This window comes from Antedon mediterranea, chromosome 6, assembly GCF_964355755.1.
Source record: "Antedon mediterranea chromosome 6, ecAntMedi1.1, whole genome shotgun sequence".
Lineage (NCBI taxonomy): Eukaryota > Metazoa > Echinodermata > Crinoidea > Comatulida > Antedonidae > Antedon > Antedon mediterranea.
The window spans coordinates 16,838,518-17,087,338 of record NC_092675.1 but is presented as its reverse complement, the minus strand read 5'-3'; the positions used below and the strand labels follow the sequence as shown (position 1 = coordinate 17,087,338).

General features: G+C 33.5%; 7 protein-coding genes and 2 long non-coding RNA genes across 16 annotated transcripts; 2 read left to right on the top strand and 7 right to left on the bottom strand.

The window, feature by feature from the left end:
- Window positions 1-4,674: 4,674 nt before the first annotated feature.
- Window positions 4,675-46,191, bottom strand: LOC140051024 (rho GTPase-activating protein 29-like). The gene is made up of 24 exons (XM_072096090.1): window positions 45,690-46,191; window positions 30,747-31,077; window positions 30,320-30,463; window positions 24,783-24,864; window positions 23,946-24,012; window positions 20,814-20,901; window positions 19,423-19,572; window positions 18,466-18,575; window positions 17,933-17,998; window positions 17,354-17,434; window positions 16,385-16,642; window positions 16,165-16,224; window positions 14,095-14,151; window positions 13,467-13,612; window positions 13,101-13,183; window positions 12,763-12,960; window positions 11,840-12,174; window positions 11,217-11,354; window positions 10,556-10,737; window positions 10,355-10,432; window positions 9,517-9,598; window positions 8,797-8,875; window positions 8,509-8,637; window positions 4,675-8,121 (listed from the first exon to the last, which is right to left on the bottom strand). The coding sequence occupies exons 1-24, from the start codon at window positions 45,849-45,851 to the stop codon at window positions 7,766-7,768; spliced, it is 3,462 nt and encodes a 1,153-aa protein (XP_071952191.1). The 5' UTR covers window positions 45,852-46,191; the 3' UTR covers window positions 4,675-7,765.
- A 10,382-nt stretch (window positions 46,192-56,573) lies between these two features.
- LOC140050914 (protein O-linked-mannose beta-1,2-N-acetylglucosaminyltransferase 1-like) lies at window positions 56,574-146,659 on the bottom strand. 3 transcript variants are annotated; one of them, XM_072095914.1, is made up of 18 exons: window positions 146,577-146,659; window positions 136,167-136,280; window positions 124,190-124,438; window positions 100,712-100,808; window positions 93,009-93,160; window positions 78,863-79,042; window positions 75,934-76,060; window positions 72,081-72,179; window positions 71,796-71,923; window positions 70,386-70,488; window positions 67,532-67,701; window positions 64,098-64,156; window positions 63,378-63,450; window positions 62,711-62,839; window positions 60,255-60,380; window positions 59,525-59,770; window positions 58,672-58,781; window positions 56,574-58,200 (listed from the first exon to the last, which is right to left on the bottom strand). In XM_072095914.1, the coding sequence occupies exons 3-18, from the start codon at window positions 124,316-124,318 to the stop codon at window positions 58,134-58,136; spliced, it is 1,995 nt and encodes a 664-aa protein (XP_071952015.1). In that variant the 5' UTR covers window positions 124,319-124,438; window positions 136,167-136,280; window positions 146,577-146,659; the 3' UTR covers window positions 56,574-58,133. The 3 variants fall into 3 exon arrangements, with proteins under 3 accessions (XP_071952015.1, XP_071952016.1, XP_071952017.1); XM_072095915.1 differs by lacking the exons at window positions 124,190-124,438; window positions 136,167-136,280; window positions 146,577-146,659 and adding an exon at window positions 115,602-115,918; XM_072095916.1 differs by lacking the exons at window positions 100,712-100,808; window positions 124,190-124,438; window positions 136,167-136,280; window positions 146,577-146,659 and adding an exon at window positions 98,623-98,841.
- A 246-nt stretch (window positions 146,660-146,905) lies between these two features.
- Window positions 146,906-160,847, top strand: LOC140052656 (GPI ethanolamine phosphate transferase 2-like). Of its 3 annotated transcripts, XM_072098326.1 has the most exons (13): window positions 146,939-146,989; window positions 148,391-148,459; window positions 152,474-152,903; window positions 153,276-153,485; window positions 153,658-153,988; window positions 155,623-155,835; window positions 156,256-156,473; window positions 156,869-157,150; window positions 157,373-157,653; window positions 158,244-158,420; window positions 158,812-159,145; window positions 159,252-159,418; window positions 160,238-160,847. In XM_072098326.1, the coding sequence occupies exons 3-13, from the start codon at window positions 152,508-152,510 to the stop codon at window positions 160,485-160,487; spliced, it is 2,859 nt and encodes a 952-aa protein (XP_071954427.1). In that variant the 5' UTR covers window positions 146,939-146,989; window positions 148,391-148,459; window positions 152,474-152,507; the 3' UTR covers window positions 160,488-160,847. The 3 variants fall into 3 exon arrangements, with proteins under 3 accessions (XP_071954428.1, XP_071954427.1, XP_071954426.1); XM_072098327.1 differs by lacking the exon at window positions 148,391-148,459 and having other exon boundaries at window positions 146,906-146,989; XM_072098325.1 differs by lacking the exons at window positions 146,939-146,989; window positions 148,391-148,459 and having other exon boundaries at window positions 152,193-152,903.
- An 860-nt stretch (window positions 160,848-161,707) lies between these two features.
- Window positions 161,708-186,665, bottom strand: LOC140052658 (E3 ubiquitin-protein ligase HECTD3-like). The gene is made up of 18 exons (XM_072098328.1): window positions 186,275-186,665; window positions 185,228-185,400; window positions 183,591-183,819; window positions 182,043-182,158; window positions 179,658-179,774; window positions 178,633-178,715; window positions 174,402-174,504; window positions 173,992-174,054; window positions 171,088-171,246; window positions 169,036-169,141; window positions 168,313-168,430; window positions 167,773-167,999; window positions 167,196-167,492; window positions 166,722-166,851; window positions 166,440-166,514; window positions 164,757-164,835; window positions 164,555-164,626; window positions 161,708-164,057 (listed from the first exon to the last, which is right to left on the bottom strand). The coding sequence occupies exons 1-18, from the start codon at window positions 186,569-186,571 to the stop codon at window positions 163,973-163,975; spliced, it is 2,529 nt and encodes an 842-aa protein (XP_071954429.1). The 5' UTR covers window positions 186,572-186,665; the 3' UTR covers window positions 161,708-163,972.
- Window positions 186,666-190,493: 3,828 nt separating this feature from the next.
- On the top strand, window positions 190,494-200,196 carry LOC140051407 (uncharacterized). Its single transcript, XM_072096617.1, has 11 exons — window positions 190,494-190,634; window positions 193,959-194,138; window positions 194,322-196,564; window positions 196,699-196,773; window positions 196,880-196,963; window positions 197,070-197,186; window positions 197,450-197,635; window positions 197,795-197,926; window positions 198,130-198,243; window positions 198,558-198,710; window positions 199,830-200,196. Exons 3-11 carry the CDS (start codon window positions 194,881-194,883, stop codon window positions 199,901-199,903), a joined length of 2,619 nt encoding a protein of 872 aa, XP_071952718.1. The 5' UTR covers window positions 190,494-190,634; window positions 193,959-194,138; window positions 194,322-194,880; the 3' UTR covers window positions 199,904-200,196.
- An 8,716-nt stretch (window positions 200,197-208,912) lies between these two features.
- On the bottom strand, window positions 208,913-231,732 carry LOC140052625 (methyltransferase-like protein 27). Of its 4 annotated transcripts, none has more exons than XM_072098284.1 (6): window positions 231,657-231,732; window positions 218,928-219,053; window positions 216,653-216,775; window positions 213,982-214,120; window positions 213,172-213,264; window positions 208,920-209,604 (listed from the first exon to the last, which is right to left on the bottom strand). In XM_072098284.1, the coding sequence occupies exons 2-6, from the start codon at window positions 219,042-219,044 to the stop codon at window positions 209,417-209,419; spliced, it is 660 nt and encodes a 219-aa protein (XP_071954385.1). In that variant the 5' UTR covers window positions 219,045-219,053; window positions 231,657-231,732; the 3' UTR covers window positions 208,920-209,416. The 4 variants fall into 4 exon arrangements, with proteins under 4 accessions (XP_071954386.1, XP_071954387.1, XP_071954385.1 ...); XM_072098283.1 differs by having other exon boundaries at window positions 208,921-209,604; window positions 231,625-231,731; XM_072098285.1 differs by lacking the exon at window positions 216,653-216,775 and having other exon boundaries at window positions 208,913-209,604; window positions 231,625-231,731.
- LOC140051349 (uncharacterized) lies at window positions 228,504-229,697 on the bottom strand. The gene is made up of 2 exons (XR_011845510.1): window positions 229,291-229,697; window positions 228,504-228,921 (listed from the first exon to the last, which is right to left on the bottom strand). It is a non-coding gene; the product is annotated as an uncharacterized lncRNA (long non-coding RNA).
- A 926-nt stretch (window positions 231,733-232,658) lies between the features above and the next one.
- On the bottom strand, window positions 232,659-234,352 carry LOC140052626 (methyltransferase-like protein 27). The gene is made up of 5 exons (XM_072098287.1): window positions 234,105-234,352; window positions 233,771-233,893; window positions 233,239-233,377; window positions 232,988-233,080; window positions 232,659-232,857 (listed from the first exon to the last, which is right to left on the bottom strand). Exons 1-5 carry the CDS (start codon window positions 234,216-234,218, stop codon window positions 232,670-232,672), a joined length of 657 nt encoding a protein of 218 aa, XP_071954388.1. The 5' UTR covers window positions 234,219-234,352; the 3' UTR covers window positions 232,659-232,669.
- A 5,856-nt stretch (window positions 234,353-240,208) lies between these two features.
- LOC140052627 (uncharacterized) lies at window positions 240,209-242,763 on the bottom strand. The gene is made up of 3 exons (XR_011845640.1): window positions 242,515-242,763; window positions 242,131-242,167; window positions 240,209-241,387 (listed from the first exon to the last, which is right to left on the bottom strand). It is a non-coding gene; the product is annotated as an uncharacterized lncRNA (long non-coding RNA).
- Window positions 242,764-248,821: the final 6,058 nt, after the last annotated feature.

Sequence of the window (248,821 nt, the reverse complement as noted above, 5' to 3'; positions counted from 1 at the left end):
ACGTCGCAATACCGTGCATCAAAGGCGTGTCAGAAAAGATGAGATAGATTACGTCGCAATACGGTGCATCAAAGGCGTGTCAGAAAAGATGAGATAGATACCAATGAGAATGAGACGTTACGTCGCAATACCGTGCATCAAAGGCGTGTCAGAAAAGATGAGATAGATTACGTCACAATACGGTGCATCAAAGGCGTGTTGGAAAAGATGCGATAGATACCAATGAGAATGAGACGTTACGTCGCAATACCGTGCATCAAAGGCGTGTCAGAAAAGATGAGATAGATACCAATGAGAATGAGACGTTACGTCGCAATACCGTGCATCAAAGGCGTGTCAGAAAAGATGCGATAGATACCACCAATGAGAATGACACGTTACGTCGCAATACCGTGCATCAAAGGCGTGTCAGAAAAGATGAGATAGATACCAATGAGAATGAGACGTTACGTCGCAATACCGTGCATCAAAGGCGTGTCAGAAAAGATGAGATAGATACCAATGAGAATGACACGTTACGTCGCAATACCGTGCACCAAAGGCGTGTTGGAAAGGATGAGATAGATACCAATGAGAATGAGACGTTACGTCGCAATACCGTGCATTAAAGGCGTGTTGGAAAAGATGAGATAGATACCAATGAGAATGAGACGTACGTCGCAATACCTTGCATCAAAGGCGTGTTGGAAAAGATGAGATAGATACCAATGAGAATGAGACGTTACGTCGCAATACCGTGCATTAAAGGCGTGTTGGAAAAGATGAGATAGATACCAATGAGAATGAGACGTTACGTCGCAATACCGTGCATTAAAGGCGTGTCAGAAAAGATGAGATAGATACCAATGAGAATGAGACGTACGTCGCAATACCTTGCATCAAAGGCGTGTTGGAAAAGATACGATAGATACCAATGAGAATGACACGTTACGTCGCAATACCGTGCACCAAAGGCGTGTCAGAAAAGATGAGATAGATACCAATGAGAATGAGACGTTCACAATACCTTGCATCAAAGGCGTGTTGGAAAAGATACGATAGATACCAATATGAATGACACGTTACGTCGCAATACGGTGGATCAAAAACGTGTCGAAAAGGATGCGATAGATGTCAATGGGGATTGACGTCGCAATAACGTGCATCAAAAGCGTAAATAAGTAAATAAGCACATACCTAAATCAAAACTTAACCACAAAACAATAGTGTTAGTCCTTCCTAAGGAATGAATTTATTTCCTCGAAGATACGTCCCGCCACACATGCATATTATTATACACAATATTGTATTATAACACATCTCAATTTGTAATAGAATTATGAATTTTCTGCAATTGCAATTCATTTTACTACAACCTTATTTGCAGGTACATCTAATCAACTGTAATAGTTTCTCTGGTGCTGGTAGTAAATTTGTCATCAATAAACACATCATGCCATCTGTAACTTTCCATCCCCAGTCTGTGGGTTGAAGAGTATTTCCTATCCACTGCTATACCTGGTAGAAAGACTCACGTAATGAAATTTTGCAGCATTTTGAGGGAATAGATTATTTTTAAACTGACATTTTGCTTTTTGCAACTTTGTCACAGAAAAGTAGGCTGTCTAAAGTCTCCATTGACTTCCGTCCATATATAGCTACCAATGCCAAATTCCTCTGATGCAATGTTTTCTCTCTTTTTTTTTTGGAAACTGTTTGGTTTACAGAATTTGACATACTACTCTGTGATGTGATGATTTTTAAGACTAACACCTTTTCCTAAACCAAATTTACTTACGGCCCATAATTATAGCCATTAAACACAAGAGTTTACTTTGCCTTCACAAAACGTAACAAACATGCACGGTACATAATAAATGTCTTAAAATGTTGCTGTTTTGGGCCAAGTGGTTTGATGTAGCAGTGCTCCCCATTGATAACATACAGTGGGCAGTGAGATGAAGATTTCTGAGTAGTCTAGCAGTATGTGTATGGAGTAAACAGGGCTGCAGGAAAAGTACAAGGTTCTTTTTCAACAAATGATGCATGTGTATGACTGTCTCTCATAGCCATCAATGATGAAATAGTAATGTGAGAGAGATGTGCACTGCTTCTCTATTGATGAATATGGCTGATTTTGACCCATAGTGTAATAATAATAAGTTCTTTCTTCTTTAATTAATATTCTGTCACGGTTGCTTCATTCATTGATTTAATACCGTATGTTCTCGATGGGGGAGCACTGTGAATGCTTGTATAGTCTTTCATTGGTGTGAAAAATTAATTTGCTTTTTATACATGGAATCCAGGGATGTGATACTACATCCTATCTATTTGGTATAGGAAAAGGTGTTAGTCTTAAAAAGTCATCACACCTGCAGTAGTATGCTTACAAACTCTGTAAAACCAAACGTCTCAAATAAAAAAGAGAAATCATCGCATAAGGGGAATTGGCATTGGTAGCTAGCTATATACTGTATGGAGAAATACGTTCTGGGAGAAAGTAGCAAAAACCAAAACAGCACTTGAAATAAAAGCTTTGCATTGCGTGTCTATTACCATGGTACAGCAGTGGATAGAAAATACTCTTCAACCTACAGACTGGGGATGAAAAGTTACAAATGGCGTGATGTGTCCATTGATGACAGTCTGTCAGTACCACTGTTTATGAAGAATACCACGGCATCAGCACATGCTCAATTTCTACCTTTAGACAGAGGATGAATGGACAATGAAAATGAATGGATTAATAGATTGTAAGATTGTATAATTCTATTTTTGTGACAGTACAAAATGTAAATGAACTGTTTTATTAGACATCTTAGTCCTGTATTATAATGCATAGGACTACGTTGTCTATTATTATAACCGTGGTGATATCTTGATACTTAAATGTGTGTTTTTGCTGCCAAATAGCACTTAAATTAATATGTATATTGCAGTTGAAATGTTTGAAACTAAAAGAAATATAAAAAGCATAATAAAAACTGCTATCTAGTGGTAATTAGATAAACAATATATGTTTTTGGCTGATTTTTAAACATTTTTCGCCATTGCCGGCCATTTTTAAAAAAAAAACCTATTTCCCCTACCTGGATTTTTTTTATAGAAATGCTTTGTGGTGAAAACAATTCTGTTGCAATTTTTTCAACCTTTTACTAATTCTGAGCATATCTTTATAACAGTATTATTTCACTAATCTAGCATGTTTGAATTGTGATAAGGAGAATGGACAGTAAGGAGTATTACGCGAGATTCAACAATATTAATGAGAGTAGGTTGTTATTGAAATAGAAATATTACGTACCTGAAAAAAAAACGTTTGAAAATTCCGCGGTGTGTTCGCGACCAGTCACACCTTCAGAATGACATGTCACGCCCCAGTTACCCTTGTCGCCAGTACGTCAGCAGTGTTGTAATGAGTAACGAAATGCAAATGACGTAATTCATAGCGTGTCCTAATTTGGATGACGTAACACATAAATAGATGCAATTGATACCAATGAGAATGTTCCGCTGGAACTGGAGAAAATGTTAGTTGTTGAGATGCTGTATTAACAAATATTCCTTTGAATTCGGGAATAGACATATGTGGAGATATTTTCTCTCTCGAAGTGCCATATCATGAAACTGTGGCAATCATGTTGTGCCACAATTCCCTGTCTATTGCCATTTTCAGCAACTTCACTTCTTTGGTATTCTCACCTCTATTCCGAATCCATTCAGCTATGCTGGCCAACCAAGTGACTCTTTTTCTCCCCCTGCCCCTTCGTCCTTCTATCTTTCCAGTTAATGCCAAGTTCTCCAGACCTCCCTTCCTCAACACATGTCCCATCCCACGAATCTCATCTGTCTAATCCTAATATCCTTCAGTAGTTTCCTGCACACTCCATCTTATCAGCACATCTTCATTATTAACTCTATCTGTCCATGAAATTCTCATCATTTTCCTTAGAAACCACATCTCACAGCTTTACAATCTTTTTCTGAGGTCAGTTGTGATTGACCAGGCTTCACTTCCATACATCAGCACAAGATAGATGTAGCGGTTTAATACACGCAACCTGGTTTCCATACTCATCGCATAGTTCTTCAAGATATTCTCCATTTCTCCAAATGCGGCTTTCGCAAGGACTTATCCGTTACACACCTGGCATAATCTGTTATTTTGCTTCCAAGATAGTTAAAAGAGGACACCTGCTGAATTATCTGGTCTCTTGTTTGAAGGTTACATGTTGAACTCTCCTTTGTTGACACTACTAAACACTCTGTCTTACTACAATTTATAGACAGACCCATTCTTTCACTCTTTACTACAACCACATTCAGCAACCGTTGGAGATCTTCAACTGACTCTGCCAGTAGAACTGTGTCATCTGCATATATTGTAATATTTCTACCACATACTCTCAAACCCTTCTTATTCTCTAGCTGCCTCAAGATCAACTCGCTATAGTAGTTAAACAAGTCTGGTGACACGTACCCCTGTCTCACTCCTCTTCCAATACTTGTGTAGTCACTGCACTACCCATCTACCCTCGTGCATGCAGTCTGATTCCAGTACAAATTTTGCAACAATCGAAGATCCTTTCCATGTAGGTCAAGCTTGCTAAGTTCTTGAAATGTGGAGATACAGTACTGGGAATCGGGTACAATAGCAAACACAGCAATCCAACAAAAGTACAAATAACATAATAGATTTTCATGAATTGTATTTATAATCATCCTAAAAATATGTTGACTGGATGTACATATACATAAAGGCCTCAACTATCTTCTCTTTCTATTCCAATCTAGACATGCCTTATTAGTATACATTTGTAATATTTTATTTAAATTAAAACTACATTTTATCGAAATCTAATATTCATTAAATAAGTGTTCTTTTCTTTAATTTACAGGTTTATGTCTCAGTCTTTTCGTGGCTAAAACATAAAGAGTTATTTTTACAACTATATTATAAACAGTATATATATACATTTTGTATTTACATAACAAAAATGTTGATCCATCCCTATTAATGTTGCACATCATTGTTCTAATTCCTTATTTCAGACGTTAGCAACCAGATGGTGTTGCAAATTAAAAAAAACGCTAATTCCCACTTCTTCCCACTAGAGACACAATAGAAGGACGTAACGCAATGTAAGTGAGTTGACCAATCACAAGCGATTGCGTTGCGTTGACGTTTTTGCGTTGCTTCCTAGTGAGAACCAAGCTGAACAAAGAATCAATAACATGTTTTCCATCTTGGCGAAATACTTTTTTTGCGCATCACAAAATACAGTAAAGTAGTCAGTTAATCTTTATTCTATCTATTCCTACAACGATGGTTTCAATTCTCGCAAAATAGATACATTCTACTCAATGTAGTAAACGTTAAATGAAACGCAAACATATCATTATATAGTAAATAATAGAAATTGTGAAAATATATAATGCAATTAGCTTTACCAAAAACCTTTTTTTCTATGGTAAACGAGAGAAACAGATGTTTAAACCGCAGGTTCTGTAAAAATAAATTTGTTGCCAAATGTTATTAGGCCTACAACAACAACAACAAAAACGGCTTTAATTTGCATTAATATGGAACTTTCATATATAACAATAATAATTGCATTTTTGCAATACAATTTACTAATTACTTTTTAAAATTCTTCTGTAGTTATTATTTAGCTTTAAATGACTACTGTAAATAATACAGTAACTACAACAACAAAATAATATAGACTAATAGGAACAAATTGTATCAAAATTAAAAATAATAAAACAATAATAATCATATAAAATAGCACAGTCAATTTATGCATAATTAGAGCAATTATGTGGGTCTCCATAAAAATATAGCACCAATTATTTTATCATTCTGTTATCAATCAGGCAGCAACAGAAATTTGAATTATTAAATCAAAATTTTGCACAATTTACAAAATAACATGAAAATTGTAAAAATGTTGGACAAGATACAGTATGAGAAATACTGTTTTATTGCACCACTTTGTCTGTAGATCATGAATTAATTTCTTATCAAATGAGCAAAACTAGTAAGTAATTATAAAATACAAATACAAAACCAGTATATGAGTAAACGTAAAATATTACGCCATGACCCATTCCTCCTACTACTGTTTCCAAAAAGAAATTAATAAAAAGTATGGCTGAGAATGTACCGTCTTCATATTTTTAAACTATTCCAGGTAGAATGTACCGTCTTCGTATTTTTAAACTATTCCAGGTAGAATGTACCGTCTTTGTATTTTTAAACTATTCCAGGTACATTTCGGTCATTTTGATATCAATAACTAACATTTTTATAACAACAAACGCTTGTTCTTAATATAGATAATTATCACTTGTTTATAACTATAGCGTCCTCCTCTTCTTCAAGTTATTTGTTGTGGTAATTCAATACGCATTATACATAATATATACAGAATTTGGTATAAATATTAATTTTAAATCATCTTTTCTAAACATATATCTATATAGTACAAATCTATATACGTATATACAAATGCATAAACCTATTTGAATGAGCGATGCAGTATGTATAAATAGGCCTATATGTATTTCTGACATTATATCTCTACATCTCTATATAACCTTCATAACAATGTATGTATACTTTTATATTTAAAGGCGATCTTTAGATCACAAAATAATGCCCAAATTAAAAAAACCTTTAAAATATTCTAATAATATTTTAATGTACAACAGTTTAAAAAAAAGTTTAATTAATTATAAACAAAATCTTAAAATATGAGCCACCAAAGAAAAGAACTGTATTGAAAATATAAGATACTTCTTAAAGTGTCGGATGCTGGAATGGCTTGGAAACATATTCATAAAATAAAGTTTAAATTGGAAAACAGTACATAGACATAAGGATGCCTTAAAATCGTATGTTAATTTAAATCTAAAAACATCATGTTTAAAACTTGTTTTTCCTAAATCCAGCATAAATTTTCAATAACTCATATTGGCAGAGTGTTTTTATCTTAGAAGTTTGATCTTTTGACTCAAAGGCACAAAATGGTCACAGTGAAGATCAAATATTTGGGCTGCCGAGTATGGAATGTCCAAAATCATGGTGTGCCATAAAGGCAAAGTAATTATCATGTCCATTTAGAAAGAAGTACCTCCTCCCTAAAAACATTCCTCAATGCAATGATGCGTAAAGACAACGTTAGGTAGCCTGCCTAACTCTTGTGCTCAATACAGACAATTGTGAGTAAAATGTGACGTGAATGGCACACTATGAATTTAGGTATTGCATAACCAGTGGCCGAAATGCTCAGGTACCACAACAATTATTTTTCCAAGCCTTTAAAAAGACTATTGTTTGATAAAAAAAAATTTGAATTGAAACACCATAGTTGTTTCTTCAAGAATGTTTTCAACTAGATGACTCAATTTAGAAGAATCAAACAATTCTGAGCTCCGATAGGTTCAACACTTTTCACATCACAATAAATAGATGGAAGTATGAAAACAATGTGTATAAACTGAGCTCCGATAGGTTCCACACTTTTCACATCACAATAAATAGATGGAAGTATGAAAACAATGTGTATAAACTGTTACTACTAGTGGTAAACAAGATTTTTTTCAAATTTAACACTAGTAAAAAGGGCCTATAGCTGTGTTTTATATCAAACAATAACCAAATATAAACCTGGAGGTAGCCTGTAGCAATGATAGACCAAAAAGCACTATTTTACAGAAACTAAGATCATATGAAACAACTAACTATATTGCATTATAAAATCTTTACATTTATCAACAGTCACACAAATCGTGGTTCCCGCCGCTTACTACCAGGACTTGGCTTTAAACCCAACGTTTCACTCGGGGACGTTGGTACGCTAACCATTCCCGGTAAACCTTCTGAATGAGATGATGATTCATCAATCGGGGCACTCATTGACCTTTCAACTTCTTGGTGTCGAACAATATTGACTGGTGGTGGTGCTGATAATCTATTGTGTTCCTGACTTGGACTTACTTTAGATCGAAATACTACAGCACTAGGTGATCCTAACCTTTTCTGTTTCGGTGAATTTGTTTTTCTTGGTGGAGGAGTTGGTGTTGGCGTAAGAAGGTCTTGCTTACAATTTATGTTATCACCAACCCAAACGCCAGCTATTCGGTAAAACAAAAGTTATTTAATATACAAAATTAAATTAAAAAATAACATTTATTTTATTTACTTAAAGATATATTGTCCCCCAAAACATGAAGAATTCTGAAGAATAGGCTATTTTGTAATTTGAATAGATATACCGATTCCGTTCCCGGGCCAGTCCGCAGTCTAAAGGTGTGATATAAATTTCTCGATTTTGTGTTATTCACACAAAAAAGAAAAATAATGATTTTTTTAAATACATTTAATATATACATTTTCCAGAAAACAGGCTTCTGATGGACTTTCCTTATGTAATGCAATAATTTACCATTAATTTCATACATTTTACGAATAGGTATTATCGATAAAAGTAAAATAAATATGACTTGAATGAAGAGTCTTACATTCAAGATAGCCAGATTCATCATCGCCATCAGATTCTTCTGTTTGTGGCGTTCGCAATTTAAATGGTTTTCTTTTCTTTTTACTTCCACGATCGTCAGTTGAGTTGTTGGAGGATTGGTTTAGAGACGCTAAAAAAGAAAAAAAATTGTTTATAAATTGATAGATTCATAGTTAAGCAATATATATTAAACAAATTTATCCAAAGGGAAATTACTAAATCAAGTTCCGATAAAATAAAAAAGCAAGAAAAAGCAGAGCTTTCAGGCAAGCTATGTTAGTATACTTACAATGTTTTATTCTTGGACTAGAAGGGTTGTTGGAGCTAGACATGATGTCTTCTACTGGTGTATCATCAACATTAAATATCTACAAATTAAATAATGTTAACAATTCTCATTTAAGGGAACACTTTGTTAGCTTCAGAAGATGTCACAGGTTCTACAGTATACAGATATTGACTGGGCTGAGGGGCATGGTTAAAAATATAACCCAAGGTGATCTGGAGACTATACTATATCCCAAGCTGAAGTCGAGGGATATATTAAAGTCTCCAGATCACTGAGGGCTATATTTTTTATCATGTTTCGATGAAAGCCCAGTAAATATTTGTTTTATATACCATACCATGTAATTTAGCTGTAGGCTAGGCCGAAGCAAATGCATAACATGGACTTGGTTGAAGTAGACAAAAAAGGCCTGCATTTGATAATCGTCGCTTCCAGATATGCAACAAATATTCACCAAAGCATACTTTATTTGTTTCTTCATATTTTAACTGGCCGCTAAACTTACTAAATCCTCAAAATAAGTCAGCTGCAGGCTAGACTAGGACTAGCATGTGTGGATTCGATTGTATTGAAGAAGATAATAAAGGAAACAGATATGCGCAGTTTAGCAGGTCTATAGTTCGATGGCATGGCAATAATAAGACCGGCGATCAATCAATCGGATACAGTGAATTGAATGGTGCTGGTATATAATACTGTATATCAATAGAAATGCCATACCTGTGCATTATGTATAAGTAGCTCCACTGCTCTGTTGTTATCTGGCATGTTCACTAAGGCTGACAAAATATCATGTGCAGAACTAAAATCGAAATAATGGATAATGTTATAGGGTGTGGCAAGACCAAACAGTAAGTATAAACTTTTTGCAATAATATTAAGAGTTATTTAGATGATAGATCGCGCTGGAGATTGTGTTTATTAAAAGGACTCCAGAAACTGTAGGAATAATCACTAGACCCTAGCCCTGGGTCATATTAATCTACGCCAGGTAGGGGCCTCAGTATCAGCAGGTAGGGCCCGTATCGCCAGGTAGGGTTCGGTATCACATGGTAGGTGCCCGGTATCACCAGGCAGGGGATAAGGTTTTATGATATAAAATGATGTGCATGTTTAATATTAACATGCTTTAGTAGTAAATTTAATTATACTGTATATATAATAATTTTAAAGGCCTATGTAAAATCTTAAACATGGGATATATCTAACCCTACGATCGATAATAGATAATTATAACAATACATCGTTCAAGGGTTACTAACAATACTTAGTAGGCTCGGACAGGGACCTCCCTGGTTCAGAGAACAATGACCTACTTACGATCCGGAAGCCGAGTCCAACAAATAGTTTTAATAGTTTTTAAATAAAGAAATCGAAATCAACTATGTTTTTTTTAATGTATTGCGTAATATAATGTGGACAAGTAAAACTTACTTGTCCTGGGACAAGTGAACAAAACTGAAATTCCCTCATGCCTACACGTTAAAGGCAAACATACATCCCATGCCAGTTATATGAATGGGCCAGGCATTCCAACATATGGCCAGTGTTTACTTACTCTTTAATTAAATTAGGTCCAAATACAATTCCTAGATTACTAGCTGTCATACCATTACGCTTTTCATGGAGAGTTACTCTGCAAAATATAAAATATATAAACAAATTGGAATTATTCTTTCTCAATGTATAACATTTCTCTAAGCTCCACAATTAATCTCATACTGTAGTTTAATCTCATTAAATAGTTAAGTAAAATTACCTTTTTAGATGTAAAAACAACTCCTTGAGAGATAGGTAGTTAGCAAGTGGAAGTTGGTGAATTATATCCTTTAACTTATTCACAGACTTTGGATCATCTAATGGTAATTTTAACTCACGACTTTCTCTTGCTAACGTGTGGAATTGTGGGTAAAATTTAGAAGTCAGTAAAGGCTCTGGAAGCTGCAATGAAATCAAATAAATAATAAATTAATATTAAGGTTTAACACATCATTTCCAAACAAACTGTCATAAACTGCTATTTTGATTTTAAAAAAATGTGTTTTATTATATAATACAAAGGATAAAATACTATGACTGTGTTCTAGTACATAACAATATTACAATAATAAAAATAAAACTACACTTAGTATAACAGTCTATAAGTGAATGTAACCAAAGCAATGATGTACAATACATTACAATTCTAAAATAATTAACATACAGAAGAACCACTATTAAGGGGACACCTTTGCGACCAAGTGAATGGGGTTGTCCTATAGTATTAAAACACGTATTACCTCTTTTTTGTTTCACATGAAAGTTTCCAATTAATAGGGGTGTCCCACAGGAGTATATAACATATATATTTATAACTCTAATTAAATTTAATTTTTAGCAATACTATTATTATACAAATAGTTAGCTATAATTATACTGACTTGTCTTAGGTAGTGTTTAAGAACGTTAGAGATGAGATGGGGCGAGGTTTCTGATAAGTCCACTAGATCGCCACCATTCTCAAATGTTTGACATAACTTCTCAACTTTCAGTTTCAAACCTGGACATCTGTAAATACCCTGAAATAAATGTATACAAACTTTACAAACAGACAGTGCATTATATGTATTTGTATGTATTATATCAAATTCCTATATTGGGATATATTTATTCAACTTTGTGACCTTTAAACCACAGCGCGATTCATAGTTGTATAGAGGAACCAGTATTTGTGAGGACTTTTTGGATAAAATCAAACTGATCTCTACTGGTCGCGATTCAACATACTGCATGCGTGACTCGATTTTAAGTGCTAAGTTCCTTTCAGTTCCGGAAAAAGTAGAATATAGGCAACTGAAAGTTGACATTTTTTGTGTGCCTGTTCAGTTGCGAAGAGTGCTCATGTAGACACAGTTGAGTTGAGTTCCACGTTGACATTAGGGCACTTTTAGGGACTGAACTAACTAAATATATTTTGCAATTATGTTACATAAGAAATAAACAAAGAAATTAGTACACATAAAACATTTAAAACTAATTTTTAAAACAATCACCATTTCCCTACCTTGATATCCATGTATTTTTCTTCCATGGCCGAGATACATTTAGTAAGAATAAACGGAACATCTCTATTGGTTAATTTCAAGTGTTCTTGCAAAGGAACACCAAACACGTTCATTCTTCCTGGTATCCGTTTCTTGCCGCATTGTATAGCTAAAATCTCAAGGCACTTTCGATGGCATGCTAGCCCGCAATCAGCGCATTCTGCCCCATTAAAATACAGATAGCCATCACACTCACGACACTTTGAAGGACCAAGTAGTTTGCGTATGTTATGCGTTAATGCTGCTTTTGATAGTGTAATGTTCTTGAATGAAGCTGGCAACATATTTGGCGACCCTTAAATTAACATAAAAGTATAGCAATAATTAAGTATTATTTATTTTCTTTAAATCTATTAAATTGCTATTAGAGGATTGTTAAGCTTTATAAATTTTTTGTTCTTTGTAATTTTAATCTGTTTTTCTCCAATCTTTATTTTTAAGTGCTTTGGGACCATCTGTTGATTGTAATTTAAAAGAGCTACATAAATTTGACAACATTACCATTAATAAGTAGTTAGGATTGTGTTAATCTCAGTATGTGTTTCAATGGGCTTGTTCAGAGTTAGCTTATTTACCTGGGTAATTATTAGTTCCTACGCACCAAGCAAGCGATAACTTACCAAGGTAAATAGCTAAGCCAAATTGCTTCAATTTAATTAGGGTGTGGTCATGGAATCTAAAATAGGGGCTGTACACACCAGTAGAGTATGCATTTTTTTAAAGTTAGTATTAATCTCTGTCTACACTATCAAACATTATGTGACAAACAAATGTCATATGGACACGATGACATCATATCACTACCATATTTGGGCACATCACACTTTATTTGTCAAACTAGTTTGATAGTGTAGACAGAGCTTTAGTTAAAAAGACAACATACTGATTTCTGGCTCTGATGGATCATCCAGCTCATCCTCTGATGACAATGCACTTTGCCCTATTGCCTTTTTTAATGGCCTGGAGTTTCTAGGACTAGCAGACGGTGAACTTTCGTGATTGGAACTGCCACTAGTGCTGTTAGGATCTTCAACTACCACTGATGGTGCCCAGGCTTCATTTAATGCTATGTGGTGCTTGTCTACAAAACAATCGCAATATTATGTGTAAAAATGTGTGCATATCATTGTTGTGACTCAAAGACAATAATATTAAGTTACTTATAATAAGTAGATTGTTTCTAATTTGTTGTGGAACAATTATGGATAGCAGTGTACATACCTTTACCCAGATACCAGCCTGATACTGGAGGCCTATCGCCCTCTATTGATTGACTGCTATGTTTACGTTGCTTATTTGGATAACTAAAAACCAAAAAGAGAAATTTCATTAAAGTATTATGTAATGTATATAAAAAAGGTCATCTTAAAATTAATTTAACTTAATTTAATTCTTTAATTACATTTTTCATATTGGTATTTTAAGTAACATCTAACATAGAGAATAGAGTAGTGGGCATAAGCAAACAACTGGCCTAAGCGAAATCCATTGATAAGCAATTTCCTTATTAAAAATAAACATAATTGAGAATTTGCAATGGTCGCAAAAAATTAAAAGCATTAAATGCATTATGGTAAATTCACACACCTTTTCGTGTAAGGTTCAAATACAAAAGGATCTCGGTGTTCCGTTGGTGTACTAGTTGATGAGGAAGGCTCTTTATATTGTCGTACATACTCACTAAACTGAAAACCTGGCTCATATGTTTTTGTGGACTCGCATAAACTATCAAACTATAAACATAAATCACATGTAGTATTAAGGATTAAAACATAAATTAAATGTTTTAATAACAATAACATACAACTTTTCAGTTTCTAATCCAAGATTGATTTATTAGTTATTCAAATGTCTAACATTACTCTAGATTGGTCATTGAAATCTGTATTAGTATCATTTTGTTTATTAAACAATTTGATAATCGCTAGTTGCATGATTTAAAGAGGTAGTGTTCCCCAAAAACATGAAAAATTAAGATTAATAAAATCATTTTGCAACTTTATGAAAGTTATTTACTACTGTAGAAAAAAAAATCAAAAAGAAATCATACTTTCACTTCTAAAAAGACAAAATAAATGGTTAAATTTAACCAAAAACCAATGTCTGGCAGAAAGTCTGACTATTTTTTGCTTTAAATTACAAAAAGTGAATAACTATTATGTTACATTATGAAAATCTGAAAATATATAAATGTATTAAACGCATTCAAATTTACCTGGACAGGTGAAGGAGCAGAGAGGGTATACTGGAGTTGGAAGTAATTTGCGGTTACCTATGAAAACAAAAAGATTGTTAGTATATAAAAATCCAATATACAGTACATGATTCTCAATACAGTACTGTATTTTAATTTGTTTAGTATCTTTAGGAAAGTCCTATAATACACTGTCACATCACTAATGTATAATGTGAATTATTTTTTCAGTTAAAGATATGGTAAAAAAAAATTGTCAATTGTTACACTGTAAATTTGCCATGATACAATAGGCAAAGTCATTTGATATATTTCACTTGGCAGCCCTAAATGTTCGCGATTTTACATATTTAACTATTTCGCGACCTTCTTTATTTTTGTGATTTGAGTTTCTTGTGTAATGTGTTGAACCAAATTGGAGAATGTATTTTGCCTCCACGATGAATGTTGAACAGCATCGAGTAAAATTACAAAATATGCAATTGTAAATTTAGGGATGTTAATAAATAAATGTTTTTGCTACACAGTGGGTGATGCACATGTTTAATAGGCTCTTAGATATTGAAAACCCTCATAATTAATGTACTCTACCAAATTATTGTTGTTTCTACAAAACAACGAACGGACGCAACACCGGCGGCCAGCCAAATGGATCTCTGTGGTGGTGGAGAGCATGCCGATGGTATTTTTGCCGTTTGCTACAATCGTTGTTCAATCGCAAAAAATAAAGGGCACCCGAAAATGTTGGGCTTTACATTATACCAATGCTAAAGATACATCTTAGCATAAAAATAAAAATATGTGAAAAAACATTAGGCCAAATAAAAAAAAATACTTGTTAAGCGTCACACCCTCATAAATTTTCAGGGGCGGGGGGACGGTTTTTTTTTTATACTTTTTATGGAGGTATAATTTTGCGCGATGGACGTTTTGGCCCACTTTTTTTTAGGACGAAACGTCAAACTTTTAAAATGCGAAACAGAACAAAATTGACTATGTATGAAATATTATTGCCGATGACAAAATTGAGTTTTGTATTGTTTATATCCAGACGTAATTAAAACATTAAATTTAATTGCCACCGAGCGAAATTGTAGGCCCTAGGCTAATCCGTCCAAGCTGCCACCCCCGCCTCACTCATCGGCGGCCATGGTCCGCCGTCTCTCGCTCGACTCATCTATCCAGGAAATTCCCTATCGCGAGAAGCATGATGTTGGTCTCAATAATACTAAATTATAGTGGGCTGATTTTGAAAACAGCTTACGGCATTTCTTAAGTGAATTTTTATTCAACGTATTCATTCTTCTTTGATGAATCCGTTGCCAATTGCTGTGTAAATCAGTATTTAAAGTTGTGATGCGAAAAGTGTGTGTAATTATTCCACAGGTAAACCAGGCATAAGAAAACGCATCGCCGGGCCCATCGCCCAACAGGACCCTTGTGGTGTGCCGATCTCGAGCGCGAGATCATCGTAAACAAAATTGGTAGAGTCTATTATGTATGGGGTGTTTCCTATTTACGAACCTATAAAAAACGCGTTTCGACCACTGTGTAGGCAAAATATTTATTTCAGTAATCCCTAAATTGATAATCGTGTATTCTATCACGTGACTGATGATGTAATCCTCAGCGACGTACTACTGTAAATGCACGTGATTTAATGTGTTGGGGAAAAAGCTTGCTGTTTACCACACATGATTCGCGGTGCTATTCGCGTTTCCTTGACGTAAATCGGCGGCGTGTAAATGAAACAATTGTTTTCACCAAATTGCCGTTGTCGACATAGAGCGATCGGTGGCTAGCTAGCGTGGCTAAGCTAAGAAGTACGTATTTTTCAAAAATTACACCAGCCTAGCAAACATTTGCTAGTTTTGAAATTTTCAACTAGCAATTATAAAGAATCTACTAGCAAAATGCTAGTTTGCTAGCGTGAATTTTGAGCCCTGCTCTGGAGCTGGGCCGGGCCGCTAAACTTTCTGTTGTATATGGGTAAAAAAAAAATAAAAATAAAAAGAGAGGCGGCTGGATAATCAGGAGCGGGCGGTGACGCTTAACAAGTATGTTTTTTTATTTGGCCTTATGTAAACTTACAGCTTTCATTGTTTGATCACAGTGGTCCAAAGATTCTCGAAGATCAATAATTAATTCTTTCTATAAAAATAAATACAAAAATATTGTCAAAAACTAAAAAAATTGTGAAATGTATTATCCAAATCTATATAATCTATTTATTTTATTATAATATATTTTTCATTTTTTCCAATAAAAAACCTGTCTCAAGTAGGTTTGTGTATATTTCTGTATTTTATACCTTTAAATTAGACATGTCCTGTTGTTTACGATTAGCCTCTGCAATACAGCCTTTATGTGTAGTTTCTGCTTCCTTCATTCTGAGTTGCGCTTCATCTTCTAATTTTCTTCTCTTTTCCACTTTTGAATTTGTCACCCCACCGCTTAAGTTCAAAGCGTCTGATTCTACTCGCTGAGTTGTTTCCCTCGCCTTCTCATATTCCAAGTGACGAGTATGGTATTGTTGTTTAGATTTCTCAACATTTGACTTGCAATCATTCTATGAATGAAAAATAAATGAAGAAATTAGGCAGTGTTTATTTTATTTGATGTCTTTAGGCACATGTGGCCAAGGATAACCAAGAATAAATTAAACACTGTCAAATTAAATAGGAGACTATTTTGTGACAAGTTCACCGGAGCAACCAATGAAGAATTGGCTTCTTTAAAGTGCACACAGGTAAACTGTGTACACTGAACCTACAGTTTACAGTCCTTTAATCCAAGAAAACTTGTTGCGCCACCAGAAGCAAGTCGTCCCCAAACCCATGCCGATATTGCTGCCATTTTATGTATGGTTATAAACGGCGTCAAGATTACAAACATCACAGAATAGCAAATAGGAGTCATAAAGTCTAATACCCACAGTTTGAAAACAGCATTTAATACAGTATAAACATGAAAATGGTAGAAAGTTGAAATCCCATTTATGAAACAATATAAAGATGAATTACAACAATATTCAGATGGGCAGTCAATGTAAAATTAACATGTTCAATGCATTCCCCTCTGTTTCTGTCTCATTTTTGTTTTCATTTCCATGGAAACAATAATGGTTCCTACACTACCTGCCAAACACTAGAGGGTGATACAACATGAGATAAAATAGAGTATCATCTTTGGCTGATGCAAAAACACTGTCAGTGTTAAATATGTTGCACCTCTGTGATTTAAATATTTATTTTATAATATTCTGATAAACACTTTATACCATTTCTTTCTTCATCTTGTGCCATCTTATTCTAACTTCTTTTCTTCTTTTATCATGTTCTAATTTTCTTTGTTCCAGTTGCTATACGAAAAAAAAGCATTACTGACATGTGAACACAAAACATTTTATAATGGAATCAGACTAGAAAATGTTAAATAATCTACATGCAACAATCAGTAAATCATTATATAAACAGACATTCAAAAAGGTTAAATATTAGAGACATTTAGATTTTCTAAGAAATAAAACATATTATAATCCTATGGCATATTCCTGTTGTTAAAGTAATTATCCAATAATGTTATTTCTAATTTGATCACAAGTCAACAATTAAGCCAGGACTACATAACAGCATTGTTTTTGCTTATAGATATAATTTTGTTTTTACATTTTATTTTATTCAGGTACAAAATTCAATCTACAACATTATACACATGGCAGCACCCTGAGTATTTCCATGAGTGCTAATCACTATCAAATCAACTCTCCATGCTAATGAAAAAAATGTCTCCTGAAAATCCTCTGATTATTTGATGGACATTTAAATAACATTTTCATCCAGAATGGATTATTACAAACCTCAACAAATTTATGTCCAGAAATCTGATTACAAGTTGCTTCACAGTTAGTGGCATATTCAACATCCTGAAAAGAAGGTCAAAGGTGAAGCAAAGTTATTACCACATATTGAAATGTGATTGGTATTTATAGTAGTTGATTTATTTCTAACCACTGCTCCGACATAGTCTTCTTTTATAGAGGGTGCATGTGTTAATTAAATATGGAGGCGGTGGTTTGTTGACAAGTACTGTGTCACACAAAGCTAGCTATATCCGCATGTTTAGATGCTGGGATGGCGATTTCTGCAACTTGCTTATACTGTATATGTATTGATCTGAGCCTCCATGGTTAAATAAAGTTGAATTGAATTGATTTGTCCCTCTATCCAGTTAATATTTATAAAAATGAACCACGACATTGGTCCCATTGGGGTTGACGTCTACTTGTGACATATTCTGGGTTGTTATTAGAAATAGGTAGGAGTGGCTAAAGTCAAGTGGTTAAGACAGTCTTCCATACACCTGCACAGTTTACATTTTATGCACACGTACCTGATCAAGGCTGCAAATGAAAGCTGTCTGAAAAGCTAAAAATCTTCCTTGCTTTAGTATCGGTTTTGTTGTCATTGCTAATTTCGCTAAATTCTTTGTATATTCCATTTCTGAAAAATAAATTGAAATAATACACAAGTGTCTTTGAGACCTACTGTGTAACATGTAAAGATGGGAATTGCTAAGTTGAAGGAAGAAGTCTAAAAAACACTATGAAATCACCATTCTAACATACTGTAGACTAAAGGTTAGGGAGAATTAGAAGGTTTTTTACAGAAATATTGAAAGTGTTGGCACAGATAGAAACAACAAAATATGGATGTCAGCTTCAGTACTATTATAATATAGGTATTGCATATTGGTTCTGTCTTTTTAATTGCCTGTTTCTTGCAAATGTACTCGAGAAATCTACAAGAAACCCCTCAACAATGACCTTGGTGCTGAGTCACATACAATGATGAATACTCATGTATTGTATCAGTAAAATGATAAGATGCTAGAATACAACACAAGCCTGTGTCAGGATTGATACAGGGAAGGGAAGAGGTTTAGAAGGAGTGTGTTTATTTATCTGTGATTGTCTTGGCAGAAAAAGGTTAAATATCAATTGAAAATACACTGGAAATGGTGGGGAAAAATAAATTCATTTTAAAAAAGATTGTAATTTGCCTGCCGGCTAAGTAGGATGGGCAGAAATGTGTCCTGAGCTATACAGCAAGCTTATTTATCATTACATCCACTGCCTGTTTTTAGTATATAAAGTTCAAAGTTCAAACTCTTCGAACCCCTGCCTACAGCTTTATAGACGTTGTCCTTTAAATTGTATTCCTCCCCTGATTCAGGAAGACAAAAATGGTATGTAGACATAATTTGTTTGCAAAATACATGTTTGTGTATATAGGACCAAACTTGACTGGTGATAATACATATGGTGATAATATAAAGATGTAGACTTACGATAATGCATTCTCTTCTCAACAAAGTTGATGATGTCTTTAGCATATTTTGACCAGACCTTAGCCCTGTCTAGAGCTATTTCTACTCCTTGGTCTACCTCAAATAATGTTTTTTCCAACTCCTCTTTGCAAACAGAACTAACTGCAAATGCTATGGAAAAAACATAAAAATAGGCTTTAAAACATTAATTAATGAACAGTCTGTTTTTAATCATAAGATATCAACTAAATTAACATTAGTCATAGTTCGATCGACAACCCAAAATCTAATTTAACATGAAAATCAATTGATAAAAGGAGTCAAAGTTTGTAGTTCGGCTAAGTGAAGTCGGACTTGATTTTATGTCGGTTTGTACAATTGATAATGTAACCAGGGAGTTGTTATTAGCTCCCTGATGTAACCAATCAGATTATAACTAAATAGGTGATAAGCTAATTTTGTTTTGCCAAAAATGTCTTTCATTATTAATTATAACCATATGAGATAGCGATTACATGACCTCAGAGAATTGTTTATGAATATTAATTTCATAATAGTATCACTGCAGTAATTCATTTACAATATGAAGAGTCATATAATGTATGCTACATGAAAAAGGCTCTTAGAAATCCAAAACCATTATATTTAAAACTAAATATGCTTGTTAAGACTTGAATAGGAAGCGGCTTTCTATGTCTGAAAAATGTATATATGGATATATTATACATTCAACTCTTTCAATACCGGACTCTGGAAAACTGGAAACTCTCTAAAAACCAGACTTTTCTTGAGGTCCAAAATGTCCACACACATTCTGAATACAAGACTTTCCAGAAAACCGAGCATATTAGGCCTGCCCAAGAGTGTAATTGGAAGAGTTATGCAATTTTAATGTTTCTAATGTGTTTTTTTTTGTACGTAAAATAGATAAACAAGATTCAATTGTAGACAACATGAATCAATATCACCTCACGGTTGTCATTTTTCAGTTACCTATTTTTTTCTACCTGTGGGTGATTTAAATGCATATGTTAATTCCCCATTAAAAAAAGGGTATATCACCTTAAACTCTACAACTTTCAAAATCTGTCATATGGAACAGAACTTGTCGAGTAAAGGAAACCAAACCTAGGAAATTTTAGTCGCAATATTAATTACACTGGAAGTAGAAGAGGTCCCCTTTCACCACCTGGTGTGGTAAACTGGGACATGGCATTCCTTTCAAGCCTCCTACCAACTTATTTCATTTTCCATCCTGAGAGTTATCCTCTATTTTCAAACAAAAACATATTTTATTATATGTACTTTAGAAGGCATATACAGTATTAATAATATACAATATGCATTCTTATTTCTTAAAACCGAATTTTTTCTTATTGTTTTTCTTTGTCAAACTATAATAGGAAGCTTACCACGGCCTTCTGTGACATCAAGGTGACTATGTGGCCCTAGACCTGATTCAGTGTTATTATTCAATCCTGATATTATAGTATCATATGACTACAAAATGAACAGAAAAATAATGTTAGTCAAGCATTTTAACAAAAGTCACAACTTAATACTTTTAAATATGTATTGTCTCCCAAAAACATAAAAAATTAAAATTAAGAAAATCAGAATTTGAATAGAACATTTTGCTATTTTAATAAAAGTTAATCACTTCCTAGAAAAAAAAAATGTTTTCACTTATAAAAAGACGAATAAACAGTTGAATTCAACGAAAACCCCATTAACTTCCCATCAATTTGACTACTTTTTGCTCTAAATTACAGTTTTTTTCACATAAATAATTGTTTTGTCAGATGTAAGTGAATAACTGTGACATTAAAATGGCATATTCAACAAAAACATTTTTTTAAACAATTTTTTCAGGGGGACAATGATTAATCCTTCAGATGGGAGGTTAAAATGTTGGTCCTATGTGAAAATGAACAGTTTACTAATAGGGATTGTTTTTTTTTTTTTTTTTCAGAATAGATATGGTAGACACTGCTCAGGATGCAGCAAAGGAGGATATAGTCCTAAGAGTCAACTATCATATGTATGTTAATATAATAATAATAATTTTTTACAATAAGCAAACATCAGAAGATCTATATCAATAAAAAATATCCGTTTGAAACTTGTTAACAGTGTAAAATAAAGTACAGAATATTAATAAGCATAAATACCAGCAATAGTTATAATTTATAATTGCTGATTAATGCTGATTATTGTCAGCAAGTACGATGTAATGCATACAATAATAGTTTTGACCCCAAAATATATCCATGAGGATATTGCTACAGTATTTAAGCATAAAACAAACAACAATAATGATTAGACTGACAATTAAAAATTGTTATTCAAAAATGAAAACTTTATATAGTCCAATAAAATGAATAATCAATGTGAAAATCTTAATTCAATTGTAAATACAAATATTGACTTGTATACTCATTTTAATAATACATTTTTGTGCAATAACTACTACAGTATTTCATGTAATCTATTTTTTGTTCATGTTCTGAAAGCTGGAATTGGAAGATCACACCATTTATACACAGGGTTCGAGTCCCACCCGAGAACTACTTGCGAATTTTTTCGCAAGTATTCTCAAATGTACTTTAAAGTACAAATTATGTCAGAGTAGGACAAAACATGACCAAGTTTAGAATTTTGTCTGTGTCTGTGGTGTGTAGAGTTTCTGTATGCCTGTGAATTTATAAACAATAAATAATTGTTTAAAATCCATTTTTAGCAAGCACCGGCTAGATCGACTTTGTTATTGGTTCTAAACTGAAACATGTGACTGTCTGTGAGTAGTTAAGTGCATACTAAAGACGAGAATCCCGTATGGAGAGTACAACTGATAAACACAACGTGTAAATGTACTATTGTACGAAAATAATTATTCAGTCGGTAATGCAATATGGAGTAATTTCATATAAAGAGTCTATATGTTTGTACAAAAGCATATTGCAGATGAGCGACTATCGGAGTTGTTCCAAATACACTTGTTATAAGTAAAGAATACACTAATAATAGTATAATGAAAAAAATGATTGGAATAACAATCAAAGTATTAACTATCTTGAAAAGAAAAAAAAAAGCAAATGTCTGAAATAACTAAGTTTACAAAGTTTATCCAGACTAGATTAAAATGATTTCTAAATTTGATGAAAATCAGTATAATATTAATTATTAATATTAAACATATGCCACAACCCCACTTTAGTATTGAAAGGGTTTTTCCGATATATTATTAGAAATGATTTAATGATTTTTTTCTCTGCATTTTTGTATTATATTTTAGGTATTAAATAAAAACAAACACATGTCGGAATGAATAATATTATTAGCAAATACGAAGATAATGCATGAAATAAAATGATAAATGGTGGTAGTGCGCGGAACATCATAACAGCTGCTATTAATGACTGTTTACAAAGTACATATACTGTAACTCTTTGCTAATTACAATTTAAGGGGTTGAAATACAATAACTGATTACAATTCATATGGATATCTCCACCCATCACACAAATTATGAACCGTATAGTATTTTAACCATTTTTATTGGACTTTTAGACTATTATTCAGAAAAAAGATAAAAGATAAAAAATATTTTGGATGCAAAGCATACAGTAAAACAGTTATAGATACTATAGGTTGATTTTTGCACAATCCACAACCTAAACATGGTAGAAAATTCTTAAAATTATACAACACACAAAAAAAGGCTGAATGTTCGTTTAGTATAACCATTAATTATAACTTAAGAAATGTGACACATTGACCAATCAAATTGCCAGGATACAATTTGGCATTTTATGAAATATAATATAGAAATTCTTGTTCATAGATCCTCCAGAAATGTGTACTTTCGCATCAGATACCAGTAATAGTTGTAATTATCTATAAATAATGTAAATATTTACCCATTTGAAGAGCTACAGTAATTATCATGTGTGTGTTATAGTAAAATTCCACGAAAACCACATTTGTAAATAGTAATTATTATTATTACATAATGTGCATTAATCGTTTTTAAATTGAAGTCAAAGATTTCTTGAGTTGAATTTAAATAATTGCTTTTATTTCTTGGCAATGGTTCACCAGGTTCTTGGAAACTGTAAATTCTATGAAGCACAAATTGGTATTGCTATTTTAAGTTATATAAATCTTGGCAATAGTCACTATAATGCCATTAGCTAATCCTGGAAATTATGTACATCACTCAGATCACATTTGCAAAATTTGTTCATAACTGAAACTCATATACTGTATGGAAAAGCTTTAATTGGTTCAGATTATAAAGCATATCATCACAAATATATAACACTACAGAGTGTTAAGCTTTGTATACATTATCAAGCTAAAAAAAAGTGTCATGTGCCCAAATATCACATTTTTTCTCTCAATTTAATATATTAAAAATAAGTCAACTCACTGTACATTTTAAAGCAAAATAGTATACCTACTATATCCCAATATAAAATAGCTCTGTGAGTGTACAATATAATGAGAAAAAAAAGGACAAAATTGAATGAAGAAAGCCTTACCTTTGCATTAAGAATGGGGCTGGCACTATATTGTTGTTCTACATCACCCATTAGATATTCAGATACACTGTAAATATTAATGTGGTAATTGTTAATACAGTATTTGTATCATAACAATTATATTACACGATTTATAAATAATGTTCATGCACACATAATTTAAATTATTAATATTTTTTTTAACATGTTAATAAAAGTGGTACTGTAGTGGTGGTGTTACTAAAATATGAAATGACCTATTAATTTAAAAAATACTTTCTATGCTAGCTTTTCTCAACATAGGAAAACGTATAATTTCAGAAATGACAAAAATTAGTGACTGTTTTTTTGTTGTTGACATCATAGCCTACGATTTAAAGAGACACATCATTCATTATCACCTCATCAATTTTCTGTCCATTAAGAAGTCACATTTTAAGCTTATCACACCAAATATGGCCTTCTCCGAGAAAGCTAAATTAAATTTTAGCAAGGAAAATAATTAGAGCACTGTACAGTAATGGATTGTAGTCAATTATAGACCACTATCTATGTCACAATTAAGGCTGTGAAGCATTTGGTTTGTATACACATCAGTAGAAGTCTACAGGACTCAAGCTCTAATAACAGTTTCTAATCTTTTGTACTAGAAATTTGGAATTCACTCACTACTCAAAGGGAAAGGGGGCGGCGTTTACCGTACCCAAAGAGCCAAAAATATTGGTATGGGTTCGAGGCCGACTCGCTCCTACCTGGTGGTAGACAGAACAAGTGTTCTTGAAAAAGGACTATAAACCTTGCTTTTACACTTAACTTAAGTATTTGTTGACCTTAAACAAAATGATCATACTACCATACCTGGTACTAAATGAAGATGCCAATTCGTCAACTGCGTTAAAATATTTGCTTTTGTCTGGTACATTGAGATCATTGAATAAACCTGAGAATACAGAAAATTTATTCCATTTTATAATTGATTATAACTATTCTTTCTTGTTGTATTGTAAGCTAATAAATAATTATTTTTTTAATTATTATATTATTATAACTATTAAGTAAGTTTTTATATTGATATAAAGTTTGCATATATTTCTGAAAAGAATTGTTGAGTTTTTCGATCAATATATGTGGAACATGCAAGGGAATCTAAAGTTTTGGCTGTTACAATCAGTGTTTTGAGAAAAAGCTTTTAAAGTTAAGTAACAGGAAATGTCGGACAAATACAAAAAAATAAACTGAAAAAAATGTTTGAGTTTACACATTAACAAAATGGTATTCTAATTGTTATATTTTAATGAAACTTTGCACCTTCATTATAATTAACTATTGTTCTATTATTATGCAAAATTTACATTAAAAACAACCCAATAGAACACTTTCAATTTAAGCATAAATATATGAAAGTCATACATTATTTACACCTTTACATCTTTTTAACCAACATACCACACAAAATGTTAAAATTCATTTATTTGTCTCAAAATAGAAAAACACCAAGGTAATGTAAATAAATACTATTTCAGCTATCATTTTCTGTAAACATTGCATTAAAAAAAATGTAATTGTTCAGCCTTGTTTTTGGCTATCTCTACAAATCTACACATGCGACTTATGTCCGATTTCGATTGCATGTACTAGACATGTACTTTGATCGTCCTCAGGAGTGAGAATGCAGTAAGTTTCCCTTATTATATTATAATTAGGGAAATTTGGTGGGACTGGTGTGAAAGCTAAAATAATAGCAAAGGTTTACATTGGGCTGGATAGAAACTAGCTATAGAATAGCATTGTTTCTCATGAACAATGATGAATGAAAAATAGCTATAAAAAAACAAAGTAAGTTTTTTAAACATACTTTAAAAGAATCAATTGAAAAAATGTGTTTAGTCATTAGATATTTTACAGGAAATTTGTATCTATTTACACCCTGACTAGACAAAAATATAAGCATTTTTACCTTCAAATAATGACCACCATTTAGATCTTTTGGATTAAAAAAGGTTAGGGAAGAACCAGCAATGCAACCGATAGGATATTGATGAGGTGCACTTCATTATCATTTTTAGGTCCTAGGCCTCCTATTTCAAAATCCTAAACCTGGCACTGGTTTTATGAGAATGCATTAATTAAAAAGGATGACTTTGATATTATAATCACAACAATACCTTTAGAATAACTGAACAAAAGCTCCTCCTCCTACAGTATAAATTTACATTTTGCAAATCATTACCCTATGGCAGTTATACAAAGGATTGATGACACTGACAGGGAAAATTAACCACCATGAATGCTTTTTATATACTTACTTACAATAACAGTCATATCAATATAGCTTTTTATATATTTCTATATTTAGAATTAAGTATTTTAATAATACATAACACAATTAAGATATGAATAATTCCTCGATGAACAGTATTCATTGTTAATCATTATGATTATGTATTGTACAGTAGGCCCTACTCCTTGACTTGTAACAGTGATAACTCTATGGCCAACCTTATTCAGGAGACTTTTATTACCCGATGGTGTCCTCTCTCCTCCTTCAATCTCTTAAATCTGGTTCTACTATTTATTAAAATGATGTTGCACAATAAAACAAAGTAGAGTACATAAATGAAACAAGTTGGATGTTAATTAATACTTAAATAGGTGTTTTTTTTTTGTTTGATATTAATTTCAATTTATTCAAAAAAGTCTCAAGAAATGACGAGATACATTAAAATTACAGAACAAAAGCAAAACAATTATTATTATTATACAAAACAAAACAAAGTGAATTCATACAACTATTCTTAAAGGTGGCAATCCTTTTTAAAGAACAAATACAATATGCTCTACATTTAAACAGTGGAATTAATGTTGTTGTCATGAGAACAAATCCTGCCATAAGATGAGATTTGAACCCAAAACCCTTGGATTGGCCCGCGTTCTAGTCTATTATAAATATTCTCATAGAAACCTACATTTCTATTTGGAATTCCATCTTTCTGAAATGAACGATGTTTTTGTAAATAGTAGTTAGCTTTGCATGTGTGTATTTTGCTATCTTTCTCCCTAGGTGTTCTGTTAAATTACTCAGTTTAACACAGCATGATATCGGTATGTGCAGTAGTAAGGTATTGCTACATCTTGTATTTTACTACTATGCTACAGTTTAAAGGTGAATGCATCCTAATTTAAAAATAGGTTAAAACACCTGAGAGAAATAGTTTTGCTATGTTTCTGAGAAAGTAGGTCCCTTGATAGCTCACTGCAAAGAACCAAAGTGAATCAATCTATAAACATTCATCTCTAACACTTTAAGATTTTAGTGCAACACTGCAAAATTAAAATAATTTTGGAGAACATTTTAATAAAGTTAGAAATTCAACCATCCAATGTATTTGGGCAAACACTGAAATCTGGCTTAGGTCTTATTTTCACCGATTAAAAAACAGTAAAAGATACAAACGTTTGAAAATAGCAGTTAATTATATAAAAGGGATGAAATACTGAAATATTTATAAATTGCTAAGTGTCATGATTTATAAATTCTAACAAAACTTAGTACCAAGTCAGTTATACTGTATAAAACCCAGTAGTAAGTATGGATAGGTGGTGTTTGTAATTTTTAATTTCAAAGAAAACATAAATGCGGCTACATATGTCTGTCACTTGACAGAATCAACAAAATATATAATAACACTAAAACATGTTTTTTTTTTCAGCATCATTGAGATTTGAGAAGTTTAACATGTGCAGCACAGTGTACTTCATAAGTTCATTTTAAATATTTACAACTCTTAATGTAAATTTGTAAACGTATTTGCGGATATACTCATAAACAAGGATATTCACCCCATCACAGAATAATGTCTAGCACTGCAATGCCTAATGTACTGTAATGTATGACGGACACGGCAAAAGTATACATCATGCCTTTACAGTACATAAACTACAGATTAAAGCTCTGTCTACACTATCAAACTTTATGCGACTACTGTATATATGGACATGATGATGTCATATCCCTTTCATATTTGAGCATATCACTACCAAATTTTAGGCATACCAATACTATAGCACATCACACTTTTTTGTCAAATTACTGTAGTTTGATAGTTTAGACAGAGCTTCCTTATTCTTCAGTAACACAGTAACTATAATATTGATCAATTAGATAAACACAGGTGTTACAATGCTAATGTAGAAAACGCCAGCTAATGCCGAAACAACCGTTAATGTAGAACAATCCACCGCTAATGTAGAAAAACATCCAGCTAATGTAGAAACACCAACAGCTTATGTAGTAAATACAAAATCGACACCAGCTGATGTACTGTAGAACGGTCAACAGCTAATGTAGAAACGAAAATTGCCTCCCAGCTAATGTACAGTAGACTATCAAAAGGACCACCATCTCTCTTAACGATTCTCATAATCGAGCATTTCCCGTAAAAACGACCTCTCGTATTACTAACCACCTCTCTTAACGAGCACCTATATTAAACGACCACCTCTATTAACGACCACACCTCTAGTCAGAGAGAGAGAGAGATTGTTGTCCCTTAAAAGAGGTGTGGTCGCTTAGAGAAATGGTCGAATATGAAAAGCGGTCCCTTACGAGTGTTGGTGATTCTTTAAAAGAGGTGTTCACTTAATACGATGTGTTCGTTAAGAAAGGTGGTCGCTTATGAGAGGTGATTGATTATGAGAAGCGGTCCCTTATGAGGAGGTGATCACTTACGAGAAGTGTTAGATTATTAGAAGTGGTCTCTTAACAGAGATGGTGGTCGTTCAATAGGTGGTCATTTACGAGAGATGGTCGTTACAGAATGTGGTCGATTATGAGAAGTGGTCCCTTAGGAGAAAGAGGTGGTCTTTAAGAAAGAGGTTTTTTTTTAGAGAGATGTGGACGTTAAGAGAGGTGGTCGCTTAAAAAAAAAATATTTAAAAAAATAAATAAATAAAAAAATATATATATTGTCTATATGAGCTAGCGATAGTAACTACTAGCTGGGAAGCAATTTTTGTTACTACATTAGCTGTTGACCGTTCTACATTAGATGGTGTTGATTTGTTCTACATAAGCGGTGGGTTGTTCTACAATAACGATTGTTTCGACATTAGCTGGTGTTTTTTACATTAGCGGTTGTAACAACAGGGAAACCCTGTTTTACACAATTATAAAAGAAATGTTTACCATTGTGGTCAAAGTTTGCACTATGAGTCACAGGCACATTATTGTTTTATTGATTTACCATCATTGGTTCAGGGATAAACATTATAATTTTGATTTTTAGGTGTTTATATCCTGGTGTTGGTCACAAGAATAATTATTTTGTATACACAAAAAAACTACTTCAGAATTGACCTGGTAAAGGTTAAACTAAAGAAAGTTGTTGTTTTTACAAGATGGGGCCAGTGATGTCATCATTTGGTTTGCTATGTTTTGACACTCATGGAAAAACCAATGTCAGCAGTGTTTTTTGTGTACAGTATAATAGGTGCAAAATGTGTGCAGTTTGTATGTAACTGTATTACTATTATTATATACTTTTCCATTTACATACGTCTGTAATTGGGATTATAATTTAAATGTCCGTAATATGTCCGAATATTCTGTAATGTATAGTAAAGTACTGAAATTAGATCAAACCCATTATATCCCATACAGTATGATGCCCTACTGTATGGTAGACAATACACGTGTTATTCCTGACACAGATTGATAAAGAACTTTGAACTAAAACTAGACAAGTGTCTAGAACTTGTAACTGCAAGAGTAGTGTTTAATGTAGTGTATGAAGTTTGTAAATCATGTCTAGTACAATGTAATCAATGGTCTAGTACCTACCTAGACCTGACACGCATTACCTAATCTCAGTTGGACTAGCAGTGTAGCACATTTTAAGCCCAACTGGCTAGCTAAACAGCAAGGCAGGAGGAATGATATGACTGGGGTTGCTGAATTGCCATGTGAGAAGGCGAGGGATTGAAACTTGCATGTACTGCCTTTCTGTATTTCTGTCCCTTCAGATGGGATGTTAAGATACTCTTAACTAGTTGAACTATTCAAATGTACTATTTAATAGAGATCCTCTCCTGATGAGCTATTCACTGTAGGCTCTGTACTACGGCTATCATCAATTTTAATTATTTTCTAAAATAGTAAACCTAAAGACCATTTTAACCCTTTGAAGACAGTTAGGTTTTTACCCCAAGTGACTGAGGCTAAATAAGGTATTTTTTTTTAGGTTTAGGAAAAATGCAAAATACATGTCTATGGCTGTAACTTTCTGCAATTGTTGGTTTTATTGTTATGTGAAATGTTTTATCCTTCCGAAAAATTATGGGATACGGGCCACGTCTTCAATGGGTTTTAAATATTTAAGTCCTGTGCATAATCTTACCTTCGACTTGCTTAATGAGATGTAGGGATGATGAGTTTATTTCTTGCGTTGTTAGTGCTGGATATCTATTCAAAGTTGAACGTAAAATGCAAAGTAACTCCTTCAACTGCTCTTGTATTTTACACTGAATAGATTCTGTGAGTTCTAAAAAACACATACAAAAATAATTTATTATTTTATTATTATAATACAATGTCCTTTTCTAGAGGAGAACTTCTTTTTTTACACGCTGCAAGATCCAGAATTTGTTTATGCTTGGCACAAAGACAAAAATAAAATCTTGTGGTTTTGTTTATCTGAACCATCACCTTAATCCACTGTCTAAATGAGCCGCCAACACAAACAATACATCGCCAACACAAACAATACATCGGAATAAGGAATTGGAATGTACATCTTTTTTATGGAATTAAAGGTTGGAATATACCTTCATCTTCAGAGAAGATACCACGCATAGCACCAAGTGCTTCTTGAAATTGTCTAACTTCTCGAGTCAAATGCAAGATTTCCTCCTGATTGTTGTATTGAGATTCAAGTATGTCAGAATTCAAACTGGTCGATGAACTACTTTTTGAAGGCCCTCTTGTTAGTTGTGACTGGTTCATTCCAATGTATGAAGGAACCATTGTGTCCGGTGATCTTGTTAATCGGTTTTCTGATGTTGGAGTTCTGGAAATTATGTCAGGTGGACTGAGTGTGTCACGTGATGTTGTACTAACATCTCCTATCGAGCTTCGTTGGCTACTAGTGTCACTTTCCTAAAAAAAAAAAGAGTAATCTTGATAATATTATAATATCAATTTTAAAAGAAAAAGTGATATAATACCATCAAATTAAAGGTGAGCATAACATGTAAAGGCATTTAAAACATCATAAGCTCTGTATTTGAATAACAAGATTCACCTTACAATGAAACCTTAAAGCTCAGGTACAGACATGAATTTTGAATATAATATTTCAATTTGGTTAATTATTTATACACAAATCAAATATGTGCAAATATGACAAAAAAAACATGAATTTCCCTTAAAATGGTAAAATACACAATTTGGAAAAAGATTTTTTTTCAGTAGTTGGTAGTTAAACCTTATAATGTAATAACATGTCTCGTGACTCCCTAGCAAGTGAAATAAAGATAAGATAATAAGATAATTTTTGTTATTACTTATAGCACGAAAATAAAAATCTGAAACATCAAATTCAACTTATATTAAGCCATCTGATAACATTTTTTACCACACCGTTTACTTTCATTGTATTTTTTGTACAAAAGAATAGAGACTTTACTGTGTAATTTGAACTATCCCCCACATATTTTTAACAAGATCATGTAACACAAATATAATTCCAAAAATTATGAAACATAGATTGATAATTACTGGAATGTATGATCAATATAAATTTTTTGCCCGCACCCGGCATTTAAAAGAATGGCTGTTTTAACCAGTGCTGTAGAATTATTAAAGTGTGTCAACTCAAAGGCTTCTGTCAAAAGGTAGTCAGGTTGATTGAAACCTTACCAACTGTACTGGTGGCTATGGCCATGCTAACAGACTTGTGGCTATATGCTAACAGTTCATACTGGACCATGACAGTGAGTCATTCATTTGTTAAGGAAATAATGAACTTGTATGTACAGTATTTTATGTGGTATAAAGTTTGCCATGATTCCATAAAGATGGATCTAGTAAGCCTAGCATGGAAAAAACACTTTAATTTGACAGTACATATATCAGGAAGTTGTAAATAAAGCATATCAAGAAACAATATTTATCTTAAATAATACTAAAGAAATAAGTTATCTTCCTCATTCGCCATTTATCTACCAAGTAGAACGAGTCAAGGAGGAAATGCTACTCAGACTTGTGTTATAAATTCACTAGATATAATGTGATAGATAAATGTGTAGGTTTCACAAGTTGTTCATAACAAGGAAACACAGACTTGCCAAGTTCTTATGAAAATAATAAATAAATTACCATTATAATTTTAATTTTGTTAAAATGAAGTAAAATGTGTTTTACCATGGCAACATCAAACACCTTCATAGCAACAATATAATTTTACAGATTTATTGCTAGCAATGAAACATTGAGTGTAAAACAGAAATCAAATATCATATGAAAGCAAAATATGAATTAAAACAGAAATGTGTAGGGAGGGTTTCTGCTTTATACTGTAGTAGTATTGTCAGTATATTATAACATGTTCTATAGAATTCTATGGGTCTACAGTAATGTTCAATTAAGAATAAGATGCTATACACGATACAAGAAAAATAAAAAATACAGTATTAATACTACTGTAGGTAGTAATACCAATGAGTTACAATAAAACCCGCCTATGGGAAATCCCTATTCAGCGGATAACCCTAATAAATAGGACACTTTGTCGGGTTCTAAAGGTGGGTCTTTTGAGTTTTCCTGGCAGAATGGTTAAACCTGGTGGTTTATACTATTCAAGCATACACACAAGTCATGTTAGAGGTTCTAGAGCCTTTCAATGCAGACAACCTTTGAATTGGTATGGCTACTGCTAGGCTAAAATAAAAGGAGAATCTAAGTAATACAATTACCTGTATGTGTGCAGCTATTTAAAGACAGAGAATCTTAGCATCTAACTTTTAGCAAAGGATCATTCCATGTAATGTTATAGCTCTAAGATCACAAACTAGCAAATGATGAGATATTGGATACCTGACAGCCTGCTGGGACTAAAGTCAGTATTGTAAGCCTCATTTTGACTAAACTACTAGCTAAAATTCTCAGAAAATTAAGAAACATGGTAAAATTCAAATTATATCTACAAACTTTCAATTTACATCAGGAATAAAAAAATAAGAGAAATACTTTCTTTTATTCAATTTCAAATTCTTGAAATTCTCTTAAATTCATTTTTAAGAAGTTATATTATCCAGTGTATCCCAATAATCTGAAATCGCTTTGAAAACAAAAGACCTCTTTGAGTATTCACTAGAACTTGTGAAGAGATTTTAATAGCCAAACTGAGTGCATTGAACTAGTCAATAATATTGACATACCACTTATATAACAATGTACAGTATCATTCAATCAGTTAATGACTTTTGTAATAGGTTGGGAAGGTTACATTGATAGGATGCGGAGAGTTCCTAGAAGGGTTGAAAAGAAGATTGTGGTTGGCCAATGGTCAGCTAGCATTTATATACAGTTTAATACATGCCAACTATTCCAAATGGTAAAAGCACAAATAAGCCACATTCAGGTACTGTATGTGAACTTATAGAACAGGCAAATGCAGTTAATCCAACCCTACACCTCTCATCCAAAATTAGATTTTAGGAAAGATTTGGGGATATACATGTATAGTATAAAGCATAAACTACAGATACTTTTCAATAATGTACTAAACATCTCTTTGGTACAACATTTTCTGGTTTTTGTAGAGGTTCAACCATTTTTTCTCCTATGCAATCATGTTCATACTGTATATTAGTAGAATCATTTTCATTAGTAGGATTCATTTCAAATAAAAGCCTATGACTTCTATATTACTAAGTGTGATTCACTGCAATGTATGGTATAAAAGCCATTGACCAAACATATAGCTAGTAATGTATACTGTATGAAACAAAAGCACAGAGCTGACCATTTCCTCTTTACATTCTTTTAAAAGGCAAACATACTTTATGATATAAGCAAATAGATTTGAACCTACGTGACTGAGAGGAGTGAAGTTGTCATCTTCAATTTCAATCTCGCTTGCGAGAGATGTAGCAATGCTCTCTGTTCGTCTTCGAAAACATGGAGGCGATGAAATTAATGTCCTCATACTTAATTTCATCATAAGTATGAACACTCAAAAAATTCACAAAACAAAAAATCCTTGAATCAATCCAATATTGAGAAGGAAAACATCAAATTTATTCTACAGCATTTATGATTTGCACAAAATCGACATTAACATTAACAAAACAATGAACACAACAAGAAATCAAAATTAGCTGCTAGCTTGTTCACATCTTAACTATTAGTGAAATGCGTTTCTTGATGATGTTATGACAGATATGAGTAAGAAATTTTTTTATATGAATTAGCTTGAGGGGAAAAGACACCATTAACGCATACCAATGATCAAATCCTAGCTGAATCTTCGTAATATTAGCTAACATGTTAAAGCGACTATTGACATGTACACTCCAGTCAGTCATACCCAGGTTACTAACTAACAAACAAGCACATTTTCAGGGACACAGATAATTTTGTTTTTTAACCACAAGATGGGTTAATGACATGGCTTGCATAACTAGCTATAAACCAGCAAATTCCAATGGCAGTGGGAATTAATTTTTCAGCAAAATGAAATTGAAGTTGGTGACGACAAAATATTTTAATTTCAACATTAATGCAATAGGAAAAAAGGTTTTCAAAAATTGTATTATTTGAATACGTAAAACTGTTAAAATAAGCAAATACCAAAATATGATTACAGCTTAGACGCAATGCGTACACGTAATTTGACCGATCATAAGCGACAGTTCTTATACTACTTCGCTTGTGATTGATCAAATTGCCTGCGTTGCTTGTTTGTCCTTGCATTGTATCCTAGCGGAAACCAAGCTTGCAATATGTGTAAAGAACAGTAGGATAAAACTGTACATCAATAAAATGAAACAGAATGTAAGGTTATTACAAATTCAACAATTAAACTTCGTCTAATATTAATAATTTTATAAATACAATACAGTAATTAATCTGTATTGTGTAACAAATTACTAAATATTGACATTGAATAATATTGTATTTATTTGACCTTTGAAATTAGTAATTAAAAACTAGGAAGTGGAAATAGCAGTAAACTAACATACTGGTATAAAGCATACATTTTTTTTAACACAATATTTGATAATTCTAAGGTTTGTGGCTTAATAACTTAGGGTGGGCGTGTACTGTACTGCTTAAATACTAACATTTTTTATTATTGTTATCGTTTTTAAAAATAATTAATTTTACAAATTTTACTGGTAAACATTAAAACTCATAACAAAATAAATCAATGATTCAACTAAACAGAACATTTTCATCAGAAAGTCCACTTTTGATGGGTGAATGTAATTTGAGAACCTAGAGAAAAATACAACAAAAATGCAGGTATCCTAAAATACTATACTAGATTAATATAACGATCCAGGCACCACTGTGTTGGAACTACACCTGGACACTGAGCAAACCCAGCAGTATGAGATACAGCCTAAAAACTAACCTAATGAAAATAAGTAGTACATGATATCTAAGACACCAAAACATTGTTAAAGCGCATACCTCAAATAACTGGTTTCAAAGGGTCTGCTTAGAAGTTTGAGCAGTATTGTAGTAATACTATTAATAATACTAGGTATACTGTAGGTATGACAAGGGCTGTTAGAAAAGTGTAAAGTTCAATTTGCTCTATTATCAATACACGCAATTCTACATTGATCATGAAGTCAGTTACATTTAATATAAACTTTAAAGAAAGTATTGTATTTAGTTAACAATTAAAATACAATTAAAATACAAGAAAATATACAAAAGATAAAAATACAGAAAAAAACATATTCCTCCATTATTACTAAAGTCGTCCCACGTCATATTGTATAACTAAACTGCAAGGGCCTAATTGAATATGGTTTTATTTATACTAAAAAGGAGTAATTCATATATATTTCTAAACTAAAATCTATCTACAGTAGTATTAATGTTTATTTGAAATTAAACTATTTAAGCTACCATACCAGTGAAATTGGGGCTATGGCTTTTAGTTATTTAGGTTAACACTAACATGGATTTGTATACTGTACAGTATATATACAACAAACTGTTTTCTTCTGCAATGCTACCAATACAGTATTCATTTTAAAATTAATTACAGACTGATATTATAAAGGAATCCAGGGATATTTAAATTAATTAATTAAATTATGGTTCATGGAAAACTACACAATTTGTATTTTAACTAATACTCGACTGTACAACCTTAATTATTCAATCTTTAATTTTTCAGTGCCCACGACATGAAAAGCTACATGATACTGTCTGACAAACAGACTAAACTATTTTGCCCTGTGTACAATGTTTAGGAAAAATTGACAGGAGAAAGTTTAAAATTAATATCAAAGTGTATTGCACAAAACTATAATGATATTAATATAAAACCAATAGATTGTAAAGAACTGTTAAAATGTTACAGTCCATCATAATATTCTGTTGTGTTTATCAGTATCTAAAAGACAATGGTTTAAACAGACTATAGAAATGCTAATTGTGTTTAATTACCATAAATTTATAATTGTGAAGCATAACACCATTGATTGTTACTATTGTTTCAATAATACAAAACTAGAACAATACAATCAATGTTGGAAAACACAGAACCATGTTTTGATGGAGAGCAGTCACAGTATTTTAAAAAGGCATACTGACCTAGGGTAGGAGGCACCGGTTCAGGATGACCAAGGGTAGGAGGCACCCAATTCAGGATGACCTAGGGTAGGAGAGGCACCCAGTTCGGGGTGAACTACGGTTGGAGGATCTCGGTTCAGGATGACCTAGGGTAAGAGGCACCCAGTTCGGTATGACCTAGGTTTGGAGGCCCCCCCCCCCCCCGGTTCAGGATGACCTAGGGTAGGAGGCACCCAGTTCTGGATGACCTACGGTAGGAGGCACCTGGTTCGAGATTGCAGAGACACAAATGTCACAAATTTTAGAAGTCCTACGACTCTATACTAATTACAGAATATTATCATTATTCATATAGAAGCATTATTTGATAGAAGTTGCAAACTTCAGTCGCAATGTCTTAAAATCCTAACAAATGAATGGGAGATAAAACGCTTTACTTACATCATGTGAAGGAACAACATTTTTTGGAGTTTTCGTCGAAGCATACTCAAAATTCTTGTAAAAATTATACATCATAAAACAACAATAATTCCTGGTCAAATCATGAATGAATTCAAAATTAAATTGAACACATGAAACATCTTGTGTGGTTGATTATGCAAAACAAACATCAACACATTTCAAGAAATACTGCTAAACATATCTTCATAAAATTATCTTCAAATAGATCATCAATAATATTTTTATTTGTGCTAAATATTTCCTGAATGGTTGAATCTATCTATTAAATAGTCATCAAATATGATAATGGTTGACAATTCAGGAAGCATTACAGCAGTATATTCTGAAGTAGCTTGTTGACAGAAGGGAATGACTTAAAGACTGTCTCTACTAAAGCCACAAACTTTAAACAATGATATCCATACAATACAATAGTGACAAACACTATAGACCAATTAAATGCATGCTTTGCGTAAACGACTCTAGTTCATTGACTGTGGAATGTTATTGTATAGCATGTATAATAGTAGTTGGATCATGTATTAAGGAAATTAAAGCGTCGTCAATAATACTTCACTATTGAAACATAATGGAAGTAAAACAATATCAATTACATAATACTACTGAAATTTTAAACTTTCACTCTCAATGTTTTTATCAGTATGTAAACTAATTAAAGCTTAGGTTTCATTATGAAAGACAAAAACTGTATTATTGTTTATCATTGATGATATTAATGATCATGAATAGATATTGCAATTTAAATAGTACTGTGCTACTCAATGGAACCAAGGCAATCTAACAGTCCTTTGATCTGTTGTCTGGCTGCAACAAATTTCACTAGTAGTAGTACTGTAACTATGTACATATTCTCTGCATCGTGTGGTGCCCCTGTTAAGGGGCGTGGAACTAATCATGTTGCAGCCACAGATAAATCCTTTGATCTCCAGAGCTCAGCATTCTGTTAGATTGCCTTGATGGAACCTAGACCACAAAATATAGTGTCATATGGTAGTAGGATAGACAGATCAGGGAAGTTAACTCTTCCCCGGACAGATTATGTTTATTTTATGAATCAAATTGCAGAAAATGTGATGAGATCAATTGGTTATAGCTTGTAGGCTATTAATACTTTTGTAAAACCAAAACCTACTGCATGATATGAAAGGTAAAGTCGAGTTGTGTATTTATTTTTAACGTAGGGGAATGAGCTGTAGTAGTATTATCGAGGAGCTTATTGTACTAAGCCTCAGCTAATGTAGTATGGTTTACTTTCAATGCATCCAGGTACTCATTTACATACACAGCTGAGTGGAGTAGTAATTCAGAATTAAACTTGGGTCTTTCTGTATGATAATAAATCCTGTCCTAACCACTCAGCTACCACAACTCCTACAGACATTACAAATGTTTATTATTTACTCCTACAAATGTTTATTATTTAAGAAAGTTAATCGCGGTTGGTGATTTCTATGATTTATAATAAATGACGTAGAACTATCATTCTGTTGATCTGAACTACATCTACCGGTAGGGTACTTATGCTCAATACACGTCATCAAGTACGTGAATGATTCTTATTATTGATTTAGATTATGAATCAATAAAATAAACAGAATAGTAGATTGTATGATGACTCATCAAAGGTACACTCGACAACTCGTATCAAAACAGAATGTAAACATTCTGAAAACAATTCTTTCCAGTAAACAATTTTTTTGGGGCAAGCCTAATGATGTCCATGTTTAGGAAAGTTGATTACATGTAGATTAAGAGCATAAGCACAAACCACAGCAATAGCATTGGTATTGTACTGTGATACTTACCTGGATAAACCGACACTAGTAGCTGTACATAAAAATTCGCACTACTGTATTAGACAATGGCACATTCCATCAACTCTGTCCTAAAATGAGAATATCCCAACACACTACCAACTATCAGTAAATGTACAGTAGGCTTTAACTGTAAATCCACATGACAGGTGGAATCAATCTGTATCATTATTAAATGGCAGAACTAATCATTTTGAAAGGGTGATAGAAAATCATTTTAGGGTGGAGCCATCTGAAATCATTTGAAATATAGGAAAGTGAGAGGGGATAGAAATCAGTAACACATAAAATGTTTAAAAATCAAGCTTACCTTGACAAGTTACACTTGGAATTTGTTTATAATTTTGTTTCATAAAGAACCTTAGGAAATGAATCGGTATATTATTTCTATTGACAATTTCCCTACAGTAATTCGTTTACTTTAATTTGCATGTTTGTTGCTGTTATATGTTACTTCATTCAAAAACATGCTTTTTGTGTTATATGACTTGTATGGTTATAACTACTAGTGCCAGCAAATATTTGTTCAAGTTAATTATTTTTATCCCTAAAAATAAATGATTACAAATAACTACTTGTTAACATGATAAGGTACATATGCCACAATGTTTGTTGTAAACATAACGATGCATATTGAAAGGTTGTTAATTCCATACTTTAAAACATTGAGAAAATTTGATTTTTTTTCCCACAAAACAATGAAAATAGAAATCATAATGCAAATTGTAATTAAGGCAAAATAACATGCAAACAAATCTGATTCAATTATCGTGAGTTTCTTTATTAGGATTATTACATTTTCTGAGTGAAAGTTATTCATGAAACGTGTTGATGTACAAAATTGGAATGCAAAGCTGATGATTGGTCCTGTGATTGGTACACTACATACACAAAACAAGAAAAGAAATGATGACATCATTATCTGATAGGGTGATCTAATCTTTTCTTATTTTTTGTAGAATTTATCTCTTGGAGGTACTTTAAAGGCTATCCAGGTATATGTACTATAGGCACAAAATAGACATCATTTTTCAAAATACAGACATTTCATGGTACATTGGGTATGATCGACATAGGTTCACATTCAGAAATTATCGTGAGTTTCTTTATCATGATGTTCTATATGAACCTTCAGGAAGTCATTAACGTGATCTTGTCTTGGAGAGCATGTTAACCTGCGAAAAAGGTAATAAAGTGTAGTACGTCATGCATATGTAGATGATTTTATATTCTTCAAAAGACTTGAAGGGGAACTGAAATTTAAAAAGCTAACTCCTATTATGGGTCATTCTTCAGTAAGTGTCTAAATCGTGTCCCGATACTTTGGTGGAATAGAGACTGAAAATTCATCATAAAAAAATAAAAATTCTTGACTTGTATCATAATCAACATTATTGTAATATAATTACATAAACCAAAGATAATAACATTGATATTGTTAATTTTTATAAGCAACCCCCTAAAACCTCATGTCCCGATCGTACATCTTCAATTTTATAATCACCGTATATATTTTATAACAGGACTTTTGTAAAAAGTTAGTTAATCATGATTTCATGCGATTTTATTATTCAAAATACATCTCTACATATATTAAATCTCACTCTTTTTGTTTTTGTTTGGAAAAAGCTTGTCCCACAGGTTTGTGTCATATACCGTCACATAATTTAAATGTGCTGTCTACAGTTTATTGAACGGCAAGGAATTGATTGTGCTTTTGTAAATATACGAAGATATGGAAATAAAACTAGCCGCACATTATTTTCAATAAAAGAGGAAAAAAGCCAATAAAACGAGGTTTTAGAACAATTTTAGTTGAGTCCCTTTATTGAACATCATATCCTAACGGTATAGAACTCATTAAATAATTATAATTTCTGTTTTTTTCAACTGGAAGTACAATTTATTCACGGTATCTAGACATGCCTACGGGGTGATCCTGGGCTGTCCTAAGCTAAATACACCATCTCCGTCACGGTCAGCTCCGTCACATTTCCCAATGTTTCGTGATGAAGATGATGGCCATTGACGGATATGACTTTTTGTTATTGCCAGGGCCTTTTTTGTTGTACATTTTGTTTTGTATATCTTTATTATGTTAATCTATGTGACTCTGGTCAATAATCATATTCAAACATGATTTTTTAAATCAAGAAATCGATTAATATTTATGTCAAATTGCAAGGAATATACCATTGTTGAAGATAAAAAAAAGATCTTTAAAAATTTATTAAATGGCTTTTGACATGCATGTAATCAATACTTGACGAACAGTACAGTATATCTTTCTGTTAATGTATACACACTACAGTATACTATTGGATGTGATTAAATTATTCTGATTAATATATCTTCAATTGGTTTATATTGCACAGGAAATACACAATAAGTAGTGTATGAAAGTGTATTTCAATATACCTCTTCTGATGTATTTGTAAGAACAAGGCATTAATGTATTTAAAGGATTTATGAAATAAATAATAATAAATCTAAACTTGGTATGCAAAGAATTTGTTGTTACAATATGCGAGTAGGGAAAACCAATAATCTAACATTTAACAATATGAGTAGGCCTAATTCAAGGGTTAAAAAGACAACATTATTATATTTTAATTCTATGAACTACAGTAGTCACCACTAAATAATTTTTAAATTAGTTAAATTATAGCCATATCACACATAGATGAAATGAATAAAGTTGTAATGTAACACTAATCTCTGAACTAGAATTTAATTTGTCATTTGGGCTATTCCATGGTATACTTGTGCTACATTTTATTGGTAGTTGAATTAGTGTTTGTGTTGTTATTTCCATATACAATAACCTTGAGGGTCAATCTTCAATGTAAGAGTATGAACAATACTAGACCGGCAAGAAAAAATAAATAAATTATAGAACAAAGAATATCGGTATTGGTGTTACAAAAAAGGGAAACGCTAATTTAAATTCTCCTCATTATACTAGCAAGCAGGCTATGGTTGAAAAGTTATTGCTACAAAGTAACACCCATGTAATGTCAAGAATACTTTGAAATAATGTTATAAATGTCCATCATTAAATTTTAAATGGTATATCGTTACATTATATCCAGGATATATTAAAGTCTAATTACAGAAACAATTTGTTCACAAGATTAATTAACATTCTTAAACATCAACTAACAATGCAGTACTGTACTTCTTAGAAAAACTATAACAAGTATTTTCATTTTAATCCAAAAAATAAGTTCATAGAGAGAACATCTTTCTGTACAGTAACTCGTATTACATAGGAAATTTAGTGCTTTAGTTAAATTTATGTCGCTATTTTCTTCATATTTTCCGAAATATTAAAGAAATTATGATAATTAACTAATATGCAATGCAGGAAAGGTATAACATTATAATATTTTGCGAATGAAATTTTCAGGTCATGTAGTTTTGCCCCTTTCTCATGGAAATGCCAATTTGACGAATTATAGGTGACCATTGTGAATTATTTGTACCAGTGTGTTCACACTATAAAGTCTACATTTCTGTATTCTTCTAGAGAGGATTTAAGCACCTAGCCCTACTACAAGGTGTAGAATTACTACTAGTACATTAAGCACCCCGCCCTACTACTACAAGGTGTAGACTTACTACTAGTACATTAATCACCCAGCACTACTACAAGGTGTAGACTTACTATTAGTACATTAAGCACCCAGCCCTACTACAAGGTGTAGACTTTTCCTAGTACATTAAGCACCCAGCCCTACTACAAGGTGTAGACTTTTCCTAGTACATTAAGCACCCAGCCCTACTACAAGGTGTAGACTTACTACTAGTACATTAATCACCCAGCCCTACTACAAGGTGTAGACTTACTACTAGTACATTAATCACCCAGCCCTACTACAAGGTGTAGACTTACTATTAGTACATTAAGCACCCAGCCCTACTACAAGGTGTAGACTTTTCCTAGTACATTAAGCACCCAGCCCTACTACAAGGTGTAGACTTACTACAAGGTGTAGACTTACTACTAGTACATTAAGCACCCAGCCCTACTACAAGGTGTAGACTTACTACTACTACTACTATAGTACAGTAATATTATCACAATTACATTTTTAACTAAATAATAAATATTATTGAATTATTTAGCATTTAAAAATGAGAGCTAGGTTCATATTATACCTGTACAATCATCCAATTTTTTATTTTTTTTAAATTTTCATAAAATAATTTATAATGTACTGTACACTTAAGTAAAATAATTGCCTGAACATCCATATGACTAACTACAACTTTTAAAGTTATAAATCAACATTATTTAATGTTTTTATCTACATTAAATTTCACTGTTAATGTTAGTTATTTATAAATACAACTCGCTTAAATCACCACATGAACCATTACTGTATGTCCATATTTCATAAAGGTCAAAGATCAAATATGAGGAGTTTGTTGAACAGCACGCTGAGGGTCAAAGATTGACATAAAGCAGAGAACTTTAGCTCACATGCCAGAATGAATCAGAGGCTAGCCCAGGAAATGTGTCATCCAGAAAACACTAAAACTTGTACAAAATGGTGACGAATGCTCTGCCATAATCATAGCAACCAATATGAAATACTAAAAACTGTACCTATCACCAATTTCTTTAATTCTTAATAAGATTCTTCCAGAATTTATACTACCTAATATATATTGTACAGCAATATGTACGATGCAGTGGTGATACTACACTATTGTGTGAAACAAGCATTAAGGAACTATGTACAGTATACAATTTTAACTACAGTATAAGCATGTTTGACCCCCAAAATTAATATTATTGTTTGTGCTTGTAACTACATGGTTTATTGTAGATTTGCCTTTATTTTCTATAATCATTTTAATACCATACTGGTCTGCCCATTTGCATACAGGATACCGAATAATCCATATCGCAGAGAAAGTGTATTGTTAAAAGCACTATTTATAATTTGACAAACAACATTACATTGGTAAGTGTTATCTTTATTCTAACTAGTACTATAGGCAATAAATCTTGGATCCAGTAGTATGATACAAATAATTAGATTAAAATCCAAGTTGTTAATGCCCAATCACTTTGTTCCTGCCAAATTCTCAAGATACCTCAGGGTCGGAAATAAGCATAGCGTATAATAATGTACAAAATGTTTTGGAATACAGAATTAAAATTAAAGCCAAAAATCTTAGCGATAGACCTGTGCCAAAAAGTCAAGATCGTGAGATTAAGAATTACTAAAATAGTAAGATAGTCTGAAATATCATGATCCAATCTAATTGAAAGTCTTTTTGATTTGAGCTAACAGTACTGTATGTTCTTACTTATTTCAGTAGTTATTATCTTGATGTAAGGAGGGGGGGGGGGGAGAAGAGGATGCAATATTGATTTAATTTAAATGAAATTTGGACCAGCCACTTCACTAAACTTTGCTATACAGTAGCACAACCACATTATTCACAGACAATCCTAATTCATTCATAAAACTCATCACAGTAGGTTTGTAATTATTGTATTGCTACTTAAGTATATACATTAGTAGTATGACTTGAATTGATTAATTTAACAATAAACATAACCTAGGTTTACTAAGCAAGTACCTAAGCATTCAAGTGAATGATTATATTATTCATTATCCATGCGTTAATGACATTAACATTGACTGAAGGTCGTCATGTACTTGAGCAATCACAGCTACTTTGAAGAATAAAAAAAAGTTAATACAATAACTGCAATATTTACTATTAAAAAACCTCAACATTTTGATGATATGGAATAAAAATACTGCAGATTACATTATAGATGTAACGTTACTGTGTAGATGTGGATGTGTACCGGTATACATATTACATAATAAATTTACAAAGCTTTAATGTTTAGTAATACTATATAGTAGTATTACTACACTACACCTAACTTGTAATACTACTACAGTATTACTACACTACACCTAACTTCTTATAATAACAAAGTTTATGCAATCAGATTAAATCCATACACATGGTTACAGTTGTGGATACAGTAGATACTATATGTAGTGGAAAATATCTGTCTGATTGATATCTATCATATTATGATTAGCAACATTTTGGAGACATAAACATAATAAATATTTACAATAAATTAAAGCAAAAAACAGAGATATAAAAAACATAGTGTCTATCCTGCCTTACGACAATCAATATTTTGACGAACTTGCAATAGACGTTTGATAAATAGGCCTACTAATATGCTATGACATCGCTCCATCGTAAGCCAATCGGGATTGGCTGAGTGGCCAGTTCTAAGGACTCCTGAAGCGTTGCTCCGAGGTTTGAAACATCACCAAAGCCATTTTTTTTTTACTCACCATCTCCTTTTATTGACTATTGTCTTTTTTCACCATTTTTTAAGAGGGATGTTTTTTCTATATGTATCATATGCCGGAGGCCTGGTCGTCCCAGGCGTTCATTCACTGCATGGCATGGCACTATTGATCATCGTAAAGACATTTACTGTACAACTCGTTGTATTACTATTATTAAAAATTTAAGATAGCCCAGGGTATAAAAAAATATTAAAAGTAAACAAAACATGGCACTTCATCGAATAATAATACTTAATAGGCTTCGAGCACTAGCTATTTATTAGGCTAGGCCTCAATAAAATAATTCACAATCCTATTCTATAGTACTTACTGTATTGCCAGTTTGAATTTGGGAACTTTTCTGCAGACCTCCATTACTTCCTGTAGCCTGATTTGGTTGGTTTTGATTACCGTCCGTTAATGGTTGGCTTTTCGGGGGTCTCTTCTGCTGTTTATTGGCTGGTAAAAACAATTTGTTACCTACTGCCGACATATTCAATTCGGACGTAACTTACTTCCGCTTCAAACGCAAACAAAAGTGTTATTAAACTTTAATGTATATAACCGTCCGATCCAGTCAGGCAACCTTCATTCGGACTGCTCTGGATGATGAGTTGACGGCTAGCTAGCTGCTCACTCACAAGTTTTGGCCTTCACAAATTCCTATAAATTGCAACCATTTACCTCAAGAAAACAACAAAATAAAGTCAGGCACAAAAGTATGACATTATGAATGTCTAATTATGTACCAATAACCATAAACGATACTCTCTGAAATGGTAGAGTAGAAAGTACATTTTGTCAACAAATCTACTACAAACTCGCGACTCTCAAAAGAGTCCCAAAGAATTAATTGTCAAAGGTCATTTCTCGTGTTTTTCGTTTTTATAATGATACCGCCCTCTTTTTTAAAGTCAATTTCAGCATTGATTTTTCTTCAAGCAAAGTAGTCTGGACCTGGGTCAGATTTGTATGCATTTAATTTAGGAGAGAATATCTCAACTGTTATAGGATAATTTGACCCCAAGGAACAACATGGGATATGTGCCAAATTTGCTATCCGGGGCGAACATGCCCAAAACCGCACATTTTTAACCTTTGACCCCAGTTTTGGGCATGTTCGCCCCGGATAGAAAATTTGGCACATAGGCCTATACAGTTGAGATATTCTCTCCTAAATTAAATGCATACAAATCTGACCCAGGCCCTAGACTAAAGTACAAGCGAACATTTTTTATTAAATATTACTGTAAAAACAGAGACATGTTGGAAAATTAATTATATACTGTAAACCTTATCATATCCTTGTTTATACTCTATAGCACTTATTTTTCAATGCCCTAATGGTGGAATAATAAAGTTTTTGTAGTTTTTTTTTAAATCTTTAACACAACTTTAATAACGTTGATAACAAATAGTTAATAAACGTAAAGAAAAAATATTAATATTAATTAATATTTAACCAAAAACCTTACTTCCAGACATTAATAGGCTTCCAGTTGACTTGTTATTTTAAAATTAAAATTACGGTTTTATCAGGAAAATCATATTTTTCCTGATCCAATTTTTAGTCAAGTGAAAACTATTAGGTAAAATTTGGACTATTTAACAAAAACATTTTTTAATTATTTTTTTCTTTTATTTATTGTAATTGGCATTTTTCGTTAAATATAGGTTTGTTGAATTTAAGTAATTGAATGTAGAAATAGTATCTGGGTATTGATACTGCTACAAAGGTCTACCGGGCCAGCGGCAAAATCAGGCCATACGCGGCCCAGCATGAAAAACTTTTCATTCATATAAAAACAAAGTCTATTTCGTGACTAGCTGACCTGGATAAACCAACAATAGCCTTTCTCTTCGAAGAGCGAAATATAACTCGAAAAGTAGAAGTTTTCATTCCCCTCTCCACAAGTGGTTTAGTCCATAAACTATGCCCTCAAGTGGGAGCCTGCCCGCAACCACCACCGTCATTTCTTTTCGAGATAACCCAAGATAGGGTGTCACGAAACCTAAGACCACGAAAGCTAAGATCCCCTAAGACCTAAGATCACGAAAGCTAAGACCCAAGACCTAAGATTACAAATATTTATCTTTCGCACCTGCCTTGTATTTTAACTCCCAACATTTATTCTGAATACCACACCTTAGAATTGGCACTTTCATGAAAAAGAATCACATAAAAAGTAACAAATACATTTTTAAATTGATGATTTTACAGACGTTTTTCTCGCACACAAAATGACTAGCCTACAGTACACTAGTAGCATGCAGTATACTGCAATGTAACTCCTCGAGCTCCCCATGCTCAATGTTTTTGTTTCTATGGAACGTCAAAAGAGCAAAAATTATATAGAGGGCTGAAAACTCTGTTGGAGTCCATCTACAGTGTGGATGGAACAATGTAAAATTAAAATTGTAATGATAATAGTATAATCATGCAAGTACGAAGAAATAAATACTGGCAAATAAATTTTAACTTAAAAATCATGATAAGTTTTTTTGTTTCGTTTTCTTTCTGTTTTTATACTTGTACTATTATTTTTGCTCTTTTGGCGCTCCATAGAAACAAAAACATTGAGCATGGGGAGCGGAGTTGCATTACAGTATACAAAGAAACGTCTGTAAAATCATAAATTTAAAGGATTTATTTATTTGTTATTATGTGTTTCTCCTTCTGAAAGTACTTATAAGTCCTAATTTTAAAGTGTGGTATTCAGGATAAAGTAGTCAACAAATTTGGAGTCAAAATACAAGAAAGGCAGGTGCGTAAGAAAAACATCCTCTGAACCAACACATTGGAGTAAATATATACCAACAAACAACCCGTCAAGTTTGTTTGTTGTAAAGAAAAAATATACATTTACTCAACGGGCGAAAATAATGTGAGTTTATCTATGTTTTGCGGTAGTATTAAATTATATTTATGGTAATAAATGAAACCTACTGTGTTTAAAATTATTATGTATGGATAAACAAGTATTGTTTTTAAGCTGTAGTATATCTTAGAATTTGTAATCTTAGGTCTTGGGTCTTAGCTTTCGTGATCTTAGGTCTTAGGGGATAGGGGGTCTTAGCTTTCGTGGTCTTAGGTTTCGTGACACCCAACAAAGGTAGTGTACACTATCTTTGGAGATAATAATGAAAGAGTAGAAAGGATCTTCAAAGAGCTTGCACACAGCAGTGTCTTGCAGTTGTAGAGAGTTTAATACTGGGATTGCTGCTATTATATCAAGCGAAGTGATTTTTCTTGGTTACTAGAGATTCATTGAACTGGCTCAGATGTTTGCAGCACTACAGACAGGGGCCAGGCCTAAATCAGCCTAAATCTAGCAAGGCAGCTTTCAAGCCTACTGCCTAAACATATAGTGGTTAGGCCTTGTAGGAGTTTCTTAAATTTGATACATGTTCTCATATGAGGCCTAGATCTTACAGGGTCAAATGTTTGACCATGCATATTGCCTAGCACTTTAACATTGTGGTTGGTTAGACATCATTTCGTAGGGCCTGGCATGAACTCCATATAGGCCTACATGTTTCAGGGTCAGAGATCTTGTCTATGCTTCTTGCCTCACTGGTCTGGTTTTCTAGCTGAGTCATAGTTGACACTTCATTTTGTACATTCAGATCAGCCGCGGTTGCAGCTACAATAGCCTAATCAGGGGTGGCGCCAGGATCTTACCGACGCGGGAGCTACATTCCCCGACGAGGGGGCTATGCGAGCGAAGCGAGCATCACTAGGTTGGGGGCCAGGGGGCCGCCAAGGGCCCCTGGTGGGGTCCAGGGGGCGGTGCCCCCGGAAGCAACGCGTTCTAGCGTCATTTGAGGTCATTTTAATCAGATTTAGGGTAGCCATTTTTTCCATTTTTTATAATGCATAAATAAAATACTGCGTGCAAAAAAACGATGCGCGATGACTGTTTCAATCCATATTTTTCAATTTAAAAAATAAAAGTTCAAAGAAAATTTAGAAAAATAGAGTTGGAGGTCCCGGAAATTGGACTTATTATAGGCCTACTTCAAAACATGAAACAAAATATACAAGTCCCTATCATGGTTGTGACTGAGCTAAGAAATGTTTGAAAAATAGAGATGTTAGGTCCCGGAAAATGCACTTCTTGTACTTCGAAATATGACCAGCTTTATTGTTGCCATTGGGGCTGAGCTAAGAAAATGTTTAAAACTAGAGCTGCAGGTCTTAAAAAAATTGCATTTTATACTTTGGAAACATCAGGCCTAGAGGCTTAAAAAACGCAAGCGTAGACCTTTTTCAGTGGGGGAAATAAGTTTATTCCTCCCAAGTGTATGCGTGCGTACCATCTGGACTTCCGAGTGGTGAGAAATTCATGACATACAGGACATTGAAAATGTAATAACTTAGCTATAATAAGGTGTTGGCTAAGCGAAAATGGCATGTTTTTTTTTGTTTAGTAATGGATGAAAAATTTATTTTAGGTGCCCCACGGTACAGAAGGTTACTTGTAAATTAAAAAATTGGTGAACATACGAACAATTAACATAATTCGTTTTTGCTGTGTGTAGCGTACGTCGACGCAGTACACGACGTAACCGTCGGTAAACTTCGCCTGGAAAATAACTACAGTACACATTTTGGTTCCTGGATGGAACATGATATCACGCGTCTCGACCCAACGTTGAACGATTCGTACAAAGGGATACCGACAGACAAGTGCGTACCTAGCTATTGTTTAGTAGTAAGTTAGATCGCTGGCAATAATGAATGCATATAAAGTGCATAATATCACTCTGACGTACTCTCACGGTCAATGAAACGTCGCGGTTTTCTTGGCGCTGAAGCTAGCTACGAAAGTGAACGCGAACGCTTTTTACTGTATATTATATTCCCCGACAAAAAGTACCCGTGTTCCCTTCGGTAACCATCGGTAAACTTCGCCTGGAAAATAACTACATTACACATTTTGGTCCCTGGATGGAACTTGATATCACGCGCCTCGACCCAACGTTGAACGATTCGTACAAAGGGATACCGCCAGACAAGTGCGTACCTAGCTAATGTTTAGTAGTAAGTTAGATCGCTGGCAATAATGAATGCATAAAAGTGCATAATAGCCCTCTGACGTACTCTCACGGTCAATGGAACGTCGTGGTTTTCTAGGCGCTGAAGCTGTATGAAGGGAACGCGAACGTTTTTTACTGTATATTATATTCCCCGACAAAAAGTACCCGTGTTCCCCGACGGGGAGGCTTGGCTCCCCGACGAGGGGGCTAGAGCCCCCGTAGCTCCCCGCTGGCAACACCACTGAGCCTAATGCACCTCCAATCATGCCTGCACCCACTGAGGCCTCAGCTAGTTCCGGGGGTGAGATTTCTCCGAAGTTACGGCAAGCGATTGTTGCAGCAGTGAGAGCGAGGAGGGTGCCAAGGGTGGGGAAGAAGGGGGTCGTGAAACGGATGACGGTAGGCTATACTGTCCGTTCTTGATTTCACATACCATGAACCAAAGCCTATATTCCGTCTTCGTAACGCTTTTCGACGTTCGATTTTTGCGCACAAAGTTAACAGTTATCTACATGCCCGGTTGCACAACTAGACCCCCGGAGCTCGTGGAGCGTGTCGATCTAATTGCGAAAGAGCAAAAATATCCACAGGCCTATATGCCTTATTCATGCTCTAACAACAGCCTTTCCTGTTGCAGAAGCAGTTCGATAGCTACACCACCGCGGCTCCGAGCTAAGGAGCGGGTCTATGAAGACCAAGGTCCATTGACAGGACGGCCCGAGTGCAGAAGTTAAAGCAGAGCAGCTACCCCCTCCGCCGGCACATCATAATATAATATAATATAACAATTATAGCGCACATATCCACTAAAAGTGCTCAAGGCGCTAATCACAACCCTGTTTCAAGAAAACACAGATTTGATACTGGTCTGTAATTGGATAGCTTTTCAGGATCAAGACCCGATTTCTTTAATTTAGGACGTATGTGCGAGATTTTACAAATATCAGGGAAAACCCCAGTTTCCAAAGACAGATTAACGACACGTGTAATTAGTGGAACAAAAACAACAGCAGTTCTCTTAATTAACAGAGTAGGAACTGGATCAAAACTGCAAGAGTTTTTGACAATTTCAGAAATTTCTTTTTCACTTGCAGGTTCAAATTTACAAAGGGAGGGACAATTATAATTGTGCAAAGAGACCAGGCTTCTACTTCTAGACAAGCTTCTCACAATCCCTGTCGTGGAATGAGAAATAGTGGCGCCGGGGAGAGAGGCGCTCACCATAGGAGCTGCGGTTCAAGTTAACATTCAATATGCGATCCCGGGACACAAGTCCACCGTTTTCTCGCTGAAAAGAAATAGCGCGATTGACGACCCATTTCGACAAGTCTGAACAAACGGTTCATTCGGCTCCGCAGGTTCAGTATGGAGACAGCATTATTCATCCTGCTGTGCTGGGGCTAAGTCAAGGCGCGCGGCTGGGCTGCCACAATAGACTGAAAGACGCTTGCCTATTGTGGATTAGGATCAGCACTGGTTGCGCTTCCGACGAAAGTCACAATTACCTCTATTTGACTCTGCCGTTCGGCGGCCTTTCAACGGCCGCGCGTGTAACACGCCCGGTACGACGAACGCTGGCAGCGTTCTTCCAGGCCACCCACACGGCATTCAAATCGTTAAGTACTTATTGGTTGATTGGTATAATTGGTTGATCGTGGTCCAGTCCAGAGACCAGCTGTTAAACAGCCTAGTATTTTATCGCCTTGTAACGGAAATAAATTTGAAGGCGGGCCGAGTGTGCCCGATGGTCAAGGCAAGCTAAGCAGTGCTACAACCAAGGGCGGATCTAGGGAAGGGGCGGCGCAACTCTGTAGAGAGTCCAAAATCGTTGAAACGATTTTTGAAAATATGACACCTAGATGTCTAGATGGTCGGAAATGGCACTCTCACGCTATTAATGTATTAACACATGGTTTGGCCTGTGGCGAAGCGCGAATTTTGTTAAATGACACCCCTAGATGGTTGGCCGGAAATAGTACTCTCCCATGTAAAATTCATGATAAATGACACTTGTTGGCCGGAAATGACACTCCCATAGCGTGTTAACCGGCAAAATGATCGTATTCTACATTTTCCGCTGGTAAACACACGCAACTAGGGATAACATTTTTTGCGTTCAATGAGAACGTCAGGGGAAAGTCCCCGATGAAGGTGCTTCCGGTACTACTTTTAACATTTACTATTGTTAGTCGCGTGTGTTTTATTAGGCTACGATCGAATTTGAAAAATAGGCTACGATCGTATATCAGTTTGCTAGCGCACTATGGAGTGACATTTCAGGCGAAAGCTCCATTTATCATGAATTTTACGCGCGAGAGTATTTCTGGCGGACGGCCAGCCTATGCCGCGGCTCAAATACTCAGTGTCTACAGCCCTGGACTCTTTCGGCAACCCCCTTTAAATAGTCCTGCGACCGCTCCTGACGGTCCTTGGGCTTATGCAATTCCACCAATATCGATACTGCCATTGGTCCTGACGCACATTTAATGCCGAGTACTTCTGATAGAGCCATTTTGGCCATGTGGGTTCCTCTGCTCAACAGCCAGCTTTACGATCAGCCTCTACGTTTCCAGGTTCCGGTATTACCATTCCTGCATTACCTGTTTGGGTCAGGTCCGCACCGTCTCCGGCTATCGGTCTGCCTTAGGTGCTGTAATTCCGACCTTTAAAGACGGCTTGAGCATATCTACATCTCCTGCAATTCCTAGTTTGCTTTGCGGGATGTTTAGAGAAGCATTCACATCACCCACCTATCGAATATCTCCACAAACCTTGCAGCAGTAGCCACAGCAGAGTTGAAAGTAATGGATACACAAAGCTCTTTGTAACTTTTCTCCCACCGACGACTAGACTTTCCCCTCAGACAAGAGGTCTTGCGAAATGATGATGGTGGTTTGTTGGCTGGCTCCCATTTGAGGGCATAGTTCATGGACTATACCGTTTGTGAAACCTTTTTTCGAGTTATATCTTGCTCTTTGAGGAGAAAGGCTAGTTTTGGTTTATACAGGTAAGCGGCGCCCATAGACTACCAACACCAATGTTGGTTTGTGTAACTGAATGATAATAATTGATGTGTGATAATTGGTAATTGTAACTTGTTTTTTTTTAATTACTGTAATTATATCATTATATAGATTATTACAACAATTAAAGTAGTATCTTTATATAAAACTCAAAATACATACTTTTTTCTCTCAATATTTTAATCGTTTTATTGCTCATGCTCAACTCTTTCCATGCCAAGTTATTATCACAATTCAAAATTAACTATTTTCTTTAAACATAAAGTCCTGTTCACTGGCATTGTTATCATAACAAAACAAATATTTCATATGCATATAAATGGATATTAATATCATGAGCATGTTATAAAAATCATTTTCCATCATTTTTTCATCTTTTCTTATTCTCTGAAAGTTCTGTGTTCTGCTATGATAAAAATCAAAATGATTCTATAATACTATTTTTATTCTAATAATGGTCACATGGAAGATGTGGAAGATGATTGTCACATGGACATTGTAATAAAGTGCTTTGCATCTTTAAAAAAAAACACATACTGTAAATTTTGTAATGCCATTAACCTATGCTACTAACATCAGCATTATATTTAGCTCTGTCTACACTACACTATCAAACTAGTTTGACAAAGTGTGATGTGCCCAAATATGGTAGTGATATGACATCATCGTGTCTGTATATGGTCACATGTTTTGGTGTGTGCTCTGTCTACACTATCACACAGACAAAAAAGTGTGATATGCCCAAATATGATGTCATATCACTACCATATTTTGGGCATATCAGACTTATTTTGTCAGACTAGTTTGATAGTGTAGACAGAGCTTAAAGGAGTAAAATGTCATGATAATAATAATTGCAGATCCATAACTGCATTATGAGAATGTTTACAATACTGAAATGATGGCCAATGAAATGGATGATTGTATGAAAAATAATAACCCCAAAAGTGTAAAAAATATCATAATACAAATTAAAAGCAAGAACAATGAAACTTATCAGCTTATATTTTTTAGTCTAAAACAGATAACAAAATCTCAATAGTGGCGTTCACATCGAACTATGGCTAGTTATCTGGCAAAGCAAAAGTAATTTATACAAATTACTTAATTATACATGTTAAAAGCATTAAATTTGTAAAGTCCCATATAACATTTTGTGAAATTGTAATGAGTTGACTAGAATATATTTGAAAAAAAAAGACCCATTTTAAAATCAATAAACTAATATTAAACTCTGTACCATATTTATACAATTTGCTGGAACATGCATATCTTTCTTCACACCCGTAATATTTCTATTTTCAAGCAATTTTTACAAAAATAATTTTTCTTTAAATGCACATTTTAATTACAATATCAACATTTGTTTTTTACCTAATAATTAACAATTTATTGAGATGTTACTAATATTTCAAATTTCTCAATTGAAACAGACAAAGCAAATAACTAATTCTTTAACAAAAGGAACAACTTTTGTAAATTCCATCATTGAATACAAATTACAGTTTATAATTCATTTATAATTAATAGATTTCGAAAGCAAACAATCACTTCTTTTGTTACATTGATAAACCCACTTTATGATACAAAGTTATTGTCTTTATACTAAAAAAATTATATTAAAAAAATTAATTTCAATATGTAAAAATAAATCAGAATTTTGCATTTGTTTTTGCATTGCTAGACTTCTAATTAAATGCTAAAAAAACTATGCTACACTAAACATAATTCAGGTGGTTTATAATGTGTATTCAGTCAGGCCGTGTTTCCACTGCCAAGAATTAACTGTTACAGTTCCTGTGGAAACGAGGTTTAACCGATTCCACTCAAGAAAAATTAACCGATAAAATAAAAATTATTATCGGATAAATTCAATAGTTTTTAACCTTTGACCTGGATGACAAATTGTTGTGCTGTGATTGGACACTTGGTTGTTCAGTAATGTGCAATCATCTTTTTATTACCTGATTGGTTAAAAAATTGTGGAAACATGGCCATAGAAACTCAATAAAAATACAGATATATTGATTGATTGAGATTTTACATAGTTTTAATACCGTGGACGGTGATTGTAATTTCAATAAATTATTCTACAGAGACTAACAACTTTTAAATTGCAATATTCTATCCTCATTATGGCTAAATCAGTGATTTTTTCTTTGAGTTGCTGTGTTTATACCAATACCAACACATGTTACAAAAACCATTTTCTTTTAAAAGTAGAGTGGAAACTATTTGTATTGTAATGAATTAGTAATTCCACTAAGATCTATTGGCAACTTAACTGAAAGTTTTAATGGATTGTATAGAACCACAAACTAATTAACATGATGTAATTAACAAAAGATATTTATCAAATTTTACTAATAATTGTATTTATTTAGGATCATTGTTTCAATCAAAGGCTGGTGAAATTTCTATGTACATTAAAGCTTTTTCTTTTTTTTTTATACACAATAAAACTATTTTATACATAAACAAAACTAAACATAAAACAAGTATGATGCTTACTGCATCATTTCGACATAAAACAGTTTTTTACCTTTTATATTTTTGTAGTTTTTATAATTTTCCCAAATAAGTAACATTTTGAAAATTACTGTTTCAGTGTTTTATGAGTAAAAATATACTGTATATGACAGAGTATACTTCTTTACGTTACTTGTTTATTTGTATGTAGAGACACAAGCTTTGTTCCCACTTGGACGAAACAGGCACAAAACGCAAGTGAGTTGACCAATCACAAGCAACAGTTCAAATGATCCAGCGAGTCGTGATTGGTCAAATTACTTACAGTCAAATTATTGATCCTTCTACATAAATAAGGCAGGCAGATCAGTGTATAACCTTCACCCCCCAAACCCCACCCCTAATTTTCATAATAAAGCCCGCTCTGACACTGTATTCAGTGATATACGATAATATTTTAAGGCTTTTTGTAAACATACATTTTCCAAAATTTTAAACAATAATATTGTAAACAACTACATAATTGCAATTACATCACAATTATTATTTTGTACTCAAAACAGTTTAAACTTTCAAATACATATTATATCTAACATCTGAAAGACTCAATTTAAGTAATTCTAGAAATATTCAGATCAAGGTGATTTCAAACAATTATAATTTAAAATTCAAAAACACTTGCAACAATTGCAACAATTGCAACAACCTTTTTTTTTTTGCAATAACAAAATAATAAATTGACAGTAACACATCATTTTTAGGTATAACAAAATCAAGAGGGGAGTTCTTAACGTTCTGGAGTAGATGTACCCCTGATAATAGTGACATTTTTCTTCAATGAATGCATTCAACTACAATATTGTCACCAAAATGAATTGAGTATTTAGATTTGTTTTTATATTTTCTTCTTCTGTTGTAGACACCCAGGTCTTAGCATGTTTATTGTATGTTTGTTTTATTGTTAGTATTGTTCATGTAAAATCCGGAATAAATTTATTTCTATATTTTCACCTTCTTTTTATTCATTTTGTAATTTGTTATAGAGCTTCGTCAAGGCTAATGCTGTGCCTTCCTTGTGAAGAACCTCTGAGTAAAATATTAAATTAAAAATTATAATTTGAATTTTTTAACTTGAATAGAACAAGAATATATTCCACAAAACTAATTAAAAAAATAGTAATAAAAAATAATAATACTATTAATACACTATTTGAAAATTATAAAATCTATAGCCTAATTGAGTTGCAGTAATATATAATATACAAATAATATTTTCACTCATAAATTTGCAAAGTAAAATATGGTGGAATTAATTATGTGTTTTGTAAACTTGTTGTATCTTTAAACAAAAAACATGACATAAACATTAGCAAACATATTGTAAAGCACCAAATGATATTGCTTTGGCCACAGATTGTGCACAATTCCTCTTTATATTGTACTAGATTGGAGGGTATATGTTTTGGAGGTTTTAACATAAAGGTTTTGATAAATTAATCAATGGTTCATGACTACACAGAAACTGAAAGAATAATGAAAGACACAGCGGTTATTGAGATTATAACTGTGACTGTAGTGGTCTAGATTGATAAAGACTGCTTAACAGCAGTTGAAGTTTTAGTAGCCAGTTGTAGCTTTGTTGCTGAAGGCAATGGGCCTTCTTTCTGTGATTGATGTACGCGTTGTGCAACTTACTTAATATATAGTGGTTTCTTGCTGTAGGTTGTTAGGCAGTCTGCCAAGTCTTGCTGCTGGAGGCAGTGAGCCGACTTGCTGTAGGCATTGTGCTTCTTACGGAAGGCATAGTACCTTCTTTCTGTAGGCATTGTGCTTCTTACGGAAGGCATAGTACCTTCTTTCTGTAGGCATTGTGTGTATTGCTGTAGTTGTAGTGCCTTCTAGTTGTAGTGCCTTTTAGCTGTAGGCACTTTGGCATTTGTTGTAGGTGTAGTGCCTTTCTACCTGTTGTACTCTCCAGCTGTAGAGCCTTCTAGCTGTAGTGCCTTTTACTGTAGTGCCTTCTAGCTGTAGGCAGTGTGCCAAGCCTTTCTTCCTCCTGTACACATTGTGCCTTCTTGCTGTAAGCAGTAAGCTTTTTCTTGTCCTTCATGCATTAGGCAGTCTACCTAAGTTTGGCCTTGGCTTTGCAGCAATTACTTTCTGATGGCTCTGGCACAAGGATGGTATGACAAACATGGATGCAGCATTTCAGAATACTTGCTATATCAAGGAATGAAAATGTGCTAACTGGTCTTTTTCTCCTTTTCATTCTTGAGGTATATAACTGGAACGTCAGCTGGTTTGTGTTTTCTAATTTTAAAAAATCATTTAGATTTTTATATTATTAAGTTATTCACAATTCACAAATTTAGTCATTCTATATTGTCTCAAAAATAGTAATAAATCAACATATTAGCAGACACCATATCTTTTGGAAACTAAATATGATAGTCAACTCTGGAAATACCAGAATTTCTTGAGGTCTAAAAAGTAAAAAATTCACATTTAGAAAATCAGAATTTTTAGAAAACCAAACATATTAGGGAAGAGATTGGAAAAGTTGAGTGAAATAATAATTTTGGTAGTCGCTGGACTGCAGTGAATTTCAGTTTCCAGTTAAACTTGAGAAGAAAGTTATTGTGTATGATTTTTTAAACTTATGCATAAGGTTTTAAACTTTATTCAAATCGGATGCAAAAGGCGAAACTGAGTATAAAGCTTAGCTCTATCTACACCATCAAACTAGTTTGAAAAAAATGTGTGATGTGCCAAATTACTTACGCATAAGGTGATGCTGGTGTACCGACAATAAAAACATGATTCTTTTTCATAAACATCCGCCACATAGATTTATGGAAGCCCCTTACATCCAAGTCCCAGATGTGGAAACACTATTGAAAAATAACAAAATAAAATATTTAATACACAATGTTGCTAAAATGATCTTCAAATACTTTTGGAAAAAAAACCCCAAAAACAGTTTGTCTTTATTTTCAACACACATCAATCTGTGAACCTAAACCAAAGTTGCAATTTTGTTTAGGATATAGAAAGAACATCCCAATAATGCATACATTTACGTTTTAGACTACTACTACATAAAAATTGACAGATATAAAAAGAAACTGGTTATTATTTACATTAAATATATATTGTTCCCCTGAAAAAAATAATTCTTATTGTTGTATTCTTGTTTTTGTTTAAAATGCCATTTTAATTTACCCAATTTTTACCTGAAAAAAAGTAACCTACCCCCATGGGTTACTATTAGAGTAGTGGGTTATTATTATAGATTTATATAGACTTATAAGGTGGGTTGCTATTAGAAGCGGAGTTATGATTAGAGTGTGGGTTACTATTAGAAGATTTACGGTATTTATTTTGGAATTTTATAAGTGAAAACACATTTTTTTTCTACGGAAGTGATTAACTTATTAAAACTACAAAATAACCTATTCAAAGTGTGATTTAATTCATTTTTCATGTTTTCATGGGGGTGGGGGATGGGGGTGGGTGAGGTGGCAATACATCTTTAACACATATCTCTTAGGTCTTATTTATAGATTACTACTTTTTTATCAGTAACACACACTCGGCAGTTTAAACTTCTGTCCTAAATTTGCATTTGACATACCTTGGCTAGCTCAGTCCATGTTTCATAGTCGCCCTCAGTCTCCATCTGGATATAGAGTACGTAAGTTCCACCAGGAGTAGATGGAATAAACTTGTCATCACACGGTAATACTTTGTGGTCCAATGGGACAGCTTTTTTTATTAGTTTATTTAAATTCTCTTCATATTCATCTTTCTTTAGGAGATCAACATTTTTTAATTTTACGTGTGGAACTGCATTTATTGGATGTTTTTTAAAATATAAATCCTGAAAGATAAAAGAATTTTTAATTAAAAAACACTTATAGATTCTTCACTCAATTTATGGTGAGCAGATAACTTTTTTCACCCATCGATCAATAAATATTCATAAGATTTTATTTTTATTTATTTTTTCATTGTCTGGTTGGCAAGTAGATTACAGTAGTAATAAAACATGATGATGATTTCTTTAAGATAATTTCTCTCTTTGAAGAGCAAGAGATGGTTTATCCAGGTAAGAATGGCATGAAATAGACACAACAATCTAATTAACTCATTTAATTAGCCAGAACAATACAGTGAAATACAAAATAATTTGAATTTTAAAGTTGGCGAAGGACGCCAATGTAAACTAAATTACTGGAGCCCTAGGCCTGGTAGTCCAAGCTAAAAAATGCTAATAATAAAACAATGTACACATTAAAATATCAAAATATAGTATTTTAAATATGTTTTGCATAAGTGAAATATACTATATTATTATAACTTACTTGAAAATAACTATTCATATTAACACCGGTAGCACCAAAGTGATATGTTCGTGAAATGTCTGGAATGACACACTCACGACCTTTACGAATATCTGGAAGCCTCATCCACATATCCCAGTCCCAAAGCTAAAAATACATATAAAAGCAAGTTTTATTAAAACTGTCTGTATTGATGTCAATCTTTCCAAAAAAAATTAAATAAATCATCTGCCTGATGGGCCATAATATTAGTAATATCTCAATTTGAGGTAATTATTAAAACCCTATTTTATAGCATTGTAGAAAATACAGGCCCGTAGCCAGGGGGGGTTTTTATGGTTCGGGCGAACCCCCCCTTTACAGCGAACCCCCCTTAACCAACTGCGAACCCCCATCCCCGACATGCCCAATACCTCACCCTCATCTCCAAAAATCCTCCAAATACGTGCCCCACAGTACAAAAAGTTGTTTGTAAATTGAAAAATTCGTAAACTTGTTCGTGAACCTTCTTCTCTGTATGAGCGTCAACTACGATAATACGTGTCTGTAAATTTCTAAAAGCTGCAAATGAATTGCCGATTTTAACCTGAAAAATAAATGTTTGGTCCCTGCATGTAACATGATATTGACGCGTCTCATAGCGCACGAACGATTCGTACAAAGGACACGGCCAGACAACTGCGTACCTATTGTTTAGATCACTGGCAGTCAGGCAGCATGCATAAAGTATATAGCCTTCCGACGTACATCAGTATTTATGTGTGACTATGAAGTATAATGTATAGGATTATAGTGAATATTAATATTTTACACTATAATATCTATGGTATCAAGTACTGTAGTTCACATTATGGCATCCGATTATTTTTTTCTAGACCACCAGCCGATACGTAGGCCTACTAAAATGTATCAATATCAGTGGCGTATCCAGGATTTTGAAGTTGGGGGGGGGGGGGGGGGGGGGGGTTGGCGGGAATTGCCAATTTGCCGACAAAATTGGTGTCATTATCTGTACATACTTTTTCTCTGATCAATATATGTTCTAGGATTACATAGTCATATTGTCTTATATGGGATAACGATGCAAAATTAAAACCAAACCAACATTATCTGTTAGTATGTTGTATTCATATTACAATAAAGAAAGAATTAGAAAAATCGTTTTTAGCCACGTACGAAAGAAGTACGGTAAAACAATTTGCGGCCTCAGTCGACAATTCTATTAACTACGCCATTTTTTGTTAAAATAATTACATATAATTACGTTTTTTAGTAATTTATTTTATATATCACCATTGGAAATATCAATAAAACATGTTATTAAATGCTTATAAAATATATAAAGTTGTTTACTTAACGGAATTCGGACAAATTCATTGCTCTAACTTTGTGTAGTAACGATCAGAGAAATTCATGGTACACGCGCGAGAGAAAACATTCCGCTGCGGATGATTCGCATCCACCAATCAAATCAGCTAGAATCCTAAATCATTCAACCGTGAGCAATGCCAATCGCGAGAAAGCTCAGCTTTGATTGGCTTACGATGACATCATATCACAAAATGGTGGTTTTGTAGTTGAGCCTCACGGAATATTCTGTTCCAAAAATGAAATACATGGATATTTTTTATGGTATATGTGCTTTTTCTTTAAAAATTTTGAATAATAAAGGCCTCATATCGGGAAAAAAAAACGGGTTTTTGGCACTTATAATAAATATTCTATTAACTACGCCATTTTTTGTTAAAATAATTACATATAATTACGTTTTTTAGTAATTTATTTTATATATCACCATTGGAAATATCAATAAAACATGTTATTAAATGCTTATAAAATATATAAAGTTGTTTACTTAACGGAATTCGGACAAATTCATTGCTCTAACTTTGTGTAGTAACGATCAGAGAGATTCATGGTACACGCGCGAGAGAAAACATTCCGCTGCGGATGATTCGCATCCACCAATCAAATCAGCTAGAATCCTAAATCATTCAACCGTGAGCAATGCCAATCGCGAGAAAGCTCAGCTTTGATTGGCTTACGATGACATCATATCACAAAATGGTGGTTTTGTAGTTGAGCCTCACGGAATATTCTGTTCCAAAAATGAAATACATGGATATTTTTTATGGTATATGTGCTTTTTCTTTAAAAATTTTGAATAATAAAGGCCTCATATCGAGAAAAAAAACCGGGTTTTTGGCACTTTGACCCAAATATTTAGTGTCCGAACCCCCCCTTGACAGATCCTGGCTACGGCCCTGAAATACATGTGTATATGATTGGAATTATTGAAAGAATGTAATTCCTTGAAGATTTGTAAGTTGATAAATAAAATGAAATTATTTTTATTTTGGGAAGGCAGACAAAAAGATGACAGTAATCTAACAGACACAGATGGTCGTGAAACATGGATAAAATACATGATTCACGAACCTCAATTGCCTGGTTGGATGGTTTTACTTTTATCTTACCTTTTCTGGGGTTGGCCAATGAGGCTCTAACTCCTCTTTATAAAGGCTACGTTTTAGCATCCAGCCTAGGCCAGGCATTGTCTCTACTCTATACAGTAGACTAGGGTCATTGCATGTATGCTCATAACCCTGCAAACCAAAGAAATTGAGATAATAAACATAATTAACACATTAAAAATTTCGATAATAATTTTATTATGGTAGATGTGTTATAGAAAGCAGTCACCTCTTGTTGAGGACACATCCTTACTCATCCACATAATACATCTCACAAGACCTTTTGCTTTTTAACGGACATTGTGTTTTATAAACACAACATCACTATGCTTGTCAAAGAAAGTTACATTTTGTAGCTAAAACATGGTCTGACCACCACTTAAGTTTCGCCCGTATGCAAATGAAGAGTTATAAGCTATGATGTTGAAGGGACAAGTCACAATCTTCAAGGTATATATTTAGTACAGTTAATAACAATATTTTTTTAAACAAAGAAAATACCGTGCACAGCCATTTATTTCAAATTTTATTACAGTTCAATCAATCTTTTTAAAGTAGAACCCCTCCTTTAAGGACACCTCAGAGAGGATACTTAGCACTATATGTTATAACTCTAGGTATCAACCACAGTTATCCCCTTAAGCGGTTCTACTGTGTGTTGTTTACTAACCTGGTCATTCCATGCAGATATACAATATATACTATCATCTTCATCTAATAAATGTTTGGTTTGACTAAAAAAACTAATCAGAACAACAAAAATATTAGACACAATATTCAAGACTATAAATCAAGAATGATACAGCTGTCAACATTGTCACAAACAAATACATTGACTTTATAAAGCACATTTAAACTTTTTATATGAATTTAATGTCAACTTTAATGACTGACTCATCACAGTAAGAAATACTAAGGCCCAAAAATTGTTATGTTGCCCAAGCATAGAGTTTTGGTTGAATATTTTTTCCTTGCTGATTTTGTGTAAATGTAAATATGAATTCTTGCAACAAAAAAAATTAGTATTGGTCCTAAATATAAAAAAAAACCAAAAAACAGAGGGCACTATAGAAAAATCACTCATGCATTCACATTCAACTAAACAAGGATGTTTGTTCAAAAGAAGTCTAGGTACAGTGTTAAAGGCGTTTTTTGATGTTTAATATACTGTACTAAGTAATTAAGTTAAAAAAATTGACAGATTTTCTAAACTTTAGAGTTGGACTTGGGCAACATAAGAATTGTTTAGGCCGAATCAGTATTAGCATTTACAGTAAATCCAACTTTTTTTTAATTTGTCAAAGTGACTACAGAAGTAATTAAATTCTACTTTATTTATTACATTTTTACAAATAAAATTAAACATAAACGAATTCAATTTTACCCTTACCTAAAAAAATCCTCAGATACATCTAGATCTTCTTCTAAAATAATGACATACTCTGCTTTCTGTAACAAAGAAACAGTTTAGTTAGGAAAGAAAGAATTCTGTACAATATGGGTTAAAGGTTAAAGGTTAAAGGTGAAGAAGATTACATTGAAGAAAACAAACCGATTCTTCATTTTGGTGTTTTGCTCCAGGGGTAGTGAAGTAGACAAGCCTCTAGGATAAATAAACTTTACTCATCTGAAGTTAATGATTTTTAAAAGAAGAGAGCAAGATGATGGTGGAGATGATGACAGACAGAAAACTATCAAATTAATAACAAGTAATATGAATGTGTTTGAACTTAGTTTAAAAACTGGAGCACAGAGGATGGCAAGATATGCAGTATGAAACCCAGAGGTGTTGTATTAATATTAGACTTAGTGTTTGATGATGTTGTATTGACATGAAATGACATGAGTTATTATAAAATAGTTACAGTATGCAAAAAACACATAAATATACCCTTTATTTCAATATAGTATTTTACAAGTTACAGAATGTTTTTGATTAAATGTTGACTGGTTATTATACACAAAATGAATGTTTATTTGATTGGTTTTTTAAGATTTAACTGAAAAAGTTGCAAAACCACTAACAATAAGGCCATATACATGGCTGCAGTCACGTGCTCAAGTTAGTGTTTACCGACCAACTGACCAACCCACATAGTGTGCTGTAGAGTCGCGTTGCACGCGACTAAAAATGTAAATTCATGGAGAACAGATGTATTTCGCAACATATTGTTTTTAACAACATAAGAACAGGAAGAAATCAGGTTCAACAAGTTTGTACAACATAAGAACAAATTGAAATTGGTACTTGGAGAGTGATATTCCTAAAATAAAACATTTTGAAGATGAAACAAAGCAGAGTGGGCAAATACATTTACGTCACAACATTTTCAGTTGAATGTATGTGTGGATGTTGAATGTACAATGTTGTACTCTTTGACACCATACCACAGATCTAATTATATTATGCACTTTGGTACTTGTGGGAGATGGTTTTAAATTCAAGATAAATGGGTTGCCTGTGGGAGCTGTTAATCTATGAAGTTGGAGGTCTCCATATTCTATTCATTTTAAATCGCTTTCATCATCAAGTTCATCGGCATTATAGATAAACAGATTAATAATTACCTACCTAATCCTAATTAAATCCTCATTTGTAAATTACTTACTCCTACTCCTAAGTACTGTATAACAAAGAGGCAACAAGAAGTTCCTAGAATACAGCCTGGAATAAATTGTCATACAGTAATTACTATTCCTTCTACTACTTGCAATACAAAAGACACAACTTGGCTCGGATCACATCAAAATATAAATACAATGCAAGTTTTTTGAACAGTTGTAAGTTTGTATCAGCTTTTCATTTTTTTCCCTCAACAGCACTCCCTAACTCTCTCGAACTAGTTCCTTTCCAAAAAATCTTGGATCCACAACTGTCTGCTATCATTATAAATTGTCAAAACTTCACAAATATTTGAGTTGCTTCTTTACATTCATAAATAAGTTGATCAAAGTAGTATACTTTGTGATATACCTATTCAGGGGGCAGTCTTATTAAGGGGGCAGTCTTATTCAGGGGGCAGTCTTATTAAGGGGACAGTTTTCCATGAAACAAATGAGGAGCAATGTTTTAACATTATGACTGACCCTTATTTGGAGGATGTCTCTTTATAGGGAATCCACAGTCACTGCAGTTAATTACACAGAAAAAACAACAGACATCTTAAATTTTGATTTAACACTGCAAATATTTTCTGAAAGCAGCAATCATATTAGGTCATAAAATATGTATTTTTACAACATGATTTCTCTGAACAATATTGATGTATAAAGAACACCATTACTTTATATGTGAAATCCTATCTACAATAAATTTGTAATCTTGTCAGTTTTTAGTAGTGACAATGTAAATATATCCTAAACTGTCATATTACAAGAACCCTTTAGCCTATAGCTGATTCACCTTCCTTCCATGCACGTCTTGTCTTTTTCACAGAATTACAAGCTTCACAGAATTACAAGCTTGACTGATAAAACACTATGACAGTTTAACCTCTGATTTCTCTTCAAGGAATAAATAACATGGTTGTACCATTTTGACATTTCAACTCACATGAGAAAAATTATTGATGACTAATTTTTATTGTATTTGGGACATTTTATTGAGTTAACTCCAAAAAGAAAGTTATTTAAACGATTCATGATGTACATTGTGGTGTCACTCTGGAAATGAAGTTGTTGGTTCAACAAATGAAATGAAAATAAAACCTAAGTTGTAGAAAACTTAACTGTATTGGAAAAAAAAATTACATCCTGAAAGGTATTTATTCTGGTCCTCAAGCCTAACTGGAAACCGAGGAAATTCGGATTGTACACCTATTCATACCTCATATACTGTACTAAGCCAAAGTTGTCCTACTAGTACAAAAATGTATATAAATCTATACCTATAATTCTGTTTTAAGAAATGTTGGGATAATTATCAAGAAAGTTGTAGGCATCAAACCACAATCATAAATTACTAAGTAATTAAATAATTCTTGAACAACAATAATAATTAATATTGTTTGAGAATGACATAGATACAGTATCTTATATCAACCAGTATCTCGTGGGAGAAATATCAGAGTTTGCACTGGATATGTTACAAGAAATGGAAAGGCATTATCACATTCGCAAGTTGAATTTTAATAATAACAGATATAATGAATGTACATTTGATATCATCAAATTGTGATTATAAGAGAAGTTGAATACCTCAAAACATAATGATGCGTTGATCGTTGATACTAATAGAATCTATAAGCAAGTATAATGGGACGTGATGATAGGTTAATAAACTAGTACATCATTCGACCAATAACAAGATCATTAAAAATGATTACATTTGTTTTGCATACAAAACAGGAATGTATACACATTGTATGTTTATGCTGCTGTCTGTGAATTGACAAGTATATACTAGCTACTAAATGCATTTAAGATGCACTGGCATAGATCCTAGTGACAAGGGGATGGGGCATGGCAGTTGTTGGAAATGTTAAACTAATTATTCATGGGAGGAGAAATGGTACCCTCATAATATTTCAATGGTGAACCCATACAAATTTTGCTACTTGACTGCGCTCCTCCCACAAAATTAAAAACGGATTTGTCCTTGATTAAATGTTGTTGACTTACTTTGTTGGTTTTTTAGTTGTTTTCTGTAAAATTTGTTTTACCTACACAATACCATGGAGTAATAAGTAGTCTAATTAATTACTATATGTATGTTTTTATGGTTGTATTATTGTTTGTACACAAATGCCTTGTTCTACCGTACCTGACACTTTCATTGTTGATTTTATGGTTGTTGTTATTATTTAAATACTCTGTTCTACATACCGGATGCATATTAAAAGTTGCTGTTAGACTTGACTTATAATGTTGCGATATACGAGCATTCTTGACGCCTATTGGTGTATGTTGAATCCCTTGAACACCAAACAACTTGACTACTTCTAACGGTTCATTGAAATATCCATCAATAAATACTGTTACCATCTGTGGATTCACTGAAAAAAAGTTGTATGTGTTTAGGATAGTTACTTGTGTCACATAACACCTACTAAAAGATAGTTACCATACTATAGTACTCATGTAATACCCCTCCATCCCCACCATTTGCATAAATACAGCATTTGTTTTTGCTACAAAAAATTAAATTGTTTGCTTATAGTTTAAATGTAGTATTTTATTGGAAATTATAATGTTGAGCTGATTTACATTTATTATTGAATTTTATATTTAAATGGTTTTTTTTTATATGCATATCTGCTTGCTTCAAGAATTTTCCTCTTTTCTTTGTTTAAATCAATTTTGTAATTATAAATGTTAATTTTGTCATTTATTTATCTACTTTATTAACAAAGAAAATAAAAGAAGTTGTCATTGTCATACTACAGTAAAACCTCTAAGGACGTATCTTTGGGACAAAACAATTGTCCCCTTAATAGAGGTGTCTCCTAAATAGGGTGTCCTATCGGTTCTGTACTCATAAATTTAACAATCAATCCAGGAAAGGATCTAGGATGTTGGGATGGGAGACAAATAAGACATTGGGGACAAAAAGGAGCTTAAAAAAAAAAGGGGGGGGGGGGGGGTACAGGATAATTTTTTCAAATTAAACAAAACAGGAATGGTGTTGGTAGTCTATAAGTGCCGCTTACCTGGATAAACCCGACAGCAGCCCTTTTCCACGAAGTGCAAAAACAATTACGAAAAGAAGAATTTTACAGTAGATCACCTCCTTACTAATTGGGACAGTCCGCTATAGCACCCTCTCGTGGGACCACTTGAAGCATTACCGTCATCATTTCTCAAGACCTCTTGTCTGAGGGTACAGCGAGCGGGTGTTTATCCAGGTAAGAACACAGTCAACGGCGAAAACGTCTTGGCAAGAAAATCTTTCCTGAACACTAGCCTCACTCAAACCTAACATGACCTGGTCCCAAGGTAAGAACGTGTAACTCGCCTTGGCGTTTGCATGACGATAATGCGAGAAGGAACTTCAGCGAGCGGTTATAGAGAGTAGCCTTACTCATAGACGGGCATGTGAAAGCGGCTAGGACGATGTTAACATCCCATCGAGGAATCAAGACCTTGACTGGAGGTCATTTTTCGAACAGCCCCCGTATCAGCTGTGTGCTCACCGGAGATGACGAGATAGTGCAACCGGGGTCACCACACCAATGGCGGATCTGTAGTCTGAAATGGTGCAAACCTGGAGAACTGATTTTAACAGGTAGTGCAGGAAGGCACAAACTTGCAAGAGGTTGACCTACCCCGGCTCTACCTTTTGGTGCCTGCACCATGTAAAGAAGTGTTTTAGTTGGCTATTGTAGATGGTAAGAGTAGACGAGATTTCGCCACGAGGGCGGAAGGGCCATGTGGAATGCCTGGGTCTCTGATCCCTGACAATGGCCATACAGTCAGGCGCAGGGACTATTGAAGGTTCTATAGGCCCCTCAGAATACGATAAAGGTGTCTGAGGAGGGGGCACCGGGTAGTATGGTATCAGAGGATGCTGTCGATGGACCACCGCTGCTGCGATGACTTGTAAAATCGCCGGAGATAACTCAGTTGCTTCCGGGATTACAGAGGCCGCAACGGTAACAGGTGCGGCGGCGAGATCTGCCTCATTCGAGGAAGCTGTGAAAACCACAGGCTCCTCCTCGCGAGGCATGGTTTTAGTTGCAACCTTTGCTGGAGCCGTCTCAGGCACGATATCTTCCGAAATAATACATCCTGTGGGACGTGGTAGAGACGCAAAATTTGCCGGCGTCCGCTGGACACAAATGTCATGCGGATCGGTTTGTAAAGGTATGCTATACTCTATGCCGGAGAAACTCTGGTATGTAGAGAAATGTCTCGTACACAGACGAGACAATGATTTACAACGTATCAAGTTGTAAACGATAATTTATAGGTATTTCTGCCCTGTTTAACAACAAATTCCAACGTATCTAAGTAATAAAAGAGAAACTTAGCCTCGGCTAGCTTCAAGCTCGACTTTGGAATTCAAGAATACTCCTCTCGTTCTTAAACTTCATGCTGTCTTACAGTACAAAAAGAAATGATGGTAATGGGTGGAAGTTGTCCCACGAGAGGGCACTGTAGCGGAGTGTCCCATTTATTAAGGAGGTGATTTATTGTAAAATTCTTCTTTTCGTAATTGTATTCACACTTCGTGGAAAAGGGCAACTGTTGGGATTTATTTATCCAGGTAAGCAGGCATGTAATAGACTGTAGATTCAATTTATAGAAGCCCTTTTCCATTTTAAACAGTAAGAGGGACTGGAGCTTATTATCACAGGTACTGTGCATCTGAGAGCTAATTGTATCCATATAGTCCACATTTGTTCTATTGTAATCAATTGACGAATAGATATATACAGACATGGGAAACATCTTAATAAAATTACAATTGATTTGAATGTAGACTTCATGTCTAGGCTAAGCACTAGTTATCTATTTGCAAAAAAGATGAAACATGCTAGTCAGCTTAATATCTTCTGTTGTATCAGCCCTCGAAGATAAGATAAGTTTTAATTAAGGTATGTGTTCAATAGTAATCAACCTGAAGGTACATTACCTGGGTCACAACTATTACCAAGCATTTCACTATTAACTGGCTATTATTATTATTATTATATAGAGCAATGCCATTGTAAAACCAGATAGGATATGTTATAATTACCTCCTTGGGCGGATAGTAGAGCAATTAGCATTCTATATAGGTAATTAGGACGGTTACTGGCTATCACTATCACTGGAACATCTTCTATATTATTTGGTACAAGCTACAAAGAAAACAAAATTATTTAATAATATTGTTTCATGTAGTTAATATATTTAACTTCATCACTGCCGCATACAAAATACATAGCAAAAAGAATAGGATGGACAGGTAAAAAGCATAAACAGGCTATCATTTAAAACCCAAAATACATCAACATTTATAATAATATTACTCAATACTAAAGTAACATTTTTTATAAAAGAAAAGTATGGTACATAAATATTAATTAAATAATAATACTGTATTAATTAATAGTACCTTATATAAAGTTATGTTCAATTAAACATACTGAACATAAAGTTTGAATATGTATTATTATGTCTATTTTAATAGTAATGAGTTAATAGTCATGAGGTAATAAAAAAAAATAAAGTGAGAGTATTTCAATATTTACTCCAGAACATGTTTCTAAAACAACCAAAATGTCGACACAATTTACTCAAATTTACTGAATTTACTTTTTGAAACATTTGAAGTACTGCAAAGAATAATTTACTAATGACATAAAATCATTAGTGCACCAATTACAATCTGGCAACACATATCGCATTAATGGTGTAACTAGGGTAAAATTCAATATAGCAGATAAATATTTACTTCAAACAAAATGCATGATACATATCTAGGTTAAAAGTCTGCAACGAATGTTCTAAAATGTTCTTATTTAAGGATTACTTCGATTTTAAAACTAAATCGATAATAAGCTTGGTAAAAATATCATATTAATGTAGAGAATGCGAGTAAATAATAAAGTATCCATTACACTGAAATCAATCAAATATCTGATGAGAATTATGAGAGCCAACTGGACAGGAAAAATATTTCAACCATTCAGAAGAATTTTTATTTTATCTAGTTTAATTTATTTAGTAAATTTGAAATCAGAGTAAGAAAGTTTTCTCTCATACATATGATCATGAACAGAATATAAATCTTAATACTAATGCTTAATGAGCCTAGGATATTCATTACATAACTTTGTTTTTTTAAACATTTGTTTATATATTTTGGAATCATCAAACGTATTAATGTATTAAATTAAACTTTATAAAAAAATATATACAAGAAAAACAGGGAATGATGGATAGGTTTCACGACGGACAATAAAAATGATGGATATTGTGGAAGACACAGCACATTTATTTCGAAATTTTAAAATGACAATAGCTGCTTCTCATTGCAAGTCATTCTATATTATGTTGATGTAGAGAATGATGATATTGACTGTGATGGTATAAAGTGTGGAGCAATACTGTAGCTTTAGTGATAATGTCTTTAAAAATCAAACTTCAATAGCTACTCTCTTACCTTTTCTGGCTTCATTTCAATTGGAGCTGGATCTGTACAACTGCATAGACTACCATAGCCTTCTATCTTGCTACAAAACTCTTGGCGACGACGATTCGTTTCTGTGTCAGGCCAATTGCATTCTACTTCTATCAAAAGAAATTAATATACTTTAATGTGGTTATCATCAATTTAAAAAAAAGAAGAGTTTTACATGTTTTATTGTTTCATTCTTGTCATTTTGTGTATTTTTTAATGAAAAATAAATTGTTTAAATAGCCAATCAGTAACACTAAATGAACCTACCTTCTTTGGGAACTAAAGGAACGGTGGTCTTGATTAAAACTGGAGCACCCCACTTGGATACATCTGGCGCTCTGTGATGCTCTTCGACAAATAGATGACCTAAAAACAAATATTTTGAGTTAAAATTAGAATAGTATGTTTATACTGAACAACAAACATTGTAACGCATTTTATATACATCCAGTACTTTTGTAAATATTAAATAATAAAAGTATTAATATAGTTTTCATTTTCTGTTAATTACTGTACTTAGACAAAATAGCAAAAAGATCAAAAAGATCTTAGGAAAAAATTGTTAAAAAGACATGGAACGTTATTCATATAGGTAAGCATTCAGAGGACTTCCTGAATAGAAAATTACATTTACCTGGTTTCTATATTTAAACTATTGTAATGAGAAACAGACTTCAAGTCAACAACATGGAAATTAAACAATCGATGGCGAATCAAAGCCCTTTGGCACATTCATTACACATAATTCAAGGTACAAGATTATCACAAGTGGAGAGTAATGTGCATTTTAAATAGGCAAAAAGCGGGTCACATTTTAAACATTGTCTTCTTGATGTGTTCTGTACATATAGCATTGCAACTAACCATTAGAATAATAGTAGTTATAATTGAAAAAAACTAGGATTTGGAACATTGGAATTTGTAAAAGTACAGAGTATTTGTTCCACTAAATGTTTAAATAAATCTAAGTAGTGATCAGTCTAAGACTTCAACCAAGAATATGGAATTGGTATGCAAGCACCATGGTAATAGTTCAACTAAATTGTTATAAATAAATCTAAGTAGTGATCAGTCTAAGACTTCAACCAAGAATATGGAATTGGTATGCAAGCACCAAGTAATAGTTCAACTAAATTGTTATAAATAAATCTAAGTAGTGATCAGTCTAGGACTTCAACCAAGAATATGGAATTGGTATGCAAGCACCAAGTAATAGTTCAACTAAATTGTTATAAATAAATCTAAGTAGTGATCAGTCTAAGACTTCAACCAAGAATATGGAATTGGTATGCAAGCACCAAGTAATAGTTCAACTAAATTGTTATAAATAAATCTAAGTAGTGATCAGTCTAGGACTTCAACCAAGAATATGGAATTGGTATGCACCAATAATATGCTAAAAGTATAATTAAAGCTAAAAAGTGATCCATCTAGAAATTAGGAACTTAGGTACAGTTGTACTATTTATTGAATATAAATAGTTACAGGTCTAAGATTTGAACCTGGGATTGATAAGCAAGTAAGCTTATTATGTAATCACAAAACTGTTATGCCACTTAATTGCAAGATACTGTTATTATTAATCGAATTGCCTTGTATTCTTTTCAATAAGGTAGTTTAGTATTACTTGGATAATTGACTATCAGACATCTATTACCATCAATCAATTAAACAAACAATGTTAGCCCATTACCCCAAGGGAATCAGAAGACAAAAACAGATCATCATGTTATAATTTTAGATGAAGCTACTGTATATCACTGTTTTGTGACATAACTCATGCATGATGTCGTGAATATGCTGATATGCAATTAATGGCAAGGAGAACACTCATAAAATCACCAAAGTTTGCAATTCTTAGGCACATTTGATGTTTTTAATGTTTAGTAAATTACTATCCAAATAATGATCTTGATGTTTACAGATGTACATTATGCCTACCATGTTTTTATGTTCATAAAGTTGATAGTTACAAACAGGAGCATAATATATATTGGTGTAGTGAAGTATTCATGTGAGATTTTAAACATCTAACAATCAAAATTTGATAGTGTCAAATTACAGATAGGAAATGGGATTTGATGGCTGATCGAAGCTGGAATTACTATAGAAAGATCAAACTAATAACAATTATTTGGTGTAAGATTTAGTTTAAAATGTGAGGGAGCTTTCGAAACAGGCAACGCGGCAGTGTGCAATGCGCAAATCAGAAACAGCCGTGCATTGTCGCCTCCATGCAATGCCAAATCGCGTTGCCTTCAATGGTCCATGGAAGTTTTCTTGTATCCGCATGCACACTGTAAATTGCAACTCGGTTGCACACTGCCGTCGCCTGTCTCTAAGGCTCCCTATTAATGGAACAAGAGCAGTTATTCTGTTTCGACTCATCGGTAAATAATTCCTATTTTTCCGCGATTGTTGAAAGAAATTCATGATGAAGTCAGTTATAATTTCCAAACATATTGTTTAAACTCAAAATGAATTTCTTGTTGGAGTAAAGTGTTTTTTTGTACTTTTATGAATGATTTTTAAAAAATATTTTTGTTGATGATATTTTCTAATATTCGGTAAGAGGGTTACACTGGTTCTAATTGTCATAGGGATTTAGTTCCTGTTTCCTGCCACTTTTTAGTTGTTTGTTGTTGTTGTATTTGTGATTGGCAATAACCAATAATAATAAGTATTAATGTAATAAATATTATTATTATTTAATTATTATTACATAAATCAAGTTTCCAGTGGTTTCATTTTCATGCCTACCGACTACAAACAAATCTCACTAAAACTATTGATTGTAATTTTACCTACAAATTATATTTACAAAAATAGAGATCAACTCAATAAAGATGACAGTCAAGGTGTTACAGTAGGTTAACATTTTAAGTATAACTCTTAATACAGATTTACATTTTATTTCAACAATCCTCAACTATAAAAATCTGCCATCTTATTATTTTTATATACATAGTAATAATATTAAGTATAGTATTTTCAATAAATGTAATGTTGAGTTTGAGTTTCGTAATATTTATTCAACCGAAAAACATATTATTTAAAATAAATATTAAACATTTTAACATAATATTTCTACTTTTTTTTTGGCTGGGATCTGGTTTAGAAGTATTAAACTTGTCTCAATCAGACCCCTAAATGTTCATGCACATGAGATGAGAAACATCTGAATACTTTTTCCCAAAATTATTATATTAAATTCAAATTAAAAGTGAAACCCTTTAAATTCAAACATATTCAACTTACCGTATGTAATTTCTTAACTTTTTACTTTTAATATTTTTGGTCTAAATTTTTTGAATATTAATTACATTAGAATTAAAATATCTAGTGAAATGGTTTGGGTTTGGGATATTAAGCTGGTTTGTAAGCTGTTAATGTAATAATAAATATTAATATAATGCATTAAAATATTAATTACTGCATTACTTTTATTAAAATATGAATAAAAATAATATTTTATACATATATCAGTGCACAAATTTACATAATTCCTCTATTTATTTATGTACAATTTTTAATCAATACATTAATCCCTTCATATGAAACAATTATTCATTACACATTTATGAAATTAATTATTCATAATTCAAACTTTAACTGCCTAAATTTAGCCTTGTTTTCAAGTCTGTAATTTATTAGAGTTAAGTTGTCTTATTTATTATTAAGAAAGACATAATTTATTAAGATTACAAGATTAATTAAATTAACAAAGATAAGATCCCTACGGAGTGATGCATGACAAAAGGCATGCTTAAATGAACACACATCTTTTTGAAATCTTTGAGGATTTTGAGATAGTGAGATTTCAATCTGTATTTTTCCTGTTGAGTACTTGAACTCAATTTTTTAATATTTCTCTCTTGTTATATCCTTTTGTATTTGGTTGCTTATTATATTTTTCTTTTTTTGTAAATCCCAAGCAATTCAGTTTTCTCTGTGATTTGTAGATGTATTTAAATAAATGCAAATTCAAACTGGCCCTTTTGGTTTTTACCAATATTTTTCTATTCTTTATAAAAAATGGCATAGATCTAAGATCAGCTATTTATTTCTTTAAAAAACTGTACTTATAAATCACGAATCTTAACATACCTATCATACTTACCATGTTTTCCTTTTTTCTGGGTAACCATAGCCCACATGTCGCGCCATCCAAACTGCATCACATTCTGACTTCCAAGGAGTTTCAGTAAATTTCTAGCAGTGTCTTTCAGATGGAATGACCCTTCATCCTATGGAAAATTGATTCAAAAAGGGTAAAAATTGAAATTAATATGACTCAGAGGTGAAGAAGTCACTAATAATTATCAATTTTCATCAGAAAGGTCTCACTATATGGCTCACCACGGGAAACAATGTTGTTTTCAACTAAAAGATTCAATCAATAACATTCATTCATATTATACATTGATACCAATAGATTTAATTTTGAATGCAAGATTTCAAATAAAATTCAATTTTTACAGTAATGAAAAAAATATCTGTCAATTAAATGTGTTTAATATTCAATTTAAAGGTCGCAGAAGGCGCTAACAATCGGATTTTAGTCCCAACAATTTTGTATTTAGTTATATTACTGCAGTAAATAATAATACTGTAATTATACAACTGAAGCTATTATATTAGTATAAGTATGGTACCAAATGTGTCAGGTAGCTTCCTCATAGATCTCCTGCACAATTGAAAGCCATCGTTATTTAGAGCCCCAATTAGAGATTTTAATTAAATGATAGAGAGACTATAATTGATTATTTATTTAGGTTGATCATACAATTTTAACATATAAAATCAGTATACAAATGAGTTATATTTGCATATGAGGGTAGTAAACATGTGACTGTGTTGTCACATGGTTTGCTTTCTAAAGCAATTAGCCTATAAACTATCTTCAATTATGACATGAATAATTCATCAATTATAATTGTTAAATCACATGATAAATTAAAATATTGTCATAAATAATCAATTATGTAAATAATATTTTGACTTTAGTAGTATCCAGTCAACTGTTACAGAAAGGTACCCAAGAAATTTGCCTTGCCAAAAAGATCTGGGGATAGATTTATCAGCAACAACAATCATGTAAATTTGTCACTTTATATTTTTACATTTATATTGTTTTCCCTTAAATCTTAGATGATGAAGATAATGTCTCAAATTTTCACTTAAGTACTATCCTGGTGCAAAATAATTCTCAATTGCCAGTTCTGTTACAGAATAAATTTCGAAGCAAGGAATTTTTAACCTTTTGAACAAAAAGAAAAGATTCTGGATTCATGGACTTTATTTCTTCTCTGTTTTCCATTTTTACTAAATTGAATTTTGAAAAGAAATATAGGATGTACTATTACCAGTTGAACATTGAATAGTCACTAAATTGAAACATATTACCTCAATATCTAAAAAATCAACATTATTTTTTCCTAATTTAAACACACTACAGTAAATACATATTGAAAATCTTGAACTGTAAACAAACAGTTTATGCTAGTACTTCTCATTAAGAATTATTCATAAAGAGTAAATTCTTTTATTAAATATAAAATATTTAAATTTCTATATTACTATAGAAAGTAGGACTAATCCATAATATTTCACTTGTCAATTTTTTTATAATCTTGAATAAAAATTCAACACATAAATGCACAATTGCCGAAAATAAATCTTGGATATTAAACAAATGTAGACAATTTCACATATTTTTTATAGATCCGAGATTTATGTAAAAAAACATATGTGAAATATAGAATTATTAAAACATTGCCTCCAACCAAAAATGTAAAATTAAATGTCGAAGTAGTTCTGAGATTACTGATAATAACTTAATTTCATTTAAACAGAAACAAACTAGATGGAAAGCTCTAAAAATTTTCCAAATCTTTTTATTATAAGGTATTTTAGCCAACCAACTTTTCATATTGTATCCATCAATGAAACCAATAACTACACCATGTCCCACCCTACGCTTTCTCTAGCTATGTCTCTTACACCTACCAATAAACCTCTGGTATATCAGTATTGCCTGTATATACTATGTCCCACCCTATGCTTTCTCTAGCTATGTCTCTTACACCTACCAATAAACCTCTGGTATATCAGTATTGCCTGTATATACTATGTCACACCCTACGCTTTCTCTAGCTATGTCTCTTACACTTACCAATAAACCTCTGGTATATCAGTATTGCCTGTATATACTGTGTCCCACCCTACGCTTTCTCTAGCTATGTCTCTTACACCTACCAATAAACCTCTGGTATATCAGTATTGCCTGTATATACTGTGTCCCACCCTACGCTTTCTCTAGCTATGTCTCTTACACCTACCAATAAACCTCTGGTATATCAGTATTGCCTGTATATACTGTGTCCCACCCTACGCTTTCTCTAGCTATGTCTCTTACACCTACCAATAAACCTCTGGTATATCAGTATTGCCTGTATATACTATGTCACACCCTACGCTTTCTCTAGCTATGTCTCTTACACCTACCAATAAACCTCTGGTATATCAGTATTGCCTGTATATACTGTGTCCCACCCTACACTTTCTCTAGCTATGTCTCTTACACCTACCAATGAACCTCTGGTATATCAGTATTGCCTGTATATACTGTGTCCCACCCTACGCTTTCTCTAGCTATGTCTCTTACACCTACCAATAAACCTCTGGTATATCAGTATTGCCTGTATATACTGTGTCCCGCCCTCTGCTTTCTCTAGCTTAGTGCACTCAAGGCAATCTAACAACCGGATACCGAGCTCAAGAGAACAAAGGGTTTATCTGTGGCTGCGACACGATCAGTTCCACGGCCATTCAAATAACTGACATTGCACGCCACAAAGAATATGTATAGTACAGTACTGATGGTATTTGTCGCAGTCAGACATAAGATCACAGGACTATTACGAGTTCCTATCTTGGTAAGGTTTGCTCAATGTCCTGCCTTGGTGCACTTACCATTCCAGTGAATGGTATACAAACCCACCCAATGCTTTGTTGTCAATGTCAATAACTTGACATAAGATACCTACCTTCACTGTCATTATGATAATGCGGCCATCAGATATCATGTTGAGGAACAAAACCATAGCAGCATCAGCATGTGCTGTATATGTGTCAAAGACTCTGCTTGCCATCACACTGCCACTAGCTTGGTTTAACACCACGATATGAATTCCTCGCCCCTTGTCTTTCTCACTATCCTCAAGAATCTTTAAGATTAAGTTACAAGCAATGATCAGAACATAACGTTAAATAAATACCATTCCCGTATATAGTGTATATAGTGTGTAGGTGCAGGGATGTAGATAAGGGTTTGAACAAGTTTAGGGTGTGAAATATTCAGGGTGGATGGTTAAAAAAAGTACTTTCTGATGTTTCTTGGTCGAGTACTGTGTTGATTAAGCTGAGTGAAAGATACCTCATTCATTTTAAGCTCAATTCACCACCACATTTAAATTCACATTCTTGTGCGTGTATATTATATCACTAATAATACTCCCTCCCCCCTCTATATAATACCACATTATTAATCTGTGGGAGTATTATCAATGTATAATTTTCTTTCTCTTCTCCTTCCCAAAATTATGTCCTGTCTGTACCTCTCTATAATTTGTCTCGAAAACTTTGCGTCAAAAACTGTGTCATTAGTAAAATCTCAAAATACTCACTCAGCAGTGATCTAGTTGCTATGGCACCAAACTAATTAAATTAATATCCTTTCTAAAGATTTTGAAATTGAAACAAGCAATTGGCAAACCAATACCTGGTTTATAGTTTAAAATCTATTAACTAGTTTGCCGTTCTGAATTTCTTGCACAGTCTTGTATTCTGAGTAATATGACATTTAAAAGAGCTTTATTCTGTAATTTTACTGTATACATTTAAAAATGTTTATTTTAGTGCTTAATCGTCATTTAAATTAAAGTAACTACATTATTTCAAATATATATTCGTTTCATTTATAAAATTGAATTGACCTTTAAAAGCATGGGATATTTTTTTTTCTTTATTTGTTACAATTTTATTCATAAAGGGCCAACCAATATTCAATAACAGGCTGAGATAAAATAAAACAAGGAAAAAAAACTTGTACAATTTTAGATCTAAAAACCGATCAACTATTAAAAAATATAAAATGGATAAACTATTAAAAAAGATGAAAGATGCTTGCATATCAGTTACCAAGATATTTAAATTTAAACTATTCATTTGTAAGTGCAATGTGATGTAAACTATCCAGAAGAAATTTTTGCTATAAAAATATTTTCATTCCTAATATACATTAAAATAACTTAATTAATTAAAACTATGAAAATATCCAATTGGTTTAAATGGTAATAAAAGTATGATTAAACGCTTTAACCAGCTGTTTGCTGGTAGGAATACTGGTATAGTTCAAGTTGTTTTTAGGAAATTTAAAGTGAATTAGAATCGTTAAATACAAATCAGTATGCATACTCATGCTTCTTGTCACGCAAACATTAAATTACTAGTTTATGTCTGGGAAATCAAGTACCGGTATGTGAGAGAAAATTGGCTTCATTTAGAATGTGATCATGAGACGCATCTACTTTCAAGCTTAGATGTCCTAAAGTAGACTTGCCCTTAGTCTAATTTTTGTCTTTTTTATGTAGTTAGTATTGTTTTACTACTGTATGTGCATAGTGTTGTATGTATGAAACGCTATGTGTGTCAAAATGTTTACCTTTTTACCAATATCAATTATTTGATGACGCATTAGACCAGCCCAAGGGTGTCAAGGATGACTATATTACGAAACAATAATCACACATTATGGAATATGCCATTTGAGTGCACATTGCAAACTTTGTATACTTTAATATCTTACATACTCCAAGACTTTTGTATAAGACTGCAATATATTTTGTTAGCTGTCACATTTTAGAGTGTAATACAGATTTCCAAAAATCAGACAGACATCATTAAATGTTAATATCATATTTAAAACTGTCCGACACCTGATATAATATAGTTTACTAAAGTGATATTACTTTTGATATCGATATGTGACAGTTTGCAAGAAATTTAAGAAGATAAATACCATATAAAAAGCTTCTTTTATGTTTTATCAAATATAAATAATGAATAGTTTTCATTTTCTATTACTTCACAACATACTGGTACTCAACTGTAAGTCTCAGAACGCCAATAAACACTTAAATACAAACCAATTTAAGTCTAGTATCTCATTTTTTCCTTGTCATTACCCTGGGGGTAATATAATACATACTGTAGCTTTGAAAACTAATATTTTTTTAATCACATGATTTATACTGGCCAATCGAACATCAGATTATAAAGATCCCATAAAATCAAATTGAAAGCATGTTGTTTATGAATGTATTTATATTAATAATCAAAACTCAACATATATTTTAGTTTAGGACTTTTTAATGTTCTATCATCAGAGGAGATTATTTGATTTCAACTACATCCAACAGTGAAAAATCGCCAATTATATAGGATGCTTTAAAATAAATATACATGAAAACACATACAAATCCCTTGTCACAGGATGAGAGAAAGATCTCTAACCATACAACCATGATCCAAATTGTGGCTATTAAACACTAACTAGCAGTAACCCAGTAGCGGATCTAGCAAGGGGGGGGGGGGGGGGCGTATTTTTTGAAAAAAATTAAATAGATTTTAAAAACACATATCGTTTCGACGGTCATTAATCACCGATGGTTTGCACATTTTCATAGTGAAAATAGTACGTCGGAGCACATCGTCAGCTTGATCACATTCCACCAAGCATGTACGTCGACATCCTTTGTGTACTATCAATCTCTAGCGTTACCAACGATCATTCACAGTTAAGTGTAAAAGGAGCAAGTTGATAAAAGCCGCGTGGTGAGCTTGGTCGCGTTCCAGTAAGCAGGTTGGCATCCTTTGTGATCGTCACTCCCGTATTATAGAGTACTGTAGCGGTACCTCCGACGATCAATAGAGTTGATGAAGCCACATGGTCAGTGCTACTATACTACGCGCCCATTTATTAAGTAGAATAAAAACAAAGGCTAGGACTGTATAGTGCCTATGAAAATTATCCCGTTAGGCCTACATTTTATTAAAACGTATTACTATTAAAATATTAACAATGCTGCAGCATTTCATGACCCTTGTTGTTTTATTTGCTTTCCCGTCGATGATTCTCATAAACACATCGCGATGACATCATGACAAAAGAGGCAGGACTGAAAAGAGGTTTTTTTGTTTTTTTCAAATCACTAAATATAATGTAATGATGATTGAGCCGGACCGCTAATTTTTAAACGATCGTTTAAACCAGGTCGTTGAATATGCCGTGATTTTAATCGTCAAAAACATGATCGTCAGTCGATGGCTCGGAGTTTCGATAAATCTCGCGTCGCATGTGTTGCGTGGTGGTGGAAAACACTCTCAGCAAGTTTGCTTCATTAAAATGCATGAGACTCTGTGACGACCCGCTTTAACGTGAAGTCATTTTACTTTAGCTGCATGCGAAGAAGTAGTGACCGCGATCGACCCGGCGCGCGTGTAAGAAAATAATACCGGCCTAGGCTAGGACAAGTTTATAAAAGCTGAAAAACATCGTCGCGTTGTAAAAATTTAGATGTAAAGTACAGGCAAGTTGTTAGCTTGCTTTTGGTACCCTAGGTGTATCAGCTGCATGTTCCACATGTCGTAATTTGCGAGCTTTAGAGTGTTTGGTAAATGACATTATGAGATGTTTGTAAATCGTTTTGAACGACTTACAATACGCTAGAACGGGTGCTCTGCACGGTCTTTTCTGCCTTAATATGTGGTTTTATACTTTGCATGTATGGTATAATAAAAGCACACTCTGATAAAAGTACAAATTAACAAAATAAATACAAATTGTGTCAAGAATAAAATTAGGAACTATGTTATGGCCATTGATTTTGTTATACGCTATCCCTTCACTTTAAAATATCTGTAAGCTAAAAAATGAAAGCAATACTGGATATGAAACTTTAGATTTTACTTTTTACTGTTCAGACTTTACAAAAATAAAAAACGCTAAACAAAAATTGTGCTGTGAATTAGTTAGATGATGCACACACACACTAATGAAAGTATAAAATACCAAACTATATTATTTTGGGTGTTTTTCGTGGTGTATTAATTATTTGATACATACAATAAAAATCGAATGAAACACATTGCTGCAGAAACACATTGCTGCAGAAACACATTGCTGCAGAAACACATTTCTGCAGAAACACATTGCTGCAGAAACACAAATTGTTAAGTTGTTTTCATGTTCAACAATATATCAAACCATTTGGAATCGTTTTTTTTTTTTCATTTACATTTTTTTTTTATTTCAATGGTTTTTTATATTTTGCATTTTTGTTTGTTTGAGAGATTTGTTACCTATTTGCTACTTTTGTAATAAGTGTGGTCTAGCAATAACCTGTGCTCCGTACAGTATTGTCTGCCTTAATAATAATTTGCTTGGGATGATTAAGTATTATAAAGCGCAAAACTGGATATTGAACTTTGTGCTGTGTGAATATTAATCTAGGGTGCACATCAGAAAGTGACGTCTGTTAATCAGTCGGCATATTAAAACATTTTAATAACAAATATGAATTAAGTTATAGAATTAAGATGTGAGTATTGGAATAATAAAACGGACAAAAGGTGCATTCACTACTCCAAATTAGATGATGCGCTCGGCAGACACAAACTTTTATATATATATGATATTTTGTGGAAACACGACTTTTGAATCATTTTATTTGTGTTTGTGTGCTTTTTTTTTTTTTTTCATTTACATTTTTAAAAATTTTAATGGTTTTTTTATATTTTGATATTTTTTTTGCATGAGGTTTGGTATCTTTCTTGCTACTTTTGTAATTACAGTACATTGTGGTTTAGATATTTTGCCAAGATATTTATTATTTACACATATCGCGGATTCGAACTTGAACCTACTAAGCATTAATTTCAATGGCCACAGCGTTGTACTCACTGAGCGAAACCGTGATTTACAAAATACATTCTGTTCCAAAGAATAGGTGTAATTAATTAAAACTTCAATTCCGCGATCGGTCGATACGACTACTACTACTACGACGACTAAACACCATTTTGATTTGGCGGCTGGTGATGGTGTTTGTAGATCAGGCCATTGCGGTACACAGCGGAGAAGGTTGTGTAGTTGATACGTGACGTAACAACTCGCGAAACATGGTAAAAATACTGCTATTTTTTGCCCTTTTTAGTATTTATCCTTAAAATTCAGGAAAGTGACATAGCCTATCGTGTGCGGCCCATCAATAAACATCAGTGTGCCAAATGTGAGCATGCACCGTTTAGTGGTTTTGGAGGAGATAAGTAAAAAAAGAAAAATTTAGTAGCATTAATAGATAAGGACATTTTTACCAAGAGAGAAGAGAACACTACTTCAAGGAACCAGGAAAGATATATTCTTTTATATAAAATCCAAAGCAATTTTCAAAAAAAAATGTTATTTTTCCCTCAGTTTCGTGCTTATTTCGGCCTTCAACAGTCCAATTGACAATATCTAATGATATTTATACAAGCTGAAAGTTGTTTCAAGTTGATATTTCCATGGTTGTGACTCACAACTTTGAATAACATCAATAAAACCTGATAAGTTTCAAGCAAATTAAACTCTTCCCCAATCAAAATGGTTTGTTTAATTAGTGAAGGTTAAACTTTACAAAGATACTAACCAAATTAAAAAGACAGAAAAACAACCTTCAAATTCAACGAGAACATTCTATTGAATAAAACCTAATCTTAGAAACTTATAGAATCAATAATATTATAACATCACCTGATTGTATCCTTGTCATTTGATATGTATGTATCATGTGTCGTTCAATATTCGTTTTATTGCACACTAACAATGCCACTGTATTTAATGGCAGCTTTTTAGTTATCCGCTTGGTTACCAAGCGGATAACTCCTTGTTATTGTATGAGATCAACATTTTTTTTCTGTATTATTAGTTATCCGCTTAGTAGCGGATAACTCCTTGTAATCGTCCTGTTTCATCAAATTTTTTTTTTTCTGTATTATACTTCTTTCTTTCTGTCATTTTTGTGCGTCGCGTTTCTCTAAAACGTGTAAACAGAACATATCGTAACTTTGTCAACATATCGACATTTACGTGAACTTGTGCACCTCCTGTTTTTGAATGACGTCAGAGTTGCACAACGTGACTTACGCGCGATTTTATGAATTTCAATGATTGATCATAGACTAAAAACCAAACATAATTTTGTTTTGACACTTTGTGAAAATTTAAGTCATATCAAGCGCAAACTTTCTATGGATTAAAAATAGCATGTTTCACAAAAAGTTACGCGCGCACGCGCGTTTAAAATTTTAGGATGCGAAAAATCAACTTCTAATCAACTTTCTATGCGTTTCATGTCATTTTGAGCATGTCAAAAATTCCCACGCGCGCGAAACTTTTTACGCACGCAGTGCACACGTAGCGTTAAAAACATATTTTTTTCGCGTGATTTATGTTTTTTCAGCCTTATATAGTAATGTTACCAACTTTTAAACAATTTTGACTTAAAATTACGTCATACGAGCACGTCGAATTAAATAATTTGCACGCGTTTCTGGTGAAAAAATTCAAAAATTTGTCAAAATTATGCCTATTTTTAAACAGTCATAGATTCTAAACTACATGGAGAACTTTTTTTAAATTACATATTCTGGAAGTTGATGAGTTGTAGATATCGAATCATGCATTAATATGGCTAACCGGACATTGTGATGTCATCGTATGGCCACGCGAATATAAAATATAGGATTTTTGTCTCTTTCGTCATAGCTCATCACATTTAATAGAGCGCATCTCCACTTATTCGTTGTCCATTTTCACCCCGATTTTAATATATTCTAGGTCAATCAACTGTCTTTTGCATGAATTAAATTTTTTTAAATTTTTTTAACGTCATCATGCCTAAATATTTAAATTACGTTGGTCATTAATTTCATCTTTACAGTAAATTTTAATCTGTTATAGCTCGTAAGAATAAAATGTGATATTCACGATTAAAACGTTTTCAGGAAGCTATTGTATTGTAGATACAAAATCATGTGAAAATTGTGCCAATCGAATGTTGTGACGTCATCATATGGCCAGTTAAATACAAAAAGTCGTATTTTCATCTTTTGCGTTATATTTCATTACATTTAAAAAAGCGCGCATCAATATTTCAAGTATTCAAATTTCTTCTACACGTTAATATGTTGTTGCTGAGATAATTTCATTCTGAAATTTCTACTTTTGCATTTCATTTTGAAACCGTCAAGATGTTAAAAATTACAATAAAATACGGGTCCCGTAATTTCACCTATTTTGCACTGTTTGTGATATGTATACAGATTGTACTGTGTATACTATATGACACAAAATAACAGAATTCAGAAATAACAACATATCATATTCTTCAGTTCAGGTCATAATGCCTTAATATTTTTCTGTGTGCAATATTCTAACGTATGACGTGCACGTGGCGTTTGTCGAGCGGATAACTAACTCGTCAAAGTGACGAGTTTCATGTCTAGTTCTTCTTTCCTTCCTTCCTTTTTGTGAGTCGCGTTTCTCTAAAATGTGTAAACATAACATTTCATAACTTTGACAACATATGGGCATTTACGTGAAGTTGTGCACCTCCTATTTTTGAATGACGTCATAGTTGCGCAACGTGACTTACGCGCAATTTTATGAATTTCAATGATTGATCATAGATTAAAAACCAAAAGTCATTTAGTATTGACACTTTGACAAAATTTAAGTTATATCAGGGGCAAACTTTCTACGGATTAAAAATGGCATGTTTCACAAGAAGTTACGCGCGCACGCGCATTTAAAATTTCAAAATGCGCAAAATTAATTTCTAATCAACTTTTTACGCGTTTCATGTCATTTTGAGCATGTCAAAAATTCCCACGGGCGCGCAATTTTTTACGCACGCGGTGCGCACGTAGCGATAAAAACATATTTTTTTCTCTTGAATTATATTTTTCAAGCCTTTCCTAGTAATTTTGAAAACAATTTAGACCTTTTCCAGTTTAAATAACGCCATACGAACACGTTGAATTAGACAATTTGTGCGCGTTTTTTATGAAAAAGCTTAAAAAATCATCAAAATAATGTCTTTTTTTAAACAGTCATAGTTTCTAAAGAAAACCGTGAACCGTTTATTTTTATTACAAAATCTAGAAGTTGATGAGTTGCAGATATCGGATCATGCATCGATAAGGCTAAAAAAACATTGTGACGTAATCGTATGGCCACACAAATGTAAAATATAGGATTTTTGTCTGTTTCGTTATTGCTCATCACATTCAATGGAGCGCATCACGCTTATCTGTATTCCTTTTTCTCCTATATTTATATATTGTCTAGGTCAATCAACTTTCTTTAGCATGAGATAAAAATATTTAAATTTTTATAACGTCATCATGCCTAAAAATTTTAATTACTTGGGTCATTAATTTCATCTTTACAGTAAATTTTAATCTGTATTGGCTCGTAAGAATAAAATGTGATAATCACGATTAAAACATTTTCTGGAAGCTATAGGATTGTAGATACGAATTCATGTAAACATTTTGCCAATCGGATGTTGTGACGTCATCATATTGCCAGTTGAATAAAAAAAGTCATATTTTCATATTTTGCGTAATAGTTCATCACATTTAAATGTGCGCGCACCAACATTTTACGTATTCAAATTTCTTCTACACGTTAATATGTTGTTGCTAAGATAATTTTCTTCAGAAATTGCTATCGTTGTGTTGTTTTTTTTATGACGTCATCATGTTAAATATTTGAATTAAAGGCAGGTCCCATAATTCAGTTAATATGTCATATAATATACAGTAGTACAATGTACACCAGCATAGTCTCTGATGTGAGCAAATTGTTGTTTGCCGCCCTCTGTATCATGTAGAATTAATGTCTCCTTTTATACACAGTGTACTGTATAATTATAATACAAGGCGAAAATACAGGACCACCTTTTATTATAGTTTTTAACGTATGACGTGCACGTGGCATCTGTTGTGCGGATAACTAACTCGTCAAAGTGACGAGTTTCATGTCTAGTTATACTTTTTTTTTTAACTTGGCTCCGCTTTGTTAAATAGTTTTAACTTATTAAAATATTCATTATTTATGTATTGTAGATGGAGAAGTATCCTATTTAAGCTTAGAGTTTGCAAATTTTCTTTTCAATTCAATTCAATTCAATTCAATTCAATTAAAACTTTACAGTACCAGCGAGAATTACTGCCCCTTTTTGGACGCGACGGACGCGTCGAGTGTCCGTCCAATTTGCGTCCACGACGCGTCCATTCATAAACTAAACCAATGATTTGGACGCACTTTCGTCGGGCGGGCCGTGACCTCGCTACCTGAGTCTGTTTTTGTTATTGTTCGCGACCGTATTCATATTCAAATGACATCGGAAAACTAAGCCTGACTGTTGAGCAGGTTCGGCTGTATTGGTGTTTGTTTATAAAATACTTTCACATTCACAAACAATATGATTAAAAAATAAATAAAGTTAGCCTACGACTTGTGTGTGTTGTGTTTATTTTTATCTGCCGAATAATTCGTCCAAAAAGCCAGTTTCGTGCGAAACTGTGTCTATATCCATCGCTAGCCCGCCGTGGGATCTAGCCGGCCGGTTCACTGTCTAGCACGTACACCACCGCCTGAGATCGGCCTAGCGTACTCGATCAATAATCATCGTCATGATACAGTATATTTTGTTCATATGAATCATTTTATGGAAGAATATTTTTTTAATAACGAGGCCTCTATTTCATGTTGAATTATTGATATGATCATAGAGAAATAAGTTATATTTAAATGTCATATGATGAGTTAAAACTGTGGAAGAAGGCTCAACAAAATCATGTAGCCTACAGTATGTACTGTACACTGTCAATTTATATCTCCATGGTCGTCATAGCGCGCAACAAAGAGCACGTGATATTTTTCTACTCCATAGGATCCCAGCAATATTGCAACCATGTTCTACCGCTGCTGAAAAGCGGGTTGATGACCCTGTTGATGACGTACAGTACAACACTAGGCATTCTGTGTACGCTTTGCTTATAAATATTAAGAAATATTTTTTTTACGCTATAATGATGTTCCTCTCTGATCATGTTAAGATTACAGTGTTTGTATAATTGTAATAATGACTGTAATAATATTTTTTTAGTTAATGTTATTTTGTACCAATTTTGGGGTCTAAGCATAGAGATATTATAGTGAAGTTCACTATAATATCTCTATGCTTAGACCCCAAAATTGTCACTATAATATCTCTATGCTTAGACCCCAAAATTGGTACAAAAAAACAAGGGCGGGTGTTAGAATTTGATACACTGAATAGAAAAAGACAATAGGACACGGAACAACACAAAGGCATTAAGGCTTGGTACAAAAGCGATTTAAAACAAAAAAGCCAAGGGCGGGTGCTAGAATTTATTATAATGAATAAAAATAGGTTGAGGATATTTATAGTGTTACAAAACTACATGTACTGCACCATTTTTGTCCATTACAATGTGTCGATTTTTTAATTAGTATATAAAATTCATTGCTTCGCTCGGACAGCGAAAGCAAACTATTTTTCACACACTCGGGTCGCCGAACGGTCGAGTTAGGTAAATATGCTATCACGTGGTTTTACTGCATGCATGGCAGGCACACGTGGTTTCAGCACTACATTTCCCGCAAGTGCCGTTCGGCGGTTTCTTTTTAGGTGGCGTGCCAAAGAAGTTTTTTGACATTCGATACTCACAATTCATTGCTTCGCTCGGACAGCGAAAGCAACATATTTTCACACACTCGGGTCTAGTCGCCGAACGTTCGAGTTTGGTAAATATGCTATCACGTGGTTTTACTGCATGCATGGCAGGCACACGTGGTTTCAGCACTGCATTTCCCGCAAGTCTCGTTCAGCGGTTTCTTTTTAGGCGGCGTGCCAAAGAAGTTTTTTGACATCCGATAATAATTTTACTCACAAAAAATCAGTCTTTCTTGCCCATATAGTAAGCTGTACTAATGAACTGGTATCTATACGCACTTATTCATTAATTCGTTTTTTAGAGGTTTTTTTTTTGCATGTTATTAACTACTGTAGTATAAAATACATTTCGTTTAATACAGGTTTTCACGGGTTTAGAAAACATCGTACAGAATATAACTGTAGTACAGTAACAATGCGGAGCTTTTGTTTACGTTAACACCGGCGTGGTTAGCTCCCGGTTAGCTCAAACACAAAGGACGTTGGTCTAAGGTCAAATCACGTCAGACGCGTCGATATAATGGACGCGAAGTGGACGCTTCATGGACGTATTCATGCCGCGTCTGCCGCGTCCGAATTGGGCAGTAATTCTCGCTGGTACTGTATTATCCCCATGGGGAAACTCTGTTGGCCTTTTCAAAAGTACAGTACATACAAATATAAAATGGATACAGTACATAAAATATAAAATACGATAAAAAAAAAGCCATACAAAATATACATATAAAATCCTAAAAAGTCGATTTAAAATACTACAAAAAATAAAACTTTTTTCTTTTCTGTTTGTACATTTGTTGATATGGATGAAATTTTCCAAAATAAAAAAATTGATAGGAAGGAAATTGTAAAAATTGTATTAATATGAAATTATTTTAAAGTTTCTCTCTTTACTAAATACTTCTATAAATAATATTATTCAAATTCCGAAATGAAAAATAACAGAATTTCTATTTTTAGGATAAAGGAATGAGAACGTTGAACTTGAAGAAACCACTTCAAGTTTAATGAATAAAGATGTCCTGAAGTAAGGTTTCAAGGCGAGGAAGACAAAACAATGAAATGGCACAAGATCACTAATGATTTGCAATTTGACAATATGCCATTGTATGTTGAAACGCCTTGAATCGCTCACATTACCGCCTTAGGAAACAGTCTAATCACACATTTTGAAAGATGTTTTCTCTCAAAACTGGCAAACCAGTAATCTGAGAAATACTCAATTAGGTGCATTATTATATGGTAGTGATTGGGGAATTGTAAGTTAATTCCTCCACCGTGTCTATAAGCGCATCAGGATTATTTTTTACTTTGCCGCAACAAAGAACAACATCTAACTGTTTCAATTTTAGATGCCAACTGGAGAAATTCTAAGCCCTTGGGATGAATAATGAACATTGACAGTTTTGGTATTTGGGTATATACTCCTAAGTGTATTTTGGATGAAGAAATAAATTATGTTTACCATTGTAAAAAAAACATATTTTACCATCATGGTAAAAAAAAAAATACCACTGATACTGCTAAGGTAAAAAACATACATGTCTATCGTCACACCAAAGAAACAATAGGGATATGACTATTGTAGCATTGAATAGTACAGGCTTACTATATAAAACAAATACTCTATAGCAAGAAGAATGCATAGCACATATAGTTAAGTACAGTGTATTATTTAAAACTACTAACATGAAAATGTTACAAGATAAGAACATTTCTGTTTGGGGAGAAAGTATGCAGGGGATGTACTTCCTATGGATCAGCCACTAGGAACTATAGTCATCGTGAACCTTTCATAATCATAACGTAATAACTCATGGTGTAGAAGAATGTTACCATCTACTTTTTTAGCTACTACTTTGGATTACTATAATGTAACGTCCAATAATCTAAACACACGTTTGGCTACTAACTTAAGTCATTTCTAATCAGGAAGAGTAGTGAATTCACAAGCAGAACTACTGTTGTACATTAGAATATCAGCTTTAAAATAATCAAATTAGCTTATCATATACCTGTAAATAAGCATTTTGTGACAAACTTGGGACAATTTTGCACTAAATTAATTAATTATAAATGTGTTTGAACTTCCGTGAAATTTAAAGGGCACAAGCACATAGTACTGTAAAAATGGAAAAGTACATGTATTCAAAAAATACAATGAATCTTAGAATAGAATTGATTTTTATGATGGATTTGTATTGCTACTCTTATTTCAAATAATACAACTTTTTATCCAGCTATCATAATAGATATTTTGTATTTTGAATAATTAGTTTTTTTTTAAAAAGGTACCATTTGATGCCTTGCACTAGCAGCGATTAAGTACTATAGTCCTTTACAATGTGAATAATAGATGAACAACTGTGGACGATTTGACGAGAACTTTTTCAAATGATATGACATTTGAATAAATAAAAATATAAACATTTAGTGCTTTTATGAAAAAGCAATAAAAGTTTTACCATGGATTAACCAACAATATCTTAAATTTAATGATGCAAATAAACTGTTACACTTTGGTATTAAGAGAGTATGTGAATAAATTGGAATCATACCTACTATAGTACTATAGTAAAATATTCAACACCTTTTCAGTGATGAAGAAAAAAAAACAGCTGCTTAAAAGTACATATTAACTTTAACTATAGGTTAAGTAGCAATAGTAAAAGCAATGGGTTTGAATGCAATCCAATACTACAGTTCTTATACTTTGATTTTCTTTCTTTGTTTACCTAGGATTTTATATCCCAAAGGTCCTTTTTGCAACATAAATAGACTTAACAGCTTATACAATGATATGAATATTTAATTCTGCCTAGTAAAAGAATTTCTTTCCCTCATTTTATTACAATTTGATTGCTGCCCAAGGCTGATATTTTCCTTCTCAAATTTGTGATTTTGGCTTTTCAGTTATTTTATAGTTTTATGTCTCAGAATTATAAATTTGCAGTAAAGAAATGAAGTTCAGAATGAGTATTAAACGATAAAGTGGAAAGAACAGCTTAAAGAAAATGTATTTCTTTGTAAAAAGAAAGCACAGGGTTGTTTAAATATATTAAAACTTTCGTTTGTGTATTATTTTCACAAAAACATGGTTACACATTGACAAACTTCACTTGTGCATAAATATATCAATATATCTGTTGTGTATGCTTTTTTACCCTACTACAAATAGAAAAATATGTATGAAAAGACCTTTTTAGCTTTATAAAAAAAAATTCCACTTTAGTGAAACACTTTAATCTCTCATTAAAATCAAAGAATTCTACTGTTTGGGGACCAAATACTGTATGGACAACTGAAATAAATCGTAATACTGTACCTGGGTTCCATCTACTGACATGGCAACCTTACTGGCACTTGACAGAACCTCAATTTCCATTTCACGTGGGATGTTTTCTAGGTTATCCTCTTCTGCATCTTCATCATCTAGGGGCGGTGCATTGCGTGGAGCCTCCCTTGGATCAGTTCCACCTAACAAAATATAAACACAACATTTCAACAATGTTTTTCCTGTCTTTAAAAATATTCATTACTCAAGACAAATAGAGATAGTAGTATTTAGAAAATCTTTATGCTTTAGAAATGGAAAAAGATGCCCTGGAAGTTCACCTTCACATTTAAAATAATAAATTAAAAGAAGGCCTAAAAAGCCTGCTCCTTGGATACACCACCAAATTTGATTCTAATACTAATACTGTATTGTATGAGTTAAAATAGTTTTCACACACAGTTATTTATATCCCATTGCTAAAATCTACATTCAGAATCTGATAATTATTTTCTATTGGCAGCTGTTTAATATATAATCATATTTCAAATATAAATGTCTACCTAGAGTCTCAACAAAATATATTTATTCTGTGATATTTATCTTATTGACAGGAAGCAAACCATGATAGAACATGACCTTGACAAAAAGGGGGACAGTTGTTAAAGGCATCATATCACCCCCAAATGTGACCTGGTTCACAGCTTCACCTTGCATGATATAAGCACCCTGGACGTACTGAATTCATAACTACCAAACAATATAATAAATTACACATATGCACACACAATCTATTACTATATCATATAAAGTTATTATATTGGAGGACATTAGAACATTTTTAATACAGTAAATCTATCAGAATCTCTACAGGGTCTTGGAAGACAAATTGAGATAAACATTATATCTCAATTTGTCTTCCATGTCTTTATTTGGAGTTATCTGTTACCTGCAATTCTTGGCGATAAGACTTACTTGCGTAAGTGAAACATGTGTGATGAATATCAATACAGTCTCAAATCTATAACACTGGGGGTTTAGAACAAACATTCTTGAATATGGTAGACTACTAGTAGTAGTACAATTTATAAAACTAGCAATACATATTAAAGATATTAAATTAAGGTAATCAAACATCAGCACAAGTTTAAAATTGCCTTTTAAACAGTAAAATTTATAATGTCAGTATTTATAAATTAGAAGTTGTAATGCCTCTTGACCAGTATCATCTGCTAATGACAGCATGAATTATAGGCACAATCAAATTAATAGATAGAAGATCTTGAACTTTGTTCGACAGACATATTAAACTGAAACGGAAATTGAAAACTACTAAACACTCTAAACAAAAAAACTTGATGATTATAAAAACCTTATTATAATTACTATGGAAAAGGGAATTCCGAAAGAGACCTTTGTAAATTGTACTGGAAAGCTTTTCTTTGATTTTTATTCATACTTTAACATATAATGTTATAAAGTGAAAATACACCAATCAAAAGTGGTGCTGGTAGTCCAAGTGCTGGCTAAACCGACATTGGCATTTTCTCTCCTACCTATATAAACTAGAGGTTTTAGTACATCATTGGTGGATTGTTTTACATAAACGGTTGTTTCGACATTACCTGGTGTTTTTTAGGGAGGTTGCAAAAACTACAGACAGTAAATAACTATACATGGCGTATACAATCGCGTAAAATCCCATGCTTGCCAGGCCCCTGACCACACAACGTTAGTAATTATTACATAATCTATTAAAATTAAATAATTACATAAATATATTAAATAGTTTAAATAATTGACATGCTATAATTAAATTAAAAGTTGAATTAGGTCAGATATTTGTGATACCACAAATTTGTGAGGTTCTAATATTGCAATTACATAAGTTAAATTGCATAGCTCATCATGGTAGGACTGACCTATATATACAATCTATTAGCAAGTGAACAGCAGCAATCTGTATGTGATGATGGAGGCTGAAGCGAGCTTGTACAATACATTCATATCAATATGAATTTAGAACAGAAGGAAGATTTACGATACTCCAGGTACAATGAAAAAAATAGATCTACACATATTTTTATTTAAGCAACAGTTTATATTAAAACGTACCACGATTGTTTGTAAAGGATGCTAGTTTTAGTAGGACAATTTGGTTTTATTGTTTACGATTATGGTATTGCATGCTTTTACTGCTTGCTTTACCTGGATATTAAAATTAACATCTTCAAAAGTGGCCCGTTTCTGCTGCAAAAAAACTGTGCGGATAAATTACCCTCAATTTCTTGGCAGAAGTAACAGGACACATTTTCAATAACCGGTTAAATGGCGTTCTCAAAATAATGGTTTAAACCTAATCGATTGAGTGTTACCGTTTATCACTGTGCAATTAGCTACAATGCACAATGGGTTATTTGAATGACCATAGTTAAACGCGAGTCAACTAGCATTGCATTTTGGGTAATGTTAATATTTTTAGGAGCTCAAACTTAGCAGAAATGTTTTCGATATTTTTAAAATTTCTATTTTCCGAAAGTATATTCGGCGCTATGCAGTAGAAAAAAACCAAACTCAAAAGAGGTACAAGGACAAGAAAATACAAAAATCGTCCTTTAGAGTGGTTTGTGAAACAAAATATTCATCCAGATTCTGAATAAAATATTTAAACATCTGAAATATTAAGATTTATATTTCTATTTGAAATAGTAACAGTCAACGTGGAACAGTAGAGAATGCATTAGCAACACTTGAAATTTTATGATAAATATAAAAACTCATGATTGAAAGTGAATTACAATGCCCACGGTGATCACAGGCTAAGTCTGCTGACATCAAATGTATTAATAAGTATTCACCTTTATATTGAAAAGATAAAAGGTCTACAAAAAACCTTTATACCATGACCTACATGTAATAATTATTTTAGCAATATCATAAATTGACACATTTGGGAGGTGGAAGGGTAACAACATTGTGATGGTGATTTAACATTAAAGGAACTACTGTAGTTGATACCAACAGTATCTGCTATCTGAATGTGTTTAATGCATTATGTTTATTAGAATTTAAAAGCTTGTCAAAGTCAATAAATAAAAGTGATAATTTATTTAAAATAGTTGGTGATATCCAATAGAAAATAATTTCACAATATTGTACGATTTAATAATATATTTTTCTACAACCAATCTTAGGCCCCGTTTCTGCTGCCCAAAATATACCGTATATATACGGTATATTTTATATACGGTATATTTTTTGGCAGCAGAAATGGGTCTCATAAAAAATATACCGTATATATATGCGGTATATATACCGCATAAATATCCCCATCGTTTGTGGATATTATACGGTATATTCCAAAATATACCGTATATTTCGTACCCCGTTTCTGCTGCACTCAAAATATACCGTATATGTGACCCGGCCCATGACACGAGGTCAAAAACTAACAGAGCGTGATGCGTTTGTTTGGTTTTTCTGCTGCATTGACACACACGTGTATAATAAGCAAGCAACAGATCAAAATATCACTGTGGACTGAAGAAATAACTATTTTTGCAATTCAATTGTGGGGAGAAGCGAAGGTTGGGGTGGGGGGGGGGGGACTGCATGGCAACAGAAGAGATACCGAGATTTACAAAAGTATCTCAAACAAAATAAAAGCAGAATTTGTGGTAGACTTAATAACGCCACAGTTATCGGCAAATGCCGTCGTCTTCTTTGCATAAATCTAGTCAATGTCCATTCTACATTTCTAGATTGTTTGTGAGATGTAAATTTGTTGCCACTTCTGCTCATTAGATTTCAAATAGAAAGCAATGCTACGACGTTTTGAGAAACCATCATTGTTTTGTTTTTGTCATGTAACCTCACTACACTTAGACTCTAGGTCAATCCATACTTCCGTCTCACAAAATGCATTTTGGGTAATGAAAGCCAACTTTTTTACAGCCCACCCACGAAGTATGTGCAGCGGAAACGGTGCACGAATTTCATATACGGTATATATACGGTATATTTATACGGTATATTTATACGGTATATTTGGGATTGGCAGCAGAAACAGGGCCAATGTTTCCTGTATTATATATAAAACAATAACAAACACTCAATAAAAATTACACAGCAACTTTTATGACAAGTGAATGATTGTTGATAAAATCTTATTCCAATAAAAATGTTCATGGGCGATAAAATCTGAAATTCTGAAGCAGATTTTGTTCTGAAGGCTAAATTATACGCTACATAAAACTGGAATCAGATTGTGCTCAAAAGATTACTGTTAATGTAAACAAATACTTAACTTATATCATTTTATCTAGTATTATTTCTCAAATGGGGCTATTATTCTGAAGGCTAGGCAAACAAGCAAGCAGACAAAAATACATTTACAGTTTTACTACATAAAAGTAATTCTTTCTGTAAACAACTGCTCTGTACTATGGTCAAGTCAAGTTCATATTTTTCATTAATAAAAAAAGTTGCAGCATCTGCTGAATTACATGGCGTTTACAGAAAAGTAATGCCTCTAAAACCTTTTAACAATAATAATGTAATGATGCTTCATACTCCATAGTAAAATTGTTGTGTAGAACTTTTTATCTATATTGTATTGGACATTATAGTGGCAAAAAATACAATACAGTATAAAAAAGATTCTAACATTTCTTCATGGACCTACAGTATAGAAAAAACAAATAGGTTTAGCTTTAATATTAAAAGAGTGTTTATATTGTACTTTTAATACTACTTTAGTACTTCTATTGAACGACCATCTTCTCTGTTAAGGGTACGCTTCTCATCATTTAACAATATCTAAAAAACCCATCCCTCCATAAATATCACACCACTTAGCAGTGATGACCTCTTGTAAAGGACCACCTTAAAAGAAACGGTGGTCGTTCAATAGAGGTGGTCAATAACGAGAGGTCGTGACGGGAGATAGTCAATAATGAGAAGTGTGGTTGTTAAGAGAGGTGTTCGCTTACGAGAGGTGGTCAATTATAAGAAGCGATCCCTTAACAGAGATGGTTGCTTACGATATGTGGTTGTTTTGCTTACGAGATGTGGAAAGACTGATAGCTATTGTAAAAGATCAATGCACTTGCAGATGATTTAGACATTTTTGTAAAATAAAGAACATTTTTTACAATAACTAACATTTCTACATTATTTGTGTTGATTTGTATTTACTACTAAGCTGTTGGTGTTTCTACATTAGCTGGATGTTTTACTACATTAGCGGTGGATTGTTCTACATTAACGGTTGTTTCGACATTAGCTGGCATTTTCTACATTAGCGGTTGTAACAGACACTAACTAACAAAATATATTCTTTTAAATAACTAAAAAAAAAATATATATTTTAGCTGTCAAAAAGCGTAGAGGAGCATGCAACCATGCCACAGCTGCATCTGCCCAAGCCACCCTCACCTCTAGACCCACCCATGACTCACTCAAATATGGTAGTACTACTCTCAGTAAAGCTAGTTTGTGCAAAGTTTTCAGAGGTTAACAAGGAGGACTAGGTCATTTTCAGATGGAAAATCAATCTTGGGCTCTTACTATTTTAATATTAAGCAAATGGAATGAAGATAGGATTCTTAATTAAGGCATCAAATAAAGGAAATTGCTAAGTTTATAGAATCGATAAAAATCCAACCTGTTATTGCTTGACATCTACAATTCTTATTATCAACCTTAAACACAGTCATCAGCCATGAAAGACAATTTGAATCACAATGTTAATAATGTACATTATAGTTACAGTAGCATCATTAGTTTTAATTCTAGGTATTTATCATTTGTGGATAAGTATAGAAAGAAGATGATGATTTGTGATTATTCCATAATAAATAATCGACATAAACATAAAAAATCATCCCCTTACATTAATGTACAATGATTATGAAACATTCATTAAATTTGTTTTACAGCACAGCTTCTGTTCCAAAGTAAACTCTATGAATTAATCCAGTGATTCAATCTATGAAATCAATGAAGGCTAGACAAAATGCTAGGCCATTAAATATGCAGATTTTATTGGACGTGGAGGTTTGTAACTAGTACTGAACCACTCATTGGAACATTGGATTATAGAATTGTTTGTCTACATAAGTAAATAACATATGACCATACAGTACCTTTTCCTTTTGGATTTTGTATGTCATTAAATCAAATTAAAACATTAACAAATATGTTTGTGAATGTCAAGGTCAATTATAGATATTATTATATAAAATTAAATGGATTAGAATTGATGGACATCAAATGATAGTATGTCTGTCTCAAACTCAAAATAATCCAGGACAAGTCTATTTCATTAAAATGTTATTTATAAATTATCACATTGATCTTTAAAGAATACAAAAATAAGGTTTTTTGTTTGTAACACTGTGAGGCTGCAACCACACTGGACATTTTTCTCAGTTTAACAAAGTGTATGTCTATCTATCTATTGGTTCCATCTTCATGTTGGAAGTCATGCTTTGCCAGTCATCTCTATCCAATGCTTGCCTCACACATTTTTAATAACTTTTGGTGTTGATCCATTCTTTGATGTCATCACTCCATTTCTACAAGGTCTGTTTTTTTGTCTTTTACCTTATATTCTTCCTGCAAAATTCCTTGTCATATCATATGTCCAAAAAATCTACACTTTCTTTTCATGATAACTCTCTTTGTTGCTCAAGCAGAACAGGAACTTTTTTACAATGAAACCAGACTAATTATTCTGAACTAAAAAACAAAACCTACTAGCTGTGTGCTTATTCTCTGATGATGACTTCAAATTGATATATCCAGATTGTTGTTTTACATCCCAGCTGCATTGTGGGATTCCAAGTTTCTTTTTATCGTGCAGTTGAATTGCAGCAGACTTGGTAATTACACATCACCATAATGACCAAGTATAATAATACTAGCATATATACTTTAAAACTAATTTTGAAACCCGCCATGATTAGTTTAAAGACTTCACAGTACATCCGACACCAGTATTTCCCTATACTCACCAACCTCCACCCCTCTTCAATAACACCCCACGCTCTTTTTTAAAAACATATTCTTTCCAGTGAAGGACAAATTCAATTCAACTTTAGCTTCAATTTGAGAGAGATAGGCCTAATAATGGTTTAACTGTGTAAATGAATAGGTGTCAAATTGGCTGATAATTATAAATATCTAAATTTGATACTGCGGTCCCCCAGCCTTCTTTCTCCTCTCACCATCACAGCCACAATCAACAAACCTTAACTCCTCCCCTGGACAGTTCAAATGTAGTAACTTTTCCTAGTACAATTCCAATCATATAGGCTACTTCATTACGCCAGTATTTTCGCTCCTCTTTCTCCCCCATCCAACCATACCCCAGATACTGGGTGATGTGTTTAAGTCGGTTCCAGTACAAATTATGTTAGCCATCACTACCAACCCATAATCCCTCAGTGGCACATTTTGGTCCCTAACTTGGATCCTAGATGGCGGATGATGTTCAAATATAGTTTAGAACTTTCCCGGTACAATTGCGATCATTTTGATATTCCATATGTAAGGGTACGTGCAGTAACAAAAATTTGTATAAACAAACAAACAAACGAACTCTCTCACCAATATAGATAATAACATAATAACATTTGGTAAATAATAGGGGGATTGCATTAAGAATGAATTTACCAAAGTTTGGGGTCCTAATTTAGCCTGAGGGAGTGTTACACTTAAGCATACTGTACAACCATATCCATATCTCTTACCTTCTACAATAACTTGCTCTCGTAGACGTTTGCCAGTGTCCGCAATGAAGACAATGTTGATGACCACTGTAATGAATAACACCACTACCAACACTAGCTGCAAAATACAATAAAAACAAGTCTTGTATTTAAAATAACTAATAATCAAGTTGTTTGTTTACTTTTTCATAATAATAATATACAAATTCATCTAGGATGTCAAATACCAAAAATCGCCTCACATTGACTGGGACTCATGTACTTAGTGTCGGTATCCAACCCCCAGGGGTACGGAAGCGTGGCGCTTGATGTGAATCCTGGAGAGAACACTGAGTGAGCCTTGAAGGTTATATGCAACTGCCATCAGTTCGTACGAAAACAACATTTTGTTTGGGATTTTTACACCAATACACAGTCAACTCTTCCAATACTGGACAGCTTTGGGCTGGCCTATATGTTTGGTTTCTTGGAAAAAAAACCTGGTATTTGGAATGTTTTTTTTAATGGGAAAAATTTATTTAGGATTTTTTGGGCCTCAAGAAAGTCTGGTTTTCAGAAAGTCCGGTATTGAAAGAGTTAACTTTATCTCATAAAATAATAATAATAGTTCTTGATGATGATTGAAATACAAGTTTTATTTTTTTTTAGCTTTAACTTAAACCTGACACAGTATGATTAGGCCTGAATCCAGGCCTTATATTACTTGACATTGTCATATTATTATTACCATGATAGGGCAGAGTAGATTAAATACTCCTAAATGCATTAGGATCATAGTATGAGTTCTCTCAAGTTACTTGCTTACAAAAATTGCCCTAGTATCTGATTCAGAAAAGTATCTGCGATTTCGCATTATTATCACCCTTCTAATTATAAGGATTAAGTTATCTGAAAAAATGCCTTGAAAATATCAAATACCAGAAAGCCCCTCTGTTGTAATAAAGACCTTACGATACTAACAAGTTACTGTATAATGTTTAGTTAATTTCATCAAAACTAACAAGCCAGTTTCTTGTTTAAAGAAAAGTTTATTATAATATAGATAGGATAAAAACATGTAAAGTTTAGTAGGATTATCTCTAGACAAATTATATTACAACAAAGTAATAAACATTTTAATAGAGACATCACAAGTTGAGTAACCAAGTGTATGAAGTATTCTATAATTAAGACATGCATCAATAGGGAAATTTGATACTGTGTTTGCTAAGAAGCAAGGGATTTTAAGCATTTCTTTTAGCTTTAAAACAACCATTAGTAGAAATCCAAGTTGATGTATGTTGCAAATGAATCTAAAATATACAGAAAACATATAAAGAGTAAGTATTAGGAATCTTATAAATGTGGAAGTCTTTATGAATTGTAGATAACACGACAACAAGTCTATACTTTATGCAGCATTATGATTGCAAATTCTTTGTACAACGATTATTGGACAATTATGGATCTAGTTAAGGTTTACTTTTCTTCTGCAAATTTTTCCTGCCTTTTGCCTGATTACCATAAATTCATCTATTCATCATCTTCAGAAGAAATTGAGATCTTTGATTTATTTAACAATTTATTTTAACTCAAATTTGTTTTTGTTCTATTGTATTAAGTAAACTACAAAATACAGATGTATATATGCATATTAATTTTAGGCCACTATTCAGTATGTTCTTAGATACATCTAAAAAGTAATAATTGTTATCAATATCAGGATCTATAGGGCTTGGCAATTTGCTAGTAGATTTAAAATAGTTACTTCTATTGACTAGTAAAATTAATGCTAATTTGCTTTCTTGAAACTTTCACAGAACTAAACCAAAATTCGCTAGTGGATACAAACATAACATTTAAGATGTATTGTAAAAATTAAATGAATGAAAAACAATTCTGTCTATCTATCCAGTGATCAAATAAAGCATTTTTCTACCTCTTCTAGTTACTGTATACCCAGAATCAGTTCAGAGCAGTGTTGATTCCAAAAGAAGTTCAGGGTAATAAATAAAACATGCATCATTGTTCCACTTTTCTTTTTCCCAATCAATTTTTTTTATAATATCGAATATGTGATTTGTGTCAAGTGAAACTGGTTTAAAATTCATCATTTGCTTACTTTTAAAATCTTGAGACAGTTGTCACTTAAAGACATTGCTTATGCTTATGTTTGACATACTTACTGGTAATTATTAATGAAAACACGATATGCATATTCAATATTCAATTTCACCTACTGTATGCTCAGTTTTTGAATACTGTGAAAAATCTCCCTAAAATTCTATTAAAATGCATTCTGAAAACTGCACTTTCCAGACAGCTGGGTTTTCCAATGACCGGCCTAGATTTTCCAGTACCGTAACATTGATTTTCCAGAAACCTAAACATGATTGGACTGACAGTGTCCAATGTCAGAGCATAGAAGATAGTGATTTTTACATTAGGCTATTGATGCCTACTATATATTTTCAAGTGGGGTTCATTTGGTCTATTAAATGCTAGCTGTCAAAGCATTCCAAAATATTAATTCTGAGAGTGAGAGCAAGACTATATTTTGGAAGGTGATTAGATATAATGCATATATGCTAAAAAGTAAATCTTGTTCATCAATAGTTCTTTTATTAAATGTAGGACAAGTAGCGTCACACAGTGAACCAGTGTTAAGTGGAATTGATGACTATGTGTGACCACACGCATGAAAACATTACTTACGAAAAAAAAAAAAAAACATTTTCTGTATTAATGTTGTGAATTTAATTTGTTGTATGTATGGTACAAATAACTTTTTTTTTTAATTAAAAAATACTAATTTATAAATTGTAAATTTTAAAGCAAATGGATAATTAAAAAAAAATGTATATCACTATTACTTTATTTCTTCTTAGGTTTAAATTGTATTGTTTTAAAAGTTAGACTGAAATTCGAACAAATATTATTCAGGGGAGAAAAATGTTTAAATAATGTATTAAGATTTTTAAATCTCTCTTTTACCAAAACAAAATGCAAGTTTTCAGAATATAAAATGGTAATAAAAAGAAAATTAAATGAAAAGGCAACATTGTACAAGTTTCAGACAACTTTAAATGATATATCTTTAGATTTTAACACAAAAAGTAACAAATTAATTCAATTCTACAGATAGGTAGTTAACTTTAGTTAACAAAGGACCTGTTTCTGCTGCAACTGCTCAAAATACGGTATAAAAATACGGTATTTTTTAGTACCCCATTTCTGCTAACAATACTTCTTGGGTGGTCGATCTTTTTTATCCAAATTGCCATTCATTTATTTGGTCGATAATTAAAAGTTGCAATAAAGGAAGTTTTACGTCTCACTCACGGCCTAGCCCTTGTGATAGAGATGTTGTGAGAGTACAGAAAACATCGTAATGAGGACAATTAATTCGTTCCCTCCCCGAGTTATTGTATTTTGCAATGTTGTACTGCTTTCGCAGGCTCTTCAGCTTTGAGTTTACTTGCTTTGGAGACAAGTCTATTCCATACTCCTGCTTTATTTTTTTAGAAACGTCTTTATAAATGTGGTTGTCCCTTTTATTACCTTTTAGTTGGCCAGACATTTTAGCTTCCCCACACACATTTATTTAGTAAAACTGTGACGTCTTCGCTCCACATTTTCGCCGAATATATCTATACACGTGTGTACAGCGACAGAAAATAAAAACACGAATGTTGACCTTTTGTCATGTAAAAAAAAAATACGGTATTTTTTATAGGCAGCAGAAACGGGTACAAAAAATACGGTATAAATTTGTAAATACCGTATTTTATCCACAAATTTTGTGGGGAAAATACGGTATACAAAATACGGTATATTTTTTATGAGCGCAGTTTCTGCTGCCAAAAATATACCGTATATATACGGTATTAAAAAAATACCGTATAATATACGGTATTTAGTTGGCAGCAGAAACAGGGCCAAAGATATGAAGGTTATTAGGCACCTGTTGCAAGCACCCCATACTAGCAAACCAGATCAGAAAAGAAGCCATTAACATACAAATGGTTCCAATGGTTGTTGTATCTATCCTATCCATTGCGCTTCCTACTGGGTAACCCAATAGGAAAATGATCTTTTAACTTGGGAAAAGACATTCAAAACCATTAGTGATTGTGAGAAACATCAACTAGTCACGTATTGACCATGACATGATTGTTCTAGTCTAGCTTTTTTTTACATACTAATTACCGGTATACATACATTTTGCTGTAGTACTGTTTTTGTAAAAGGAAAAAGGAAAATTTTAACAGAATTTCCGGTATCTAGAAAACTACAAAAAAAAACCCTTTTTTTTTTAAATATTTTTTTTTATCTGACTCTCTTTGTAGTGATACTAATCCACAATGAAACCAAGAATCAGTTTTAGCTATAGCAAAAATTAGGCTGTGAAATGAAAAAATGTTGTTATGTTAAAATTAGTTACGAAAACTGCAGTTCTTATAGACATGTCGATCCTCTATTAAATTAGATTGTCAGTTTTGTGTGCTACCATGTACATCATTGTATGTAGATCATTTCTAAAGTACAGAATGTTATAAACTGGCTTTATTAGCTTGATGAAAACTAATGGAAAAAACTTGTTTAAACTTCTTGTATTCGTATTCGTATTTACTCACATAAAAATGTAGAGAAGAAATTTAAATGTCATTTTAGTATGGCTACATCTTGATAAAGTAGTAGTAAAGACACTGAAAGTAGTTTTTAGAAGCATCTCTCTCTCTATTGTGTACAAAAGATGATTTCCAATTTTCATAAATGGCATTGTATAATGTGTAATGTACAATAATGGATATATAATAAAATGTGAAAGCTATAAAACATTTGAAAATTAAAGGTCTTTGTTTCACCTTGTGCACGCTTTTCTATCGACACACAATTTCAATAGTTTTGCCGACACACAGCTTATTACATCAGATGGCATTTATACTACAGTACGTTAAATTGTTCAGAAACATTGACATTAAGCATTTATTTTCAGATTATTGTCGCAAGCCATTGTTGGAAATAATCACAATGTAAATTTAAAATTGTAATCACTTCTAAAGTAATACTGCAACTGTTCCTAATACTGAATTTTCACTTTCCTTACAATTGTTGATGTTTTGTAAATATAATGCATTGTTACTTTTAAAAACATTAACCTAGGTCAGTCCTTGTATGTTATGGTTAAGTACAAGAAAAAAGAGAAAAACGATGCACTATATAGCTCGCGTCGAATGTCCTCTTGCGGATGGACTTAGGCCTACTCTAGCTTAGTTTTGTTGGCCTACTGGTAAACATTGGTAATGTACAGTAAAGAGTACAAACATCGTAGCTAAATTTATTAAATATTTAATTAAATTGCGACTATACTAAAATGAGGTTCTGCACAGATGATGAATTAAAAAACAAAAGTCATTTTGTATTGACACTTGTTGAAAATTTAATTCATATCAACTTTCTGTGGATTAAAAATGGCATGTTTTACACAAAGTTACATGCACATTTTCTATACGTTTCAGGACATTTTGAGCATTTCAAAATTTTCCATTTTTTTGCCGTTGCACGCACAGCTTGTACATAGCATAGAAAGGCCGTTTTTGCAATTGATTTTTGTTCTTCACACCTTCTGTGATAGATTTCATTCATTTTTATTAATATTAATTGCAGAATAATGTTAAACTATTTAAAACCGTGCGCTTAAAAATTGCAAATTCAATGCAAATTTATGAAAAAATATGCCTATTTCAAATCTATTATCTATTCAGGAAGACTGTTGACCCACCATTTTTTCAACTTATTTTGAAAGCTAATGAGTTGTAGATATGAATTCAAACTTTGTTGCTCGACAAGTTGTCTTTTTCGTCTTAGCAATCGCATTTAATAGAATGCATCTCACTTATTCGTACTCTATTTTCCCCCAGTTTGTAATATTGTCTAGGTTAATCAATTATCTTTCGCATGAGTTACAACTATTTTTATTTGGATGACGTCATCACTTCCAAAAATTTGACAACGTGGGTCACTTATTTTCATCTTTACATCCAATCGGATGTTGTGACGTCATCATATGTTGAATAAAAAAAGTTGGATTTTTATCTTTTGCGTCATAGTTCATCAAATTTAAAAGAGCGCGTATCTTGATTCTATGTATCAGAATTTCTTCAACATTTTAATATGTTGCTGCTAAAACAATTATCTTCTGAAACTGTTATCTTCATGTTTAATTTTGATGACGTTATCATGTTAAAAATTTGAATAAAAGGTGGGTCCAGTAAACTATGCTATATACTATAAGGCACAAAATAGACAGAATTTTGCACCAACATATTATGATCAGGTCATAAGTGCTGTAATCTTTTTCTGTTCGCATTGTCTAGCATACGTGCACGTGGTGTTGTTGTGCGGATAACTAACTAGTCAAAGTGACGAGTTAAAACATAGTTTCTTTTTATTATTTAAGGATGATTTATAACACTGCAGTGAGGCAAACAATCTTTATATTACAATCTATTTAACCGTCAACTTAAAACTTTTCTTTTTAATTAATTACTAAGTATTGTTAGGCTCTTTGTTCTTTGTTGGGCGTCATATAAAAACTTGTAAAGAATAGAATAAATAGGGAGCTTTCAATTTGCTACGACCAACAACCAACCTACATCATGTTAGTGTGCGTGCATGTGGAGATATTGGGACATGTGTCCTCGCTACTCATAAATCGAAAGCGCTTTTATTATTAAATGACTGAGCAGTAACAGAATTGTGTAGAATTTCAGGTGAATAGAATTGTGTAGAATTTCAGGTGAATGGTCATCTTGACCGTGAAATGACCACAATTACCGATTAAATAACATTTGATACTCATTTTCAAATCAGGTAAACAAATCTGCTCATATTTCAGTTTTACATTTCATTTACTATCATAAATTAATTTATTGTGATGCATATCAAGTTTGAAGGCAAAGAAGGAAACTTATTAAACCATTCAAAGAAAATGCAAAAATATACTTGTATGAAATAATATCTTATAACACAATAAAAACTGTCTTGAAATGTACTAGATGCCACATAAAACTTTGTGTCACCAAACACTGTTCATTCGTCTTCATTGGTCAACAACAATGAACCAGTATCAATATATTACACAAACCAGTAGTGGTGTTAGTAGTCTATGAGTGCTAGCTTACCTGTATAAACCGACAATAGCCCGTGCTCTCCAGAGGGAGGGCTTTGGATACGAAAGTGAAAACCCCTGTATTTATAATGGACCAGTCCGCAACAACGCCCTCATGTGGGAACGTACCACCGTCATCATTTTCTTTCGTAACATGAGAGCATTACGTCGTATGATACCGATATATCATTTATTTATAAACAAGTCCTTTTTAAAAGACACAATACAACATGTTTTAAAAAAAGTTGAAATTGCAGGAATGATGTTGTGCATTGAGATGAAATAGTGAATAGACTTTCTTTTTCTCGGCTATATATTTATTTCATAAACAATGAACATTGAAAAAGGCATCATAAGAAATTGGTAAAATGTCTTTTTTGCAGTTTACGGTTTATACTTTGACCTTTCATATTTACTGATTATACTACAAAATTGCATTTCTTTTAGTTCAATATCGGCTTTATAAATGTTAGTTTTAGAAGTAATGCATGCAGTACATGAGTGATATTAATTGCAAATGACTGAACTGGATGTGCTGATTGAAAACAAAAATTGGAGATGCTCTCCTTTCTCCTTTCAAAAGAGATTCACTTAACTTCAAAGAAATGTAGGTCTATTACAATTGATTTTTTATTATTTTTTAATATTCATTCCCTGTAGGTCTTGCTTAATAGCAATGCTCTTAAATATATGAAAGTAGAATAATTTATAAACACAAATTGAAATTCAGTGAAATTACTTATGCTTATTTGGTAAAAATGGTACTTATGCAGATCATTAGATAGGTCTAGGTAAGTGTTAGCTAACTAGGGTCAGAAATGCATATTATTTTAAAAGGCATTTATTTTACTTTTATCTACAACAATATGTTTAAAGAGTTAACTTTACTTAAAATGGAAATTGCAGTTCAGCAATTGGTAAAAAACATTGCTCTCTTAAAAAAGCATCCTTGAATAAAGTGTCGCACAGATAATAACATTTCATGGCACTATAGCTATGATCATTTTTATCATGGAAAGTTAGGTTTAATTAAGGGTTAGGTTAGGATCTATGATACAGGAACACGTGGAACATATGAGATGCTGATGCTGATGCTGATCACCAAATTTGCCTATAATATCTGGACAAATTTATATACAGTACCAAGAATCAGATTTGATGCTGATCATGACTAAACTGCCACTTAATAACTATTGTTCTGGGATAATCAACTGAATTCACAATGAATTTCTTGAGGTCAAAAGAAAATCCAAATGCAACCTACAGTATGAGTACAGAAACTATTTTTTGGGGTGGGGGTCAAAGTGACATTGGTAGAATAATGAGCTGAGGTGCAAAGCACTGAGCGATATGCATGCAATGAGCGGAGATGGTTCCAAATAATAGGGGTAGAATTAAGCCTTGTTGTATGTAAGCCTGAAGTCAGGTTGCAAGAGTGACATACTGTAAACCCACAGTAGCGTACCATGATGTCAGTGATTACAAATGCATTTCAAATGTGCAACGTGCACATAAAAATTAGTTTTAGCGCCCAAAAATGATGTGTCAAGAGTCAAATTATTTATGGATTTGATACTTTTTACATAATGTTGAAGACATCAAGTTATTAGTGCCATAGTCTCAGTAGGTTATAAGTATTACATGCATCAATGACCTATATTGAAATCACAGTTGAAGCTTGTCTATACATACTGCTCTTTACATCAATCACTAGAGACGCAGGTGTTTGTGAAAAAGGCCTATGGGAACAATATCTTGTTTTGGTTCTATGTCAGATTTTCAGGTGTTGCCTCTAGTTCACTTTAAGGTATTACCTCTCATACAATAATTAATAATAATATTAATAATCTATACAGTATATTAATGCTAACTACATTTTTCACGTATTTTATGTATCTCCTCCAAAACCACTCGCATTTGGCACACTGATGTTTATTGATGGGCTATATCACTTTTTTGAATTTAAGGGTCTGTTTCTGCTGAAAAAATCAAAATAATTGATTTTTTCCAGTCACCGCAAACCACAAAAATAATCGCGTTGCAATTGAAAATTGCTACGATCGACTTTAATCGGTTTTTAAAATCACGTTATCATTCCCCCACAGCGCAGTTCAAGTTATGAAAGGCCGATGAGAGTTGGTTTGTTTACATCCTATCGCTGCCTAAAACTCTCACATGTAGGATTAAAAATTACTCTTACGTAAAGCTATATTATTTGTAAAATAAACATCTAGGCCTACTATCATATAACATACAACAGAATAATGATGTTACAGTATATTAATAAGGACACGTCGGCGAAAAAAGTTCGTTTCGCCGTTCGTTGGTTCTACCTTCGGCCTGCTAGGTCTATAGGCTATATATTTCTACCGAAACAAGTCAACAGACAACAGGCCTAAAAAATGTAAAACATCGTTAGCCTGGACTGGTGGTATGTAACGGGTGTACTTGTAACACAGAATCCTGGAGTCTCTCGGTATAATTGTCCCCCAAAAAATAATAAAAATCAAATGTTTAACATTTCATTGTTATTCGGTCTACATCGCGATCGTGGTTTTGCTGATTGTCGATATCGCGCAAATAAACAGCATGCTTTGTGACGTGAATAAGTTTGTCATACTCTAGAGGTCAAAGTGAGGTCAATAATCACTATTTGTGTTGCAGCTCAAAACTGCTCGGCAATAATCGGTTAAAACAAGAAATAATCGATTAAAACACGGAATGGATTGAGTGTTTTTAATCGGTTATTTTTAATCGGTTATTTTATTTTGCGCCGTTTCTGCTGCCCAAAAATAATCGATTAAAAAAATAAACGGTTAATAATCAATTATTTCTGCTCAACAGAAACAGGCCCTAAAGGATAAACAAATAGCAGTAATTATCAAAATAAACTCGAAGATGACAATTTCGAAAGATAATGAATTGAGCAAATAAATATAAGAATTGGAAGAGAATTTGGCACGTAGAAGCGCTGTGCGCGCTCTTTGAAATTTGTATAACTTTGACGAAAAAGATGAAAAAACTACTTTTTAACTTCAACTGGCCATATGTTAACGTCACAACATCCGATTGGCTTGTTTTTTATATGAATTCATATCTGCATTTCATCAGCTTTCATAATAAATTATAATCATCAAGGTAACCTTCAATTCCGAAGAGCTGTAAGATATTCAAATTTATGGCGAAGGTGAAATTAAACGACCTACGTTATTCAATTTTTTACGTGTGATAACGTCGTCAAAATAAAAATAGTGGCAAGTCATGAGAAAGTCAATTAATTGAGCAATCACATACTAAAATTTGAGCAAAAATCGGGCACAAAATAACAGAGATGCGTTCTATTGAATGTGATCAAATATGACGAAAGAGAAAAAAAAATTAATTTTAAATTCAAGTGGCTCTTTGATGACGTCATAACATTTTGTACGTAAAATTCATATCTACAACTCAATGACTTCCAGAATAAGTTAAAAAAATTGGGGGTCATCTTGCATTCTGAAGAATTATTTTCATTTTAAAAATGCCTTATTTTTCACAATTTTCAGCACTTTGATGCAATTAATTTGCACATTTTGTCATTTTTAACCTGCTCGTATAGCGTTATTTTAAGTCGGAACTGACTCAAATTTGGTAAATGTACTAAGGATGGTGAGTAGAATGCGATTTGTAAAAAAAAATTTGTATTTTTTACGCCTTTTAAGTATCGTCACGGATGAGTGATCACGCTGAAAGACTAACTACGACTAAACTAAATTATTTTAAATATATTTTGAAATTTTTGTGATTATTGACATTTAACTTTTTTAGATAATTGACACACAAAATATGTACAGAAAGAAATAAATAAGAAAAACAATAATAAAGATTTCATACAATAACAATAGGTGATCATTTTATTCTAAATGATCACCTAATAATACAGTCCTGAGAATGAATGCTGGGTTAAATTTAAATTACTGTACTTTTGGGAAATAAGGTCGTGTTCGTACGGTGGTTAAAATAAGCGCTTAATTTCACCCATGCCTCGGGTTATAAATTGAGCGTTGTTCGTACTTGAAATATTTAACCGCTTAAATGCTTAATCGACGAATCACAAACCGGAAATTACGTTTTAAGGTCAGTTGTCTTTACAACCTACGACCCCATTTTCGCACGCTAGTTTCGTGTTGTATATTTTTACTCGCGATCTTTCTTTACAATAACAATTACTTGCTACCTTTTATACTGCTTATCCTTGCGACAAACCTTATGCCTCTTAACGCCGATAATCCTGCCGAAATATGCCTTCTCCTGACGACCATTATTTTACTCATTGACGAAGAATTTGAGCCCAATGTTACACGACGGAAACACCACCGACCAGCGGCTCCCCGACCAGCTAGGCCTACTAAGCGGTCTACACCAACAAGGACAGCACCAGCTGACGATCGCTCTCGAAGCGTGTATGGAAGAGCTTCGTAGGAGAAATGACGGGCCTAGGCAGCGAACGTTTGTCAAAATTTGACACATTGCCTCTATCGGAGATTTATTATCCTCGAAGGCCGAGTATAATTGGATTATCGCTGAAATAACCTGCAAATTTGGTGAACATTTTACCTCGAATTTTTTGTAGCCTGAGGCAAAAGTTAATTGGATCACGCGAACGGAAATCGGGAATAAGCTGGTATTTTCAACCCCTACGAACAGGCCCTAAGAGTAATGTAGAAATGTAAAATGTAATACCGTAAGATTTAGAAACAAATTATAAATTGACTTCATACAGCTGAATATCATTTGACAGTGCTTATTTTTTATACCAATAAAATAACAGTCAAGTAGGAAAACATTGAACAGATGGACAATGAAAAACAAAAAGAAAACTCCAATTAATATTGAAGAGGCTTGAGGTATGTGGGCATGTTCCAGATGGTTTACTTTAGCTTATGATTGTACTGTATAACATGTGTTACTGTAAATGTGTGGGTGCACAACCCAATTATTATGAATGAACATTTAAAAAACAAAGGTTTTATTTTATTCAAGACACCCCCTCATTTAAACAAACACTGAATTTACTATATTGAATGGATATTGTGGTTGAAACTTTCAATGGCTTTAAAGGAAACAGAAAATCATTGTAATGATACTATATCGTTGTGGTGGAACCCTTGCCTTTTCTACAATCCTAAACAAACATATTTCAAAATAATTAGGGGTATTCTGGAGATTTTTTCCACCAAGAAACTTCAATAGTCAGTTAAAAAAACAACTGTATCATAATTTATTTATATTCAAAAATGTGTATTCTAATATTAATCCAAAAATGTACTGTTACTATTACTAATCATACAAAACCCATTATATTTTTAGAGATTAAAATAATACAAACTTTCTATATTGTATCATATTATAATATTTTAAGATGATAGTATAGATCACATTTAATTTATTATTTTTTATTAACTCCATAGCTATGATAAATTTGAATGCCTGGATGAGAAAGAGCAGTTTTTTCAAAAACCTAAGGGGACATTTTTCAGTTGTTTCTGTCATACAAAATCTCAGGTGTCAAAAATATTAAGTATGCTCAATAAAGGCATATTATTATTTTTACTTCAGCATATTTTTTTTATGACAAGTGATATAAAAATCATTGAAATTGTCTAGTGTGGTAAATATGTCTAAAGGCAAATTTGAAAAAGACACACATCTCCCTTCATACATACTCGGTAGACATGTTTTACAGTCACACTGTAGAAAAGCGCTGCAAAAACATTGCAATTCTGTACAATGGAGATTTTTATTTATGACAAATAATATTAACTTCAATGTTTTAACCATGAATAAGAACACCATCACAACACCAAATAATTCAAAAGTATGACTATCTTGTTCTTTATGGCTGTAAACATGAAAATATTAGAAATAATTAACATAGTAGTATACTATACGACAACAAGGGAAAGATTCCCAAAGGTACAGCTAAATAGACAATTTATCATCCACACGGACAGAACACCTTAAATATGAGACATAACTGCCAACATGTTTCACACATTGATGACAATCCATCTACTCTAGCAAAGTCTTTTCACGATACAATATTTAAAAACAAATGCTACCTATCAAATTGTTTCAAATCTTTTGCAGACAAATTTCTTCCTAGAGAGTCATTAAGCATACAAGTTTCTCTTATAAGCGCAGTAATGTCTTAAATTTTGACGTTTAAATTATTTTTTTCTCTCAACTGACACATTTAATAGTGGGGACGTGAGGATATGCTACAATTGTCAATCGTCTTTGCTTATTTGTATTTGAAAAACTGTGCACATTACATTGTCTAAACTAATTAGTATTGTCAGTCGATAAATTGTTCCTTTTTTGTAATTTTAAATGCATTGAAGAATAAAATATTCGTTCTGAATGTTGTGAGTTTGCATGACTATAAAGTTAAGTATGTTGTAACTATTACATGAATGATTTAAAATGTTCATTTTGTTTTAAGATCCAATCGAAGAAGTTACTAACTTTAACTGACAGTCAGCAGAGTACTGTAGATAAAACAGGCCACAGGACATACAGTATATTTATGGTTCTCGTCAGCACCTCTTAAAATTTTGATTTTTGAATGATGACCAGATTTCATCAAGTAATCATTAAGCTGGTTCTACACTCTAATTAACATTATAGAAAGATATGTTTTGTAAAGAGAATCACCGTCAAAATTGTTGTTAAGCCGATTTTCCACTAGGCGAATTTGTCCGAGAGAATAATTGTTTCCACTTTTTGTGAAAGCAACCAATCAGATGCGTTCATGAGCACTCATGCTAGGCAAAAAGCTCAGCAACGCGATGAACAAGAAATTCGCAGCTACTCGCTCTTGCAGTGGAAAGGATAGCACAATTCTTTTTTACGCAAACATTAAATTGGAAAATCGGCTTTAAATACTGGGAGGAACGAAACAGTTGACAGTTGATGAATTTTATTTTAATGAAATTAGTTTTCAACACAAGATTGATGCTTGTCCTCATAACAGCTTAACATCTTAAATAACAATAATTTCAGCTATATCACAAGTTAAGTTTGTCAAGCCAATCATATAAATTAAAGAATCGATAAATCAGTCATGAAATCAAAGCCTAAGTCAATTACTTGAGGGATCAATAAAGATTAAGCTTATAGTATCTCATCAATCAACTATTTCTTTTTTATAATGTTTATTCAATTTATGATCATTATATAATAATGTACAAATTCAACAGCAAAATATATAAAAGAAACATCAATAATGTGGGTAAATCACGAGTGACAAGATCAATTTAGCTAAAAAAGTAAACAGAGAAATTTCAATCTTACTGAAAAAATTAATGTCAAGCTTTTGGAAAATTTGAGTATCAAAAACAAATTCACACCTTTGAAAATCTTTGTATTTTTAGCATATTGATTAACATGTGTATTAATGTGTCATTTATACTGTTTTGAATTTTCACTCAATATAATGGAGTCATTTGTAAAATTGAACAGCTAAAGTACTGCATACATACAGTAACCTTCAAATTTAGAAATTAAAATTTGGTAAAAAGTGTTGAACAGACAGACAGATAAATATTTACATTTGGAAGTGTTGTTCAGATATATTATGTTACTGTAGGTGAAAGGGACAATGGGTTTTATTAATAATGATTGTGTCAATTTGTTTAACATTTGACAGAAATTACATTGACATTGTCATCTGTACCATCAATATTGAAGCAGGTTTCATTAATTATCTACACTTACAGTATGTAATTTCCATGCAAAATGGTCCATTAACTACATGTTGGTCTTCAGATAGGCCTAGAGTCAATGTGGATGCTTGGTGTCAAAGGAGGTCTAAAAATGATGTAAATTAATATTTCAAAGGTTGATTGGTTTAAACTAAGCACAAAAACAGAGCTATAATATATACTGCAGCTTTATGTGGGAAAGGGTTCTTATACAGCTAAATGCAAGCTTTTGGCATATATCATATTCACAAACTATTTCTATTGTGTGCAATCTGTTGTTGTCTATTGTCTTTATTGTTCTTTCTATGATTGAACAGGTTGGAATTTAAAGAAAAAAATTCCACTGACTACTGTAAAAACATGACAATAATATTTATTAAAACTAGATAAAACAAACCATCTTACCATTGTAAATTCAAAATGAAAGTGATAATTTAGAAATATTATTTTTTGTTAAAGTAGCTAGGTTAGGTTGAATACAAATTATGTTTAAAATGATTGTCTCATACTAAACTCAAAACATGTCTTTACAGTGTATTAATTAAAATTATGGACAAAAACATCATTTAGGTGAAAGTACTGAGGGTAATCAACCAAAACAACAAATAAATTTTCTTCAATCAATGATCAATGATAAAATAAAAGTTTGTAATTTTACCTATCGTATTTTCCGGAGTATAGGTCGAGACTTTGTGAGAAAATTTTAATTGCAAAATCGGGGGGTCGACTTATGCGATTTTTGAAAAAAATCAGGCCGAAAAAATATGTTCAAAAGCCGTCAGCTGTCAAGGCCCAGCAAGGTCAGTGGCCTATCATCAATCACTCACAGAAGTTTTCAATTTAATACCTACATTGTACAAAATAATACAACTCCAACAAGTACTGGTCAATAAAATATTAATATATCACAATGACTCATTTTGATGTTAATATTACGCTTTTAAGATAATTAAGAATAAATAGTTTTCTTTATGCTTCTTATTCACTCTCGAGAAAACATCGTAACACACCACAGACGTCGGAATGTCCATGCAGCATGTTTGTTATTGCGCGATATTTTCATCTATACATATGCGCAGTTTGTTTGTTTGTTCGTAATTACAATTACTGCGCATGTCTTCTATTCATAAAATAAATTCTCCTTAGTCGGGCGCGTGTACATTTACAGATAACGCGATTTACAACTACTCGCCTGTACAATAAGCCTCCTAACGGAAAACTCGTTTTAATTTATTCGAGTGACGCGAAAAACATCGCTGATGGCAAGTAACGCTACATCGCTGTCATTTATTATAGGCTGGTGAAGACGGCGACGAAGTCGTCGTCATTACGTCCGTCCGATATTGATTAGGCCTACACTTTAATAATATAAACAAACAACCACATTTCATACATTTCTAGCCCTCTTTGAACTTTAAAGTAAGTTGTGTTATTAGCCGATTTTGGGGGTCGACTTATATTCAGGTCATACCAAAATCAACGATATTCTAGGCCAAAGTTGGGGGTCGACTTATACTTGGGGTCGACCTATACTCCGGAAATTGAAAACCAATATTTGAAAAGTTCATATTGAATAAAGGAAAGATAGTACAGACAAACTATGAACTTGAATTTAGCAAATGCAATCAGCATACCTGCCCTTAGTTAGAAATAAATACAGGAATTTGATAATGCATACACTGGTGAATGATCAAGTCAAATTACTAGAAAGGGTCCGTCAGGAAATGAGGTAAATCACGAAAAGGAAAACAGAAATTAGCGGATAAAATAATCAATTAGAATTAATAGAAAGGTGTGAATAAAGAGTGCGAATGATGCTTACAGTAGAATGGTAACTCCCTTGAAGTTAAGTTTATGTCAATTATTATTACATTCGCAGAAGTATGAGGGGGGTAATACCCCGTACAAACAAACAAACATGTTTCCTCTGTTATTCATGGAGGTTATTTCTCCATGGTTATTGGTTTCAGAATATAAGCATTGCTGAACTTAAGTACCGTATATTTTGGTGTATAAGTCGCACCTGTGTATAAGACGCACCCCCTAACTCAGAGTAAAATATCGGTATTTTTTATATCATCGATGTATAAGACACATTTTATATTTCATCAAAACAATGTTTTTTAAATTGTAATCAATATTATTGTAATAATATATTTTGTTATATCTACAACAACGGTGTCCTTTATTTAGATTTTTTTTTACCTAGGCTTGGCCGCGCCCAGCCTCAGCAAGAAGGGAAGTCCCCCATTCCGTTAGTTTTTTCTAACTTGTTATTCATGAGTTTCGCACCCGCAACATCGAGTGCATGACCGTATGTAACACGTGTGTGTGGGCTAGCCTTTTTCGAGAGGGCGCACGTTTTCACGGACAACCATATTCGATTAGGTATATGCTATAATCAACTGGAGAATATACTAGTCGAATACTGTACACCATGTGGCCAACAAGAAGGGCTCGCACTAATGGTACTTGCTTTAATAAACCATGGTTTCAAATTTTATCTAACTATAAAGGCCATGGGTGCTTTTCGCACTTGAATTATTCACACAGTTAGTTTTATCATGTTTTTATGTTAAGATACAACATTTGCATTGGACTTTATAGCAAGTTCTGCAGTAATGGACAGGTCGATAAAACATGTGGGAATTGTTGCCATTCGGACTGGACTTTTTTGGGTCACTTTTGCTGGAGAGTTATTAATTTGACCAAATTAATTTACAAAGCAATCAAGGTTTAATTAAAATAAGAATATGTTCTGTTCAGGACATTTTTTTCAGATTATTACAGAGGATCAACTGTAGTAAGAATGTGTTGCTAAATAATAAAAGTGAAAAGCAAATTCAATTGATAAGCTTATTCCAATACCAAATGGTGTTTGTTTAGCACATGAAATGAAATATCAGATAAATTTGTGCGACAATGAAATCTAGCTATCGTTGGTAAATAACTTTTAATTGTTGCTTAGCTTCACAAGATCAATATGAGCTAAGTATAAACATTGATTTATAAGAACAATGACAAAAAAACAATTTATAAGTGAAATATGGAATATGTAATACTGCAAACATTCATAACATCACTGTATTAATTGATAAAATTGACAATGTTAACTAGTTAAGCTATACATAATGATTTGCACTGTATATCCACACGTTTCTACACTCCACATTTAAGTGTTACCTTACGTACAAGCTATTAATCGTGCAACAGTAATCCATGCATTTTATTGTCCGCCTGTAAACCAACAACAAAACTTCACATTTGATTTTAACCAGAACAATGGCTGATGATAAATAGAAGAATAAACATTACAAGATTCAAAATCTAGTGACCTATTCATCTTTCGCTAATTAGACAATAAATCATTAATCGCGTGACAGTAAGTGATGCATTTTAATCTCGTGCTGATTTTCTTTTATATAATCAGAATATAGACCGAGTAGGCAGAGTCAAAACCCATTAGCTATTCATAACTAAAATCTGTTCATCTTCAGTAAGTTCTTATGTATAAACACATTTCTAATGAATTGAATGTGAAGGATATTTTCATGAGTTGAATAGAACACTCAGGGAAATGTGTGCTAATATTCACACCATTCAACAAATACAAAAAATCATTGTTTTGTGATACACCTCAGGGCTGTAGCCACCAGTAAGGTTGGTGAGGTTTCAACCTGACCACTTTTGGCAGAAGCCTTTGACAACCCCATGGCACAGTCACATAGGACATTGTTCCCTCTTGTTACAGCAATCGCATGGCTACAGCACTGCACCTACAATATTATTCAATACTTGTACTTTTATGAATTGAAATAAATGTCAAATGTCAGAATGGCACCAAAAAGATGGCAATTAAATTTTGGACACAAAGAAGATTGTGTTCGCCAATGATATATGAATGTCAAACTACAATGTTATCGCAGTTCAAAAAGTGATTCTCCATAGAGAGGGAACCAACAAGATGGCGGCTGCGACCAATCAGATATGCCCTACGCAGTACGCACTATGTCTGTGTTGAGCCTATCTGCGTGAGAACGATACGCAACGCAGCATGTTAAGCGTATAAATGCGAAAGCATTCTACAGTATATGATCCTCAATTATAAATAAATTTATGTGTAATAGTAGTGTACTTTCAATCATAGACTTGCCCCAAGTCTGTATTTATTGTCTTTTTTTTTTTATTTATTTGTTTTTATTTCGACCGCGATTTTTGTCTGAAAATACAGACTTGTGAAACACGTATAGAAATCGATTTGCAGACCGCAAACATCCGATAAGAATGACGTAGGTTATCATACCGTATTTGGCTATATGGGGCGGGCGGTATGTAAATATGGATTTCGAATCAACCAATGATCATTTTGTTTCAAAATGAAAAAGATCGAGTACGTACAGTGCTGAATGTATGATCGAGACTGAACAACTGTTGATGAAATATAAAATCGTGTTGCCAAGTTGTTTTGTTTATTAATTGTTCAGTCCTGGCCTAGGCCTCCTTCGTAGGGCTACTCAACTCGTACGTATGACCTGCCAAATAAAACGCCAATAAATAAGGTACATACCACCACCGACCGGCACACAACAGGGCTACACCACCACAAACACAGAACAGGACAGGGTTTGGGTGGGAATTATAAAATCAAATTATCTCCGCATAATATGATCCATTCAATGTTTGATTTGGCGGAGAAGCTATGCCTATCATATCAAGACGAGTTTTCATGTTCTTGGGGAAAAATCCCATCAAATGTTTACCAGACTACTAGGCATATAAAATCATTTATAGCCTTCAGAAACTTTCATCAATGTACCCAAGTACACATTGTCTAAACGTAGCATAGCGCATGCGTATCACCTTAGATGTTGAGTCTTTGAAATTCTGAAATATGAATATTAAAACTGCCTGCGAGTGAGTAGCCAATGGCATGCGGCTGAAACTAGTCAACTGGATAATTTATGCACCAAGAATTCTTGGTGTCAAACCACGTGACTTATGCGTGTTTCCCCAGACGGAGTATCCAAACTAAAGTAATACACGTATGAAACGCCATATGTGCAAAAATATTTATATTTTTACTAATATTAAGACAAAACTCCGTCTGGAGCCCAGACTATTTCAATCATTGAAATGGAAGAAAATAATGTGCGATACAATCTGAAATCAAACAACCAAATGACAAAGATAAACTAGGTGTCCAAAACATATACATACAGTATACTGGTAATTGATTTTTGAATTATCAACAAGCTGTCCTTGTCAGTTTCATAGAAAATAATAATAATCATAATTATTTTAACATTATCACAAAATCGTTGTGTGACATTGTTTCTTTAATAATATAGATGTTATCAACTTCTTGAAATATTTTTTTTAATTGTTGAATAAAATTTAAAATTGTTTTATGATACAATTATTGTTTTGTATTTCAAATTTGAACTTTGAACTCACCAAAACAAGTCAGATGATACAACATGTGTTATGAGATAGGAATATTTTAATTCATAATCTATGTTGCTAATTTAATATATTCTATGTTGAAATACATTCACTAGAAAAGAGATACTGTTCAAAGCAAATTTAATGTTAAAATGACATTGATATAGTAGGTATCACAATGTAAAAAATCAAATAATGATGGTACTTTTTCTTTTTCAGTTAATCAAATGTAACTTTACTGAACCTAAACTTTTGCAATTTAAATGATTGAAATCAGATTATTCATTCAAAGTTGAAGTTGAAGGGCTATAAATTTTAATAATAACTTTAAAGTTCTTATTTTTGCCAAACTCATAGACACCACAGAATTGTACAAGACAAATTTTTTTAGGGGTCCTCGAAAATCAAAAAGGTCCCGTCTTTAAATGATTTTTAACTTTTGAACCAGTGTATAAATTGACTTCATTTTTTTTGCATTGCATAGAATGTAATTTAAGAAAAGTTTAGGCCAAGAAACGTTTTTCGACCGCCTACATAGAATGGATTCGGTACATTTATTCCTAACGTACTTGCTTTATATAGTTAGCTTGATTAATACCCCACTTATTAAATAATTTAATCAATCCGTAAAATTGACATTTTGAAGCAAATATTCCATGAGAAGTGACATTTTTCGTCATGCCTCGTATACAGGGAAGACTAGTTCCGAAAATGGAACAGTCCACTGCGGGAGTATCTGGGCAACGGTACTTTAGTAATAAGCTGAGAACTGAACCCCCCTGTAAGGAAAATGATAAACACTTTTAATTTCGGTAGGGAATTTTGATTTCAGTGGTTGGCCTCTTCGCACGACAGCCACGCAAAGTCAAATACAGAAATATAAATTAGCTTTAATTGAATACTAAATTTATAGCCAGATTTTGATAATGAAAAAGAATTAAAATTGAGGCGGTTGAACATAATAATAAGCGATTTACATAAAGAGTATCTAAAGCCTGATAACATGCAACAAAAATTACTCCACCACCTATTATGGCTGCCGTGTGATTGTGTTTTGAAAATAGGTAGGCGTTTTCCAAAGGTATTTTTAGCACACAAATTTCAGAGCGCCGGCTTTTTTACCTCCTTTTTAACTCACGTTTTCTATTAAAATTTAATAAACATAGATTAAAAATATATATAAATAAACCCTTAAACAAGATCTTTCCAGACATAGTTTTATTCACATGGGTAGATAAAAAATAGTATATTTTTAACTTCAAAGACACATCACTTTTTGAAATTTCAAGAACGTGTTCGAATCACCGTAACAAAAATCCGCATCATTGGGATACCTAATTATAGTGTGAGTTCAGAGAAGACTCAAATCAGCAACTTCAGTTTTAAAGGTCGAAACGCATCAATCAAAAAATAAATAATGTGTGGTTAAATGAGATCACTCCCAGGTTGTTGAATGCAACAATTATGGACTACATCATTATTGGTTTAGGGATGTTGAAAAACTTTATTCTTTTTGTATTATATTATAACTGTACAGTTATCTCTTCAGAAAGAATAGACTATTGTTGGTTTATCCAGGTGAATGGAATACACTGTACTTATAACAAAACATGTTAAAATACAGTCTGTACTATTAATTCATCAACAAATATTGATATCACACAACAATCTATTATCTTGTCATCTGTGCTATTCAAAAAAAAAAATGGAGATCGTCAAAAACAACAAATGTACTGTGTATTCAATCATCCCTCCTCTGAAACCACCACACAAGCACCCTCACAGTGTGTTGCGACACACGAGGTGTAGAATATCGGAAAATTTAACTTATTATAGTTTGTGTAATTTATCATAGAATATCTTATTTTAAACATCAATTGAACAAGAATTTATCAAGCAGAAAAGCAAATATACAATGTTTGTTAAAAGAAATTTAATAAGCCTGTTTATGGCAGCCGATACCAAACAGGAGATTTCCATTTTGGCGACTTGTACAATACAATACAATACAAATCTTTCTTTATTCTGGAATAGCTCTTTCAATACACAAGTACTGGTCTCCCAAGAGGTCCAGATTTGGAAAAAAATACAAGAAAAATAAAAGTAAAAGCTATATTAAAACTATGTACAATAGAAGTTATACAAGATGTTTAAATTCAACTTGACTACCGGTAAATGTCTCACAATTTTTACGGATATGTACAGGAAGATTATTCCATAAGGTTGATGCTCTATAATTAAACATTCTCTTTCCATAAGTATTGTTCCATGCTGGAACATTTAGAGTTTTAGTTGATTGACTTCTTGTATTTTTTGTGTGAAAAGTGTCCATAAATTTGAATAGATTTGCTAAATAAGATGGTGCTAAACCCTGTATGCATTTAAATAATGTAATTAATAAATCATTTTCCCATCTGTCATGGACACTCTTCCATTTTAGTGAGGACATCAATTCTGTTATAGGGGTGTACATATCAGCATAAAGAATGATTCTAGCTACTCTATTTTGAAGTACTTGAAGACAATTAACAAGTTCTAAGTTACAATTTGACCAAACATTACTACAGTAATCAAAACAGGGTAATACTATTGCATTAGCAAGTAGTCTTAAAGCAAAATTTGGAATATAATATCTTAATCTACGAATAATACCGATACGTTGTGATACTCTAGAAGCTACTTGTTCAACATGCTGTTTCCATGACATAAATGAATCAAATGTATTAGTCCAAGATATTTAAAATTGTCAACTCTTTCGACATCATTGCCATTAATAGAAACAGAAATATTATTGAATTTACTAAGTGATATTCTAGTTCCAAATAACATAAATTTTGTTTTCTTTATATTGAGGGTTAGTAAATTGTGATTCAAGCGTAGTGTGTGCAGTGATCTTTGCTCGGGATGAAACAAAACAGGACCGCTAGTCCTGATATAGCCTAGCTTGGTTATAATATGCGGTGTATGGAAGTCGCCAGATGGGTCGACCATCACAAAATTAATACTCGCCCTTACCAAATACAAAATTTAATGTAAATATGGAACCTACTGTAGATCTTCGAATATGGGTGGGCTTATAGTCAAAATTTGGGGGTGGGCTTATTCCAGAGTATGGCCTTATAGCCGCGTCAGTACGGTATTTAACAAAAATGTCCTTACCTGGCATATCTTTGTCAATAAACGCTTTGTTGCTGTTCTGTGGTACGTTCCTGGTATATGAAGTGAGGTGTAGTTTCTCCGCCTGGGAATAAATGGCTTTGCATGGGGATTAGGACGCCAAGATTCCATCCCGTATCCGAGTGAGGTTACACTCGGTAGTTGTTGTAAAATCACAAACTATAAAACACTCGGTAGGATAACCTGCCACATGACATTTGTCTTTATAAAGTCGCCATATACAGTAAATACCTGGGAAAACATAATAAATGTGATATATTTAATAATAATTTAATACAATATTACCAAGATTTTAAATTACACAGTAATACAAGACAATACTACATTAATAATAATAGCCTCATATTTTATTAAAGAAACCCATTATTGCAAAATCACCTAGTTTTTTGTTCAGTTTTAGTTTTTTTTTCAGTTTTAGTTGTTTGTTCAGTTTACTTTTAGTTTTTTGTTTAGTATAAAGTTTAGACTGCAGAAATGTTTTCACACATACATGATATAGAAGCTGAATATTTGTCCACTTCCACTTTTAATACATGTAGTGTACCATTTATATCACTATCAAATAGTCCATCGAGAGTTGAGATGACCATATTGCAAACTGTACATAAATATAATGTTTCCAATGGCTTTTTTATTGCATAAAATGCCAATATAAAAGGGTAAACAAACAAAAAACTAAAGCTATAGGTTCACATTCATAAATGATCGTGAGTTTCTAATATCATGATGTTCTATATGAACCTGCAGAAATTCGTTAACATGATCTTGTTTATCACGTTAATTCTGGTTAACATTCTCTCGAAGAGCACGTTAATTCTGGTTAACATGCATCTCGGCCACCCACCAGAAAAAGTCACCATTGTTGTTGTTTTGATTTTGTTGACAGCCAGCTTCAAGTGAGTTAGACGATTAAAGAATAAAATACCTGATCGAAATCTGGAGAACAAACCAGAAATTAATGTGAAACAGCCAGGACTATTTCGAAAGCTAGACCGTCCAACCATGGATGTATCAAACCCACTCGATCCACCACAAAGGCATGCACGAAGACCTCACGAAAAAGGCTGACACACTGCTATTTGCACACACGCAGCAACTTGTCTTTATTTTGTTAACTACTGATTTTTAACCACGAAATCGATAAAAAAATATAATTGTGGTGCATGTGTATATGATTTCATATTCTTCAATATTACAGACTTGACAGGGAACTGATTTTTTAAACAAAGCTAATTCCTACATAGACATTGTAAATAAATAATTTCTAGGCCGAAATTTTTTTTTTTCATGAATTAAAACATGTATTGTATGTAAACGGTGGGGATAGGGCCAACTTACTAACTATCCTAAACCTACAGTATATATGCATATTAAATATTGTTGTCATGAATTTCAGTAAATACATTAAAATAATGTAATAATAAAATATTCGATGTAGTACAGTTGTGGATTGATTTTAAATAGACCAATGTATCATGTGATGTGACACTAAAAAATATGTATAACCTGGTGAATAAATTTGTCCTCGTTCAATCCGCCCTGCAAATAGAGTAGTTAGGGAGCCAGAAAGGGTTCACCTGCACCTACTGTACATATAGCAAACTATGCCAACAATGTTTTTTGCTTCTTTATATCATTATCAATACAAATCAATTTTTGCTGTTGACGGAAAAAAAATTGGGATACTTGATCAGTACAGGGGCCAAAAGGTCAATATGGTCAAAGTTAAGACTTTGCGTAACTTTTGGGTGTATTGGAATATTTTGTGTCAAATTACTCAAAAGACCCATGTTTCTATACACTCTAATGGGAAACCTTTGCCAAAACCCCTTTTGTCAAGATATTGGCCATATGAATATCTCATCAACCACTGGTCAGAAAATGATAATTGTGGTCTTAAATTACTTGCAAATCATAAAACTGTAAATAAATCCCTAATTTTGACGTTTGACATAGCAAGCACAAACATTTTTGGCTTGGAGCACACTTTTCAAATATCAGAAACAGATATGATCAGAGTTGGTGTCAAAATACTCAGAAGATACATACAGTATAATTTCTAATCACTTTAATGGACAACTTTTGCCAAAAATGGCCGTGAACATATTTGACCATTGGTCAAGAAAATAGCCATATCAATATCTCAGCAACCACTAGTGAGAAAGTTATAATTTTAGTTTCAAATTACTCGTAAAATATATATTTACATTTGCTTTTAATACAACAGAAATACACAAATTGTTAAAAAACACCTTATCTAGACATTTAACCTATAGCTGTTACTACTACTATATAGAGGCTCTCACACTACAAAAACAAATCAACAATCGCTTCCTAGGCTCGCACTGGCCAATCGCCAAGTCGCCATGGGCGAAAACGTTTCCAGATTGGCGAAAAATATGTACCAGGCGTCTCTTTGTTATTTCAAAAAGATGGAGATAGCAGAGGTAGACTGCACAGAGAGACAGACGTTACACGACACATGGATGATGAAGTCTACCCAAACTATCACGTGTTGTGCGCTGCACAAACGACTACATAGCCGACGGTCGGCTAATTACCGGGATTGTCTATTTTTCGATAGGGGTGTACTTTTCAGATTAAAAAGAAACATTATAGTATCTTCGATGAATTTAATCTTATCGAAATCAAAAATGTATGCGTTATGCATTTTAGAGTCTTTCAATTTAATGTAGTTTCATATTTTACCCATAATAAACTTCCCTCGTGCGTCAGTGTAAACAAAACAACATGCGGGAAATGGTAGAGTCTAACGGGGATTTAGCTAAACACACACGTGCATCTGAGCGGGGTGTCGGCCGCCGGCTTCTGTGTTGTGTTGTGTGTAAATAAATAATCGGGATAAATTTCTCGCCCTGCATGCCAGAAACGCTTCGGCGCAGCCTTGATATACCGTTGTTGTACATGATTTTGTAGGCCTAGGCCGGCGGTTCTGCACTTTCGCACCTCTTGAGCATACCCAATTTAAAAACATTAACCCGCTGCGCGGTGGTGATGCTGAGCTGAGTGACTGTGAAGTCTAGGACACGATTTTTGCCTGGTACACGATGGAAGCCGTCACACACAAATGACCAGCCAAGCGTAAAAAACAAAAGTAACATAGCGTTCAGGGGATTTCAGAAAAATGTAAAATGTTTCTTATTAAATTGATAACTGTATGAATGCTGTATGATTAAAAACAATTTGAACAATTTGTTTTGATCATGTAAAAAAAATACAAAAAGAATGTTTTTTTTTTTAATCATACAGAGTGATTTAGGCATGGTTCTTTATCTCAATACCTTACAAAAATGTTCAGGGAACAGTGTATAGACCTGTTGACAAAGATAAATTGATTAAAATGTTTTTAACATTATATTTCAACAATTTTAAATTTTGGCTAAATAAAAAAATTTGACTTTAGCCATTTTGGCTATAGATAAACTGATTTGACTAAAAAAAATATTTTGACTTTCGCCAAATGGCTAAACAAAATGAAATGTTAGTGCTACCCCAGGCTTCCCACATGTGTGTTTGGCCTTTCACGCATCAGTGCACCTCATTAGCATACTTACCGTATCACGATGTTAAAATTCTATGTGAACGCTCTTCCTGCTATTACGTGATATTCAATATCACGATATGAAAGCACGATAAAATCTTATGTGAACGTACCTTTTGTAGTTCTAATTTAGGTTAATGACAAGCTTGTTTTAACATTATGTAATTTTTTTGGTTTATCAAAAAATCCCAAATTTCAGTACGATAACTTTTTACGGTGTATTTAGTAGGAGGAAGAGCATTAACAAAAATTTGCAATATGCATTTTACTTTTTACGAGCTATTAAAAAGTGTGGATGAACAGTGTATGATTTTTATCTTTACGACAAAAGACATTATTCATGCGAGACTAATCCTGTATGCTCAGATTTAACATTCTGTATGTCAATCATGCATTGGTCATACTATGTACATTAATATTGTTGGTCTGTGATTTATGTGGGTCAATTACAAAAGGCTGTTATGTTCAATAAATGGAAGATAGACATCTGGTTATTTAATAAAATGCTAAGGAAAAGTGTACAAAAATCTATATCTATACATCTGTATAAGAATCCCTCCTTTGGGACAACCATATTTAAGGGGAACACCCATTCAGGGACACTACTATTAAAGAGATACTTCCATGCATGAATGGATAACATTACAGCAAATCCCTAATTAGAGAATGCTTTATTTGGTTTTAAAGGTGTCTCCTTAAAAGAGGTTCTACATAAATACTGTAGATCAAGGAACATCTATAAAACAAATAAACAAAAAATGATTTCATCATTTTTGGACATATGCAAAATCCAAAAATTTCAATCAAATGTTTCACAATTAAACAATTTGCATATTAAACACTCAATTTTTTGCATAAGAATGAAAAAAATCCAAATTAGGTCACATTTGCCTCAAATCTTCAGTTAATCAGGAAAATACATTGAAAGTGACAGCCGAAACGTGTAGATCTTATGCACTGCATGTATAAAGCCAATCGCATAATGGAACGCTGTTTCAAGCACACATTGTAGGAGGAATTAGCTAGATTAACCTCAAATTGTAAGGGTGTTTTTGACAAAGTCGTTTCCTTTGATCTAATGAATATCTCCATCAAATGAACCATTAGCTGGTATTTCTGCCATATAATATCATTTTCAAGATTATAGGTACTATATACCAAAGTAATATTTATTACTATAGTATACAATTTAAGAGGAACAGGTACACTTAGTACCTTTAAAAGTAATTTAATGGTATTTTCATTATCACAGAAGCATTCATACAGTGATGCACATTAAAAAAATTATAATTTACAACTAAAACCTAAAAATGTCTTCATCTATTATTAGCTGATAAATGCCATACAGTATTGTTATTTACTGTTGTGAGATTTTAATAAATTGCAAGTAAATAAACCAATATTCAGTAATAGAAAAATCTGATTTTACCATACATTTGATAGTAAAATAATGTAATAATGTAAGGATCTCCAATATTATACTATTGCAGGGAGGCTGGAAGCAATAGGGCATGCACATTGTGCTTGAAGCAATAGGGCATGCACATTGTGCTTGAAGCAATAGGGCATGCACATTGTGCTTGAAGCAATAGGGCATGCACATTGTGCTTGAAGCAATAGGGCATGCACATTGTGCTTGAAGCAATAGGGCATGCACATTGTGCTTGAAGCAATAGGGCATGCACATTGTGCTTGAAGCAATAGGGCATGCACATTGTGCTTGACATACCAACTATGCAAACTGTTGTTGCGCAGGGTTATTTTTGGTTTGCACATTTCAAATCAAACATTCTCTATTCTATAGATCGTAACTGAGAGTTTACTAATAATAAACCTGTTAAATATAATGATTGTGATTACACAATTCCTTTTTCATGCTCCATTACATCAGTCAATTTGAATAGAAATATTAGTAGGACAAATAATAGCCAAGTGCATATTAAGGTGTCTAATAATACTATTTAAAAGAATTATCTAACACAATAACAGGGCTGATACGCTTAATAAATTTCTATAGCCGCATAGAGGTATGCAATATAGGCATAGTAGTAGTGATGTACACAGTATTACACTTTCTCATAATTTGATAATAAACATCTAAGAATCTTTGGTATGAATATGAATTTGGTTGGCAGAAGAAATATAAAATTCTCACATGAATTGCAGTGTCCATTTACTGGGCATCCATGAAGAGGGGATAATGGTACCTTCATAGTGTATTGACTCCAGTATGCAAGATTGAGCAAATTAGAACACTCTTCTCTGACAACTCAATTATCAGAATTGTGATCAATTAACAAGTTGTAAAAATAGTAAAGTAGAGTTTACTGACATCATCAAATATTTCTTTATTACCTCCATGCACTTTCCATACCTTCTCGACATCTTGAATATACTGTATTTTATAGCTATATTTCATGCTATGAGAAAGGCAATGCATTATATTTGACACTAGTTTTTTTAAATAACAGAGTGAAAAGACACATGTAATAGGTTGTCTCCAACCAGTACTAAATACATCAGAATTTATTTTTAAATCATAAATATCGTTTAGATGTATTTTGCAGACAAGACTTTAAGTTAACCCATTCTTTCCAACAGTTCTAAAGACTGAGTCACCATATGGGAAAAATATACAGTGTCATAGGTTTATTACAATACTTTTCATTCATTTATTGATAGAATTGAAATGAATGCATTTCTGCAGAACTAAGTCAACTACTATTTTCAACTGTTATTGAACCTCTTGGGACCTCTATTCAGGGGACACCTATTAGAGGGGAAATTTACATTTTTATTCATGAACTCCCCTCCAAGACAGTGGTATCGCCCATGCGCCACGCCCTCAGGTGGGCGGCAACGCCCATGCATACCTCACCATTTCTTTTCGGTTTATCCAGGTAAGCTAGTCACGTAATAGACAAACACAATCACAGTTTATCGTTAAGCTATAAAATAGCCCTACATGTATGACTACCATTTTTTTCTTCATCAAAAACAGGCCCAGTGGTCAAAAAGGAAAAATGTAAAGGTATACAGTATCTTGTTTTGTAGTTGTACTATTCTAATCTTATTAAGTATAGTATGTATAATTATTATTGGTCAAGGAATCCAATGACCTGGAACAAATGGAATAAAGTAGAACTATTATATCTGGGCTAATTAATGTCCACTATGATTAACATTTAAAGTAACTTTATACAAATTATTTTAAGTTATTTATCTACCATGTGTGGACTGGATACTGTACAGATTGTATACAGTACACAGCACTGTTAATCCAATGCTTTTAGCCTTCTTTAGTCTACTATACAGCTGTGTACAGTACTACTTCTATTAGAGACTTTAACATTTCCTGAAGTTTTAATAATCATCATTTGTCAACATTATGGTATTGGGTTGATTAAAACTTGGAAACCATAATAAATCTAAATACTGTACAGTACTGTATTTATGACGCCAAAAAAACAATTTTAAAGAAAACCTTATTGTTTTTACTGTTTCTTTCAGTTTGTTAAATACTATAAACAACAAAACTACAACCTATATCTTTCAGCTATTTAAGATTCTGCGTTTACACTTGCAGTGTTGCTCTGACTCATAGCTACAGTAGGATAAGACACACTTCAATACCATAGTTCGCATACAAAATGAGGCAATATTCTATTGACTTTAAAGCATAAACTAAACAATGTCCCTCTAAGTGTTTAACTTTAGTGTCATTGTTACAAAGGTTAATGACTTCCAGTAAACAATGTTGTATCTTTAGGGGAGTAAATTGGTCAGTACAGAGTATACTGTATGTATAGTTAAACCGTACTGTAGATGTGCAGCTGGACCGAGGTGTGAGAGTTGTCCTAGTCTAGTTTAAACTTTAGTGTATACCACACAACATACTGTAGCTTTTATTAGTAATGTTCAAATCTTGATTTCTACAAGACGTATAGGATGTACTGTACGTTACAATGATGCAAGTATACAATCAATTGCAAGAAAGTGTTTTGATTATCTAGCATTTTTTGGCCATCAATATTATTATTATAATACACATTACTTATTGTATGAAATTTTCTGTGAAATTAAATGGTCCAAATGGGCAAACCGATTACTGGCAAGTTTTACAGGCCCATTATAATTTTTACTGGCAATTGCCCAGCGGACCTGTACTACTTTAAATCAAATTCTGCAAAATAGAATAGAAAGTGTCCTTCCTACTGTACCTAAACCTGTAAATTGCCAATTTAACAATGATACAAAAATGAAAGTGAAATTTATAATTCAAAAGGATATCTAATCAGTTAATATTAATTACCAATCACTAGTCAATAAGATTTACAGTAAGCTATAGTATTTATACTCTATTGTAAATACTAGTACTATTCACTATACAATAGTACAGTATCTGCAACAGTGCAATGGTACAATAAAACTAAAATACATTTTGACAACATTTCTCTTTTAAAATTAGCAAGAAAAAGAAGGTTGCTATCAAAATCATCATAAAAAAAGTAGCAAAAATTGGTAATGGCAAATATTACACCTGAACTATAATTGAACTTTGCACTAAATACAGTACAGCAGGCATACACTTGATGAATCTACCCAGTATGCAGTTTGCACTACTACAGTACAATTGATTAATTGATTTAGAAAAGTAATTGAACTTGGTCAAATAGCGGATAATCTAGTGTTTTGTATTAGATGCTACAGTATACGCTGCCATTCATTCGCTTTTGTATGTACAGTAATTTAAATAAATATGGTAAAACGAAATGTATATTTCTTGCATTAACAAATTGTGCATTGTTGAATTATTTATGAAAGAAAACTGTCTATACTGTACCTTATTCATCCTACAATTAAGAATTTCAATACAAAATTTAATAACCAAAAGAGAATATGGTTTAATCGTTTATATGTTCACATCAGAAACAGGGTCAGGCTATAGAAGGCTTAATTGATTACAATCATAGAACACACTGTATTAGATATGTTGCATGACATTCAACTATCCCAAGACAGCTACTTTTGCCATCAATGCTAAAGATTGATTTTGCCTATGATCTTGTCTTCAATCATAGCCTAGCAATTACTGTCTAGATGATTGAGTATTTACTTGTGTACTTGTACTTTAATATTACTCGCAAGTTTAAAGTCTACAAATTGAATAGCAATTGTGTACTTTACAGTATATTGGATGTCATTTCCTCAGACACCATCATACTAATTAAACACAATTATATTATTGCTATCTGCATATTTTGAGACCCTAGCAAAGCATATGATTTGCTGAGAGATCAATCAACAATCTAAAACCGTTATTTCGTGTTGCAGCTAAGAATTGCTCAGCGATAACCGGTTAAACGGCGTTCTAACACCGATTTAAATTGGTGTTTTTAACCGGTTATTTTGCGCTGCCTTTTAACCGGTTACCACAAATGTGTCCTGTTTCTGCTGCCAAGAAAATGGAGTTAATTTATTCACACCGATTTTAATTTATTCACACCGATTTTAACCGGTTATTTTTTATGCAGCAGAAACAGGCCCTGTGAGTCTGAACATACCCAAAACTCCCACAAAAACCTTGAGCGCCCCTCCAAGGCAGTGATATCATCCATGAACCAAGCGCCCCTCCAAGGCAGTGATATCATCCATGAACCAAGCGCCCCTCCAAGGCAGTGATATCATCCATGAACCAAGCACCCCTCCAAGGCAGTGATATCATCCATGAACCAAGCGCCCCTCCAAGGCAGTGATATCATCCATGAACCAAGCACCCCTCCAAGGCAGTGATATCATCCATGAACCAAGCGCCCCTCCAAGACAGTGATATCATCCATGAACCTTGAGCACCCCTCCAAGGCAGTGATATCATCCATGAACCAAGCACCCCTCCAAGGCAGTGATATCATCCATGAACCAAGCGCCCCTCCAAGGCAGTGATATCATCCATGAACCAAGCGCCCCTCCAAGGCAGTGATATCATCCATGAACCATACCATCATACCCATGCATACAGTACCTCACAATTTCTTTTCAAGATCTTATTTTACTATTCAAGTTATTTTTTATTTTATTTTTTTTATTTTGTTCACTCAAAACCAACAGCGATAATTACCGGTTTGATACAAACAAAGCCAGTACTGTTTAAAGTACCTTGATTGGTCCTAACATTGATCAAGGGCATCTCTCGTCCAGTGCCCACCTTGATCAGAGGAAAGGCATGGGCCAATACATCTGAGGCAGATACTAGATGCAGTAATGCCTTTTCAAATGCCTAACGGGATCTCAGCTCCATATCCAATATTCCTAGATGGTCTCCCATCCTAGCTCTAACAAGGCCTAAGGTTGCTTAACTTCGTTGATCTGACGAGAACCGGTGTTTCAACATGGTAAAGCCGTACTGTATATTTTTTGCCCTAGGAGGAGAAAGGTCTTGTCGGTTTATTGAGGTAAGCTAGTCACAAAAGACTACTGTACATTACTTGAACATTCAGAAAACACTAACAATGTCTTTTGAAACAGAGATCAATTTAGATCAACCAGGCTATCCAGGTCGTAATTCAACTTTGTGAATGGGAGACAACTGGTAAACAAGACAATTTGACAAACTACTGTATCAGAGAATGATAAAATTGCTCTCTTGATACAGTAATGTCATTATCTAGCAATAATACACAAAGGGAACGGCCACTGAAATCTAAAACTAGCTGAACTCCCACTAGAATTTCCCTAATTATAGATGTAAAGCATGTCTAATTATAGTGAAGACTTTTTATAGCTTGCCACTGGAGAACCTAGTAATGTTTGTATTTCATTAGTGTAAACTCGCTGTAAATAACATCCCACAGTAACAGAATGAGTGCGAATACAGATTTATATTAAAGTAATTGAACACACAGTAATTAATTTGAACAGATGTTAAAGTTGTAAACAACACAATCCAAATATTTTTATTGAATGACAATAAACAGAATCTTAGAAAATAATTTTATTTTTAAAAGCAGGTGAAAGTATCAAATGCTTGAAAGTGTCCTTGATTTTTATTTCCAAAGAAAAATATGAATTTCATGTTCAATAAAATTGCAATCAAAGAATTTTTGTGTCTAAATGTAAAGAGAATTAACACAGTATACTGTAGTTTATACAGTATTTGTAGAATGAGTATTACTGTAAGAGAGAGACAACAAATTATTACGAAACTGTGTTCTATCATGCAAACCTTTAAACAATAATCACACATGTACAAAACTCATCAATTCATTTTTTGTTTTGGTATTACTACTGTATAAGTTTTTTATCCACATTGTTCCTCCTCATCCAGGTGAAAGAAATGGGTACTAGGTAGGTAAAAGATACTGGGTATTTCAGACTTGTGGTGGCATGGAAATGGGCACAACGACCGTTGGAAAATAAGCTTTGGTTTTAAATTTACTAATTTCACTAATTTTTAGTGCACTGTACCTTACCTAACTTTACTGTTCAATCTAAAATTGTTTATTGTATAAACAGTTGTCTTTAACTTGTTGTTGAATTTCAATTTTACCCATTGCAAACACTGTATGTGTTTTCTTTAAATTTGTTTATCTTTTAATTTAAGAATATTGTACTGGACACTGAGAGAGCAAGCAAATTATTGGCCATCCGAATTATTCCAATGCTAGAAATCAATAGGCATTTCATAGTTGAATCTGATCAAGTTTAATTAAATGCCAGTAGGCATTGTCACTTACTGATGATCAATGTCAACACACTGCAATAATTCAACAACAAACACCAACGTATTCATGCTATCATTCAATGCTAACTGTATCGCATGCATTAAGGAACTACTCATTAAGCAACATTTAAAGCAGATATTGTGCACTAACTTTATACAGATAAAAGTAAAGATCTGTCTACACTATCAAACTTATGTGACAAGAAAATATGATGTACCCATATATGGACATTATGACATCACATCACTACCATATTTGGGCACACAAACTAGTTTGATAGTGTAGACATAAAATGATGTGATTAATGCTCTGATCATATGACTAGTAATTTACACAGTAGAAAGTACTAACTGTATAAAAGGCTGTTTTACTTTTCTGTTTTTCATTCAAATATTATTTCAATTTCACAAAGAAGATATTAACCAATTCCTGTAATTAATCACTATATTAGTATTAGGTAATATCTAGATGGTATCCACAATGAGCACTAATTAAATTCAAGATGTATTTTCCCCTAAAGTCATGAATGAAACTATACAGACAACAACATTTACAGGTATTCATAAAGGACCCCATGTAGCAGAGACTAGTATCTATTATACAGAAAAGTAACACAATAAATATTATTAAGCAAACAAAATATCAAATTTACCATACTTGTTTAGACTTCACTTACCAATTCCTCAGACACTTTGATTAATTATTTCCAACAAATTAAAAATAAATCCAAACTATGTTTCTGCCTCTTGTCTAATTCTTCCGTTGTCGTCTTTCGTACCAAATTAGAATCCTGGAAAATATTCAATTAGAATTTAAATGTTTATTTAACAGTACTTTAGCGATGTTCACAATAAATAAAAACACACGATTCAAACTAGTTTTCTTAACACGATTACTAGTAGTATACTTGCATTAAATGTTAGCCTTTTATTTAGTTCTGCAAATCAGGATAAACAGTTGACTAGTATTTTAATTAGCGTTTTCCTGCAAGGCACCAACAGAAAGCAGTACCATGCTTACGTTAATCAAATTACATTCATATTGTCGCATCATATTCCGTAAATGATTTTTATCAGAAGGAAATTGTATCGGTTGCAACTGTGGCTGGATAGATAAACTGTGTAAAAACTTCTCGTGTTTGCTTGTTTTTAATATGCACTGACATTTGGTATTATCGACTCTTTCAAACACTGTAGTATGATAAATACATAATTTTTCAGTCAATAAATAAATATATCATTTAAACAAAATCTAGTACAATGGTTTAATATAGCATCATCAAACAGGGTACAGTTAGTTAACAAATTTGTTTGTAAATCTTGGATGGTAGTATAGATTACATTACTGATTTTAAAATAAAATATAGATTTTCATACAGTTTCTACAATATTTGATGATATTTTTTAACTGTGCAGCATTTTTATGTAAAATGAACAGCATACAAGCCCTACAGGAATTACTGCTCTACTAGCTGATTTGTTTATTTTGTACCGAGATGTCCTACTCGAGAGGTCAATATACTGATAACTGCCAAACGTTCACAGTAAATACTAGCTACGCTGCGTACTAGGCCGAAAGTTAGTCCAGTTTATGAGCATATACAGATAAACACTTTTCCCAAATTGTATGAAAGTAATAAGCAGTGATGAGGTTATTGGCAGACCGATCTTTAATAATTGACTATGTATTGCATAATATTTATGGAAAAGTTGTTTTATTTAAATAATTATAAAAACACAGATAATCTTGATGGATGGAATGGATATTACAAATAAATAATTTAAGCAAACTTATATGAAAACAATTAAATCTGTAATATTCATAATATATCGTTTGTTTTTAACATTAAAAGACAGAAACTTACATTTGATAGAATGATACAAAAATATTGATTGTACATTTAACTAAGAATTACAGTTAATAAATTGAACAAATGACATAAAGTACGGAAATGGATTACAGAATTAATTTTGCATTGAAAACACATATGATGTTAGCTACTGTTGCGGGCCACAATGACTTATGAAAAAGAATTTCAATTTGGAAAATGCATTTAATATTATCCAAAACTTCATGCTTTATCAAATAACAATCAATTATGATTATGATATTATTCACCACCATGATAAATGATATTCACCACCATGACAACTACTGTACAACTGTAACACATACTGTAGCCACTAACCAGTTTATCGAGTGTCGGTTTATACGCACATTTACAATCCAGATACTAACAATAACATCATTTTACCGGAAGACACTTCTAACAGTATATTATTGAATCTGAAGCAAACCCTGTATAAGCCTAGCTAGTAACATTACTACTAGGCCTAGACATCATACTCTATGCTCACTAAAGCCATTTGCCAAAACTGTTGAATATCTGTACACTGTTAACTACATATACCGGTAATTGAAAACAATAAAATCGTCTATTGGAAACATGACTTGCCACACATACTGTACAGTACTGTAAAATAATTCCGGATTTGCTTTCATTGTACTGTATATGAGAATCATAATATCTTTGTTAAATGTATTGTTGATATTTTTCTGCATTTATCTGTTTTTCTTAATATTTGTTCAATCAATCATCTCTTTTGACAAAAAAATCAGAGAGCTGTATTTACAGCAGGTGCATTGAAAAGGCCGAAACCGTACTACAGAAATGTTACAAATTAATAAAGTGTATAAAATACTGTTGAGTTTAAAAATAAAAAGCTTTTAAAATTAAATCTCTTTCAGATCACTCCTACAGTATGATGTACAACAGTAAACGTAAACAAAATATTTTGTGAATAATCTTGATAAATTTATTAATATTAAAACTTTTTAGCGACCATCTACATTACTGTACAAGGTATCTTTATTACAGTTTGAATATTTTTTTTAAGTGCTCTTACTTTAAAAGATATTGTCCTCATAAAAAATAATCTTTATAATTTTGGTTTTTTTTTAACTTTGACCAAAAATCAGGGTTTTTATTTTTAAATTTAACTGTTTATTTTATCTTTTTATAAGGGTTCATATGCAAAACTGCAAAATGGCCTTTTCAAAGTCTGATTTTATAAATCTTTATTTTTAATGATTTTGGAGGGCAATACTCACTGTACAATTTTTTGGCAGCAGATAGTATGTTATTTCTTTGATACTCTATCTACAGTGCTTCCCAGGTATACTGTATACCAACAATCATATGTATCCAGGAAATATTAAAAGATAACACAATGACACACTTTAAACGGATAAACCAATAAAACATAATTCCTCTACTTTAATTTATGATGAGCCATATTGAAACAGAATGAAATTATTCAATGATTTTGAAAGGATTGGATGTTGTCCGGTTAGTTCTTGTGGAAGTGAATGATTCAACTTGTCCATTAATAAATCTCAGATCCCTTTGTTTCTTCACAGTCATATGTTAATAATTATCTAAATCAATATTAAATTCTATCTAAAATCCAAACACTGATTGAATTAACAGCTTAAGAATTCAATTACATTGTCCTGATACTTTATTTTATAGGAAGAAAAGATACATTATTCTTTAGCCATTTATCTTATTTAAACTAAGAAAAAGTGTACTTTAAATACAGGATTGATTTTTAAATTTTGGTGAAGTACTTAGCAAGTTTGATTATACAGTAAACCAACAGTGACTACACTGCAGTACAGTAAATTGTATACAATATAAAATACAGTACTGTAATTTCATTGTTCGATAAAAGTTACAAACAAGGTTATGATACTGTATTGTAGCAAAACCTCTCTATTCACTATAATACTTCACTGAATGTGCTGCAAAAACTAAAGACAACATGCAAATTGTAAAGTACTCTATGTTTATAGTCCAAGATAACAGATTCATAGCCACAGGGTTGCTATCTGTGTAATTTCCTACACAGTCCCTTTTACATTGAGTTATGGATTGTTGCCAACAGAGAATGAGCGAGCGAATGAGTGGCCGAGTGGTAAAGACAGTGGAACCGTAATACGTAGCCATAACATCGGCAAGGGTCCAAGGCTCACTTGCTCCATGGTTCTGGTGGTACTGTAGAACAAGTCTTCTCGAATAAGGACTATAAACCGTAGGTCCAGTGTACACATCTGACTTGTGTGCATTTAAAAAAACCTAGTACATCAAGACGAGTAGTTAAAGTTAACGTTTACATACTCCTGCGGAAACTTCCTAATTGTAAGTTAATATCCCCACTTAAATGTCAGACTATGGTAAACAAGTTGTACAGTTTCTGTACAATTTGCATAATGTAGTACGAATGCAGAAGGCTATTGTTGGTATCCTGCTAGGTACAGTGAAGATAGTCTGTAGATTTGAACAAATAATGTGTTAGAAGTACAGTAGTTTTTGGTTCAAATCCTGGCATGGTTCACACACTTCTCTGACGATCAATACAGTACCACAATACTGGTTTGGATAGTATGGTTTCCTATCCTGAGCCTTAGCGTATTTTATAGTATGGTGTGAATGATAGCCAAGCAACAAAGCAACATTTTTTAATCAGTGAATTGAAGATGCTATGCAAATAGGAGCATAAAATATCCATCAACACTCATGGACATTTAATGTGACATAACTAATTCAATCGTAAATCTTTAGTGACCTAGTTTGATATAACTTGCATAAACGACGATGGATGCATCAGTTTTACTTTCCTTCATTTGTCAAATCCAAAAAATGCCTCCGAGAAGAAAGACCACATGATCGATGATTTACTATGAATAAATAAAGTCAATACTAAACAAAGTTGAAACACAGTTTAGTAGAAAATTCAGTCAACAAAATGTGTAGTGATACAGTAGACGCACATACTGTAAATGTGATTAATTAATAATAAACATTATATTATATACTAAAAATATAATTATATAATGATGGAGATATTAATAATTAAATTAAAGTAAAATTAATACATTTTTTTTATTAGCAATTAAAAGATATTTTCCCCCTGAAAAAATGTTGTTTTTTTTTAATTTGTTGTTGAATTTTCTCTTTTAATTTTGACCAAAAATTGGATCAAGAAAAAAAAAATTACCTGAAACAAATGTACTTTAATTTTTACAACTGAAGTGATTAACTTTATTAAAATGCAAAATAGCCTAATTAAAGTCTCTGATTTTATCAATGTTAATTTTTCATGTTTTTGGGGAACAATACATCTTTATTTACGATGAATTGTAACAAAAGAGTGCTCAAAACCAACAAAGTACATACAGTACTGTAGATCATCAAAATCGTGTTGTTTTTTAATTATTTATAAAATGAATCATTAAATAGCATGAATTGGATGCTTATCAATTACATCAATACTGTTGAATACAATGATTTTACATTCTTGATATTAAAGATACTGTACTGTTCACAGTACTGTACAAAACAAAGCTATGTGAAAATATCATAGTACTTTAAAATTGTAAAGAAGAGTCATGTTTCTTAAAGTATTAGTACTACAGTAACAATCTTCAAATCAATGGTACAGGCAAGAATACTAGATTTTTTTAAACTATTTTAAACTATTTTTGGTCAATAGTTCAAGTTCAAGAGCTAAATCAAGCATAGCAGGTACAACAAACATGTTTATGCCCGAAGAACTCAAGATGTACATAGGTATAATAATTAATTTAGTCAACTGTAACAAGATGGAGTCATCACCTGTTTATATTACCACCTTATAATTAATTTGTTTTCTCAATGTTTCTATGAATGCAATCTTTTATCACATTCACATTTAATTAATTAATAATTATCTTAATTTAATGAATATTTTTAAGTTCAAGGTACACATTTTTAGTTTTGGGAACTAAAAATCGTATCCCCTGTATATGACTGGGTACCAAAAATTGGCAAAAAGTAGGGGCTGGGGTGATAATGGGATTAAAAGTCTTGTGTCCAAATTTAGCAAAAATTCAGAGGGTGGGATTATATAATATCGGAGAAAAGCGTGGTGCCCATAATACATTTCCTTAATGTCTGTGGGTGGTACGCTACTCTTCCTCCTCACAAATGAGTATGTTCGGGCATACAGTATGCAGTATATTTTTAAGTTATCATTTTTATATAAATACAAATTTGAGAATAATTTTTAAATACATATATTATTACTATTATACACAGAAACAAATTCATTTAAATGTTGACAATTTACAGTACCGGTAATTGTGAAAATCTATAGAAATGGGTTTTATTATCAATTCTAAAAAAATAAGTATAACATTGTATTAGATTATTATTAATTATTATTTTAGTCAGCTACTACTCTACTACAGTACTAATCTAACACCAGGCTAGGCTACCCACTCTGTTGTTAATGTTAATATTGTAAAATGTTGGTCGGCTCAAACTTATTACAGTGTACAGTACTGTAGGCTAGAGGAGGCGGCCTGGCTGCCCTAACTAGGCTTTAGTACTAGGCTAGGGGTCCTCCTAAATACCGAAACCTACAAAGCCCTGCCAATTTAAAATTTAATTTAAAGAGGGATTCTGGGTTAAAAATTGCTTTTAAATATCGTTTATTTATTAAATAAAAAATATCATAACAATATAGACATGTCAGAATGAAGAAGTAATAACGAGAAATTAAAAAATTTAATTTCATATACATTTTAGGGTAAATTCATGGAAAGTCTATTTTTCAGCAGCTTTAGGGAAGGTCATTAATATTCATGAGATATTCACAAAATCACGTCATCAGTGGATTCCAAACTTGCGACGTCATGTACTGTACGTTGTGTTTGTTAACTAATTTCCCCTGTCAAACGACGACCGCCCGATCATTGTGAAATAAATTTTTGTAGATTTTCTGAGCTAGGTCTAAAGTGTAATAATAACAGCACTAGCATATATTTATTTGACATTTATTTAGTAATACAAAAAAGGTTACGGAGTCTTAAATTATATACTATTTTTATACCTCGAATAGTACAGATCGTATTATCGGCTTCACATACTACTAGGCTAGGCCTAGCCTAAATCATTTTTTTTTCATGGGTGTTGAGAGCCATTCTGACTTGGGATTCCATGCCACGATGGCTACGTTAAAACATTGGGGCCCATCATGGGCCTAGCTAGCCTACTAAACGATTGGCCCATAAATAACACAACTGAGTGGATTCCAAACCTATCCTATCAACCAAACTCCTAAAACAATCTAAACCTAAAACATTCTACAAAATCGGCTGTAAATATTGAAGCAAAACGAGGTCCGATCGCCGTCCGCACGTATGGTGTCCCGATCGTCTACAAGTAGGCCTAAAATAGGCCTAGTTTACTCTCCAAAAAAGCAGATACTGCATCAAGCAAGTAGACCAGGTAGTAGGAAGGAGACCAGGTAGTAGGAAGGAGACCTAGCCGATTCGGCCCAGTTAAAAATTGAGCTAGCTAGTGTAGAGTAGACCCTATGCGAATTGATACTACCAGGCCTTTTACTATAGGCTACACTTGTTAAAATTAGCAATATATATTCCAACTCTCTCATTCGAGCTATATTATCTATACCATTCCGGTAGGTCGAGTCGACCTTCAACCAAATACTGTACATCGTTCATGTTGTGATTATAGACGGGGTATACTCGACCGACCAGTTTGGTATTGTATACTGTATCTGCTTATCACCTGACGATGCCAGGCATGGGCAGAGAGAGCACGTGTATCGTCGTCTCGCTCTCCTCGCTCAGCAGGAATGTATACGTTACGCTTCATTGATTTTGAAGGCTTTCCCTAAGTCAGTGCGAAAATCGGCAAACGTAAAGTGCAAACATATCTAATTTTTCACTGTTTTGATGAATTTTCATAGAAAATTGACTTTATAAACATTGGGAAGACCGACTAAAATTACATTAGATAAGTATAATTTTACAAAAGTAATTGATATGGTTAATAATTAACCAGTCGTCGGAAGATTGACCATTTCACGAATTTCCTATTCTGTAACACAGTGTCATATCGCCGTAGCTGCACTTGTAATCTGGCCTCATTTCACAGCCTTCGTTCTGCTTCACTGGGCGCTTATATAAATTGAAACTTTTACCGTTCAAGAGACAAACAAATATATTTTACATTTTTTACTATTCATTTTAAACCTGGAACCCCCCTTTAATGAAATATGTATGGTATAAGTTCTAATAGCTTTTCCAACAATAAAACCTAAATTTTAGCACGATATAGACACCAAGAATGTTAAATTTCCATATACAACAGGAGCTAGCTGCATCGAGTATCAAGCCTACCCAACTCTGCCAGTACAGTACCATATAAAGTGCGAATGATAATCTACAAAATATGATGTTTCTCTTTGTATTTTATTCTATAAAACTATATAACATCATTGATTATAATTATATTGTTGTATATTGTTGTACATATAAATAATTCTTTTAATACTGTAGAATAAAATGAATTCAGATATATTTTGGGGTATCGAAGACATAATAAATATAATCAGTGTTACATAGATAAAATTAATATAGTATATAATATTGTATATTTATTTTTATAGTATCTCTATAGGCTTAGGCCTATATCATATTTCGTTAAATTAACACTTTAAATTGGCAGGCCTTGGTATTTCTTTGTAGGTCTTGGTTGGTCATACTAGTTGACGCAATACAGACATTTATTGACGCAAATTGAGGTTTTATTGTTGGTAATGCTATATTTTGTTAAATTAACAATTTTAATTGGCACGGCTAGCGACTAGCAACACCGCTATAGAGCAGCAGACATTTTAAGGGAATAGAAAAGTGTGACCCTTAAAATGTTTAAAAGGGGTCAACTTGCGCACAAATTTACTAACTCTGATTGGTTTTTTTATAGAAAAAACGAATGAATGTACGATCTTCTACGAAAAATTCCGATTAAAAATTTGAAATTTCGTTGCCCACATGTCTTCGTGATGACATTTTATTTTGGGTTCGAAATGTTAGTAAAATCAGAAAAAATCGAAAACATGCCTAATATTTTTCTTATATATTTTAGATATACAGGTATTTATATTCTAACAGTGTACGCCTACATAAATATCACCTATTAGAGGCTATATTAGATCGCAAAACGTTTTAAATCACCTGATGCTAGGTAAATAAGCAATTCTATGCTGCAACACCATCACACAGCCTGGCTGAGGTGGGGGTATTCGTCCGGGAAAGTCGGTCGGTCGCGTCTGAAATCGGTCACGATAAAATCAACTTCCGGTATTTTGTATGGCACGCCGCTAGAGCTATACTTTTGATGATATTGGTCGTGTTTGATGCATGCTAGCGGGATATACATTTTCTTCGTTTATATAGATCTAATTGATAATTTTTAGGAACCAAATTATTTATGTGGATATTTTTGGTTAAAATATTTAATTCAATCATTAATAAAATAATTTTTTTCCTTCTTTTTTTGTGTTCTTTCAAAATGGCCATTTCTAAACACGTTAAAATATTATACTAGGCATAATATTATATTAGGCAATAATAATTTACCTCTATTTATATGTACTGTAATTAATATTTTATATAGAGGATATACGTCTGTGTCTTTTATTATGCAAACAATTACGTAAAAGAGAATTAAAAAAAATAATTTTTACAATGTAGGCCTACAGTATAGCCTGTAAAGCCAGCGTATCCATTTTTATACTTATACATACTGTGGCAGATTATATCATATCCATATTCGATCACATTACAGTATTTTTACTTCTATTTTATTTATATGTGTTATGTAGGATAATATTAAGTGTAGGCCTATAATGATTATTGTTGAGGCAAATCACGTTTTTATTTCTTTTATTTATGTTTAAAAGAGTTTTTAGTAAAATGATCATTATATGCGGATGGTTAAAAGGCGAGTTACTGAAATAAACCCCCGAATAAGACATATGGACGGAGATGCGCCTTCTATGATCGTGCAACTGTTTCCTCTAACAATACGTTATTTTGCAGATGGGGTTTCCCCTTTTTAAAAAACACGCACTTATTAGTGTGTCAAATCATGGACAAAACATGTACGATCGTTGTCCGTGGCCAGGTAATGACGTCTATTACTAATAACCATACGTTTAAAACGTCTACACCTCCTGCACGTGTTTTTGTGGAACAATGTATATAATTTACGTATACGTCACCGATAATTTGAATATCTTTTATTTCTTCATTTATAATAATCATTTAATGTAAATAATTAAGTACAACTCAGTGTCTCACATCCATACGCCGTTTGTAAATCTAAATGTTTAAATATCAGTGCAGATTACCTCTTTACTTTGAGAATCGTGTCGACTCTTATTTATCCATACATTATTATTCTCATTTATCTTTGTACATCATAGACCTACTGTAGGGCCGGTAGATTGATTTATAACGGCATATTATCTATATATATTATTTTATTATTATCCTAAAACCATGCTCACGTCAGAGTGGCGGATATAATGCAAAAATCATCATCATGCATCATCTTCCTTTATTGCATAAACCTCATTGAGCTGGTATCCACTGCAGGTAGCCTATAGAACGAGTATCGTAATTAACTGTGATTAAAAAATACGCAATAGGCTTGTTTAACTATTAAACTATTATTTATTATTTTCAAAACTTTAAACAGTGGCATGCCAATCTTTTCAAAAAGTTTGAAACAATAAAACAAAAAAACATTTTAAAACGATTTTCTAAAAGAACACATTACAATTCATTAAAACCTGTTAAAGATAAATATTTATATTTTTACTGTACTTAAAAAATAACGATCGAGGTTAAAAAAAATGTCAAATAGTATTATTAGAAATTCCAATATTGAAAATTAACTAAAACATAATGAACACGACCGATTTTATCTGACACCCCTAGGCTAGGCCTAGTAGTAGGACCCAGTAGTAGGCATAGATAGGCTAGGGCGGGCCTAGCTAGGCCTAGCTAGCTAGGGCTTAGTAGGCCTACCTCATACAAACAAAGCCTAGCCTACCTAGCTAGGCCTAACCTAGGCCTAGGGCCTAGGGGCCTAGTAGGCCTAGTATATCAAAATTTGTCCAAACAGCTTCATTATCGACGGCTAATTAACAACAAAATAAACACATACCGATGATAAAATCATGTGAATACTGTATTCAGAGTCTACTCTCTCTCTCTCTGTCTGCTGCTCTCGCTGCTGCTAAAAACATGTACTGGATCTAGGGCCTATATGGATGATGCACACACACGTACAAACAAAAACAAAAACCGTCTGCTGCTGCATGCTCCTCTGCTGCCATCAAAACACGGTTGAATGAATCCGCCATGCGCAGTGCGCACAACAAATCAAGATCAAAATAAAAATTCTCTGCTGGATTTAAAAGACTAAAAACTATTTCCAAATTGTTACTCTTGAGGGCGTTCAACAGAGGACATGCATGCCTGCGCCTCGTTGTTGTTTTTTTTGTTTACTTTTTATATAGGGCTAGGCCTCAATATAGTACACCTATATTGTACTACAATACATGGTCAAAATATCACGTTAGTAAATGCCGCCGTCTAAAAATGTTACTAACTAGGCCTAGACCTAATGTAGGAAGGAATCCATCCATATACCGTCCTCTCTCTAGCTAGAGAAGGAGGTAGGCCTCTAGGCTAGCTAGTACTAGCCTATGTCTATGATAAGCCTATATTAAGGCCTGGGCCCTAGCTAGCTAGCTAGGTTAGGCCTAGGCCGCCGCCTAGATGCCAAGTTAAGCCGCCGCCAGAAAAACGTTATTTTCTATGGAACGCCATATGCTAACTTTCGCCGGTGCTCGTTCTATTTATATATTATTAGGGATAACGATGTACATTCAAAAGTTTATATATCAATCATGGTTTTTAGTATATATAATATATTATTCAATATTATAATAAAAAAATAATTATGAATATCTGGCTTGTAGATTCCAAAATATAAGGCCTAAAACATCACCGAAAGTGTTCGTTTTTAGTCGGCAGTTGTATGAACTAGGCGTACTCCATTTTTCGGTAAAATAATTACATAAAATCACGTTTTTTATTAAAATATTTTGTGTATTAACATTGTAAAATTCAATAAAATATGATATTAAAAGATTAGTAAATAAAAAATAATCTTTATTTAACCTCATTCGAAGAATGTTAATACTGTACTCTAGTATTAATTAGTCCTCTGAGAGACAACGTGATTTTACGTGATAGACCTACACGCGAGAAAAATTATGGAGTGCACTGAATTCTTTCCTCGAAAGATTAAAAACAATTAAATATTACTACTTTCCTTTGCTGTGTTGTTAATTGTAATTATATATTATTTATTTTCATGACACAATAAACCAAGACCATGAACTTATGTACTAGGACACCACCCTAATCACTACGCGAAATGTCGTAAAAGACGCATGCACTGGGCGTTAAATAGAAATCACCGGCGGCTCAACTTGTCGGCGGCCCAACCGGTCATATCCCATAATGATGATGGGATAACTAGCCTGCTCAGTGCTGGCTGGAGACCTAGGCCTACTACTACTAACTTACTAGGCTAGTGGTAATGTGTTGTAATTTGTTTGAGTGCGATGATATTAACAATTAATACAGAGGTACTATATTTCTATTTTAAAATGTCCTTTTACAAGTCCTTGCTGAAAATATTTCTCCTGAAAGTCAATGTAGCTTCCGGGCTGGTCGTACAACATCAGATATGATATTCTCTGTAAGGCAACTTCAAGAAAACGAGAACAGATAGGGCCATCGACTGCGTACAGCTGTGAGCGCAAGCACAGTCTCTGAGGGGAAATCGAGAACCTGAAACCCCTCATAATTGCTCATGTCCTTGTCGCCAAGCGTAAAGTGATACCACATCACTCTGCAGCGCATGTCCAGTGTCAACTTTCACCAAACAATTTATCTTTTATATAGATCCGGTCCGGATATAGATAGAACTTCAGGGATTGTGTACTCCGTACCTGTGCGTGGTCAACATTACAGGTACGTTACCTTGAAGCATGGGAGAGACATCACTACAGCCATGGAAGCCAACCAGGTGGAAGAGAGTGAGGTTAACGCTGTAGAAGTATGTTCTGTAACCAGCTATGATGAACCTGTTTTGGCAGTACCCAGTCAACTGGTGGAGATGCTTGAAGCATCTCATGCTGATCTCTCCGGCATTTTGAGTTCATACAGTTATACGCTTTCATCCCCCAGCATTAAGAGGTTTTCGCTTCTCATCAGCTCGATATTGGTACGTTCAAGGGTATCGAGCACTCTATCAACAAGAGCGATGCCTCAGCTATAAAGCAAAGGCTCCAACCAACGCCACTACATTTTGCGGATGAAGAGTAGAAAGAGATAAAAAATATGTTACAACCTTGTGTGATCCAACACTCAATCTCGGAGTGGGCATCACTACCAGTCCTAGTGCAGGGTTAGGGTGACTGCTACTGACTACCAAGCATTGAATAACATCACCACCAAGGACACCTATCCGTTGCCGTTGATAAGGGATTGCATTGATCCATATCATGGAACATCTGGTTCTGGCTCTATGGGGTTAATTTCAGTTATCGATGAAGGAGGAGACAGACCAGAGGGAAACTGCGTTCATCACCAAGCACGGTTCGTATGAATTCGTCAAAATGTCGTTTGGCCTTTCCAACTGCCCAATTTGTGTGAGGAGAAGACCAACAGGTCGCTTTTGAATCTCTCAAGAATGCACTGGTTTAACCTCCTGTCTTGACGTTACCGGACACAAGTGATGAATTCATACTAGATGTGGACGCATCAGATCACGCCATCGGTTGGGAACTGCTGCAAGTGCAAGAGGATAAGAAATGAGTAAACGTACACTAGCATCCAGCACACTGAACAATGTAACTGCTGTACAACCCATAAGGAGTCGCTGGCCATTGTATTTCTGAAACTACCTGCTGTGTCTACCTGATGACATCGTACCCATCTCTCAAATTAGTCATGCAAAAAGAAGTAGGTAGCGAGGAATGTGTTTAAGACTCTGGCGGTTGAGTGACCCAGCAAACTCCAGGACTAACGCAAGAATGCTGATCTTCATCCTATCCTGCAGTGGTTAGAACGCAACAGCGACCCCTCAACTAATGAGCTGTTCCTTTTCAGCACGAGCATGAAGTTCTTCTCGTTGAATCAAGACAGCCTTTACCTGTCCGTCGGCATTCTGTTTCTGAAACAAGAAAATTCTGGTGAGCGCCTCCTGGTACTGCCAAGGGAATTACAGTTAGTCGCCTTGCAGGTACACCACGACCGCCCTTCGCTGACCAAGCTGTGCCACAAAAATATGCTACAGAAATCATAGGAGACTTGAGGCCACCTTGGACGACCTGGTTAAGACCATCAGGGCCAATGTGAGCGGCATCAACCAGAAAACTCTGGACATGATGCATGACCTGCAAGCATCAATGGGGGTGAGTCGCTGGATCGGTTTACTCTCCTGCTACTAAACCACAATAAACCTGTATAGACTGACACAATGGCCCAGCAGATGGACCTTGAATGGAAGGGCCAGCTAGCCGCAGAAGCTGAGGCCGAGAGTTGCCTTGCCCAACCAACTGCCACACAGCCTTATAAGAAAGCCGTGTGGAGTTCATCAACCAAGAGGAGGCACCGATCACCACCACCCTCAAGACGGGAAGTGAAGAAAACGGCCCATGAGTAGATAGAAGCGTTTGATGCTTATTTCCATCCGGATCACCTGGGCTCTCCTATTTGAAGCTGTCTTCTTGTGCGACGTTGAATGAGACACTGCTAGCAGAGCCAGCCGACTCGAGGACTAGACCAGTACAACTCTTTGGGAGTGTAGCCATCTTTTGTGATCCTCCCTTCTACCTGTTAGTAGGGTAGATACATCGCATTTGGCGAGATGGGGGTCCTACCCTGGCCAACTCTTAGTGCGCTACAGCATGAGCCTGGGTACTCGGGTAGATTGGTCTTGACTACTCTGTCCCGATATCTGATTAGCTTCAACAGAAGGAGATGTTGCGCTGCCTTCTTGCGATCTGCGATCAAAGAATTGCTTGAACATCCTGCAGCTGGCAAATGCCCTGAGGAGCATTTGTATCTTACTCCACAATTTCTCCTCGACAGTGTTGATGGTTGATAGGTTCAGGAGTGTTTTCCCCTAAACCTATTTCGGCTTTGCACTGGTGACGGAACACTTCAATGCCAAACAGAGGAAGGCGTGCCGACACATCTTTCACACTGATGACCACCGTCTGTTGTTAGAGTCCGATGGGCCCCACTGAGTCAACCAGTAGGTGCACCACATCTTTGTACCTAACTGAACAGCGAGTGAGACACATCCTACCAGGTTGAACCCTTCCAAGTCAGCCACCCCAATCGTCAGATCGGGTTGCGGATTCCACTCCCCAGTGTGTCTTGTGGAAAAAGATTAACATGTATATTAGTGCAACAAGCCTGCGTCCGAGTGAAGATCTCATTGATGGCCATTGGAGCAAAGCATGTACCATGCATCCATGGTTCTCCAGATGGTTTCCAAAAACCAGAAGAAGCTGTAACTTTCTTCTTTGATGGTACCTAAATCTGGTGCCTGTCTCTTGTAGGCATAGTGGCCAATTCTAGCAAAATTTTGACCCATCTAGCATTTATGCTAGGCATAATTTTAGAAAATCTAGCATAATTCAAAAAACCTAATTCTGAAGCATATTTACCATGAAACAACTTAAAGAACTAGCCAATGAAAGATCAGACTGGAAGAAACTAGTAAAAGAGATTTACGGAGCAGCCCAAGCGGAAATGTTGGCAGACTTTTCAGCGGAAAGGCAGTAATAATAATAATATTACCATGAGCTGCAGTAGCAAAATTTGACCAAAACCTGACCCCCACTCCCTTTTTTTTTTTTTGCTTTTCACTTTTGTGGTACATAAAACAAAAACATCTTATACATTGTTTTTTTTTTTTCATTTTGTCCATAATTGTGCCTAGCATAATCTAACATAATTTTGTGCTGCCACCTAGCATAATTTTGTTTCTATCGCTGGTGATGTCACATTTCTTTTCAAAAGCTCATTATCGATGGTAGCAGTTACCTGGGCCCTTGAATTTGCTGCCGTAATCCCAGGACTAGCAGCAGAGGTTACCTGGGTAACTTGAAACGAAAGAGTAGGTGGAGTGTCCCGATATTCCGGTACCACTCAAGAATCTGCATAAGAGAGCTAACCAGGCGTGTTTGATGAAACCCCCCTTGGGACTGCTTGAGGATTGGTTAGTATGTGGTCTCCAGCCTCGGGACGTTGTGCAGGTGATCTTGACTCTGATCCAGATTGATCTCGTCTATCCTCGCGAGGCTCACGGTAGATAATAGACTCCTCATTAGCGGTAGTTAAACTGGCCTCCCAGGTCACGTTAAGCCATTCATTGTAGTCACAATCCCTCCCCACTAAATGAAGTCAATCCATAGTATTAGTAGAGTAATATTAGTAAATTTCACTTTTCCCAATCCCTTTATACCTCCTATGGTGTCTGTGGTGATATTCCCGTAACAGGCTCTCCAGTTTCTGGGCACAAGCAGCACCTATACCAGGCACTTGGTGTAGGTCAATGCAATGTCACAGAAATTTATAGATACTAGTGTAGATTTTGCAGGCATGTTACTCATTTAATCACGTTTTCGCTCGCAGCACCAATGTTGTAATTTGGTCAAGTGCGACAATATTAACACAAGGAGGTTTTTTTCAATGGATTTTAGGCGATAAAAAAAATATGTATAATTGTTTTTATGCATATACTGTAGTAACGTAGGTCAATATTGTAAGAACATTTCACGGTAAATTTTTTTCTCATATGACCCTCCATTCAGGATTTTTTAACTAACACGATGTCCGAAAATTTCCTGATAACGCTATTTTATTTTTGTTGTTTGATTGAATGGTCACGACTATTTGTCATCTCAACAAGATGGCCTCCGAAGCACAATCGTGTGTGCCTACTAATACTGATTTTATTTTACATTTCAGAATTAGAAAACATCTGTTTCAACAGGAATTGTCAATGAAATTACTATTGCCAACATTCGCTATAATACTAATAACAACATGTATTACTGCCCAACTTCAGGGTTTATTCATTTTTATAAAAGGGTTCCTACCAATCAAACAAATACCTCCAGGGCATGCATCACACAGTGATGCTGCACCAGAGCCTAGCTATCCTACTACCAACAATGATGGCGTTGCACCAGAGCCTAGCTATCCTTCTGACAATGATGTTCTGAGACAGCCTATGTTTGGACGACTTGTCCTAGTGCTTATTGATGCTTTTAGATGGGACTTTTTACTTGGGGACAAAAAGAGAATGATCTTCACCCAACAGTTAATTGACAGTGGATATTCTTTAAGTTTCATCGCCAAAGCTCATTCTCCTACTGTCACAATGCCCAGAGTAAAGGTATTGCCAGTAATTAATTTTACTTTTTTTATTACTGTACTTGTATGAGTTATGAGTTTTGTATTTTCCATTACATTATTATATGACCAAGTTTAATTCCATCATTGGATATAATACCACTCACAAATTTATGCTAAATAATAAAAAATGTATAAGTAAGTATAATCTCACCTCTTAATTTTCACATTTTGTTCCCAGACCCCCTGAGCATACTTGGTCATTCATATATAGTAATACACATTTAAATCTCAACTAAAAAATCATGTCAGATTACATATGTACCCACAGAGTCTTATGATTCTTCTGCTAATCAAATTCATCTTGCGATACATAATAAATCAAGGATTTATTTTTTAAATAATTTTCCAACAGGCATTAACATCAGGAACAATTCCAGGATTTGTGGATGTTATCCTGAATGTTGATTCCAAGGCTCTATTAGAGGACAACATTATTTATCAACTTAAAGTGGCTGGATATAAGATGCTGTTCTATGGAGATGACACATGGATTAGACTCTTTCCAAACAGCTTTGATGAAGTGGACGGAACAACATCATTCTTTGTGTCTGACTATACAGAGGTGAGTACGTACTTGCAGATTTTAGGCCCAACTCTTGTAGTGCTTATTCAAAAGAAATCAAACAAAAATTGAACTCAAAATTTGATGATGCTACATACATAGGCAAATACGCTAAAAGTTTAAATTCTGTTTTAGTGAGAAGGTGTCTAATCAATTATTGGTCTGCTTTTAGGTTGATGACAATGTAACACGACATTTGAAGCCAACACTTGCAAGGGAAGATTGGGACGTCCTCATCCTACACTACCTAGGCCTTGATCACATAGGACATATTGGGGGACCAGCAAGCCCCCTTGTACAACCAAAACTGCAAGAGATGGACTCGGTATTATCCATGATTTATACATCAATGGAAAGAAAGGATATGAATAGGGAGCTTCCATCTTTATTAGTTTTGTGTGGAGATCATGGAATGAGTGAAACTGGTAGCCATGGTGGTGCATCGCCTAGTGAGATTCTCACACCGCTTGTCATGCTAAGTTCAAAGTTAAATTCAATTGAAGGTAAATGTTATACATATTATATTCCTTGCAGGTGACAGCGGCTAATGACATACACACACAATTAAACAATACAGTAACTTGTGTCCAAATTTAAAAACAACATTTTTAGAACAATTTTATTTTGATACTGCAGAAGCATGAATTAAATTTAATGTGTTTAGCTTGGTATTGTATAGTCCCCTTTTTACTTGGGGTACCCGAGTCTAGGACTTACTCATTTTCTCCTTCTTCCTCCATCTGGACACTATTGAGTAAAAAGTGCTACTCCTCCCTTATTCATTGTAGTATTGAGCTAAGATTTTGCATGAATATACTACAGGCACATGTTCTTAAACTTTATGGTAAAATATACTGTATACATAATATGATATAGACTATATCTCGTTTTATTACTCGGGGTACCTGAGTCTAGGACTCTCTTCTTTTTTCCTCATCTTCTTCCATCCGGACACTGTTGAGTAAAAAGTGCTATTTATAAAGTATTACTCCTCCCATTTGTTGTAGTATTGAGCTGGGATTTGGCATGAATATACTACAGGGACATGTCCTCAAAGCTATAGAGACGGATTTTAAAATTTCAAACCGGATGCAGCTATTTTACGTCTCGAAGATGGTACCGTATAGCCGTATTTGGTAGCAAGGTTATTGATGTGTATGTGACGTTACATCCGGTCTTATGACGTCATTACAGCTTCTTTTGCTGTACCCCGAGTATCGCACATTCATGCTTGTTTTTTAATTAATTTGTTTAATTAAGAAGCCACAATGTGTGAGACACACCACAGCGTCATGTAGTTATATGCGGCTTCTTGGCGTAGTGGTTATCACGTTTGCTTAACACGCAGAAGATACCTGGTTCGAGCCCAGGCGAAACCTTTCTTTTTTAAACTTTATGGTGAAAAGTACTGTATACGCAATATGATAATTATACACAGTATATCTTATTTTTATTATTTTTTTAAATACTTATTTTGTGTAATCGGTAATTATCTCTTTTACACATGTTTATTTTGCTTTGTGCTTATTACCATATTTATTTGTAATTTAAATGGATTAAAAAACTTTGTGTAACCCACATTTTTAGTGTAAGAGGTTTCGTAGTGTAGTGGTTGTCAAGTCTGCTTAACACGCAGAAGGTTCCGGTTCGAGCCCTGGCGAAACCTATTTTTCATTAACTTTATGGTGAAATATACTGTATACGTATTTCTCGTTTATTACTCGGGGTACCTGAGTCTAGGACTCTCATCTTTTCCTCTTCTTCTTCCATCCGGACACTATTGAGCAAAAATTGCGATTTATAAAGTACTACTCCTCCCTTATTCGTTGTAGTATTGAGCTCGGATTTAGCATGAATATACTACAGGCCCATGTCCTCAAAGCTATAGAGCCGGATTTTTAAATTTCAAACCGGAAGCAGCCATATCACGTCTCGAAGATGGTACCGTATAGCCGTATTTGGTAGCGCGGTTATTGATGTGTACGTGACGTTAAATCCTGTCTTATGACGTCATTACAGCTTCTTTCGCTGTACCCCGAGTATTGCACATTCGTGCTTGTTTATAATCCTCAGTTACTATTTATTACTGAAAAAAATTGCACAAAATATAAAACTGTCTATATTTATATTTGTACAGGCTCTTCATATCCATATGGTGAGGTTCAACAGATTGACATGGCGCCCTCTTTGGCTACTATGTTTGGTCTTCCAATCCCACAAAACAGTTTAGGAATTATCATACCTGAAGTGTTGAACCTGTTCCCATTGAGGCAACAATTGAGGGCGCTACAGCTGAACAGCAATCAGTTGATGACATTAATGAAGCAAAGTTTTAATCAGGCGATATTTGGTAACATTTTAAAATTTGAATTTTAATATTATGAATGATTTTATTTAACTTTGAATATAGAAATATTGATATCATAATATAATAAGTACACATGACATAATTGTTAAAAAATTGTATGGTGGTATCAAAATGCTTCACGAAAAACGTCAACAAAGTTAAACTTGGAAAAGGTGGTAAGGAATCTAAGTCATTATTTAAATACAACTTTAACATAAATGTTCGAATTTACTTTTCAAATATATACATCATGAATGACTTACATAGATAATGCAATTTAAAATTAACTTTTAAATGTATTCAATTTGAAACCGTGTATCATACATTTTCAAGTCTTTTTTTTTATAAAGTAAAGAGTAAATTTGAAAGAGGAAATATTTTTATAATTTAATTATTTGTTTCATACTTTTTTTCCCCATATAGATGATATTACTATTGATTACCAACACATAATTGAAATGCATGCTGGATGGCTAAATGAATATGCAAATAAATCCACATCTGCTGCTTCAAAAGAAGTGGCTTCAAAGATTGTTGACAAGTATTTTAAGGTTCTAAAAATGATGCAATCCAATTTATCTGAAACTGTTACAAGATATGATGTCCATGCAATGATTTGCGGGATTGTCCTCTGTTCAATGGTAAGAAAAGACACAGAACAGTAAATATGATTAGAATGCCATTAGAATTTGGACATTTCTGAGATATTCAAAATGGAAGACATGAATAATACTAAGTTTTTCATACAATCTCAAGCACTTTATGCCCGAAAGTCTTTTTTTATTGAAACAGTTTACACACACAATACTAATTCTGCATGGCTTCATTTTGTTCTCCCATTATTCACTTGTCTACCGGGTGGAATAAATTTCTCACATTGTAACACTTTTACTGCCGAAATGGGAGGATATAATGTCTGCCACTTCATACAAAATCAACCAATCAAATTCCAAGGATTCACCTGACATAATTGTATGTTGAAAACTATATATAAATATTAAATTCAGATGTTAAAGTAACTCTTTAAATTTTGCAGGTGTTAGTTCTAATTGGAGTAGCACTTACCTACACATCTTCCAACTCAACACCAATGAACTTCCACATATCAAAACTGTTCTACCTTGGATGTTGTTGCTTAGCAATCCTAACAACCCATGTGACAATATGTACTAGTGGATTAGATACAAGTGATATGCTGTGTAATGGATCACCATCTGCTATCATGCACTCCACTGCTTTTGTTATAACTGTTGCAGTTGCCATATATCTCCAGATATCAATACTTGTGTCTCTCAATACCTTCAAAATCTTGTCTTTTGTAAGTAAATGGAAAAATCATACAATGTTACTCTTTAAAACAAAGATGTTGTCAAATGTAATCATAGTTTAGAATTTTAAGCATATTGAATTATTTACAACTTGTTTATAGCAACTATTTTTCTAAGAAGGAAAGGACAGAAGAAAACATTTTCTTACCTAAACTACCATAGTGATGTGCATAATTTATTTATTTATTTCATTCTTTATCATAATTTTTCAGATAAGGTCACTTTCAATATTAGAGAAGTTTCTTCTATTAGGGAGTGTAACTCATACCATTAGTCTCATGTCCAGTAGTTTTGTAGAGGAAGAGCACCAAACATGGTATTTCCTGACCACAACACTGCTGGTTGGATTGTTTGTTCGTAGCATTCAAGTTCAGAGGTCGGAGGATGCTAAATTAATTTTTGTAATCCTAATCATTTGCAGAGTGTTAAGATCATGGAATCAGACAGGAATGAAATGGGCTAATTTACCTGATATTGGGGACTGGCTCGTTAGGTAGTAAAACTTTTTGGCCATTTTATATATTATTTTAATTTAAAACATATGATTTTATTGTTTTTGATTTTACATTTACAAATTTGCATTGTGAATTGTCAGTATAATTGTCAAGATTCATTTGTAATTAAATTAAGATTTTTCCCCCATAGTAATGACAAAATAATCCTCTTATTGACAGGCCTATCAATCTAAGACTGTGTAATATACCCCTGTGTTATATTAAAATGCATGCAGTAAATTGTTTAACATACAGTATTTGCTGAAAATACATTACTTTGTTCAACCAAAGCAAGTTGTTAGATTTCTTTTGGTTCAACCATCATACAATACATTATGTCCTGTGAGTCTTTGGGTGTGAAGTTTGTTTTAAGACATAACAGTAGGAAAGAGTTAGAACGTATGATACAGTCAAGCTGCAACTTGTAAAGCTCTGTCAACACTAGTTTGACAAAAAAGTGTTGTGTACCCAAATATTGCACATTACATTTGTTGTCGCATAAAGTTTGATAGTGTAGACAGAGCTTACAGCAGTCTTTTTATTATTATATTTCTAGTTTATTATTATTATATCTTCACTTCTTCTCCAGACCTGAGAATGCAATTTATCTTTCTGTGGTCCATGTATTGTCACTTGCAGCAGTCTACGTCATTTTGTCAGAACGTCTATTTTCACCTTCAAACATCTTAATTCTGTTGTTTATATGTCTATATCGACATGCTGTAGGAAACGTAGTGTTACCAGTGTTGGTACCATCATCATACAAGTAAGTTTACTGCATTTAAGTGTATCCTTGTCATTTGATTGGTTGATTATACAGCCCGTGCCATGCATTATTTGGATCCATCCTCACAATATTTGGGGTACAATGGACGTTTTTGTTTAAAAAAGAAAATGTTTGTGTGAGACCGTCGATGGTTCAAAACCGCTCTACTCAGCGATCAAGTTGCAGGCGTCATATTTTTAATGGGCCTAACCTTTTGACGAAAACATTTTTAATTTAGAAACGTTTTGGATTGTTTGTTCTACACATATAATAAATGTTTTGTATTTGTTGAATTAAATGGAGAGAATATTTTCATTCATTGAAAGGCTGACTGATCGTACTTATTCAACTCGACTCCACCACCTAATATTTTTTCTTGTTCCTATTTCAGAGGAATTGCAGAGGCACGAATAACTTTTGTACTTTTGCTGCTCAAGATATTCAGTGCAATATTCAATTATCTTCAAAATATTTCAAAACATTTGTTAAAAACCAAATCACAAAGTAGTACTAATAATAATAGTGGAACTAGACTGCTTAGCATTTTATATGAGAGTTTCATATTATTTGTGGTGCTGTTACTACGGCCACATAATACAGCTGTTGTCGCCATGACTTTGTTTATTCAACGAAGCCTAGAAGATATTTTGTTTAAACTTTCTCTCAAAGCCTGGAATTGGAGTGTAATTTGTTTCTGGATGGGCCAAACTACATTTTATCATCAGGTAAAAATGTTTTGCTATTGTTTTTAGATTAGACTAGAATTTAAGCAAAGACATAATTTCAAATAGAAATGTTTAATAGTAATTTTTAAAAAACTTTCTGTTTTAGGGAAATTCAAATAGCATCGCTACTATAGATTTGTCATCTGGATATGTGGGATTAGACTCGCATGATCCAGCCTTTGTTGGGACTTTTTTACTGGTAGCCACCAATTTTGGTCCTGTGTCTTGGATGCTCACTCTACTTAAACAGAGTACATACAATTCTCACAAAATGTAGGTATTATAATCTAAAACTCTGTCTACACTATCAAACTTTATGTGCCATATATGGACATGATGATGTCATATCACTACCCTATTTGGGCATATCACTACCAGATGGCCACATCACACTTTTTTTGTCAAACTAGTTTGATAGTGTAGACAGAGCTTAAAGATGTATTGTCGCTTTGACTAATTCCAAAAAAAATTTTTTTTTAAAGATTTCGAAAAAAAGTGGGTAATTTTGAAGTATCGTAATAGTTATTAACTTTCACCAAAAATAAGTAGGAAAAAAATCATTTAACTGAAATACAGACGTTTTTTGTTCATAAAATTACTTTGACTTCCAGTCAAAATTTTTTGATCAAAACATATCTCATATTATGCAACAAGCTTGTTTGGCTACTCTGTATGCATAATCATAAAACTTTCTTGCGATCTATGTGAAAACACCTTCTCAACCGTGACGAGTTGTAAACAATTCTAATTAGTATCATGCATAATGCATACTTGTGGTTTGAAATCTTTGTTTACTTTCGCTCACGACGATTTTCCAGACGAAATGTAATCAAATAAATATACCTGTTAATTACGTAAACTTGTTGTTTTAAGCTCAAATTTTCGACTTAAATTGAAAATTTTAATATTACTTTGATATGGCCAATTTAAATTTAGAATATTTTAACCTTTATTTTTTGTGTTTCAAGGGACAATACATCTTTAACATTGCCATTGTATGTTGAAATTTAATACCTGGTTATCTTTTAATACTTGGTTAATTGCAAAGAAAAGTAGCTTCTTTTTCAAACATATATCAATTTCATTTTATAGTGATTCAACAGCACTTCCTCAAGCGTTCCTGTCACTAATGCTGTGTCGTGCATTACCATTGGCTGCGTACACCATAGTAGTTTCATCGCAACGGTACCATCTCTTTATCTGGAGTGTCTTTTCGCCGAAGTTACTTTACGAAGCAATGCATACGTGTGTTTTAGTAATGTTTATCATTTTTGGAAGCACATTTTTTTTGGTGTGTTATTGTACAAGACCACAAGGTCCAAATTATCTAAAAAGAAAATAATTATAAAGTAAATTGAAGTGTTTATTTCAGTACTTTTCAGACACTTTCTCTGCATTTGTTTACGTTTTGTAAAAATAGTGTATATATATTCACACTTTTACCATTTAAATATATAAATAAAAATTATCACAATTTAAGCCCATATAGTATTTGTTTTTAGATCGAAAAAACGTAGGAAAAGTTTTAAAATTGAATTACCGTACATCATGAAATTAATATGGATGAGTTTCCGGCCATCATGATGTTCTGAATGATCCAATATGTGATGTCTCATGTATGCATATTTCCCCATCTATCCATCATAAAAAAACAATTTATACTATGTATTCATTCCTATACCTAGAGTATTGCTCAACTTATGTATAGTTAATACAACTTTAATTTTATACTCATTGGGCCCTATTGCTTTAAATAGCAGGGCAAAGTGTACTATTTATTTTAATGTATATAATATGCAATTAAATACTTATATTTTTGTATTATTATTTCTTTCTAAAATGCCTTTAAATATAATACAAAGAATAAAACTATTCTGTCTGTAGTACTTTTTTACTGTAGATAAAAATTGTTAACATCACCACCTTCAATTTTGGATTCCAGTATCCAGTTCCAAACTCGTATGATAGTATATTACCAGCCACACAATATACCTGATGAATATAACCATCAACAAAACAGACAGAATACTATAGTTATTAAACAATACATAGTCAATCAATCCTTTCATGTATATAATGCTATTCCAACTGTCATTGCTCATGGCACTGTACAAACAAAATCCGTGCAAGTGAGCTAGTTTGTTGAGTAGTAACTGTCCCATCCAATGACGAGTATAAAGGTTTCAGAGCCTAGGTCCAATAAAGGCAATCTAACAACAGGACACTGACCTCTCCTTGCCAAGATAGGAACTCATATTACAGTCCTTTGATCTTATATCTGGCTGCAACAAATACCAACAGGATTGTACTATGTACATATTCTACGTGGTGTCAGTGGAACTGATCGTGTCACAGCCACAGATCTCCGGATCTCAGCATCCTGTTTCATTGCCTTTGTCCAATCTCCCCTAACCATGTTTGCTTTAAAATAGTGATTTTTGACAAGAAAACTCATTTGGTAATTCAATATTTTCAAATTATTTCTATTTTATTTAATATGTTCATTATTGTACAAAGAATAAAATTAACATATTTTACATTTCTTGAATAAACAGAATTGTGCTGAAATGATTTGAAGTATAAAAGAATTATGAAATACACTGATATGTTTGGTATCTAAAGTAATATTAATCAAACATTATTATATACAATATTATTAGGATTATTGTATTTGGTAAGTGCAACTAGTTTCTTTACTACAAACATATAAAACTCAAAACTGATAGTCAGCATCAACATAACGTCCACTGCTCCAAAACCAGACTTTTTTTAAAATCCCAAATTCCTTTACATCCTTTAAAATATGTTCTTAAAACCTTTTCCACCAATAGATATTAGGAGTGTCCAGTCTTAAAACCTTTTCCACCAATAGATATTAGGAGTGTCCAGTATTTTGAGGGTTTGTAAACCTTAACATGGAATATAGATAGACTATATATGATCTATTTTGTTATGCCAATTCTATAGATAAAGTTTAATTAATGTTAGTGATAACGTATAAAAATAAATAAGAAATAAATGAGTTGTTAATACCAAAATGCATTTTTTAATTTAATATTGAGCCCAAGGAGATGTTTAGATGCAAATCCTATGGAGCTGTAAGAAATGCCTCAAGGCAATGTTCAATGCCCATCAAGATTAAGTTATGGCTTTTCTTGTTAAGGTTTATATATCAATACTAAACATAATTATAACACCTGTTTTAAAAGAATTGTGGACCTTATTATATTTATCATTATACTTATCATTAAACTTTATATTCAATAATTTAATATGTACTTTATATTTTTTCTCCAAATTTTTAATATTTAAAACTTGTTTTTGTTAATAATGACATTGAATATTATCATTACTTTTGACTATAACTACTTACTATTCTGAGTTTTTCTTTTAATAATAATGTAAAATTAATATAATACTTGCATATTAATGTAACTAAAGTACAAAGTACAGTATTTAGTTTCTAAAATACATATTGCAAATTTGATGAAATACAAAACCAATGTAAAATATTAAATATACAAAAAAAAAAATCTCTTGCAGCAAATTCAATTGCAAAAAGAAATTGACTACAGAAAGTTTGAAGGCTGGAAAAAGACACCAAATACTTTGATAATTGATATATGCTAATATTCTACCATTATATCAGAAAAGTGTTTGTTTTGTTTGGATATATGTACGCAAATTGCAAAGCATGTTTACTATAGTAAACATCATTACAAATAGGATTTACTTATTTTTAGTAAGAATCTTTAAATCTTTCATACACTCGAATCTCAAACTGACCATACAGTTATCAAAATCTTTACCAACATATTGAATATTTGTCTAACATATAATTTGTATATAAAATGATTTATTAAATAATTTATTACAAATTTCATGATTTATGACATTTTTTATTATGTTAAGTCAACTTTATTTCAGGTTTTTATGCTTTAATGGCTTACAGTTAAGTTACAAAAATGTCTATTTAACAGGCAATTCAGAATGTCTATTGGACAGTCAGTTCAGAATGCCTATTGAACAGGCTGTTCAGAATGCCTATTAAACAGGCAGTTCAGAATGCCTATTAAACAGGCAGTTCAGAATGCCTATTAAACAGACAGTTCAAAATGCCTATTAAACAGGCAGTTCAGAATGCCTATTAAACAGGCAGTTCAAAATGCCTATTAAACAGGCAGTTCAGAATGCCTATTAAACAGGCAGTTCAGAATGCCTATTTGTATTTGGTACCCAAACAATAAACACAATTGTTTCACCTTTGAAGATCTGCTTATTGAGAATTTCAAATGAATTTAAGCCAATCAGATAGTTTTAATGAGTTTTGTTTTAACATGGCAATGCACAATGGTTATTTCAAGTAAGCACAATCCTGATACATGTGTAGGTAGATTTGCTAAAAGTTACCTCTAACTATTATTACCTCTGTAAAGCTTATTTAATAAGTGTGTACATTGATTGGGCCATTACAACCTTCAATGTAATCTTTGGCACATGAATTTAACTATTGTACACTATTTTTTAATCAAATAATATTTAGCTATACGATTGATGGTACATGGCTTCCCTAGCAACAGGTTTCCAGCTCCTTTGAAAGACCAACATGCACCGTTATGTTGATGGAGGTATAAAGTAGTAATTAGTTAATAGTAAGTTCTAAAAAGAAACACTTCTAAATGAGTTTTCAGATAATAAAACAGTGTATGTAGAATATCATCAGTCAGGATGCTGGAATACAGTACAGTATTAATATAATCAGTTTTCCTCTTTACGATGTTCAACCCAGCTTAATTTCTAACTAGTCACTGCCTTAAAGGATTTCCTCTATTCATCCCATGTTCCCATGTCTGTATCTATGGCAACGCAGTTATACGCTGCATAGCGTAACTTCTCTTCAGCTACTTTGGCACTGAAAATGGAAAAGTTTTATAACTTATAAAGAATTGCATTCCTGTATTTCAAAGTAACAAGGATATTAAAAGATATTAAATTATTATAGAAGATTATCTATATTCAATACAATCTGTTTTTAAAATAAAGTTTCAATCATCATTTTGGTTTCTCTTTAATTTTGATATTTACTATAATGCTTTGTTTTCAAAAACTTTGTGCTCAATGGGTTTTCGACAGCATGATAAATTGAAATGCCCCTTTACACAAGAATTTCAACTTTGGTTTTCATATCATATTTCTACTAATTACCAATTATTATTATTATTTATTCAGGCAAAGGATACATTTTACAAAATATTATACACATCATCAAATTAAACAAGCACGATGCAAGGAGAAAATATAAAATCATCACTAGCTGTCAGGAAAACACAAAAGCAGCCAAAGTCACTGTCACCAGTAATTGTTCCTAAAATATAACTTATACTAAGCAGCGGTTGGTCACACACTCACCTTGAATAACATGGAAGAAATAGTGTGTTTGAGCAGGTAGACGATTCTGGCAAGGAATCCGTTTTCTCAGACCTACATTTAAATATTGAATAGCATACATGGTATTATTCTATTGTAAATCACAGTACCGGATATGCCTTGTCCACAGCAGTATACAAATTTAATTATTTATTTTTACACCAAATTGTGAAATCTAACTCACCCTCTATCTGCAGCAATATAAAGAGGAGCGGGTAACCGTCTTCTACCAGTTACAAATCTTAGAAATCGACTTCTATCTTCTAGATAGTTATACATAAAAAATACATATTGATTATTAATAAGAATGCTATTAGTAACCAATTAAATATTATCATTGTATTAGTATTTAATCAAATACTCTTCTGGATTACACTTCTGAATACACTTATTCATTCTCATCTCATAGAATCAATAAAGAACAAATTGTACAAGGACACATCTTCTAAAAGACAATCAACACTGTACTTATTACCTCCGCCAAGGAGGAAAATGTAGTCGATCGTGTGTGTTTTGTTTGTTTGTCTGTTTGTTTGTAGGATTACTCAAAAAGTAATTAAAAGATCTTTACCAAAATGAATATACAGATAGATGTGGTCAAGGACCACTCCATTAAATTTTAGAGGCAATCCGGACCACTTTTTAATATCATTTTCAGACCTGCTAGTGTTAAAAGATAGGACAGAATTTTCAGAAGCCGGCAAGAAGTCTTAGAGTAACAAGTAAGCTGAAATTGCATTTTCTCGAGAACTACTTGTCCATAAAACATCATTTTTGTACAAGAACCAAGAGTTATAATTTGTGATTTGTAATTTCAAAACATAATTTGATTTATTGTACAGATTTTTTAATACGATTAGTTTTAAAAAACATATTTCTTTTCAAATTTACCCGTTTGTTTTTGCTGTTCCTGTTCTAATGTTAGTCAACTGAAACTATTGTTAGTTGAAAGACTGGTTACATAACCTTTACACCAAACTCGATGCTTGTAGTGACATTAGCCTAAATCACACACAGCACTAGGCTGGTTACATAACCTTTACACCAAACTCGATGCTTGTAGTGACATTAGCCTAAATCACACACAGCACTAGGCTGGTTACATAACCTTTACACCAAACTCGATGCTTGTAGTGACATTAGCCTAAATCACACACAGCACTAGGCTGGTTACATAACCTTTACACCAAACTCGATGCTTGTAGTGACATTAGCCTAAATCACACACAGCACTAGGCTGGTTACATAACCTTTACACCAAACTCGATGCTTGTAGTGACATTAGCCTAAATCACACACAGCACTAGGCTGGTTACATAACCATTACACCAAACTCGATGCTTGTAGTGACATTAGCCTAGATCACACACAGCACTAAGATACACACGAATATATGTATTTTTTTTTTTTTTCCGGAGAAATCCTTTGTAGGAGAATTTTACAGTAAGGCGGAGGTATGCACTCTCGGAGTGGCTTTATAGTTAAACTAGTACCCTATTCACATCTGCATAAATTGTTACCACTTGTAACAAGTTATAACCCGGTTTCATCTCCCGATTTATTACATGTTTTCATACACGCATACGCAAACCATGAGACAGCATTTGATTACTATGATTGGTTAGTTTAATGCCATGGCAATAAATGTCCATGCAAGTATTATCTCCGAGCAAAAGGCCTCTCATCAGTGTGTTTTTTCTGCCGAGATTTCACAGGGAAACTCTAATTTTCCACAAATTGTATTCACACTATGCAAACCTGGTTACAACTTGTCAAGTTGTTACTTTTTGCAGGTGTGAAAATGATATTAGTAATACTGAAGTATTAAGATTAAACATTTTGTAAATCTGAGTCCTCCTAAGCTTACCATTTGTAAAGTTAGCCATGGCTTCCCATAAATATTTCACTCTTGTATCATTTTGTTCAATGTCTTCATAAAAGGCTAAAGGAAAAATATTTATAGTTCTTTACAAGACATTCCAAAACAAGAGTTAATAATTGTGTGTAAAGGCATAGTATACACAGGTCCGTTCTCAGGACTTTATTAGGTCCATTTATGTTTACCTTTCATCTACCATCCAGAAACAAAAGTTTGATGATAAACTACAGTTTTAAAATTTATTCTATTAAAGAAAATATTTTAACTCACTGGTCTTTTTCAAGGCTTCAAGCGAGATTTCTGGGTTACCACAAATTGATGTTTCAAGCTGTTGCCAGGTCATCAAGTCTAGAACAGCTCGAGGTACCACTTGCAGTATACCACGTTTAATAGCTACAATCTGGCAAAAAAACACAATTTAGCTTTTATTTAGTATGATACGGCAAAAGATTTCTTTGAATCCTAGATTTCAAGCGAAGAATGTTCTGGTGCTTATTTTGAAAATGTCATGCACATTTATGAAATGTTACAAAACTAGTACCACAAATATTTTGTAGAATAATCAAACTAAATTGTAAGAAGAAACGAAATCTAAACAAGATGAGTCAGATGGTCTGCACAACTTGGATGTATTTGTCTCAGTGATTTTAACCAAAAACCTGATCACTAGATTCAACACCCCAAGGAAGCAGTGGTACTGCCAACATTATGCACTAAACAAAAGGTTATTATCTTCATTCTCACTTGTTGTTTTGACTCGTTCATTCTCTTTTCTTGTACTAAACGACAAAATTCCATGCGTTCATTGTATTGCACATTGGTTTTATCTCCCTCTTCCTTCAGTAGCGCCACTGTTTGGTTGCTTAACATCGTTGAAAAAGTTAGCTCGTCTGCAAAGGTCTCGTTGAAAGTCTGTTCATCTATGCTTTCTAGTAATTCCAGAAGTTTGACAGCCGCAGAGTCGACTGTAGCAAAGTCACGAGACCAGGTTATACACTCTCCCGCTAATTGTTTCCATACAAATGATGGCAAAGCGAGCACCTGAAAATGAACAAAAAATACAGTATATTCAGAGATAAGGGGAGGGGGAGAGAATACAATGCTTCTAGCTATACCCAAGTGAAAAGGAATCCAGCCACCCTGCCAACTAAAACTATGCCTATGCCATGTCTTATAATAATAGCAATACTAAGAAAAAATGTTATGAAAAAACCAAGACTTCTATGCAGGCCTCTGGAATTGAAACAGAATATAAGCAAGCAAATTCATACTACTACGTTTTAACAACAACGTGCATTTACCACACTACAGTATATCTTACCAAATTCTCTTTACTTCGTAGACAACCTGCCATTAACATGCCAATCCATTCATACTTCATAAAGTCTGTACAGCCAGGATTAGGCACAAACACATCACGATTTGTGTTTAAATCTTCATGCTTTTGATTGGGCGATCGCACAAAAAATGGCAGAGGGTCAGGCTGATCATTAGCTGTTGGACAAAGTTCTTCAGACAAGTCAGATAGACTGTCACGAAAACCACCACCTGTAACAAAATTAGTATTTATTTAAATTTGTAGTGTTAAAATTCAAAGACAAAATATATTCAAACAATGTACAATTTTTTTTCTCAGTACAATGTTCTTGTTTAGACGACGTTAGTTTATTTGCTATGGTTATATTTTCGGAATTTATGAATGTTTATGGTATTCAAAAATAAAAAGATGAATGAATGAAATGGTATGGCACATAGTAAAAACATACACATACAGCGTTATGTGTAATATAATAGGGGTGTCCCAAAAGGTTCTACTGGATTCCAAATTTTGTATTATTCTATTTCATGAAGTTTTTAATACCTTGGTCAATAATGCCTTCAGACAAGAATTTGCACTCCCACCACTGGTCATAACGCTGTGGCCATCGGAAGTCCAGTTGGCTATTTGCATATGTTCCTGATTTCAAACCCTCAAAAATCTACAGAAAAACCAAATATATAAAACATAAAGAAAATATCTCTGCTTTCATTTAACCCTTTAAAAAATTTGATATAACAGATAGAAAAATAAATAGTTTTGTCACTTTTATTCTTTCTATTATTTGTCTAGTAATGTGAAATAATCATTTTGTCAATTGATATGCAGATGACCGAACAGCACTTATTTGGTACAAAATAATCAAATTTTATTGGATAACGGCTAATTTTGTGATACGCAACAATAATAGTTCTCTCCCAAATATCTAAAATATGTGTATAATATGCTCACTTGAAAAATCAAGGCATAACAGTATATCATCAGCTGTAGCGTAACGGCTATAAGCGCTCACAGGCTAAACCCAGAGCTTACGGAAGCCCCTGAACAGGGCCCAGAGGAAAAAACAGGCATTCAAATTATGTCAAAAGGCTATAAATGCCTGAGGCCTCCTGCATTGGAGGACCACTTAGGGTTCCTCACACAGAGGCCTTAGGCCTTTGTGTTATGCCACTAATTAAGAGACTGCGCATATTTCTTCATATATTCTTTCATTTCCATAACTATGCTACTTGTATGATAAATAATAATGTAATATTAAAAACATACTTGTGAAAAGACTGTGGTCTTGCACTCTGGATCTTTGCTTGGGTCAGACTTGTGTTCAGCAGCGGCTCTTCTGTTTATGTACAATTTTGGCATTGATGAAGGCTTACTAAAAAAGAAGGAACGCACCTTTTAGTGTGTTTAGGCAGTCTGAAAGATTGAGTAACAGTGATGATAAACGAATATCATCACAGAACTCAACATGATTGATTTGTTTAAGCTTGCGTTGCGCAACAATATAAGCTGGACGACACAGGTTGACTAAAGTGTTCCTGGACGATTTGGCCCGGGACTGACGATTCGGCCCACTTTTGGGCCGAAACATCCCACTTTGTGGGCCAAAACGCCTCACTTTAGACCAAATTCATATTAATTTTTTTGGGTATTTATCAAGTTTTTAAAGGTGTTTAACAATACGTATTTTATTGATATTGACAATGTTGATATAATACATATAATAAATTACTAAAAAAAGGAATTTTATATTCAATGTATTACTTCAAAAACCATTTGTTTATTTCGTGCGGCCAAATGAGGGCATAACTTGTTTACATCGTTTGCGTGACTAAAAAATGATCGTTTTCGACAATGTTTTCAAAATGTTTGCTTTATTGCATCTTTATCCCTAGTGGTACTACCCTATTGTCTCTCTGAAAATAAAGCTTGGGGAAAAAAGCTTATTTTATGCTTATAAAATGCATATCAAAGGCAATAAATTTAAGTGTGCCAAATCGTCTCAGGGCCGAATAGTTCCGGGCCGAATCGTCCCGTTACCGACTAAAGCAGTTAAAGCCATATGATCAGATGGCAAGTTGTCATAGCAGTCGAGAGCCGATACAAAATTACTGGAGGTACGTGTAATTATGAGGTCATGAATGTTACCATCAACATGAGTAGGCATTTCTGTGTGGTTCTTCTGGCAAGCCGATTGTAAAATGTCAAGGAAGTATTAGCCGTATCACCATCATTATTCACATGGAAGTTAAAATCACCGGCAATTAGTAATTCCACATTATCATTGCAGAGGGAGACCTGCCCAAGTAAAGATGAGAAATCGTCAAAGAACATTTCAGGACTAAGTTTGTTCTTTGCTGAAGGAGGAGGGCAATAAAATATAAAAACTCTTAAGGCTGTGCTAGATACTAGTTGAGGAAGTAGTATCATGAAGATGAACCATCTTAATACCAGATTATAAGTAGAAGAACTCTGCCTCCTCTAGAAGAACGTGGTAAGCTGTGAGTTGTATAATATGGAAAGCAAAGTTATCACGTTCATCACCAGTCTCTTATACATACATTATATCGACCTTGTGTTCAATGATGAAGTCACACAAATGATGGGATTTGCATTTTAGATAGCAAGCATTCCATAGTGCAAAGATAAGGTGAGGTGATGTTTCGTGAAAAAAATGCCAGGTTACTGCTCTTAACACCACAAGAAAACGTAGTAATAATGTGCTTAGCTCTATTCTTGACTTTAGGAATTTAGATTATGCACATGTTTCCCAGCACGACAACCCCTAGACACAGGCCGAAAAATATTTAAATCTTAACGTATTATCAAGAGTTGACAAAATACGAGAACGGTTCCATAAACTAAGCATACTGTAGCAATATGTGAGTAATAGTATGAAGTAGAACCTGACACAGACCTATAGCCAAGACCAAAAACAAAGAAGCTGGCAGCACTGTGCAGTCCTTTGTACACTAGCACATGGTAAACAAAGAAGACACAGACACAATAGGGCCTAGCAAAACTGATGTTAAAAATAGTCTTAAAAATCAGTAAGAAGTACTAAATAAGCTAATAACAGACACATAAGAAAGAACTAAACAAACAAGTATGTAGTAAAAACCACAAATGGCGATAATTAAGCAAAGAATGTAAGGAGAACAAACCTACAATCCTCTCATAAGCAGCATGTCAACAGCGCTCAGTCAGATAAATCATTTAAAGGATGTTTTCGTCTGCCAATTTTTATATTAAAAATTATAAAAACAATAACATTTATAAAGCACAATTACTGGGTAGTGATTAATAATGAATACAATTTACCTGGTTTCAGACTGCTTCAACAACCGTTGTATTAGAGCGCTCCGTTTTTTGGATAAAATTAAAATTTGTCGAACTGCATTCAATTGACCAAATGAACCTACAGAATACGGCCAGCTTGGAACAATGTATTGTATAACGCTGTCAAATAATTTTATAAACCTAGGAAAAAAAGATAAATTAATTACTTTGACTAGGCATCTTTCGATTTCCGATGACCTAACTAGTTCAGGTCAATCGATGCGACGACCAACGGCATAATGAAGAAATTAGAAAGAAATCAAGGCGAGGAGTACACACAATATCTCCACATGTGCACAATTGATTAACATGACATAGTCTGTTTGTTTGTTTCTTTATTTCCATTCACAAGATCATAAACATACATAAATAATCATAGTTAAAAAACAACAGAATGGAAAAGGGGAATCTCTGAAGCACAGCTTCTAACACATACTAGCAGTAACCAGTGCTCCGCACGGTCTTTTTCTGCCTTAATATGTGGTTATATACTTTGCATGGGCAAGTATAATAACAGCGCATAAAAGTACTTTGACAAATTATTAAAACTAGATGGTACGCTCGCATCTAGGTCGTGCCCCCACAGATGGTTCTCGAATACACAGTAATTTCAGCGTAACAAAACTGGCGATTTCAAATGTACGTACCGCAGGACTACAATACATTGTCGTTTACAGAAACGAATAAATAGACACGATGATTTATGTAGTCAACTAAAATTAGCACCCTGGGAATTACTTCCGAAGGAGAAACTTATCACAAAATCAGTCCAAATTTTTGATTTGGACTCATTTAAAGAAACCAATTGTGTTTTGTATGTAACATTAGGGTTGAGGGATGGGAACGCGGATAGGTACAAAGAGGAACAATTTTTAAATATATTCTTTATCCACTCAGTAACGAAATATTTTGTTCATGTTTTATAGGCCTATAAATAATATACCTCTAAATACAGTAAAACATTTGCGATTTAATACTTTGTTAAAACTGTCACTGTCATAATCGATTGAAATATTAAAGTACATGTCACGATACACCACTACGACGTTTATATTATTGGTAATTATTAATTAATACAAACGTTGAGAAGGAACTGTCAGTATAAAGTTTATTTGTATATAATAATGTGTTTATATATCTAACAGTAGAGCCTAACCACAATCTCAGTAATAAAGTTTATTTTTATATATTTTTATATTACATCTAACAGTACGAACATTCACAGTAAGAAATGTTCGATTCACATGAGGACCAAAAATAGTTAATAGGTATTTACAGTATTGTCAAATAAAAGTATTGCAAGTTTATTCCCAAAGGGCCCATATATTTACCTACCGTATGTGTTAAACCAAGGACTCATAAATTTACCTACTTGTGTTAAACCAAACTCTGGCAGACTGACAGATTGGGATGTTCCATTCATCGCAAATCAATACATTTGTATAATCGTATATTAAATCTATCAAAATAGTATTTTTTAAAGAAAATCGGCCTGTCTTCAACATTATGATGCTGTACTCTAGCTGTTCAACCAGTTTTCAGCTATTAAAAACAATTATCGTACAATTATCGTAGGAGGAGGTAGGAAAATGCGAAGCCTCCTCCCATTTTTGTGGCAGGTATTTTTCAAGATGGACATCCATTAGACAGTGTATACCACGATCGGAAAACACCCCTATTTGGGGCAAATCGTTGAACCTAAATTCGTTTTAATCGTCAATAACTAATTATCTAACTTAATTTAAATAGTAAACAGGGTTACATCAGGTGGTTAAAATCAGTACCGAAAGTACGAACCAACTTTATATACCATCGAGTAAAAATTCTAGAAATAAGGCGCGATTTACCGAATTTTGCCCTTACGTAAATTTACATATAGATAAAAACAAATTGTATCACGAATAAAATTCAGAACTACTGTATATACGGCCATTGGTTTGTTATACACTATCCCTTCACTTTAAATTATATGTAGGCTATCAAATTAAAGCAATAGTACAGTGGATATGGAACTTTTGACTGGAAAATAGAAAACGCTAAAGAAAAATTGTACTGTGTGAATTAGATGATGCGCGCAAACACATAACGAAAGTATAAAAATGCCAAACTATCTATATTTTTGGGCCTTTTTTTAGCGTTTATCCTTAAAATTCAAGTCAAGAAGTGACATAGCATATCATGTGCGACCCATCAATAAACATCAGTGTGCCAAATGTGAGCATGTAACGTTCAGTGGTTTTGGAGGAGGTACGTAAAATATGCGAACAATTTAGTAGCATTAATATATAGATAATACAAAAAAAAAATAAAAAACACGACATAGTCATTGCAAACTGAAAGCTACCTAATCCCATAAATGTGCAAGTTCAAGACATTAATAAAGATGTATTCACATAATGAACAAAATTAAATCATAGATAAAGGGTAATGTACATACAGTATATAATTTTGATATTATATTATTATTAATTATACTAAATGCATCAATATATTTTGCGTAGTAGACCTAATTCAGACCACAATAAAAATTGTTTAAGAAATATGCATAAATAATAATAACTCCCTGAGAACGACCAAAGAATATTGATCGAAACATCAAGAAACTCAACAGTTCATTTTCAGAACCATATACATGGTGTACCGCAAACTATATATCAACAATAAATAATCTTATTATTATACAGATAATAATATTTCTTCGATCATCAGGTGCTTTTTTTTCTATTTTATATAGATTAAATAATTATTCTGAAATGACTACAGTACATAAAAGTAAAAATGTTTAATAAGGGTAAATGATTATAAGAAGCTACTAGCCTTTTGAATGGTATAAACAACAAAAGCAGTATATTTAAAGAGAAAATTGAAAAAAATATGAGAGCATACCTTTGCATAACAATTGCTCTTCTGTACAAGACATCCTTATCAACTGATTCTAACCTAGGATACCTGATGAGTACACAAAAAGCAAAAAATTAAATTTTTAACAATAAACATTTTTAGTTGCGTGCCACACGACTCTACAGCTAGCTCACTATGTCGGTCAGTTGGTCGGTCGGTAAACAATAACTTGAGAACGCGACTGCAGCCATGTATATGGCCTTGCGTCTGTGCGATATGGCAATACTGTATCTGTATTAATAATAATAAAAATATAAAATACTTGGGTCAATTAAGAGAGCAAACAGAGGATACACAGAGTACAACTATATAAGGATTTTCAATATCCTTAATAAAGCTTGAAAACGACAACAAATTAAAGTTGATGTTTTTATCAAGTAAATAAATGCACTTACCGGACTAGTTCTGAATTCTTAAATAAATCCTTATTAAAACCAATATCTTTTTCCTTTGTTGATTTAATTTTGATACCATGAATACGTGTATCAATTCCACCATCTACCAGAAATAAGTTTTTAAAAAAAATTGCTTTTAATGCTTGTTTTTCATAAAATGATAAACTGTAAAGCAGAATTTGTATTCGAGGATTTTATATCATATATAATCTATTTCAATTATTTATAAACGCTCTTTCTCTAATATAGATACGTTATTGTTCGAGTTATTTTACTTGAGATATGCATATTATACTGACTGATGTGAATACATTTTTATATCGTTTTTAATATTGTAGCAATTCAGTGCAAGAGTGATATTAATAAACTTGAATAAATAAATAATATCATATTTATTGGAATAAACGCATGGGACGTTTACTATTTGGGAGGGTTTTTAAGTATGGTGTTTATTCGAGGGAGGCCTTATGTGTATCCTATGATGTTCTATGGTGGAGGGGAGGCCTTATGTGTATCCTATGATGTTCTATGGTGGAGGGGAGGCCTTATGTGTATCCTATGATGTTCTATGGTGGAGGGGAGGCGTGTTTATTCGAGGGAGGCCTTACAGTATGTGTATCCTATGATGTTCTATGGTGGAGGGGAGGCCTTACAGTATGTGTATCCTATGATGTTCTATGGTGGAGGGGAGGCGTGTTTATTCGAGGGAGGCCTTACAGTATGTGTATCCTATGATGTTCTATGGTGGAGGGGAGGCGTGTTTATTCGAGGGAGGCCTTACAGTATGTGTATCCTATGATGTTCTATGGTGGAGGGGAGGCCTTACAGTATGTGTATCCTATGATGTTCTATGGTGGAGGGGAGGCCTTATGTGTATCCTATGATGTTCTATGGTGGAGGGGAGGCCTTATGTGTATCCTATGATGTTCTATGGTGGAGGGGAGGCGTGTTTATTCGAGGGAGGCCTTACAGTATGTGTATCCTATGATGTTCTATGGTGGAGGGGAGGCCTTACAGTATGTGTATCCTATGATGTTCTATGGTGGAGGGGAGGCGTGTTTATTCGAGGGAGGCCTTACAGTATGTGTATCCTATGATGTTCTATGGTGGAGGGGAGGCGTGTTTATTCGAGGGAGGCCTTACAGTATGTGTATCCTATGATGTTCTATGGTGGAGGGGAGGCCTTACAGTATGTGTATCCTATGATGTTCTATGGTGGAGGGGAGGCGTGTTTATTCGAGGGAGGCCTTACAGTATGTGTATCCTATGATGTTCTATGGTGGAGGGGAGGCGTGTTTATTCGAGGGAGGCCTTACAGTATGTGTATCCTATGATGTTCTATGGTGGAGGGGAGGCGTGTTTATTTGCGAGAAGGAGTGTTTATTTACAGTGGGGAGTTTATTTTAATAAATATGGTAATAAAAATTGTTGGAATCATCCTCTTTTCCATTTTTACTCCATTCCCTTTTGATAATTGTTTATCAACCAGACCCCTGACGGAGACAGACGTTTCTATGCAATAGGCATATTTCTTTGACTTGAATTCTCCACGATATCACCGCCTAGCCTAGTGACTAGTCTATAATAACTGTCTACACCACGAAATTGCAGACATAAATTCCGACATTCAGGAAGCTTACCATGGCAGTAATGGTAAATAATCAGGTCCACGGACTATCGAGTTCAAGACAATTAGGCCCATTTTAGACACGAGCAAAGGACTATCGGCCCAACGCCTATGACTATCGTGCAAAAGAACTACGATTTAATAACATTGATATTGCCAATGTTGATTTAATATACTAGATGGCACGCTCGCTTCGCTCGCGTACCATCTAGGGGTGCTCACAGATGGTTCTCGAATACAGTAGAATAGAATAGAGACAACAAAACCAATACTGGATTCCATAAAGGACAATTAATTTATGTGGACTAAAGAAATTAGGGAGAAATGGAAATGTATGTACCGGGGAATTGGGCGGCACGTGGTGGTGGTGATGGAACCGCAGTAATAAAGTTGATTGTATTTATATATTATAAGAACCAAACTAAATAAATAGACCTAGACATTCTGCGAAATGGAAATCGGAAATTCAAGCTCCTATTCAGTGAAAAATTAAACTGTAGTCTACCTAAATATTTAGGGCAAATCATCGGTTGTGGTGGTTGAAATTCCTGTAAACATTTGTGTGAACCAAACTGGGTCGAATTTCTGTCATGAGTACTGATTTGTTGGCCTGTGATTTATGACGCCTAAGGGATCTATCTAGACTTATTTTTTAGAATAATGTACGTACCTGTCAGATACAATTGTCTTGTGTCGTATAATAAATAAGTACTGTAATAGTTACTGAAGTTACTATTACAGTCTCGTCAATGAAAACACGAAAATGTATATGCACTTACTTATGAAAACGTATACAGTATTATACTCAGTTATTGAAACAGTAGGTTTAAAAAAGTTTCGTTTGTCTGTAAAATGATGTAATCAAGCTGTTTACATGAGTCTTAATTTATAAGCACATCAATAATAAAATAGTTTATCTATCCTGTAATTGGCGACATTATGGTCGCTGTTGAATGAAATAAAGCCAATCGGTATCATATTTGTACAGAAACGTTTTCGCGGCCGAAGGGTGTAACCTAAATTCGTTGTATTATCGTCAAGAACTAACTGTAACTAAACTTACATAGAAAGTAGGGTATCATAAATTTGGCCTTAGCACTCGGGGGAGTGGCTAAGATGAAGTCCGTGGGACTACTAAATATAAATTGTAATGAACATAAATAGGAATATTTCATGTTTCATTATCAATGTATAATAAATGGAAACTGTTTACCGATTCAAATAATATAAATTGGTTTTTAACATTTTCCGAACCTATTGCAAGTTTATTCTCAAAGGGCCCATATATTTACCTACCGTATGTGTTAAACCAAGGGCTCATAAATTTACCTACAGTACTTGTGTTAAACCAAACTCTGGCAGACTGAGAGATTGGGATGTTCCATTCATCGCAAATCAATACATTTGTATAATCGTATATTAAATCTATCAAAATAGTCTTTTTTAAAGAAAATCGGCCTGTCTTCAACATTATGATGCTGTACTCTAGCTGTTCAACCGGTTTTCAGCTATTAAAAACAATTATCGTAGGAGGAGATAGGAAAATGCGAAGCCTCCTCGCATTTTTTTGGCGGGTATTTTTCAAGATGGACATCCATTAGACAGTGTATACCACGATCGGAAAACACCCCTATTTGGGGCAAATCGTTGAACCTAAATTCGTTTTAATCGTCAATAACTAATTATCTAACTCAATTTAATTAGTAAACAGGGTTACATCAGGCGGTTAAAATCAGTACCGAAAGTACGAACCAACTTTACATACCATCGAGTGAAAATTCTAGAAGTAAGGCGCGATTTACCGAATTTTGCCCTTACGTAAATTTATATATAGATAAAAATAAATTACTAAAAAACGTAATATTTTTTCAAAAACTTGTTATTCGGTAATTTGTTTACATCATTCGCTTGTCTAAAAAATGATAATTTTCGGCAATGTTTTAGTCAGATTGTCAAAGGATTTGCTTTATTGCATCATTATCCCTAGCAGTACCACCCTAAAATCTCTCTGATTCACTATTGCGCTGTGTTGGCATTCCATTGTTTTGTAGAAAGGTGTAATATGATCGCAGTTAATCAACAAGCCAAGTCTTGTGTAGCTTGCTAACAATAGTCATCCTGCAATGCAGCAAAGACTATATCGTGAGTATATGGAAGCGAAAGGGGCTAGTCCTAGCATGATAGACAAGAACAAGCGACATTTACATTAATGGAAACTAATTTACGTCGTTCTTCGACGCTGTAGTATGCATATATGCTTTTGATTTATAGCCATTTGTTACAGGCTCGCTCATTAGGCTGAAACCAACAATGATAATATAACAAAACATGTTGTATTTGTCTTCCATCTTTATTCATCTCCTCTCTTTCTCTCTAGACGGGCTCACTTCCATGTCACAAACCCATCACACACGTTTTTTTTAAATAAATAACTGCTATAAAATTGCGATAACATTGCATCGTCGCCACCGCGAGGCAAAAACAAAATGACGGAAAACTTTGAGAAGTTTGACCACATACACACACACACTAAAGTGATTTGAAGAGTTCCTCTGCATTGCATGCATAGGAACTAATAAAAAACAATCTGGGAAATAACGTAACCTTTACACTCCTTGATCCTGATCTCAATGACCCGGTAATGCTGTGTCATGTCCTCTAGAATACAATAGTCACCAGTGTAGTTTCTGAGGATAAAATAAATATGGAAATTGATTGATTATAAATACAAAATAAATATAATATTTGACATATAAAAACTAATTTTCTCTCAACTTAATTGAAACAAGAAATGACAGAATAGATTACTTATTATGTCTACAGACTAATAATTAATTTACAAATAACATTCTTTTATTTAAAAATAAGTACAACAAGTACAACTTCTTTATTCACATCATCATACATAAATAGTACAATACAATATCTATGTGTGTGTGAAAAGGAGCCAAAAAATAGCTTTCGCTAATCAAGGTTTGACTCCTGTCACAAAAAATAAATTAGTCATAATGCATACATTTTCATCTATCAACAATAATTCAATAAGAAAGAAACAGCAACTATATGAAAGAAATAACGTAAACAAGGGTTAACATTAATATTTTTGTAAAAGTAAACATTTAACTTCATTTATGAATTTAAATCTAGTAGAGGTACATTTTATTACTAAGGGTAAATTATTCCAAAGTTGAGCTCCATTAAAAGAAATTCTAAATTTACCAGCATCTGTGCGAGCTTTCGGAATTGCAAAATTATATCTATTACTAAATCTGGTATTAGCATTATGTGTAATTAAATAAAAGTATTCCTTTGTTTGATGTGGTGTTTTGCCGTTAATTTGGTCATGAACAAACTTAACTATACTTAATTCAAACAACTTAAAAACGTCTAAAATACCCTGATCTTTAAATAATGGAGAAGATGGAGCCATACAATACAATAGTAAACAGTACTAAGTTATTGCTTTCTCAAGTAGCCTGTTACTTATAAATTAATTATTTGGATACAAACAAAATTAGATTTGTGTTTTAATTTTTACATCTTGTGTTAATCTGAATTCTGTTACTTTTCATTTTATTTTAAATGTCAACGGAACCCATTTATTCCCTATTTTTTAAATATATACTTACACATCTAAGTTACAATCATTAATCTTTTTCAGGTTTGAACCATCTTGTCCTGCCATTACTATTACATGACTCGGCATGTAATTGTCATCCTGACCGTCAACTGAAATATAAAGACGCCTACAAAACAAAGAAACACCAGTCAGAAAAGAATCAAAATAACATTTGTTTACTTACAAAATGAATGTTGCTGATTACCTAATCAACCATGTCTCAACAAACAAAGGAAACAATTTTCTTTCATGGAAAAACCACAAATGGATTGTAGGTGGTACTGTACTATAATAGTAAAACCACAAGGGGATTGTAGGTGGTACTGTACTATAATAGTAATACCACAAGGGGATTGTAGGTGGTACTGTACTATAATAGTAATACCACAAGTGGATTGTAGGTGGTACTGTACTATAATAGTAATACCACAAGTGGATTGTAGGTGGTACTGTACTATAATAGTAATACCACAAGGGGATTGTAGGTGGTACTGTACTATAATAGTAATACCACAAGGGGATTGTAGGTGGTACTGGCTGTACTATAATAGTAATACCACAAGTGGATTGTAGGTGGTACTGTACTATAATAGTAATACCACAAGTGGATTGTAGGTGGTACTGTACTATAATAGTAATACCACAAGGGGATTGTAGGTGGTACTGTACTATAATAGTAATACCACAAGGGGATTGTAGGTGGTACTGTACTATATTATAGTAATACCCCAAGTGGATTTTAGGTGGTACTGTACTATAATAGTAATACCACAAGTGGATTGTAGGTGGTACTGTACTATAATAGTAATACCACAAGTGGATTGTAGGTGGTACTGTACTATAATAGTAAAACCACAAGGGGATTGTAGGTGGTACTGTACTATAATAGTAATACCACAAGGGGATTGTAGGTGGTACTGTACTATAATAGTAATACCACAAGTGGATTGTAGGTGGTACTGTACTATAATAGTAATACCACAAGTGGATTGTAGGTGGTACTGTACTATAATAGTAATACCACAAGGGGATTGTAGGTGGTACTGTACTATAATAGTAATACCACAAGTGGATTGTAGGTGGTACTGTACTATAATAATAATACAATAATATACAAATAGAATAGAACAAGAAAGCCACTCCCAGAGTGCATACCTCCGCCTACTGTAAATTCTCACTACATAATATTTCTCCGGGAAAATTTATATATGTATTTGTGTTTGTCTTAATGCTGTGTGTGATTCACTACAAGCATGTGTATGTGAATTTGGTGTAATGGTTATGTTAACCAGCCTTTCAACTAACAATAGTATTAGTTGACTAACAACAGAACAGCAACGCCAAAAACAAACAGGTGAATTTTAAAAGTTTTTTTAAAAACTACTCATATTAAAAAATCTGTAAATTAAATCAAATTATGTTTTAAAATTACAAATCACAAATTATAACTCTTGCCTCCTCTTGTACAAAAATGAAGTTTTTTTGGACATGTAGTTCTCGAGAAAATCCAATTTCAGTTTACTTGTTACTTTAAGACTGCTTGCCGGCTTTTGAAAAATCTGTCCTATCTTTTAACACTAGCAGGTCTGAAAATTATACTAAAAAGTGGTCCAGAATTGGGAAAAATTTAATGGAGTGGTCCTTGACCACATATCTATCTGTAATTTCATTTTGGTAAAGATCTTGTAATTACTTTTTGAGTAATCCTGCTAACCAACAAACAGACAAACAAACAAACAGACAAACAAACAAACAGACAAACACGATTGATTACATATACCTCCTTGGCAGAGGTTAATAATAAATATAGAACTGTAGCTAGATTTGACCTTTTGAAAAAATTGGTACTGTCACATAACAAGGATTTAAACCGAAGATATTGATAGTATTAGTAAGCATATAAACCACTATTTACAAGTTGACCTTATTTATTTCCAAATTATGTGTGATTAAATAAAAACGGTGGGAAAGACCAAAAGAGCAATGCACGTTAATGTGGCTGCCCTTATACATATCTATATACAGTTAACTTTCCTAATACCGGACACCTTTGGGCTGGCCTAACATGTCTGGTTTTCTGGAAAGTCTGGTATTTGGAATGTGTTTCTAATGGTAAAAATGATTTTTGGACCTCAAGAAATGTCTGATTTTGGGAGTGATTCTGGTTTTCAGAGAGTCTGGGAGAGTTGACTGCATATATATAAAAAAAAAACTATAACAATAAAAACATGACAATAACAGGACAACACATAAACAAACAAACTTTGTTAAAGTAAAGCACAATAAAGATTTTCCGCATGTAGATAATAAAACCACAGCATTGTAACCAAAGTTATTAAGAAATAAGGTATTTTTTTACAATACCAACCACTGAACTTGCAACATATAAACTTACTTGATAATCGTTCCCTTTTTCATGTGCAACCTCATCCAATGTTGACCTTGCGATCCGTCGCTCTCCCAATATGTTGATGTATCACCATCAGTTAAACAAGAGGCATCTTCATCATCCTACAAACAATTTGCACATTTTAAACTAAGCAATCAGTAAATGAACATTTTTATGATGGGTCTTAGCATACCTTGAAAATATTCTCCAGGCCTGTTATGGAACTCTCTCAGAAATAGTATCAACTCAATAATGCATGGGCCAATCAAAGTCTTATATCAAATATCATTCAGCACATTCAAACAACTCCTCAAATCCCACCTTTTAATTTGCACAAAAAATAAAGTTGCTTCTATAAATAATGACTGAGCAACATGTTAATTTTCAGAAATCATTAAAGATGATCATCTTTTGCTCTTTTATAACATTTTCTGTTGCTTGTTTCATTTTGCACTATATTAAATCATGGAGAAACTAACTTATTTCTCCATGATTAAATTAAACATTATTGTTATCAATTATGTATATATGTATTTTAATTTGATCAAAGAGGGCCCTTGAATACCTATCAGTTAATCCACTGGGCTAAACTGGAGGGTTTACCCTACTTTAGTTAAAGATGGTTAAGGATGTCCGACCATGGACACAGATTTCATTCATATACACAAGGGCCTTTTATGTACATATTACTTTTCCTCAACTCACGAAAAAATAGTAGGCCTAAGATTTGTAAAAGGTAATCAATGACAGTACCAACCAATTTTACAATTTCTTTATGAATGTTGTTTAAAGCTCTGTCTACACTATCAAATTTTATGTGACAAAAAAAATGTGATGTGCCCAAATATCATATGACATTTCACTAGCATAAGACACATCATATTTTTTTGTCAAACTAGTGTAAACAGAGATTAAAGACCCCTTCCCTGCAATTTTGGACGTTTTTTGGAAAATAATACATATATATCACTTTAAAAACATTAAATCATGTCATTCCTTGTCTTAAATGTACGTTTTATGGTAAATTATGATAAAAAGTGAGAAACAATGCACTACCTAAGTAGCTCGCGGCGATCGACCTCTCGTGGACGGTCTTAGGCCTAGCCTAGCTAGGCTTAGTTTTGTAGGCCTAGCTGGTAAACATCGGTAACGTACGAACATCGTACGCTACCTATATACCTAGCCTGACGTTGTATAGTTGCTGCATTAATTGTCTTTCTATTTTTGCCAGACTCCGTTGATACAAATTGGGGAAAACCCGGTATTTTCGCTGAAAAGTTAGGAGTCTTCCATTTGTTTTGGCCTCACGATCGATCGAAAAGTGGGCGAATTACAGGTGAAAAACAAAAATATCAATCCGCGCGCAATGCATTTTGGGATTTATAGCGGGCTGCTATAATTATTAGAATCGACTTATTTTTCACATTTTTAACCGTTTAAAGACGAAAAAAGTTATCGCAATAGGACCATATAGTATTATTTTTACATTAAATATAGTTTGTGATCTTAAATTAGATCTAAAAAACGTAGGGAATGGGGCTTTAAGAAACTTACACATTTTGATGAAACATCAACAGACTCAACAAATTGCTTTACACTTCCAAGTTCTTCATTATTACTCTCCATGTGCTCAGCTAGGTATTTTGCTAGTTCTTCATCATTCTCAATTGTCCAATTCTGTGGCGGTTTCTGCAATCTTTTCACTGCTTCTGTATCAGGTTCAATAACTACAGCTGGAGAGCCAACCTTTAAACTGTATGTATACTCCAACACTTGCTCCCAACTATTTAAAATAGAGAATATTTTTTGTTATGAACTGTGTGTTTTACGTGTACAGCATTAGCAATATTAGTTATCATTAGATCGAGATGATGCAATTTAAAATTGAATAGAGGTCAGGAAATACAAATAAATATTGTAATAAATACCAGGAAAAAGTATCTATTTCTAAACTGTGTATCTTTATAAAAACCCTTCATTTGTTACAACCGAATTAAAAAAAGGGACACTTTGCTTTGGTCTAAAAAATGTCCCTTTAATAAGGTTCTACTGTCTCCTAAACAAAGCATTGTGAATTAAATGTAGTAACTAATACATATGAGACATGGCATCACAAAACCTTTTGAGATATTTAGCATTTAGAAGTTCAGAATGTGAAAAACGGCCTAACTTATCCATTTTAAAATTTCAATAAAAAACGATACTATAAACACTATCTTTAACATATCAAACTCTTGTTCATAAAAAAATATCACAAGTATGTGTATTTTGCAATCATTTAAGTCGTTAAAAATCATTAGGAAATTGTATTTTTGTTCACACTCAAAAATCAACTTTCTTTAAGGCGCTTTTGTAATCAAATCGCTAACCTGAATCACATCATGTTTGGAACTTATTTGTTCGAAAATATATCAGCTACCATAATTTCTAACAACCTAAGGATTTTTTTTTTAATCTAGCCAATGGAAATTAGTTTATTAAGGTGCTAGGTTGCTGAAATTTCTAACAAGAATTTGTGAATCCTTGACTATGATTGGCTAAAAATTACACTCTCTGATTGTCTGACGCTTTTGTTTACGATGAAACAGCATGGCTTCCATCCTAGTTTCTCGAATGAACGTTTCAACATTTGTGAATATTTAGGAAGTTAATCATTATTTTTATCCATATATTTTTATATATGATATAATATTATGTACCACAAAGTGATATATTTTCGACTAGTTTGCCGTTATTGAGAAGAAAATAGTCTTGTCGCATTGATCGGCGGGCTAGTCTAGGCCAAGCTAACCGGCGTCGCTACTTCAATGTTGATTTTCTCAAAATGAAGATTTCCTGAGAAAGCGACTCGTATGTTTTCATTAACAACTCTTCATATAATAAACCAATTTGAAGAAACAACGGCTCATTATAAAGCTTATTAAATATAGATAAGGCATATAAAAAATCCAAAAAAATTATTATTTCTGACACTACGCCAATTTTTTGATGCCGTGTCTCATATATTATATAGTTTTTATTTATTTGTTCAACAAGCGTGTGGAGCTTGTAACAAGTCAATGAAGCTCTATAGCTCGCAAGCCAAAAGTCCAATAAACCAAACTGTTTGAAATGTAAGGCAGGTCCTGTAGAATGTATTGAATTTTAAGAGAAAATACAAGATTTATTAGATGTTATGAAGTAAATATAACCTGGAGAGTGGTAACAACTGTTTTCCTTTAACTCTCTGCTCAGCGGCTGTAGGTGTTTCAGGTACGACCGGTAAAAGAACGTTTGCAGTCTCAAGCCCAGCCTTCACATCGTACAACAGAATCCAACCTTCTTGCATATTCTCTTTACATTTTACATGATCCTTAAATGATTTCTAAAGTAAAGATAGTAGATACTATTATAAACTTTATTCTTAATGATTTCATTTCATTACAGTAATCTGAAATTGCGCAAGGGTATTTAAAAGAATTTTCTTACACAATTTAAAATTTCACAAGTTCCTTGCACATTTTCAAATCATGCGAAAATCCAAATTGCGCTGCACAGTTTCAAATTGCATTGCACAATTTGTTAAATACAAAATAAACGTTAGCTCGTCATCAAAATAAATAATTTTATTATTGCTTGCATTATTTATCAACGTAGGATATTTATAAAATAAGTAAGATTTGGTTATCAAGCTTTGTATTGGTTTATCAAATACTTAAAATTTCATGCGCAATTTGAGTATTTTGATTTAAAATTAAATTGCACAAGGCAACCCAAATTGTTAATATTGCGCATACCATAGATAGGCCTAGCCTAGGCCGGCGCTACTGCAGTTTTGCACCACACCGTTAGATAGGAACTAGGCTATAGGCCTAGCAGATAATAAAATAGGCCTAGGGCCTAGGCCCTATAAACTAGGCCAAGACCATGCATGGCTGATGCGCATGCTAGTAGGCTAGGCTTAGCTAGGCCTATAAATAAGTAGTGGGCATGCTCTATTTTGTTTTCCTTAGTTAAGTTAGACGAAACCCAAAAGGGCCAAGTTAGACCTCTAGCTAGGCCTAGGCCGGTTACCCCCTAGGCCTAGCTAGCCTAGCCTAGGCCCTAGCTAGCTAGGCTGGATAGCCTAGGCTAGCCCATTATACTCCTAGCTTAGGCTAATTAGGCTGATCCTGGCTAGGCCTAGGCCTAGCTAGAACTAGTATTAGGCTAGGCCTAAGAACTATTATTAGGCTTATACACAGTAGGTAAATTCGTACATTCGTCAGTCTTATCCACAATCCTTCTGAATTGCAAGACTCTTCACCACTGGCAAAAATAGTGGTTTCTCTAGAAAAAAGTATTTCTCCACATTTTGATTTCCTGTCCGTTTTACTGTGTACAGGAACTCGACCATTCGAATCACTAGCGGTCGGGTATTTAAATTCCAAGCATCCTGGCACATAACAAAGTGCTTCTGGTAATGGTTCACTATCTTTGAAACATTTAACACACTTTTTAAGACATTTTATTCTTGCCAACTGGCGTCTTGATGACCCAAAAACAGCAGAACTCATCTTGTTGAATGAGAAGTTTTCTTCGTCACATAACACCGAGTACTCCCCGTTTCGATCGTTACGCCACAGCGCACACACTGGACTGCCTCTCGCGCCCCGCCGGCCGCCAACAGAGAGCGTTCTTGAAACTATGAAGTCGAGCGAAGATTGCTTAAATATAATTAATTAAAATACACATATTATAAATCTATTAAATATTAGTTGTTATATTTATAATTATTTATATTAAAAGTATATACTTATTACTTATTTTTTTGTATAAATTATATTAATAGAATCGATATATCATTTAATAAATGACTGTATGAAAATATATATTGGCGGCAGAGGTTGGAAAAGCGACAGCAGCACAACAACAACCAACCGCGACACACGGCGAAAACGCAGAGCGGGCTTTCGAATTTTGAGGCTGTGAAGAGGCCGAATAATGTTTGTTTTTTAACTGTTGAAAAACAATAACAGCTAAAAATGACTGATAATGATAAGCTTATGGTATATTATATACTTTTGGAATCTATTTATTGTTAATTAATCGTCGTTTTAGACTATATAATGTTGCTAGGTTAGGTTGGGTTACATGGCATGCCATCATCATGATCATAGTTTTACGTTTTTCGAAGGCGAGAAGATCGGGGGCAACAAGGACGATCGGGGCCATCATAGAAAGACGATCGGGCCCTTATTCTTAATCCGATAGGCAAGTGTATCGTTTGTAAATCTGTTCTAGTATAGTTTATAATTGAGTTCTCGGCATACATACCGAGATGATGAAGTTCAATATTGTTTATATTTACCTTTCCGTTAAGTACTTACTTAAAGATGTAGGCTAGTAGGCCTATTGTCCCTTGAAACACAAAAAATGAAGGTCAAAATATTTTAAATTGGCCAGTTATTCACCTTTTTAAGTCGAAAATTCAAGCCAAAAACAACAATTTTACATAATTAACAGCTAAATTAATTTGATTACATTTCGTCTGGATAATCGTCCCGAGCGAAAGTAAACAAAGATTTCAAACCATGAGTATACATTAAGCATGATGGATGCTAATTAAGATTGTTTACAACTCGTCACGGATGAGAAGGTGTTTTCACACAGATCGCGAGTAAGTTTTATGATTATGCATACAGAGTAGCCAAATAAGCGTGTTGCATTATGAAGTCAAAGTTATTTTTTGAACCAAAAAAACGTCTGTATTTCAGTTAAATGATTTTTTTTTCGACTCATTTTTGGTGAAAATTAATAACTATTATGATACTTCAAAATGACCCACTTTTTTTCGAAATCTTTTTCTTTTCTTTTTTTCACAAACTCGTGGAAAGAACACATTTAATTTATTTTATGAACAATTATAAATCTAATTCGTTTTCTTGGACCCGATCGTCTTTCCTTATTTTTATAAGTGGCCCGATCGTCTAAGTATATATATATATATAAGTATCGAACGTCCACACGCTTTGGTACCCGATCGTCTTTTAAAAAAGCCTGATCGTCCTAGAATTGCTTATAGGCCTACATGGAATTCTAGGCCAGTACATACTATTACCTAATCCAAAATAAAAACGAAACACATATCTTCCCTTTATTTGTAAATAATAAAATGTATTTTTAGGATCCCATATTTTTTAATTCATTTTGTTTGTTCAAGTTGTACTTGCTTGTGTACACTTCATTCATCTTTTTGAAGTGAAAGTAGGCTTTTGGCCTACTAGGGCCATCCCTAGGAGCCTAGGCTAGTACAAGTATGGAGTTGTTTTTTGTCGAAATGAATAAATATTAAAACATTTTCTTTATTATTTTCAGATTGATCGACCTTTTGTAAATCCTTTTTACAATGAAGCAGTTGGAAGGTACTCATAAATAATTATATTTTCAACAATAACATTGCAAAATAAAACTAGAAAGCCACTCCGAGAGGGCATACCTCCGCCTACTGTAAAATTCTCCTACATAAGATTTCTCCGGTAATAAAATATATATATATATTTGTGTGTGTCTTAATGCTGTTTGTGATTTAGGCTAATTTCATTACAAGCATGTGTATGCGAGTTTGGTGTAATGGTTATGTAACAAGCCTTTCAGTTAACAATAGCTTCAGTTGACTAACAATAGAACAGCAACGCGAAAATCAAACGAGTGAATTTGAAAAGAAATAGGTTTTTTAAACTACTCGCATCAAAAAATGTGCACATTAAATCAAATTATGTTTTAAAATTACAAATCACAAATTATAACTCTTGCCTCTTGTTCAAAAATTAAGTTTTTTAGACAAGTAGTTCTCGAGAAAATGCAATTTCAGTTTACTTGTTACTTTAAGACTGCTCGCCGGCTTTTGAAAAATTCTGTCCTATCTTTTAACACTAGCAGGTCTAAAAAAGTATACTAAAAAGTGGTCCAGAATTGGGACTGTGGTCCCAAATGGTCCCAAAATTTAATGGAATGGTCCTTGACCACATATCTATCTGTCTATTCATTTTGGTAAAGATCTTGTAATTACGTTTTGAGTAATCCTGCTAACAAACAAACAAACACGCTACCGATTACATATACCTCCTTGGCGGAGGTAAATAAGTCTATATTAAAATAATTATATCATGTGATATAATTCCCAACTATTCCAATATTTACTGACTATAGTAACAACACAATGTGGGTAAAAACATAAACATAAAACATATAAGTATCTTGGGGTAACGTATGACAATAATTTATCATGGGGAGAGCATGTAGATCAACTAATTAAAAAATTAAATACTAGACTGTACTGTTTGAGGAAAATGAACGTTTTTAGGGTAAGGGAAGAGATACTTACTATGTTTTATTCATCTGTTATTTTTTCAATCTGGGATTATTGCCTATTAGGCTGGGGTGGGAACATAAACAAAGGAGATAAGGGCCGCATATGTAAAGTGTTAGAAAGGGCATTAAGAGTGATTGGCTCGTCGGCGCTGACAGCGGACTCAGTCTACGATTGTCACTACGGAGAACGATTGAAAAATGGTTTACAGGCGGTCATGGAGGAGGAAAGCCACCCCCTTCATTCGGATCTTCTTCGCTGCCACATTGGTAGAAGTGGTAGACTGAGGCCGGTGTTGGCGCGGACGGGTCGATACTCAAATTCGTTTCTCCCAGCTGGGATTAAAAAATTTAACGATGACTTTAAGAGGTAACTACAATAATTTTGATAACAATAATAAATAATATAATATAATAATTAATAATGAAATATAAGACACTTTTTAAACCGTTTTGTAATGATCTGTATTTTTAACTTAAATATTTTTGAGCTGTAATTTTATGATGTACTTTTTTAATCATTGTGTATTTTTATATTGTTATTCTACATTTTATACTTTATTTTTATACGATATTTTTATGTGATAAGTGAGCAAATGCAATTTCCAGTTTATTTGGACAATAAAAGTTATCTGTATCTGTAACATAATGGTCTAATGCTTTTCAGGAGAACAGGATGGGTACAGAAGAAAGAGGCAAGAAAAGATAGTGATGGGTTTGAAATCTTTGATGACTATTGGTCAGATTCAGGTACTATATTTACAGTAATATTTCTATTATGAGTGTGTCTGCGCAATTTGAACAATTTGCAAAGCTTAAAAAACTTCATTGTTACCATTTTAGATCAAAGTTCACTGTCAGTTGAAGCAACCAACAAGCAGAATAGAACCAGGAACAAGACACTTGACCCTGTTGTTATAACACCTAATATAAGGAAGGTAAGCTAAGTACTGTATTCATTGTTTTTTATAATACTTTTGTGTGTTTTTATTCAAAATAATATTAAAAGTAATTTGTATTGTTCATTACGTGTTGTTTGAATGGTTTCTTTATTCCCCAGAGTTCTCCATTGAAAGCAATGTCTTCATTTTCTACTGAGCACTTAAGTACTGAGAAATCAAGTAAAAGTTGTGTTACTTCATACAATGCTTCTGAAGTGGTTACCCCAAAGGCAGTCCTTGAAGAAGATGGCCTTCAAGGTAGTTTGTCTAAAGTAGACACCAGCAATGTTCCTAATAGTGCACTCCAGAGTTTTAAGACAAAGAAAAGGTAACAACATTTTCTTTCAACAGCAAACTCAATTTCAATAATAAATCACAATGCAATTTATTGAAAAAATGGCTGGATCTCAATATAGATAAAACCTAAATTGAAATGATAAAGTGTAAAACAGCCTGGAAGAAATTGCAGATATTTTGGATAACACTAACTCTGCTGAATTTCACTAATAGTCAGTGGCGTATCCAGTGGGGGGCCGGGGGGCATAGTTGCCATTTCTGGCATTATTATGCTTTTTGGCATTATTTAGAGGCCCGCGGCATTATTTAGTCGTTTTTAGCATAATCTGGCATAATTTTGTGTTTTTTGAACAACCAAAAAAATAATATACCACAGAACAAAAATAAAATATTTTGTTTAATCTTGCAATTTAATACATATCACATTACACAATATCATATCGTACAAAACAGATCTGTTCAGGTTTTCCGTACAATAGTTCTTCCATCCTTTTGTTTCGGACTTAAATAGACTCTTCGGATAGGAAGGCTGCTCGAAAACTACCGTGTGTGCGATATAGGCAGCACAACAAATCCGAAGAGGCTAGCTATTGGCCAATTATGTTGCTCTATTTCAGAGACCATGCAGGTTATTGGATCCCCAGATATAGAGAGAATTGAACGAAAACATGAAAGGGGTTTTGTTGTTTCAGTTCATAAGTGGCTGCACCCCTACCCCAACCCTTGAAATGGCAATTTCCAGTAACTAATTAGAAGCTCTAATTTTAAAAAGAATTTTCCATATATCAAATTATGTTCCATTTGCATCGTCGTAGCAACCCTATTTTTCCAAATGTTCTTCACCTCTCAGCCCCAGTAGTGACCATGTGGGCGAGGTAATTTTTATTTAAAATTAAGTGCCATTTCCGCCCATCGAGCAGCTCTATTTTTCCATTTTTTTTTTACCTCAGCCCCAACCATGGTGGGTCTGAGGTCATGGAGACACTTAATATATATTTTTATTTCCTATTTTAAATTATAATTGCCATTTTCAAAACTATTATGGGCTAAGATCCTGGAGGTACTAATAAATATATTTTTATTTCATATTTGAAATTAAGTGCCATTTCCGCCCATTGAGCAGCTCTATTTTTCCAAATTTTCTTACCTCAGCACCAGCCATGGTGGAGCTGAGGTCCTGGAGACACTTAATATATTTTTATTTCCTATTTTAAATTATAATTGCCATTTTCGAACTATGGTGGGCTAAGATCCTGGAGGTACTAATAAATATATTTTTATTTCATATCTGAAATTAAGTGCCATTTCCGGCCATCAGCATTTTTCAAAATTTTCTTATCAACCATGGTGGGGCTGAGGTCCTGGAGACACTTAATATATATTTTTATTTCCTATTTTAAATTATAATTGCCATTTTCTAATTATGGTGGGCTAAAATCCTTTCATATTTGAAATTAAGTGCAAAGATCGAGCAGCTCTCATATTTCAGCTCAAAAATTCTAAATTTCCATGGCTGTAACAGGTTTTTTTTTGGGGGGGTGGGGGGAGAAGGGTTCGTGGGTTGGTGTTTGTGTCATTTGCAATTACCATTTTCGAACCCCAGATATTTTTAGAATTATTAGTTATTACTCACAAAACTAAAAATACAATTTTTGAACGACATAGGGATACAATTTAGGCCCTATTTTGTGTCAGTTGGGGTTTTACAAACGTTTATTAGACATACAACCGTTGGTGGCGCTGTTTAGGGCCACATTTTGGGGATCTGGCATTATTTTTCCCAATCTGGCATTATTTGAGACAGGATACGGCATAATTTATCGCTGGCAACGCTGCCGGGGGGCCCGGTCCCTCCCCCCCCCCCCCCTGATTTTGTGTCCGTCGGCACATCATCGCGTCCGTCGGCAAACAAAGGTGCCGGGAAAAAAATTAAGTTAGGCAAATAAGAATAAACTATTATTGTATTCTGACAATAATTGAACTGTAAACATAATTCTTTTGAGTGTTTGTTTATTTACATATCATATCATTCCCTTCAGATCAACTATTTTTTATTTTCATTACATCTAAAAATGTTTTCAAAATATCTTATCATCTAGCACGTACGTACGGCCAGTACACGCTAGATTGTTTACTCCAAAGTCTTTGACCTTACCCTATTCAACCTTGTTTTTGCAGTTGAGCCTCTCATGACCAGGGATTTGTACTGTATGTCTTCCTACGCTAAGATTATATAGTTCCACATACCATGTGCTTTTTTCTCGTAAGATATATTTATTATAAGTGCCAAAAACCCGTTTTTTTTTCTCGATATGAGGCCTTTATTATTCAAATTTTTTAAACACATACCATAAAAAATATCCATGAATTTCATTTTTGGAACAGAATATTCCGTGAGGCTCAACTACAAAATCACCATTTTGTGATATGATGTCATCGTAAGCCAATCAAAGCTGAGCTTTCTCGTGATTGGCATTGCTCATGGTTGAATGATTTTGGATTCTGGCTGATTTGATTGGTGGATGCGAATCACCCGCAGCGGAATGTTTTCTCTCGCGCGTGTACCATGAAGTTGATCATACGGTCTCTCTGATCGTTACTACACAAAATTAGAGCAATGAATTTGTCCGAATTCCGTTTAGTAAACAACTTTATATATTTTATAAGCATTTAATAACACGTTTTATTGATATTTCCAATGGTGATATATAAATAAATTACTAAAAAACGTAATTATATGTAATTATTTTAACCAAAAATGGCATAGTTAATAGAATTGCCGACTGGGGCCGCAAATTGTTTTACTTCTTTCGTGGCTAAAAACGATAATTTTCGGCGATGTTTTAGACCCTATATTTCGAAAACTAAAAGCCAGATTTCCTAATATTTTCTTTATTGTAATATGAATGCAACATACTAACAGATAATGTTGGTTTGGTTTTAATTTTGCATCGTTATCCCATATAAGACAATATGACTATGCAATCCTAGAACCGTATATTGATCAGGTGTATGTACAGATAATGACACTAATTTTGTCAACAAATTGGAAATTCCCGCCCCCCCCCCCCCCCCCCAACTTCAAAATCCTGGATACGCCACTGCTAATAGTTAAGATGAATTAGAAATAATGTTTACATGATCAAAATGTTTAAATTCAACAAATTATTTACTGCTACAAGTGATGAATTCTTTTTTATAATCAAATTTGTTGTGCTGCAGGCATTGTTTAAAGTACACTGTCTGAAATGTTAAAATACTTATATACTAATATAAAGTTCTTCCAAGATTTAATCAGAATAAATTAATGATAATTTCAATACTTATGCTTGCAAAAATTCTTATTTTTTATTAGGTTAACATTTTCAGCTGCAGAACATCTTGTACAGAGGAGAACCTTGAATGAACAAGAAGCGAATCAGCCAGAAAGTATTGATGTCAAAGAACAATGTGAACAAGAAGATGACAACCTGGATAAAACATTAGTTGCTGACGTTAGTGATCATGAGACAACTGCAAGCCAAGTTCCTACCAGGTATACAGTACTATAATCACCCTTGCATTAGAATGGTTCTTCATGCTGACATTCTGAATGATAAACACATTTGTTCAATTTTTTTTAAAGGTGGAGGATTCTGTTCTCTTAATTAAAAATATATTTAGTTGTATGTATAAAACTGATTTTTTAATCGTATATTGTTATATATTTTGTTTGTAGTAATGAAGCTAATGTGGAAACAGAGTGTATTATACATAATGAAATACAATCGACATCACAACATGTGCCTATTAGCTTTAGAAAAACAAGAGGTGAAGCAGAAAGGTCACATCAAAGTACATCAAGATACATAGATGATATTGATAGTGATTTTGTTTCTTTCAAGAAAAAATCAGTTACACACAGCACAAACTTTGAAGACAATGATGATGATGATTATGACTTTGAAATAATTGACATTGACACAACTGTGTACTCACAGGAAAGTGGAAGCAATGAAGCATCTAGAACATCAAAGGATATAAAAAAATTAGTTTCAAAGAAAATTCAGACTGCGAAAAAGAGTGATAGAAAGAAAGAAAATAGAACAAAGAAAAAGAAGATTGCAGAAGTAGCAAGATGGGATGAAGAAGAAAATGACAAGCATGATCTAGCAATAGAAGTCACAGGGCATCAAAAGAAGATTGCAGAAGTAGCAAGATGGGATGAAGAAGAAAATGACAAGCATGATCTAGCAGTAGAGGTCACAGGGCATCAAAAGAAGAAAAAGGAAACTTTGATGAATAAGAAAAATGAATCCGGTAGCAGTAGTGACGTTGAATCTGATAGCAATTTATCAAATGTCAGAACAAGAAGAAGAAATAAAAAACAAGATTCCTTACGGGAAAAAAATACTAAAACAAAGACAAATAAAAAATCTGAAATAAGATCGGATGAAGAAGATGATGAAAGTGATCTAGGTACTGACCTACCAGTAGAAGCCACAGGTCAAAAGAAAAAAAGGGAAACTTTAAGGAATAAACAAAAGAAAAGTGAATCAGGTAGCAGTAGTGACATTGAAACTGGTACCAACTTATCAAATGTGAGAACAAGAAGAAGAAATAAAAATCAAGATTCCTTATGGGAAAAAAGTACTAAAACAAAGACAAACAAAAAGTTATCAACACAAGAAAAAAGTAGCAAAAAAATGACAAACAAAAAGTCTGAATTGGAAGATGATTTATCAACATGTAGTTCAGAACTCCAAGATAAGGCAAACAAGAAAAATGTTGGTAAATTGGGAATTGGTGATGTAAATGGCGATGAGAGGTTGGTAACTTCAAAAAGAACAGAACCGAAAGAAAAAGCACGGCAAAAGGAAAGACGAAATACAAAAGTCAAACAGAAGTCGGGAACAGTGTCCGAAGATACTAATTCAAAACGTCGGCAAAATAATTCAAATGAAGAAAATGAAAGTGAATCTAGTAGTAGTGTTGTAAATGCTATACATGAAGATGATCATTTAGAACCCATCCAAAATGATTTAAGTGAAGGACAAGTTGAAGAAACCCCATTAAAAAATGATATACATGAAGATGATCATTTAGAACCTATCCAAAATGATTTAAGTGAAGGACATATTGAAGAAACCCCATTAAATAGGAGAACACGGAACAATCGAAAACAATTGATAACAAATAAAACTGCTAAAAACAAACAGCAAAAATCTGGTAAAATATCTAAAGAAGATAAATTGGTTGAAAAATCTCGCGTTTCAGATAGCACAAACTTAGAAACTGTAGTAGTAGAGGATATGCCAATAAACTCTAAACCTAAAAAAAACTCCATAAAGAAATCAGGTCTAACATATAGTGACGGAACTAATAATGTAACAGAGAAGTTTGTTGTAACAGATGTTACAAAGTCTACAAAAACAAGGCGATCCAGACGAAAATTATCAAAGACTCTAGATGATGAAGAAAATAATGACACAGAAAGCAAACCTAGAAAACGAAGCAAGTCGTTATATAATCCAGAAAACATTTTACTTGAAGAACCTGAAAATAATTTAGTAAACTCTCACAAATCTGAAATGACAACAGATAAAAAAAATGATAAATCTAAATCTGCAAAACATCGTCATACAACTTTGAATAGACGGAAATCATCAGTAAGGTTTAGTCTTGGTGATGCGTTATCTTCTACAAGTATCAAGACAAATACAAAAAGTAATCGCCGGATGTCTATTCTCAAATCTTCTGTCTCGCCAATAAATACAAAAGAACCCGAGGATGACTCTGTTGTTCCACTACAGGTTACAAAGACATCAGATTTGTGCCATACTTCCATGGGTGATCCTGAAGATGAGTTTGATGAGCATGTCTTGCCATCAACGAAAAAAACATCACTCAAGCGCCAACATGAACAAAGTATAGATTTCTATGAAATTGATGAACCTATGCTTGCAGAATCACCTGTTTCTGGTAGGTATTGGTGATAAACTGTTATTAAAACGTTTTTTGTGTTCTTCAAAGTACCTGTACAGATTAGGATAAATCTTCTCAGACAAAAATTAAAAATTCTTGACACAAATTTATTACAAGATATTTTATTACAGGTAAACATAAGCGAAAAAGGAATAGAAGATATAAAGAACTCGCAACTAGTTCACAAGGTATAAATATACAGTCTGGTAAGAATATTGAAACATATAACAGTATAAACTTATGTATCTCTTTAATTCTTGTGTGCTACCTTTTTTTTTTAAATGTTTGACAATATTTTCCATTATTTTATAGATGGTAACAAAACAGATGTACTGGCCTATTCTCAATTTGGAGATGAAGATATGTTACCAGAACACAAGTCAACTCCTGTTGCTGGTAAGAATCTTGATTTTGAAAATCAGATTTATTTATGATAAAGCATCTTTGATAACTTTACCAGTTTACTTATGAATTGTTGTGTTCATATTATTTATTATTATAGATACAACAGGTTCCTCTGATCCCAATGAAACAGAACCAACCGCCAGTCAAGATGAATCTAAGCGAGCCAATTGGACACTTAAATTCTTTGAGGTTCCAAAGAAAAAAGCCTTTATAAGTAAGTTACTTTTGTTATACAATTACAGATAAGGGATATTTTAGACTTGAAGGTGAATGTGTAAAAACAAAATATTAATGTTACAATATTTTGTTCATGTCTATAGTTTTTGTAAATATTTTAAAATACATTTAAATATGTTTTATCTTGCTAATGAAAAGGATGAATTTTGTCTATGTGGTGTAGCCTACATGTTTCTATTAAAAGATTCCTAAATTGTAGGTGATTGCCAATATCATTTTGTCAACAATTTAATATTTCAGTAAATCCTGAAGTATATAATGATGGAACAAGGCGTACCAAACGATCGCGTGTAAAACCACTGGAGTATTGGAGGAATGAGAGGGCGCTCTATTCTAGACGTCCATCAGGAGGCTTTGCACTATCAGGGATAATGTCCCCGACATTACCAACACCATCTCCCCCAGCTGCTAAACCAAAAAGAAAAGGTTTGAGATTTTGTATTTTGTACATTAACATATACATCACAACCATTTGAAAAAACTATGCTTAGAAAAGTACAACTTACAATGAATGAACAATACACTGAAAACAACATAATATTAGGTACTTTACTATTTAGGAAATAAATATTTTTGTTTTTGTAGCAAAAAAGAAGATTCCACAGACACCACACAATCTGTCAATTCATGCGAATTTATCCGATATAGAGGAGCATATTGAGGTTAACCCAACAATCACAGTATTGAATCCTAGTACAAATGAGGAAGTTGACATAGGTAAGGCTACTATGATCAATGTATTTTAAACTTCATTACTAAAAATTATTTTAACATACCATATTCATTTTTTTTTAAACCCGCAGTTTGAATAAACAACCCCCTCGAATAAATTCCCTCCATATAAGTGATTTTCTTTTGGATTAATAATATAAAAATATCAAACCATAAATATTTCAAGAAGACGTGAATTATTTTTTCAGATGCTATAGCTACAAGTGAGATGAATCGTTTCTTTGGTCCAACTGGTAAACCGGTTACAAGTGATGATCCAATTGCTATGTCAAAGTCTCTATATCAGAAGTCTTTTTCTGCAGGTTTGTAATGTTTGTTATTGATAATTGTATTCAATCACAATTTTGAATGAGTGATAATAAGAATTTGAATATATAATTATACTAATCGTTTTTACAATGTTTTGTTTATTGTTTTTATCACACACAATAAAAGAAATAATTTGTAAATTGAGAATTAAACATACAGTAATTAAGATAAATAAGTTAAATTTCTCAAATAAAGTATTGCAGGCGATAGAGACGAAAATAAGTTTGAAAATAAACTTTGAGGCATGGTCAACAGTTAAAAATCAGAGTCACAAATCAATGTAATGACGAATGTTATTGTTTTTCAGGTGAATTATTGATTCGTCCTTTACAAAAAAAAGGCCTTCAAGTTGTCAGAAACGATACAATGGTGTTTAGAATTATACGGGGTAAGCTTGCAGTCACCATACACGAAACAACAACCATTCTTGAATCTGGTGCCAGGTTCTTTGTTCCTAAAGGTAAGAGCTTAAGCTCTATCTACACTATGTGACAACAAAATGTGATGTGCCCATATATGGACACAATGAAATAATATCGCTACCATATTTGGCCGCATCACACTTTTTATGTCAAACTAGTTTTATAGTGTAGACAGATCTTTAGCATGAACTTTTTTTTAACATCTTAAATTAGCATATGATAATACAGTATAAAAGAAACGTATTATTTTTATCATGTATCACATTTATTAGTCGACTAAACTAACATTCTAATGGAAATATTTGGTTTACTTTATTTGCCTAGCTTTACTTCAGACTGCCTGTAGTATAAAAACTGAAATATCAAGACAAACTGATTTCAATCGCAAACCTTTATTGAGTTACATCCAAACATGGCTGTATACTAAACCATGTTTTTACACAGACAAGCGGTAACGGTAAGCATAGCTTGTCCCACGTAGAATCTATCTATCCTGAGCAGAAACTGCTCGTCTGCTATGCCTTGTGTGTAAATGGCCATAAGGAATAATATAGATTCTATATTGGTATTACCATCACCGCTCGTCTGTGTAAATTGGCCTTAAGTATGTTAAATATAATGTTTAAAATGATACACTGATGATTATTCTAGTATCCAGCCCTCGAAATTTGGACGAAATGACCTCGGCAAAAAAATGCCGACGTAAACGAAGCCCACCTCGCCAACACGTCGGCATTTTTTTTTGTTCAGCCCCCAAAGCTATTTTTAGTATTCAATCACACACACATTAACTGTACTGTACCTAAAAATAGCTGTGTTATAATGTACAGCGCATTTGCGGCGCGGCTTGCTCTCTAAATAATAACCACGCAAACAAACCACGTGGTTTTCAATCCCCAATACAAGTTGGACTCTTCCATTCTCTCAGATCAGCCAAGTAACAATAAGTCATGTGATTTGTCATGCCTCACTAAACTCACATCATACGACGATAGTGAGCTGCTGAGCGTGGTTCGTTGTTGTTGTTGTAAACGCCGGAGCGGTCTAAGCCTAGGCCTAATAATAGCTCCAACGTACAGTACAAATATTTAAAGATATATTTAATTCACTTGTAACGAGCTGAGGCTGAGTATCATAATTTCAAATTCTCTTTATAGGCAATGTATACAACATCCAGAATCTCCGAAATGATGAAGCAAAGTTGGATTTTATACAAGTGAAAAGTATTTGAGTAAGAAATTACATGAGCAACCATAATCATGTAATTGGGTGGGGGAGGGGAAATGGGGCGAGGATATTAAGTTAAACACATTGTGAAAATACTGTATATAAATACATTTGTATTTTATGTAAATACTGTCCAGTAAAATACTATTTGTAGTGGTTATCTTCCTATTTTATAATGTACTCTGAAAATTCAGGTTGCTTTTGATTTTTCATATACCAATTGAAATAGTTAATTATTTGGATATATTTGTTCAATATCACTATTGAGTGATGATTTCCTAATTCGTTGTTATTAATAATGCTCAAACCGTATATAATAGTGTGGTAGAATTATTGTAAATTGAAAATTTAGCGTTTTTGATCATTCTTTTTTCCCAATAAAGTATAAATGTTTATTGATTCTCTACCAACTTTAAAAAAAAGATTTTAAAGGATTGTCTTTATCATTTTGCTTCCGTAAATGATAACTTAATTTTTGTAGTGTATATTTTTTTTATGTACTGTAAGCTATTTTAAAATTTAGTTTCTATTACAGAAATGAAAGTGAACAACCTGTGGCTTTTACATTTTTTATTGCAATTTTATTAATACATTAATATAATTACAGTGCACAATTAGTTATAATGAACCAGTAAATATACTAAAGAAAGATATGTATTATGACAGTTATAAATCTGTCTTTGAAAATGGGATCCTTTAAATATCCCATACTAAATGAAATATTTAGTAAATCAAAAATGTGGGGTTATAATAAATGTACTGTCGTTGAAAATGGAATCCTTTAAAGATGTATTGTCCATTTGACTAATTAAAAAAAAAAAAAAAACAGATTTCGAAAAAAAGTGGATAATTTTGAAGTATCATAATAGTTATTAACTTTCACCAAAAATTAGTCGGAAAAAAAATCATTTAATTGAAATACAGACGTTTTTTTGTTCAAAAAATAACTTGACTCAAAGTTTTCGATCAAAACATATCTCATAATGCAACACGCTTGTTTGGCTACTCTGTATGCATAATCATGAAACTTTCTCGCGATCTGTGTGAAAACACCTTCTCAACCGTGATGAGTTGTAAACAATCATAATTTGCATAATGCATACTCGTGGTTGGAAATCTTTGTTTATTTTTGCTGGCGACGATTTTCTAGACGAAATGTAATCAAATTAATTTACCTGTTAATTACGTAAACTTTTTGTTTTTGGCTTGAATTTTCAACCTAAAGTGAATAACTTTAATATTACTTTGATATGGCCAATTTAAATTTAGAATATTTTGACCTTCATTTTTTGTGTTTCAAGGGACAATACATCTTTAAATATCCCATACTAAATAAAATAGTTAGTAATCAAAAATATGGAGCTTATCACAAATGTTATTAAATGTTTTCAATCCTTTAAAAAAATATGTTTATTATTATCATCATTATTACATAATTAACAATTAATATTTTTAAATTACTATTGATATATTGTAATAGTAAACAAAATTAATTGAATGCGCCATACAGTTGCATAATTAAAACGTTAACATTACTATTAATATACAGTAATAGTAATTTTATACAATTTTAATTTGATGTAGATTAGTGTATTATATTACTATAAATCGTACAGTAATTAAACAAAACTAGTATATTCTTTAGCAAATTTGTTGACTGAATTTTACTACATTCTGTTCACTGTCGACTGCCTCATGAACGTGTCTCTCAATCAGTTTCCCTTTTATTTTCCAGTGTTGCCATGCCCCTTCTAACTTTCCACCATATCAGCGTAGCTTGCCTCAAGCTCCAACCACTGTGTTCGCATCAAGTTATAGCCCACCTGATTTATTTAATAAAATAAGAAAGAATATTGGTTATATACATTATATATACGCCTATTAGGTAATAAAAAAAAACAAGGAAGAATGAAAAGTGACAGTATGCTAGTTGTAAACTACATAACCATAGGAATGTTTTCTCTTTTTTCACGCTGCTTCTCTAGTAGGTGGGCAGATTAGAGGCTATTTTTTGGTTGAGGTGGCAATGGAAGTACTACCGGCTAATTTTTATATTTTTAGAAAATATAGGTCTTGGGAAGGTCACAACTCAAAATTACCCAGAATCCCTTTGGGGGAACATGTCCAAATCGCATAATCAAAATGGCCACCATTTTTTACATAAGAATTATAGTTTTAGGATAATTTAAGTTAAAATTGCTTTTCTCCAAAACTACTCACCAATAATCATTGAAACCTGCTAAAAACATACTCTGGTATTAGAAAGCGAATAAAACAATTTAAAAAAATAAAATTTCCATCGCCATATCAACCGTTGCTATGCATATTTGTACATTACAGATTGTACACAGAATTTTTCCGTAAAAAGGGACAACAGTTTTTATTTACATTAATAAACATTGTATTTTCCATCAATTTTTAAATAAAAACTATCTACTAGTATTGTTAAAATAGTCCCAAAAAAAATCCAAATTCTTTTAATAACTTAACAAAAATTCATTTTTTCTTTCCATAGCAACAGAGTAAAATTACAAATTGTACAGCTAGTTTCATTCTATATAAATAAAAATCATCTGATATTATAAGAAAGTTATATTTATAACTTAATAAATCAATTAAAATACTATTTGGGTATTGAAAAATGACTAAAATAATTTTAAAAAATTAAATATTCATCTCCATAGCAACTGTTGCTATGTACATTGTTACGTTACACAGCTTTTAAACAGAATGTTTGAACTGTTTTTTTGCATTACAGTTTATTATACACGGGTTTTGTTTTTTTTAAATTACTTTTTGGAAAAAAACTTCTAGTATTGGTAAATATATTTATGTGTAAAAAAGAAACATTATTTAACTAACGTAACAAAAACAGATTTTCACTTCCATAGCATTAGCATCGAAGTAAAATTACGCAAATTGTCTTGCTAAAGTGGTGTAGGTTCATTATAAGCAACATTTCATATACAATTTAAATACTATATACTGTATAATGTATTGAAAAATACTACTTAGTTACTTTGTGAATAAAAACTAACTTCTACTATTGGTAAATATGGTTATGTTTATAAATATGTATATGTTTAAAAAAATGAACAATTATTTAACAATAACACATTTTCATTTCCATAGCAACAAAGTAAAATTACACAAATTATCCAGCTAGTTTCATTCTATATATGCAAAAATCACCTATTACAAGAAATCATCGTAAATAATTAAAAGTTAATAAATTAATTTAAAACTGTTTTGGTGTGTTGTAATTGTTTAATCGCCATAGCAGCTGTTGCTATGTATAGTTATCTCATTTTTACCTAAAATAAAAAAAAAAAATTTGCATATCATCTACAGTTCAGAAAATTATTATTTATACACTTTTTCTCCTTTAATTACCATTGTATTATTTGATTATAATGTTATTCTGATAAGACATGTAGTTTCTATAGAATCATATATTTATTGAAGTTTTTCAGAATTCAGATTTCACAGAATTGGTTTCATTTTTTATATAATTAATAATACATTGTTTTTTTGTTACCTGAATAAAAACCTAGCATGGTAAATTCATTTTGCATATAATTGAATAGCCAGCTACGTCCCATGAGGACTACTCATTCATAAGCTAAAGCAAGCAGCAGTTATAGTATCTAAGGCCGATAGTTTTGCGACTTTGTAAACTCGACTATAATTTATAGATCCCAGCTGCTGGACCCAAAAAAGGTCTGGGAAAAGAGAGTCTATGAGGGCTCACAGTTGAATGATTTTGGATTCTCGCCCTTTGATTGGTTGACGCGAATCAACAGACTGGGAAGAATTTTCGTGAAGTCACTCTGTCTCTAGAGGGTATTCAGTTGCATGCCAACAGGTTGAGGTCACACACACACACACACACACACACACACACAGCACATTAAAGTTCAAAATTGACCATTTTGAAATGGGCATGTGAATCATAATTAAACAACTATCTTTGATTTGTATGTATTTTTGCGATTAAAGGACATCTTTTTAATACTTAATCATAAATATATCTGAAGAAAGAACAATGATTAATTTTAAAATTTCGATCAGCGTTTTTTGTAAGAAATATTTCTTGTTCATACTCATCCAACAGCAAGCAACTCGCTAAATTACAGGATGGATAAACTATAATATAATGTATCGTGCTTATAAACTAAGGCTTATAATTAAGTGACATACATTCAACCTGGTTTAGTAACTCGAATAAAATCTAGAAATACGTCTGATTTTAGATGATTGTAAGCAAAGGCACCAACGCACACTAAAGCATCATATATCTGTCTGAAATATTTAGGTAAGTAGAACAAAATTAATATACGGAAATATCAGATAATATGTATAATATTCACTCAAAGTAACTCTGATATTTACCATTCTCAACATTTAGTTTGTTGTCCCCTCCATCCATTGAACATATAGTATAGATTGTTGTAGAATGTTCTTTATACGAGCTACTTCTACACTTGCTACCCCGCATCAATGCGTAGCCAGAATTAGCGATTATGTCATTGTGACCCAAAGAAAATGAAATGTTAGTGTGCCCTCTATTTTTGTTACAGTATACACTATATAATACTGTATACATGATTATCGTATCCGGATATTCGCCCCCTGGACATTTACCCCCGGAAAACTACCCCCCGGACAACTACCCCCCGGACAACTACCCCCCGGACAACTACCCCTTTAGGACAACTACCCCCGGACAAATACCCCCCCCCCCCCCCCCACCCCGGACAACAACCCCCCTTAGGACAACTACCCCCTTAGGACAACTACCCCCTGGACAACTACCCTAGGAACAATTACCCCCCGGACAATTACCCCCTCCCCCGGGTAATAACCGCGGACAACTACCTCTGACACAATAGAGAGTTTACGAAACACGACGGGAGCTCAGACAACGAGTGATTGAAAGTGATAGCCACGCCCACTGGCGACACTGCGCCTGCGTAAATAATTTCACCAGTTGTCGTCTGGTAGAAGACAACAGCAAAATTGCTGTTTTGCTGTTCACAGTGCACAACTACCTCCTGGACCTGGACAATACTCCGAGGGCAAATAATCTTTTAGGACAACTAACCCCTGGACAACTACCACCCAGACCATTCAACAACCTGACTCTGCAACAGTGTATTATAGGAATTATAAATATATTTTAATTCGTTACTTTGACGAATTACTATTCATTATTGTAAACAAAAGTAAAAGATTGAACATAAATATAGCCTGGTATAAACTGAAGATTGTCACACATGATCATAAGATAGTCGAACGTATTATATAGTACTCCCTGTATCTCCTGTAAAGACTGGGTTCGCGAATAATAATAATAATTTTTGCGTCAGGACAATGCTTCGATAACCACTGGTCTTAAAAGAATTAATTTTTTTCTCAAATTTGTCATACTAGATGGTACGCTCGCTTCGCTCGCGTACCATCTAGGTCGTGTCCACAGATGGTTCTCGAATACACATTCATTTCAATATAAAAAATGTACGTACCGCAGGACTATAGTCGTTTACAGAAACGAATAATTAGACACGATGATTTATGTAAAATTAGCACCCTAGGAATTAGGCCTTGTCTTAAAAATGAGTCCAATTTTTTTATTTGAACTCATTTAAACAAACCCAATTTATGTTTTGTATATAGAGCAGTAGAGTTGAGGGATGGGGAAGAAGATGGGAAGAACAATTTTTAAATATATTCTCTAGCCACTCAGTAACGAAATATTGTTTTAAATGTTTTATAGGCCTATCAATATACCACTAAACACAGTAAAACATTTACGATTTATAATACTTTTTAAAACTGTCCCTATTTTTGTACACTTGATGTGTGATATCACTTTTGATATTTGACCTCAATGTTCACTCACCGAATAAACGGCGATCTTTAAATAAATTCCCCTCAAATAAACGGTGACCATGTTACTCCCATGAAACACCATATGGAATAATCGGCGTCCATTAGATTATACCCCCTCCCATTGAATAAACAACTTTCTTCCAATAAATGTCCACCTAAAAACCACCTGAACAATAAACAGCCCAGGCCGTTTTTTCAATAAATACGGTACTTTAAATCTAGCACATCTAGGGTCTAGTGTGCTGTTAAACAGAATAATCGGTTAAAAACAGGTGTTTCGAAACTAGAGATCCGAGACCAGAGAACAGAGACCCGAGACCCAATACGAAAAGGGAGACCTAAATATACGAAAAGGGAGACCTAAATATACGAAAAGGGAGACCCCACTATACGAAAAGGGAGACCCCACTATAACGAAAACGGAGACCCTATACGAAAAGGGAGACCTAAATATACGAAAAGGGAGACCCAAATATATGAAAAGGGAGACCCAAATATACAAAATGGGAGACCCAAATATACGAAAAGGGAGACTCACTATAAGAAAAGGGAGACCCCACTATACGAAAAGAGAGACCCTAATATACGAAAAGGGAGACCCAAATATACGAAAAGGGAGACCCAAATATAGGTCTCCCTTTTCGTATTGGGTCTCGTGTCAGGTCTCTGGTCTCGGGTCTCTAGTTTCGAAACACCCGTTAAAAACAGATGATTTCATTTTTACAGAAGCCGGTCCTATATATTTGTCTACTTTTTGACCGGGGGTAGTTACCCGGGGGGTAGTTATCCTAAGGGGGTAGTTGTCCTAAGGGGGTAGTTGTCCGGGGGGTTGTTATCCTAAGGGGGTAGTTGTCCTAAGGGAGTAGTTGTCCGGGGGGTAGTTGTCCTAAGGGGGTTGTTGTCCGGGTGGTAAACATCCGGGGGGAGGGGGGGGGGTAACTGTCTAGGGGGTAGGTGTCCTAGAACCATTATTATAGGTAAAAATAATGGGACCCGCTTTAATATCAAAATGAAGCACGTAGATAGCAGTTTTGGAAGGGAATTGTCTGAGCAACAACATATTAACGTGTTGAAGAAATTTGGAGACGTAGAATATGGATGCGCGCTCTTTTAAATGTCATGAACTACGGTATGACGCAAAATATGAAAATACGACGTTTTTAATTATTCAACTTGCCATAAGATGACGTCAAAATGTGTACGTACATGAATTCGTATCTACAATTCAACAGCTTCCAGAAAACGTTTTAATCATGAGTTTCACTTTTCATACTGATGAGCTATAACATTGAAATTTACTGGAATGATGAAAATAACAGACCCTAGCTATTCACGCTTTTGAACATGATGACGTCATCAACATTTTAAAAATGGTAAATCATGCGAAGATAATTGACCTAGACAATATCAATATCTTGGGAAAATGGAATGCGGATAAGTGGAGATGCGCTCTATTAAATGTGATGAGCTATCGAAAGAGACAAAAATATTTATTTATTTTATATCCGAGTGGCCATACGATGACGTCACAATGTCCGGTTAGCCATATTAACTCATCAACTTCCAGAAAACGTAATAAAAATAAACTTCACCATTTCGTTTAGATACTATGACTTTTTTTTAAAAGGCATAATTTTGAAACGCGCGCGAATTGTCCAATTCGACGTGCTCGTATGACGTGATTTTAAGTCGAAATTGTTTAAAAGTTGTTAAAATTACTAGAAAAGGCTGGCAAACATAATTCACGCTCTTACTACATGAACGTTCATGTTCCTCGCGTGGTTGCTGAGCATTTCGATTCGCATGAGTGCTCATGAAAGCGTCATAGCTCATTACCTGAGCTCTGATTGGTTGCACAATATTTTGCTTCACAAAAAGTAGAAATAAAGCGAAAAATAAAACGGTTAATACGGGATATATTACATCCTGATCCGCTTGACTGAGTAAATGGGCGTAATACGGAATTATATCTCATACATTAGAGATAAAATCGTTGCACCCTGCTTGTTCTTACGAAATACGGGAAATATCTACGTTCTTCGGCCTCATGGAATATGGAACCAGAACGAACTCTGCGTTCTGTGTTGGTCATAAGATTAAGAAATAACATAGATTCTATTTTTGCATTTTCCGCTTACCGAAAAATAGAGAAAAGGGTACTATTTAACATAGTTTAAAGTAGTGAGTACATTGCACGCCACGTGACCCACAATCGTCCAATCAAAGACAGGAATTTATTTAGGTGTTATAATAATGATAATTGATTTTATTTTGCAACATACATTTTACCGTGCCTGGTCGCTCTGTGTGAGGTGTCTTGGTTCATTCATTTTGTAAATTTCCATTTTTTTTTTGCCAATATGGTTATTTTGGGGATTTTTTTTTATAAAACCGAAATCATTATTTAATTTTATATTTGCCCCCAAAAGTAAATAACTGTAAAACATGGCCTATTCAATATTCAGTTTGTTTTCATTCATCTTTAATTTTCTTATGTCTTGAGGGACAGTCACACGCTGCTGGTTTAGCCAGGTACGTCCCAAGAGGACTACTCATTCAGAAGCTAAAGCAAGCAGCAGTTATAGTTCTAGAGGCAGACGTTTTGGTAATTTGTAAACTAGGACGGGTCATGCTAAAATTACAAACCCCAAAGCACGTCTTCGAGAAGAGAGTCTATGAAAAAATTGCTGATAATACAGTATTATAATAGATGCATGTAGACAGTAATTTGTAAAATCTTGTTCAATAAATAAATGATTTTGTTCTTGCTGTCAACATAGGCCAGTATTATAGTAATTCACTGTCAAATAATCAAAACATTATTTCTGGTATTTACAATGAGTCCCATTTGACTGTCAATCTAGACCGATATATATATAATACTGTAATTCGTTGTCAGATAATCATTGAATTATCAAAACAGTTCATATACAGTAACAGTAAAATTGTAATAGGATGCAATTTGTTGACACTTGAAGCATCTAGGCTTGATGAAGTGACTTGACTTTAGCAATAAAATAAACTAAAGTGACAGAAATTGAGTCTGTTTAGTATAATAAAGTAATATTATTTAGACATCATTTTTATTTAAATTATTTAATAAGCACATCTTTTTTACAGATTCAGTATTTTTTATTTTTCAATTTCAATTGCACAATTATGACATATCAAAGTATGAATTATTGTTGTATTTACTTCAAATACAAAAGTTATTCACTTTGTAACAAAAAAATAATATTTATTTATGAATGTATAAAAACAGAAAAGAAACGTTTAAATTTTTCAGGTAAATAATTGTTTCGTTAATGTGAATAACTATTATGTGACAATAAAATGACACATTCAAAAACAAATTTGAAATAAAAAATATTTTTCAGGGGGACAATATATCTTTAAAACTGTTACGTCAACAAGCGAGCAGCGTTTTTCGTAAGAAATATTTCTTGTATATACTGTATTGTAATAGTAAATCAAATTGAACGTTTGTAATACGTTATAACACGTTATACGTTATATAATTCAATATTTAAAATACTATTAGGCCTATAGTAAAATTTAAGAGGTATAAATTATATGGCACATATTTCAAAATCATAAACAAAAACTTTACAAAACATAATGTTCTTTAGCAAACTTGATGAATGAATGTTACTACATTCTGGTCACTGTCTTCTTCCTCCTTAACGTGTCTCTCAACCAATTTCCATTTCCCTTCTTTTTCATGTTTTTCCATGTCCGCTTCTAACTTTCCATCAGCGTAGCTTGCCTCAAGCTTCAACCACCGTGCTCGTAAATTGTTTACAATGTATCCCCCTTATAAAAAAAATAAAAATTAGAAGTAATTATCACCTTGGCTGTATGAGATCATCATCAACTTTTTTTTTCTGTATTATTCTTCTTTCTTTCCACCCTATTTTTGTGCGTCACATTTCTCTAAAACATAAAATTTCGTAAATTTGTCAACATATCGACATTTACGTGAAGTGCACCTCCTATTTTAGAAAAACGTCAGAGTTGCGCAACGTGCGATCTATGAACTTATATGATTGAGCATAGATTAAAAACCAAAAGTCATTTTGAATTGACACTTTGTGTTTTAATTCATATCAAGACTCAACTTTCTGTGGATAAAAATGGCATGTTTCCCACAAAGCTACGCACGCACGCGCATTTAAAATTTAAAAGTGTGCAAACATTTCTAATCAATTTTCTATACGTTTCAGGACATTTTAAACATTTCAAGCTTGCGCACAGCCGTACATAGCATAGAAAGGCTGTTTTTGCAATTGATTTTTGTTCTTCTGTGATAGATTACAATAATTTTTAAGAATTTTAATTGCAGAATAATGATGCACGTGCACGTTAAACTTAAAAATTCAATTTAAATTTATAAAAAATATGCCTATTTTAAATCTATTTTATCGCTTCAGGAAGACCGTTGACCCACCATTTTTCAACTTATTTTGAAAGCTAATGAGTTGTATATATTAATTCATGTAACATTGTTGTTGTCTGACGTCATCATATGGCCACTCAAATGAAAAAAAAATGTTTTTTGTCTCTTTCATCATAGCTCATTGCATTTAATAGAACACATCTCGCTTATTCGTATTCCATTTTCCCCTAGTTTTTATTTTTAATATTGTCTAGGTTAATCAATTATCTTTCGCATGAGTAATAACTATTTTAATTTTGATGACGTTATCATGTTAACAAATTTGAATAAAAGGTGGATCCAGTAATTTCAATGATGCTACACTGTATGTAGATAACAGTATTATACTGTTATATACTATAATTCACAATATAGACAGAATTTAGCACCAACATATTATTATTATTATCAGGTCATAAGTGCTGTAATATTTTTATGTTCTCATTTTGTAGCGTACGTGCATGTGGCGTCGTTGTTGTGCGGATAACTGATCTATCTAGTTATTGTCTTAATCTTCATCATGTAAATCAAGAAGGAATGAAATTTTACTCTTCCCTGATTTCATGTGAATTATGGGTATTTTATTGATTTACTGTAATTTGTTGGTTTTATTTCTTTATTATGTTGTTTATGTTTCCATGTAGGTTTCGTTCTGCAGTATTTTCAGTGTATAACAATACAATACAGTAGTATCGTCTTACGTAAGTAATACTGTAATTCGATGAAAGTGGAAGGTGGAATTGCATGGGAGTACAGGCCCGTAGCCAGGGGGGGTTTTTATGGTTCGGGCGAACCCCCCTTTACAGCGAACCCCCCTTAACCAACTGCAAACCCCCAACCCCGACATGCCCAATACCTCACCCTCATCTCCAAAAATCCTCCAAATACGTGCCCCACAGTACAAAAAGTTGTTTGTAAATTGAAAAATTTGTAAACTTGTTCGTGAACCTTCTTCTCTGTATGAGCGTCAACTAGTGATACGTGTCTGTAAATTTCTAAAAGCTGCAAATGAATTGCCGATTTTAACCTGAAAAATAAATGTTTGGTCCAGTGGTGGCGCCAGCGGGGGGGGGGGGGGGGCCTACGTTTGCTCTAGCCCTCTCGTCGGGGAGTCTACTAAACATTAGCTAGGTACGCACTTGTCTGGCGGTATCCCTTTGTACGAATCGTTCAACGTTGGGTCGAGACGCGTGATATCAAGTTCCATCCAGGGACCAAAATGTGTAATGTAGTTATTTTCCAGGCGAAGTTTACCGACGGTTACCGAAGGGAAATACCGAAGGGAACACGGGTACTTTTGTCGGGGAATATAATATACAGTACCGTGGGGCACCTAAAATAAATTTTTCATCCATTTACTAAACAAAAAAACATGCCATTTTCGCTTAGCCAACATCTTATTTTAGCTAAGTTATTACAATGTCCTGTATGTCATGAATTTCTCACCACTCGGAGGTCCAGATGGTACGCACGCATACACTTGGGAGGAATAAACTTATTTCCCCGACTGAAAAAGGTCTACGCTTGCGTTTTTTAAGCCTCTAGGCCTGATGTTTCCAAAGTATAAAATGCAATTTTTTGAAGACCTGCAGCCTCTAGTTTCAAACATTTTCTTAGCTCAGCCCCAACAATAAAGCTGGTCATATTTCGAAGTACAAGAAGTGCATTTTCCGGGACCTAACATCTCTATTTTTCAAACATTTCTTAGCTCAGTCACAACCATGATAGGGACTTATATATTTTGTTTCATGTTTTGAAGTATAATAAGTCCAATTTCCGGGACCTCCAACTCTATTTTTCTAAATTTTCTTTCAACTTTTATTTTTTAAATTGAAAAATATGGATTGAAACAGTCATCGCGCATCGTTTTTTTGCACGCAGTATTTTATTTAGGCCTTATGCATTATAAAAAATGGAAAAAATGGCTACCCTAAATCTGATTAAAATGACCTCAAATGACGCTAGAACGCGTTGCTTCCGGGGGCTTCGCCCCCCCCCTCGACCCCCACCGGGGGCCCTTGGTGGCCCCCTGGTCCCCAGCCTAGTGATGCTCGCTTCGCTCGCATAGCCCCCTCGTCGGGGAATGTAGCCCCCGCGTCGGGAAGATCCTGGTGCCACCCCTGGTTTGGTCCCTGCATGTAACATGATATTGACGCGTCTCATAGCGAGCTGGCGCACGAACGATTCGTACAAAGGACACCGCCAGACAACTGCGTACCTATTATTTAGATCAATGGCAGTCAGGCAGCATGCATAAAGTATAGCCTTCCGACGTACATCAGTATTTATGTGCGACTATGAAGTATAATGTATCATAGAGGATAGTGAATATTAATATTTTACACTATAATATCTATGGTATCAAGTACTGTAGTTCACATTATGGCATCCGATTATTTTTTTCTAGACCACCAGCCGATACGTACTAAAATGTATCAATATCACCTATTTACATATTTATATTCAAAGTGCTGTAAATAAATATTATAGATAGAGCTAGCAAATAGCATTTGCCTTCACCTAGTGTGCTTTTTTCGGGGTTGCTCCTAGATATACGTTCGCATTGAACTTGAACGCAAAACAAAATACGGAGTAAATGATCAAACAATCGGCGGTTCCGCACAGAGCACGCGCATCTAACATACGGCAACAAATAGTTATCGTCATTTAAATTATCGACGTGTTTGAGGAGGAGGAAAAAAGTACGATCTTTTTGCTCATTGGTTATATAGCATGCTGCACGAGAGTGTCTTTTCCGGCCATCTAGGAGTGTCATTTAACAAAATTCGCTTCGCATCAGGCTGGGGGGGGGGGGGGGGTTGACCCAAATATTTAGTGTCCTAACCCCCCCTTGACAGATCCTGGCTACGGCCCTGGAGTAGCTAATTTGAAGGTATATTTAAAAGGTGCCTGAATTGAATAGTCAGAATTGACAATCTCATTACCTGGTTTAGTAACTCGAATCAAATCTGGAAATACGTCTGATTTTAGATGATTAAAAGCAAAAGCACCGACTATTATTAATGCATCATAGCTGTCTGTAATACATAAATTTAAACAGGTTTTCATTATAAATATACTAGACCTATATATAATATACATTATCATTATAATTTTTATTACATATCAGATATTTATTTATGATTATGATCCATGAGACGTTTTTATTTAAGAGAAAATTATTCTACCAAAGAGTAAGTTGATATAGGCCTAAGTATTAGTATGGTTTAAAGCTGAGTGAATTTTGAACTAACTCGATGTGAAACTGTCACTGAGCCACTCTGATGATAATTGAGACAAACCTCTTCAAAATGACTAAATAAATCCATCAAAATTATTTCAATTTAAAGGATTTCACAAATAATACATTTAGTAAAGGTAGGTTTGCGGTACACCACGTGTTTCCAAAAATTATGCAAAGCGTGACAATGTCTCCGGAAGACGGTGCACCACGAGGGTAGCATAACAACCAAAATGTCGAGACATTCTCAACTATTTAGTTTATTTTATTCACATCCATGGTGCCGCAGGCCTAACTTTACTAGCCTTTATTCACAACTTTTTTTTATTAAAACAATAGTTTGAAAACCAGGCAAGTTGTACTAAACATAAGCCAGTGTAATCCAGTAAGGGGCCTAATTCTTAAAACACGATGACCAAATTATTATAACTATAGAAATGTTTTTTATTTGCCGTATTTAAAATTAATATCAATTATTATTTGTATGTAGACCGTTTATTAATGTGATATTTACCATTCTCAACATCCATTTTGTTGTCACCTCCAATCCATTGTACATATAGATTTTTGTATACGTTCTTTTTACGAGCTACCTCAATACTTGATGCACTGCCGTCAATTGCATCAATGTTAGTGTAGCCAGAATTAGCCAGCTGATAAGAATCAAAGATACTGTATTAATACAAAAATACAGAGGCGGGTTTAGGAGAAGAGTTTTCCCGTTTGAAATGTTAAAAAAGGTAAAACAAGTACAACAAGTAGGCTGTTATACGACCAAAGGACATATATATATTATGGGTGCAGGTCAAGTCGGCCCCAAACCGTCTCGGCCAAAGTCAAGTCGGCCCCACGTCAAGTCGGCCCCACGTCAAGTCGGCCCCACGTCAAGTCGGCCCCACGTCAAGTCGGCCCCAAGTCAACTCGGCCTCACGTCAACTCGTCCAAAAACTAATCGGTCAACTCGGCCACAATAAAGTATGGAACGCAAAAAGTGCTTAATATTATTACGATTCTTACTATCCACGTTTTAAAAAAAATGAAGAAATAAAAAATATAATATCTATATATATAGAAGGGCGCTAGTTCCGTTTCGCACCTGTTTTTATTTCGACTTCCTTTTGACTGCAAATTGTTTAGCAAGAATATTTTGAATACCACACATTAAAATTGGGTCTCATAAGTACTTTTATGAAGAAGAATCACATAAAAAGTAACAAATAAATCCTTAAATTGATGATTTTACAGACATGTTTCTCGCATACCGTTCGCGAATTTAGCATACTCGGAAGTTCAATATTTTCGTTTCTATGGAGCGCCAAAAGAGCAACAACAATAGATGGTTAAAACCTCAGTGGAATGCGTCTTCTTTTAATGCATTTATTATTGAAATACACGTTTAATTTTAATATATTTTGTCAATAAAAATGCTGTAACATTTTACTGCTAATAATTTGCTGTTTTCAAATAGCAACCAACCCTAGGCCTAAGAAGAGTAAGACTAAGACTAAGAGGAATATTATTTAGATCAGGTATACCCCTATTACAGTACATGTAATATGATGATGAATTTGTCGATTTTCATTCCTAAAAGTTCCTGCAAAAACCATGTACAGTATCAACAGTAATATTTTTGTTGCATTGACATTGACAAAATATGATAAATTTAACGTAATTTTCACCAATAAATGCATTAAATATACGCAATTTACTGAGTTTTTAGCCCTTTATTATGATTGCTCTGTTGGCGCTCCATAGAAACAACAACATTGAACATGGAGTATGCGAAATTCACGAACCGATGTGCGAGAAACACGTCTGTAAATTCATCAATTTAAAGGATTTATTTTTTACTTTTTGTGTGATCTCCTTCGTAAAAGTATTTTTGAGGCCTAATTCTAAGGTGTGGTACTCACGATAAAGTTACTTAACCAATTTTGAGTCGAAATAAACGACAGGTGCGAAACGGAACTAGCGCCTATAGAAGTACCCGCGTGTTACAAAAAACACGTGCAGGTACCGTATTTTAGGAAATCGAAGACGGAAGCCTACGTTCCACCATTTGGCCATAGAAAAAATGATCGTACATCGTTTTTGTGCATGATTTGCGTTTTTAAAAAAGGGAAATCCCCCGGTCAGCGAAAACACGTAGCAGTTGTAGATATCGAAAAAGCTGGCAAACGCGCAGGGAGGCTCGACAGCTACGACATTTTATTAAACGTAAATAAAGGAAAGTTAGTGAAATCATTCCTATATTTTTTGCTAAATATATTATTGTCTAAATAATAATATTCATTAAAAGTCAGAATTATTCATAGTTAAAAAATTGTGAAGAAATATTATTTTATCAATCCCCTTCATTTGCACTTTTTGCGTTCCATACTTTAACGGGGCCAAGTTGACCGATTATTTTTTGGCCGAGTTGACGTGAGGCCGAGTTGACTTGAGGCCAAGTTGACTTGAGGCCGAGTTGACTTGAGGCCGACTTGACTTGGGGCCGACTTGACTTGGGGCCGACTTGACTTTGGCCGAGATGGTTTAGGGCCGACTTGGATCGAAACCATATATTATATATATAAATCATGTGTTGCGTAGCACTGTGTAAATTATATATAAATCATACTGTAAATTATAGAATCCCGCCAGAGACATTTTTTCATACAACTAAAAAATATGGAACTTTCGCCAATGAGCTATGCTCGACACGAATATGAGATTATGTTCCGAATATGAGCACTGTTTCTATAATTTACAGTATGATTTACCGTATATATTATATATATATATATCATTTTTAGTGTATCACAAAGCGGTTTATAATTTATTTCTAATCGCGTCGAGCATAGCCCATTGGTGAAAGTTCCGTATTTTTTAGTTGTATGAAAAAATGTCTCTGGCGGGATTCGAACCTGCAACCTCTCGTTTACAGGGCAAGTATCATACCACTAGACCACAGAGCCATATATGGTATTATCACATATTTTCAACCACCAGATACATTCTCTCATACAACAAATGCCCTCACAATCAGTGGAGGCCAAACAAGTCAGAATAAATTCCAACTTTAATACGCAACGGTTTTTAAAAATAATATTGTGTATATGTAAATCAACTGTTTGCCGAAGAGCATATACACGTCCTGCTGCAGTTGCGGTGTGCTGATGGTTTATAATGATACGGATACTTACATACTCACCTGCGAGGCCTGTGCCTGATGCGACATCAAATATCCTGGCATCTTTAGATTTAACATATTTCTGAAGGCAAATTGAAGCGATAGAAGGACCGACGTATTTCATAGATTCCATTGCCTATAGTAGTTAGACCAAATAAAAAAACATACTTGTTAAGCGTCACCGCCCGCTCCTGATTATCCAGCCGCCTCTCTTTTTATTTTTATTTTTTTTTTACCGATATACAACGGAAAGTTCAGCGGCCCGGCCCAGCTCCAGAGTAGGGCTCGAAATTCACGCTAGCAAACTAGCATTTTGCTAGTAGATTCTTCATAATTGCTATTTGAAAATTTCAAAACTAGCAAATGTTTGTTAGGCTAATGTAATTTTTGAAAAATACGTACTTTTTAGCTTAGACAACGCTAGCCGCCGATCGCTCTATGTCAACAACGGCAATTTGGTGAAAACAATTGTTTCATTTACACGCCGCCGATTTACGTCAAGGAAACGCGAATAGCACCGTGAATCATGTAATGTGGTAAACAGCTAGCTTTTTCCCCAACACATTAAATCATGTGCATTTAGTACGTCGCTGAGAATTACATCATCAGTCACGTGATTACAGAATACGCGATTATCAATTTAGGGATTTAACGAAATAAATATTTTGCCTACACAGTGGTCGAAGCGCGTTTTTTTATAGGTTCGTAAATAGGAAACACCCCATACATAATGGACTCTACCAATTTTGTTTACGATGATCTCGCGCTCGAGATCGGCACACCACGAGGTCCTGTTGGGCGATGGGTTTCCTTATGCCTGGTTTACCTGTGGAATAATTACATACACTTTTTGCATCACAACTTTAAATACTGATTTACACAGCAATTGGCAAAGGATTCATCAAAGAAGAATGAATACTTTGAACAAAAATTCACTTAAGAAATGCCGTAAGCTGTTTTCAAACTATAAATCAGCCCACTATTTAGTATTATTGAGACCAAATCATGCTTCTCGCGATATGGAATTTCCTGGATAGATGAGTCGAGCGAGAGACGGCGGATGGCCGATGAGTGAGGTGGGGGTAGTAGCTTGGACGGATTAGTTAGCCTAGGGCCTACAATTTCGCTTGGTGGCAATTAAATTTAATGTTTTAATTACGTCTGGATATAAACAATACAAAACTCAATTTTGTCGTAAGCAATAATATTTCATACATAGTCAATTTTGTTCTGTTTCGCATTTTAAAAGTTTGACGTTTCGTCCTAAAAAAAGTGGGCCAAAACGCGCAAAAATATACCTCTATAAAAAGTAAAAAAAAAAAAAAAAAACCGTCCCCCCGCCCCTGAAAATTTATGAGGGTGTGACGCTTAACAAGTATATTTTTTTATTTGGCCTTAAGTAAATATCATAAAATCCTAATTTGGTAAATTGCTTGCTCGGTTACATTTAAAACAAGTAAGGCTGCTGTATACGGTACATGAATCCCGTTAGTCTAGGAAAACTTTGCGATGGGGCGACTTTGCGATGGGGCGACTGTGTCGGGGCGACTTTGTTTTGGGGCGACTTTGCTAAGGGGCGACTGTGTAAGGGGCGACTTTGTATGGGGCGACTTTGCGATGGGGCGACTTGACTAGCATCCATCTCAACTGCTCTGTTAAATGCATCGTAACTGTTAAAATGGTCACCCTCAGACAGAGCCGCCATATTCGTCCCGATGCCTCGATCATTGTTGTTGTTGTTGGTGGAGAGAATGAAAACATCCGCACCAGGCCTTATACGATGACGTCACATGCGTACCCATTGGCTGATTATGACGTAATGCAATTTACCGTACCTTTAGCAAACGGAAGTTAGGATACGGTCCCATATCTTTAGCCACGGCGAAAAAAGAAACGGAACCCCAGGGTTTAAATTCAGAAAATGTTTCACCATCCCCAAACGCATGGGTGGGGGCTCTCTCACACCCTACCCACAATTTGTAAGACCCTACTTTAGTGATATGAGTGGGCGGGGGGAACCCCAAAAGATCATGAGTGATAGCATAGCAATACTATAGTGAACTATATATTCTATAATATCTCTATGGTGTTAGGAGAGCGGGACCCTGATGTGAGTGATGTAGAGCCTCGTGAGAACTAAGCCTACATATACCAGGAGGTATAAAATTGTTCCCTCCCTGCATATTATATAGGCTATAGGCCTATTTGCCAACATTTGCTTTGAATTCGAAAATTTGGAACATTTGACCTATGCTAATTAGCATGATAAAGATGTATACCGTACTCACTTTATCGTAGTGTGGAGCCCAATCGTCAAAAAATTGTCCTAGTTTTTCATGTGTATTTGTGTCTTTTAGAGTAGATATATGCTCCACTATCCGTTCTTTGGTCCAATAATCAGCCATAGCTGTATCCTAAAAACAGTGACCAATTCAAGTTAAATACTACACGACTCAATGAATTCAAATAACGCTCTCAGTAATAATAATAATATAGTAATTTATTTGGAAGCTACACTTTTGAAACAGTGGTACACTATTTGATTGAACGTTCTCACAAATTTAATCAAATACTGTACTTCTTTTTCTATGAATCGTCGGTACACAGCATTGTCATCATTGTTGCGGCGATCTATTCAATGTTCAATTATTGGTTTTCGACACGCTGTTCTAAAATTTTAGGTACCCCCGTAACTGAGTGCATCCCCTATTGAATTACAACAGTAATACGTTGCATGCTCCGCCTACTTTATGTTTATTCAACGAATTTTATGCATCACTAACTCTCGCTTCTTTTCCGGGATACAGAATATTTTAGCTTAGTTAAAATTTTCAGTACCCCGTGACAAATTGCACCCCCTACTCTACGTATTATAAAGTTTTGTCTACGTACTCTCACTTGCACTGATGAAGGGGTAGTGTTTTCCAAAAGCTCTGCTAAGTGTTAAGGCTGTTTTAAATTATCGTTTTGATTTAGCTTTTTCTTTATTTTATTTTGTATCCAGAGATCCTGTCACTGAAACCCACAACAATTCAGTAATTGTCTTTGTATTATATAACTCGATCCTTGGACTATACACTTATTCGGCCTATGATTATTCATTGTTATTATTTATTTATTAATAATGAAGTCATGGCCTGTATACGGGCCTGTATACTACGGTTATATACTGTTTATTTTTCATATGAATCAATGATTTTGATTTGAATGTTCATAACCGTTCTAAGCACCCTAGCGCTCTCCTAATTTTATCTATAATATATTTATTTAATCTCAAGTTGTTTTAGGCCCATATAACATTATGTTTAGTTGTCTTCTGATTATTTTACGAAGGAAAACGGACACACGCCAATTGAACAGGAACACAAGCCCAAAACACCGGGCATTATGCACCAAAAATAAATCATGTGTTACACAATTGGCTGATGTCATTTATTATCGCATTTCGTTGCTTATAACATGGAGGAAATATCTCTGTATATTTCCTCCATGCTTATAATAAGTTTACAATTTTAATATATAGGCCTAGTTAATTTGCCATCAGACAGTACTCGTAATCTCGAGAAGCTTAATTTTGTTCATCCTTTGCCGTATGTTGCCTTAAATCAATCGCCTACACTGAATAACAAACGACGTTGTTCTATGTAATCTTTTATGTAGATTTATGTCATATCTGTTCTTATTCTCAACATCAGGTTATAAAGTATACCTTTTTTTACGGATTTTAACTTTTGTACTAATATAATAATGTCGTAAATTTTAAGATGAAACTTCGAGCTATAGGCCTAGAGCTTTATTGTCTCTTAAGAATCTCCAAACGTTTTTTTCAAACAGTTAATAACTATTTATTATAGGCCCAGGGTGCAATATATTACGGACTGTCTAGAATATTAGGTACCCCCGTGACAGATTGCACCCCCTATAATATAACAGTTAATAACTATCTAGGGGGTGCAATATATTACGGACTGTCTAGAATATTAGGTACCCCCGTGACACTGACAGATTGCACCCCCTATAATATAACAGTTAATAACTATATATTATAGGGGGTGCAATATATTATGGTCTGTCTAGATAGGTACCCCCGTGACAGGTTGCACCCCCTAGACTATAATTATAACAGTTAATAACTATATATTATAGGGGTGCAATATATTACGGGCTGTCTAGAATATTAGGTACCCCGTGACAGATTGCACCCCTATATTATAACAGTTAATAACTATTTTAGGGGGTGCAATATATTACGGACTGTTTAGAATATTAGGTACCCCCGTGACAGATTGCACCCCCTATATTATAACAGTTAATAACTATATACTATAGGGGTTGCAATATATTACGGACTGTCTAGAATATTAGGTACCCCCGTGACAGATTGCACCCCCTATATTATAACAGTTAATAACTATATACTATAGGGGTTGCAATATATTATGGGCTGTCTAGAATATTAGGTACCCCGTGACAGATTGCACCCCCTGTATTATAACAGTTAATAACTATCTAGTTTAGGGGTTGCAATATATTATGGGCTGTCTAGAATATGAGGTACCCCCGTGACAGATTGCACCCCCTATATTATAACAGTTAATAACTATATACTATAGGGGTTGCAATATATTATGGGCTGTCTAGAATATTAGGTACCCCGTGACAGATTGCACCCCCTGTATTATAACAGTTAATAACTATCTAGTTTAGGGGTTGCAATATATTATGGGCTGTCTAGAATATGAGGTACCCCCGTGACAGATTGCACCCCCTATATTATAACAGTTAATAACTATATACTATAGGGGTTGCAATATATTATGGGCTGTCTAGAATATTAGGTACCCCGTGACAGATTGCACCCCCTGTAATATAACAGTTAATAACTATATACTATATAAGGGGTGCAATATATTACGGACTATCTAGAATATTAGGTACTCCCGTGACAGATTGCACCCCTATAATATAACAGTTAATAACTATCTAGGGGGTGCAATATATTACGGACTGTCTAGAATATTAGGTACCCCCGTGACAGATTGCACCCCCTATAATATAACAGTTAATAACTATATATTATAGGGGGTGCAATATATTACGGACTGTCTAGAATATTAGGTACCCCCGTGACAGGTTGCACCCTCTGTATTATAACAGTTAATAACTATATATTATAGGGGGTGCAATATATTACGGGCTGTCTAGAATATTAGGTACCCCGTGACAGATTGCACCCCTATATTATAACAGTTAATAACTATATATTATAGGGGGGGGCAATATATTATGGTCTGTCTAGAATATTAGGTACCCCGTGACAGATTGCACCCCCTGTAATATAACAGTTAATAACTATCTATTTTTGGGGGTGCAATATATTACGGACTGTCTAGAATATGAGGTACCCCCGTGACAGATTGCACCCCCTATATTATAACAGTTAATAACTATATACTATAGGGGTTGCAATATATTATGGGCTGTCTAGAATATTAGGTACCCCGTGAACAGATTATTGCACCCCCTATATTATAACAGTTAATAACTAAATACTATAGGGGTTGCAATATATTACGGACTGTCTAGAATATGAGGTACCCCCGTGACAGATTGCACCCCCTATATTATAACAGTTAATAACTATATACTATAGGGGTTGCAATATATTATGGGCTGTCTAGAATATTAGGTACCCCGTGAACAGATTATTGCACCCCCTATATTATAACAGTTAATAACTAAATACTATAGGGGTTGCAATATATTACGGACTGTCTAGAATATTAGATACCCCCGTGACAGATTGCACCCCCTATATTATAACAGTTAATAACTATATACTATAGGGGTTGCAATATATTATGGGCTGTCTAGAATATTAGGCACCCCGTGACAGATTGCACCCCCTGTATTATAACAGTTAATAACTATCTATTTTAGGGGTTGCAATATATTATGGGCTGTCTAGAATATGAGGTACCCCCGTGACAGATTGCACCCCCTATATTATAACAGTTAATAACTATATACTATAGGGGTTGCAATATATTATGGGCTGTCTAGAATATTAGGTACCCCGTGACAGATTGCACCCCCTGTAATATAATAGTTAATAACTATATATTATAGGGGGTGCAATATATTATGGGCTGTCTAGAATATTAGGTACCCCCGTGACAGATTGCACCCCTACAATATAACAGTTAATAACTATATACTATAGGGGGTGCAATATATTACGGACTGTCTAGAATATTAGGTACCCCGTGACAGATTGCACCCCCTATATTATAACAGTTAATAACTATATACTATAGGGGATGCAATATATTACGGACTGTCTAGAATATTAGGTACCCCGTGACAGATTGCACTCCCTATATTATATGTCACGGGTTACCTAATATTCTAGACAGCCCGTAATATATTGCACCCCCTATAGTATATAGTTATTAACTGTTATATTACAGGGGGTGCAATCTGTCACGGGGTACCTAATATTCTAGACAGCCCATAATATATTGCATCCCCTATAATATATAGTTATTAACTGTTATAATATAGGGGGTGCAATCTGTCACGGGGTACCTAATATTCTAGACAGCCCATAATATATTGCACCCCTATAGTATATAGTTATTAACTGTTATATTATAGGGGGTGCAATCTGTCACGGGTTACCTAATATTCTAGACATTCCGTAATATATTGCACCCCTATAATAGATAGTTATTAACTGTTATAATACAGGGGGTGCAATCTGTCACGGGGGTGCAATCTGTCACGGGGGTGCAATCTGTCACGGGGGTACCTAATATTCTAGACAGTCCGTAATATATTGCACCCCCTATAATATATAGTTATTAACTGTTATAATATAGGGGATGCAATCTGTCACGGGGGTACCTAATATTCTAGACAGTCCGTAATATATTGCACCCCTATAATATATAGTTATTAACTGTTATAATATAGGGGGTGTAATCTGTCATGGGGGTACCTAATATTCTAGACAGTCCGTAATAATATATTGCACCCCCTATAGTATATAGTTATTAACTGTTATAATATAGGGGGTGCAATCTGTCACGGGGGTACCTAATATTCTAGACAGCCCGTAATATATTGTACCCCCTATAGTATATAGTTATTAACTGTTATATTACAGGGGGTGCAATCTGTCACGGGGTACCTAATATTCTAGACAGTCCGTAATATATTGCACCCCCTATAATATATAGTTATTAACTGTTATAATATAGGGGGTGCAATCTGTCACGGGGGTACCTAATATTCTAGACAGTCCGTAATATATTGCACCCCCTATAATATATAGTTATTAACTGTTATAATATAGGGGGTGCAATCTGTCACGGGGGTACCTAATATTCTAGACAGTCCGTAATATATTGCACCCCCTATAATATATAGTTATTAACTGTTATAATATAGGGGGTGCAATCTGTCACGGGGGTGCAATCTGTCACGGGGGTACCTAATATTCTAGACATTCCGTAATATATTGCACCCCCTATAATATATAGTTATTAACTGTTATAATATAGGGGGTGCAATCTGTCACGGGGGTACCTAATATTCTAGACAGCCCATAATATATTGCACCCCTTTAATAGATAGTTATTAACTGTTATATGGTGCGTCACGGGTGTACCTAATATTCTAGACAGTCCGTAAAATATTGTATCCTACTATAGTAGGCCTATTAACTGTTATATTAGGGGTATAGGGGTGCAATCTGTCACGGGGTACATAATATTGTAGACACCGAGGTTATACCTAAGCCTACTAGAGTGATTACCGTACTGTTATAATTGTACCCTGTCACGAGGGTACAGACATTTGTCACAATATTGGGAATATTAACTCGTCAATTGCCGTGTATTAGATTATGTCATTCACATGGTTACAGATTAGTTTTTACGGTGCGTTTTTTATATTGTCTATCGTAGGCCTAAAGAATTAGCCACAATTCATGATTTATAGTATAATAATGTATTACAGGATGTGAGAAAACTGTTCAATTTTATATTCTTAAGTTGGTCTATTTCGTAGGGAGGCGTGGATCATTCCAACCTTCCCAGTCCTAGCAACTTTTAAAAGAGTTACTAAAAATGTATCTCCACAATCGGTCGCTGTTGGCCAGGCTAGCCCGGTCAGTCTAATTACCGAAAACAACCGAAAACAACCGAAAACAACCGAAAACAACCATAAACAATTGAAAACAACCATAAACAACCAAAAACAACCGAAAACAAACCGAAAACAAAATAACAATATCTAAATACCGAAAACAAATTTGATGCAGCTACTATATTGACCTCGCACGCCAAACAAATTTCTACAGTATATTTTTTAAATGTCGCCCTCTATTGATAGGTGTTTCTAAAGCCAACAAGACCGCGCGCGCAAAGCCAAGGAGATAGAGACCATACGAAATGGAAGTGTGCACAAAATTTAACTCAATATCGTACAAACTCAATGATAACACCGTGCATTTACTTACAGAATCTACAATATGTTAGATATCTAATATATTATATGTTACATGAATCTTACAGAGACAAGGAATTTTCTGTAGTCGTAAGACCCTTTGAAAAATAAAACATTATCATAAAGAAAAAAACATGAAATAAGGTTTTAAAGATACAAGTTGGAAAGTTAAAGTATTCCTACATATAATATAAAAGAAACTACATAATAGTAGCCTAACACTCGCACGCACCACGCATAATATATAACCATTTTAATATAAGCATTTTTAAGTACTGTAATTCGATATAATCACTTCTAAAATATTTTTAAATATTTTATAACAATTTTAACAACTAGGGATGGTTCTCGAATACATAGTATAATTTCAGCGATTTCAAATGTACGTACCGCATGACAATAATACACCACTTCTACGACGTTTATTTGTGTATATTGTGTTTATATGTAAAACAGTTTGTGAAAAACACCTCTATTCGGTGCAAATCGTAAATTCGCTTTAACACTAGGAATTATGTTACAGATTTTCAGTTGTGTTCTCATGTATTATTTAAAACATGAAAAATGTTATTTATTTACTACACTATGTTATTTAAATTTAGTTTGTTGTAGTTAAACAAACATGGCTAGATGTTGATAATACATCTGATCTTTAATCGAGTTTGTACCTCGAAAACAAAATTAAATTTAGTACTAAAAAGATGTTACAGACTTGAGTTGTGTTCTCATGTTCTCTCAATATGATTAGGCCTAAGGTTAATAAAGATTTACAAGTTAAAGCCCCATTCCCTACGTTTTTTAGATCTAATTTAAGATCACAAACTATATTTAATGTGAAAATAATACTATATGGTTCTATTGCGATAACTTTTTTCGTCTTTAAACGGTTAAAAATGTGAAAAATAAATCGATTCTAATAATTATAGCGGCCCGCTATAAATCCCAAAATGCATTGCGCGCGGATTGATATTTTTGTTTTTCACCTGTAATTCGCCCACTTTTCGATCGATCGTGAAGCCAAAACAAATGGAAGACTCCTAACTTTTCAGCGAAAATACCGGGTTTTCCCCAATTTGTATCAACGGAGTCTGGCAAAAATAGAAAGACAATTAATGCAGCAACTATACAACGTCAGGCTAGGTATATAGCTAGCGTACGATGTTCGTACGTTATCGATGTTTACCAGCTAGGCCTACAAAACTAAGCATAGCTAGGCTAGGCCTAAGACCGTCCACAAGAGGTCGATCGCCGCGAGCTACTTAGGTAGTGCATTGTTTCTCACTTTTTATCATAATTTACCATAAAACGTACATTTAAGACAAGGAATGACATGGTTTAATGTTTTTAAAGTGATATATATGTATTATTTTCCAAAAAACGTCCAAAATTGCAGGGAAGGGGTCTTTAATGTAACATGTTTGTGTTTTCACTTCCTGTCATAATTTTTGTCAGACTATTATATATATATATATTTCAACGGAGAAAAACATTCATTAACTCATTAATCAGGGGGAACAACATTACGTTTAATTGTTAAACAACTTAATCAAAATTAAGCTGTCGCTGCAAAAGGGCACTTAAAATGAATCCTCTCTAAAACGCACACTGCTGGAATTAAGAATTTAACTTATTTAATAAATGTTTTATTAACTTTATTTATTTATTTTTTTTATTCTAACCTTGATTTTAAAGATCATGGAACATGGTATTTGATGTTTATGTAAAATAGTAGTATTATAGTTGTTCTCCTTGATGGATATTAAACAGACAATAAATTAAAAGTTTTCAGGACATAATTAAAGTGTTTTCTGCTATTTCGCGCAACTGCTCTCAGTTCACGACTATTCGGGTTTTTTCGGCATTTTCCGGTAACCTCTGATAGTGACGTCATAAGATGAAGAAACTTTTTCGCCCGCCTGAGTTGTGTACTGTACAAACTAGGATGTCAACACGTATTGCGTATGATTTTGACAGTTCTTCGTCAGAGGAATTAGAAGAGGAAACATTGATAGTGGAATGCGAAACTGAGGAGAATGAAGGAGAAACTATTTTGTTTAACAATCGAAATATTGAATGGAATGTCGATGAAATTAATTCGGCCGTACATGTACGAGCCCGATTGTGGTTCTGACGATTCTTCATCATCAGAAGATGGCGACGGTGACCGTCACCTAGGCCTAGGCCTAGGTAGGCCTACCTACAATTCAAGCAGAGAATATTCAACTTCAAACCCAGTTATTAAATTGGTTAGTAGTACTATCTCTTTTATTAAAAATTAATGTATAACTTTATTGTATAATTAACAATTCCCTAGTAGATAACTACGATATTCTTTCGTCATGCCAGTGTGTGTATTGTGGCTTAGTTAGGCCTAGCCTAGATAGAGGCTAGGCCCTACTGCTGTACTCTACTCCAATTCATGCGGCTAGCCCTCTCACCGGCGACGGTCGGCTATCGTCTATAAGCCTACGGCCTAGATTGAATTTTTTTAACGAAATAAAGATTAGGCTAAATTGAATCGTAGAAAGCAAAAATGTACATTACGGTATTAGACTGACCATTTTATTCAACAATTTTGCACTTTGTTGTTTGAAATAGGCCTAGATAGATAGGCCCACCCCTAAGGCTAGCCAAGATGCAGATTTATTTTCCTATTTCACACACAATACATTAAATTAATCATTAATAATCACTAAAACTTTAAAAATATTTAATATAGCGCCCTATAAATTGTGACATCTCAGAATATTGTAGCGCTCTAGAGCGCTACAATATTATTATTACAAAATATTTTTGTTTTTATAATACAGGTGTGATTGTGGCCATTGCCAGATGCTACCCACGTATCGCGAATGTCGATGTTGCCAGGAAGTAGGCCCTATTATTTATTAATCATAGGCTGGAGGAAGGTCAGACAATTTACAATACGGAGAAGCCTACATATGCATCACTGAACATCCTGGATTCACTGCTGCCTGTTTGAATTTGCATGTGTTGGAAATTGCATGGCTGCATTACCGCCAACAGTATGACACACCTGTTGAAGCCTCAAAACATAAACGTCTGAGACATATTGCGTACCGGCAACTCGCCAGATGGTGTTGGGGGTTTTTGGGCCGAAACCTAAGGGTAGTCTTACCATCATGTGCCGTTTCCTGCATAAGAGCCCACTTCCCACCACCAGGTATGGAAGATGATTTCCAGTTTGCTGGATTTTTGGATTGAGTAAACATTTAGCACCAACTTGTATTGAGATTACAATTAACCACACACAATTATTTACTGTACTTCATAAAGGAAAGTATTGTACACTGTATCTGATAGAAATAAAATGATCAAATAGAAATAAAATATACATTTCTCTGACACAATTTATTAAAAAATTATGCACACAAGTGATTATTTTGTTTATAAAACTGTTGGCTCTGGATTGTGGCGCTGTATCCACATAAACAAATGGCTTTTAATCTTTCACTAAAAAAACGAAATAATGATTTATAATAAAAAGCATGATGGAATGTATTTCATTTCTTGGAGTATGTATTATACTTCTTATTTGAAGTTGATCAGTGGACCTTTTGGCTGCTGATTTATTTACTGCATAATTTTTGCCTTAGTTGTTCACATTTGGAAATCTTGTGAAGTGGTTGGCAATAGCGGTCTCTTTGTCGGGGCGTTCAAATCCTGAACAGAGTTGGGGTGGCGCATCAACATCTTCTGCTGTCCCTTCAACAATGCTCATTACCTCCAAGATGAGGTCATCCACATACGCTGCGAAATAATAATACGGTACTGTAAGTAAGAACAAAATCATTTGTAAAAGTGCAATAAGATTATATAATTTATAATTTGACTTTTCTAAAGCAAATTTCAAATGGTTCAATTTTTGTTCAAATCAATAGAGAATATATATAGTGCAATCTGTCAATGCAACTTACAAATTATTGCAGTCAGCTTGTGCACAAGCTTCATTTTTATGAGGGCAGAACAACTCCCCACCTGAACTATTATGCTGGGGCTTTCAACACAGTACTACTAGCCTAGGCCCTTTGTGTTGCTGATTTTAAAACCGAATTAATCACCTAGGCCTACTACTCTACTATACTAGAAAGAAGTACTACCTAGAGGGCCTAGGCCTACCTTTTATTTAGTTAATCGACACAACAACTTCAGTTTTACTAATTTTTTTATTGCGTTTAAAAACACGATAATAATGCATTCGTATAACTGACTGTAACTAACCATTCCAAAGTTTGGGTCCGTAATTGAAAATGTAAACCTAGGCCTAGGACCATGTACAGTATTGTTGGTCTGGTCAATTTCCCCACGACGTTCTTCGCCGCCTTCGCGTTGGTCCGCCTCGCCTTCAGAATCGGTGAGATCGGGCTCTCATATAGGCCTACGGTTGAATTAATTGCATTCAATAACACTTTCTTGCGTATCCATAACGTCGTCTCCTTCATCTTCATCAATTTAGAATTCATAATGGATAGTTTCCTCTTCAAAATCAGACTCCGAACTGTCGAGATCGTACACAATACGTGTTGACATCTTGCCGATACAGTACAGTTTGTATACAATAGAGAGATGCGTCGCGACCAGCAGTGCAGTGTGTGTTCATCTTATGACGTCACGATTTATCGCCTTGGATTTCCTGCTTCCAAATTCGACTTCGGAGATATAAACTCCGATGTATGTAAATCATAAAAAATTCATAATTTACGCTTATAGAATTTATTTTATCAAAACGTACTAATAAAATCAACATATTCAGACCCAAATCAGCCAAAAAACGTTATACATCAAATACCATGTTCCATGATCTTTAATTTGTATTACAATACTTGTAAAGTCTAGTGGTGAATTGGGCATTACACCAGAAGGCTAGCTATACTCTTTCTTTTAAAGTGATTTTTTAATGAAACAAGTACTTTGAACAAATTCATGCGTGAGCACATAGGCATCATTTTCTCTCTATTTGCATTCAAATAAATTACAGTTATTCGTTTAGTGAACAAATAAATTCAAGAATCAACATTAAAATAACGTCAAATGATATGAGGTTCCATTTTTCATGAATTTTACGCGCGAGAGTACCCATTTCCGGCCATCTAGCTAGGGGTGTCATGGGAGTAAATTAGCTTCGCCACAGGCCCCACCATGGTTCCAATACTTCTTATCATTTGATCAGAACTAAACCCACCCACCCACAATGATCATCTCAGGCATTACAAATCTCTTAGTAGGCCTACTAGCTGTTATATGGCCACCGAATAACAAAGTTTAATAAATTACTATTGAATTAATTTTCAGTGGATTATTTGTGGGGTGGGGGTATAGGCCTACTATAAAACAAAAAAACACCTCTGACGTATTTAGCTTTGCTTTTTGCTTCTCAGTTTGAAATGAACATGTCATAGGGGAAAACTTTACCTTTGCTCCCCTCCCCCTCCCCCCCCCCCCACACCTCCCTATTTCAAAATCCTGGATCCGACCCTGATTTTGGTGCCGAATACTCGTCAGATCCTGACAACCAAACCAAGGCTCACGTGTAGTAACGCAGTGCTATCTACTTCAATATATCATTAATATAGAGGGCGACGTAAAAAAAATTTGTTTTCGGTAATTAGATTTTTTTTAGTTTGTTTTCGGTTTGTTTCCGGTTTGTTTTCGGTTGTTTCCGGTTTGTTTTCGGTTGTTTAGGGTTGTTTTCGGTTATTTTCGGTTGTTTTCGGTTGTTTTCGGTTGTTTTCGGTAATTAGACTGACCCGGCTAGCCAGCCTAGTTCACATCACAGCTATAAGCAGCTACAGCAGGCTCGGCTGTTTCGATTCAGAGATATCTGACTTCCGCGTAAGAGGCCTAGGTTATTTTCTCGATAAACAATCATTGCATGGTACATTTCTGGATAATGTAGGTACATGAACAGTAGTATTTTTGTTATTATTACTGTACTAAAGACCTATAGGCTACATAAGTTGTGCGGGAGCGGTAGACATCTAAATATAAAATGTCACTTGACATTACGTACGAGCGAGAGGGGATACTAAAAATTATGGGCGGATACAGTATGCTAATTAGGTTGTGACGTCATTTGTAATTCAATAGGGGGTGCACTCTGTTACGGGGGTGCACTTTGTTACGGGGGTGCACTCTGTTACGGGGGTCCCTAAAATTTTAGAACAACGCCACGCTCACTTGGAATAAATAAACTCAGAAAGAGCCTAATTGCATTCCGCCGGTAAAGCCAGTGTCTAGACTAGAATGTAGATAGTTTGCGTAGTCGTCTGACACCTAATCTAATTCCCTATCCTACAATATGTACGAGTAAAATGGAGTAAAATTGTTGCGAGTTCAATTTAAAACGCATTCTTTGTTATGAAGAACACTGAGAATTCAATCAATTGCGTAGATAAAATGGGAAAGAATATATTCGCATATTCAACATGCATAATGAGACATAGGCCTACTTACAATTGACTATAATAATCGTGTGAGTACCGTACCTATTGTTGAAAATCGCACAATGCGTCTATTTCCCGTCCTGGCTGGAAACATAAAGCACGTGTGTGTACATAACTGTTACAGCTGACACGCCAAGGACTTGTGTCAAGCTGACACGTATAAATCGTCATGGAAAAATTTGGTCACTTGAAAGAATGAATGAATCAGGTCAAAGTAATTATCTCTATTATACAAATATGGATTTACTGACATGTGTCATATATATCTCCACGTGTAAACCCTTGACCAAATCATTCATAAAATAAGTATGTAGGCCTAGATGTCATTACGGTTATAGTAATTGTTATCGAAGCGAAAGGAAGGGTAGAAGTGGGGTTTGGGTCAAATGTCAAAACAAGAATATTAACAAAGTTAAATCAAATTGAAAGAGCTATATTTGGAGTCTTCAAACCAAACATTTTATATTATTACCGGATGCCGCTGATTTTTTTTTTGTATTTAAAATGTTCACTATTTTATTGCTTCCTGTCAGCATTCATATATTTAGAAGTTGAACAAAAGACATTTCATTCATGATTATGATTTTATTAGATCGGAAAAAATTGTTTTAGTTACTGCCTCTTTTAAAACAAAAAAGCTATATATTTAAAATAATATAAAAGTTACCACATTAGAAAATGCAATAGAAATGTTTAATTGATCTAGTCTTTTGTAAATGTATTCAATTCTAAAGAGTACGTACTTGCCTAATCAGTTACAATAGGCCTACAATTTTAAAATGAATAAAAAATAAATACCGGTACTGAATACCATTGAATTCATCTGTCAAATTGTAATTGTTGTTACTATTACCTTTACCTAATTATTTTAATGTTGTAATTAATTAGGTAACTGTTTTTATGACATATTTTATTATTATACAATTTGATTTTACTACAGTAACTATGATGATTTTAAAATTGTATTGTAACTTATTAAGCAAGTACATGATATTTTCAAAAGCATACAATAATACTAAACAAAACTAGGTGACAAGTACAAAACATAATGTTATTTAGCAAACTTGATGAACAAATGTTACTACATTCTGCTCACTGTCTTCTTCCTCCTTAACTTTTTTCTCAACCAATTTCCATTTCCCTTCTTTTTCGTGTTTTTTCATGTCCGCTTCTAATTTTCCATTGGAGAAGGTTGCCTCAATCCTCAACCACCGTGTTCGCATAGTGATCAAAATATAACCCCCTATTTAGTATAATAATAATATAAATAATAAATTATTATTTTTATATTCTTTTATCATTCCATAATATTGGTTTACACATTAAAGTTGATAAAACTCGAATAATGTTGTCTTTTAAAGACTAACTCATACCTGGTTTAGTAACTCGAATAAGTTCTGGAAATACGTCTGATTTTAGATGATTATAAGCAAAGGCACCGGCGCACACTATAGCATCATATCTGTCTGAAATATTTAGTTAAGATAACACTGTTAAATATTAATAGGCATAAATTTAGCAAAATGCTTTATAAATGCAATGTAAGAAAAATTATACACGAATCCAACACTGTAATCGAGTCGAAATTTTATTTGAGTGTTTTTATATCGGAACTGATATTTACCATTTTTAATATTCAATTTGTTGTCACCTCCAAGCCATTGGACATATAGATTTGTATAGATGTTCTTTTTACGAGCTACTTCTATACTTGCTGCACTGCCATCAACTGCATCAATGCTAGAGTAGCCACAATTAGCCAGCTGAAATTGTACACGAGAACAAACTATGAAACCAGTGGTGTAGAGGGGAGGGGTTGGGTATCGTAGTGATGTAATAAATATCATTGGCAGTTTCAGTTTGAAAAACTACAGTAGGATTGCGTATCAAAATTAAGTGCATAATAAATTAACTAGGCACCAATTCATGCAACGCCTGAGATGACGTCATGGAATTTTTCTGTATATTCAGGGAAAGTTATTGGGCCATGGTCTGGTCATGGACAGATCGCGTGGTTATTTTATTTGCTTTAATAATATTTGAGACGACAGTTTTCCTAAGATATAATATAACTCTCATCAAAGCCCTCCACCCCCAACCATCCCCGACCGACCCCCACCAACGCCACCCCTGATTTATATATAACGTATACTTACCACCTCACCTACGAGGCCTGTGCCTGATGCAACATCAAATATTAACGCGTTTTTGGAGTTAACATATTTCTGAAGCAAATTGGAAGTGATAGAAGGACCAATATAACCCATTGATGACACTGCCTAAAATAGTAAAGATGTTTTAAATTTTAGTTCAAATTTAAGATGTACTATAGTTAGTTAGTCAAGGTAGCGCCTAGAGTAAATAATTGATTATATAAAGTAAAATATAGAATACTGATTATTTGTAAATCTCACTCACTGCAACGGATTCTATCAAATATATCTTTTTATACCTTCCGACACTAAGAAAATTAAATAAGAACATACTTACTTGATCATAATTTGGAGCCCATTCATCATAATATTCTCCTAGTTTTTCCTTTGTATGCAAATGTTTTTGAATAGTAATATATTCTACTGTCTTTTCTTTGGTCCAATCAGTCATTTTAACTCAAATCTGTCTACTACTTGACGAATAAATTAATAAAAAGAACAAACACGTTAGGTTACACGGAATATTATAATCGAAATAACATTAATAAATGGATGATACTATTTTATAGTAGATCTAGGGCATACCGTACTTAGTATTCATGTACCACGCGTGTGATGCGTGTATTCACCGCGGAAACACAAAAAAAACAACCGAAAATAACCGAGACCAGCCGAAAATAGCCGAAAGGTACGTAAGCCTAATCCTGTCACATGAATGACACACATAGTGAGCTATAGCTAATAATAAACCAAAAAAAAAAATTTTGAAATTTCGAAAAACCAAAAAAAAAAATATGTAAAAAAAATTTAATTTTTTTTTTCCATGTCAAAAAAAATAACAAAATAAACAAAAGTAGGCCTACTGTTTCGAAACATCGAATAATCGGATTGGAGCTTATGGTCCCCTGAGCAGTGCCAAGAGGAAAAATCAGGCATTCAAATATGTCGAAAATGTTAAAAACGTCGGAGGCCTCAAGTTGGAGGGCCACAAACCAGGGGCCGCAGGCATCTGCGTATACGCCTCACATAATATTTAATTCGAGAATAGTTATTTTCTTACTTTACTGTTTTTACAGTCTGATTTAAAAAAGAATTATTATCTTAAATCGGTTGCGTGTATATTGTTTTCGTTTCATCGATAGTTATTAGACAAGATGTACTGGAGTATTACATTTTTCGAAATATTTTATAAGGTATAATTACCGGTACATAATATGGTGGATGTTTAGCAATCCATTGCAACCGGATGTTCTATTTTAGTCTTGCTGCAACTTATTTGTTTTGCCCCATTAGACAAGTTCTATTTCCTCTGAAACATGGATATGGTGTAAGAAGCATTTTTGGGTAGAAGCTGGGATCCACTTGATTTAGGATATTTCAACCTCGCTGATTACGAATATGGCGGATCCCAAGCAAAATTCGGCCATCTAAGCCCTTAATTTGCATAATTAAAAATGGCGGCCATTTTTTTTAATTACCCTATATCTCGAGAACCACTAGTCACAGATAATTAATTTTGGTGTCAAAATGTTTTAAATATATGTTTTTTTATTCACTTTAATGACACATTTTCTCAAAAAATGGATGCAAGTCTTATTTCTGACATTTTGACCTTTGACCTTGATTTATCGTATCTCAGTAACCAATAATCGGAGAGACACGAAATAGGGCTCAAATTGTTCAGAAACTATACATTCATATTTATTATAATAAAATGTTTTTACAAAAAATGGCCGATTCTACAACTATTGACCTTTGAACTATTAGTCAAATATAAAAATATAATAATAATATAACTTTGAAAATTGTGGTCATATGAATTTTTTTTTCGTTTTAAATTGTTTAAAACATGTGTGTTTCTATCCAGTCTAATGGCACATTTTGTACAAGAATAGCCGATAGTATGGTTATTGACCTTTAAACTACAGCATAGGCATACTGTATACTAAATATAATTGCATAACTATGAAATTATTTATACACATAAAATTATAAAATTCACTGCCATCAAATATGATGTATTATGATTTATATAGATTTAAAAAAAATTTGAACACGCAAGTTACATTTGTTGAAATTTGAAATTACCTGCCATCAATATGATGGAGTATGATTATAGATTTTTAAAGATGTGAACATGTCAGCTACATTTGGAAATTACCTGCCATCAATATGATGGATTACATCTTTAAAAATCTAAAATCATAATCCATCATATTGATGGCAGGTAATTTTCAAATGTAGCTTACGTGTTCACATTTTCTTTCAAACCTATACAATCATAATCCATCATATTGATAGCAGGTAATTTCCAAATTTCCAAATGTAGCTAACGTGTTCAAATTCTTTTTTAAATCTATAATCATAATCCATCATATTGATGGCAGGTAATTTCCAAATGTTGCTGACATGTTCACATCTTTAAAAATCTATAATCATACTCCATCATATTGATAGCAGGTAATTTCCAAATGTAACTTGCATGTTCATTTTTTTTTTAAATATACATAAATCATAATACATCATATTTGATGGCAGTGAATTTTATAATTTTACTAATTATTATTGTGTATAAATAATTTCATAGTTATGCAATTATATTATATTTATTATACAGTAGGCCTATGCTGTAGTTCAAAGGTCAATAACCATACTATCGGTCATTCTTGTACAAAATGTGCCATTAGACTGAATAGAAACACTTAAAACAATTTAAAAAGAAAAAAAATGTCATAAGACCAAAATTGTCAGTTAGTTATATTATTATATTTGACTAATAGTTCAAAGGTCAATAGTTGTAGAATCGGCCATTTTTTGTAAAAACATTTCATTATAATAAATATGAATGTATAGTTTCTGAACAATTTGAGCCCTATTTCGTGTCTCTCCGATTATTGGTTACTGAGATACGATAAATCAAGGTCAAAGGTCAAAATATCAGAAATAAGACTTGCATCAATTTTTTGAGAAAATGTATCATTTAAGTGAATATAAAAACATATATTTAAAACATTTTGACACCAAAATTAATTATCTGTGACTAGTGGTTCTCGAGATATAGGGTAATTATAAAAAATTGCCGCCATTTTTAATTATGCAAATTAAGGGCTTAGATGGCCGAATTTCGCTTGGTATCCGCCATATTCGTAATCAGCGAGGTCGAAATATCCTAAATCAAGTGGATCCCAGCTTCTACCCAAAAATGCTTCTTGATTCGTTTTCTAGGCCGTTTTTTCAGAAATGGAACCTGTCTATCAAATACTGTTCTCCAATCTGGTATCCTTCCGACAAATGTCACATAGAGAAGATTCAAAGAAGAGCTAGCAGATATACGTACGTTACCAGTGAAGTTTGGGCTTATGCAGACTCATTAATTGTACTTAAATTAAACACTATTGAATCTAAAAGCAATTATTTGTTTTCTTAATAAATATTTTATATAGTTACAGAATTGTTTAATTCTTAATTTGCTGATTATAGGCATTTAATGTTTTAACGTTTAAACATCTCGTATATTTAAAAAGCAAGCAAGAAATATTATATTCCAACTCGAAATTATATGTGGAATGGGTATACCGGCTGATATTAGAGATTGCTATGCAACGTTAGATACATTTTAAAGATATTTAATTATTTTATAATCATATAAATGTATTTTTGTTTTCACTTGCAATTGGCGACAGAAGCGGTTTGCCTCTTCTGGCACTCCTTGGCGCCATCAACCTATTTGTTGTCTGTATATTTGTATGTGAAAAATATTTATCTTTATCTATCTATCAGCATCCTTTTTTGTATTTTCGCAATGCATAAATAATATAATAAATAGATAGAGATGCAGCAATTATAGGCATATCGCTTCGTTAATTAAAATACACCTACCCAGAAAAGAAGATTACTTTTAATCAATGAATAGGCCTACAAATGCGTTATATTTTCACATAGGCCTACAACTGGAAATTGTCCAAAAATCAAGACAGTACAAAATCCCACTGTTAACATAAATACAGATAAAATAACAGTATACAGATTTCAAGTTTCCAATATACATATATTTCTCATCATTAAACCGAGCTTTTATTTAACAATTCCAATCCGATATGTTTTAATGAAAACAATGGTACGCCATCATAGTACTTACATGTATAATTACAGTTATAATTATCGTATTAAATGACGTTAAAATATGTATTATCATTAAAACCGCATATTTTTATTTAAAGTAAAACAATATAAAACGTGTGTACAGTAGAACTTATAGGAAAAACTTCAGAACCCAACAAATTGTTGGAGTGGAGTGTCACCTGAATGACACGCCAAACTTGTATTAAATAGGGGCTTTTGCGGGGAAACATATACCAATGAAAATGAACATTAATTGATCTGGACTCGAGAAATTGAGAATAATTAAAACTTTAACAGCGAACGTTTCACCAATGAAAACTGTCAATCCAGAGAAAGTGTCATAATTATTATGATATCCATTTTTGTATTAATAACAATATAAATTAATATAATTATTTGGTCTTTTGCTGTTTTGTGAACATTTTTTCTCCTTAATTAATCAACCATTTCACACACTCAAAGTTGTCCCCGTCCCCTTAATAAGGTTGGCCGTTTTACGGAAATATCCCCTAAATAGATGGTCCAAAGGGATTCTAATGTAATTACAGTTATTAAAGTTATCGTATTTAATTAGGTTAAAATTGATTAAAGTAAACAAAATTACAAATAGACAGAGACTAATATATAGTTCGATGTTTTTTTCCTTCAGAATTATGGAGCCAACCACAAAATCATAGGCATACAGTACATTTATTAAACAAAGCTAGTATAGACCCAATTATGTTCTTTAGCAAATTTGATGAATGAATGTTACTGCATTCTGTTCACTGTCGTCTGCTTCATGAACGTGTCTCTCAACCAGTTTCCATGTCCCTTCTTTTTCATGTTTTTTCATGTCCCCTTCTAACTTTCCATCAGCGTAGCTTGTCTCAAGCTCCAACCACTGTGTTCGCATAGTGATCAAGATATAGCCTCCTGTTTGATTTATCACAAAAGAAAAATTAAACTAGTTTAAATTGTGTAAATTATTTTTGTTCTGAGATTAAATAATAATAAACACATTATTATTTGTTACAAATACAAAATGACAGTCAAATCACAGAAGAATAACAAAGATCGTGAGGGCGTATTTGATTTAGGAGCCTCAAGCTGGAGAGCCGGCTCTTCAAAGTTTGAATTGAAATAATGTATTTTAATTAAATTCATAAAAAGAGTGACTTGAAGTGCAAAATTGATTGTTACCTGATTTAGTAACTCGAATAAGTTCTAGGAAAACGTCTGATTTGAAGTGGTTGATAGCAAAGGCGCCGTTACACACTATTGCATCGTAGCTGTCTGTATAGGTACAACATTAATTTTTTTAAATTATTTATTCAATATATATCGTAATCGCAGCACAAAGCTAAATTAAAACAATATTAACATGATAATATACACAAATAAATCAAAATCAAAAGTACAAAAATATAAACATTTACAAATATAAAAATATAACGGTACAAAATTCAAGAATCGATAAAAAATATACAAAATAGAAAATTGACAAAAGCAGTACACAAACACGCGAGGAGAATTTGCTGACGACCAATAAAACAAGAATTATTTGTCTAGCACTTTTGGCACACGGGGGATGAGAAATTCGTTGGATTTTCTAAAGATCATGCTGTGAGAACGAGAAATTATAGGAAACCACTCTTTGAAGGAATTGAACATACGCATCGATGTGCAAATTCTTTACATATTTTAATTCTTCTAGTATCAAGCGTCTGAAGATTAGTACTTTTAAGTGCGTTAAGATATGGTATGGTCCCAATATAATCAGAAGCGCTCTAAACAATGTTCAATTATTTAAAAAACGTTAAATTAGTTTTACGAGAAAAACGAAAAACAATTATACTCTGTATGAACGTTCACCTAAATATAGCTGCTTATGTGTGATTTTCGCCAAGTATGGCAATATTCTGCCTTTAAGTATAAATATTGTCTAAAGCATGTTTCAATTTGTGTGAATCCTAAACAAATGAAAAGGTTTGATAAACCAATTTCACTGGGAATAAACACAAAATTCACTTGATTCATATGCACTTCCTAAAACATGGAGGAATTAGTTAGATAAATAATTCTCCCACATGCTTAAAATACAACTAGGCTTACATACACGACAAACGTAGTATGCCCGTTAATCATCCCGATAGATTTACATATTTTGTTAAAAATGCATTTTCTAATCCATATTTCTGTGTGTGTTGTTTTACAGAAATTTCTTCCTATTGTTTTATTCACTCATTACATTTTACATGATTAGGCTTGTAAGAATAGGACTAGGTGATATTGAATCTTTATGGATAAATATATTATTACCTAAAACCAAACCTATTCTAATCGGAACCTGTTACCGACCTGAAAAGCAGCGATCGTTTTTTACCTCACTTGAGACAATCTGTGGAGATATTTTACAAGGTCAAGAAGTTATTATTTTAGGTGACTTTAATGTAGATGTATCATCTAATAATTTAAGTAAAAATAAATGGGTGTCCCAATTTTGTAATATGTTTAATCTCACCCAACTTATTAAGGACCCAACACGTATTACTTGCACTACCTCTACCATCATAGATCTTATTTTCTCATCCGAACCTCTTAACATTTTCCAATACGGAGTTATCCCTTACGGTGTCAGTGATCATTTTATAACTTACTGCACCAGAAAGATAGTTAAAATCCCGATTAAGAGGCATAAGACGATTAAAATACGATCTATGAAATCATACTCATCAGAACTACTTACTTCTAAATTAAATGAATTAGATTGGTCCGATATCACAAATTGCACAAATGTCTGCACTGCATGGGACTGGTTCAAACTAAAAATGATGAATGCCATCAACCAAGTTGCTCCTTTAAAAGAAATAAGAATTAAACAACGTTCCAAACCATGGTTCACATCAGAAATTAGAGATCTGATCATTAAACGTGATAAATGCTTAGCTAAATTTAAGAGAACTCGTAATGAGCACATATTTACTGTCTTTAAAAAGTTAAGAAATTCTGTAAAATATAAAATAAAAAGAGCTAAGTCATCTTATTTTTCGGACAAACTAAATGAAAATAAAAATAACCCCAAAAAATTATGGAATGTTTTAACAAGTTTAGGTACCGGAACAGAAAATAAATCTGAAAACATTGCTCTAAAATGTGAAGATAAAATAATTTATGACAAAAGCTCGATTGCTGACTATTTAAATTCCTTTTTCATTAATACTCCTGAAAATTTAGTCAACAAACTCCCTCCTTCATCTAATACTTACAATGAAAACCACGTTAAACATTACTATGCAGATAAAAAAGGTGTATTTGCCTTTAAAGAAGTAAATGAACAAACCGTACTAACGATAATAAACAACTTAAATAGTAAGAAAGGTGCGGGTTTAGATTCCGTACCTGCCAGATTTTTCAAAGATGGGGCTCTGGCTATCTTACATCCACTGAGCCATATTATAAATATATCTATTTCAACCGGTTATATCCCTTCTGATTGGAAATCTGCTAAGGTAGTGCCTATTTACAAAAAGAAAGATCGATTATATGCTGGAAACTATAGACCCCTTTCTATTCTATCTGCAGTGTCTAAAATTATAGAACGTATTATGTATAATCAATTAATGAGTTACTTAAACGACCAATCACTTCTTTATACCTATCAATCAGGTTTTAGACCTTCATTTTCTACAGAAACATGTCTAATACATCTATCGGATTCTGTTAGAAATGGATGGGATAAAGGGAAAATGACTGGTATGATAATAATTGACCTTCAAAAGGCGTTCGACACAGTAGACCACGACATATTATTGTATAAATTAAAGGCCATGGGTTTTACTAGTCTATCTCTGTCATGGATGCAATCATACCTCCACGGTAGATCCCAGGTTGTTGACATAAAAGGTACTAAATCAACATTTCTTGACGTCAAATGTGGAGTACCCCAGGGATCTATTCTGGGTCCCTTACTATTTTTGCTATATGTCAACGACATGGAATCGGCCGTTGGTTGTGAGTTGTTGCTATATGCAGACGATGCAGCCCTTTTGGTCACAAATAAAGACCGAGAGTATATTGAAAACAGACTAAGTAATGAATTGCAAGCGTTGAATCTGTGGCTTTCTGACAATAGATTATCCCTTCATTTTGGTAAGACGGAGTCAATTTTATTTGGTACAAAAACCATGTGTAGAAAACAGTCAGAAATGAAAATTACCTGTAATAATAAAAACATAACTGCTAAATCTTCAATCACATACCTTGGAATTGATCTTGACCAGAACCTGACTGGTACAGCTACAGGTATGAAAGTAATCAATAAAATTCATTGTATACTTAAATTTCTTAATAGAAATAAAAAATATATTACTAAATATGCTCTTAAATTAATTGCATCTTCTCTGACACAATGTCATTATGACTATGGGTGCTGTGTATGGTACTCGTGTACAAATAAATATATTAAAAATAGGCTACAGACGTCTCAAAACAAAATTATTAGGTGCATTTCGAACCTAGGACCACGATCTCATATAGGTATACATGAGTTTGTAAACTTAAATTGGTTGCCAGTTGACCTAAGAGTACAAGTGAGGAAACTATGTATTATGTATAAAATAATTAACAAAAGTGCTCCATCTTACCTGGATACAATTACCCTGACGAGACAACGTCACAATCACAATACAAGATTTGCTAGAGACAGCATTTCGATCCAAATTCCAGTCATAGGAACTCACAACAGGTCAACTTTCTTAATAACAAGCATTCAGTTATGGAATTCACTCCCCTATTTTGTTCAAAGCTCCTCTTCATTACAATTATTTAAACAGAGATCAAAAAGTTATTTTTGTGAAATTCTTAGATTAGGAGAAATTTAATTTGCTATTTGTTTGTGTATTATGTTTAAGTTATTGTGGTTTTCCTTGTTTATTCTGTTATATTTGTTTAGGACCACAATGGAAATAAGTTTGCCGTCTCGGTACTTTTTGTGTTTTTATCCTATTGATTTTGTATCAGAATAAAGAAATATAAATATAAATAGGCTTAGCTACCAGGTATTACTGATATTTACCATTGTTAATATTCAATTTGTTGTCACCTCCAAGCCATTGGACATATAGATTTGTATAGATGTTCTTTTTACGAGCTACTTCTATACTTGCTGCACTGCCATCAACTGCATCAATGTTAGTGTAACCAGCACCTGCTAACTGATTTAGAAAAAACAAAGATACTTTATTAAAATGTTTCCAGCAAAGGAAAAAGAATCTACTTTATTAATACTATATTTTTACAAAAACTATACCGCCTCTGACCTCACCATGAATTAGCGAACTCAAAACCTTCAACCAGCCTTGCATTTTTTAGGTAGATTTGAGACCCTCTCTTCCTCTTCTTTAATGCTGGACCCGTCCCTTTAAATACCCTTTTGAGTGGCATCAATAGGGTTGAAAATTGATTCTTATAGAAAATATACAACATCGAATGCTTAAATAATTAAATCCAATTCAAACTAAATTTTTGTAGGCTCTCTGATGATGGTGGTGACTGGTAATGCATGATAACAATTAATGGGGTATAGCCCTAATGTTTATACTTCAATATATATTATGTTCCTATGATTTTTATGATACTTGTTTAATAAAGTGATATTCACCGACCGGGATACTTACACATTCACCTACAAGGCCTGTGCCTGATGCGACATCAAATATCTTGGTATCCTTAGAGTTAACAACATATTTCTGAAGTAGAGTTGTGGTGAGAGACGCACCAACCTATCCATAACGTTTCGCTGTCTAATTAAAAATTAATAACCTGTACTGTCAATATTATCTATAATTTAGTTTTTACGCAGATGACAACACTTTCGGAATATAAAAATCACAATTAAAACAATACTGTATAATTTAAATTAAACAAGAATTACAGTGTACTTATTATTATGTATTACAATATTAAAAAGTAGGAAACAAAGAAGATAGATATTGGTAGATATAAAACTTTTTAAAATAAAACTAAAAAACAGCTTACATGGTGATTATTATTGAAACTTAAATTTAGGTAGTCAATGGAGTAATTTTACCGATCTGGGAGTATGTTCCTAAGGTTTTGTGGTTTTAAGAAGTAATTCCCAGTGGTTTTCTTTTGTCGTCTTTGCGAATTTTGTCGCTCCATTTGACATCGTGGTCTATTGCAATAACTTTGAAATTTGCAATCGAGTGACTTAAAATGTTCGGCTACAGGTTGATCAAGCTTTAATGTTTTGATAGCTGATCTGTGTTGTGTCATTCTCATATGGAGCGTGTTTTTTGTTTCCCCGACATACTGTTTACCACAAATATTACAGTATAAGATAAATGATGTTTTTGGTTAGACAATTAATTGATTGTCTTATCCGAAAAATGCGGCCAGTTTGGTTACGCTTAAATTTATCGGTAGAGTCAACCAATGAACACGTTTTGCAAGATTTGCTGCAAAGGTGACTGACCAAATTTTGACTGTCATGAGAGTTAATTTCACTTTTAAATTTGGATCTTACAAATACTGAAATTTGTAGTATACACACAGCTAATCAATTCAAAGCAGGTGGCTACTCTCTGGTGGTAGGATTTGTTGCTCTGGTATGTATCTGGTGGTATTTAGTAGGACCCTACGAAGGTTGGGAGGTCTACAAAATGCAATAATGGATGGTTCCGGAAAAACAGTCCTGAGACGTTCTGTGGACTGTAGAATGGGCATATGTTTCTCAATAATATTCCGTAATGAAGGCAACCTAGGGTGATAGGCTGTGACCAATGGCACATTAATTCTAAACCGGTCATATACTGAAATTTAATTAATTAATGTGAGAATGAGAAAATTTTATTTAAAGATTTATGTTGCCTCTTACGATATTTATTACAATGACGTTGTAGTTATGGTTAATGTTTTTTTTAAGTTGCCTGCTTGGGAAAATCCCCCCCCCCCTCCTTTATTATATATATTCGTATTAATATTAATTTGTGTATTATGCTATTGCTGTATTTTTATTTATTTTATTGAAATAAACAAATAGATACGTGTGGTTACTTTTTTAATTCTAAATTATACTTAATTTACTCACTTTATCGTAGTGTGGAGCCCAATCGTCAAAGAATTTTCCTAGTTTTTCATGTGTATTTTTGTCTTTTAGAGTAGATATAATATGCTCATTTAACCTCTCTTGGGTCCAATCAGCCATATCGTATTCTAGTTACCAATTAAAAGGGTCACAAATTAGTTTCAGATGAATATCCATATAGGGATTCTGAGATACATGAAACAGGGAGTTGTCTCCCTGCATGAAATAAGAATTCTGAGAAGTATCACACTAAATATCAAATTAATAAATGATTTTACACCATCTATGGTAATTTTGACTCTTTAACTATGGACCCAGGTACATGTTTCAACAATGCCATTATGCGGTTAAGACAGTGGAACCGTAATTATGTAGCCATAACATCGAGGCTCACTCGCTCCATGGTTCTGGTGGTCTTTCGAAACGAGTACGGTAGGGATTTACCCCGGTTAACTAATCCACACAAACACAGCCACTGTCACACACAGCCACTGTGCAATTGGGACTGGACCGTTTTATAGAGGTGTTTACCACCTGTTGGTCCAGATCCTTCACTATTAGTGAGAAGTTGAATAAATAAAAAAATAAAATAAAAATAAAATATTGTTCTAATTAAAAGGCATTATTGATAGAATCCATTGTAGTATCTTCATTGAAGTTACTCCACGTGTCATACAATACACATGGGTACATTGTGACAGTAAGAATAGTAAACAAATACATTTTAAGAGCAATGAGCATTATTATTTATAAAAGTAAAAATAAAGAGAGGATTTTAAATGAGTGGTCAGTGTTAAAAGAAACAAACTTTACCTCATTTCTCCACTGTCCAAAACAAGAAGTTTAGTTAAATTAGATACGGTATACTTCATTCGGTTCTGTCTACCAAAGATAACAAACAAAAGTCCAAGGGGTCCAAATGCTGTGCCCCAGAACAAGCAAAAGTTAGATAGAATAGATATAATTCATTCGGTTCTAACGTCCACCAAAACCCAATGAGTTTCTTTTTATGGCGATTGGGCCGGCAGTATAATAAATGTTTTTTCCTGCTGCTTTTGTTTAGTGCATTATGTTTCCGAAAGGAACACACAATTACGCCCTGCTGAATGCTACAGAATTAAAGAAAGCTCTCTAATTATTGTCTATCTTATAGGTAGCCTATTCCGCAGAAGGTCGGATATTGAATGTTTTTAATGGAATTCGTATTTATATATACAAAAAGTGATATAAACTAGAAATATTTCTTACAAAAAATGCTGCTCGACATTTTAAAATTAATCATTGTTTTTTCTTCAGATATATTTATGATTAATTATTAAAAAGATGTCCTATAATCGCAAAAATACATACAAATCAAGGATAGTTCTTTAATTATGATTCACATGCCCATTTAAAAATGGTCAATTTTTAACTTCAATTTTATTTTTTATTTTATTTATTTCAACAATATTTTATGAGGGTGGTCCATCCAGCATCAGCTGATCATTAGGGACCCTCAAACAATACAAACAGTAAATACAAAATAAACTATAAAAACACAAAATTAACAAAGATATAAAATATATATATATATATATAAATATACCAAATGCCAACAATGAAAGAAGGATAAAAAGAAAAAAAAATCAGAGAGAGAGAAACGGCTGTTTTTTTCAAAAGAGATTTAAAGGAGGAGAAATTGTAAGAGTTACGAATGCTTAAAGGAAGAGATTTAAAGAAAGAAGGAGCATTGAAACTAAAAGAAAGTTTAAAGATTTCAAGGTAAGGACGAGGGATAAGAAGATCTCCTTTAGTAATTTGCCTAGTGTTCATACGGCCGTTGGAAGTTACTTTAGTTAAGAGCTGACAGATAGTAACTGGAGCAGAGTGATGTAGAGCTTTGAAAGATAGACATGCAAGCTGAAAGAGGTATCGTTCATGGAAGGGGAGAGTCTTAGCACTGGAAAAGTGATCAGGAGAGAGATGTGTAGTGGGAGATAGATCGAGTAGTAGACGGATAGCTTTATTCTGGATTTTTTGAAGTTTTGTGGTAGAAGAAGGTTTAGAACCCCAGACAGAGCAGCAGTCAAGTCTAGAAAGGAAAAAGTGAATTGAACAGAAGATGAAGAGAAGATTTGTTATACGTTTGAGTAAGTAGATAATAGAATTGAGTTTTTTACAGAGGGAAGATATGTGAGATTTCCAGGTTAGAGTATTGTCAATTATGATTAACAGATTGAATAGGAGAATCATTAAGAGTAAGGGTGATAGAGTTAGAGTTAAGTTTTTGAGAAGAGCCAATGAGCATTTAGTTTTTGAGATTTTGAGTGTTAGTCTGTTAGATTTTAGCCAGGTAGAGAGATGAATTAGAGCATTATTTAGATTCTGTTCAATAAGTTTAGAAGAGGAGTTAGAATAGTAGATGATGGTATCGTCAGCATACATGCCAACATGAAGATTAGAGTTATGAGAGATTAGAGAAGATGAAAGGTAGTTAATGTAGATGGAAAAGAGAAGAGGACAAAGAGTGGAGCCTTGAGGAACTCCAGTAGAAAGAAAACCAGAGGAAGAAAGGTTTTTTTCAAAAAGAACTTTTTGAGAGCGATTAGAAAGATAAGATCGGAGCCAAGAGATAGTTGAAGGAGAAAATCCATAGTAGGGTAATTTAGCAAGAAGAATATAATGGTCAATAGTGTCGAAAGCTTTTTTGAGATCGATAAAGATAGTGATAGTTTCTTATTATTGATATCGTGAAGCCAGTGATCATATGTGTTGGTAAGTGCAGTAAGGGTAGAATGTTGGGGACGAAATCCAGATTGAGAGGTAGATATTAAGTTATTAGAGTCAAGGTAAGAATAGAAATGTGCTGTGTGTGTGACCTCAACCTGTTGAAATGCAACTGAATACCCTCTAGAGACAACATGACTTCACGAAAATTCTTCCCAGTCTGTTGATTCGCGTCAACCAATCAAAGGGCGAGAATCCAAAATCATTTAACCGTGAGCCCTCATAGACTCTCTTTTCTCAGATGTTTTTTTGGGTCCAGCAGATGGGATCTATATTTTCTTTTTTATTTTATTTTATTCAATTTCCAGGTAACATACAAAAATCATAAACAAGGTACGGCATCATTCAACAAAACAGAACAAAAGTACTATCAGCACCTGCGGGTAACCAAAAGTGGATCAGTTCAAAAGAACTGCACTGTCGAGTGGCTTTCCCAACTAATAGTACGAAAAACGCAATAGACATAAAAACACAGTGATAGTCTAGATGAATTCGATATCAGTAATACATTTTTTCAAATCCCTTCTAAACCCCCCAAAGTTAAACAGGACTTTGTTACGAACTTCATGCGGGATACATTCCCATATTCGAGGGAAATTAACAAACAGGGAGTATTTAAATGCATTAGTTCTAGCATACATGTGTTTAAAGGTGAGGGACTCTGGATACCAAGAATTAATTGTAAGGTATTCAAATATATCAAAATCAATTAAATTACGCAAACACTTAACTACAAAAATTATACTATGAAATTTCATTCTTTGAACCATATCTGGTAAATTTAGAATCTTAAGCCTGTCAGTGAAATTGCCTTCAACACACAATTTAGTAACCCGTCTTAATGACTTGTTAATAGCTATATTATGTTGTTTTTGATGTGGATCCCACACAGGAGCACCATATTCAATAACAGGTCGACATAGTGCATTAAAAAGTCGTAGTAAAATTTCGGTGTCATTGAAACCTACAAACCGTTTGATAAACCCAAGCATTCTCATAGATTTCATCGATACATCATTAACGTGAGCAGACCATGTTAAATCACGTGAGAAGTTAATACCAAGATATTTATGTGAATT

Bases quoted from the DNA above. Each gene is read 5' to 3' on its own strand.
- LOC140051024 (XM_072096090.1), bottom strand. From the start codon at position 45,851: ATGTCGGCAGTAGGTAACAAATTGTTTTTACCAGCCAATAAACAGCAG. The intron at 30,464-30,746 runs GTATATTCCAAC...TGTGTTTTTTAG, and splicing joins TATCTTCTCTGAAGATGAAG to AACTCACAGAATCTATTCAG. The intron at 12,961-13,100 runs GTATGTACACTG...ATTGTTTTGTAG, and splicing joins AGGCTGGTATCTGGGTAAAG to ACAAGCACCACATAGCATTA.
- LOC140050914 (XM_072095914.1), bottom strand. From the start codon at position 124,318: ATGGAATCTTGGCGTCCTAATCCCCATGCAAAGCCATTTATTCCCAGG. The intron at 62,840-63,377 runs GTTAGTAAACAA...TTTGGTTTGCAG, and splicing joins TATCTGCATGGAATGACCAG to GGTTATGAGCATACATGCAA. The intron at 60,381-62,710 runs GTAAGATAAAAG...ATGTATTTTTAG, and splicing joins ATTGGCCAACCCCAGAAAAG to CTTTGGGACTGGGATATGTG.
- LOC140052656 (XM_072098325.1), top strand. From the start codon at position 152,385: ATGGTCACGACTATTTGTCATCTCAACAAGATGGCCTCCGAAGCACAA. The intron at 152,904-153,275 runs GTATTGCCAGTA...ATTTTCCAACAG, and splicing joins TCACAATGCCCAGAGTAAAG to GCATTAACATCAGGAACAAT. The intron at 155,836-156,255 runs GTAACATTTTAA...TTCCCCATATAG, and splicing joins TTTTAATCAGGCGATATTTG to ATGATATTACTATTGATTAC.
- LOC140052658 (XM_072098328.1), bottom strand. From the start codon at position 186,571: ATGAGTTCTGCTGTTTTTGGGTCATCAAGACGCCAGTTGGCAAGAATA. The intron at 169,142-171,087 runs GTAAATTGTATT...CTTCTTTTTTAG, and splicing joins TTGAAGCAGTCTGAAACCAG to TAAGCCTTCATCAATGCCAA. The intron at 164,058-164,554 runs GTGAGTGTGTGA...TTCCATTTTCAG, and splicing joins TTTCTTCCATGTTATTCAAG to TGCCAAAGTAGCTGAAGAGA.
- LOC140051407 (XM_072096617.1), top strand. From the start codon at position 194,881: ATGAATAAGAAAAATGAATCCGGTAGCAGTAGTGACGTTGAATCTGAT. The intron at 197,187-197,449 runs GTAAGTTACTTT...TTAATATTTCAG, and splicing joins AAAGAAAAAAGCCTTTATAA to TAAATCCTGAAGTATATAAT. The intron at 197,927-198,129 runs GTAAGGCTACTA...TTATTTTTTCAG, and splicing joins AAATGAGGAAGTTGACATAG to ATGCTATAGCTACAAGTGAG.
- LOC140052625 (XM_072098284.1), bottom strand. From the start codon at position 219,044: ATGGCTGATTATTGGACCAAAGAACGGATAGTGGAGCATATATCTACT. The intron at 216,776-218,927 runs GTGAGTACGGTA...TAACTACTATAG, and splicing joins GGGCTCCACACTACGATAAA to GCAATGGAATCTATGAAATA. The intron at 213,265-213,981 runs GTAAATATCACA...TATGTATTACAG, and splicing joins CAAAATGGATGTTGAGAATG to ACAGCTATGATGCATTAATA.
- LOC140052626 (XM_072098287.1), bottom strand. From the start codon at position 234,218: ATGACTGATTGGACCAAAGAAAAGACAGTAGAATATATTACTATTCAA. The intron at 233,894-234,104 runs GTAAGTATGTTC...TTACTATTTTAG, and splicing joins GGGCTCCAAATTATGATCAA to GCAGTGTCATCAATGGGTTA. The intron at 233,081-233,238 runs GTAAATATCAGT...TAAATATTTCAG, and splicing joins CAAATTGAATATTAAAAATG to ACAGATATGATGCTATAGTG.